The 288,358-nt window shown below is 37.6% G+C and overlaps 10 protein-coding genes and 2 long non-coding RNA genes across 27 annotated transcripts in view; 6 read left to right on the top strand and 6 right to left on the bottom strand.

Annotated features, from left to right (window-relative positions):
• Positions 1–55,260: 55,260 nt before the first annotated feature.
• On the bottom strand, positions 55,261–56,187 carry LOC120767278. The gene is made up of 2 exons (XM_040093152.1): positions 55,968–56,187; positions 55,261–55,907 (listed from the first exon to the last, which is right to left on the bottom strand). The coding sequence occupies exons 1-2, from the start codon at positions 56,185–56,187 to the stop codon at positions 55,261–55,263; spliced, it is 867 nt and encodes a 288-aa protein (XP_039949086.1).
• Positions 56,188–83,424: 27,237 nt separating this feature from the next.
• On the top strand, positions 83,425–128,517 carry LOC120767627 (WD repeat and FYVE domain-containing protein 3). Of its 3 annotated transcripts, none has more exons than XM_040093785.1 (27): positions 83,425–83,600; positions 107,502–108,049; positions 108,152–108,397; positions 110,653–111,007; positions 111,071–111,257; positions 112,171–113,514; positions 113,594–114,600; positions 114,719–114,873; positions 114,944–115,368; positions 115,435–116,645; positions 116,714–117,942; positions 118,006–118,394; positions 118,460–118,718; positions 118,810–119,523; positions 119,587–119,736; positions 121,382–121,600; positions 121,669–121,948; positions 122,020–122,150; positions 122,218–122,321; positions 122,908–123,208; positions 123,274–123,885; positions 123,952–124,129; positions 124,199–124,423; positions 124,491–124,595; positions 125,975–126,109; positions 126,177–126,291; positions 128,210–128,375. In XM_040093785.1, exons 2-27 carry the CDS (start codon positions 107,771–107,773, stop codon positions 128,373–128,375), a joined length of 10,521 nt encoding a protein of 3,506 aa, XP_039949719.1. In that variant the 5' UTR covers positions 83,425–83,600; positions 107,502–107,770. The 3 variants fall into 3 exon arrangements, with proteins under 3 accessions (XP_039949719.1, XP_039949720.1, XP_039949721.1); XM_040093786.1 differs by lacking the exon at positions 83,425–83,600 and adding an exon at positions 107,399–107,438; XM_040093787.1 differs by lacking the exon at positions 83,425–83,600 and having other exon boundaries at positions 107,771–108,049; positions 128,210–128,517.
• On the bottom strand, positions 109,987–110,574 carry LOC120767628. The gene has a single exon (XM_040093788.1). The coding sequence runs from the start codon at positions 110,572–110,574 to the stop codon at positions 109,987–109,989; it is 588 nt and encodes a 195-aa protein (XP_039949722.1).
• A 23,121-nt stretch (positions 128,518–151,638) lies between the features above and the next one.
• LOC120768870 (nuclear receptor subfamily 2 group C member 1) lies at positions 151,639–216,565 on the bottom strand. Its single transcript, XM_040095625.1, has 5 exons — positions 216,453–216,565; positions 199,615–199,727; positions 196,432–196,593; positions 153,653–154,980; positions 151,639–152,199 (listed from the first exon to the last, which is right to left on the bottom strand). Exons 1-5 carry the CDS (start codon positions 216,563–216,565, stop codon positions 151,714–151,716), a joined length of 2,202 nt encoding a protein of 733 aa, XP_039951559.1. The 3' UTR covers positions 151,639–151,713.
• A 9,770-nt stretch (positions 216,566–226,335) lies between these two features.
• Positions 226,336–232,583, bottom strand: LOC120768869 (collagen alpha-1(V) chain-like). Its single transcript, XM_040095624.1, has 9 exons — positions 231,135–232,583; positions 230,995–231,069; positions 230,828–230,938; positions 230,497–230,757; positions 229,520–230,437; positions 228,884–229,459; positions 228,557–228,827; positions 226,795–228,500; positions 226,336–226,735 (listed from the first exon to the last, which is right to left on the bottom strand). The coding sequence occupies exons 1-9, from the start codon at positions 232,566–232,568 to the stop codon at positions 226,592–226,594; spliced, it is 5,496 nt and encodes a 1,831-aa protein (XP_039951558.1). The 5' UTR covers positions 232,569–232,583; the 3' UTR covers positions 226,336–226,591.
• Positions 232,584–246,016: 13,433 nt separating this feature from the next.
• LOC120768974 (keratin-associated protein 5-1-like) lies at positions 246,017–254,814 on the top strand. 6 transcript variants are annotated; one of them, XM_040095776.1, is made up of 6 exons: positions 246,017–246,105; positions 246,176–246,306; positions 246,584–247,293; positions 253,388–254,013; positions 254,210–254,349; positions 254,412–254,814. In XM_040095776.1, the coding sequence occupies exons 2-4, from the start codon at positions 246,199–246,201 to the stop codon at positions 253,842–253,844; spliced, it is 1,275 nt and encodes a 424-aa protein (XP_039951710.1). In that variant the 5' UTR covers positions 246,017–246,105; positions 246,176–246,198; the 3' UTR covers positions 253,845–254,013; positions 254,210–254,349; positions 254,412–254,814. The 6 variants fall into 6 exon arrangements, with proteins under 6 accessions (XP_039951710.1, XP_039951704.1, XP_039951705.1 ...); XM_040095770.1 differs by lacking the exons at positions 253,388–254,013; positions 254,210–254,349; positions 254,412–254,814 and adding an exon at positions 247,951–248,035 and having other exon boundaries at positions 246,584–247,361; XM_040095771.1 differs by lacking the exons at positions 253,388–254,013; positions 254,210–254,349; positions 254,412–254,814 and adding an exon at positions 247,951–248,032 and having other exon boundaries at positions 246,584–247,316.
• A 4,404-nt stretch (positions 254,815–259,218) lies between these two features.
• On the top strand, positions 259,219–259,685 carry LOC120768975. The gene is made up of 2 exons (XR_005704810.1): positions 259,219–259,329; positions 259,382–259,685. It is a non-coding gene; the product is annotated as an uncharacterized LOC120768975 (long non-coding RNA).
• Positions 259,686–263,333: 3,648 nt separating this feature from the next.
• Positions 263,334–264,577, top strand: LOC120768535. The gene is made up of 5 exons (XM_040095270.1): positions 263,334–263,411; positions 263,488–263,828; positions 263,906–263,989; positions 264,056–264,145; positions 264,215–264,577. Exons 3-5 carry the CDS (start codon positions 263,955–263,957, stop codon positions 264,537–264,539), a joined length of 450 nt encoding a protein of 149 aa, XP_039951204.1. The 5' UTR covers positions 263,334–263,411; positions 263,488–263,828; positions 263,906–263,954; the 3' UTR covers positions 264,540–264,577.
• Positions 264,578–265,556: 979 nt separating this feature from the next.
• LOC120768867 (pre-mRNA 3' end processing protein WDR33-like) lies at positions 265,557–268,325 on the bottom strand. The gene is made up of 2 exons (XM_040095622.1): positions 268,296–268,325; positions 265,557–265,910 (listed from the first exon to the last, which is right to left on the bottom strand). The coding sequence occupies exons 1-2, from the start codon at positions 268,323–268,325 to the stop codon at positions 265,557–265,559; spliced, it is 384 nt and encodes a 127-aa protein (XP_039951556.1).
• A 1,424-nt stretch (positions 268,326–269,749) lies between these two features.
• On the top strand, positions 269,750–270,391 carry LOC120769767. Its single transcript, XR_005704883.1, has 2 exons — positions 269,750–269,859; positions 269,916–270,391. It is a non-coding gene; the product is annotated as an uncharacterized LOC120769767 (long non-coding RNA).
• Positions 270,392–273,654: 3,263 nt separating this feature from the next.
• Positions 273,655–275,420, top strand: LOC120769764 (probable cytochrome P450 6t1). Its single transcript, XM_040096936.1, has 3 exons — positions 273,655–274,177; positions 274,244–275,044; positions 275,103–275,420. The coding sequence occupies exons 1-3, from the start codon at positions 273,716–273,718 to the stop codon at positions 275,385–275,387; spliced, it is 1,548 nt and encodes a 515-aa protein (XP_039952870.1). The 5' UTR covers positions 273,655–273,715; the 3' UTR covers positions 275,388–275,420.
• A 9,855-nt stretch (positions 275,421–285,275) lies between these two features.
• The window catches only part of LOC120769762 (protein FAM102B), a 184,987-nt gene continuing 181,904 nt past the window's right edge, over positions 285,276–288,358 (bottom strand). For 4 of the 9 annotated variants that reach the window (XM_040096929.1, XM_040096927.1, XM_040096925.1 and 1 more), the window contains 2 exons: positions 285,728–285,933; positions 285,540–285,658 (listed from right to left, as the gene is read on the bottom strand). In XM_040096929.1, coding sequence (XP_039952863.1) covers positions 285,540–285,658; positions 285,728–285,933 — 325 coding nt within the window. Of the gene's footprint in view, positions 285,659–285,727; positions 285,934–288,358 lie in introns of all 9 variants that reach the window. The other 5 variants (XM_040096930.1, XM_040096932.1, XM_040096933.1 and 2 more) reach the window with 2 other exon arrangements.

Below are 288,358 nucleotides of genomic sequence, written 5' to 3'. Positions count from 1 at the left end.
TTGTGGTCTAGTTGTTAAAAAATAGTTAGGAACTAGTAGTGAACTAGTTGGGAACAAGTTGTGGTTTAGTTTGGAACTAGTTGTGGACTAGTGGGAACTAGTTGTGGCCTAGTTGGAAAATAATTGTGCGCTTGTTGGAAAGCAGATACGAACTAGTTGTTAATTAGTAATGAACCAGTTGTAAACTAGTTAGGAACTAGTAGTGAACCAGTAGGCGACAAGTTGAGAACTCGTTGAGAAATATTAGGAAAGTAGTAGAAAAGTAGTAGGAGAGTAGTTAAAAAGTAGTAGGAAAGTAGTTGGACAGTAGTTGTTAAGTAGTTGGCAACTAGTTGGTAACTAGTTTCAAACCCGCTGTGGGTTAATGAATGAAGACAATACTAAATTAATAAATATTCAATTATTTAAAGAATTCGTTCAAAAATCCTCCACAAAATCCTTCAAGAATCGATCTATGCAAATTTGCTACAGGGGCATCTATCAAGATATCGCAATTCATACACATAACTTCGCTTGTTGTTCTTGTACCGCGTTCAATTAAAGCTGCGATTTTACGTGTGATTTTGTTGTTGTTGTAACCTTTATTTCCACCTTACGCTCTTGCGAGACGCTTCTTTCAGCACGCTATCAACAATTACAATGGCATTTTTCATTAATTTCTTCAATAGGCGTGCATAATTTTGTTGAATTAAGAATTAATGTGTTTATTATTGTTATTATGAATTACCGTGTCGTTGTGTGTATACAAAAACTGAGATTGTGTACTCATTAAAGCGGCGAATAGCTGATATAAATGCGAAATGACCAAATTGTTTCGCATAATTGTTCGAAGCGGAATTTTTCTGTAGTAATAAAGAAGGTTTAATTAGTTTCTTCTAAAAATAGTTCGACCTTCGGGGGGTAGCGTCAAAACTAGACGCTTTAATTCAGTAGTCAAAAGGCAAGGAGAATCAAATTAGTCGGAATTGATTTGCCAAAAATCAACGGAGGCGATTTCGAAGCGATTTTATATAAGGCTTAGTTTGCCTTCATTAACTGCCTTGAAATATACTGGGCATGTTGGTGCCACCGCGGATGTTGATGCCGTATATGTTAGCAGAGTTTTATGATTTCAATTTTAGACACAGGACTAATTTGCATTTAAATCTTTGAACTAAAAGACATATTTATTGTTTATTGACCACTCTCTCCTCCATACATTTATGGAAATGACAGAAAAGCGGTCTATCTTATCATAGACTGCCATAGGACTGGGAAGAAAGCTTATGGATAATCTACCGATGACACTTTTTCTTTTGAAAAACAGGTTCACAAATTCTCTGGGCAGCAAAAGCGAATGGGAGTCTTTCATACTCGAGGAATACCAAGGCAGGGGCACCATGCAATAGTAAACATCCGGTTCGAAACAGCACATGGAATTGAGGCTGTGATAGTGTGGACCACGAATAAAACTGTCAGTGACTATGGGCAAGATTTCATACAATTTTCAAGCAGAGACTTACGCCAATAGTAGATGTGCTCACATTATTTTAGAGAACAAGTATCACGTCGAACGTGCTATCCTTCTGAGGGAAGCAGCATTTCAGGCAATGCCGTCATCAAATGAACAATGATACTGGAATGTATTAAAATACTTAAAGGGATGCCACAAATAATATTATTTCATAAACATAGATCCAAAGGCAATGAGCTTGCCAATGTTCTGGCGAAAGAAATTGCGACAACCAATCAAAAGAAGGCTAAGAGAAAGCGTTACTGGTAAGAAATACCCGGACTTCGTAAGACATAGCTGTTTCTCAGAGAGTTCACTGCAAAACGATTAATCTCTCCAGAGACGAATTAAGATAAGACCACGCTTGCAAGGAAGTTCGACATCTTTCAACGAGCTGTTCATCATGTGTCCTACACTACATTCGACTCCAATCATAGCATTTAATGCAATTTTGGATATATCGCCTGAAGGTGTATGCTGCGAAAGTTGCAATAAGACTCATAGAATCTGTGTTTCTAAATGAACACATGTCCTAACATTCGGAAATCCTCATACGCTTTAAATTTATTCCTTATCTTTTCAATCATGGAGTCGTCAAAAACGTATTCCCTGTCCACATACCTGCGATTGAGTAGTGGGTGGGTAGAAGCCGTTGAATGAGCTTCTTTGCGTATGGATCAAAGCTTGGGAGGAAGGTTGGTGGAGGGGCATATTGTCAGGAACTCTCTATCAGCGTTTCTCAATCCGAAGTTGCTGCCTTTAAGGTAGCGGTACATTTACTTGTCCGGAGTGAAGCCCACTTCAGAGAAATTACTATTTACTTTGATAGCAGTGTAGCTATATTAACCCTTAGCTGATTAACCGTGCGTTCAGTGCTGATTAAGGAATGCTTAACACCGTTAATAATGGGAATGAGTCACTTTGTGATAAGACTAGTACGGATGCCATGCCACAGTGGAAGCGCAGGCAGCTGTACAGCTGATGAGCTGGCAAGGAAGAGTACCCTAGCTATCATTAGAATGGGAACCGATCGGTGTTCTACTACAGGAGAGCTGGGGCTTTGTAGGAACTTGGCAGGCACTGCGCTATCATCGCCTCATGCGCTATCATGTGATTCTACAAAAGATCCTAGGTTAGCCCTTCCTAGTTTTGGCGTTTCGAACAGACCTAACAGTCTATTGCCTTATCTGCGTCCAGGCATCAAGGTTGAGAATCTTACCGGACGCCAGCTGCAGAAGCTGTATGTAAGAGGTGGAAACATCTCAGCATTTCCTTCCCGATTATACCGCGTTTGCGTGATTAAGGTTTGAATACTTACTACTTTTAATCACACCGAAACTGATGGTTATAGAAGTCAAAGGCTTAACCAAATTTTTATGGGCGCCAAGACGCTTTCCTGGCATATAAGTTCGAATGCAGGTGTTATATTTTTTATGGCTTCACAAAGAACTGCACTTAGTAGTAAAGTGTGATCTCTGGACCAGCCATCTAACCTAACCTAAACTAACTTATGTATTTAAAAATTGTTTTATGTTTATAAGAAGAATTATAATGATTGCAACTTCTGCGCGTGACTAGGCAGTAACGGTAATGCAATCTCAACTGATTTATTTTGCGAATTTCTATTTCCAAATCACATCAAAATTGGGTTAGTCTTGAGTTATGCCACAAGGCGTTCATTCACTCATTTGCTTTTTTTATTGCCTTGGTTTATTTTCTTAATATTTTCTAAGTTATGCGCTTGTGAATTCCTCATTCCCATTTGATTTTCACATAATTATAAAATCCATATTTTCACTTTTCATTAAGCCGCTGCGCACTCACACACTCACCTCGGCGCGCGATTACTTCATTGTTCGCCGCACTTTCAATTTGCGTCGTGTGATTTTTCACAAATTTATCGCCAACTTTTGCTTGCCGCTGAAAAGTATCTAATTTTGCACACAAAGTAAATTGCAAAAGCGAACAGCAACAACAAAAAGGAAAGCGAAAATCATAATAAATCTTCTGACTTTAGTGCGCATGCCGTAATTGCGGCGAGATTTTCATATGATTACGAATCACATTTGTGTTTTATTTATCAGCTTTGTTGCAACAGCGTTGACAATATCTTTTAATGAGTTTTCATAACTTCAACTTTATTGTTTTGATTGTTTTTGGTTGTTGCAAAATAAAAGTATTATTCGTAAGCGTCTTAAAACATAATAAACTATGCGAATTTAGTGCCAGAAAGCGCTGCATCTTCACGCAAATATTCACGCCTGACGAAAATTTCGTAAACTCCTGTGAGTGTGTATGTAGCTGTGTGTGTTTGAATTGATCAAAAGCTCAGTAGTTCCGTGAGATATTTTTGTCAGCGCGCATTATTTAGATTTATGTCTACGGAGGTAGCTTTAGCATGAATGAAATGTGTAAGAAATACAACAACAAGTTTGCATGTGTGTGTGTTCATGTTTACCAAATTTGTACTAAACACATGCATATGCATTTAAAATGCCATAATATACCGCTATACTATGCTATGTTATGTAAGCTAAAAGTATTATGCCTCACGTTGCTTATGAGAAAATACTTGAATTAGTGTTTAATTATTTCCGTTGTCTCAGCCGATTAAAAGTCGAAATTCTGTTCAACTGAACTTTGTTATTGCGGGACTGTTAAAGCATATCTATCTCAACCAAATTTATTGTGGGAACCTATTAGTTTCGTGCTCAGCCGGAAATACTGTATATTTTTTCTTGATTGTGTCACCTTTGCAGTTTATTTATGAATATATCTTTATATATTAAAAGTACGTGTCACGCCTAAACTACTGAACTCCGCCTAAACTACTGAACCGATTTTAGTAAAATTTAGCACACTGTGTCCAATTCGAACCAACTTAGAAGATAGGATAGTAAAAACAATTCATAATTAAAAAATACAGTGAGCGCTCTATTAAATGGACACTCCACTTAGTAGTAGTCCGCTTAGTAACATCTCCATTAATTGAAAGGCTGCTACCCAGACATTGAGAAAGCAGCCTTAAATTCGTTGATTTTTCCACTGAAATTTATTTCTATGAACATATTCAAAATTAGACCATAAGTACAATCCCTTGGATTCTTATAATATGTAAAAATAAAAATAAAATTGTCACAGTATTGAATAGTTTAAAATGTATACCACAACAACGCGTGGCCGAGTCCCCTAGTTTATATATATAACTAAATACGTAGGTTGCTATATACATACAAATATTTCTGGCCTAATAATGTAAATAGGCATATTTATCAACGAAAATAGTTTTTTTTTTTTGTCGATTGCTGTTTTGTTTCGAGCTCATACGCATAGATCCATGATTCGTCACCTGTGACGATCTTATAAACGTCTTTGAAGCACCGCGATCGTATTTTTTCAGCATTTCTTTACACCAATCCACACGAGCCTTTTTTCGAGCGATTGTCAAATTGTGCGGGATCCAACGAGAACAAACCTTTTTTACGACCAGGTGTTCATGCAATATCGAATGTATGCTGGTGGGAGAAATGCATAGGCATGCCTCTATCTGAAGGTATGTTACATGACGGTATTGCGTTATCAGTTCACGTACGGCATCAATGTTTTCTGGCACAACGGCTTTTTTTGGACGACCTTCACGGAATTCGTCTTTGAGCGAGCGTCGGCCACGATTGAATTCGTTGCACCAGTTTTTCACAGTGCTATAGAATGGTGCTTCATAGCCATACAAAGATTTTAGTTGTGACAAAACGTTCTGAATGATGTTATGCTAAAATATGTCAAACTTTCCAATGGAAATGTCAAATTGCACCTGGCAACACTTAGTGTTGCCCTAGGCCAGAATATATATAGCAGCCCTCGTATATACCTACAAATAATACCTAACAGTGAATATTTATCGACCCCGATATTTCTTATTCTCAATTGGATATACACCCTGTCAGAAAGTTCATTTAAATACGAAAGGTGCACCAAAGCCGCAAAAACCACGCCAAAGCCGATCGAAAGTGAAGGTCATGCTCACTGTTTTCTTTGATATTCGTGGTCACGTCCAGTATGAATACATTCCAACTGGTCAAACCGGCAACAAAGAGTATTATCTTGGTGTTATGAGGCGCTTACGAGACGCTATCCGTCGTAAACGTCCGAATTTGTGGACCAACAATTCGTGGATTCTTCATCATGATAACGTACCATCGCACAAGGCCATCATTGGGAATAAATTCAACAAATATCTTTGAGCAAGCACTTTGTATTCATTCGTATTTTCTTATTCCTCATACTGAAATATCCACTTCGGGGAACACGCTTCGACTCAATTGAAGACATCAAAACAAAATCGGCGCGAGAGCTGAAGGCCATACCGGAAAGTGCCTATAAAAAATATTTTGACGAGTGGAAGAAGTGTTGGCACATGTATGTACATCACTTCAAATGGATGTTACTTTGAAGGCGATAAAATAAATTTGGATAATGATTGAAAAATTTTCGTTTTTTTTTATAAATTTCCGATACTTTCTTTTCAAGGTGTATGTAAGAGTATGCATATAAGGCCTAGTAAAAAAATCAACAAACCTATTTTTTCATAAAATTGAAACTTTTATTTTTAGTGATGATTTTTTTCGAATATGCTCCGTTTTGTAAGCCATTTTGAAGTTAGGTTCATAATGCCGCTTTCACAGAAGCCTTTCTCTCTACTGGCACAAAACTTTAACATTCAAAGCGAATTTTTCCCAGTACAATCATTTGACATAGACTGAAACAGATCATAATCACTTGATGCCACGTCCGAACTACGATGTGGATGAATGAAAGCCGCCTAAATAAGCAGTCGGAGGCTCTAGCAAGTCACTGTCGATATGTGCGTTCTGACATTGTCCTGATGGAAGATATTTTTTCTTCTATTGGTCGAAGCTAAGCCATTGATTCTTTCATACGGTCCAATTGTTGACCGGACAGGTCAGATTTCACAAAACACTTACCAAAACGTTCCCAATCGCCTCTCCTGTTTTGGCTACCTTTTGCTAATGCTCACAGCGATTCCATTTCTGCTTCATCACAAGTAACCATCCGCTTAAGAAATGGATCGATTTTGTTGCGATTCAACAGCGATTCGCAGATGAAAATTCGGCCCATGAGTTAACGCAAATAACTCATTTGGCGCCCATACTTCTAGTTTCTTTTGGTATCCAGACTTATTCAAAGGATTCCAAATTTTTCTGTGCAATTTCTAGCACCTGGGCAGTCGAAACCGTCATGTCATGTGAGACAGTCGAGTTTGACGATTTCCATTATTTTAGCGATATTTTTGAGAATTGGCCTTCTGGAGCGTGCGAGCGAGCAGAATGTGATCAACGAAACCAAAATTGCGCTTGAAATTGCGAGGGTCTTAAACAGGGTTTCTGAGTTGCGCGATCGCCATTGGCGAAGAAAATCTGTAAAATATGGCGTATTTTATCTTTGATAGACTGAGTCAAGCGATCCATAAATGAGAGAAATTATTTATTAGTACGAAATCTTATAGCCATTTAGCATAACCCGAAGGCGAAGCACTTATAAAACGTGAGGTACAGTTTACTAAAGCTATCTATTGAAAAAATTATCGATTTAGCATATGTACTTGACTATAGCAAAGTTCATCTTGCAGAAATTCTTAGTGGTCATAGCCCAATAGTCTCGCATTTGGTTAAGCTATTAACCTTCTTGAATACAAATTGTCAAAATCGTAAGAGCGAAGGTGAGGATGAAACCCCCAGATACTTTCTCCTGCATTGTCCAGCTTTTGGGATGTTGTTTTCAGTGACATCCAGACACTAAAGAGGAGTTCCTCAACTGAACTTGTATGGCCAATTATTGGTGACGTGCTTGGAACGTACTTAAAGATCTGGCTCTTAACGGCACGGAGGCGATTTGGGTATGGGCTGCCAACAATTTCAACAGGGTTTCGCCCTCGCTTACTAAAGTAGGATAATACCGTACGCCCCAGCTCGAAAGCAATATTCTTCATACAGTTTTTTCCAATACACCTTAATCAGGTTCTAGACACCAAGCGCAAGCACAGCACAGTTTTTTCCATGCATTTGTAAAAAAATTAGTATATTTGTATATCGGTTTCTGCATCCACCGTTGCACTGTTTTCTCCTTCTCATGGGTAAATATTCCCTCGAGATAGCACCTTGCGGATTTGGATGCATATTCCGAGGCGGCAGCTATTCACCTCAGAGAGGCGATAATATAATAAATAAATAAATTATTTAACTGATCATATGAGTATCAGTTCCCGAGAATCATTCTTAAACAGAGAAAGAATAGACAATTCATTAATGTATTCATATATTTTTAAGTATTGATAGTAAAATAATTTACTTAATAAAATTTTACTCCCAATAAAAAGCGATCTATTTTCAAAAAAAAGAGCTTTCACTTGAAAATTTATGAATTGAGTTCATGTCTCTCAACGCCCGCAGCTAATTTTGCATTAATAAGGCTCTTTAATGTTGTCTGCTCGCGCTTATCAATGCATTTATTGATTAATAAAAGTGTGACTTTTAAGCAGAAAAGAGCAGGTGGCATTGAAATTAACTAGGCTTCGGCGTAAGCGCGTTCAACTCAAATGCACGACACCAACGCAGAGCACCCACGTGAAGCCCGGAGGCTGCCACAGCTCGCATTTAAGCAATGCAAAGGAAGAGCGAGTCGAATTTAAAGTAAGACAAATGGAAAACTGAAATGAAACACCACGCAAATTATGCAAATCGATTTAGCGCGTGCCTACAGTATTTATATAAATATATATATATATATTTATATATATATCTATAAGCTGTATATTATGGAAGGAAGATGCTAATAAAGGTATGGCGGTGTAGGTGTGTTTATCAGCGAGCGTGTGATGTGAGGCAGCTGCGACTTGTGGGTGTTGTGGGCGTTTTATTATTGTTTTTGCTTTTTGAAATTAATAAATTGACCACGGAAGCGTTGGCGGTGTCGGACAATAAATGCAATTTGCTGTATTTTAATCGAAAGTAAAAAACAAATTTTCTCAAAATCAGGTGCGGTCAGAAAAAACGGAAAGTCCCAGCATTTATTTTCTTTTTCTTTAATTTTGTGGTTATGTATGTAGAATAACTTACCTCAGTGTATTACATGGGTGATCCATTTCGAAGTGCCCTACTTTAAAACAATAAAAAGACACATAAGCTTCAAATTTAAAGGGGAATGCTGATTATCATTCGAAAGAACATTCTCAGACATTTATTTTTTCGATTCGATTATCTCTTTCAAATGTTGGCCGCGGCTGCGTCTCAGATGATCCAACCGTTGAGTCCAATTCTCGATGACTTTTTGATCATTTCGACTGATAACTGGCGACTGATACGCTTGATGCTTTGCTTCAAGGCCTGAATCGAAGCGGCATTGTCCGCATAAACTTAAGACTTTACATATCCTCACATAAAAATGTCTAACGATGTGATATCATATGATCGTGGAGGCCAATCAACCGACCCAAAACGTGAAAAAATCTGCTCCCCAAAGTGTTCTGCCAATAAATACATTGATTGATGAGATGTGTGGGAAGCGCTGTCTTGTTGAAACCAAATATCGCCGAGATCACAAGCTTCAATTTCAGGCATGACCGATGATTCCACCGGCCCACAAGCAACACAAAATCGTTGTTGTTGCGATGTCGCTTGCGAAGGTCGAGCGGCTTCAGTTAAGTAACATGAACAACTCACGCGTTATCTGTCAAAAAAAGCTATTGAAAAAGTACCTGTACTTGGATCACCCGTTATTAGGTATAGATAAGCCTCTGGAGTTCTACTAAATAACTCTGGTGTTCTACTAAATATCTACTATGTATACAAATAGACAGACAGGCGGCATTGCTAGCGCAAAGATGAATTCCAGCGTAGTCAACTAAGCAAAGCTTTAAACTGAGATCAGGTGTTGGTCAAGTCAAGAGCCTCTCTAGACGAATCCTATTCAGAGATAATGCCGTGTCTATTAGGAACGATCAAAAGGCAGCTTAATCCACAATTTGAATATATAGTTCGGAACGAATGGTAATCTATAAAAGATTGCAAGACAGCACAGCAGATATGGCCAAAATGAGACAACACAAAAGCGCAGATGTAAACTCAAAGGAAGTAACTAAACGATACTATTTTATGCTAATCCGACATTGAACCCTTCGAAGGGACCACACCTTAAATGTTTATCTACAAAAAGCGGAGGTAAGTGGTTTCATTGAGAGCACCAAAAGGTTTGAACACAACAATGGAAGGTAATATCAAAACTTAAAGGTCTTACTCTAGTGTAAAAACCCGTGTTTATAACACTTGAACATCTCCAAACACTACTCCGAATCATCAACTCACCTTTTTTTATGGTCAAAAGTGAGCTCGCGTGGCACTCACTTTGCACAGAGCTTTCTCATACCCAAATATTTATGAATGATACGATGTAAAAAGTCGAGCAACTTCAATTTAATTTTATTTTGTGAACTTTTTTGATGTTTTTTCGTCGGTAACAACATGTTTAGGGCGTCCGCTGCCTTCAACGTCTTCGGTGCTCATTTCACCACTTCTAAACTCAGCATAACAATCCTTGATGGTTGATTTTCGTGGGACCTTGCCCGGAAACTCGTCATCAAGCCAAGTTTTTTCATGAACTGTATTTTTCTGTTCCCCTAAAGAAGAAATATTTTATCATGACGCAGAATTCTTTTTATCCTATTTTTCACAATAACAAAAGTTGTTTCACTCAAAATGATATAATCCAAAAATTAATGATCTGCCAACTGTCAAATTTATAAACGCGCCTTTTGAAAGTTTGAGTTAAGTAAAAATCATGTGGATTTTAGTAGCGACATCTAGTGTCAGGCCGGGGACTTTTCAATTGACCTGTTACGTACATATTTATACATATGTATGCGCACATAAGTAGGCGTGATCTGTGATGGCGCTTACAAACCCAGATCCTCCACTACTGCAGTGATTTCGACCTCTTCCACGGATAAAATGAAGAAATATGTCCTACTAGAATTTGGGTCGAAAATAAAATCAAAGATTGACAAAATGGCGCTGGCCGAAACTATAGCGGTAACGATTTTGGTTACTTCTACCTTCAAATATAGAAATTTCATCTTCATTCTCAAAGTTTAGAAAACGGTTGCATAAATAAGCTTACCACATTTTACTACCACCCAAATATACAAATAAGTAGCACGTGCCACAAGCAAGCCGCTCCCGATATTAGTCCATAAAAAATGTTGTACAACTGTAATAATTAGCATGGTGGCACTAAATGGTATGACACAACAAATACTGGAGCGAAGCAATGGTCAAAAGTACTTACAAGATGTGCAGAAAAGCAGCAAGAGACAATACAAAAAGAAACAGTGCTTGTGAGCGCATATTTGGGAAACGCTGCACAAATATTTACACAGCCATCGAAGTGCACGGGTCAACATACGGCATCCAAAAGCATATGACAAGTGCAACAACTATGAAAATAACAACAACAATAGATTGTAACAATAATGCAATAAGCCTTTATGCGAAGCTGCGCCAACGCACGCGCCAAATGGCATTTAAGCAGATAAAATGAAATATATATAAGAGAAAAAAATGAATAAAAATAAAAATATGGTGCGTGGTTGGCAGCCAAGCTATAATACCCTTCACAGGCGCATTTCTTTTCGTTTAAAGGGGTATAAAAATTCATTATTTAGTTTTTTAGCGGACAATTTATATGGCAGCTATATGCTATTGCGGTCCGATCCGAACAATTTCTTCGGAGATTGTACTGCTACTTTAAGTAATATCACATGCTAAGTTTCGTGAATATCTCTCATGAAATAAAAAAATTTTCCATACAAGAACTTGTTTTCGTTCGATCAGTGTGTATGGCAACTATATGTTATAGTAGTCCGATCTAAAGAATTCTTTCGGTGATAGTAGAGATGCCTTGGATAGCAAGTTGTGTCTCATTTCGCGAAGATACCTTGATAACTAAAAAAGTTTTCCATACAACGACTTGACTTGGAGTGCTCAGTTTGTACGACAGCTATATGCTAAAGCGGTCCGATATCGACAGTTTCGACAAATGAACATGTGCTTGAGGAAAGAACGTGTGCAAAATTTCAGAACGATATCTCAAAAACTGACAGAATAGATCGTTTATACAGACAAAGAGACGAGCAGGGCTCTATTGATTCAGCTCATTTTTATAGGGCCTTCGAGCCTCGATTTCTTTTGAATTTAAAAAAACTTCTTGGCAAACTTAATCTACTCTGTTCAGGGTATAAAAACGAATAATAAATAAAAATATGATGCGTGGTTGGCTGCCGAGCGAGTGCCAAGTGTATTAATAACAAAAGTTATGATGTCATAGGCACACACTAATAGTTGGCAACAACGCCAACGTCTGCCGGCAACAATTTATTATCTATACTCAGACCATATGGCCGCTTTCGTGTTGTTGCAGCACCGTGATGCATGTGCTTTTGTATTAACATAATTTTTATGATTGCAACAGCGAAGCGTGCCAGCTTTCAGCGGCGACACGTTGTATATCGGCTCATGAATGAATACGTATTAATAAAAGAGATATGTGGGCGCTTCCGACTTTTCGTCAGAAACGCAGCAAGAATTGGCTTTTCACCTCAAAGTTTGATTCAAAATTTTATTTTCTGCAGCTTTTGTTTACGTTTTGCTTGACATCACTGGGTGAGCCGCCGATTAAATCGAGTTATCGTAAATTCACAAATTTATGCCATCAATGTGCTAATCAAATGGGCCTACGCGGATGGCAATAATAATAAAACGCACCTTGTAAGTGTTGTCTTCTACAGCAGCCTGCACTTCAAATGTGACATTTATCTCAACATACATACAAACATGCATACATATATATTGTACATACTAATTTATTAATATATTTTGATAAAAAATGTTCGCGCTGCTTCAATATCCGCAGGATGTGCGCAATTAGCCAATAAAAGCAGGAAGCGTTGACATTTTAAAATTAATTCTAAGCGCGTGTGGATGTGATGCTCTCAGTTAAGAATTATAATCATGTGTCTATACGACGAGTGATGAGAACTGTTTGCTTTTATCGTTGAGTATATCTTTATATTTACTAGAAATATTGTAACAATACCTCGGAAGCTGTTAAGTATTTGAAAAAAAAATTAAAATATTGCAAAAGATAAATGTATATATGTATATAAACCAGAAAACAACAGTGACTTCGGTTACACTAAAACCATAACACCCTTTACATATACAAAAAACTTACAAGAACTTGATTTTGATAGCTTAGTTTGTATGACAGCTATATGCTATAGTCGTCCAATATGAACAATTTCATCGGAGATTGCACCGTGTCATTAAATAATAACCCATGAAAAATTTTGTGAAGATACCTGGAAAAAAAACTTCCATACAAATACTTGATGCCGTTCATTGGTATGACAGAAAATTTGGCTTGATGACGAGTTTCCAGATCCTGCCCCAGGAGAAGCAACCATCAAGGATTGGTGTGATAAAAATATCAACTGAACGTGTACATCACATCATTCTCTAATATTGCGGTACATGGCAGCTCTATAAAAGGTAGCTGCCGTGGGGGCTCATTTTCGTCTAAACACAATGACAAGTTGATGATCCCGAGTAGTGTTTGGAGTTCTTCAAGCGCAATAAACCCGAAATATAAGCGTCAGTATGCGACAATGGATGAAACATGGAACCATAATTCCACTCGATATCCAATTGACAGTCATCCGAGTTGACTGCACATGAAGAACCCGCGCCAAAGCGTGTCGGCAGGCAAGGTTATGGCGTCGTATTTTGGGATTGAACAACGACTATTATGTAGTAGCCTTATTCGACTGTTCGAAGTACGAAGTCGCCGAAAAACTGCCGCATTTAAAGAAATGCAAGTAGAAAGTGCTGCTTCAACACGTCAATGCACCGTGTCAGACGAAAAGAGAAAACGCCATTAATTCAGTTTAGAATTGTTGGCACATCCTCCATATTCTTCAGAACTGGCCCCCAGCGACTATTTCTTGTTCTCAGACCTCAAAAAATATTCGGTGGGAAGAAATTTTGCCGAATGAAGAGGTGATCGCTGAAACTAAGGCCTATATTGAAGCAAAGCATAAATCGTACTACAAAAATGGTATCGAAAATTTGGAGTTTCGCTATAATCACCTTTAAGGCCCCTTCGTTGAATAAAAAAAAAGAAGCCGGCGACTTTCCTAAACCTGTCTCGTACCCTATCATCCCTTCTGTACTACCACAAAGTATTTCGTAAGAATATAGCTTGATTAGATAGTATTAAGTTGACTCAGCAACATATTATGTGAGTTTTTTCTTCTCCAGGTCGAGGTTAGACTTCAACGGTGAATGTCGATTGATCGAATGGTCGATGTCATTGTTCTTTGATAACAAAGTTTCGATTTCGTACTCAAAAAACATATAAGACAGTTTTCTAACGACTTGACTTGGTATTTTTTGATCCCTCGTCAAAGATGGAAAGCAACAATGGCAAAATACGACTTACAGTTGAAACTCATTAACTCGGATCACCATAATCCACAAAATCCCTTCGAGTTAAAGAGACTTCGAGTTTAAGAGAGATTTTGAATAAAATGTGTCTCATATTGCCAATTCAAAAGTTCTAGTTATGGAGAACTTTGAGTTATGAAAGTTCAAACGTATTTTAGAATCACCGCAATGTTGGTTACGCTAATACCGTTCCGGCACTTTTCATATCCAGCAAGCACCACACTCTAGAAGGCAAATGTTTGAAAATATTGATTAAATTATTAAAATTGTAGAGCCAGATTGTCACTGATTGTAACCACTGTTTTGATTGTCAAGGGCTAAATACTTAAACCCACTTCGAACCATTTCGAATGTCGTTTACAAAAGAAAGCGCGATATTTGGGATTCAAGTTAACGCAACGAAACCTTATGAACCGGATTTTCATCGGCGGATCGCTGCATATTGCAAAAAATCGTACACTTGATGAAGAGGTGATGAAAAGTGAATCACTTGTGATAACATCGAGCAAAAACTGTAGTTGAACGAGTCGAAATGAGCCGGTGCAAACGGTGGTTAAGCCAAGATTGATGGTCAGGAAGGTTTTTCTATGGGTTTGGTGGGATTGACAGGGAATCATCTATTATGAACTGCTTTCAGACGGCTAAGATCTTATTTTGGACCAGTACTGTCAACAATTGAACCGTCTGAGGGAAGCAATCAAGCAGTAGCCGTCGGTTTTGGCCAAAAGGTGAAAACTTGTTATCCATCAGGACAATTTCAGGCCTCACGTATAGATAGTTGCGAGCCAGACGCTCCTAGAGCTCAGTTGGGAGGTTTTTAATCATTCATTTATAGTCCGGACTTACCACTTACAAGAAAAGCTTGGGAAATTCGACTACTGCCAAAGGTTTTGCCAAGGAGCTTTCTATGAGGGTGGCATAATGAAATTACCCACAACGTGGCAACAAATTACGCTTGGTGAATTGAAGGCAACTAATATGATACATTCGAATTGCGGTGCAATCTCCCATAAATGGACAGTGGGAACGGCCAATGTGCACGATTAATGGAGGTGTCCGCTTAATAGAGCGTGCGTTTAATAGAGCGTCCGTTTAATAGAGCTTTCACTCTATATACTAACATGTCAATAAGTATGTAGTGTTAATTTTGAATTTCCGCTAGGTTATATATTTAGCTCAAAGCTCACCATGAAAAGAGATACGAATTTATTTCCATAACTGCTCATATTTCCCCAACAGCAACAACAAAAAATGATTGTGAAAGGTGTCAATTACGGTCGCAATAAAATTCACAATTCTCAAGTATGCCTAATGAGCGTGTATAAACAACTCAATAAAAAAGCAACAACAACAATAAAAACCAACAACAACAACAATAAAAAAAGCAAAAACAAAAATAAATAAAGCGCTATAAATAACAATAAAGCTTAGTGATTGCAATAAAAGAGACATTCTAACAAACGCCTAAATGCAAATGAGGCATGCAACATGTAATAAAGCCGGACTAGCAGCTTATGAAAGCGCATATGAAATATGAATGAGCAAATGAAGCGTTGCATGAAAGATGTCATGCAAAATTATTTCAACACATGCAAGCGGCAATCGCTGAGAATTAGTGTGAAAAGATGACACATTAAATAGCGGTAAATTTGCATACAATGAAGAGATGCCTCTTCGTTTCATGCTTAAGCTTCGTATGTATGTTAGACTGTGGCAACAATTGCTGTGTTGCATGTAATGCTTTAATGACAATTTGTGTGTTGCTGTTGTTGTTGTAGCAGTTGATAAGTCACATCGAGTAGATAGTGAGACACTTTTCAATTGTCAACGAGTGATGGAGAAAATTCAAACGACAGCAATAGGCAACAATAAGCACATGAATAAATGAAGACACACGCACACACACAAACACGCACACAATTGCAAAAATGCTTAAGCTTTACAGCAGCATTGTCTCACATGCAGACATACGAGTAGACAATGTTCAACAGATAGCATCGCATCTTATTGCCACACCATCAATTGCAGCTGCAGTGGGTGCTTATAGCTTGTTGCAACAACATTACAATAGCAAAGCGCGCGCACAGTGGCACGCAGTTGTCATGTGGTAGCAAAAAATAACAAAAACAAGAAAAAAGTTAACTTCGTCAAAACTATAATACCCTGCACAGGTGCTTTTTTTATAGCCTAAAAGGGTATAAAACCATTTCAACCTTGATTTTGAACGGTCAGTTTGTATGGCAGCTATATGCTATAGTGGTCCGATCCGAACAATATGGTCAGTGTGTATAGCATTGCCTCAGTTTATATTCTGTGCCAAATTTCGTGAAAATATCTCGCCAAATAAAAAAGTTTTCCATACAAGCATTTGGTTTTGAACAATCAGTTTGTATGGCAGCTATATGCTATAGTGGTCCGATCTGAACAATTTTTGCGGAAATTATACCGCTGTAGAGGAAACTGATAAATGCCAAATTTTATGAAAATATCTTGAAAACTAAAAAAGTTTTCCCTACCAAAACCTAATTTTGATCGTTCAGTTTGTATGGCAGCTATGTGCTATATTGGTCCGATATGAACAATTTCTGCAGAGATTATGCAGCCGCTTTGGAAAATGATTTCTGCGAAACTTCAAGAAAATATCTTGATAAATAAAAAAGTTTTTCTCACAAGAACATAATGTTGATAGCTCAGTTTGTATGGTAGCTATATGCTATAGTGGTCCGATCCTAAAAAAACTATTAGGAGATATATCATTGTCCTAAATAATATACCATGCAAAATTTCATGAAAATATCTTGATAAATAAAAAAGTTTTCAATACAAGGCCTTGATTTGGATCGGCCATTTTTGATGGCAGCTATACTATATAATAATCCGATAGCAGCGATTCCGACAAATGAGAAAGTTTCCTGGAGAGAAAAGAACGTATGCGAAATTGCATACTGATATCTCGAAATCCAAGCTACTAGTTCAAGTGCCATATACATGTATACAGACAGACAAACGGACCTGCCTCTGGTAGACCGACTCAGCTCTTGACGCTTATCATTTGCCATATACCGTCTCCGAAATTTCCATGCAAATGTTCTAATTTTCGCGACAAACTTAACACCCTCCATGCAGGGTATATGTAACAACATTAGTGACATTGTTAAAGTAGCTCACAATTGCAACTCGCGCGCCTGTCAAGCAAATGATTGCGTGCAACAGCGCAGTGACTTGACTGGCGACATGATTTGACAATGTTGCTGCATGCCGAATGATGTGAACGCGTTGTTGGCTGCATTGTAAACAGAGGATGCACACGACTGTATCAGTTGTAATGTTGACTTAATAGCAACTACAGCAACTACAACAAGGCACTCAACGAAACTAGACATACATAGATATGTATATAGAAATATATAAAGTACATACTATATGTACATATACATATATGGTTTGCTACATGCTATATACTTGTATGTATGTATAGTACGTCGCCTTGTGCGTCCGCTTGTCGTAAGTTGCACGCACGAAATCTCATTCACCTCCAGCGGCAACATTAACTTCGATAGCACTAAAATGTTAAGCACGTGCAGCAGCTTGAATTCCAGCTGACATGTGAGTCGCTTAGCTTTGTGGATGTTGCAGCGTGTGTTTGTGGTGCCCATGAGATTGTGGGTGTTGCAAATTCACTTATAAATAAACACACTAGAAGCTTGTATTGGAAACTTTCGACAAACTTGATTCACTAGTCCATCTTAAAGGCGACTAAAGTTCGGCTTTCGAAGCTACCTAGTATCAGAATCTGTATTAAAGAAGCAAAGAAATTGCAGTAAGAGAAAGTTAATTAAATTAAAACTTTAGAAAATATATCTACAAAATAATACGAAGTTCATTCGACACATTTTTAGGACACCAAAGTAAACAAATGCGAATTGCAAAAAAATTAAATACAACATTATTACAAAAAATACTTTTGTGGTGTTACGTAACTCTCTCTAAATTTTTGCACTTTGCTTTGCATTAACGCGCTTCGAACCCAAAACATTAACCTAAATATGTTGAGTCTATTCATACGAGATGTTGAGTTCCTTTTACAACTGATCTGTTCTGATGCCAGCAAGCCGATTAATAAGCCTTGTGTCTTGAACTTTATCGTTGTTATCGTCATTGACAAAGTCGTATCGACAACTTACATGAGGCAAGCTTTCGCTGAATCTTAGATTTTAACAAAATGCCTCAAGTCGCTCAAACACTTGTATTCGTGATAAAATAAACTTCCAAAAACATCTCTCGAACATTTCCGTCTTCAACTTTGAAACACGTTGTTTACGGGTATTTAAAATGTATTTTTAGAGTCAGAAGCTGCAACTCAGAACTATATTTCCATTGAAAGACCAAACCCTGCAAGTTCCTATCTTTCTCGATCTGCTATATGGTGCGAAGACATGGACAATGACATTATATGCGGAGTCGCCCTTAGGATTGTTCGAGAGCAAGAATTTGGGGAAGATTTATGGTTCTTTGCGCTTTGCAACGGCGAGTACCGTAGTCGATAGAATAAGCAGCTGGACGAGTTATACGGCGACACAACAGTTCAGCGAATCAAGAGACAGCAGCCGCTCTGGTTAGGTAACGTTGTCCGGATGGAAGAGAACACTCCAGCTTTGAGGGTTTTTGATTCAGTACCCGCCGGTGGCAGCCGAGAAAGAGGAAGACCTCCACTCCTTCGGAAAGACTAGGTGGAGAAGGACCTTGCTACACTTAGAATCACCAATTGATGCCAAACAGCGCAAAGGAAGAACGACTGGCACGCTGTTGTAAACCCGGATATAACCTCATAAGTGATGTCTACGCCAATAAAGAAGAAGAGTCAAAAGAGCAACTCAGTACAATATTCCTATTGAACTAATTAAGGCGAGACAATGCCAGCCAGAATTGTATGAATGACAATTATCGTGATCATTTTACGTATTGTTCTTTAAAATATTTTCGCACAACTCCACAATTTAAAAACTAAAAAGAACTACAAATTTTACACAATTTTCTTGGCAAGTTTTATGAAATCTTGTCCGCTTATCAGAGATAATTTCAGAGTGTGCTTATGTACATAATCTACGACATCAACTTATTTGAAGTATTGTTTGTCAGAGCAAATAAATATGTCTAACCCTATATAAATCTATTCTGCCATATAGTGGGCCACCGTTCTTTTAATACGCCTAACCTTACCATAAAGATCCTTATAAACACTGTCATAAAGCTTCGATGCAACCGTGGAAATGACTGCAGGATCGGAGTCTAGAATACACACCATTTCCAAGTATACATATATATATATAATGGTTTATGAATCCAAAAATATTCAAAGACTCGAAGTTAACTTCAGTATAATGCGAAACTCAGAATAAAAAATCATATTTATTAATTTAGTTGAAGCTTGGATTTGGATTAGTTAGTCTGGAAGAGTTTTTACGAAAGTGTACTTACTGAGATACACCGAAGCTCAGAGTCAAAAACAAATCTACACTCTTTAACCTAATTGCAGCTCGGATTAATATGAAAAGTTCATTGTAAGGTCTTCGCTCCGTTTATACTGAAACGATAAAAGAAAATGGTTTTAAAGCCACTAATATGTGTTTTTCATATATTGTAGAATTTCCTAAAGGAAAACTGCGAAAATTTTTGAGGCTAAACGAAAATTTTGAAAAGTTTGTATTGCCTCTTGCATCCAGGAACATATACTACTTTCAGTATGGGTTGGTATACCTCGGTTCAGTGGTCTATGCTACGATGTATGGCTACGACAGTTTGAAAAGCTAACGGTTGGTACTTATCACAAGATAACGAAAAAGTCATGCAAAATTGGATTAGCAAGACGATTCCCATAAGACAAAATCGCACCGAACGAAACCCAGAATTTTAAACTTCTCTTGAAATTGCATTTACAAGAGTAAGAAAGGGCTAGGTTCGGGTGTAATCGAACATTTCATACTTTGCTCTGTGTTTCATAAATTTCTTCACAAACAATCACCAATAAAGTCAGCCAGATGTTCGAAAATTCTGATATTAGTTATATACGGGCTTGATCAAGTTTCCGCCTAATTTTATCTATTTTAGGCACAAAGATACTCTGTTATGAGTAAACCACTCCCACTCACTTTTAACTAACATATTGACCGATATATGCATGTATATAGTATAAAGTCACCTGGAAGTTCGAAAATCTTTGTATTAGGTATGTGGGTGTTACCATTCTCAGGAAAAGATTATACTTGAATGTTAATTATATATCTCACACATTGTCCGATATTTTCGGTCAAAAGTCAACTATGGACGCTGGAGTCCACATTTTCGGTATTTAAGGACTTGAACACTTTTGATTGGATTTGAACAATTTTTGTACATAAGATGACATACTTTAAAGGAATTATTAGTGCAGAGTTATATCCCGTTGTTAATTAATTGCTTCTTGATTTGTGTACTGGAAAGTGAAATAATCAAGTTGAATTAAGAATTGCGCTATATGAGAAGTAGGCGTGTTGCAAAAGCATTTCTTTGTCTTTTCCCATGTGCTTCCGGCTAGTGACTTGAGGATTGTATTGCGACTCTGTACTTTGGCAATAATCGCGGTCTTGTAGGGAGTGAAGGAGCACAGACTGTCGAATGTCACACCTAAAAATCTTAGGGTTATTGACATTCGGAATTTTAACGTTATTGACTGTAATATTAAGGTCAAGTCTGTACTCTTATTCAGTTAGTGAAGATGGTCGCTGTGGATATAGTGGGGGAGAGTGTTGAGTTCCCTGAAGCCGGAAAGCGAGAAAGGTCGGTAAGATTTTACCTAAAATTGGGCGGTGATACGCCCATCGCCCAATATTTCACACGGCTTCGATAAACCCTTCTTCTACCAGTCTAACTAGTACATGTGGATTTGTTTTATTATTATTATTACGGTCAGTTTAAATTATTAGCTGATTACTGCTACTAACTACTTATCAGTCTCAAGTGAAATTCAATCAGTTTTCGCAATATCTAATATATGTATATGTGTGTATGTGAGCCACAAAAAATATAGACCATAACTCATTCTTATGACATGATGACCGCAATTACATATGGTATAAGCGTGTGATATCTAGCGTGTTGCATTACGCCAACACCGTCAAATCAAGGCGAATTAGAAATGTCATTCTCACCTTTTATTTATAGCGACAGTTTCACCGTGAAACCTCAATGAAGTGAAACTTGCAACACGCAACATAAAAATGAACCAACGAATATACAAGCGAAATAAAAATAAAATATAACGAGATTGTGAAGCGTAATGCGACATGCATATATACATACATATAAATATATATACAAACACACATATATGTACATACATATGTACATGCGCCTACATTTAATCCAAAAAAACGTGATGCTGTCACCGTCTTGCCTTGCTACTGACCCAGTTACATGCGCTTAGAACGCTTAGCCAGCCAAAAGAAAAATAAAGAATAACAAAATAAGAAGAAAAAACAAACAAAACAGCAAGCGCCTCTACGACAGCTCAAGTCGACTTTGTAGGCTGCCTCAAGCGCACTACAAAAACAAAAGGCAATCAGAGAACCAGAGAACCAGACAAAATAATCAAGGCAATGCGAGTCTGCAGTTCAAGAACACAAGAAGCTTTGCAGCAAAAGCAACAAAAAATCGCAACTCCCAAACTGCTGTGGAAAAACGAGTTAGCAGCGCGCCGACGCGCATCCGTTGCGGATGCAGAAATGTGGGCGCGCGCATGCGCAAAACACAAATGCGCGAAAAATCACAAAAGAAGCGACTTTTAGTAAGAAAAAAAGTATATTTTTTTTGCAAAAAAAAAAGTAAATTTGTGTAAGAAGAAAAAGTAGTTGTGGCGCAAGCAAGTATTTACGTGCAACATTTGTGGAGTAGAATTATGATTATGTGGCATTAAATGACGCTAAATGCGCGTGGCGCGTCTGGCTGCCTGTTAATATTGCGAGTAAATGCGAGTTTGTTGTTGTGCGTCTGCGCGCAAGCGCGTCGTTTTATTTCTCTGGCTGGCACTTAATTAACTTTTAGATAACTCATATCTTTCTGCTTACATATTTTCCGAGGAAAGCGAAAGAGTGTGGCAAGCAAGTTAATTTCGCTGACATAGTTCGGTTTATGCGCCAATTTTTTTTTATTATTCTCATGAATTATTATGCTTCGCAATTTAGTTGACGTTCAAAAGAATTCTAAAATTAACGCATATTATTTTTCTCTACTTTTAATATTTTTAATGAACCCTTCCACACACGCATACAAACATTGAACGTGCCACACAGGCTGCCTAGCGCTTAAAGAAACTCATTTGTTGCTTCTCAGAATCGCGGATATGTCATTCAGTCGCAAACACGAATTCATTAACATTTTCCATATGCCACCGTATGTGTTTGGCTGGCGCTTGAAGCGCTCATTTCAAGCTTCCCCTTGATTTATACATGTGTATTTGTCGATAGGAAGCACCTTTGTGGTGTTAACGCGCGGTAGAAATCAGCAAAAAACTATGCCGCCAACTGCTACGCAGCTTTCCGATTTGAAAAACACACAGACACACGCGCTTGAAAAAACACAGACACTCACAAATCCATGTATCTAGGTGAGCATAAAACTTCACTGAAGTATTTTTGTATATGTGCGCACCCAAGCCGGCCTACGCTCCCTGCGTCGGTGCATAGAGTTCAGTTGTTTGAGCCAGTGAAGCGTTCAGTGCTTGCAACACTTCCATGTTTTACTCGTATCTGCTGTTGCATATATTTCAATGCAAAACAATCCCTTCCATTGAGTGCCTGACATCGAGTCGTAATAGCATATCGCACTTCCTACAACCCAGCGGACAACGCTCGAGCTCTATTTTGAACCCATATACTTGTATTCATCAAACATTACTCTTTATGCAGAGAGAAAGGAGGGTTTTTTGAGGCTTGTAACAATAAAAATTGAAATGTTCGACTATTAGTAATCAAGAATTTCAAGACGGATGTTTCAACAATTTAACTCTGACATCCAGTTACTTCATGAACACACTAGAATTAGCGGAGTTGGAAGACAAAGCTGATGAACTTGCTACTTCAGGTACTTCTCTCTCACTAATGAAAGGCTGAGAACGAGTGAAAAATTAATAAGCTTGCTAGATTAGGTACTATTGTTTCAGGATGGGAATGGGTACCTGAAAGATTGATGAGCTAGCCAGATCAGGTACTTTTGTCTCACTAGTTCCAGAATACGAACGAGTAGAGCTCATCCGGCTTTATACGGTTCGCTAATGAATGATTGAGCATCAGTTGAGCACGGCGAGTGCTGGCCAGATATTAGCAACTAAGAGACCGCAAGATCCTTCTTGTCCAAATTATATCAGCCGAGGGCTCCTCGTTCTCAACAAAGTTCACCTTTCAACAGTTATAAGAGTTCTAACTGGTCACTAGGCGATCGGTACTCTTACAGTAAGATTGAAAACTCTAACGCGAGCTTATTCAACGGGTGCATAGCAGAGGATAAGATAGCATCATCTTAAGACTTCCTTCTCCAATGTCCTGCCTCTTCCAGATCAAGACTAAAATACCTCAGATCTAAGGAATAAGGTACCTAAGCAGATTTGTAAAAGGTTCAAGGTTGCGAACTAATGTCCAAATACAAGTTCTTCTATTTGCCTTCTCTCAGAACTATATTTGGCAATGTAATCCCCCCGCCAACTTGAGGGATCAGCCACCTAATCTGACTTAACCTAGATACCATGATGAGACCCCTTAGATCAGCGAAATGTCAAGTTTGCTGGACTTGAATACCGGCTTGGAACACCTTATCTGAGATCATTAGAAGCTACACCACGTAGTTTATTCGTTTTGGAGCTAGGAAAAACTACAAAACTCCCGTTTTGTTTGTGCGTTTTTATACTCTCGCAACAAAGTTGCTAAGGAGAGTATTATAGTTTTGTTCACATAACGGTTGTTTGTAAGTCCTAAAAAAAAAGATATAAGGTTATATATACCAAAATGATCAAGGTGACGTGTAGAGTTGAAATCCGGATGTCTGTCTGTCCGTCCGTCCGTCTGTCCGTGCAAGCTGTAACTTGAGTAAAAATTGAGATATCATGATGAAACTTGGTACACGTATTTCTTGGCTCCATAAGAAGGTTAAGTTCGAAGATGGGCAAAATCGGCCCACTGCCACGCCCACGCTATAAAGTGTCATAACTAACCCATAAATAAAGATATTAAAATGAAATTTGGCACAAAGGATCGCATTAGGAAGGGGCATATTTGGACGTAATTTTTTTGGAAAAGTGGGCGTGGCTTCTCCTCCTACTAAGTTTCTTGTAAATATCTCTGAAACTACTATAGCTATGTCAACCAAACTCTATAGAGTCGTTTCCTTCAAGCACTTCCATATACAGTTCAAAAATGGAAGAAATCGGATAATAACCACGTCCACCTCACATACAAAGGTTATGTTGAAAATCCCTAAAAGTGCGTTAACCGACTAACAAAAAACGTCAAAAACACTAAATTTTACGGAAGAAATTGCAGAAGGAAGCTGCCGCACGAGCTCACCTTGACCAAAACTACGACAAGTTGATTTTTAAAAATAAAAAATGGGCATGTACGAAATATGAGTGAAATCGGTTCACAACCGCGCCTATTACATAGCATTATTATACTATTTTTAGGACGAAATCGCTGAAAAATGTCCGCATTCAAAGAAAAATAAAGTTCTGTTTCACCAAGATCAGGCAGCGCCTCACACGTTAGTGAAAACAAGCGAAAAAATCCATAAACTCGACTTCGAGTTGCTTAACATCCACTGTATTCTGGCTCTTGGCGACTTTCTGCTCTGTTCTGTTCTGTTCTCATATCTCAAAAGAATGCTCGCTGGGAAGAAAGGTTCGTCGAATGTAGAGGCGATCGCTGAAACTGTGGCCTATTTTGAAGCAAAATACAAATCGTACTACAAAATCGAAATGTTAGACTGTCGCCAGAAACATTGTATGACCCCTGAAGGGAACTAAGGTGAGTAAAAAAACGCATTTTGCAAAAATATGTGTTTTACTATGATATGCCGGCGACTTTTCGGCTAACCTGTTACATTATAATATTCTTGATAATAATTTATTTAATAATACATTTTTTGGTTTTGAATTTGAGATAAGGTTAAGCCAAAAATCTTCCTAACTGTAGGACATCTTTTTTTGGAGGTCCTCCTGCTGATTGGTTGCATAGTCAGGGGACTCTAAAGAAGTTCACAAAGAATCCTCGATCATTAAAGTACATTAAATTCTATGAATGTACATTGTTTTTATTTTTTTTTGTTAAAAATAGATATCACATCATAAAGTATTCAAAAAGAATGCGTTTTTTTCTGATTTCCTAGTGTATATGGCCTCTTAAGAGTTACATGGGTTTACGGGTTTCAAAAGATCGAATTTTTTTTTGTCTTATTATATTCTACAACACATTCTAGAGGCGGAGGCTTTCAAGTTGATTCGAGTAATAGTTTCGGAGATACAGCATTTTTCTCGAAACTGTGTTTGAAGTCGGTTGCCAAAATTTTTCGAGAACTTCTCAACAGATCTCCATGAAATTTTACACAGACCTTTGAGAAACAACTCTTGGATACAAAACTTGGACGAAGGATTTTTTTCGATTAAAACTATTTGAAAAAAACAATGTCGCCAAATTTTTACTGAAATTTTAATTTTTTTGTAAAAATATCTACCAAAGATCCAATTTTCAGTTTTTTCCTTCGTACAAATTCTAAATAAAGGTTTTAACTAAAGCACGTATTTTTTTCACTTTAGACAAGCCTGTAAGGAGTTATCCTGCCAACGCGTCGCAATGGCCGAGTTTAAAAAAATTTTGTCCAAAAATTTCAGAATTTCTTTGTTAATAGTGTATAGTATGTTCAAAAAATCGATTTTTTTGTTTGCTAGTTCGAAAGCATAGTCCTTTAAGAATATACTGTAAAATTTTTGGAAGGATATTCACATTATTTTAGCTTTTACAGCCGTTTTAGCAGGTAGCGCGCGGTCGAGGGGCTCAATGAATAGATGCTTTGTACGCCATTTATCTCAAAACTACTTTTTTTGGCGTGCCGTTGATAAAAAGAAAAAAACTATCCATCCGAATCACTTGAAATTTTATATGGTGTTTATAAGATCAATATCTATCGCTGGAACTACGATAAAATTTTAATTTTAAGAACTTCGATTTTTTTGGATCTAAAACTGGTCCAAAAATAGCTGTTTTCAGAATCTGAACTTCAAAAGCGCGAAATTTTTTTAATTTTCAATTTTTTTTTGGTTGTAGTTCCAGCGATAGCTGCACTCCTACTGATTAGTAATTTATTTGGTTTTTACGTTTCAGATGTTCTGAAGAGTGAAAATCAACAACGGCACCAGGAATCATTTTTTAAGATAGCTTTTTTTGGACGCCATTTTTAATTTGTTGAAATCTTTTTTTTTTTACAAAAAAATATTTGTATACTTTTCATAAGTGTACAAATAAACTGTAAAAATTTTAAATCGATTGCTCTTTTTTTAAACCTTAAAAAATATCCAGAAAACATCCTTAATTTGAGCGTTCTAGACCACCGGGAACGCTTAAAAGTGTGTGCCATTGATGAATAATAAATAAAGTGAATACACGCCTGTGTTTTAATTACATTAAAAAAGAAATCCGGAAATTGTTCTATGAATGGATCAAGCAAATCTCCCTAATATATGCTTAAAAATTTTGTTCCATTGAACAAATCTTGATATGCACTATTAAAGCTGGGTGATTAATTTACTTTCCGCATTGAAAATTCTCGATAGAATTTAGTGTTTGATACACTAGGGTACCAAAATTATACATATAAGTACATACATATGTAGATTTCTTTCTGAATGTTCCTGTATGTCATTGTACGAGTGCTGTACTATACAAATTGTTCCGATCGATAAACCGCTCAAAGTTAATGATGCCGAACTCAATTAATGGCCACAAAAAGTCGAAGAAACTAAGAAGAGTTAAAAATAATAAAAATTGGAACAAAAACGGAAAACAACACGTCTCGTTACACACTTATCTAGCGCATTTAAGCAAAATACACGTAAAATTTTCTTCGAGCTCCAAAAGTTCGGAGCGAAGTTGTGCATAAACACGCCCAAAAATTAGCATTTCATGCAATAAACAACAACAATTTTGTGGCTTTTCCTGTTTCGAATGGCAAATGTGTATATTTATATAACGGTACATGTGTAAAACACTCCTAAAATGCATTCGGAAAATGCAGAAATCAAAAACAGACTCATTTTCAAATCAACTTAAAGTGAGAGCATCCCCTTCCGCCTCTGTGAAAGGAAAGCAATCACAAACGTTCAGCGCCGACCGGCGAAAGAAAGACGCTTTGAGACGATGACAAACGACCGACCAGTGAACGTCTAAATGATGGAGTAAAGGACTGGAGTGACTGACTGGACGTGGTACATGGTGAATGACAGGCTTAGCGAGGCGTTACAACCAATAAACATGAATCAACGGCAACAAACGAATGCCAAATAGCGCCAACAACAACATTAACAACGTTATAACAACAACACATTAATGGACTTAAACTAGTCAGACACAACACAGGAAGACTCTTCGACTCCAACGCAGCAAACTGCGGAGTCCATGTAGGTAGACACCGCGTGCCACACCAACACCAACACCAGCACCCCAATGGTGTGCTTATTTGGTGTACGCTTGAGTTTTCCGACAACCAACAATGGAAAATTGCACGTCTCACTGCACAACAACAATACAGACTACACGCTGGTGCAACAAAAACACAAAAAATTGGCAGCGTCGGTAAACAACATTAGCCGAAGCAGCTGCTTGACTGGACGATTCATTTAAATTTAGTGCAGTTTCGTTGAGGTTATGGTGGGTGTGATTGTGTGTGCGTATGGTTGAATGCACCGACATCGCTTTGCCAAAGCCCCAGAGGTGAAATACGATGCTTGAGTGACGCTGGAGTTCATTTTCGATGGGTAATAGCTGGAGCAGCACTCTTTGCTGTGCCCTGACTGTTGCGCTGCTTGAATGCGTCTGCTTTAAAAGCGGACTCTGTGGTTGGTTAAGTTAAGTTGGTTGACTGGCTGGCTGATGGCCCTTTCGTCAATTGTTGAGGTCATGCTTATTAATTTGGCAAATTTGCGACGTTTTGTGGGGTTCTGGAGATCGATTGGCGTGGTTTGACGATTTTTTTGAATTTGATTGTTTGTCGCTTGCTTGGCTATAAGTTGAATGCAGTTCATAAGTTGTTGGAGGTTTTGTTTGAAAAAAAAATACTTAATGCATTTTTATCATTGAGGTTATGTTTTCAAAAATTTTTTAGTTGGGGACTAATATTTTCATGCGATAGGATCCATATCCATGCTTTGGAAGAGACAATACTATATAAATATATATTTTTACAAATAATAGTAGCAACAGCTGATGCAATTTGGACTGTGGTGTCGCAGTGGAGAGAAATCGGGCTGCCTAACTTTCAATGTTGTGATCGATCACGAGCGCGGTCCCACCATATGCAGAAAACCGAAATGCGTGAGCAAGAAGAGCTCGAGAAGCTGGAGGATAATCGTTAAAATTCTATGAAAATACTCCGCGCCTAACGGAAGGTTTGAAGACCGGAGCATACTTTTGTAGAACACAAAGAGATGATCTAGTGGCTGAAGCACATAGCATACTGAATTTATGGACGGTACACTTATCCAGCCTGCTGAATGGCAATGAAAGTGTAACATCACCATATAGGTCCTCTAGGTTCCCCAATCAATGACAATAGAATAAATGTTCCATCGCCTGACTTTGAAGAAGTTCAAATAGCAATTACCCGTCTGAAGAACAACAACGCTTCAGAGGATGGATGGATTGCAAGTCGCACTTTACAAATGCGGTGGCGAAGAACTGATAAGGAACATGCTTGATTTTCTTTGTAGAATATGGTCGGACGAAAGCATGCCCAACGATTGGAATTTAAGTGTGCTCTGCCCAATCGACAAAAAGGTAATCCCCACAATCTGCGCCAACTACTGTGGGATAAGTCTCCTAAACATCGCATATAAGGTTCTATCGAGCGTTTTGTGTGAAAGATTAAAACCCACGGTCAACAAACTGATTGGACCGTATCAGTGTGGCTGAGCAGATATTCACCATGCGCCAAATTTGGAAAAGATCCGTGAAAAGAGAGTCGACACACACCACCTCATCTTCGATTTCAAAGCTACTTTTGACAGTATGAAAAGGAGATTCCCTTATGCCGCGATGTCTGAATTTGGTATCCCCGCAAAACTAATATGGCCGTGTAAACTGTCGTTGAATAAAACCAAAAGCTCCGTTAGTATCTCAGGATCTGCATGTACTACATGATAGATTCAGCCAATTAAACGACAGCGACTACACTGGCTAGGTCATGTCGAGGTATGTACGAAAGCACTTCAGCGGTGAAGCAATAAAACTTAATTTCGCCAACGGGTTTTCCAGTTCTCGAAACAGTCGGAATAGTTTGTTTCTGATATACATAGGCTTCACCGCATTGGCCTTTTTGTTTTGCTGAATAGTCAGAAATCGCACGAAGCCAAATCAACCAAATACGATGGCTGTGGAACGGTATGATACTTATATCTTGACAAAAAGACTAGAAGAGCCAATGACAATATGGTTCAGTACAGTAATGTCGGAACCAAGAGTTGTTCACTTATAATTTCGGCCGTTTCAGACGAAAACCTTGACGCAAACGACGCATACTATATATCGGGTGATTTTTAAGAGCTTGATAACTTTTAAAAAAACGCATAAAATTTGCAAAATCTCATCGGTTCTTTATTTGAAACGTTAGATTGGTTCATGACATTTACTTTTTGAAGATAATTTCATTTAAATGTTGACTCATGTGGTTTCAACAAGATGGCGCTACATGCCACACAGCTCGCGATTCTATGGCCATTTTGAGGGAAAACTTCGGGAACAATTCATCTCAAGAAATGGACCCGTAAGTTGGCCACCAAGATTGATTTAACGCCTTTAGACTATTTTTTGTGGGGCGTCAAGTCTAAAGTCTACAGAAATAAACCAGCAACTATTCCAGCTTTGGAAGACAACATTTCCGAAGAAATTCGGGCTATTCCGGCCGAAATGCTCGAAAAAGTTGCCCAAATTGGACTTTCCGAATGGACCACCTAAGACGCAGCCGCGGTCAACATTTAAATGAAATTATCTTCAAAAAGTAAATGTCATGAACCAATCTAACGTTTCAAATAAAGAACCGATGAGATTTTTGCAAATTTTATGCGTTTTTTTAAAAAAAAGTTATCAAGCTCTTAAAAAATCACCCGATACTCAAATTATTCGTTGACAGTTTGGCCGGTCGGAAGGAATTCATAGTGAACCATACCACGTTAAGGGGTTATATACAGTTAAAAGGCTGAAAAACGCGAATTTTCCCGATATTTTTCTAAGAAAACTTTGAAATCTGTTGATCGAAATTTTTTTACACATATGTATTGTGATATTTTTTAACTGTATTTTGAGACTTAAGATTAGTAAAAATATTTATTCGGAAATGAACTGCAGCTGATCTCTGGGAGCTCCTCTAAAAAAAACGTTTTGCGAAGATCTCTATATCTCTGAACTGGATCCTTTGAAATTAAAAAACCAAGCAGACTTCGTTAATGCAATGGTTATTCTAGTAATTAATGTAGAGAATAAGCAAACAAGTTCTTCTCAAAGTTTGGAATACACTTCCAAGCACTCTGAAAAGCTTTTCCAAATTTGCGTGTAACTTCGAAAATATTCACCTCAACGATTTGAAAGTTTCTGTGTGTATTTCTAAATATACATACATATGTGTATTAAGAAAATAAAATTAAAAAATTGATTTTTTGAATATTCTAACTGTATACAACCCCTTAAATCACCTCACCTTACTTTTTGTCCACAGTAGTATATGCGATGGCTCAAAAGAGAGAACCTTAAACCAATGTCAGACTTAACAAAAAATTATAAAAACCCACCAGCCGTTTTTTAAGAAATACGCCCACTTCAATGGCGCCTAAAGTGTTATATAAATTTAATTGAATTCGATTAGATATCATGTTTCCTAAAGTAGCTTTAAAATATTTAAAATGATTTTGTTGAAACTACTGATTTAAATTTTCATTTTATTTTCTGATTGCACAATTAAAACCAAACATATTTAGCAGATAATGTAACATACATACTTACATACATGTATATTTATCCATATGCCTTCAGATCAAATTTGCATATAAATAAACTATTTATTACTAGTTTGCTTAATAAGTACCTAACTATAACCTTATAGGGATTCAAGGGCATTCGAAAATGAATTATATTATGTGTGAAGTTCACACTTAATAGCGACAACCGACGTTGAAAGCCATCAGTCATGGCAGACGAGGAAAATTTCCGTAGAAAACTGCTTATTTGGGCATAAACTTATACAGTCTGTATAAATATTCAAATCAAAATTGTTTTTAGAAGTCAAAAATTCTTGAGCATCTTGCTTATTTAGGTATACATACATACGTATAAACATACATCATCTTTGTTGAGTAAATGTAAATAATGAACAATTTTTTACATTAGGGTAGTCGAATTTCTTTTCGTATTTTGTCAATAGATTTCATTGTAGTCGTGTAGTGCTACTAGTCACATTGTGTCATACTATATAGTGCTGGAAAGGTGACATTTTAAGCTTAATTTCTACCCAAAAAATTAAAAATTAAACTCGGGGACGTTGAAAACAAGTTACAGCTGTTCAAAGATGAGTGAAAATAATGAGGAAATTCGCTATATTTTGAAATTTTGTATATAAAGGGAAGAATGCCACGCTAGCCATCAATGAAATTTGTGAAGTTTACGGAGACGATGCATATCAGTTCATGTAGCACAAGAATGGTTCGCTCGCTTTCGTTCTGGAAGTTTCGATGTGCAAGATGCACCTTGCTCTGGTCGACCTATCGCTAAAAAATTATGGAAAAGATTTACCAAAACCGTCACATAAACAGCCATGACATCGCTAAGGAACTTAACATTCATCATCAAACGGAATTATTCAAAAAAGGCTGACTACAAAACGAAGTTCGATGTTTGGATACCACATGGATTGTCTGTGAAAAATTTAATGGACCGAATTAACATCTGCGATTCTTTGTTGGAACGAAATGAAACCATTTATGAAGCGAATGGTAATAGGAGACGAATAGTGGATCAAGCAGGACAATAGTGCGAAAAAGATCATGATCCAAGCATGGTGACGCTCAACAAATGGTCGTAAAGTCAGGATCGACGCCTTGAAAGGTTATGCTGAGTGTTTGGTGGGATTGCAAAGGAATCATCCACTATGAGCTGCTTCAGCCTGGTCGAACGAGTGATTCTACATTTTACTGTCAACAACTGATGAGATTGAAGCAAGCAATTGAAAAAACGGCCAGAACTGATCAACAGAAAGGGCTTCTTGTCTACCATCAGGACAACGCTAGACCACACACATCTTTGATGAATCGGCAAAAATTGGGAGAGTTTGGCTGGGTAGTTTTGATGCATCCAACATATAGCCCTGTTCTTGCGCCATCGAACTACCATTTGTTTCGGTGAATGCAGTACCCTTTTAATGGAGTAAAGTTGGCTACAAGAGAATTCTGTGAAAATTACTTGTCGCAGTTTTTCACCGAGAAACCAGAAAAGTTTTACACTGATAGAATAAAGTCTCTAGCGGAAAAATGGCCAAAAGTGGTTGACCAAAATGATACATATTTAGTTCATTAAAGTTCATTATAAATATAAAAACAAATAAGTTGCAGTTTGATTCGAAATACGAAAAGACTTTTTCGACCCTATATTATCCCAGAAACTGTAAAAAACTCATAGGTTTAAGAAACATTTCCAAGAGTTGTTTATACTTATAAGGTGCTTAACTTAATTCCCGCTGTTTGTCAACAGATGACTTCATCAATTTGTGGGTGCCGATTGGGATATATCGAAAACATGATAGACATTTGAAAAAGGAAAAATCTAAAGCCGAAAATCTACGAAGACGGTGAATTGGAGGCGTTGCTCGATGAGGATCCGTGTCAAACTCAAGAAGAACTTGTTTCAACATTGGGAGTCATTGGCCAAAACATTTCAAAGCGACTTCATACGCTGGGAATGATTCGGACTTCGGGTTCCCTATTGCAACGCTCGGCCCCACCTTGCCAAACACTTTAAAACATATCTGGAATTAATTAAATGAAAAGTTCTACCCCACCATATTCCCCAGACATTGCGCCGACCGATTGTTAATTCTTCCGATCAGTGCGCATGGTCTGGCTCAGAAGCAGTTCCACACACAGGACGACAAGAAGAATATTTTTACCGTAATGGTATTGCAGTTTTGCCAAAAAAAGAAAAAAAGAAAAAGTTGTGACTAGCGGTGGGAAATACTTCGAACAATTCATAACTGTTTTCTTACAATATAATTATGATTACAGCAGCGAGAATTATTAATTTACTTCATTCAACTCAACTCACTTTTCTATCCAAAAATTGAAACATCGAACCACCCTATTACATTAAATACACCTTGAAACATACAAATCTAAAATAATATACAAATAAATAAACTTATGCATACATAAATCACGCATAAAAACACTTACCTGTACTGCGTCTCAATATGGACCTCTAAATTCACAGCTGTCTAGAAAAAACAGCTTAAATGGAAATCAAATCAAAGTTCAGCAATTGAGTGCTGCCACTCAAGTTACCAACTGTGTAAGATAAACAAACAACACAAAATTACATTTTAATTATTTCCAAAACTACTGTAAATAAATACATAAAATTACTGTACTTGGAATTTTTAGACTTAGACCAGACCAAATAGCGACTTCCACCTACAACAAAGTACAAGAGTGTGAGCCTGTTTACAGACAACTGCCGGCCTACTCAACTCAATTTACATGAAACTTTGCACAACCTTGAATTCGAAAACAAGCACTGCTCTTGAAGAAGTGTGTGTTGTAATTAACAACAACAAAGCGAGATTAATTAAATAAAATGTCAGAAATTTTACTGTCTGTTCTAAATTGTTATGAAAGCGCTACGTGAGTGACTGTGATGAGCGCATCAAGCTGAGTTGTGGTAAGCAAATGGAATGAAGCGAAAACAACTGACGGTCAAGAGACCATGAGTACGCGAAGCAAATGACAAACTGGCTTCTGATGGACTTAGCTGCGTACTTGAGAAACCATATGACAATCTCGTGTAATTTTCTCAAGCGACACTGCGGCGCCAACATTACAAGGGCTGATGGCGAATTGTTTAAATTTTAAACACAATTATTTTCTTTAATCTAAGTATGGCATGTATGGAGGCAAAGTGGTGACAAAATAACCACCGTAGAACCGCAAATTGTGTCGCATAGAAAAAATTATTACATTTACAAAATAATTGGTGGAAGAAATAAAATAATTATTATCTTTTTGTTACAAAAATACAGGTAATTGCTGTTTCTTTTAATACCATTCAAAGTGAATTTATTTCAGATTGAGTTCAATTAGATGAGATTAACATAGGTTAGGTCTAGTTAATCGAATCAGAAAAGACTAAATGGGTTCATTAAGAAAGTTACGTTGTGTGAATATAATTTATACATATTTCAGACCGCCGAATTTTCGTTGTAGGTATGTACTTATGCACTATATAAAGCTGCATCGAAATACTAAATTATTTATGCGAAGTCCAAGTACCACTGAGGAAGATGGAGTCAGGTATAGAAGTTTACGCAAGTGAGGAAAGTTCTCTGATTACCATTCACTTGAGAGAGGCCTGAATCGATTCCTTTACATGTGGCTCCAGCAGGTCACGGCTTCTGGTCTTAGACCAAGTATCCTCCAATTTACCCCACATTGCGAAAAGAAGAAACGACTCGCGCGCTGTTGTTAACTCGCCAATAACCGCGTAGGCCGTGTTTAGGCCAGTTAAGAAGAAGAAGAAGACAACTACTATTCTTCGTAGTGGCAGTGAAGCTAATGTTAGGGCCGATTCTTGCACAAAAATGAATTTAGAATGACCACCAGACCTTTATAGATTAACGTAGCGCTGTCAGCAAAGGTAACGCAGGACTCTACTTTTATAGCTGTGAACGTTGGTGTTTTTTGATTCCCAAAAAATAGATCCACAGACTCTTATATAATAGATCGACGAAGCGTTTTGAACCTGCCGTAAATTTGCTAAAGCGATTAATATTAATCCCAGCAGCTTAGCCAAGTTCGCCGAAAGTATTTCTTCCAAGATGGTTCACACTAAATCTGGCAAAAGCTCGATAGTTGCGAAGAAAGTGTCTACATGATTTCATCTTCCCTTCTTCCATAGAACTTTGGCAATTTGCGTTCGACGAAATATGTAACCTCATTGCATGTGTGGCTATTGAACAGAGTTCAGTCAGAATACCTGCAATAACGGCGAGCAAGTAGTAAGGGTAAGGTACCTTCATTAGCAAATTCGTCGACTTTTTAGTTACCAACGACGTCGCTTCCTCTCGGCATCCCAAAAGTCGGATTTCAATGTAACTTTATGCTACGCCTTGACAAGTCTTGGGCACACTGTTAGCTAGCGCAAAGCCAGTATTGCAGCTCTGTTATCAGAATGAAAGCTTCTACCATTATTATGACAGCCACCTTCGCTTGAAAAGCACTGCAGTAGTCTGGAAGTCTGAAGCTAAAGGTAGAGCTAGAGTGTGCTCTCCACCTTTTCTTTAAGCTTCGATCCATCCGTGAAAAACCTCACTGAACCTCTTCTCCATCGTATCCCTTTCAGGTACATATGTACATATGTACATATGTGCACAAAGAATAAACCGCCCACAACGTCATGTTTTAAGTTGACGGAGAGATACTGACAAAAGACTTCCCTTCCCACCCTTCCAATAAGCTTTGATCGATCCGTGAAAGAACTCACTGTACGAGTACCTCTTCTCCAGCGTCTTCGTCCCGTCCATATGTCCTTCACAGGTGACTGCGTCGAGAAGAAACTGAGTGACGAAGGTTCCGGCAGGCAGTAGATGCAAGTTATCAGAGAGCAATCGAAGTAGCGGAGGATTCCAGACTATCCTTTCTTGAAAATCCTTATATACCCAGCTTCCCTGAGCCTTATATGAAATTTCATGTAGGTCATATAAACCGTTCCCGCGACAGTCAGGTATTCGTAACCGGAACGAACCCGGATTTTTATCCGGCAACATTCCCCTAAATTACTTAAAAAATGTTTTCTACCACTAACACAACAACAACAGCTGTTATGTCAACAGAACTCTGAGTTCTGAAAAATCATAGGAATTTTAATCTCACCTAATCTGACCTTACCTAACCTAACTGAACCTAATCTCGATCTCAACTTCAAATTGGACTACAATTGGATATGCTCAGAAAAGATCCTGGATGAGTTCCGAAGAACGTCATCAATTAGAGTGTAAAACGAGGATTTCTCAGGTGAGATATGCATTTTAGAAATATGTACATACATACATACATACTTATGTATGTAGGTATGTACATACATATGTACATATGCATATTCGACTTATAAACACTAAGATTATAGACGTATGTATGTATAGGCCTTAGGGTTTAAAATGGTAAAAAACTATAAAAGTTCTACCTACATACATATGTACATACTATGTAATTTTACTCTTTTTTTATTAAAAGAATTTAGTCTCTCCCCACATGTGCAACAATTCGCACACTCAAGCATACAGACACATACACACACATACAAACACATACACACACATACAAAACTGTGCGTTGCAATTAATAATAATTTCCGCTTCGGCTTTGCACGCTTCAGCAGCCGAACAAACAAGCCAAACACACAGCCAGATGCCCTGAAGCCCAGAAGTCCAGAAGTCAGCGGTGTTCGCGTTATTGCAACAACAACAGCAGCAAATATGTGTGGCATGCTGTAGCGGATGTCGGAGTACTCATGTACCGTGCTCGTGAGCAGATGTGGAAGTGCTAGATGCAAATAAATAAATACAGTTATGTGGTACGTAAACAGTTGTTCTCAGCGCCGAACCTCAGTCGCTTGGTTTACTGACCAGCCGCACATTTCACAAATCTACGTGTGTAGATGAGTAAACTAGTATATAACGGTGCACATGTTGTACTCGTATAAAGTTATGTGAGAAAGATCAGTTCAGCGGATGTTGTTGCTTGTTGTTCTTTCAGCTAAAATATGCAATATTTTAATGAATTGGAACAGAAACGGTGTTGCTTAATAATGAAAGCGAGAACTACATACATACATAAGAGTGTATGTATGTATGCAAGTATATGTATGTATGTACACATGTTTGTATGTATTTTTTATGAATTTGCAGAGCACTGAGGAATAATACATATACATACATATGTATGTACATAGTTATCCCCACAGAAAAAAGTCTAACGGTGTGATATCACTCGGTTTTGGTGGCCAACCGCCTGGCCCAAAACCTGAAATTATCTGCTCACCGAAATGTTCTCTCAATAAATCCATTGACCGATGCGATGTGCGGAAAGTGGCTCCGTCTTGTTGAAACCAAATATCGCCGAGATCACGAGCTTCAATTTCAGGCATCAAATAGTCAGGAGCGATAATGGTCGCCATTGACGGTTATGTTATTATCATTTTTGAAGGAATAAGGTCCGATAATTCCACCGGACCACAAACACACCAAACCGTTGTTTTTTTGGATGAAATGGCAGCTCTTTAATTTCTTCAGTTTGCTCTTCGTCCCAAATGCGGCAATTTTTCTTGTTTACAAACCCATTGAGCCAGAAATGGGCCTAATCGCTGAACAAAAATGGCTCGAAAACGTCGAAGAAAATTGTACCCATTAGAACCCTAAACGCAAAATATCATATGAAACCTGATTGGTTAAATATATTACAAAGATGTACGAAACTTACTGAAATCAGACGGATGTGTCGTATAATGAACTTCTACAACCAGATGAAACCATTAATGAAGTACTCATCAAATTTAAACGAGCTATTGCCAAAAAACGTCCAGAACTTAGACTAGACACCAGTTAAGAATTTTCCATCATGACAATGCTTGAGCTTTTTGCAGGACCGGTTTAAAACAGTTTCGAAAACACCGGCTCAGAAGTTTTGGCTCACTCGTATCACTTGCCTTATGACCCAGACTTTCCCCCTTTTGACTCCCATTGGTTCCGATCGATGCAGAACGCTCTCACTGGAATACAGTTCACATCAGAAGAGGTATAAAAAATTGGCTTCATTCATTTTATATTATTTTGATACAAGGTGTTGGTGTCACCCAAAATATCTACGAAAATAAATCGTGCAAGATTGGATGTTTACTCGTCTCAAATTTTTGAGTTAACCTATAATAATCAGATCCTGTAAATTGTTGTTTCTGTTTATTGGCTGAATTAAACATTTGCCAAATATTTTTGTAAAACTTTCCTTTGGAGACATCCTTTAGCTGGATCGGCCTTTTATTCATTTGCTCCGTTAACGTAGACTCGGATATTAGGAAATTGAAAATAATTTCTTATTGTAAGTTGTAAGAGCTTCACACCTAACCACTGGACTTTTTCCTCGCTGAGGTCTAAGAAAAGGTACCAAATCTTACCGAACGATAAACTTTCAAACGTACTTAAGACTAATCAAAAGTTGACGAAATCGGTTCAATGGAATCTCGGCTACAGAATTGTTGAAAATTAAGACCGTGAAAGGCATTGTAAACTTGACTCATGTGAGTCGACATCCAACTTTTTTAACGGCGAACGAATAAGTTAAAGAAACAATGCTTGACAATCATCTCAGCACCTCGTATGGATCGGCTCAACGCATTTTGGCTAAAGTTTTGGGTATATCGCATGTCAATGAGAGACTGTTACTAAAATCTTTTGCAAAGCTAATGAGAAGAGGTCGCAAAAGAAGTAGATGCTTGAAAACGTAATTTTGGACCCTACGTTCATCAAACGCATCATTACTAGCGACGAGATTAATGAATATGACGACGAAATTGTTCAACAATGTAGTGAATGTCGCTTCAAAAAAGTCGAAACCGAAAAAAAAATCGGTGTAGGCATTGAAGGCTAAAATTAATCGAAAACGGCTGAACTGATTAGTCTCAAATTTTAACACGAGCTTCACATATTTTTTAGATGAGATTTTTTCTCACTCATTGATAAATATTTTTTGTAAACAATTTAAGGCCGAAATTTTGGTAAAAATTCGAATTTCTTTGAAAATCCGCCATTATGTCAAAAACTTTAATTTTGCTTATTCGTTCGAATCAATACTGCATTAAACATTACTTTAACGAAATCGGTTTGGTTTTTTTAATTTCAGAGGAGCCAGTTCAGAGACATAAGTAGTAGTGACCGCAAAACGTCTTTTGAGGAGCCTCTGAGAGGAACTCGCAGAGATCAGTTGTAGCTCCTTTCCCAATTAATATTTTTACTAATATTAAGTTTTAAAGTACAGTTAAAAGATACCATAAGACGTGAACAAATTTTTGGATGAATAAATTTTAAAGTTTTCTAAAAAATATTCTGGAAAATTCGTTTTTTTTTCAGTCTTCTAACAGGACATACCCCTGAAGGCCATCGCAGCCGAAGCTTATGATAAGTGGATTGGATTAAGCTTTGGCATGCTTGAGCGTGTTTGGAAGCCAGTAATAAAGATTTGTATAAAAATTCATGAAAATGTATGTTTTTGTCATTCCGGGTAATTTTTTGACCATATGCTTAAACTAAAAAAGTCTGTAATTTCCCTTATTTACAAAATTTATTTAGCGACGGTACTAGTTTTAGCCCTCAGAAACAATTTCTCATGTTTGAAAATTAATTTATGCCAAAATTCAAAGTTTCATAGACTAAAGTTACTTAACGCCTTCCAACAATTATTTTTACAACTTCTCCAGCACTTCGAGTGTTAATTAACCTCTTTGCTTGCACAATAACCACCATGGATGAAAAAAGCATCTACTTTATTATGTAAATTTCAACGCACTTGAATTTCGGTTAGCAAAGAAAACACTCGAGTCATTAATCATCCATGATTTATTATGCCAAAGTAGACATCAAATAATATTTAACACATGCTGTGCATAAAAAATTATTTACGAATATACAGTTATTGCAACAAAAGCGCAAAGAAAATGTCAACGAATGCGGTGGCCAACAAAATGAACAAAGTGAAATGAAACGAACAGCAAAGGGCAAGCAAAAGTCGCATGTGCGCAGGCGCACAACACAAGCGCGTGTAAAAGTGTGCATTACAAGTGAGCCAAGTTGGCTGCATGTGGGATTGTAACTGAAAATAATGAAAAATAACAATCAAATATAATAGCAATACATAACAGCATTATAAAGTGTGCTTTTTGACAATAAGCCATACTTAACCCACTGCCGCCAAGCGCTTTGCCGGCCCCAAACTCACTCACTTGGAAGTTGTTGAGAGCTGCCGCTGACTTTCAGCGAACTCAATTGGGTTCAATTGAACTGAATTGAATTGAAAATTGTTGAAATTTTGCTGCGACTGCCAGCTGTTAGGCGCTTATGGGATTATTTATTTCATTTGCTGTAAATAAATAAATGTTTGTGTGACACTTTTTGTTTGTTTTCATTTTATTGTTTTTCTTTTTTGAAGCCGGCCGGTTATTTCAAAGACACAAATGCCTACAATTATATACACATGGCGGTGAAAAGGCAATTTATTGAAGTAAATAATTATTTGCCGCTAACATATTCATACATACTTACTTACATACATAAATTTTTATAATACTTTAATCATAGTATAAATGATAAATATAAGTATGTATGTATACATACATACATAGTATGTATTTAACAATATTGCCTCAAATCATACCCTGAAGATCAAGTATAAGTACTTATATGTATGCGAACTAGTCCCCCAGGTTTTGGAGTTATTAATCTGAAATTTTGCTCACATTCTTTTCTTACCAAGGAACCGCTTATTTGTCGGAATCGCTGATATTGGATCACTGCAGCATATACATATGTATGTACATAAGTAAGTATGTAGCTGTCATACAAACTGATCGATCAAAATCAAGTTCTTGTATGGAAAACTTTTTTATTCGACGAGATATATTCACGAAATTTGGCACGGACTATTTTCTAGTATAATACTATAATCTTCAAAGGTATTGTTCTGATCGGATCACTATAGCATATGGCTGCCATACAAACTGATAGATCAAAATCGGGTTCTTGTAGGGAAAACTTTTTTATTACACCAGATATCTTAACGAAATTCGGCCAAGATTATTACTCAAATAAAAGTTATAATTTCCGAAAATATTGTTCAGATCGGACCACTATAGCATATAGCTGCCATACAAACTGACCGCTCACAAACAAGAAAAATATCTTTTTATACCCTTTTATGCTATAGTAAATGCACTTGTGAAGGGTATAGCTCTTTTTAATTGTTTTCCTTTTCGACTAAGCCGTACCTCATGCCCAGCTGGCCAAGCTGGTTTAAGAATTGTCGCGCATGCCTAGCGGCCTGTTACTGGTATTTGGCACGTTTTCTGTGCCGATAATCCATGAATGATATAAGTACATACATATGTATGTACACACATATCTACATACATAAGTACTTTATCTAACTTGCTTTTAAAGATTGTACATATGTATATGTAGTGAAACTGGAATGTTCCTCGAGCCTATTTGAAATATTTTTGTCAGTGTTTTTTACTAGAAATATGAAAAGTCATCGAAATTAATCAGGAACTCTAGAAAACAAATTTTGGATAAGTATGCCGGTATATTGCGTATGCTTTATACATATACCTACATATACATATATAACGGGTGAATCAAGTAGACAGAAGAAAGAACTGGAGCCGCTAGACCTTCCCAAGCGATGTCGCTTCGTTCTATGGACTCTCGAATAGTTCCATGTATCCATGTCCATGATTCGACATTTTTGAGCCAAATTTTTTTCCGCGATGAGGCCCATTTCTTGCTCAATGGGTATGTAAACAAACAAAGTTTCCTCGTTTAGAACGAAGAACAACTTAAAGAGATTCAAGAGCTGTCACTTCATCAAGAAAAACTAACAGTTTGATGTGGTTTCTGGACCGAACCATATTTCTTCAAAAATGATACCGGTGAAAACGTAAACGTCAATGGCGACCGTTATCACGTCATGATAACCGACTGTTTCATGCAATTTCAGGCATGCTCGTGATCTTGGCGACATTTGGTTACAAAAAGACGGCAAAACTTCCCACACATCGCATCAATCAATAGATTTATTGTGCTCTCAATCGAAGAGCAGAAAATTTCACGTTTTGGGCCAATCGGTTGGCCACCAAGATTGTGTGATATCACACGATTCGACTTTTTTCTGTGGGTGTATGTAAAGTCTAAAGTCTAATCGGACAATTCCGCTTAGATTCAGGTCTTGGAGCAAAACCTAACACGTTCCATTCACCAGTTAACAGTCGAAATGCTCGAACGAGCCATCAAAAAATGGACTCAACGGATGGACCATCTAAGATGTAGCCGCGGCCAACATTTGAAAGAGATAATCGTCAAAAAATAAATACCAAAGAGTATTCTTTCGGATGATAATAAATATTCCCCATTTAATTTGAAGTTTCTGTGTTCTTTCTGTAAATAGGTAGGAAACCTCGAAATGGATCACTCTTTATGTACATATATGTATATTTTAAAGTGACCAAAGTTAACCACAACTTGTATTCACAAATGCATATATGTATGTACTTATGTATGTGTTAAGCTCTTTTATCTGACTGATTTGGTCTATCTTGATTTATACTACTTCTCTTTTGGTTCTCTCTTGTTGTTTATCTCGGCGTGCTTTTATGGACAGGCATTATTCTTATTTAAATAGGAATCTGTACCAATTCTTGTGTCTACATTGCTTACTTTCAAGTTCGTGTAGCTATTTTTTCTTAAAGCTAAGTACATGTGTGTGGTTATTTTCTACTTAAATTTTGGGTAAACAATTTCTTATCTTTATTTTGTGTGTAATGAAGGCATTTCCTCGGGTATTTACTTTCTGGGTTAATTAAATTTAATTATGTTTTTGCATTGCAAATATTTACATACGCAATTGTCTATATAAACCTGTATATGTAAACATACATACATACATACATTATAATCCGAGAATATTCATTTTTTACCTGTCAAAGCGTGTAATTGAATTTTTTCGGTTGAAAGCAAACAATTACGGTGACAGTAATTGAATCAATTAGCGTATTTAAATTTGAGGTGAATACTCTTTATCAGGAGATGTAGAGCGTTAAATTAAACATATAAACATAACCTATAAAGGTAAATATATAAAAATATGTACTAAGAATTTCCAACTGATGTTCTTTAGCAAATTCTTTCCATAGTCTAAACTTTTCGCGACACCGGAACTAATTAACGTAATCCTTTCAAGATTTTATGTTCAAAAATAACTCTGTAAGCCCGAAAGACTCAGACACACACTGAAGCAATCTCTTAAGTAGCTTGTTAGGCCCAAAGAGTAAATAATTCTGGCATTTATCATGTTTTGGATATACAATAATTGATGAAAATCTAAGTATAATTCGGAAGTGCTGAATTTATGCATTATTACGATTACGAAATACTATCAGTTACCTGAATGGGTTACCAATTTTTATGATCTCTAAACCAAAACAGTATAAGCGTATCAGCAGCAGGGAAGTTATAGTGACTTCAAGTACAAAAACACGATTGACTTTCGAAAGTTAGGAAGTTAGGATCCAAAAAGGAAATTTCAAAATAGTTAAACGATTTATGCGGTCTTGTTATAAGCCTCGGCTGAGATGGCCTTCAGTGGATTTTTTTTTTTTATGTGCGCATTTTTGGAGATCCATTTCCTAGATTGTTTGTCGACGTCTTATTCAAAAATTCACAGATCTTTACTATGAGTGATGGTGTTGAAAAATAGGGAGTCCTCAGCTAAGTTGTCAAGCATCTCTTGTACGACCTTTACTCCACGTCTTTTCGCAAAAGTTTCAGGCCTTTTGGTACGAGTCTAGCATATAACACATTTTATACCCAAAACATTAACCAAAATATACTGAGTCAATCAATAACATAAGTATGTAGAGCTTCTTTGCTATTTCCCTGAAGCTAACTCGACGATTTTCAAATAAGTTTCTTTAAACTTTTTCAACGTAAAGTTGTTGTTGTTGTAGCGAGTACCTAGCCCTGTTTGTGGGAGAACGCTACGGATAGGTATGAATTTAACTTGCTACAGTATCCAGAAAGAAGTTGCGTTAGGGCCACTACGAATTCACGCGGCTACTCGAGCTCACAGTCTGCGACGCCTGGCAGTTTGACTCCAATGATGCCATTCGCTCGGACGGAGTGGATGGAGCTGTTAATAACTCCATTGTGAATGGCAGTACACGTCTGAAGTTGGTCGCGTCCAAAATTATGTCGGTATATTGCTGAAGCATATCGATGTATTGTAGGAATGTTTTTTTATGTTTCTACATCGGTCGTAAGCAAAGAAAGAAGCAGACTATCAAATGTCCCAAATTTATTGGAGTGATTCACTGTCGGGAATGTCATCTTATTGACTGACGTATAGAAATAAAATATGTATGTATGTATTCCTTCTCCAGTTGGCGAATATCGCCGTTGTGAATTTGACAGGGATAAGTTTTAGGCTGCTTGCACTGAAGAAGCGAGTAAGGTCTAGGTGCGATGTTGTCGTCATTAGCGGAGCTAGATGGACGATTCGCATGAGGCGGACTTTCGATGATTCCACGATCTTCATTGATTGCTTTGCTCCACTTAAATACTCACGTTCATGATAAAATAGACTCCTGAAAAGACTTCTGCAACATTTTCAATTATTCTTAGCTATGATTCCATTAGAAACACAAAATTTCAAGCAAAAATGTCTTTCTTATTCATCGTAGTGACAGATTGTCCCTCGCGTCCTAAAAAAAGCGCTGCCAAATTATTAGGAATTTACATATAGAGTTCAAACTTCACATGAACAAAGAAAAAGGTTTTACTATGTTATTCTACAAAAAAATTTTAATCAAGACCAGTCCGTTTCTTGATGTAACCTTGAGGTACATACATACATATATACTTACTTTGTGACATAAAAGCGATAGGAAATTGTAACTAAATTGCATTAAAAACACAAGCCTACGAGTGGAATAAAACCTTCAAAGAAGATCGAGTGATCGTTGAAGACATGACTCATTCTGGACGACCTTCGACCCCTTCAACTAATGAAAACATTAAAAAAGTGAAGGATATGGTGGAAAATCGGATGGCAAAAGAGCTCGACATCACATCATCGTGAGTCTGTTCGAACGATTTTGGTGGATATTTCGTACATATTTTTCGGTAAGAAACGCTTTCTTGCTTGTCCCCATATAGCTGAATTTTTGTCCAAAAGAGTACTGTCAACAGGTCTGGTTGGACATGCTCCGGAGGTCAATAATGAGTTCTATTTGACAATATTGCGGCGTTTGCGTGAGAACATCCATCGAAAACGATCGGAATTATGGAAAAACAATTCATGGATTTTACACTATGATAATAGCCCTTGGCATCCAGCCACGATTGTAACCGAATTCAAAGCCAAAAACGCAATGAATACCAACGATCAACCACTGTATTCACCAGATTTGGTTCCATGTGACTTTTTCTTGTTCCTCAAACTGAAATTGCAGCTCCGTGGAACCCGTTTTCAGTCGATCGAAGAGATAAAACCAAAAATCGCTGAAGGAGCCGATTCCCAAAAGTGCTTTTGAAAAGTGTTTCGAGGACAGGAAAAATCTTTGGCATTAGTGCTTTACAACTGTTGGGGATTACTTTGAAGGCAACGGAATAAATATGTATGTTTTTAAGCATAATTAAATATACTATGTAAGTACATGTTATTTTTTTTGTCACAATTTACATACATACATATGTATGTATGTATATCAAACAGCCTATCTGTTTTGTTAAAAGTCGTCAATCAAAGGTCTTTAGATAATGGTTACCAATGTAAGCTTAGCAAAGATCCATATTGGACTACTTTCTTATTCAGACTTGGCACCCTAATATAAGTAGTTATGAGCTCTCGAAACTGAAATATTGGATATAGAGATTGTGATACATACATACATATGTATGTACATATGTATGTGTCGATTGAAGCCATCAAAAGGCAGCAAGCTGAAAAAATAAAACCCGAACTCTTCTAATCTCGAATGAAAATGAGATTATTCCCAGAAACTTTGACATTGACATAGTATATAGTATAATGTTATTTTTAGCATTAAATTTCGAATTTGTTGAAATGTATCGTTACATACATACATATGTACACATGAATGTATGTTTGCATGTATGCATTTTTGTATATCTTACAACTTCAACCGCAAAATAAAATATCTTTCCATTACACCACAAAAACATGTACATATGTATGTATCGCAATATCAAGCCACATTAAATACAGTTATTGCACGACATAAAATGCACACAAACATCTATACTCATATTTACATACATATGTATGTATGTATATGTATATTCGAGGCACATACTTACGCAAATGTCTAATTATATACACAGCTACATATATGTATTTACTAAATTACAGCAAAAATAAACATTAATGTGAATCACGGTGTTATGTTTATAGGCAAATGTGAATAGAAGAATGTGTTCAGGGTCAAAATCATCAACTCGAGAAATGAGTGCACGGACGGGCGGCAGCTATTTTTGGAAGCTGCGCATGCAGGAAGATCTAAATATGAACATGAGTGGCATGTAAATGCGTGTGAACATATGTATGTACATATGTAGGTATCTGTTTGGATGCATGTACTAATGTATGTATGCAAGTGTGAGTAATAATGCAAGCATGGATATCTGTAAGTTACGACTGACAGACGGCGGCAAGTTGCAGACAAGTTACCACACACAAGTTGCAAAGGCACATACATATACTCACACATCTATACACACATGTACATATACATATATACATACATAACATATTACATACTCACAGTCACATTTTAATGGAAAAATGTCTGAATTTGCATGTCGAAGCAGCATTTTCGGGCAACGCATTTGTAAGATATAAACAAAATGTATTAAAAAACGACAACAATAAAAACAAAAACTAATTAAAAATGTAAACTTCGTTTGGCAGCGAAGATAAAATACCCTTTACATGTGCATTTTTTGTAGCATAAACATATATAAAGGATATTTAGCTTAATTTTGATCATTCAGTTTGTATGGCAACTATATGCTATAGTAGTCCGATATGAACAATTTCCTTGGATATTGTAGCCTTGCCTTAGATAATTATTTGTGTCAAATTTCTTGAGGATACCTCGTCTAATAAAACAGCTCTCCTTGCTTAACTTAATACCGATCGGTCAGTTTGTATTGCAGCTTTATGCTACAGCATTCCGAACTCAAAAATTTGTTTGGAGATCGTAGCGCTGTTATGTACCATAAGCTCTGCCAAATTTTGTGAAAATATCTTGTAAACTGAAATAGTTTTCCATACAAGGACCTGTTTCTGATCGATTAGTTTATATGCCAGCTTTATGCTATAGTGATCCGATCCGAAAAAAATCTTCGGAGATTATAACCTTATCTTGAGCAATAATCCTTGCGAAATTTCGTGAAAATGTCTCGTCAACTAAAAAAGTTTTTCTTACAAAGACCTGGTTTTGACCGAACACTTTGTATGACAGCTATAATTTATAGTGAACCGATCTGAACAATATTTTCGGAGTTTATAATTTTACCTCTAACAATAATCTATGCGAAATTTCGTGAAGATATCTCGTCAACTAAAAAGTTTTTCATAGAAGCTCTTGATTCCAATCGATCAGTTAGTTTGACAGCTATATGCTATAGTGATCCGATATCAGTAGTTCCTTCAAATCAACTGCTGCTTGGAGAAAAAACGGCGAGTTCAAGATTTCAGATCCATATCTTAAAAACCGGGGAAGTACTTCACATACATACATACATACATAAGTATGTATGGGTTTCAGAAGTCTCCTTTTGGCTGTAACAAACTTCATGCCAAACTCAATATACCCCATTTAGGGTATAACAATAATAACAACAAAAAAATGTACATAAAACTCTGCATCTCTTTTAACACCGCACTGCAATAATGCATCAACGCACACATACACACTTGTATGCAATTTGTGCAACACAATTCTTTACGTCACTCGCATTTAACAACAGCCAGTGGCAACATTCAACAACAACAATAATGGTCACAAAAACAGCGTCAGTAGCGAGTGCTGCAAGCTGCTGGGTGTTCCACAACATTTAGCGGTTTCAAGTGGCTGCTGTTCGCGGTCGCCGGTAGCTCTTCTTTCTCCCACTGTGCAGTGCGGTAATGCTTGGGTGATTGAGTAAGTGGCATTTCCAGCCGTAGTGCCAAAAATAAACACTGACGCAGATTTCATTACGAATATGCATTTATAGTCAACAGAGAAACGAACTTTGAAGAAGAATTTTGAAACTAGTTCCAAACTGGTTAGATTTGGTGTAGTACTACAACGTGGAGTAGCTTAATTAATCATTGATAAAACACAAAATATACCGTTTTAACTGGATTGCATTTTTAAAATTCAACTACTTTTATTGTAACTAGTTACGGACTAGTATTTAAAAATACTTGAAAATTCTGTAAACTTTTTTTAAGACTAACATATCTGCTGAATTGTATTTTTGTAAAATTCAACTAGTTTTATGGTAGCTAGTTATGGACCAGTTATTAAAATACTTGACAATTTTGTGATTTTTTTAAGACTTTCGTTTTCAAGTCTGATTTCTGCTGGATTGTATTTTTGTAAAATCCAACTAGTTTGACTGTAACTAGTTACGGACTAGTTGTTAAAAATACTTGAAAATTTTGTAAAAAAAAGCTATGACCATATTCATTGTTATTTTATGAATAGGAATTTGAAACTAGTTAGAGCCTAGTTATTTTAGATGTAGTACCGAAATGAAACAAGATCAGCTAATCATCGCAGAACAACTTGTCATCAAATCAATAGCTGAGAGTTGACACTTTACAAGCCTAAGAAGAAGATGAATTAAAAATGGTCTAAAAATCAATCGGTTTAAACGAAACTAGTTATGAACCAGTTAATAAAAATTTTGGTTAGTTTATAAACTTTATTCATGCTTTCACTTTCATTTAAGGTTAATAAAATTCGGCGTTCATGTCCAAATATGAATCGGTTAAAATGTAATTAGTTATAGACCAATTCTTCCAAGTTCACAAGTAACTAGTATCGGACCAGTTAATATAATAATACACTTGTATGTATAACTATTTGAAAAGCGAATAATGGAAGTATAAAAAATTTTTGTTGGACTAGTCCAAAGTAACCAGTTGTAAACTAGTTCATAGAAAATAATTTAATATTTCCCATTACGCCTCAAAAATGATTTCAGCCAAGTGATTGCTCCGGCTGGATACATTCGAATACATTCCAGCCGAGACGATCAGTTTTTTCTGTATAGTCGCTTCCAAGGCTTTAATCGTCTCGGAGATATCACCGTAGACAAGCGACTTCACATAACCCCGCAAAAACTAGTCTAGTGGTGTTAAATCGTACGAAAATGGAGACTACACCAAAGGCTCATGACCAAAGATAATGCGCTTACAAAAAGTTTCCCTCAATAAATTGATTGTTTCGTTGTCTGTATGGCATAGAGCGCCGTCTTGTAGGAACCAAAGTTTATCCACATCAACATCAGCCAACTCAGGCACGAAAAGTTGCCAATTATGGATCTAAGTGTTCCTAATTGACTATAACGCCGGCTTCATTTTTAAAGAAATATGGACCACGATTCACACTGCCCATGGAGCACACCAAACAGCGACTTTTTGAGGATTAAACGGCTTATCCCTTTAACCAAAAATTAGGTTCTTCGCTGAACAAAATTTTCTGGTGAAAATCGGCAGAGGTGGGCATATCATTTTGAGTCCATTCACAGAACATGCGAAGCTCTTGATAGTTTTGCGGCTTCAGTTATTGCACGAATTCAATTTATTTTATAAGTCAGAAAAGCAAGATCCTTCCGCAAAATCTTCCACAAGGTGGATGGACATAGCTTCAATTGTTAGAATATTCATTCGCGACTTCTTAGTTACTCTACTTCAGCAATAACTTCTTCGGTGCGCACTGAAAGGATGGACATTATCCTATGGTTGTTCGATTTACCGACTCTATTGGGCGATTATGTCGATCGAATATTAGACGCAGCGCGGAATGTATCGCGCGAACAGAACCATTATTTTGATAATAGAATTGTAAGCACATTGCAAACGTTGTTCCAAATAAATTCGTGCGTTTCGTATTGAATTATAGTCTGAAGTGTTGAACTGGGTTGGCACTAGTCCTTAGATAACAAGCAAAATAATGTTTTTCGTACAATACTGTTATGTTTCTAATGTATTTCTACATTTAACAGATCAAACTATGCTGATAACACCAACGGCTCTAACATCAAAGCTATAACAAAACAAATTGAACTGGTCTAATACCGGTCTCTAAGTAACTAATGACGAAATAATCCGCATATAAGGTAGGTAGGTAGGAGTGCAGCCCTATCGGGCTCAATTAGCACTTGATGTGCCATTTTGATACACTATTCGTAGAGCCTCCTGTATCTGCTATTACGTTTCACCTTCTCTCTCAAACCATTTTGAGGTTTCGATGAAACTACTTATGTCCGATATGCTTTTGGTGGAAATCCATTCAAGGTTTGGTGCTTGGTGGATTCCGAGTGTTTTGTGTCGGATCTGTGCTAGAGCTGGGCATTCGCAGAGAAAGTGGAAGATTGTTTCCTTGTTCTCTGCTACTCCGCAGCCACGGCAGATGCCGTTGTAGGGCAATCCCATTTTGGACGCATGTTCCCCAACTGGCCAGTGCCCTGTTGTGGTAGCTGTTATTCTGTAAATACTTTTTCTTGACCTATTTAATAAGTCATTGGTTCTTTTCCTGTCATATGTTGACCATAATTGTTTAGTTATGACGCATTTTGTAATGTTTTTCCACCTATTGTTTGCAATTTGCTGAAATTGTCTATTGATCTCTCCTTTTATCGATCCTAGCGGGCTTGGTATTAGCTTCGCCATGGATTCATTGAGGAAAGCTCCTGCCTTTGCCAACTCGTCTGCTTTTTCGTAACCGAAAATGTTCCTGTGGCCGGGAACCCAGATCAAGTTTAGCTGGAGCTTGTCTTTTATTGAGCTAAGTGCTCTCTTGCAGTTGTGAACTGTACTGGAATTTGTCATGGGTGAAGACAATGCCAGGAGGGCCGCCTGGCTGTCCGTAAATATAGTTGCTTTATGTATATTCCCGTGGTTTTCTAATAGAACTTCGCAGGCTTTTTCTATGCCTAGTACTTCTGCTTGGAAGATGCTAGCCGAGTTCGGTAGACGTATACCGCATATAAGACTTTTTCTTTTTCGTTTCACATTGTAAAAAAGCATAAATGTTGAAATAGTCCAAAACTAGTCCTTAAACAACTAGTCATGAAAAAGTCCCAAAGACACGAACACCAAAACTTTAACAGCACAAATTGAACTGATCCCATAGTAGGTGAACTGGACCGGCACTAGTCCTTAAATAACTAGTAACACAGTATTTTTCGTATAATACCTTTATGTTTCGGCTCTAAGCTTCGAGAAATAGCCGCAAATGTATTTCTATTTGTTCACTCTGCATTTTATATTATTTTCTTCAATTTACTTGCATTTAAAATAATTTTCTTCGAGCCCATGCAAGCCGTGTCAAAGTAAATAAAAACATTCAACAATGAATGCGAATGTTGTTGAGAAATTGACAAAAACAAGAGCAAAAAGAAAGATGTGGAAGAAACAATAACAATTGAAAAGGATTGTGCGACAGGAAAGGCGAAAGTTGCACGCAGCTGTACATATTTATATACATATGTATGTGTACATAAATATATACATATGTATAAATAAAAATATTTAAAGGTAGAGGAGTATTTTTTTCATATCCGTATGTATATACTTATGTACAAATATTCAATCTGTAATGTAGGTGGTAGAACAGCCTGCAATAGCTGTGACGACAGCGCACCAAGCTCTTGGGTATTGCTTGTTGCACGAATGTGTAAACAACAGCTGGGCGCGTTCCCCATATAAATTTACAAAACAAATGGTTGTGTATCCACACACCTACATATTTACATACATATATATACATACATAGATCCATACACACATTTGGGCGTAAAAAAACATCGAGGCATGATTAGAAGCCTGCTAGTCAATAATACAATGAAGTTGATTTATTTTATTTTCAGCTTTTTGTGCCGCTGTTTAGTCTTCCAATTTGTGTGGTGCGTGCCTTTTTCGTGTTAATGTGAGATTGGGTGGCACAAAAGGGGGACACCGGCAGCGCACACATGCAAACACACATACATACATATGTATGTTGCATATAGTTCATGCTACCGTGCCGCTTCTGGTGTTGCACGGCATGAGATTTCGAGAATTCATCAGCCCCAAAAGCATGTCTCATTTCATTTAAATGCGTTTATTAAGTCATTAGTTTGCTGTGCAGAAGCGGAAAAAATATTTGAAGTGGTTTATGAAGGGATTTAATCAAAATCCATTACACATGTATAGACAAGGAATGCGCATAACTCGAAAAAACTGATTAAAATGCATACATACATACATATAATAAATTGGGCTAAGTTGTAAGGTTATAGAGCGAATAAAAAACGAAAAGCAGAAAGAAAATAAAAAAAGAAAAAAGATTTACATACATACATACATAAGTATGTACATATGTATATATCGTCACCTTAAATGCAAAAGAGTGTATTTCAATAAGAGTATGTGATAACCCATATATAACAATTTTATAACCAAAACATGAGTTTTTGATAACCAATATATAACCATTTTATAACCAAAACATGAGTTTTTGATAACCAATATATAACCATTTTATAACCAAAACTCAAATAGTGTTTCAATAAGAGTGTGTGATAACCTATATATAACCATTTTATAACCAAAACATGAGTTTTTGATAACCAACATTTTTAAGCATTTTATAAGCAATACTCAAATTTTGTTTCAATATTAGTGGTTTCTATTATATCGTTTTTCAATCGAGTATAAACTTATGAATAGTGATGTTACGTTATTTTGCATTTTAGGTAACGATATACAAGTATACATACATACATACATATCTATGTAGATATATGGGGTCTTTATTAAAATAGCTTAGCACTCTCTACCATAAACTACTTTAGTTTTCAACACCGAAAAGGCTTCAGAATATAAGGATTACGCTCTCGGAGTGTTCGTCAAAAATTCTGATGGATTCGATAACGTGTTTTTGCAATCTGTTCTGAATAGTATCATCTGAGTCAATACGTATTGATCCTGCTATACAACGCAGGATTAGAAGACTCTTGATCTCTAGAAGTATAAGAACAGAATAAAACGACGCTAAAATGACCATTCCACAAGATAGAGTGCTGTCTCCGCTCTTAGGAATAGTAGGGCTGAATAAACTGTAAACGATCTCAGAAGCCCCCACGAGAGTGGCACATGCAGACGGCATTTCCATCGTAATAACTGAAGGGTGCCTACACAACATTAGTTGTGCTATGAGTACCACTTTGAAAACAGTCCAGAATCGCAAACAGTTTTGTAGTTGAATCCAGAAAAAACGGAAGACACACAAGAAAATACAAATCCCTCCTTTGAGGCAACCTTCGATAAGTGGAACACAACTCCTTCCCAAGAACAAGAATATCTTGGGGGGAGCCTTGGATACTAAACTGCTAGGGAGGCACAACCTGAACGAAAGCGTTAGAAAAGCCAGCAATATGGGGCGACTACTGGCTGCAGCAGAATTCACATACACATAAAACTTTCAGACATAAGTATGTAGCTCAGTGGCTAATGGCGGTTTGGTATGAAAGGAAAGTGACGGAAAGAAAAAGAAAGGAGGGTAAAGAAAAGGAAAGCAAAGGAAAGGAAAGTCCAAAGGCGATGTAACGATCTACCTGGGTGCAAAACTACAAAAGTCATGTGTAAAGTGATAGATTGGAAATATGCAAAGTTCCTACAGGCTGTCGATAGAAGGGACGGTAGGAACATGATCGGATTTCACACTGATCACATATTGGTGGCGGCACACGCCTGCAGAATGGGGCTGACAGATCGAGAACGCTGCAGAAAATATCAAGGCACCAGAGAAACAATGAAACAGCTTTCATTTGTCCCGCAAAGGCAAGTCATTTCCCGCTTTAACCATTTGAGGGCCTAGCGGTTTTAGTCATTGGAAGAGGTATCGCTTGTGAGGCCATAGGATCTATTGAAATTCATGCCAAGCGCAAACTTCATAAAGGATGATATCCATGAAATGTAGAACTACGAAACTGAACTCCTTTTGTTACAACAAAGGACCGAAACTGGTCTATACTTATGTGACTCATTAGCTTACCAGACTCACCTAACCTTTATATTTACAAGAATATAACTGAAACTTATATTTTCCTTGTCGAAACTCTTTATATTCCTAAAAAAATAAATACCGCTCGATATCGACTCAGTTTGAAATCAATTCTATAGACCAATAGGGTGCCAAAACGACATACCCGTAAAAATTTGCCCGATTGTGGGATCTACAAGTCTTAAGTTAGTACAAAGCGAGGTACATATGCATTTCCAATAATGTTCGAATTAAAATTTGTTTGTTCAGAGAAACTTCCATGGCCTAACTTCACAATAAAGAAAATCAAAACGACATAGTATGAATACTTATGGCTATAAAGGCCTTGAAGGATCAGTAAACAGTCGAAGCAGAATGATTTAATGAACTATTTATTTAAAAGTCTTCTAAAATGAATGGTAACCGCTTACATGGCATAAAACTATAAGTATAATATCTTAAGTTATCTCCTTGCACCAAAACTTAATAAAAAGGACATATTAATAATTCTTTTGTAAAAATATGGAAACACAAATTAACTGAAAAGTAAGTCATCATACCCTTCCACTTTCCCTCATATATCTATGAAGAGATCATCAGCGGCATTCAGTGCGCCCTCACGCCAACCCAACGCAACGAAGACCAACTTCTTCACTTCCTCCACTGGCAGTCCCACATCAGCATGGGCTTTACGCAGATATACATAATCCGGATTCTTCTGCAAGATCTTGAAAACGGCTTCAAATTCATAGCTTTGCGCGCGTTGAACCGCACGCAGCAGATACCAATCGCGCAACATTAAAAGTTCGAATAAATCTCGCAATCGTTGACGCGGCAGAGCATCGCGTATATCCTCCAGAACACCACGTATACCCGGGCGGCCTTTCACCACGTCAGTGCTAGTGTCGTTCTTTTTTGACTCCGTCAACACAGTCAGCTGTAGCAAATTCTTTACGAAATCGGCGTATAACCTTATATCACAATTCATTTTGTAGCAGGTATAATCACGATAGCCTTTCCACTGGCGCGAACGTCTTAAGCTGGCCGTACGATTACGAAAATCCGGCGACTGAATCAATTTTATTAGCGCCACCATTTCGGGATCTTCGGCAGCGCCGCGTATAATGGCGCGTATGCGTTCGCGCGGTAGCAGCGCTTTGGCTTGTACCAAGAGATTGCGCATGCCCATGCCGTTGGGCGCATCGCAGGGTCCAAGGTGCACTGAGATGTTGGAGTTTTTTCAATAGTAAATTAATTCATAAATTCGCAAAAACTACTTACGCTGTGGTCTTATGGGAAAGAATGGCAGTAATGGGTTGAAAATCGGATTGCGTTCAAACTGTCGCGGATCGCCTGGTATTTGATCGCTATCCCAAACGGGCAGCCAATTGATACGATCCGGCTTCTGTGACGAAATTTCATTTGGTTTCGGAAATTCGAAGTCTTGCGCTAAGCTGCCACTGAATACCAGTAGCAATGCGCTATATACTAAAAGCTTCATATCGACACCTTTTGCTTTGCTGACTTCCCAAGCTTTGGCGGAGCTTTAGATCTCTCTGTGCTTAACTATATTTTTGCATTGCGTACTGCAAGTGCACTGACTTAATTCCATTTTAGGCCGCTTTTATATAACTTTTTTTGTAGGTCACCGTGGCCTTAACGGTATTTATTAAATTTAATGCAATATTTCTCTGATTGTGCAATATTAAAGCGAAACTTTCTGTGGTATCTTTGTTTCGTAGATAATGTTGAGTCCATTAATCGACATAATAAATAAATAAAGAAGAATTCAATTGTCTTCTTTTGTTTATGGTGCTCTAGCAAAAACTTACAGTTCTGCTTCGAAACTTTTTATCTCAATGAGATAATCTCATATACATATGTATGTATGATTTTGTGATTATGTAATACATACTAAGAGAGTGAATCATGAGTGTAATAAGTTTATATAATCTGATTTTATTAAATAAGATACGATGTTTAATTAAAAAATCGCAACAAACTTAAAAAGTTGAAAGGGAAGTTCAAAAACATTAAAAGCTCTAAAGCTCTCAAACCTTAAGTAATGTCATACAGAACCACAATCTGGTTTCCTAATTCTGCAAATCGTTTTGTGAGTCAATCTAAGAATCTAAATAAGATTCAAAATTCGAAAAAAGAGCATTAAAAGCTTTAAAAACATAAAAAGCTCAAAAATAAAAAAAATAAAAAAATCTCGAAAATATCGAAAAAGTGAGGAACTTATATATATCAAGTTTTGTAATTCCTTATAGCAATACAATCCCCAAAGGTTGAAATGTTAAAAAAATTATTTTGATAACTTAAAAAGCTCAAATGCTGTAAATAGTGCACAGAACCAAAATCTGGATTTACTTAAGAGTCAAATGATTATACAATCACCACAAAGCTTAAAAATGCCAAAAAACTTAAAAAGCTCCAAAGCTTGAAAGCTCGAAAGCATGAAAAACTCAAACACTCTTTCATAAATTGCAAAACTCAACGGAGAACGAAAGTCAAACGTACATTTCTCTCTCAAGAACACCAAAGCTTTCTGATTTCAATCTGATGTATTCAATAGATGGGATTATCCCACAAAATAATAAAAAGCTCAATTTTACAATGCACTAAAACTATTTTTACTACACTCGATCCTCAGCTGGTTAGAGTGGTAGTGAACATGTCAAGGCCCTTTAAAAAAATTGTATTAAAAAGTCAGAATGACTCAAGAAGTATACGATTGGTGCAAGCCCTTCATAAGAACCGTTTAAAAAAGTCAGAATGACTCAAGAACCAAATTTTAAAGGTCTCTCAAATGTGTTCTGTTGTCCAAGAGTGACTATACGATTGGTGGTGGTGTCTATTATTGGGAATCATCCGTCAATACTAACTTCAGATTTTCAGTCTATTGTGGCGTTTTTCAAACCAAGGTTGCTACCATCAAAATAGCAGTTAATTTAAGCCTGCCAGCTTCCTTTGAGGAAGTGTCTAACCACTCCGACAGTGGAGGGGCAATACTAGCCTTGAACTCTTTGACCGCGCACTCGAGGTTGGTTTAAGAAAATCTAATCTCACTATCAACGGCGAAGGGGTACTGCCTGATAAAACTTTTTTAGGTACATGGCCATAAAGGAATCACTGGCAACTGCAAAGTTTTGAATTGACAAAAAAGGGTATTTCAAGCTTGATGTCATTAGAGTTGCAACGAGTCACAACTCCGCTGTCGTCTTACGGGTTACTTTTGAAATGCTGCGCCTGACGGGAGTTTGGTGGGCGCTGGGAAACTATCGGTACGGTCGCAAGATCCTTCACAAGCCCAAAGATCAATTGCAAAAGAACCAGCCAGCTCTTCGTCCTCAGCCAGGTTAAGCATTCCCTAATTATCGAGGTCATAACTGAGCATTGCCTTATTGGTAATGCTAAAAATCGAACCGGATGCCAGTTACAGAAGTGAGTTGGAGGAAGACGAGACTAAAACATCTCAACTTTTTTGTCCTGATTGCTACGCTTTTGCGAGATCAAGGCTAAAACATCTTGGATTTCACACCTCTAGACACTCAGCTGAGCTGGTGGAACTAGAAAATAAATGCCTTAGCAGATTTGTAATGGGTAGAAGTCGCTTTGTGGACACTTAAAACAACCAGAGTTATTTGTCTTGATTCATAAAGGACTGATCATAATCAATCCAAGTCCAGTTAATTAAGAAATTTTGGTATCAGACATGAGATGTATAAGTACATACATATGTACATAAGTACATATTTCTATGTAGATTCAAATACGACTATCTGAAACTTAAGGCTGTAGACAGAGCGGTAGACAGGGTTTTCCTTGAAAAAGTTCATTTTTTCTTTAACATTTACAAATAATTCTTATGTTTCAACATTCATCACATTCTCTCGTTTCATTAGCGTCACATTGTGTCATGTGATGTAAATGGTCGCAATTTCTTTTTTATTGCACATTATATCTCCGAATAGAAAACATTTTATCTACGTTTGAGGCTGGTACAAAAAAAATAATAATACATAAGAAATGAAAACACATGAAGCCACTCAAACGTGTCGCCCTCTCTCCCTCTTTTACATCTTCCCGCATTTGTCTGACAACCTCTCGCTAGACGCTAATGCCGTTGACATTAAACTGAAGTCCTATCGATATATTTTTTCTTTTTTATTGCTGGACAAAACAATTCTTGATAAACCTTAAGACATTAGTATGTACATATGTATGTATGTATATTTGTGCTATATTTTGCGATTGGTGAGTGTTCAGCGTTTGGTTACGCGTGGCGCCGACACAGCTGTGGCGCTATCAACGCCATAACGAATGATATCAAAACTGTCGTCGGCTGCTCCTTGATGGCGACAACAGCCGCTTGTCTTTCGCTCATGGAAATTAATGTCACGTGCGCAATTTCGATAGGCACACTTTGTTCATACCGCCATTAGCGTGGTTACAAATGTTGCAACCTCGTGTGCGTACTCGAGTGTGTTCTTATATAATATTGAATTTCATCAACCATGTGTGGTTCGGTGAGCACATTAAATTTGTGGTCAACGCGCGCAAGACTAGATTCAGATATACTTATTTGTACTTAGATGATGTTTCATAAGTATATAACATCTGATCACATTGACCCGGAATAGCCAATTTAAACTTTTGCAGAAGGGTTTTGGGTAGTCTACTTAATCGCGAGCACAAATATTTGAGTGCAAAAAAATACATGATTGTATGTAAGTCTCGAACTCATCGAAAACTTGCTTAATTGGAGTCCTCCTCTATCTGTTAATAACGCTAGCTTGACCTAAACCTAAGGAGCCTAGACCTCTACATCCATACATATTCTCCAACTGCATTAGGGAATAAAGACTAGATCTTAACATTTTTGTCATTGAAATTGAAATTGCGACAGTGAACAACTCTGTCAGTACTCCTTCAGTATAGACCCGAACATAAGAAATATGTATATGTCCTTCATGCAAGGAGTCCGGTATGACACTAAACACCTCTTTACATACTTTTCTAAACCCACTTAATTAGCACATCTCTCCCTTTGGTTCCATCCGTCGAAACAGCTCATTTCTTCTTCAAAGTAACTTTGATAAAAGTTGAAGCAACTTATCATAGAAAAAGTCAAAGGAACACTAATTTAAAATCCTTGTATCAGAGAGAAGCCAACATTTCTTATGGATCGACTCTACACATTTCGGTTAACGTTTTGGGTATGCAGCGTGTTAATAATAGACTCGTAGACCGTAGAAGATCTGAGCCTTTTGCAAAACAACGTCCAGTAGTGACCACAAAAGAGATGCTTGACGACATAGCTGAGGACTCCACAATCGAACGGATCATTCGTGGTGATGGGGCGCTGAAACATTTCTCAGTCGAAACCACAGATTTTTCAAATGCGCTATAGACCTCCAAGCTCCGAGGCTATAAAAATTATAAGAAAGTTGAATCAAGCTTGTATTGACTCAGGAGCCTATTTTGAAGGCAATAATACAGAAAAGAAGAAGAAAAACTTTTTCAGTCCGAGTCAAATTTGATCAAATGGTACGTACCTAAATTTTCTCAGAATAACTTAATGACTATCTCTCAGCAGAAAAATGTTGAGTTCAAAAAAATGTTTTGACTCTTATAGAAAAAATAGGTCCAGACTTGTACATTCTGAATTCCGTTTCAAGGATTTATTCAATAAAGAATTCGTAAATTTTCAGATTGTGGCCTCAGAAACTTGCCTTAACTTGTTCGCTCCAATTCATTGATTTCTATATTGTGGCCTCAGAAACTTGCCCTAGCTTGGAGAGAATAAGTTAAGACAAGTATCTGAGATCACAATTTAGAAATCAATGAAGCTCGAAGAAATATGGAAAGTATGGTTGGTAGCAAGAGCACCCATTGAGCAGTATTCATACACCTCATCTTCTAAGGTTAGTAAAACCTAACATGTAGATATGTAAACCAAAACCTGTCTACCCCCTCAACAATTCCCACTAAAACTTAACTAAGTATGCAAATTCTCACAAAAATGGCAAACGGACTAGCTTCGACCTCCTCAGAAATATATATAAACTCACCCAATCTTTTTTAGCGATTCCAAAACAATTTTCTAATTTATGGCTTGTCCTTCCCAGTCCACCAAATTGAATATTTGTCAAAACAACAATTCTCCACGATAAGGCTGAAATATAGCCACCTTGTGTCAGTCAAAAGCAACCCTGATCCTTTGACTGCGCATTATCACAGCTGTTTGTTACTGCTGTTCAGTCAATAAATGCTTACCATATGAAAATTGACATACCGTCTGGGCGACATTTAACTTCACGTTTGTCAATCAGTCATATTGAATTTCAATGCGCAGCCTTATATAGTTTAACGCCTATCAAGCGTACCACGGACGCCCATCATTCATGCAGCCATTCATCAATATTCAATGGCAATTTCCCTTAAAGCTTTTGTGACAAGGGAAAAAGTGACGAAAAAATCCTTAATAAATTGTAATAAACATATACAGGGTGGTGGGAGAAAAGAATTTTCGGAAAACTGATATGACTTTATATAGGTTTAGGGTGGTTCTTAAGGCAGGTATAATTTTTTTCAGTGTTAATCGGTGATGCTAAAAACAAAATCATCTTACAAAAATGTTTTTTTGTTGTTTACAGTAACCTAAAGTATTCATCTCCGCCAAAAAATTGTATTAGGTTAGGTTAGGTTAATCTGGTAGGCCAGTAAGCCACGCATAGGCCAGTTTGGTCCTTTGCGTTATCAGATGTAGTTCAGTTCCTAGGTCCAAGAGAAGTAAACATCCTTTAGTATACTTGCGCTTGACGCGAAATTTAACAGACTCTGCGGCCTCACTATCGATACCTCATCCAGTGTATTATACCGTGGGTACCCAGTTTTGCCAATGCGGGACAAGTGTACAAGAGATGCTGCATTCTTTCCTTTGTGCCCTGCTCTAGACATTTGTTGCAGTCTCCTCGATCTGTCAGCCCCATGCTGCAGGCGTGTGCCGCCACCACTCAGTGACCAGTTAGTATACCCATCATGTTCCTACAGTCAATGGAATTAAAACACGAAGATTTTCGCGTGATTATTTTTTAAAACTACATCGAAGAACTTCATTCAGACATATGCCATTTGTATACCAATAATTTCCACCGAACCGAAAGATTATCTAAGTGATAGTTATTGTTGACTCAAACAAAAGGCATTACAACAAACATACTTATGTCTTCGAAGAACAGATCCACCATACATACATAGATCCGAACTGTCTCTGTAGCAGTGGATTTGTGTAACTGAAAGCAAAATTCCCCAAACTCAACGAGGCAATATTTCATACCGAATAATTGGAAGACCACAAAACTTCAACTTATAAAGAATAAGAGCTTTGAAGAAATACTGAATAATAAAGAAAAACTCGCTTAGAAATGTTTTGTGAACGTTGTCCAAATTTGAAGGGAACAATAAATCGGAAACTTACACAGACTTAGTTATGAACTTATAACGTCATGTAAGCCTTTGGAGTGTAAATAGTATGTCCTTAAAAATACCTATGCTGAACTTTCATCTGGATTTCTTTCCATCAAATTTGAGTGCTGTGACTGACGAACAAGGGAAGAAATATTATATTATGTTTTTGAGTGTGACGCAAACTCCAATGATGCTAAAAAAAAGATCCTCTTCTCTCTGCTCTCTATTGACGAAAAAATGTTAATTTTACCCAAAAAATTGGTCTCTCTGCTTTCTGTTGGTGAAGAATGGTGAATTTTACACAACATTTCGGTCGTTTTAGGCCTGCGATCTCTCATTAGATCAAAGAACTAGTGGGTCTATAATAGACTTCCGGAAAAATTTTAATAGTTATCGGATCAGAGTTTTGAGAAAAACTCGTTTGGAAAAACAAACTAATTACTAAGCGCTTACATTTTGTAAGCCTGTAACTCCGAAGCTATTTGAGATATTGATTTCCTATTTATGCAATTTTAAAGGTAAAACCTATCGAAATCTGAAGAGCAAAGCAAATCGGTATTTAAAAAATTTCATCCCAGGTAACATAGTACTCTTCAAAGCTTTTGTGGAAATTTAGTACTCTTACGCTTACGTCTTAGTTTAGTACTCTTAAGCCAGCATTTCATCCAATCTCAAGCTAATTCTAATAAGCACTTTTGGGGATTGGCCTAGAGCTCTTGCAAAGATGAGATACTTATCTTCTCAGTTATAAATTGTATTCCTTTCTAGCAATCTTCTATTCACTCCTGCAATAAAAAAGGGAAGTCTCTTCGTTTGGTCAAACTTTGTTAAGTGGCGAATCGAACTAGCAACTGGTAAAAATATGTACTTAAACTGGTATAAATTTAGTATTACTAAATGGAAATGGCAAATGAGATTTTCGTGTCCTTTGGCGGATCAAACCAGCAACTGGTAAAAATATTTATGTACTTAAACTGGTACAAATATGGTATTGAGTAAATGGTAATGGTAAGTAAAATATTCGTGTTTCTTATTTTACTGATTTCAATTGGAAAACTTTATTGTGCATTTCAGCTAAAACGTTCCAGATCAAAAAGCAGAGCTTAAATAGCCGTAAGCAGATCAAATAAAAACATTAACTGGTTTCGACAAATTAGCAGCTTCTTGGGGAGAAAAGAAGATCTGTAAAATGTTCAGCACAATATCTCAAACACTTAGAGACTTGTTCGGTTATATACAGACGGACATGAAAAAATTTAAATGTCCGAAGCACAGCAAATATGAAAAGAATCATGCTAATGAGTTTTTACCGCGAAAAAAAATATAAAAATTTTTTCAAAATTCGAATTTAAATACTACTTAACTTTTCCTTAAGGTTCACCCTATATTAGCAGCCCACTTATAGGTGCTGCCAGCGAAATTGCCACCGCAAAAAATCTGCTGAATCGTATGCATTTATTTATGATTACAACAAGGCATACAGAGGTAAGCATATACGAGCGTATACCTCAAATAACTGCTTCAACGGCGAAGAGACTTCTAGTTAAATGCAGCCACTTGTGGGCGAAAAATCTCGTCAAAAGGGAGTTTCGCGTATTGTCGTAACGCTTCAGCGCTTCGCTGACGTCAACATCAACATCAGCGAGAATTTTTCTACGAAATTTAAATTAAAAGGATCTGCATTTAACACGCCTTCGAGGCACACGCATAACCGCAGCGCTCGTCATTTATGATTTACGCCTATGGGTGTCCACAGCAAGGTGAGTGAAAGCTGAAGAATTGCACAATATTTGTGTGGGTAAATGTGTGCCCGTGCGTGCATGTGTGCGCCTCCCGCCTAGGCGTGGCAAGCGGCTGAGGTGAAAATGCGCGTAATGTCGTGTATTTTTGACATGTGGCATGAGAAGGAGAAGCAAAATACGAGGCGACACACAAATTTCACATGGGTTTATATACCCATTGGCTTATCGGTTTCTTAACTCAGTGATTTCGGAAGTTACGAGAAGCGTCTTATTGTTTCGTATTTTAATACATTTCATTTCGCGTTGCTATTTATTGAGTGTAGTTTATTGTAAAATTATGAAAATACTGTTTACTCAAGCGCGAATGTGGATGAACATAATGGGCTATCTGCTTCATCGCCCAATAATAATTATATCTAGGAGGGTGTGTTATGTAAATGTTGGAGATAATAGCTAAAACCAACAAAAATACATTTTATGTTTGTCACTAAAGTTTTCTTTAGGAAGAAAGAGATATAAGGATAAGAACTATGAGACAAACTGATTTCCAAATGTCTGACAGAACTTCACTTTGATCCGTCAGTTTGTACCTATAGTAGCTATATGCTATAGTAGTCCGATCAAAACAATTTCTTCGGAGACTGCATCATTACCTTTAACCATAATCCACACAAAATTTCCTGGAGAAATCTCGGCAAATGATAGACTTTTCATACAAGCTCTTAATTCCGATCGTTCAATTTATATGGCAGCTATATGCTATAGTAATCCAATCCGAACAATTTCCTCACAGATTACACCACTGCTTTCAGCAACAGCTCACACCAAATGTCCGGAAGATATCTCGTCAAATGAAAAAGTTTTCCATACTAGCTCTTGATACCGATCGTGCAGTTTGTATGGCAGCTATATGAAGTAGTGGTCCGATATCGGCGGTTCCGACAAATGAGTAGCTTCTTTGGGAAAAAAGTACGTGCGCAAAATTTCATTTCGATATCTCAACAACTGTTGGAATGAAGGACGAGTGCTTAGTCTCAAAACATCTAATATGAGGATCCTTGTGTCCATGACTAAATTTATACCAAAAAAATTGGTGAATTTGCAAAAAATCTGAGTCAAATTAGAAGAGCGACTTTTCCTGAGAACTATGTGGTATGGTGCTAAAAATTTTTAAAATCTGTGGAGCGCTTCCTTTAGCCTACAATATTGAAATTAATGATGTTCGACCTTGCGGTTGTCTTTAAAGTCAATCGGTGGATAAATGAGCTTCAGCCCACAGTTGATACCCCAAGGAACGAACTAAGCCTCTGGTGCAGATTCAACATGCTTACATATGTATGTACAGCAACTGATGTCGGTAAGAGATCAAGCTATCTAAGGTCATTGAAATGGTTCAACGCTAGTCCAAACTCTAGTCCACTTGGACTGCGGCTTCAAACTCGATATTATTAAAGAGTTCAACACGAAGTGGATACATGAGGAGAAAAATGGGTTTATTGGTAAACAGAAAGAGAGAAAATAATGTTAAAGTCTCCAGAATTTTTTGGCGATAAACAAGCTTTGGAAATTTTATTTTCATTTAAGCAGATAATGAGTATTATATGCCTACATTTATGTAAACTTTATCGAGTAATAAGGAGCGATAGAACCAGCAAAGAGCTTCACACAAAAAAAAATAAAACAATTAGGCTATTGAAGGCTGCTTATGGTGATGATCAACTGAACATATAAATTCGTTTGTGTAGAGACATTAGGAAAATATGTTGCACGCCGTAATGCCTTGGTCAACAAATAAAATAAAAACAATGGGGGGAAACATACATAAACATATACGCATAAGGAAAGTTCGAGTCATTAACTTATGCTGCCGCGACTGGCTATAAAACTAAGGAGTGGCAAGTAGAATTTAATCAACATTAATGTTGACCAACAGGAGGATGTAACAGAGCATAAGTGCAGGGAGTCCTGCAATTAAGGAAAAAAGCCTTGGTTTAATAGTGTTAGGCAAGTGAAAATACATACATATATACATATATACTTATATATATTATTATATACATATATATACTCGTATGCATGTGTACATATAAAAATATTTCCGCTTGTAAAAAGAGCGTTGCGTTGAAATGAGGCGTGCTCCCGTTTTATGAGACACTCACGCCTTCGTTATTTAATAAAGTGATAGAAGTGGAGCCAGTATACCATAATTATATTTGCATTTTCTAGCAATAGGAAAACGCAGCAGGACCATACAATTACATAAAAATGTCATAAAAAGTTGATAGCTCGGTTATTCAGTTAGTTCTCAAGTTTCGCGTTTTTATGATTTAGGAGGACACTGCTTAAAATATCTTATAACATACTTGTATACCAGCTGGGGGTGATATGAAGGCGTGCACACTTTAATTAATAGAAAGCGTCTTAAGTAATTAAATAACTAAGTAATTATTTCTTTATATTTTTCATGAAATTTCTACCAAATTTAATACACGCTTATAACGGGTTTTTCAATAGTGACGCTACAAAAGTAGACCGATAGGGACAGCAAACGACGCCATATTTTTCAGAGCGCTTCGTCCAATTTATGATCGTCATAATCGTTCTGTCAAATCAACAATTGAGCGTCTAGTAGAAAAATTTGAATCCACAGGCGCAGTACAAAATGTTCCTGTGCCAGTGAGACAAAGAAGTGCCCGAAGAATATTGCTGCCGTTAGCGCATCAATTGAGGAACACCCAAATCAGAATCTCACATGTCGTTCGGCATCTCTGTGGCGTCGTTGTGGCGAATTTTGCAAAAAAAAAATCTTGGCCCACAACCTTACAAGATCACATTGAAACAAGAACTGAAGCCGCTTGACCACCAAAATCGTCGTATGCACGTGAATTGAGGTGAGCAACAACTTGAAAATGATCCGGTTTTTCATCGAAAAATTATCTTCAGCGATGAGGCTCAATTCTGGCTGAGTGGCTTCGTATAAGCAAAATATGCGTTATTGGTCAGACAGCAATCCACCAGTACTCCATGAGTTACCATTGCATGCCGAAAAAATTACGGTTTGGCGCGATTTATGTCCCGGCGTCGTCCTTGTGCCGTACTTCTTCCGTGATGATCAAGACCGACACGTTACTGTGAATGGAAATCGCTATCGTTCAATAATAACCGAATATTTTTGGCCCGAATTGGACACGAGGACTTGGACAATATGTGGTTCCAACAGGACGGCGCCACAAGCCACACAGCGAATGTCACAATCGATTTATTGAAATGCAAGTTTGGTGAACGTGTTATCTCATGAAATGGCCCAGTCAATTGGCTACCTCGGTTGTGCGATTTGACGCCGTTAGACTATTTCCTGTGGGGTCTTTGGTCTATGCCAACCATCCAGCGACGATTGATGAACTTCTTAGGAATATGGAACGTTAAATATTTATTATATTATTCTTTAAAACCGACGAAGATTGGGTTCAGCGTCTGGACTTCTGCAAGCGTGCTCGTGGTGGCCATGCGAAAGAAATCGAGTTCCATACATACATAATGGCATCGAATGCACTTTCACACTTTTGAAGCGCTCTTATTGAAAACCCAGTTAGAATGCGTGTTTAAAGGGATATTCCCCGAAAAATTTAGAATAACTTTCGGGAACTGTCGTATACATTTCAGGTTTGAGTTTAGTAAAGTTTGAACTCTCAATGAACGAGCCTTTTTTAACGCTTATCACGCCCTTGCCCTACCGATTGCATGACCTCGCTCGACGCCACGTGACTCAAAACTTACTGGAACTTTCTCGATCCACAATCAGCCAGCCAAGAAACAGAGATCTTCATATCAGTATCTGGGTGTCCTTCCGATTTTTTTATTTGATGTTCGATTTCTATAAGAGAGAATCGGGTTTAGTTGAAAATGATGCCATATATGAAGTACAAATATAAGGATAGTTAAGTTATATAGCAAGTCAATTTAGTCACTTTACTCAGTCCTAATCTTCCAAGGCGCGCGTGTAAATATAAATGATAAGCTGTCGAGTTATTAGTTATTGTGAAAAAATTGGTATTAAAAGGAATTTCGTGTTTTAATAAAGCACTGCTTTTTGGGGGGAAAAATACTGTTAACGCCAATGTTTGCTTATATCAATATTATTTGGACTCTGCACCAAGGGAACCATCAAGGATGGGAATGCTAAGTTTAGATGTGGTGAAATAAGCACCGAAAGAGGCGAAAGCAGTGGACACCCAAAAGAGATTGTTACCGGCAAAAACATCAAAAAAAGTTCTGAAAGTAGTTTCGACTGCCAATAAAGTGAACTTGTTCGAGAGAGCTGAGACTCTAAAGATATCAAAGAAGCATACTGATTATATTTTGACTAAATATTTGGGTATGAGAAAGCTATGTGCAAGGTGGGTGCCACGCGAGTTCACAAAATCAACGACGGAGCCGTGTTTAGAGATGTTCAAACGTAATAAGCCCAAATTTTTGCATCGATATGTGATAATGGATGAACCATAACTACATCATTTCACTCCGCAATCCAATCGACAGCCATATGAGTGGATGAACCCGCTCCAAAACGTGGAAAAACATAAGAGTCGGTTGGCAAGGTTATGGCGTCTGTATTTTGGGATGCGCATGAAATAATTGTTAATCGACTACCTTAAAAAAGGAAGAATCATATATAGTGACTATAAGATGGCGTTATTGGATCGTTTGCAGGACCAAATCGTGGAAAAACGGCCGCATTTGAAGAAAAAGAAAGCGCTGTTTCAACGAGACAATGCACTGAGTAACAAATCAGTGAAAACAATGGTAACATTACATATGCGAATACCGCAGTCGATGGACCGATGGGATGTATAAGATTTAAGGCGACTTTAACTATGTAATTCAGCGAATCAAGAGACAGTGGCTGCTCATGTTGTCTAGCTTTCAAGGTTTTCTATTCAGTAAGCGCCGGTGGAAGCAGAGGAAAAGAAAGACATCCACTACGTTGGAGAGATCAGGTGGAGAAAGAACACTCAAGTAGTATTCCATGTTGACAGTTTGGACGGTCGGAAGGAATCGAAGAAAACTGTCAATATAACTTTGATTTTTGACCCGCTTTTACGTGGTTTTTTCGACTTCGGCTTACCTTAGCCACGATATTCGGCCGACTGATCGTCTATATCCTGGTTGTAAGCATAGATCAAAGACTCATTGGCAATAATAATGTGTTTCATGATATCCTAGTAGCCGGAAAGCATTGTGTCATAGACGTTTCGCGATGTTGTTTTTCGAAAAAATTTAGTGATTTTGAAACCAATTGTGCTTTCACTTTTCTTAGGACCACATGATCTTTCAAATTGGTTTCCACTGATCATCCTTCCGATATTACAACGATGCTGGTTAGATCTCTGACTATAAATCGTCGTTTCTCAAACACCAATAAAAAACACTTGCTTGCGACAAACAATTATCAAAGAAGGCCTTTTCCAAAATCTACTTCCGGAAAAAATTTTTCGACGAATAGGTTTTGCGCGATGATTTTTGCTAACAATCGATTTTAAATCAGGTTCAAGATGCCTATATAGATCATAAAAGATACAATTTTTAATAGTAGTAATGATCTAATGTATAGAAGCTTCTTGAACCTGTCTTGTAAGACAAGTTCAAAAAGTTTTTAAAAAAAATCTGAATAAATAAAAAAATTTTTTTTTTCACATTAGCTTACATACAAACTTCTACTGACCGTTCTAAAATGAATTCTCAAGAAATAAAAAATTTAAATTTTTTTACTAAATAACAACTCCCAGAAAAAATCATCACTCTCCATGAACTTAATTAATTCGATATCCTCTGTCGTTCGGCAACACAACTTCCGCTTATGAATGAAAATCAAATGTCGATAGACACAAGAAAGCTTAATTAAATTGTAAAGCTAACGCAGCGCTGATAACTGTACGATAAGCGCGCAGTCTACCTGCGCTAATGGATATGTAAATGACGAGGTGTTAAGCAAAGAAACTATGCCTATCGGTTTTCAAACGCCACAGAAACTGAAATGTGAGAGAAGAAGAAGAATTAAATAATTATGAAAGTAAGCATACATAAAAAGAAGCTACACACTTCATTGAGCGAACAGTTATGTGGGTACATAACCTCACAACACTCCCTAAAAAACACTACATACACACATGCATATGTAAAGTCAACGATAGACGCGCTTGCTCACTAATAACTTCCGTTCTAAAATGAAAAATTTCGTCGCTACTTCTAGACAGCTGCGCCTCCCGAGCCGACGCACCTCATGGCATTGCATGCTAAGCTTTAAATTATGCAAATTATGTTATGGAGCGGAGAGAAGACAATGATTTACTAACCGTCTGCTTGCATTTGCTATCAAATGGTGAACGGAAAGTCTCATTTATTATGCTCAACATTTTATATTATTTATTTTTTGTGGCAAATCGTTGAGACCGACCTTCACCATGAACGCCAGACTTTCTCGCCAAGGTTCTCGCCACATTTGGTTAGTCTATACGTTAGCGTTAGTTAGGCTTCAAGCACTGCTTTTTTCTTCATTTTTCTGGATGCATTTCCCATTGATTGCTTATTGATTGGCATTCACGACATATCAACAGGTTTTTCTTTGGGCAACAAGCACCGTAACTAAGTGCCGCTGTTTAGGCGAACGCCCATTGCAACAAAAATACTAGAATAACGATAGAACGACGATTTATAGACAAGTGAGTAGGCAAATGAGCGGTGACTAGGCGTTAGAATGTCAACATAGCAGTCACTTAAGCAAATATTAGGTGTGCATTAAATATATACAGGGTGTAGCAAAATGTAATTGAATTTAGAAATTACCTTACGGCTGACAGGCAAGACAGCTGAGACAACAGGCATCTTAAAAGATCGGATAAGTCAGATACTGCCTCAAATATTAGGCATGAGAACGCTAGAGTAGACCTCACTCGGCGAAGACGATCCTGAGAAAGTGAAAAAAGTTCTATCAGACGAAAAGGTAAAGTTCATCATTTGTTAGGCCTTACAATAACGTATGACCTACACCGATAACCTGTAGAAATACAACTCCTTAAACCCGAAATATTAGATAAATTCGACGCCGTTGTAGCCATAGTGGGCCCGTTTGGTATAGATTATTATCAAAGTCCCTGCAACAATTTGCGACTCACATCGGTCAACTATAGCATATAGCTGTCATTCAAATTGGCCGATCAAAATCGCGAAAAAGGTCTTTATAACCTCTTATGCTATAAAAAGTAGGTCTATGAAGCGTCTTAGGGCTTCGGTGCAGCTGGAGTTAACGATCTGTTTTTATACTCTTGCAACATTTTGTTACAGAGTATAAGAGTTTTGTCCACTTAACTGTTGTCCTATAATCTCAAACTAATCGAGATAGATATAGGTTAAGCTAGGTTTGTCTGCTAGGCCAATGAGCCACATAGAGCAATTATGATCCTTCGCAATACCAGATGGAGTTCAGTTACGTAGTGCATGAGGAATAGTCAGACTTTAGATTGCCTGCGCTTGACACGAATTTCAATAGATTCTAATGCCTCACTATGGATATCTCTTCCAGTGACTCATACTGTGGCCACCGAATGTTTAAAGCGATACAAGTGCACAAGAGATGCTAAATTGTTCATCATTTTCTGTTGCTCTTGACATCTTCTTCAGTCTTCTCGATCTGTCAGTCGCATTCTGCGGGCGTGGGTCGCCACCAGACAGTATCCAGTTAGTATTTCGATCACGTTCCTACAGTCTTTTCTATCGAATGCCAATATTAATTAACTGGTTGGAGTTTTGCAACCAAATAGCTCGTACCATCGGGTTTTGTTTTCCTTTACCATGCTTCTGTCCAGATCGTCATATAAACAATGCATGGATATTCCAACGCTTTTCACGTTTCCGGGGTGTTCTCCGTCAGCCATTCTTGACAATATCGTCCACTATTTCATTGTCCTCGAAGCCTTTGTGGCCTGGCACATAGTAGAGATGAAGTTACTTGTTTCTGGCGTCACTTTCCATGCTCCTCTGCTTCCCAAGACACTTCTGGTGGATATGCGAAACGATGATGTTGACACTGGAATAGCCTGCAGGATCATTAGAGGCTAGTTCCATGGTTTTCTAGCAGAGACTTCAGCTTGAAATATACTGCAGTGATCCGGAAACTTAAAAGACTGTCTTATGCCTTACTCTAGACAGTATATCTCCGCACCAACTCCATCATCCATTTGCGAGCCAGCCGTTTAATGTTTAGAATGTTTCGCCAACCATATTTTTCTATGTTTATTTTGAACCTTCTTTCCTAGTTGAAAAGTGGGATCATGTAGTTGGTGTTTGCCAAACCGCCACTACCCACCGAGCTATGCCCGAAGGTTCCATATGTAAGTTCTCATGCAGTCAGTTGTCTTCCCTCCGATTTTGCTGTGCAGTTTTCAACGAAAAGGTCTATAGGTAGCAGGTTTAGTACCAGTTTAAGAGCCGCCATTGGAGTTGTTCATAAAGCTCCCGTTATGCACAGCACAGCGAGCCTCTGAGTCTTTTATAATAGATAAATATAAATGATCCGGATGACGAGACGAGTTGAAATCCGGATGGCTGTCTGTCTCGACTGTCTCGCCTGTCCGTTCGTCAGCTGTAAATTGAGTATAAATTGCAATATGTATCTTGGTGAAACTTGGTACCCACGTTCCCCTGCAAAGAAAATACTGAGTTCGTAGATGGACGTAATCGGACCACTGCCACGCCCACAAAACGCCTTTAACCGAAAACCTCTAAAGTGCCATAACATACATCGAATTATTTATACTTTCTGCTCCATCTCTAAAAAGCCACCCTGTATATGAGTGCATATAGTATGCAACAATATTAGTATAACTGTGCATAAGGGCATGTAACTGTTATGTTCTAAGTACATTTGTACACATGGAGGTGCGAAGAACTGCAGTAGCGTGCCACATAACCTCAATCGGTTGCCGCTAACAAAGTGACGCAGTCATAAAGTGATGGGAGGAGCAAAGCGGCAGCAGGTCATTACTCATACAAAATTTTGGGCAGTGAAACAGTGTCATAGCAGAATTTTTACAGTTTTCTTTATAACAACACATAATTATTTTTAATATTTTATTACACTTTATAATAAAGTTTATTAAAATGTCAACACATAAAACACAAACAATATATATTTGTTAACATTTGTATGCGTGATTTTCAAATATTGCCACTGTTCTCTCCAATTTGCATAAAATATACATTTGACTTTTGTCTGACTCTTTTTGACATAAAAAGCGCATTTGTTTTTTTTTTTGTATTTGTTTATAAATATATAAACAAGTAGTTTATATAAACATGTATACATGTATGTATGTATATAATCACTTGTGTATATTTACACACATTCAAGTCGTTGCATTTATTTTTGGCTAACGACCGCACACGAGTCAATAAAAAGCCATAATTTTTTTCAATTTTTAGTTTTTGTGCGCTTTCATTGAAATTCGAATTCATTACAAATGTTTGCCGTTTGCTTATTTGCCGCGAATTCGAGCATTTCCTATTGAAATCAATGCTAGTCAAATATATTGTATTACTTATGCATTTATTTACGTATTTATTTATTTATTATGCAATTTGTTGCCGTTAAGGCATTGTTGTCCATAAGTGTTTTTGCTATTTTTGGTTAAACTGACTGTTGACAGTTTAATTTTACAAATTTCGGTTGTTGTTAAATAAAATAAAACAAACACATTTTTTTTTTGAATTTAAATGAAGAAATAAATAGATTTTAATTATCAGTTTGCTGGTGAAATTTGATTTCAATGACTCAATGACAGCAATGACGGGCACTGAATGTTCTCATTTCGTAATTCATACGAAGTAAACTTTTTTCAGTTTTAAAAGTTCGTTATATAATCTGATCAAATTTAACCCTGACTAACATAAAAAATACAATCGATCATAACACTTGCGGGAGAGGGGAGATACAGAGAGCTGAAGAGAGAAGTGAGACACATTTGCAGACAGAAACTAGAGAGAGGCCGTATTGTGTGAGTATGAAGAGCTTGACAAGCTGGCCGACAGAGGTACTGCTCGAAAATTCTATGATAAGAGGCGGCAACTAACAAAAGTTTTCAAGAGTGGTTCTTGTAGAACCCTCTGAGGTGATCGGGGGACTGATGTCCAGAGCATACTTAAATTATGAAGGGAACACTTCTCCAGCCTGCTGAATGGCAATGAAAGCATAACGCCAGGAGATGGCGGACCCGATTCCCCAATCGATGACGAGGGAGTAGAGGAGTTCATTATCTCCCAGCCGTTCGATACTAAGCGAGGTTTCAGACAAAGCGACTCCCTATCGTGCGACTTCTTCAATCTACTCCTGGAGAAAATAATTCGAGCTGCAGATCTGAATAGAGAAGGTACAATCTTCTACAAGAATGTACAGCAGCTGGCGTACTTCGATGATATTGATAACATTGTTAGTTCTTCTTTCTCCAGACTGGATAAGGAAGCAAAGCGAATGGGTCTGGTAGTGAACGAGGTAAGGCAAAACTATCTCCTGTCTTGACTTGGCCTCACGTCACTGTTGACAGTCATAACTTCGAAGTCGTAGATAATTTCGAATATCTTGGAACCAGTATTAACAACAATGTCAACCTTGAACGTCCACTCTCGACGAACAAAAACCAAACTCTACAAGTCACTCATCATTCCCGTCCTTCTATGTATATGGTGCAGAGGCTTGAGAATGACAACATCTGATGAGTCAGCAGTACGAGTTTGCGAGAGAAAGGTTCTGCGGAAGTTTTATAGTCTTTTGCACATTGGCAACGGCGAATACAGCAGTCAATGGAACGATGAGCTGTACGAGATATACTACGACGTAAACATAGTTCAGTGAATTAAGAGACAGCGGCTACACTGGCTAGGTCATGTCATCCGAATGGATGAAAACACCCCAGTTTTGTTGGTAAGACCTTTATTCCGTTGGAAAGACCAGGTAGAGAAGGACCTGGCTACACTTGGAATCTCAAATTGGCGACAAAAAAGAAGGGCGACTGACGCGCTGTTGAAAACTCGGCTATAACCGCGTAAGCAGAGCCTACTCCAATAAAGAAGAAGAAGAAATACTTCTCTTTGGTGTATCTGAAAACTATATAGAGCTAGCGGCTCAGATGTCCAATCTATGCAAAGTCTCTTAGAAATGAAACTGTTACGTTGTGATCAGACAAACCGTCGTTGTTTCGGTGCCTCCAAAAATGAAATTCTTGCTTCGGTTTTTATAATGACAAAGCCCACCCAAGATATAAATGATTGAGCTTTAGGCTCTGCAAAGCTCTATCCAAAATGATCAGTACATTAGTGATTAAATCCATATTTAATCAATTGAATAATAATCCGTGAACCGTATTGTATATTTTATAAAAGTCTTCAAAAGTGGTGGATGAAATTTAAGGCTCCAAAATATAACTCAGTTTTCTTTTTGCAACAATTTTGATATACTATGGCCAGGTGTCATGCCGTGTGCCTTCACTTGAGGGCTCGACAACCCAAATTAAAGTAAACAATCCACACAATTTAGCGCCATTGTAAGCAGCCTTCCGCACTCCGTCACTTTGAATGGGCTGTTGAAAGTTCTTTATGGCGACGCAACCACATTAAGTACTTGAATTATTAATACTCACACCACATTTCAATAATTTGTTTCTTGCTACGCTTTGTGGCGTTTCGCTGACACCGAAAATTAACCTCGGTAAATCGACTACACCTCGCCGTGGTCGACATTTAGACACAGGTGCGCGTCTTTTTTTCATTTTTGTATACTTTTTTGCACCTTATCCTTAGCTTTCGGTAATTTGGGCGCACGTTAATGATTTTGCACATTTTGTACCAGTGCTCGGCAGCCAGGATAACAGGTTGCCGGGTCAGGTAAAGAAAAATTGAAGCAAAAAACATTAAACATCCTTGTCGGCGCGTTTAACATATGCCACATCAAAGGCTGCAGCTTAAAGCGAGCGTAAACACATTTGTGGCAGCCGGCTGCTTGTGTCGAAAGGATATTAATCGCACTGGAGCGTTGCAAGACCGGATGTGGAGCAGCGCGTGTTGTCTGCCGGCGATTTAACCCCTACATATTTACACACCTACAAGCTTTTTAGGCTTATTTGCTTTGTCGGCGCAAAAAAGCTGTTCGAACAGGTGGATAACAGACTCAGCTGTGGCTCTAAAACAGCTGACCAATATGTTTTATGTGTGTGGTTGCCACAAATCGCGTCACTTCCTTGAAGCTGTTGATCAGCAACATACAAAAGTGGCTTCATTGCCTGTGTAAACAACAAGATAATAAAATTGTATGATATCGAAAACAGATAAAATTAAATGATTTTTAAATTGCCGGTAGCAGCTGAGTGGCCGACAAGAGCATGTGCGTTTACGTCAATTGGTGATTTGAATGGTTGCTGCATCAGGTTTTAAGTTGCCTCTAAACAGGTGATGAAATTATATTAAAGACTTGTGTGTGTGAAATTTGCCTTGGGGGACTTGAAAGTGTTACGTTTTTATTGGAGAAAAAAAATATTTAAATATTTTCGATTTTTCGATCTAAAATTTTACACATTTTCTCTTTTCTTCAAGAAGCTTTTTGTCAGAACCGCCGATATCGCATCATTTTAGCATATAACTGCCACTCAAACTGATCGATCAGAATTAAGTTTTTGTATGGGAAATTTTTATTTGTAAAGGTTATTATAGTTTTGGTCCAAACGAAGTTAGTGCCTTTTTTTGATATTTTTTTTATAGTTTCATAACATTTCATACAATCGTTTTCATTTCATTGGTCTCAAGATATCCTCTTTACTGGCGTAGACATCGCTTACGCAGTTATAGCCGAGTAAACAACAGCGCGCCAGATGTTGTCATCGTCCAAGTCTCTACACCATATAGCAGGACGGGGATGATGAGTGGCTTGTAAAGTTTGGTTTTTGTTCATCGAGAGTTTCCTACTTAATCCGAAAGTAGCACCTGTTGGCAAGAGTTATTCTGCGTTGGATTCCACGGCTGACATTGTTGTTGCTGTTAATACTGGTTCCAAAATAGGATTATCTACGACTTCGAAGTTATGACTGTCAACAGTGACGTGAGGCCAAGTCATTAATGCGACGACTGTTTGTTTGATGGCAGGAGATATTTCGTCTTGTCCTTGTTCACTACTAGACCCATTTGCTTCGTTTCTTTGTCAAACTTGTACCTTTTCTATTCAGATCTGTAGCTCGAATTATTGTTCTCTAGAAATAAGGAGTCGCCTTGTCTGAAACCTCGTTGGTATCGAACGGCTTAAAGTTGCCCTTCGCGATCCTGACGAAATTTTTGGTATTGCTCAACGTCAATTTACAAAGCCTTATTAGTTTTGTAGTGATACCAAATTCAGACATAGCGGCATAGCGGAGCTGTTAAAAGCAGCTTTGAAACCGACAAACAGATGGTGTGTGTCGATCCAAGATTTGGCGCATGGTAAATATCTGGCCAGTTGTTGATTTCCTTTGTCTAAAGCCACACCAATCAATTTGTTGACGATGAGCTTTAATCTTTCACACCGTAAGGTCGAAAGAATATTATGTGCGATGTTGAGGAGGCATATTCCTTTTTGTGGATTGGGCAGAGCCCACTTAAATTCCATTCGATGGACAGGCTTTCGTCGGACCATATTTTTCACAGAAGCTGATGCATGCTTCTTATCAGTTTTTTGCCGCCGTATTTGGAAGGCTCGGCCTGCAATCTTTCGCCCCCGCCGCTCTGTTGTTCTTAAGATGGGTAATTACTATTTGAACTTCTTCATGGTCGGGCAGTGTAACGTCTGCTCTGTGGTTATCGATTGGGGAATCGAGTTCACCATTTCTTGGTGTATGCTTTCACTGCTATTCAGCAGACCCCAGATGCTGATGAGTGCTCTCAAAAAGTACGAGTGCAAGTCAGCCAAAAATCTTTCGGCTCTCTGTTGTAATTGCAGTTTCTCGACGTCGAACTTTCCTTGTTTTATTTGACGTTGGTTTTTTGCTGCACAGAGGCCGGTGCATATATTCGCTGTAACAAGATAGTTACGAGTAAATGCTACGACCTCTAGGAGCGTAAGCGCGTCTAAAACACTGGAGACGTGTCTACCGTCTATCACAACATGATCGATCTGGTTAATGTGATGAATTTTCTTATGCTCGAAAATAGTACTACAGACATATTTCGGCCCCCGGCAAAATCGATCAGTCTAACTTGATGAATTTTCCTGCGCTGGGATCTACTTATAATACTACAGATAACCATATTTCGGGCCGATCAGACTCAACCCATTTGGAGATGATCTCTTATATTAAATCCGCATATCAGATGTGACAAAGCTGTTTGAAAACCTAATCTAAACATGTTTGCGAATATATCTTCATTACTACAACAGTTATACACATACATATGTATTTAACGACGACAAGTTTGTCCATATGTGTATAATTAGAATAATTGGTACACCAGCGAGTAAGGACTACCAATTGTTACATATCGTACATACCTCTTTGGGAATTTAGTGTATGTACATATATATAGAATTCGTATGTACGTATGTAATTATCTTAATATAAAAATACGCACATGCAAACATTGACTCGTATAATTTCATGCATATTTACATATGTATATGTGAATACATACATATGAACCTACATACGTACATATATACTATATAATAAGTCTAATTTTCATATTAGGTTGCAGTAGTTTCATCTTTCGTACTAATGAACTCATACGCGCATACTTGCATACATGTGTAAATATATATTCGTGTGTTCGTATATTAATTAATTCATGCTTGTTAGTCGCTCAATTATGCATGAGCTTCTTTCGGCCACATTACCGACCGCAAAATATTCATTCGAATTGTCACGCATTATCTCAACATTTGCAAGCCTACACAATTACACTGTTATTATTCACTTGGTGCAACAGCAACAACACAAGAACGCTTGGAAATATACTTAATTAAAGACCGGACCAAAACTGGCCGGATTCACAGAGCACAAATTGAAGGTGAGAAATTTAATTCGGCCGGAATTGCAATATTTGCCATAATAATAATGAATTTATTGAGACATAATTAGAATGACAGAGGGAAAAATACATATACATACATATATGTATTTGTTTGTTTAGACGCATAGGGAATTCTAATGAAACTATTATAACTTGTAAGTAAGTCGAAACTCGAGCAGTGGGTCAGCACATAATAAGCTCACTGAATCGAACGTGAATAAAACATTCCCCGTCCCCTGTTCATACTTCTTCCGCCGAAGAGACTTGTCTATTTGATTTCAGAGGGGCAAGAATTCTAACCGGAACGTTATCCTTCTCTACATATAACGGTTTTGTTTAAAGTTACTAAAAGGTGATAAGGAGGATGGAGCCATGTGTAGAAGTTCACGCAAGTGAGAAAGGTTCTATGAGCGGCATTCTCTTGGGAATGGCCAGAAACGATTCTTTTATATATGACTCACGCAGCTCATGACTTCCGGTCTTAGACCAAGTATCCTCTCTGGGTAGCCGAAAAACATCCGTAACAGATCAGTCTTTCTATGACGACCATTGCAAATGTATTAAGCATTACAATTTAAGTGCATGCTCATGCATGCTCGGTCCCTTAATTGGAAAGGTGCCGCTGCTTAGCTGGTTGATGTCCTCGTAGGTGTGAAGGCTGACATCACCGCCGTCCAAGAAATGCGATGGACGGGATAAGGACAGAGACGATTAAGTCTTTGTACCGCTTACTACAGTGGTCATATAAAGCGGCTCAAATACGGTGTGGGATTCGTGGTGGGAGAGAGACACCTTCGCCGAGTCCTGCTATTCACTCCAGTGGATGAACGTCCAGCTACAAACAGCGCTTAGAGCGCACCTAGGAGAGCTGCCCCGTCACTATATCAAAATCGGGCTTGGCGACTTTAATGCCAGGGTGGGCAAAGAAGGTATATTTGACTAGGGTCAACCTCCATGATGATACATTCCCAAATGGATTCAGGCTGATCAACTTCGCCAGAGCACGAAATATGGTTATCAGTAGTACTAGATTTCAGCATAGGAAAATGCATCTGCCTACCCGGCTGTGCAGCCGATGTCTTTTGATTCGCTAACCCATGTTTAAGTCGTCCTATATCTCATTTAGCTCATAGTCCCATCGACTGGGATATTCGCCATTGCCAATGCACAAAGGACCATAAATCTTCCGCAAAGCCTTTCTCCCGAACACTTCTATTCGTACTAATCAAAGTGTTGTCAGTGCACATGCCTCTGCACCACAGAGCGGGAATAATGAAGGACTTATAGAGTTTGGTCTTTGTTCGTCGAGCGATGAGTTTATTTTCGCAATTCTCAGCTCAGTCCAAAGTAGGACCAGTTGGCAATAGTGATTCCGTGTTTGATTTCAATGCTGATATTGTCGTTGGTGTTAATAGTTATGACTGTCAACAGTGAAGTATGAGCCTAGTCGCGAATGCGGTGAGTGTTTCTTTGATTACAAAAGGTATTTCGTCGTGCCCTCAAACACAACCAAACCCATGTGCTTCACTTTCTTATCCGGTCTGGAGAAAGCAGAACTAACCGCGCGGTTGTTGAGGTCAATGATAGCAATATTATCGCCGTAAGCCAGCAGCTGTAGACGTGGTGTAATCATGATTCTGGATAGGCAGTTATAGTCATAGGGCCGTTCCTATTCTTGCTTCCTCGTCGCCCTGGAAACGTGAGCAACCCTTGTGTAAGATGTGGTAGCCAACCCGTGTGGAGGTTGGGTTCACGGTTAAACGAGAGGAAACTTCAACGGTACCACTCCGACATATTCGGTTTAAGGGATCGCTGCAGTGTAATTGCAGCGTCCACACATTATCCCAACCGATATCCTACTATGTTTAATGATTGTTAGCCGACTTAATGCTGAATGTTTCGGTTAGTGTATGAGTTATATTCTTAAAACAGCGTGGAAACACGTTTTCGAGTACTGCCAAAAGCTTATGCAATGAGGCCAAACCTCGTTTACTCGGCGACCTATTTTATTTTTATTTTTTAAAAGTATCAGATTTCCAGGTAGCATAAGGAAAAGAAAATCGCTAAAAATGAAGCACAGTAATGTGCTTACAACTATTCTCTTATTTATGTACATATGTATGTGTATCACACATGTAGTTCTTGCATTAAGCAAACTTATAACTTTCCTTCATAAAATTATCTATTTACTTATGTGACTAAATAATAGCATATACCCAATATATGTACATACCTATACCGACGTATTCCACTTGACACTAGTGCGCGATTACTTACCGCACACACACTATCACATGACTTTGATATCAAGGACACGGCCACAGACTCATAATATCACTTCTTAAGCACAATACGCCACATTGGAACTCATATTTTATTGTTGTTGTATTCACACTACCAACCAACTTGTATGAAAGCACGTTTATGCGTTGTCATTTGTCGCAGCAGGTTAATAGCTTCACATGGCGCTTCGAAGGCAAAAGTTACGCACACATATACAAACATAGTTGGAAATATATATTTTTCTCACTGATTAACTGTAAATGTCAGCGCAAAATCATTTTTCTTGCTTTGAAATTGAATTTTTGCCCAGTCGTGTTGGTGCGGGTGCAGCCTCCCATGGTGATGACTTGCATTTTGGCTAAATTATCACGTATTACTCATAACACTTTCACATAAACGCAAATTGATAATTTCCACTAATACTTTTCACTATTAACACTAGCACTTTTCACATATTTTCAATTTAACACTAAATTTAATGATAATTTACACATTTTTCCTCAAGAACGCAAATTTTTTTCACTTTACAGCTACTTTGTGCACGAACCGGTACTGACAGTTTGTGTGGCACTGTAAACAAACGAGTGTAGTGGCGCTGTTGTAGCCACCTTCCTGCGTATAGCATAGACACAAACCTTTTGGTTTCAAATAAGTAGAAGATTTTCTGAGCTGCTTAAAATTTTGCGCTGATTATTAGGGTTGAAACATTAAAAATGAAACGAGTAATATTTATAAATAATATGTAATAAGTAATGTATGTATAAAATTATTTTTTCATAGAATTTTTTGTAATTAAGTCTGTAATCGCAATCATTTCAAATATTAGGTCAGTTTAGAGCTCTCAGAAAGGCCTAACTTTTGAAATTGTATATATTTGTATTTGTATAGCTCTTGATCTGATCTTCGGAGTCATTCTACTTGAGAGGGTCTCGACGGGCGGCAGAGATTCTAGGAACTCATATTTTCACCAATTACGATTCGACTGGCATTTCGAGTTTTAGTATAGCTTCGTACCAGATGTTCCACAAGTCTGGGCCTAGAATGGATCTTTGTGCTGCTCCTGACGTGACCGCTATCTGTCGTGATTCCTCTCTAATTTTACAAAGCAATTTGCTGTTACTAAGGTAGCTCCGCACCACAGCTCTGTGGTAGTCGGAGATTTTAAAGCTTTTTTTGAGAGCATCCTCATATCCTCCCATCTAGCGCTGTTCGGACATCTAAAGTCACCAGCAACACTATTATTTTGTATTTATGTCATCTACGCTGTGCAGCTTTTATACTTTCAATGACGCATTTTATAGCTCCTACAGTTGAACTCTCGGGTCTAAGCCTTGTTGTCTAGTGGAAAGTCCGCCAGCTTCGTTGATAGCCGTTTCTAGTTTGGATTTAAGTAGTCTTTCATAGAGCTTTCCCGCTGTGTCAAGCATGCATAGTGCACGGAATGCAGACGGCAAGTTGGGATCTTCTTTTTCCTTACTTATTAGCACCAGCCGTTGCTTTTTCCAGCGTTCGGGGAATATTCCTGCTTCGAAGCAGGCGTTGTATATATTCAGTAACAATGCCGGTCGCCTTGCAGCGATTTTTTCAGGATTTCTGCTCGGATCCCGTCTGGGCTAGGTGATTTGTTGGCCTTGCGCTTGCCAGTGGCTAGTTGCAGCTCTACGAGGGTAAACTAGGGATTTGCAGAATAAAATGAATACACAAACACATTCATAAGCATATAATAAATTTTTATTTTTGCTTATACCAACTTTGGTAAGGAATAGTACATCAAAATAACAGCAATACACTCTATAATAAATAAAATGTTTTATTTTTATTATTTATTAAATTCAAATTAATTTAAGTTTTATACTATTTCTTTAGCTTTGTAATTATTTCTAACACAAAAAACACATCAATAATTTCTGAGATCCCAAAAATTTTTCACATCAGGCAGCACCAATTTCCTCCGACATTGCTATTATTTTGCTCGTAAATCGTAAACAAAGAAGAAAACAATGAAACGGATTTACACGCTAAAGCAGCGCCACAAAGGCTGAGCAAAGATAACAAAACAAAACAGCTGACAAACGTCATCAGCGCACTGACAGCGCCACCAACGAACGTCAAACGAAATGGAAGCGAGAAGAATTCATTATTCGCTTTTTCGTTGACGCATTTGGACGTTTGGTCTGCGTCGTCGCGCTAGTTTACACAAAAGGTGAAGAAAAAATGTGAAAAAAATTTGCAAAGAAGAAAAAATTCACAAAATGTTTTCAGAAAATATAATAAAAGTCTTTAAGCAAATATAATTTCCAGCTGCGCATTGCTACAGTGGTTACATTTGCAGTTGAAAGTGAGTAAAATTGCAGTGCGAAAAGGGGGCGTGTGTATGTGATATGTGGCGTTGTGCTGTGAAAATTTTCACCTCCTTTGTTTGGTTGGCCGGATGGCAGCCAGCAAATTTTGTGTATTTCTTACAATATTGAGTGGTGATTTGCAGCGACCCGTGAAAATTAAGGCCTCAATTGGTGCTTAGAAGTGTGGCTTTAAGCTAGAGGCTTGAATTTTCGTTTAGTGGAAGTCAGTGTTTTACAGTTACGCGGATGGTGTCAAACGGAAGCAGTCGTGCTCACACCAATTTTGCTGGTGTCGCAAGAAAAATCGATAAGCGGCTCAGAAGTAAAGAAAAAAACAACAACAACAACACCAACAACTAAAAAACAAAACAAAGCAAAAACGCTCGTGAGAAATACGTATGCAAAAGAAAATACGATGATAATCGTGCGAACGTGCGTGCAATGACAAAACAACGCAGACAGGAAGGTGTTGAGTGCCTGTGTATGTGTGTATGTATTGAAAAAAAAGGAAATGAAAGCATGTACCTGCTGAAATCAAAATAAAAATGTGAATGAGTGCACAGAAAAGTATGCAAATATGCTGGAGGGTTGAGTGCTATCGTCGATTTGCTGATTTTATAGACGCTATATTATTATAGAGTATGTATATACACGTGTATGTGTGTATTAAAGCAATAAGAGCCATTTGGTTCGAAATTTACTTTTTTTTCTGCAGTAAAACCAACAAAGCGCGCCAGCAACGCTTGAGTTTCCTGCGTCAGGATATTAGAAATGTTGCAAATAAAGTGTTACAAGTGCAATATTGTCATTGTAAAAATAACAAAAACAACAAAAGTATTTGAAAATGTGTAACAAGTATGAAATGAAGTGAAAACGTCACAACACATATTGTCTGGTGGGTGGTAATGGTGGCACAGGGCCAATGATAAAGAAGCTGTGTATCTGTCTATATTATAGGCACACATACAAGAAGTGATAAGCTGCTTTTATATACACATATCTACATATGTATATGTATATTGGCATACATATGCATCTACATATATGTATGTATATGTATATTTACGAATAAGTGCGACTTCTTGCCATAATTTCGTTTAGCTGGTTGTGCATACGTTAACACTTAAACCCCTTTTGCGTCGTAATTTCACACTTTATGATTTATTGTTTTCATTTGAGCTGCTGCTGAGTGCTGCTGCCGATAACAAGCTGCAAGTATATCAATTTCAGTGATTTTAGCTTAGATAAATGGCAACATTTTTCATGATAAGTCAGTGGGAGGAGATTAAATTATAGAAATAAATTTTAGTAAAAATAAGTGAAATATATTAATATTATGCATACATATTTATGTATGTATGTACATATGTACATATGTATGTAAAAAAATATCAAAAACTAAAAAGGTATACATTAGTTAGATCTAGATCACGATAAGTATCGTTGAAACCGTGTTCGCGTTTATAATAAGTGTGGAAAATATTGAATAATTTTGCACTGACATAAATATTGCAACAAATGGGGCCTAGACATTGTCCGAAAGAATGCGGAAAACCTAACTACACATTCTTAAATGCATATTATTAGATAATTACTTCAGAAATAAGACTCATCGAGCGTAACATGCCATCCTGGTCGTCGGAAAGCATTGTGGCACAGACGTTAACGCCACGTTGTTTTTCGAAAAAAAATAGTGATTTTAGACCAAAAGTGTGCTTTCACTTTACTAGACCCAAAAGATCTTTCAAAATGGTTTTCACTGATCCTTTCGATATGCCAACGATACCGATCGTGGATTCTCAAGCACCAATTCCTTTATTTTATTGACGTGTTGATCATTAGTTGATGTTTTTGAATAATTTGTACCAATCAAAAACACTTGCTGTTCTGATCATTTCGGCAACAGAAATTTGATTCCGCATACAAAGTTTAATGGAACTACTTTGTTGAATAATTTCATTCATCGGAAAAATCGCGGAATGCGATTTATGTACTTCATAAATACAAGCGTATACCAAACTTCTTCTTTACTGGCTTTGGCGCTTACGCGGTTTTTGCCGACTTAAATTCTCTTCCGAGGCCGATGTTTACTTTTCATTGGAGGCGTTTCTTACGTGGCGGATCCCAAACCCAGCGCACAACCCTATGGGGATGTTTCGCCTTCTCACTTTAGCTCGCCTTCGAACGGATCTTCTTAGGCTACCCAGAGGATACTTGGTCTAAGACCAGAAGTCGTGAGCTGCTTGTGCCATATGTACAAAAAATGGTTTCTGGCCACTCTCAAGTGAATGACAATCAGATACCATTCCTCACCTGCGTGAACTTCTTCACATGACTCCATCGGCCGCGTATACTAAACACGAATGATTATTTTGATGTTACATTTAGCACAGATGTTGTATTGTCTGGAAATCTTACTATTTTTTGCGCAGTCCGGATTATATTTGATCAGATGCTATTTTTTCTGCTTTTTCATACATAATTAATATTATTTTTCTACTCTCAAATATCCTGCTCTCCGTTTCCTCTGCTTTTACCGCCGTCCGAATTAATTTTCTTAATCAAATCATTGCCTACTAATCACTTATAAAGCCCAAAACACAATTAAGCCATTAAAAGTAATTTGTTGCCGACACTAATGGCCACAACTAATAACATTTGACCTTGGATTTGATTCGCTTTCAGTTTTGCATTGAGGAAATATGCAAAGGGGCTGAAGTGAATGTGTGAATATGCTATATACTATATCGGATTATGTATTTATGTGAGTACTATATATGTATCTATGTATGTATGTATGTATATAGGAAGAGACATATTAATTTCAACTGCTATGTATATATACGTATGTAGGTAAATGACTAAATGCATATAAAATACATATACTTACATATACTTGTATGTACAATATATACATACCTACACTATACCTCGTTGACATACTTCATATGAAAACCGAACAAAATATATTACATACTAAAAGGCTAGCATGCATATTAACTTTCGACAAATAAAAAAAAATTAAAGTGACTAAACCGTCAGCAGATTAGTTTCAGCTGGCACTACAAGAAACATGCATATCTATTGTGCATATACATACATACATATGTATGTATATATAGTGAACTAAGTCTTTCGGTAGGCATGTTCCCATTACACCTTTCGCTCTTCACTTAAGAACCGCACGCAGACACACACACACACATCTAGACTCAGCCTTACTTCGTCTTCTACTTGCCGGTCATTAGTTTGACCCAAATTTGCTTAGCAGCCAGCCGAAAGCAAGCAAAAATGCGGCGTTGTTGGAAGTTATCAGCTTGATGGCATTGGAACAAGCTCGCCGCTGTTCAGCAATTCATTGAAGCGATGCTGCATGAAATGTTATACATGTGAATAAGCTTAACGGCACAAGTGTATAGTATATGCTAGTGATATACTTTATACCGTGAACAGGGTATATTAAGTTTACCACGAAGTTTAAACCCGGAAGTAAATATGGGAGACTAGTCACTCGGTGCTTGAGATATCGATCTGATATTTGGTTCCGATAATTTTCTCTCCAAGAAGATACTCACCTGTTGGAATCGCTCTTTTCGGACCGCTAACGCATATGGCTGTCATACAAGCTTACGGATCTAAATTATGCCTTGTATGGAAAACTTTTTTATTTGTCGAGGTATCTTCACGAAACTTGGGATGGATTATTAGTAAAAGCAAACTTACAGTATCCGAGCAAATTGTTTTGATCGGACCATTATTGAATATAGCCGTCATACAAAGAAAAAGAATCAAGTGCTTGTATGGAAAACTTTTTTATTTGATGAGGTATCTTTACGAAATTTGGCATAGATTTTTATCCAAAGCAGATATATAATCTCCGAGCAAATTGTTCAGATCGGGCCCCTAATGCTTATAGCCGTCATACAAACTGGACTTTGGCAGTCAAGTGCTTGTATGGAAAACTCTTTTATTTACCGAAATATCTTCATGAAATTTAGCAAAGCATATTGGCCAAGGTAACGGTACAATATCCCAAGGTGTTGTTTACATCCGACCGCTGTATAATATAGTTGTCATACAAACTGAGCTATCGAAATCTTAACCTTGTATGGAAAACTTTTTTATTTCACAAGTTATCTTCACGAAATTTGGCATAAAATATTGTCCAAAGTTACAGTACAATCTCCGAAAAAATTGTTCAGATCGGACCACTATAGCATATAGCTGCCATACAAATTGACCGATAAAAATCAAGTTCTTGTTGGAAAAAATTTTCATTTGTAAAGGGTATTATTGTTTTTCTTGCTTTTTTTAATTTTGTTGTTGTAAACTACTTTTTTTCTAGCGCACTGGTGGCTGGTACAGCACACTTCAGACGACTGTTGTAAGTGAATTAATTTTTATTTCAACTAATCCACTTCTGTCGGTAGCAAATCAAGTCGGCAATTTGTGTCATCATTCAAGCGGACAGCTGGTGCCTTTATTCATTCATGAAATGCTGATTTGAAGAAGGAAACTCATTTTGTTTCATGCGATTTTTTTCTTGTTATTTAAGTGACTTAGTGGCACACAGCGATACATTTATTATGTAGTATGTACATACATACACATGTATGTATGTATACACATAATTGTATTCCTGTGCTTAACCGCCTATTTTCCCCATCACATTTCAACAGCTGTATTTTTTCATTGTTGCTCGCTGTTTCGCCGCACAGCACAGTGACCTTTTTTGTTTAAAATTTTATTTTTTAGCTGTCTCGTTTGTTCGCGCTTGACGCGTTGCGGTGTCATTGCCGCCACATGGCTTTTTATCACTTGGGTTATGTTCGTTTTTTGCCCAATTTTCGCAATTTTTTGTTGTTGTGCTTGCGAAAAATACTTGTGAAACTTTCTGCGGGCATAAAAAGCGGAAATTGTGGTAAACAAAAATATATTATGTATGTATGTATGTATGTGTTAGGTGTGCAAGTCGAAATCATTGGAAAATTTTATGCAAAAATTCGCATTCGAAATGTATATGTACACGTTTTGCGTATATTTATGTATGTATGTGTGCATATGTGTTAATACTATATATTATTTGCATATTATGTTTATTTGATTTATTAAATGCGGTGTTAGTGTAGCACCTTGAATGAAATTGAATTAAGTCTGATTAAAAAAAGTCAATGCTTTTGACGTAGACAAATACTTGTCATATGTGAAAGAAACAAACAAAAAATTAAAATAAAATAAATGTATGTATTATACTTCACTAATATAAAGTTTCTCCATACAAAGGCTGAATTTCGATCGATCAATTTGTCTGACAGCTACATACATATATGCTATAGTAGGCCGATCTGAAATTTTTTTTACCTAAATTGTACCGTTACCTTAGAAAATTATTTATGTCAAATTTCGTGAAAATATCTCCACAAACAAAAATGTTTTCCATACAAAAGCTTAATTTTGATCGTTCAATTTGTATGATAGCTACATGCTGTAGTGGTGCGATCTGAACAATTTACTCGAAGATTGTTCAGTCATTGTAGAAAATTATTTATGCCAAATTTCGTGAAAATATCTCCCCAAATAAAAAAGTTATCAATACAATGACTGCATTTTTGTCGATCAGTTCGTTTGACAGCTATGTGCTATAGTAGGCCGATCTGAACAATTTGCTCGGAGATTGCACAGTTGTCTTAGGAAATAATCTGTTTCGAATTTGAAATTATCTCCTCACATAAAAAAGTTGCCCATATAAGGACTTGATTTTACTCATTCAATTTGTATGGCACCTATGGTATAGAAGCCCGATACCTTTTGAGATTGTTGTCTTGCCTTGGACAATATGTTAGCATAATTTCAGAGCAATGTTTCACAAATTACTTTATGGATGATTCCGGAGAATTTTGTGTATCTCAGTACTGAAAAAAAGTTATTTAAAAATTTTCGAACGATAAATAAGAGTCAAAAAGTTCTTTATACAATTCGCAATAATATAAAATCTTACTCGATTTCCCGCTTTTATATTGGGAATCACTTTATACTTTCAAAAAATAGCATTTCACAAGAAAAATGCAAACAACGGTAAAAGATTGCTGTGGCTACGCTAATGACTTATAATAAAACAAAATGTACACCGCAATGTGAAAATAAATGTTAATTGAAAGTAAAAACCAAACCACAACAACAATAAAGTTGAAAACAACAATGCAGACTATAAAGTTTTGTTTGAACACAAAGGAACAATAATAAAAGCCATATCGGAAATTGCTAACACACATCTCGATGTTAGGTACATACATATGTACATATACATATGTATACAAGTACTTACACACACATGTTGAGGCTATAAAACAACAATTGAGCGATAGATAAATAATATTGTAAATTGCAAAGCGATGTGCTGTAGCTACAAATTTATTTTTGGCTTTCAGGTGCGGCGACAAAGTCGGGAATGTAGGTGCCTAGGTGCATGAATATGTATGTATGTATTTATGTATGTAAATGGGTGGGAGGTAGAGCAAAGTAATTGTGTTAAATAAGGAGCTGAGTTGATGAATGCAAGTGAGTGAAATTTATGAAATAAATTATAAAATTAAACAAAATATTAATATAAAATAAAAATACGGATTAAAAGTATGGTTTAAAAAAATAAAAATATAAAAATAAATATAAAAAAATTTTAATGAAAGAAACTTAAAAAAATATTAATAAATAAAATAATAAAATAAAAATACTGAAAATATTAACTAAAAAAATTATAAAGGAATTTATTTTAATAAAAAAATATTAAAAATTAAAAATTATTAATAAAAATATATTAAAAAATATAAACTTAAAATGCTAAAGAAAATAATTTTTTTTTAAATACTAATAAATAAACGTATTTTTAAATTTTATAGAAAAGATTTTTAAAAAATATTAATATAAATATATAAATAAAATATTTAAAAGTATGATGTAAAACATTTTAACGAAAATAAAAAATAGTTCTAACAAATATTTTTTTTTTTTAATTTTCAAATAATTGTTTAATTTATTAATTTTTATTTAAAAAGTAAAAGTAAGTAAGTAAACATTTTTTTTTGAATAAGATCGGAAGAGCAAAATGAAATTCTAAAAAAATATAATAGTAATAAATGAAAAAAATATTAATGATATTCAAAATTTAAAAACATATTAATAAATAAAACATTAAAGTTTTAAATAATTGTTTTTTAATAATTTTAATTTTTATTTAAAAATAATAATTCCAATAAGTAAAAAAAATTTTAAGTTTTTAAAAAATATTAATAAAACATTAAATATAATAAAAGAAATTATTTTATAAATAAATAAAAATATTAAAAAGCAGTTACGGAAACGATTTTATTGAAAAAATTTTATTCTAAAAAATATAATACTAATAAATAAAAACAAAATTTAAAAATATAAAATAAAAATGTTTAAAGAAAATTAAAAATATTCTAAAAAAAATAATACCAATAATTTGCAAAAATTTATAAATCATAAAAGGAAAGTTTTTTAAAATATAAATATTTTGAAACAATTTTATTAATAAGTAAAGAATTTTTGAAAATTTTAAAAGATTATGTTACTAGAACTAAAACTAAAACATATTTAAACATAAATAAAATAAGAAAAACTATAAAAATATGAAAAGTATTGGTGTAACTTTAATATAAAGGTACTTTCCTTACTTTCTTTTAATAAAAATATAATTAAAAAGAATATAATACTAATTAATAAAAACAAAATTTAAAAATATAAAATAAAAATTTATAAAGAAAATAAAAAAATTTTCTAAAAAGAAGTTTACTAGTAAATAAAAAAAAATCTAAAAAATTATAAAAAAAGAGTTTTTAAAATATAAATCTTAAAAAAATTATAATAATAATGCTATTTTTTTTTTTTTAAAATATTCTAAAAATATTTAAAAATATATATTATTTTATATTATATTATAATACTATATTTTATATTATTAATTAATATATTAACTGTGTAAAAATATTAAGTCAAACATTTGCTATTTTGGCTTTCTTTGACCTTGACTTGTCTCTTGACCTTAAGCTTGCCTTTATGAAAAAAGAGTTACCACAAGTCTTTGATTCAAAAGTGATAACTCACATTAAAACCTTATTTCATTATCCAGTATGGGTATCCATAGAAAACCATAGAAAACTTTTTATAACATTTTGCCAAAAAATATGTTTCTAGAGTTGCCACCCTAACAAAATTTCCAAATAGATAAATGTCTGAAAATTGTACATACAATACTCTCATATATGTGTATATTAAATAAGAATTTTGTAGACCTTGTTACTAATAATATAACTTTATGAGGCTGCCCCTTTACTTGAATTTAAACAGTAAAATATTAGTTGAAATCTTGGAATAATATTGTGTTTGTCGTGTTCAAGTGGAATGGGTTATTTTGTTAATTTTTTTTTTTTTTTTGAGCTGCTACCCTATCAAAATTCTTAATCGATACATTCTTTTGAAAATTAAAAGACAATTTCAATATTTATATAAAAATAATTAATTGTGTAAGCAATGTTACTAATTACAACTATTATGAGTTTATGAGGTTATCTCCTTATTAGAAATTGAAGCAATAAATGATAATTTAAAATTTTGGAAAAAAATCTTGTTAAAAAACTATTTTAAGTGACTATCACTAGGCCATAATTAGACTACAAAGAAGATGTTCATTTGCGGGAACCGCCCATATCGGACCACTATTGGACATATATAATTGTCATACAAACTGGCGTAGCAAAATCAATGAGGTTGGAAGAAATAACCAAATAATTGTTAAAGTAATTTTGAGGAATGGTTGACAGTTCTTGGTCAGATAAAAATCCAAAAATCCGGGGCCGTTCCGATTACTTAGACCTCACCGTCGTGTTAACGGAAATAATCGCATGATTCTAAGAGTTTGGTGAGGGATTTGATAGGCATTGAAAAACTCTGCTTGACCCTTTGTATACTTATGTTTCGAGAAATGTAAGAATATAGAAATGAATATGGACTAATAGAACATATCTTATTGACGAAATCAAGCCTTAGAAATTCTTGAGCTCAATTATAACACGCGTTTAGTCTCAAAAGTCCTTTTAATTGCTAAATTTGAGACTTCCAAGAGCAATCTAGAGAGTTTGTCTTTGAAAGTACCTAGCAAAACTTTACTTTAAAGTGTTTCTTATTGTGAATTTGATGTCAAATCATAATCGACTTTGTGAGGTAATGTTCTCTGATTATTTGAAAATCCCTTAATGCCGCTAGAAACAATCATAAGAAGACCCAGCGACCTCAAAATAAATAATTATCACTTTAATGTATTATTAAATAAGAAACGTTGCCACCCGTCTATATTTCCAAGAACTTCATGCTTTCTTCTTATAAGTATTTTTTGCCATAGTATGATTATGGCATTATGGCTTGTGAAGATTGTGGGTCATAAGTTCAATGAATATAAGTATATAATAATACAAGTAAAACGAATAATTATAAAATATATACTTTCAAGGCCATTAAGTGTTAGGTTGAGCCATCATTTTCGTTTGGAATGAATAATTAAATGAAGGTGGAAAGCAAAATACCGAAAAAGTTAATCTGGAGAACTCGCGTGACATCATTGATAGCAATTTATTGCTTCTCGTCTTTTTTGTTGTGTGTGTATAAGTCGGATTTACTCATAAACAAATAGATTTATATACATAATTGTCATTTTTATTGCTTGAGTTGCAATCCAACACGTTTGTATTACGCAAACTAGATGAGTTCAGAAAGTTGGAATAGTTTATTCGAAATATATTTTATTGCAATTTTGATATATAAAAATAATACTATACATACTTATCTACATATGTATGTCAACCCTACGCATTTTATCTCACTTCCCTAAAAAATAAAATAAACAAATTAACTTAATTCGCAGACATTATGCTGCCACTTTTAATCAAAATGATTGAGCACTACTTAATTGGGTCTGTGACCCAAAGCTGTAAAGATTCTATTTCAGCGCACACATTGCGATTATCAATATGTATGTATATAGTATAAATGTATTTGTATATATGTACCTATGAATATTCTTACTTGCATGCTGATTATTTAAACAAATAAATATGCGAATTTATTTTCATATTGTGAAATTAGTAAGATCACTCCAAATAGCTAGACTTGCCACAGTAAGCCATTCTAGTTAGCTAAGCGCTATAAAGCGCATATCAAATGAGCGCTTGAGTTTTTAAGAGCGAACACATGAGCGTGAATTATCCGAATGTTAATGAAAGCACCCTCTAGGAAAAACGAATTTAATCCATATAAGAACTTGATTTTGATGGGTTGGTTTGTTTGGCAGTACTATGTTTTACTGGTCCGATCTAAACAATTTATTTGGAAATCTTAGTGTTGCTTTGAACAATAGACCAAGCCAAGTTTCGTGAAGATATCGGGTCAAAAAAAAAAGTTTTACATACATGAATTTGATATTGATAGTTCATTTTGTATGGTAGTCATATACTAAAGTGATCTGATAGCGTCGGTACCGACAATTAAGCAGTTTCTTTTCTTCTTTTTTTCTACTGAGGGACTTTCGAGTAAATATAGAGCAACAGACGAACATGACTAAATCGACACAGCTCGTAATGGTAATCCTTAATAAAGTGTGATACATTGCGAGGTGCTGTACTTTTTTAAAGAAAAAACACATAAACTTTAAATTTAATGGGGAGTGTTTATTATTATCCGAAAGAACATTCCTTGGCATTTATTTTTTGAAGATTATCTCATTCAAATGTTGGCCGCGGCTACGTCTCAGATGGTTTATCCGTTGAGTCCAATTTTCGATGACTCGTTAGGAAATTTCGACTGGTAACTGGCGTATGGCACGTGTGATGTTTTCCTCCACGACTTGAAACAAGATCGTCCACATAGACTTTAGACTTTACATATCGCCACAGGAAGAAGTCTAACGGTGTGATATCACACGAACTTGGTGGCCAATCGATCGGTCAAAAACGTGTAATTATCTGCTAACCGAAGTGTTCTCCCAATACTTGTAAATCCATTGATTGATGCAATGTCGCCGAGATCACGAGCTTCAATTTCAGGCTTCAAATAGTACTTTATCATGAGCGACAACGGCCGCCATTGACGGTTATATTCTCATTTTTGATGAAATGTAGACCGATGATTCCATCGGGCCACAAACCATACCGAAGCGCTGTTTTTTCGTGATAAAATGGCAGGTCTTGAGCCTCTTCAGATAACTCTTCCTCACAAATGCGTCAAATTTGCCTTGTTTACATACCTAATGAGGAAAAAATTGGCCCCATCGCTGAAAAAATTTGGCGGATATTCTTGGAACTTTTCAACAGCCCATAGAGCGAAGCAATGTCGCTTGGGAAAGGCAAGCGCCTTCAGTTTTTGCACAAGCTGTAATATACATGTAATATACATGCGCTGTTCAAAGTATAAAAATTTGACATAAGGGGAAATTTTAGATTATTTATGTCCTTTTTACGATAGTCCAGTTAAGTTTTTTTTGCTTTGAGATGATCTACATAACCGAAAGCATAGAACTTTCATCACTTCCATAGAAGGCGACCTTGTTTAGAGATTCCCGAGTTATTCAGCACGGTTTTCTATATACACCTTCACTGAAGTATCTCTTTAGAACTTCCCGAAACGAAAATACTTAAATCACTTCGGCTTTTTTAATCGATGACAGAGGTCAACTCCCGTAGAAATCATTCGAGCAGGATTTAACACTATATAAGATTAAAAAAAAAGAAAAAAAAGTAAAATATTACGGAAGGCCTTTGGTGAGTAAATTATGTGACAAAAAATGTTTAGATCGAGAACGCTTTAAAGACGAATCGCGCTCTGGCTGGTCATCTACCCTCTGAAGTCTAAAACCAACGTATAAAAAATCAAAGATTTGATGCTTGAAAATAATCGATTGACAATTACAGAACTCACTGAGAGTGTTGGAATATCACTTGGCTCAGCGCAAACGCGTCAAGTCTCGATGCCAAAATTGTTCAAATATACCTATGCATTGCTTCTTCACGACTTTTTTTGTCAAAGGCTTCACTCATATCGTGCCGCATCCACCGTATTCGCCTTAAGGGACGCCGTTTGGTCACGATTGAGGAGATGAAAACTGAATCGAAAAAAAGTCTATTCCGTCTGTTTCGAGAACTGGAATGAATATTGGTTGATTTGGAAGAATAAATAATGAATTTAGGTTTTATAAAAAAGTTCACATTACTTTTTGTTCATAGTAGTACATCATAGAATTATTGTAGGAACCGAGTATTATATATATTGACACTAGGTCTCCGGTGTGCTCGAAATTATTCGCCTCAACAAGAGTATAGAACGTTTTTGATACCAAAAATATCCAAACTACAACTGCCTAAGTGCGATAGAGATCACGCAGATCAGTCCCAATTCCTAATCTAACTCAACCTCACTGTATTTATTGACAACGCAGCTTCGCTATGAGGTGCTAAAAGATATGAAGTGTTATACAATTTTAATGGAGATTTTTCAGGTGTGTATAGAATGCACTTTCAGAATCGACTGACCATGAAATAATGGGGTTTACAATAAGAGTGCAGCAAAAGTTAAGTTCAGAAAACGGTTTCGGAATCAATGAAATTCTTCATTCCTTTGAAAGTACATTCGATGCCATTATATTATAAATGGAACTCGATTTCTTTTGCATGGCCACCACGGGCACGCTTGCAAAAGTCCACACGCTGTACCCAATTCTCGACGGTTTTCAAGCATGAATCGGCCGATACTGCTTCAATTTCACGTTCGATATTCGTACCAAGTTCATCGCTCGTCGCTGGCTTGTTGGCATAGACCATAGACTTGACGTAGCCCCACAGGAAGTAGTCAAATGGCGTCAAATCGAACGACCGAGGCGGGCAATTGACTGAGTCATTTCGTGAGATAACACGTTCACCAAACTTGGTTGTCAATAAATCAATTGTGATATTCGCTGTGTGGCTTGTGGCGCCGTCCTGTTGCAACCACATATTGTCCAAGTCCATATTATCCAATACGGACCACAAATATACGGCCATCATTGAGCAGTAGCGATGGACTCATGGAGTACGTGTGGATTGCTGCCTGACAAATAACGCATATTTTGCTTATTGTCGAAGCCATTCAGCCAGAAATGAGCCTCATCGTATAAGATGATTGTTGCTTGTTGCTGCGCCAACTCACGAACAAATGACGATTCTGGTGATCAAGCGGCTTTAGTTCTTGCGTCAATTTGATCTTATAAGAATGTGGGCTAAAATCTTTTCGCAAAATTCGCCACAACGACGTCGGAGAGACCATAAATTGGACGTAGCGCTCATAAAGTTGGGGCCAGTGACTCCGAATTTCGGTGTTCGGCCCCTATCGGCCTACTTTTGTAGCGTCCCTACTCGTGTCCGCCTAAACTTAGTTGGAATCTCACATGTAGCAGCTACTTTCCATTTCCTAGCGGGTATGCTCGTGATTCATGAATAAATTTTTTACGCGCTTTATTATTATTCTAGTCAGGCTGGTTTCCACCACGCCAACAACGATAAATAAGTGAGCGATACTTTTTCATGAACAAACACCGATTGTTTATTTCAATTATACTGCTTAGATTCGATTCAACAAGTGCGAGTAAAAATCGCTGTTATTGCTGTGGGTGTTTTGACGCATCCAATTGCGTAGGCGCTACAATTGATTACACACAGTTACGTAACATAGTATATACATATGTACTTATTTATTGGCATAGGTGTGAATACCTAGAAGCTTCCTGATAAGCACTTGCGTATGTATGTAAATATGTCATAAGCCCACGTTTTCAATTTATTTTAAATTGTTTTAATTTCTTTGTGTTTGTAAGAATGTGCACATATTTACCGTAAATCACAACAGCAACACCTAAAGCTGACTCATCCGAATTTGTTAGCTTCGTTAGCTGTAAATTGGCTTGTGTTAATTTAAATGCTTGGGTACTCCTATTGTACTAAACCGGTTGGTTTTACCGGCAAAATTTAGTTGCATTTGCGTGACTTCGTGTTTTATGAAAAATAAATAAATTATGTAGCTCAATTTTAGTTTTGAGTTCATGTCCGAGTCATAACAAAACCGCGGTGTTTATAAGTATAAGCAGTATTGGCTTTGCCCAGGTTAGATATAACTTTTTTTCACAATAAAAAGCTTCTATAAGTCCTTTGGAGGCGGATTAACACTATAAGACTCGTCCAAACTCCTTGGAAGCATACAAGATTTGGTTAAGGACCGTTTTCTCACTGTTTGGTTAGCAGCCATCTATCAGTTAAGACACTGAGAAAACGGCCATAAGACTCTTATTAAAAAGTGTTTAAACTTGAAAAGGAATCTGTTGTGTTGTTATAAAAGGTGATCCATTTCGACCTTTTTAACGAAAAAACACGGAAAAATTTAGTTTGGAATGTTCATTATCATTCGAATGAGCATTTTTTGAGTGACGCCCGTGATGTTTTGCTCCAAGGTCTGAATTGAAGTGGGATTGTCCGCATAGACTTTAGACTTTACATATCCCCAGCGAAAAAAGTCTAACGGTGTGATATCACACGATGGGCTATTCGACCGGCCCAAAACGTGAAATTATCTACTCACCGAAGTGTTCTCTCAATAAATCCATCGATTGATGAGATGTGTGGAAAGTGACGAGCTTCAAATTCAAGTATCAAATAGTCGGATATCATGTCGAGATAACGGTCACCATTGACGGTAACGTTCTCACCTTCATAATTTTTGAAAAAATATGGACCGATGATTCCACCGGCCCACAAACTGCACCAAAACCGTTTTTTTTTTCTGGATGGAATGGCAGCTCTTGAATCTTTTTAAGTAGCTCTTCGTGCCAAATGTGGCATAAATACATACCCATAGAGCCAGAAATAAGCCTCAAAGCTGGACAAAATTTGGCTCGAAAACATCGAATCTTCTTGAAACTTTTCAAGAGCCCATAAAGCAAAGCGATATCGCTTGGGAAGGTCGAGAGGCTTCAGGTTTTGCACAGTTCTTGCACAAGCTTTTGTATACTTTCAATTTAAGGTCTCGACGTAAAATGCACCAAGTCGTTCCATGCGTCAGTCCGAGTTGCTACAGACGGCGTCGAATCGACTCTCCACGGTCTTCGTGTACACTCTCTGCTATGGCTACTATAATTTCTTCACTGCGTACTGGACGTGGTAACAAAACTCCCAACGCGTGTTTTAGCAACTCCCCTTTCCCTATGCTCTCTTCTTTCAATAATTGTTTGAATGATTTTCCAGTTAAAAATGTATTTGAAGCGCCCCTTTGAGACTTTCTACAAAGAATTCGAAGAAAAATGTATGTCCACAGTCCTAGAAAGATTTTCTACAATACCAAAAACAGAAATCAAGTTCCAGTTCTCATAGAAGGTCACTACTAATGAGGAATTGAAGCAAAAAAAAGGCACTATTATGTATTCGAAAAATTAGGTTAGTATAAGTCTACTGAAACTAAATCCATAATTTTTCTAATAGAAATCTTCAGGAATCTACTTATACCTCGAATTGCATACGTGCGATCAAATACACTATATGACGTTTGTACTGAAAAAACTACTCAGACGGTTTTGTAATTACTTGACTCGGTATTGTTTGAGCGTCAAAAGTAGACACTAGCAAGAAAACAGTCCATATTTTACAGTTTTCTTCGATAAAGTGGAAAACGATGAATAGTTCTTGATCCTGGTTCTGTAACAGCCAAGCATGTCCAATCTCGGTTTCATTGATTCCGTTCCGCTAATTTTTATGTCAAAAATATGTTCTGGAAAGCCAAATGTCGAAAATATCGATAAAACAATGGAACTCTGAGATTCCTATCGTCATGTAAGCACTGTTTCGATCACCAACGACCTATGTAGATATGACACAAAAACCGTTTGAAATCATTTAAATGAGGCTGAATACAAAAAGTAGTTCAATATATGGGAACTACATTCAAAAATACCTCATGTACTAAATTTCTATCTACGAGTAGCTATTGAATCGCAATAAAATTTATACATTTGGGTTGAGAATAGTTAATTTTGACGAAATGTGGCTCGCTTATGATAAAGTCAAGCGAAAACGGTCGCGGGCGAGCGGTGAGGCGGCGCAAACAATGGACAAGCAAGGATTGATGGTCAGGAAGAAACAAACAACGTCAGATCTCACATTTCGATAGTGATTTGCTGAAAGCAACGGGAGCTTGGGTGGATATCAAAATCTGAAACCATTTCACGGCACCACAGCGATTGTAACTCGCTTGAAGCTGTCGAAACTTGGTTAGAAGGTCTTTAACCACCTATTTTACATTATAGGCTAAAAATTCGCCTCAAGCGAAACTTGTGAAAATCAACTATCTCAGTTTTTTGCCATTAGGCACGAGGGTTTCTATGAGAGTGCCATTATGAAATTCCCTTTTAAATGCCAAAAAGTTATCGACAAAACAGTATAGTTATATTCGACTTGAATAGTATAATTTTAACTATGCTAAGGCCTTATACCTTAAATTTAATGCAAATTTTATATTTTTACTAGGCCTTATAATAAAGTTGCTGTGAACCAAATTATATCGATCTACCATATATACTTTTGAAAGTGCAGTTATGAACACCGGAGTGCGAAAGTCCGACATAACTCTATCTATAATGCTCTCAACATAATGGATCCGCATTCGTGTAGAAAATGTCAAACAATAGAATTCACAAACTCATTTTCTTTGCTCTACCGTTAGATAAAAGTGCTTTCGTTTGCTATCATACAAAAATATCTGTGTACATAATCGTGAACACAAACACACAAACAGAGTTTCCCACTCCGCTTGGTTGCGCCACTTCCGCTGGCGAAGTAGGTAACTTATGTAACAGTACCTACTATGTCACCAACAATAACGAATTCACTATATAAACAGTGTTTGTAGGTACACATAATATGTAAATATAATGAAGCACGTGAATTTTATAAATTCAATTTTCTTGACAGCAGAAAGAAGGCAACGAAAAAGAGTATTAAGGCGCTTGGTGGAGTGTGGGTTCCAATAATAACTAAATGCAACTTCTTGTCGTTGGGAATAATTTTAATCAGGCCATTATTTTATGACAATTTCAGTTATGACATGCACATGCAGTGCACAGTACTCGTGTGAACTTTGGGCGGCTTGAATTGCATAAAATGATTTTCAATGCGGAAATGCCATGAGAAAAGCCTTTATGGGTGGCTGAAGAAGATATGCTCGTGCATAGCTGTCTGGCGGATATTATCAGGTAAAACTTATGTAGTTCCCTTCACTTTTAAAGTATAGAAAGAAAAAGAGTGTGATAGAGAGGGGGATATGGAAAGGCAGAAAGAGATATGGAAAGGCGAGAGAAAGAGATAGTGAGAAAGAGAAAATATCGAAAAAATGGAGCTAGAGGGAGACAAAACGAGAATGAGACAGAACAGATGAGTAAAATTGTATAGTAAATTTTCTCACCTGTTCTGACTTCAAACTAAATTTTCCTATAAATTGCAGTACAATGTTAAATGCTTTACTCGAATTTAGAATATTCCCGTAAGTAGTAATTGTCTGATTTCTGATACGATCTGATCATTTTTATTACGCACGACAAAAGACCACAACAAAAACTTCGTTTGCACCAACACTGTACTACTCTTCCCAAATACGAAAGCTTCCATATAAGAATTTGATTTTAATCGGTTCCTTTGTATGACAGTTACATATATGCTATAGTGATCCAAACTGAACCATTCCTTCAGAGATTGTATCTTTGCCTCAGATAATAATTCATGCCGGATTTCTTGAAGATATCTCGTCAGATAAAAAAGTTTTTTAGCACTTTATTTAGATCGATCAGTTTGTATGGGAACTATATGCTATAATAGTTCAATTTGCAAGATTTCTTCAAATAATGTACAATTGCCTTGTATAATCACTCAGACCAATTTTCGTGAAGATATATCATAAAATAAAAAAGTTTTCCATACAAGCACTAGAGTCCGACTGGTCAGTTTCTATTGCAGCTATATGCTATAGTGAAGCGATATCGATGATTCCAACAAATAAATAGCTTCTTTGAAAGAAACGGACGTGTGCAAAATTTCAGTCCCATATGTCTAAAACTAAGGGGTTAGTTCGCGTATATACTGACGCACCGGCTAAATGGACTCAGGTCGTCACGCTGATCACTGATGTATATGAGTATGTACGTACATACATTCGTAAGGTCTTCTACATTTCCTTCTAGGTATTTCAAACTTCGTGTCAAACTTCATAAGCCCCGTTGAGGGTATAAGAAAATCAAATCCCCTTAACTCCTCCATCGCAATTACAAGCTTTTGTTTTCTCATCCAAAGTTGGCAGCGCATTGTGAAGACTGACTCAGCGCCTATGCAATCCCGTCTTTGTGGCATAATTAACAAACAATTGTTTTCTTCGCACACAATCGTTTGCAATGGTCATACTGTTTCGTATACGCCAACGACACCCACTAAGCTCGTGTGCAGTGCAACAACAAGCGCTGTGGCTTGAGCAACAGCTGTCGATCAGTGGGGCAGTAGTAAAGTTAATTGCAGAAAAATGAAGAAGAAGAGGAAGCTTAAGCTGGCAGGTATGCCGTTATATTGAGTAATCGAAGCGGTGCGGAAAGGTAATTATTTCCCAGTTTGTGGAACGTATATGTGGAATTGGAGTTTTGGTTGGCTACAATTAAGAAGTGCTAGAATTTGCACTCTGTGGGCCAACTTTATGCTCTACTGCGTTTCTTCACGGTGGATTTAGCTTGGTAGTTACTTGTGAGTTTCAAAAAGTTGTTCTTTTTTTTGCTTTTTCATAGAATGTACATAAATATGTATAATATATTTCAAAGTATTCTATAAAAATTTGAAGTTGAACCGACGAGTAGTTTCGGGGAAATCTTATTTGTAAAATAGTTTTAATTTTATCTACAAGTAGCCCGAGGCATACATATTCCGTCTTCATCGCACTGGTCTAACTCTAGGGTAGTGTCTGTTCAGGCTAGTTCATCTGCTTCTCATTTGCCAGGAATATCACTGGTCCTTGAAGCCTTTCCAAGTTTATCGTGGAGTTTGATATTGGATACACTGAAAGATCAAAACATTATTTCTCTATATTCAATGAAACCTTACGACCCGGTATTGATTTCAAAGCCGCTGTATATAAAAGGTTTTTTCATAGGGATGCTACAAAAATACCGATAGGAACAGCAAACGACGCCATATTTTTCCCGCTCTTTTGATATTTCTCTTCAGTAAGACTTGCCATTGCATCATCGAAATATTTACTACCTCAAAAAAGAGTTGAAATTAATAAAAATTTGTACCGAAACTCGGAGTCAGTGGCCTCAACTTTAAGAGCACTATTGAGTCACCATTGCATTACGCAAAAATTACGATTTGGTGCGGCTAATGGGCCGCGGCGGCATCATTGGATTGTACTTCTTCCGTGATGATCAAGACCGGCACGTTACTGTGCATGGAAGTCGCTACCGTGCAATGATAACCGAATATTTTTGAATGATATGGCCCTGGACAATATTTGGTTCGAAGAAGACGTCGCCACAAGCCGCACAATGAATGTCACAATCAATTTACTGAAAACCAAGTTTGGTGAACGTATTATCTCACGAAATGGTCCAGTCAATCGGCCGCCTTGGTCGTGCGATTTGGCTACGTCGAGTCTATGGTCTATGCCAACAAGCCAGCGACGATTGATGAACTTCGTACGAATATCGAACAGCAGTGTCGGCAGATTTATGCTTGAAAACAGTCGAAAATTGGGTTTAGCGTCTGGATTTCTGCAAGCTTTCCTGTGGCGCCCTTGCAAAAGAAATCGAGTTCTATCCATGATAGCATCGAATGTAGCGCTCTTATTGAAAACCCCGTTGTAAACACATTTTTTTGTTGTATGCACACTCTTTGTCCGAACAAGAAGGCTTTCTTTAATTACAGAGATCTCCGTTTGAAAGACACTGCAGGGGTCTGGTAATGCAATTTTTGTATCTAATTTTGCTGAAAAAACATCACCTCACACTCGGTTAGCAAGTTTGATCCCATCCGTAAAGACAATACGTTGGTCCCTGTCTGTGATATTGTGTTGAAAGGAAGCTTGCTAAGTATTTGATATAGTCCCTTGTTTATAGGGATGATTTCCTCATTTGGTCGTAACTTCGCTGTCAGTTGCTGACAGATCAAGTTTGATCTGTAGGCAGTAAATTTTGGCATCTTTCTAAGGCTATTAGTCTATAGCAATAATTAATGTCTATGTTTTTGGATTTGATATCATTTTATGCAAAAAAACCTTCCTCAGCGGCACAGAACTTTTTTCGAATGTTCTCCTGGAGATCGGATACTGGATCAAAGGAATTTTTTAACAGTTAAGTCTTGCTCATCGCCACGCACCTTTCTCGAAGGTCTTTCTGGAGGTCAGCTACAGTATCAAAGGAATTTTCAAAAAGAAAAGTCTTCCTTATAGCCATCGAAGATCTTCCTAGAGATCGGCTACAGGATGAAATGAATCCAAAATTTTTCAAATTAATCACACATTATTAAGAAATATAAAATTCTGTAAAATATGTTTAGTACTTGTCTAAGCTTTTCTTCTCAAGTACTACGTTGAGGCCAACAGTTATTCAAGTCTCAAACTTTTTTCTAACTTGCAAGTAGATCTAACTTCTTTTTGTCCAAAAAGGTCAAGTTTATTTTTAAAACATATTCATATGGTGATCTTTGTACTTTGGTTATGAGAAATGTAACTCAATTTATTACGCAGCTTTTCTGCCAAGTCCAACAGCTTGCCATAACCACAATTACTGTGTAGAAAAACATACAATTTATTGGAACTTTGTGCAGCGAATGCAGTGCACACATTGAGAGTAATTAATTTAGACTTAATCAAGTTACACATGAGACCACTTTTCATACACACAGACACATATACATACATATTTATTTGAAATATGTTTAACTAGAGCTTATGTACATACATAAGTACTAAGTTGTGGGTATGAGAGCCGCCTTGGCTTAAATCAATTTACTCGCTCACGTCACAGGCACGCAAACAACGCAGACGTCATGTCACAGCGTAATTTAGTCGCCGTTTCAGGGGTAACGCATATGTTTGTCGTCTGGAAAATTAACATATTAAAGTCATTACATGCAGTCAGGCTTGTGATAAGATTACTCAGCACGACTGTAACTAGTAGTTGGTGGCTTTAGAGCCTGCGGGCTTGAAGTTGATTATGCTATTATATAAGCAAAGCGCTAGACTATCAAGCCAGTGGTATTATATAACGGTATTCAAGAGTTCTGTTGACATGACACTTAGGTAGTACTAAGGACCGTTCCTGATACCTAGAAAACCTTCCGATTCCTCAAAGGGACTTAGATGGTCTTTGCTGTCTGATTTAGTATGCCAGAATTTGGAAATTGGCTGCAGTTAGCCTTCTATGCCGAACTAGAGACTTTAACTGCCATTGTTACGACTTCCAAGTTATGACTGTCAACAGTGACGTTGGAGCTAAGTCAACTATTTGTTTGATGATCGGAGATATTTTGTCTTGCCCTCGTTCACTACCAGACCCATTTGCTTCCCTGCCTTATCCAGTTTGGAGAAAGCAGAGCTAAAGTCCAGTTGTTGAGGTCAACAATATCAATCCAGCACTCTTATAAAAATAGTTTACCTCTCGATTCAGCGTTGCAGCTCGAATTATTTTCACCAGCGGTAGATTCAAAAAGTCGCTCGTTAGGTAGTCGCCTTGTCTGAAACCTCGTTTAGTATCGAACGGCTAGAAAAGGTCATTCCCAATCCTGACGGAGCTTTTGGTATTGCTCAACATCGGTTTACACAGCTGTATTAGTTTTGCGGGGATACCAAATGCAGACACAGCGGCATAAAGGCAGCTCCTTTTCGTGCTGTCAAAGGATGGAGTCATGTCAAGAAGTTCAAGCAAGTGATTAAAGTTCTTTGAACGCCTTTCACGTGGAAATGGCCAGGCAACGATTATTTTACATATATGTAGCTCAAGCAGCTCACAACTTCCGGTCTTAGAACAAGTATCCTCCAGGCAGCCAAAAACATCCGTTTGAAGGCGAGCTAAAGTGAGAAGTTTGGGACCCGGTACCTAAAATACACTACGAAAGGAAGAAAACAGTCTCGGATGAGAGCCCGCTTTTGATGACACTCCTTTAGTCGGTTATAAAGTCAGACTGTTTCTGAAATAACCTCGAAGCTGAAGTTTTACACTCAGATTACTCGGCTTTTTGGAATGTCTATAGAAGGCATAGTCACTTTAAACAGTTCCAGTAATGAAAATTTCCGGTATCCCGGTATTTTTAAGAAAACAAGAACTTAGACAGAGGAAGAATAATTTTGTAATCTGAAAACTTCGGTTTCAATTGAAGAGGCTAACGAAGCTGTGTATTCATCCGACATATGTATAACGTTCAATACCTGTAAAACAGACACTTTGGACCAGATCGATTGAGCACGAGATTGCTGCTGGTGATAGCGGCGAAAAGTCTCAGTTATGAAGAAACGCACACAAGCATGCAAACTTGCAAATTGCCTTCAAATACTACTAAGTATTTGTATTATACAAAACATAACGAGTTATGCGCAGAGCTGGTTGCTGCAAGTTGCAAATTGTTATGGCAGCTGGCAATATTAGTAGATTTTTAGCCACAAAATGATGATGTTGATACGACAAATTTCAAATTTTTGTACTTTTAATAGAATTTTGTTAAAAACATTTGGAAAAAACACATGTGGAACTCTTGTGAATAAGTTCCACTTGATACAGTTATTAACATATTGTAAAATTTTTCAAAATTTTGTACAATGCTTATCACTGATATCGTACTATAACAAAAAAATAATATGTGGATCGGATTTGACTAAGTTCCACATTATACAGTTAATAATATTATGTAAAATTCCTTATGATTTCATACAACGGATGGGACTGATATCGTATTGAATTAAACAACTCACATGTGGAACGATTCTGATTAAGTTCCACATTATACAGTTATTTACGTAATGCAAACTTTTTCAAAACGTCCTACATTGACTATAACTGATATCGTATTAAAGTAGAAAAAAACATTTGGAACTATTTTGATTGAGTTCCACAATAAACAGTTACTAACATGATGAAAAATTCCTCATGATTTCATATAATGCATGTGACTGATATCGTATTGTAATAAAAAAACATGCCATACTTGCTCTTAAATTATACTTTTTTGTGGGACAAAAATGCTTTCAGACCATTCTTATTTATCTCTTTTGTTTTCGCTTTCAGCATATTGCTTTATGAAAAAGACCAAATCTCATTTCATTATATTGAAATCAATATCATTCTCCATGAACTCGCTTGGCTTCTCGTGTTGGTGACTTTGCCACGAACGCGGTTCGCCACAAGAGTATTAACTTGGTATTTCGCCTGCTTTTTGATTTTATTCGCGATAGTAAATATTGACAGCGCTATGAGGGTAAAATACCATATGTACACAAGAGATGGTAGTATATAATTTACTTTTATTTTTATTGCTTTATTTTTGTATTTTCACACACATTTAACTTTAATCCGCTGGGAGTGAGTCCTGCAGTTTGTATGAAAAGCACGAATGTAGAGTTTGTGGAGTGGAAACTTGTGCTTGCAGCTAAGTCCATGCAATTATTATTTGCTTAGGGGAAAATATGGGTGACTAAGTGCTTGAAAACTCCACGAAATATATTTTAAACTGGTAAACGCGCCTGTGATATATCCTTTCTACAACAACACATATGCCATTTCTTCTCTTTCTCAGATTACATTTGGTGTCCGCAGGCAAACTAAAACCAAACAATCAATAACCATTAATATCAACGAAAGGTTTCATTCCACAGCCGAAGGTGCTCCCGCATACACACGAATACAGAAACTTCCACGCACGGGAGCAAAATCGACCGCAAAGACGTTGTGGTGTGAGCGGTGGCTGCGGTTGCTCCGCATACGGAGTTGAAGCCACAGAAAAACACCACAAAAACCACACACACGCACACACGTGTCCGACGATCCGACCGTTAAGCGTCAACCATGAACGTGATGCGTAAATTACGTGGCAATAACAGTGCCGCGGGTGGCTTACCCACAGCCGGTGCGGCAGGTGCCACCGCTAATGGCAATATAACGGGCAGCAGCAACGCAGGCGGTGCACGTGTCGGCGATGAGATAACCGCCGCCACAGATGCACGCATACAAATCAGTTTACACACACTAAAGCAGCTCTTCAACGAGTACACACATCCGAAGGAGGCGCTCAGCGAGCACGAACGGGACATGAAGCTGTATCAGATGCTGCCGTTATTTTGCAAGGTATCGAGACGCGTGTCGAAAAGTTATTTTTAGCCAAACTAACTGAATACAATTTTCTTCTTTCATTTCTTTTCTTTTGTGCCATGCTGCTCCCACACACAGGTCTTCAGCACATGCCCGGCCGCGGATATGAGCGAAAAGTTCTGGGATGTGGTGGCCTTTTGTCAGCAAGTTTCACGTCTGATGGTCAGCGAGATACGGAAACGTGCCTCCAATCAGAGCACCGAGGCGGCGTCAATAGCGATTGTTAAGTTTTTGGAAATCGAAACGACGGAGGAGACGAGCAGCGGCTGGATGTTGCTGTCCACATTGAATTTGTTGGCCAACGGCGATGTGTCGTTGATACAGGTAATGCCCGCTGGTAGCGCGATTTTTTTTTTTAATCTATATCAATTCGGAATTCTGAGGACTTCTGCGGACGTAAAGATCTATTATATGCCTATAAGATGGTTATGACCCTGAAAGCCTGAAGTTGATAGTTGTAAGTAAACCGCTATACTTTGTTCGGAAAAAATCGTGTATGTCTATGTGACCAGTTTGAAATTAATAGTATATCCGATCCAGTGCCGCACTGTTTCAGAGACCAGAGAGGATCAATACCGCCAAAACTTTAATCTCCAAACATAAAATAACCGAAAAAAGAAATATTCCTAAACTCATCATCAAAGATAGTATAAATGAAAGTCCTAAAGACACTCCGTCTGTCAATGTCAAAAGGAGTATTTTGGGGATTTTAAGCCTAACCCTCCAGAGACCAAACTTTCATGAACTATCGTCCTTTGAGTAAAGCCATTTTTCCTTCTTAGAAGACCGTTTCGAAGCGTTCCAGTTAATATAGAGCTATGATTAACGGAAGTCTATATTCATTCGAATATCTCTTTCCGAAAGTGTTACTATGAAGTAATCGCAGTAGAAACCCTCGCTATCATTTGTGTGGTATTAAGACTTTTATGACAAGAGCGACCTTTCATTAAATTAGAGAATGAAGTTGATCCGATCTTGTAGCAAATTAATCCTTTCCGAAAGAGGACTAAATACTTGTCTCTTTGGAATCCTTTACGAAGACATGTCGCTTATACATTCCAAGAGTAGACAGATTCTTATGCACTTGGTCCTTCCACTATCTTTCTTACATATTTCTTCTTTGGTCCGAAAGAGGACTAAATACTTGTTTCTTTGGAATCCTCTACGAAGACATGTCGCTTATACATCCCAAGTGGAGACAGATTCTTATGCACATGGTTCTTTCAATGAATGCCCTTTTGAAGACTTGTCTTCTTTTCGCTGGAGCATCATCTTTCATGCGTACGACATGGCTTAACCGGGGCATTCGTTGAGTTTTTATACGCTTAACTGTATCCATGTCGCCGCAGAGCTCATACAGTTCAGGGTTCCATTTTCTTCGATATTCATCACGCGGTAGGCTCCAAAGACCTGACGGAAAACAGTTCTCACGAATGCGTCAAGTGATTTCTCGTCTCAGTTGGGCATCGTGCATGATCTACGCCATAAAATAGAACGACATTTGCCTACCGATCCCAAAATAGCAGCTGTTTCGCATGAGTTATTCTGTGCTTGAACTCTAGGCTTAGATTGTTGGTGGAATTAAAGCTGGTTCCGAGAACGTCCTTTATTTTTTCAAATTTATAGCTCCCAAGAGTGATGTATGTAGTTCCTAAGGCCCGAGGATTCTTATTGTGTGGCCTCCAGATACTTTGTCTTGTTCTCGATCTCCACAAGACCAACCACTTTCGCTTATTTTTCTAGGCTGGAAAAGGCTGCTCTTTTATATATAAGTTCACTTAAAAAACATAATTCTCACATTCGGCATTTATTGGTCTGTTGTGCGATTATACAAAAACAATAATATTGTTCTGAGATTAAAAGCTTTGAATTTTCCGACACTTTTTAAAGCTTTTCAAGTTCAAAAACTTCAATCATGGCTTCGTGGCTAGTTTTTGGAACCACTTGAAGCGCAACAATTTCTTATGAACCCTCTTGCCAAACACAAACATCTCAATATGCGTTCGAAAACGTTGCACCGATTCCTCATCTTCGGTCTCCTGATCACTGGAGACCCCGCTACGCAACTCACGCTTCAAGCGTATGAAACCAGCATCGTAAGCGTATGTCGCATGCAACATATACATGCCGCCCGTGGCGAGCGCGGCAATACTTTGCGCCTTACAATAGAAAAAGTAGTGATGTCTCGGCTCCTCCGTATCGGTGAGAAACATTAAATGAAAGTCTTGCTCCGCATGATACATGGAAAGCAAAGAGGCAGCGAAATGCATTACAGCGCCCACTGTTGTGGTTATGGCTTCGATGGCAGCGGTGCGACCATGTCCACACAAGTTGTTGAGTATGCCGAAGGCTGCGTACACCGTGAAGCTGGCAAATGTGCCGCAGTAGAAGAGATTGTGCGGTAGCGGTTCGGTGTGCAGAAAGCCGAGCACGTGAAATGTGAGGCACGTAATGCCCAGCAGCACTTCGAGCAGCTTGAAGAAACACCAGATCTCTTGCATTTCCTGTTATTTACTTCCAGCGACTTTTTTGCTTTTTATGACAATAATTAAACTATTTTTTTGTTGTCTAATACACAGGTGATGACAGCAGCCGCCGTGCCGTCTACGCTCGTCAAATGTCTGTATTTGTTCTTCGATCTGCCCGTTGTGGAGGACGATCCGCCGCCGGGCATTGGCGAGTCGGCGAGCGACTTTAACGCCTTCGAGCGTCGCACGCTGCTGCAAAAGGTCTTTGTACAGCTGCTGGTTAAGCTCTGCTCGTATCCCTATCCGGCGGAGGAGTTGGCGCGCATGGACGATCTGACGCTGCTCTTCTCGGCCATCACGTCGCCGTGTCCGACGCATAATATTGTTTGGCGTAAAAACGCAGCGGAAATATTGACGACCATCTCGCGACATGGCCTAACCGATGCCGTTGTTAGTTATATACATTGTGAGTCCTCTTAGTTGCTGTTGTTGTATTTGTTTGTTTTACATTTCTCATTCTTCCTTTCAGCCAAAGGCTGCATGGCGCTGTGCGTGGATAATATGCAACGTTTGAGCTTCGGCAATCCGCTGGAAATTGTCGAGATGTTTGTTACCGTTTTTTGCTTCCTAAAGGATTCTAGTCAAGTATCACAAATATTATTGGACGATTTCAAAGCATCACAGGGATATCTGTTTCTCAGCGATTTTTTGCTCAAGTGGGTTTAAAGCGATTTTTCTTTGGTTTTTTTCTTTTAAGTTGACCCAGAAAGTATTCCTCCCTTAAAACCGTGCTCCTAAGTCCATCGTTCGATGAGTTCTATTATCGATCCGTTCTTAAGACAGTCGTTACAGCTGTACAGGTTTATAAATGTGATTCAAGAAGCCTTTCTCCCTTCAAACTCTGATTTCCTAGGTCCATCATTCGATGAGTTCTATTATCGATTCGTTCTTAAGACAGTTGTCTACGTAACCGAATTTTAAGTAGATCCAAGTTAATAAAGGAGTTTCAAGAAGCTACAACTTTGATTTTCTTGGCCCATCGTTCGATAAGCTTTATTATCGATCCATCTGCAAGACAGTCGCGTCTGCTTTCCATTCCTCCCTTAAAATACTTGTTTTCTTTGTCCATCCAAGATTATAAAGATGATATAAAAAGCTTTTATTCTCAAAAATATTTACTTCCATGGCCCATGGGTCGTTGAGACCTATCATCGATCTGTTAGTTTTCTCATCTCAGAAGTTTTCTTTCTTAAATACACTGATTTCCTTGATCCAAGATTTGATGAGATCTCATATCAGTCCGCCGTCTCCTCAAATATCATTATAGGTCTATAATGATGATACATGGAGTTTTCCTTCTTAAATACACTGATTTCCTTGGTCCATTGTTGGATCAGATCTTTTATCGGCCCATCCTCAGTCATGTTTGCCTAACCGGAGTAGATCTAGTTCCCGGTTCCCGGTTCCCGTTTTTCAATTTTTTTTTTAAGTTCAGTTCTAGCGGCTAGTTATCACAACCCTCTAGAAATCTCTATATAGTAATATATATAAAATCCATAGCAAACGGACTTGAGATCTTACTTTAATCATTAATGTAATATTTTCTAACCACTCCTCCCTCTCATTTAGATTCGACACAACGCGTACCCATTCCATTGAAGTGCAGGCGGCCATACGCAATCTCGTCCTCATGATCTCCTCGCTTTGCATGTGCGGCTTTAATGAGTTACGTCCGCCACAAGTGCAGAATACACTCTTCAAAATGCAGAACTTTCAAATGCCACAGGCGAGCTCACGTGAGACTTGCGTACGCAACATCTACGCATTCCAAGTGCTGCAGACGGTCTTCCTGAAGTCCACCTCGCCAGCGCTTTGCTGCACCATACTCGACGCCATATCGCGTGTCTATCACTCGGAGAACGCCAATTATTTCATACTCGATTCGGAGAATACGCTCAGTCAGTTCACGGAGCGCATACACCTCAAGGGTCCACAGATACAGGAGAAATTCTTTGATTTGCTCGAGTTCATTGTGTTTCAATTGAATTTTGTACCATGCAAGGAGTTGATAAGTCTCTCATTGCTGCTAAAGAACAATCATTCGATTAGCTGTAGCATACTGTGCTTGAAGACGCTACTGAATATACTGCGACACAATGCGGTCTTCAAGGAGGTCTATCTTGAGGTCGGCATACTTGAGGTGTTTGTCACGTGCTTGAATCGTTATGCCGATCACGTGCGTAAGATAACAAAATGCGATGAAAGCGTTGTTGTTGTGCCGACGGCGGATGATCTAGAGGATCTCACCGATACGCTGGGCAAACATGTGCTCGAAGCGCTCACCATACTGCTGAGCGGTAATAATAATAACGCGAATGTGTTTCGTGAATGTGGCGGCGCTAAATGTACACACGATTTGGTGAAATTCAAACACTGTCGTCCGCAAGCGTTGGGCATCATACGAGAGCTGATACTGTCGGCGGGCGGTGATGATGACATGCTCTTCATACTCTCCGTCATGCATGCGGTGCCACCATATCAGGTGGAGTTCAAAATACAAATACTCAACATGCTTCTCGGTTGCTTGAAGGACTCGCACCGCACGCGTACTGTGTTCCGCAAGGTGGGCGGATTCGTATATCTTACCAGCGTTTTCGTCTCGCTTGACGGCAAATTGTGCGATGAGCCGTTGGCGAATGTAGAGCCAGACGCGCAGTTGATTACACAGGATGATTTGATATTATTGCTGCAAATCGTTTGTCAGACGCTGGCGACGGCGATGCGTTTCGAGCCGGCGAACGCGAAATTCTTTCATCAAGAGATTTGCACCGCCTCGCTGTGTGACACGCTGCGGCTTTTGGGCTGTTTCGGCAGCGCCACTGAGCTACATGACTTCAAGGGCGAGTTCAAGAATGACAACGCCATGCAGAAGTACTTTCACGAGGTCTTCGCGGGTGACATATTGAATTTTAGGTGAGTGCCTTCGTACCTAAGTTGCATTCTAGAAGCAAACTATAATTGCCATGTTTCTCTCTCTCTGTCTTACACGCAGCTTCAACTCGGACCTACCGCGCTCCTTGTCCTACGTCTGCGTAGTTTACCGCCTACTATACAGCATCGCGCTGGACAATTTTGAAACACCAAATTTGGCCGGCGTCATAACGCTCTTCAGCGACACACACACGCGTTCGCCCAGCAAAGAGTTGCCGCCAGCACATCCAAATCAATTGAATCTGACACAGCCCACACCAGAGCCGCGCATTGTGCATCCCGGCGTTGTGCTCTGCATGCTGCAGCTACTGCCGAGCATTGAGCATGAGACAAGCGGCATATTAGCGCTGAATCTACAGGTTTATCTCAGCGAGATCATAAAGTCTTTGGTGCGCAATGAACGCAATCAACAAATCATGTGCGACTATGGGCTCGCCGAGCAGCTGTTGAAGATTGCACGCAATGCGCTCTCCGAGGAAGCTAATCCGCTGCACGTGTCCATGCAGTATGTGTTGGAGCGCTTGGCTGCACAGGCTTTACAGCCCACAGAGCTGCGTGAGTTTCTGCGGCTTGGCGAACCGCTATCTTGCGCCGACATTGACTTACGCACACCCTACCGCATGGGCGGGCCCGTACCGTTGACACGTATTAAGACGCTGGTTTCAATGACAACACCGCGTGATTTTCGCGCGCACGGCTCGAGCACGCTGCCGCCCTTTGTGGAAATGGATATGTCTGCGGAGGGTTTCGGCTGTTTGTATTTGCCTTCGTTGGCGCCACAGGCTACCGCCACCACCGGTGGTACTATCGACGCCAACACCATTGGCGGTATTGGCGCTGGAGATCGCATATTTCCACCACAAACGGGACTCTCATACTCCACTTGGTTTTGTGTGGAGAAGTTTTCCGATCCCAAAACAGATCCACATTGCGTGCGTCTGCTGACGCTGGTGCGCACCATACACAATCCGCGCGAAGAGAACTTGGTCTGTCTGTCCATATTGCTGTCGGCGCGTGATAAAGCGATTGTAGTGTCCACGCAAGAAACGCTTGTGACGCCAAGCAAAAGTAAGTGTTGTCGAAGTGTGGTTAGGCATGTAGTTCTTTCCCACAAGGAAATTAAAAAGTAGCTTATTAGTTTTATATACTTATGCGCCAAAATTCATTAACTTCGAACTGCTTTCAGGTCTTGGCGACTGGGAACCCGAAGGTTCAGACGACGGCAGCGCACGCATTTGGTGTCCCGATTTGCTGCACGAGGGCCAATGGCATAATCTGGTGGTAGTACTCAATCGCGCTGTTTTGAAAAACTCTAGTCTCTCACTTTACTTGGACGGCACAGTGAGTGGTCCTTCACATATCTTCTAATACCCAAAAAAATTAAATTTGCTGTTTTCGTCTCTTTCCTCAGCCCATGCACACACAGAAGCTACATTACATTTCACAAAACCCCGGCGCTGGCTCCGTCAATCTCGCCGTGGCCAGTCAAGTCTACGGCTACATTGGCACACCGCCGATTTGGCGCCGCTATTCACGTCTCTGCTGGAAGCAGGGCGTCTGCCACTTGCTGGAAGACGTGCTCACACAACAGACTGTGCACACCATCTACAATCTGGGACCGCATTATATGGGTTCACTGCAAGCGCCACAACTGGGTAAGCAAAGCGAGCCGCTGCCGCCCTTAGTGCCAGAAGATCGTGTGCTCTTGGGTCTGAATGCTAAGGCGGTGTCACAACTCACTCTAGTAAAGATACGCAAGGTTTACAGTCGCGTGGATAACAAGTCCATCGCCAAAGTATTGGGCATGAATTCGCATGAGAATGCCACGCCGATCAGGTAAAGCGCTTAAGGTTTTACTTTTTAAGTTGGTATTTACATTTTTCTTACTATTCTCCTCTATAGAATTCTACACAATTCCGCTGGTCACTTGGCAGGCGCTGGACGCTCACTCGGCGGCGTAGTTGTCGGCTATTTGGGCGTGCGCGTCTTCAGTCCACACCCCGTCTCCGCCATGATCGACACTGTCGGCGGCTGTAATGTTTTGCTGGGCATCATCGCCATGGCGCAGGATGTTGAATCGCTCTACGCCGGCGTGAAAGCGCTCACCTGTGTGGTGCGTAGTAATCGCGCAGCGCAAAGCGAAATGGATCGCAAACGTTGCTATCAAACGTTGGGCATGTTCTTCAAGAAGAAGAAGAATCTACTTAACTCACACATACTACATTTGACATTTGGGCTCGTCGGCACTGTGAGTAGCGGTCAAGACATGTCGGCCATACCGAATGTTACCGCATTCCAGGATCTACTCTGCGACCTGGAAATTTGGCATAATGCGCCAAATGGTTTGCTGCGCTCCCTGCTGGAACATCTGCTCGAACTCGCTATTGAATCGAACGAGAAGAAACAGAATGTGAAGATTATGGGTAACTTGCAGCTGCTTAATAAGCTGCTGCACATCATTATCGACATACAGGATCACTCGACGCGCGAAATACTCTTCAATCTAATTGAGACTTTGCTCGGCGGTCAGCCGCGTCACAGCGATCTCTTGCTCTTCGGCCAGTACATCGCTGCCAAGCTACCGAAAGCGGAACAAGTCGAGAAAGCGCTCATATTGCCGAGCATGCGCGTCACAGCGGGCATTAACGGTAATGCTGCTGGTGGTATGAGCGAGCACGAACTCATGGCGCAGAACATTTATCTGCGCAACCGCTGCCTCTCGCTGCTGCATGGTTTGCTCTTCACGCCACGCAACACGGTGAACTATATCATCTGCGATGACATCTCCAAGACGCTGGGCATGGATTGGCTGCTGCTCTTCATGCAGCCGCATGTACACTTCACTACCGTTATAATTGCGGTGCGCATACTGGTCGTCGTCTGTGCCAACGAGAATTTCATGGTACGTTTTCGCGACTCCACACACAATGGCGGCTACTTGCGCTTCACGGAAATGGTGTCGCAGAAGAAAATGTTGGCGCTGGGCGCGCCGCAGCTGAATACGGGCACGCAGAGCAGCGCTGGCTCGGTGATTGTGACCACCGCCAATGTTATACAGCATCTGCCGACGCAGATTGCCGGCGAAGTGCGTACTACGGCGCTGAGCATACCAGGTGGGTGACTTACATAATAATTTATCCAACTAGATTATAAAAAAGTCTTAATTTTAAACTCTCTCTAGGCTATCAAATGCTCGAATGGCTGCTCACGCATCATCTCGACGTGCCCGAGCTATATTTCCTCATCACCGCCTTGATTATGGGTCAACCGGTGAAAATGATGGCCAGTGAGCATACAAAATTCGACTTGGATCGCGTACGTCACTTTCTGTGGGGCACACCGCCCTCCTCGAATGCGCCGCTACCAAAAATGAACGTTTGCCCCGAAGCGGTGTGCGTGCTGCTCGGCATGGTGCGCGCTATTGTGCACGCTACAGACTGCGCCAAATGGCTCAATAGCCATCCTGAGACAATAATTCAGCTGCTCTTCAACTTGTATCAGAATGTCACCGATTTTATGCCGGTCATGATGTCTGGCGACGTGATCACCTCATTGGTTGCGGTGCTATTCCCCAACTCGAAGAACGCTGGCAATGATTCCGAACCGAATAGCGGTAATTCAACACCCACCGACAACGGCACGGGCGCTTACTTGCTGCACGCGCATAGCATAACCAGCGCACCGGCGCATAAGCTGACGCAGCATCCGGTGCGTAAATGTATCATCGATTTTCTACGCGTAATTGTGGTCGATTCGCTGAGCTTGAATATGCATGGCAAGACAACGCCCGTCATCGACCTGGTGTTTGACGCTTCACCCGAGTCCGCGGAGATGACGTTGCAAGTTGAGTATCAGACAGAAATTATTACCGCTTTGATGGAGCATCTGCTAGCCGCGGATGTATTGGTGGGCGAACAGGCCGCACTGTCCATTGTGCCGTTGCTGCAGAGTCATACCCAGCATATAGCGCCCAATGTATTCTACTTCACAGCGCGCGTGGTGGATAAAATGTGGCAAGGTTGCCTAACACGCAATCCACATGACATTTTCGACTTTGTGATCAAGTTGATAGCGCAAGCGAAACGTCGCTCTTCCTCCTTGACAATCGAGCAGCTGCATCACTCACTCAATCGCACCATACTTTACTTGCTGTCGCGTCCCACAGAGTCCATAACGGAGCAGATGAGTGTGTTGGAGGCTTTACATAACATTATCACGCATCGCTTGCTCATTTTTGGCGCCGGCAATCACGAGTTGGAGTTCATCGGTTGTCTCACTTATTGCCTGCTGCAATTAACTTCGGATATGAAGATTATTTTGGAACCGGCAACCAGCCGTAATACCACGTGGCATGTAAATCCACAAACCGACACCGTCGAACCGAAAGATGAGGATCTCAATCAGCTTCAGGTAAGCTTACCATTCAAATTTAAAAAAATCCACATCTAAAACCTGCCATTCATTCGCACACAGGGTCGCAATTTGATTGTGGGCGCCGCTTTTCGCGTCTGGGAGGAACTGTATGTTTGCAAAAAGCCCGCCATTGAGGAGGTCTTCAAAGTTACGCTTACCCCACCGCCACCCAGTTCCAAAGCGCCTGATTTGCAGAGCACACGCGAGCAGGTTATGGAGCTAGCCTCTAAACTCTGGTTCAATTATGTCGATGCTGAGCGTAAGGCCACGTACCGCATCCCCTGGGAGATACACAATCAGATACAGTCGAAAATACAGAAAGTTACAGGTGGCTTGACGCGCCTGGCGAGCCGTACGAAAGTCAAAAAGGACGAGCTCGTGCGCACTAAATCGACAATGAGCAAAGAGAACGCCTTCGATTGCACAGGCATACATGTGCAATTGATAAAGTAAGTCCTTGGTATGGAGATGGTTGTAGCATACTAAAAAATATTTTCTTTCCTCTGGGTACCAGGGACCTTTGGGAGTTGCGCTGCAAGCAGTACATACAAATGCAACAGCATACACAACGTTACGTCTACCAAGACTGGACACAATCGGAGACGGAGTTGACACGCGAACGCGGTCTGTGGGGTCCGGAGGGTAGTTCCTCGCTGGATAAATGGATATTGGATACGACAGAAGGACCGCATCGCATGCGCAAGAAGACAATGCGCAACGAGCTCTTTTATTTGCATTATCCCTACAGACCAGAAATCGACTTGCCAGATAATGTAAGTGTAACGGAATTGACTGATCGCGCAATTCAATAATTAATTACATTTTTTTATTTATCTCTCTCGATCTCTCTCCCGCTCTCAACAGCGTCAATTAAAATACAAAGTTGCCACCAGTTTGGATAGTAAAATCTACTACACACATTGTCAGCAACCGCCTCGCATACTCTGTGAAACCGAATCACTACAACAACAACACTCAATACAACAACAATACTCAGTGGACGCAAACAATGCGAAGCATGCACATGCCGCGCAGCATCAAAATTCCGAAACGCAGGCGAGCGGTGGCACACCACCACCACCACACTCACCCACAGAGGTCGCCGCGAAAAGTTTACAAAATCCACAAGAATCCATAGACACGGGCGTACCCGAAGAAGATGAGGAAGAGGAGGACACCTCCATGATGTCCGACAATGAAACATTCCTGCGGCTGCTGGAGGAGCAGGAGAAAATCTCATTCATGTTTCGTTGTGCGCGCATACAGGGTTTGGACACCTTCGAGGGTTTGTTGTTGTTCGGCAAGGAGCACTGCTATATAGTCGATGGTTTCACATTGTTAAAGAATCGCGAAATACGTGACATTGATACATTGCCACCCGGCGCCTACGAGCCCATCATACCGAATTCGGGTGGGCCGACGCGCACGCAGAAGGCGCGTCAGTGTTCGAAATTTGCTTATGAGGAGATTCGAGAAGTGCATAAACGTCGCTATTTGTTGCAGCCAATTGCTTTGGAGGTCTTCTCGGAGGATGGGCGCAATTATTTGTTGAGCTTTCCACGTAAAGTGCGGAATAAGGTGCGTGGAAGGGGGTGTAGCGGCGGTTTTTGTAAATAGAATTTATTTTATTTTTCGGAACAGGTCTATCAACGCTTCATGGCGCAGGCCACCGCGATTAACGATAATGCACAGCTGTCGGTGGCGGGTCAAAAGCGCACCGCAAGCGTAGAGCAGACATCGGGCATTTTCAGTAGTCTCATTGGCGAGACGTCGGTCACGCAACGTTGGGTGGTAAGTGTAATGATGGCTTAGTCAAAAACAGTTCAGAAGTGAATTTAGAATTAAGAATTTAGTGCTAGGTGAAATTGATATCGATAAGATAATCAAAATAATAAATAAGTTATCGATGTTAAGCAATAATATATACATACTGGGTGTGCTATAGTGATTTTTTGTATTGACCTAAGAAATAGTAATAAAGTTATCGATATTTTAATCGATAATATTCTCATAGAGAAGCTTAACCATTGAGATTTTCACTATCCTGGGTGTGATATTGTGTAATCGTTATCGATAATGTTATATTTAATAAGTTACCGATATTTTAAGCGATAATATACATATAGAGGGTGTGCTATAGTGAATTTGTTATCGATTATATAAATAAAAGATCGGTTAAGTTATCGGTATTTTAATCGATAATATATGAATGTATATAAATATAATAATAAAATATCACCAATTATTAGCTACTCAAAATCTGTTACTTTTCTAACTAGTTATCGATAAATTTTTATCGAATTAGATATACTAAAGGCAGAAATTAGTATCCTAATTTATTCACCAAAATATGGAGTATTAAGATAAGTTATCGATTCTTCTAAATGATTTTGAGAATTAGTTGCTCTTTCTATAAACTGTTCATCGATTTTATAAATAGTCGATACATTTATCTTGAAAAAAGTGGTATTATTTTTATAAAAAATCGATAATTAATAATAACACTCTTTAGAAGTTTAAAAAAAAATTATTGAAAAATACATTTTTTTATTATTAAAATAATCGATTATATTAATTTCAGAGTGATTTTGGTTTAAAAGTGAAATACTTTCCAGACATTTTTTGATAGCAGAAAAAAGTACTGTAGTTGTTTGCCCTTAAGAAATATCACCAGTTGCTACCGTTATTTATTCTAAAAATTGTTGATATTTTCGATAAATAATCAATTATACCAATGATCGATGCATTTAATTGAGAAAATTGGCGCCTTTTGCGTTATTTGTTTATCGATAATTAATAAATTATTTCGACTAATTTTAATATAATTCTATCAATAATTTTTAATATCGATTAATTCAGAGGCACAAAAATTTATCGATAAACTATATTTTATCAATATGTGTGATGCTATTTGCTTGCCGATAATTAATAATTTATTTCGATAAATTTCAATATAATTCTTTCGATAATTTTTAATGTCGATTAATTCAGAGGCACAAAAAATTATCGATAAAATGGGGTTTAGCAATATGTGTGGTGTTATTTGTTTATCGATAACTAATAAATTATTTCGATAATTAATCGATAAATTTCAATATACTTCTTGCTATAATTCTTATTATTTTTTAATTCAGAGGCACCAAAAATTATCGATGAAATATGTTATTTGCTGACCGATAATTAATAAATTATTTCGATAACTAATCGATAAATTTTTTTGTCATCAGAAAATTGTCGGTCTGAACTATACTTAGTAATCATTACGAAATTCAATAATATTTTTATCCTGGCAAATTATGGATAATCCCATATTGCGTGTAAATTTATGAGGACTACAAATTTATTAAAACCATTTAGGATAAATTAAAATAAATAAAATTTATAATACTTGTAAATTAATAAACTTCTAACCTCTTTTTAAACTTCTACTCTTTAGCGCGGCGAAATTTCCAACTTCCAATACTTAATGCATTTGAATACGCTGGCTGGCCGCTCCTACAATGATCTCATGCAATATCCAGTCTTCCCTTGGATAGTCGCTGACTATGAATCGGAAGAGTTGGATTTCTCCAATCCGAAGACATTCCGTGACTTCTCTAAGCCGATGGGTGCGCAGTCGGAAGAGCGCTTAGAGCAGTTCCAGAAGCGTTTTAAGGTATAGAGTGAATTATTTAATAAAATGTTTCTGCTCACTACTTTTTCTCATTTTCTTGCCGCCATAAGGAGTGGGACGATCCGCACGGTGAGACGCCACCCTATCATTATGGCACCCACTACAGTTCCGCTATGATTGTTTGCTCATATTTGGTGCGTTTGGAACCATTTACACAGCACTTTTTACGCTTGCAAGGCGGTCACTTCGATTTGGCCGATCGCATGTTTCATAGTATACGAGAGGCATGGCTCTCCGCTTCCAAATTCAATATGGCCGATGTGAAAGAGTTAATACCGGAATTTTTCTACCTACCGGAGTTTTTGAGTAATGGCAATAACTTTGATTTGGGTAAGTAGTGGACTCAGAAAATATGGTGGACAAATGTTTTGAGCTGCTCTAATTTTTCTTTAAAAAAATAGGCACAAAGCAGAACGGTGAGACGTTGAATCATGTCATACTACCACCTTGGGCCAAACAGGATCCACGCGAGTTTATACGCGTGCATCGCAGAGCCTTAGAGTGCGATTATGTTAGTCAGAATCTGCATTTGGTGAGTGTCACGTGACTTAAAGAAACTTAAAAGAGCGATATTTCTAATTTTTTCTCACTACTTCCAGTGGATCGACCTCATATTTGGTTGTAAGCAACAGGGCCCCGCCGCCGTGGAGGCAGTGAACGTTTTCCATCATCTATTCTACGAGGGCAATGTGGATATTTACAAGTACGTCCAATTTTTTTGCCGAAAATATTTTCTTTTTCTACCAAAATCATCAAAAATTTTTGTTTTCTACCAAAAGTATTTTTGTATCAAAAAGTTTTTTACGTACCTAAAAGATTTTTACGGTAGTTTTTTTTCTTTTTTGTACCGAAAACTTTTTTTGCAACAAAAAAAATATTTTTTTTACCAAAAATTATTTTCTTGCCGATAATATTTTTTCTACCAAAAACAATTTTTTTACCGAAAACTTTTTTGTATCGAAAATATTTTTTTCATGCAAAAATATTTTTATATTAAAAAGTTTTTGTTTTCTACCTTTTTTCTCTCGAATTTTTTTTACCGAAACATTTTTTTCTACCGATAACATTTTTTTGTACCGAAATGATTTTTTTACCGAAACTTTTTTTTCTGCCGATAATATTTTTTTTCTACCGAATACATTTTTTTTACCGAAAACTTTTCTTTGTACCGAAAACATTTCTTTTCTACCAAAAATATGTCTTCTAGCAATTATGTTTTTCTACCATAAATATTTTTTTTACCAAAAAAAATCTTTTTCTATAAAAAAAAAATTGTATAACCTCTACAGCATCGACGATCCGCTGAAGAAAAATGCCACCATCGGCTTTATCAATAATTTTGGTCAAATACCCAAGCAGCTATTCAAAAAGGCGCATCCAGCGAAGAAAATGTCCAACTCACGGCATTCCACACTAATCGATCCGGGCGCTTTAATACAGGGCAATACCACCGTTTTACAATCGGAACGTCTATTCTTCCATAATTTAAATAATCTCAAACCGAGCCTGCAGCCAATTAAGGAACTGAAAGGACCCGTTGGTCAGATATTACAACCAGATAAGACTGTGTTTGCCGTCGAACAGAACAAGGTGAGTGAAAGTTAATGGAAAAAAGTCCTACCTCAAATATAACCGATTTTTTTATCGTACCGTAGGTCATGATGCCACCCTCTTACACGAAGTACATCGCCTGGGGCTTCGCCGATCATTCACTGCGCATTGGTCTATACGATTCCGATCGCGCTTCATTCGTCTCCGAGGCGGCCGCACAAAATTCGGGCGAAATACTTTGTTGCGCCTGTCCCAATGGCAAGATGATTGTCACCGCCGGCACCAGTTCGGTCGTAACGATTTGGAAATTCGATGCGAATCGCAAGAGTCTCACTGTGCGGAATTCGCTGCATGGCCACACCGATGCCGTGACTTGTTTGGCGGCAAGCGCCGCTTATAATGTCATCATTTCTGGCTCACGTGATGGCACTGCGATCGTTTGGGACATGACGCGCTTTACATTCGTGCGTCAGCTGCGCGGTCATGCGGGTGTTGTAGCTGCGGTCGCGATCAATGATCTCACCGGTGATATAGCGACCTGTTCGGCCACGTGGCTGCATGTTTGGTCCATCAATGGCGATCCTTTAGCGATGGTGAACACTTGTGTTGGCAGTGCGGATCGCATGCAGCAGATCTTGTGTGTTGCCTTTTCACAGATACGTGAGTGGGATCAAGAGAATGTGGTAATCACGGGTTCCACCGATGGCGTAGTGCGGGTGTGTAGTAATATTTTGATTGCGTTAAATTCTCTTGTTTATTAAATGCTACTCTCTTTAACGCAGATGTGGTCCTTGGAGTACACACAAGTGCCCATCGAACGTAAGTTGAAGCGCGCCACCGAAGTGAGTTCGCAAGATCGTCCGGCCAGCACGGAGCGTGAGAATTCCTGCGATGGCAAGGATGATGGAAAACTGAACATACTCAAGCAAATGAAGAGTCTCTCGTTGCAGGACGAAAATGGTGAGTGTTCTTTAATTTTTAAGCACTAGTATGTCATCCATTAAATTTTATAATCCTTGACAAAAAAAGTTATCGCCAAATCTGGTTCGGAGAGTAGCATATCAGAAGCTTCGGCGCATTCACAACACTCCACACATTCCGACAAGGCTGAGGAGGAGCAGCCAGAGTCAGAGCACAAAGATAATAAGGATGCCGCTGGCCGACGGAAAAGCTCTTTGTCTGGCGCTAAGTCTTTGCACGAAATGAAAGCATCGACGGTGGAGGGTGAAAGCATAGCCAGCAAATGTGTTGAGGGTAGGAATTACATAATTTTGTTTATTAAAGCTGGATCACAGTATAATAATATGTAATTTATTTGCAGAGGAGGAGCGTACGATACGTCCTAGTAAATCAGACACAAGTCTGACGGATGGCTTCGTTATGGTGGACAATGACAAAGTCAAGAGTGAACAGTCGCTGAGAAAAGGTAAGAATTGAAGAGCATCATCAATAAACCGATAAAATACCATATATTGTGTTTTAGGTAAAGTTAATTTAGTCAATTGATAATTAATTTATACATCACATCACATCACATCAAGATGATCATAAGCTATTAAATCACATGATCTGTATCCGAACCAATTGTTTCCCCGTTTTTAGCTACATTCTTCAATTTAATCAAATCCATCAAATATACTGTATTCTGTTGGTAAAGTTACACATCACATCATCAGGGTCATATGATATCAAAACACATGATCTATATCCAAAGCAAATATGACCCGCGTTTTTCTTATATTCCTCCAGTTAATATAATCCCATCAAACATAATGTATTCTTTTATTAAAAAGTACATCACTTCATAAGAATCATGAGATATCACATCACATGATATATGTATATCCAAACCAATTTTTGTCCCTTATTTTCTTATCTTCCTCAAATTAATAAATCACATCGTTCTTTTCAAATTCACATATTACATCACACTTGTGGCATCACGTGATACCATATCACATGATAAAAATTTTATTTTCAGAAATGTTGATAAAATTCGTTCAAAATATTAAACATTCGTAACATAATATTAGATCACTAGATATGAGATCACGTGATTTGTATCTAAACAGAGCGATCTGACTTTGAGCAGCCGATTTGTTTATCGTGTATATTCCTCAAAATAACAAAATTATTTCACATCACATCATCAAATATCACGTGATTTCTCATCACATGATTAAAATTTTATTTTCAGAAATTTAATCAAAATTCGTCCAATCAAATATTTAACATTTTTATGTAAATTTGCATCAATGAAATCACAAGATATGGGATCACGTGATTTGAATCTAAACCTTTGAGCATACGTTAAATTTGTTCATTGTATAATTAATCTCTATTTAATCTAATTATATTATATCATTGCTATCAAAACGCATCACATAACACCAGTGATATCACATGATATCGCATCATTAATCAGTTGAAATTTTTAACATTCTTAAGTCCATCGCATCAAGAAAATCGCAAAATTTGAGATCACATGATTTGTATATAAACCTGGCAATCGAGCCAAATCAAACTTTTTACACAAAATATCATTTTACATCAGACCTCATCAGGAAATCACGTCCGATGACTCATCACATGTACATCACAATAGAAATTTTAAATTTCCATCACATTGTAATAAATAAATTCACATAATGTGATATCAGTAGACTAAAATAACAACTTACAAAAGCTGAAAGTGCTTTCTTCAATACTATTAACTACGCCCTTGATTTGATATCACATCACAACTTTGAGCATATAATGTAAAAATATGAAATGATTTCCACTTCTCTTCTTTTCCCCACACAGGCTTCAAATGGCAACGTCAATTAATGTTCCGTTCAAAACTCACCATGCACACAGCATACGATCGCAAAGACAATGCCGAACCGGCGAGCATAACAGCGCTCACCGTTTCGAAAGATCACAAGATCTTGTATGTGGGTAAGTACAAAACGGAAATTTATTTTAAATGGCATAAGTTTATTCAAAATAAATAAATTCACCACAGGTGATGCGCGCGGCCGCATATTCTCGTGGAGCGTAACCGAACAGCCGGGCCGAGGTGTAGCCGATCATTGGCTGAAAGATGAAGTCACCGATCAGTGTGTGAAATGTCACGTGAAGTGAGTATGATTTGAACATTTTTATATTAATAGGGTAAATAATATTAAAAACAAAAAAATTATTGTATTTTTTTTAGAAAAAAATGTATTATATATTTTTGAGAAATGTAATATTTTCTGAAAAATCAGTAAATTAGTTAAAATTATTTATGTTAAAAAAGTATATTATTAGAATTGATTTCTTTTAATTTCATATTCTTTAAAAATTATTTTCGACAAATTAAAATTTTATAATTTTTTATTTTAAAAAATATATAAATAATTTAACACATTTTATAACTTTTCCAAAATATTTTTTTTCTTTATCAAAAATAACAGTTTTAAAAATATATAATATAATAGATACAGTTTTTTTTGTGGAAACAATTTAGCATTTTTTATATTACAGTATTGAAAAAAAATGAATTTTAAAACATATAATATTTTGATAAATGATAATTTTTTGAAAAATTTTTCATTTTGAAAAATTATTATATTTTTGAACAATTTGTATAATGGGGGAAAATTTTGACGTTTGTAGTTTTAAAATTTTTTATTTTAATATTCATTATGATATTTTTAAAATTTGTTTATTTATTGAAAAAAATAATATTCTATGTGTTTTGGAAAAAAAATGTATATTCATTAAAAATTATGCACGATATTTTGAAAGAACTTTAAAATTTCTTTTGTCTTTATACAACATTTACAATTCATCTTGGAAAATTTTGAAATTTATGGAAATCCAATATTTTTGAACAATTTATATAACATTGGGAAAATTTTATTTAAAATAAATGTTTTTTTTAGTTTATATATTTGAAAAGAAAATAATTTTTTAATATACATACATATGTAGTTTTGAAAATTTTTTATATTGGAAAAAAATTTATTAAAAACAAGTTTTTAATTTTTGAAAAACGTTTCCATTTTAGAAAAATTTAGTCGTTTTTATTATTGGAATATATTATTATATTTATTTTATTTTAATGTTTTTGTTTAGTTTTTTTTGATAATTTTTAACACAAAATAATAATTTTTGAAAAAGTAGAAATTTATAATTTTGGGAAAAAATGGTATTTCGGTAAAACATACACAATTTAATTAGCGAAATATTTACATATTTAGAAAATGTTAAATATTTTGAGAAACAATTTATACTTTTTGTAGTGTTTCAGTAAATGATTTAAATTTGTCATTTTAATTTATAGACAAGGTTACATATTTTTTAAAAATCTTTATATTCATGGAAACATTTTATATCTATATTTGCAAAAAAAAATTTTATTTTTCAAAAACAAAGTTATTTTCTAGAATTTTACATTTTTAGAAAAAAAAAATAATTTTTTTAGAAATTTTTACTAGATTTAAAATTTTTTTTTTATCTTTTGAAATATTTTATATTTTCGGAATCATTCAGTAATTTGATAAATTGTATATATTTTTCTTTTGAAACATTTTATTGTTTGTATGTTTAAAAAAAACTTTTCTGTATATTTTATTATGATTATCAGAATTTTCTTTATATTTTTGAAAAATTCACATATTTGAAAAACTATAATTTTTGGAAACATTTCATATATTTGAAACATTGAAAAAGTTGATTTTTTGTGTTTTTGAGAAAAAAAATTAAATTTTTAAAAATGTTTTCTAGATATTAAATTTTTTTTTAATTTTTTATATTTCCGGAATAATTCAGTTTGTTTAATTGTATATATTTTTTGTAATTTTTTTATATTTTTGAAACTTTTTATTGTTTGTATTTTATGAAAAAGAAATTATTCTGTAGAAATTATCGGTACATTTTAAATAATTTTTTATAATTTTCAGAATTTTGTTATATATGTTTGATCATAGTTTTTTTCAATAATTGATTTTTAGAATTTTATTTATATTTTTAAAAATTTTGTATTCATATATTTCTCATATTTTCCAACAGATTCAATCTGTACGAGCGCAAGCACCACTGTCGCAACTGCGGCCAGGTCTTCTGCAACAAGTGCAGCCGCTTCGAGTCGGAAATCTCGCGCTTGCGCATACTCAAGCCAGTGCGTGTGTGTCAGGCCTGCTTTAGTCAATTACGCGCCAACTCAGTGGATAATTAAAAATTGTAAAAAACATACTTGTTGTAAATTTAAGACAAAGAAACTGGCAAAAAATTAGCAGTAATTGTAACAACAATGGCTTTATAATTTATTTGGATTAATATTGTAATGGTATTATTGACAATATAATATTATTATTATTAACAATATAATAATATTATTATTAATATTAAAATTATGTAATATTATTATATATTATTATGCAATATTATACTCTTAGGCATATATTTCCAATTTCACTCGATTTTTTTGTTAAAGATTTTTAAACTTAAATTTAAATTTGTATATATCTACTACTATATATAATTTTTGTAATTTTTATGCATGTATTTTTTAAGCTGTTTTCTATTTTGTATTTGTATTTGTATTTTAAAATCTCATACGACGATATTATTGTGTGTCACCATCAAACAACAAGGCTGTTTTATAATGCTATTTACAATAACATTTTATTTAGTTTAATTTCGCTAGCAAAGCAAACGCCAATGTCTAACACTTTAAGAGAAAAACCAAAAAAAAATAATAATATTAAAAAAAAAATCTCGAAAAAGTAGTAAAGAAACCTTTTACACACAACTCGTCCCGAAACTCTGCTATTTCTAATATTAAAGAAACTTTTTATACTTTTTATTTATTTATTACAACAACTACTGCTGAAATAGCATATTTTAAAAATGACTATAATTTATTATTTAAAGACAAAATGGCAAAATTGGTCAAACAACAAAAGATAAAATGAGGAAAAAATATTTAATAAAAACTTAATAAAAAATTACTGAAAAAATAATTTCCAAGAAAAAAATTATAAGAAAATTTAATAAAAAAAAAATTTCCAAAAAAGAAATAATAAAAAGAAATTCTAAAAAAATAATAAAAAAAATTATTAAAAACAAATTACAAGAAAATTTTTTTCCAAAAAAAGAAATTATAAAAAATATTGTAAAAGCTTTATTGCCGCTTAAGCAAATAGCATACCAAATGTGTCTAGCAATAATAATAAAAACAGTAATAATATTTATAAGACAACAATGCGCTTGCTTGAAACCAAACAAAGAAACATATGCCACATGCCACTTAGCGAGAAGCATATTGAGTTGCAGCTAAAAAAAGGGTAGAAAAAAATTAAAAATAAAAAATAAAATAAAAATAAAATAAAAAATAAAAAATAAAATAAAGAATAAAAAATAAAATAAAAATAAAAATAGTTATAAATAAATTTAAAAATAATTAAAACTAAAATAAGAATAAAAATAAATAAAATAAAAAATTAACTCAAATAAAAATAAAAAACAAAAAAAAATTAAAATAAATTAAAAAATAAATAAAAATAAAAACTTATATTGAAAAAAAATTATATATATAAAAATATATGTATATTCATCATAAAAGTAATGAAAATATGTATTGAAAAAATATATACATATGTATACAGAAACATATTGAAAAAAAAATTATATAAAATATGTATATTAAAGAAATATTAATATAAAATATATAAAAAAATAAAAAACAAAAATATCTAAAAACTGTTAAATAAATACTGTAATTTATTGCATTGTACTTGTAAACTAATTGTAGTAGCAAATATTACGCGATCGCCTATCATTTCAGCCGCGCACTCTCACGCTCTCTATAAATATTTCCATAAATATATATACACACACACACTCACAAAAAAGGATAAATATGCGCCACTTCGCAATCAGAGCAAACACGCTGGCCACAAAGAGCGCATGTTATTGTTATTATTGTATTTATGCATATTACAAAGCAAACGCTAAATATTGTAATTGGAAATACTGTCAAAGCGCAAGCAAAAGACATAACCTCAAATTATTAAAAAAAGCAGCTAAAAATTTGTGTTAATGAATTGTCAACGCAAAGGACATAACCTCAATAAAATATTTAAAAAAATTTGTGTTGAAGCATTTTCAAAAAGAAAAATATATGTATGTACTGAAATAAATTGTGAAAATTATGCATGTATGTAATATTAATTGATGCGAGCACAATAATAAAAGCATAAAGTTATTAAAATAAAAATAAGAAAAAAATAAAAAAAAATTAAAATAAAATGTAAATTAAAAAAATAAGAAATTAAATAAAATATTTAATAAATAAAATAAATATTAAATAAAAAATTAAAAAAATAAAAAAATAAAAACTTAAATAAAAAAAAAAATAAAAATAAAATTAAAAGCAAAAATAAAAAAATAATTGAAAAACAAAAATTACAAAACAAAATTATTAAGAACCACATATTGGCATGTATTCGTGCTTTAAAAAAAATAATAACAAAAGTATTACGCAAAGAAAAGGCAACAAATTAAGACAAATTGTATTAGAAAATTTAGCGATAAAGGCAAAGACATGTTTATGCTTATAAAATTGCAAAATATATTAGAGAAATTAGTTGAAAAAAAAAAACAAAAAAAATTTTAATTTTGTTGTTTTGCATTTGTGAGGAAAATTGCTATAAAAATTGTTGTTGGAATTTTCAGAAACCAAAAATATGAAATATGTACTATATTATGTCCGAGGGGGATTGCTTCGACGGGGGACATAGATTGAAGAATAAATTAAGAATTTTAAAATTATGAACAAAATTCTACCTTTTTTTTTTTTTGCTCATAGTAGTATAGGACCGACTTTGGATAAATTTGTTTATGTTTATGAAACTAACAGTGGCTTTGTAACATTTACTCTCGTTCCTTTTAAAATGTTTGTTGTCATTTTGCTTTACAAAAATCAGAAAACATGAGAAAAAAATGAAATAATTGTCAGTTTTGTTCTGAAAAAAAAAGAAGGAAACACCGAAGTGAACAGACATACAAATATCGAAAACATACGTTATATTTGAATAAAACGCCTTTATGAGCTTTTCTTTTATAATTTTCCAGGCGAAAATCTTTCAATTCCATTGATAAATGGTCCAATTTCTGTGTGTTAGGCGCCATCATTGCCAAAAATATTGATAAAATAATGGAAATCGTCAAGTTTGAGCGTCATATGAGCACTGCTTCGAGCTCAATATAGCAAAACAACCGTCTGAAACCATTTAAATAAGGCCCGATATAAAAAAAGTTCAATGTATGTATGTAAGTCATACGAATTAACGTAAACAAAAAACACATGAACCGAATTTCCATTCCATCTTGAAATCGGTGTTGAATCGAAATAAAATCGATTAATTTCTGAGGCGGATAGTTAGTTAAAAGTGGGTGTTTTACTACAACGGCAAGCGAAAAAAACGATGGTGGCCGAATCGTCGTGAGCCGGCGCAAACAGTGCCCGAGCTAGAATTAACAGTCAGGCAGGTTTTGCTACGTTTTTGGTGGGATTGATAGGTAATCATTTTGTGTAAGCTGCCATTATTGCCCAATTTGTTATTTCGGAACTGTACTGTCAACAATTGAACCGCCTAAAGCTAGCAATCGCCGAGCAGTGGATAGCTTTGTCTAAAAGGAGGGGAATTGTCTTCCACTTGCACAACGCCAGGTCACATACAACAATAGAGACTTACCCGTAGCTCCGGGAGTTTAGTTGAGAACCACTTATGTATCCAGTTTATAGTTGGGACCTTGAATCAAGTGATTACTATCTGCTTCTGACTGTGTTGAAGGATTTTCTTGCAAAAATATTAGCCACAAGAGAAGTTTGAAAAAATTAGTAACTGTTCCAGATTTTTGCCAATAAGAACGAGGGTTTTTAAGAGTATGACATTATGAAATTTCATTTCCAAAGTTGTAAAATAAAATGTTGTATATTTGGCCTAAATTAAATCATACTAACTATGCTAAGTAAGCGCTTCAATTTATAGCAAAAATAATGGATTTTTTATTTATTAACCTTAACCTTACGTATTGTGCCAAGAAAGTACAGGGAAATTGTATGTAAATAAAACGCAACATATTTAATTATTCATCAACATTTATATTGTCACCTTCAAAGTAATCCCCACCATAAGCAATACATTTATGCCAACGATTCTTCCAGTTCTCGAAACATTGTCATAAGCATTTTTTGGGATAGTCTTCAGCTTCTTCAGCGGATTTTGTTTTATCTCTTCGATCGAACGAAAACGGATTCCACGGAGCGGCAATTTCAGTTTGGGGAACAAGAAAAAATCGCACGGAGTCGTTCATCGATGGTATTCATTGACCTCGATGGTGATTTTCAACGAAGATACTCGCCCAAATGCCTCAATACAACCAAAAAGAGCTCCTCATGGACCATCCCTGTCCGTTCGAAACAAATTTATGTAGCACCAAACCACGGATATCAAAAAGCAATGAGTGTGACCTTGATTTTTCAGCGGCTTTGCCATAGTTTTTTTGGTTTCCGCCAGTTTTTTCCCTCCATTCCGACGATCGTTGACCTTTTTGCATGTCAAACGCATAAACCCATGTCTCGTCGGCAGTTGTAATGCTATCCATGAATGCTGGATCGGAATTCGCAAGATAAAGTATGTCCAAAGAGACTTGTTTACGGCACTCTTTTGGAAAAAATCAGTTTTATCGGGACGAATCGAGCAATAATACGTTTCATACCCAAAATTTCCACCAAAACCTTTCAAACAAACTCGCGAGAGGTGTGAAGCTCTCTATCACTCGCCTGACGATTTTCAAGCACTATTTCCTTCGCTTTTTTAATATTTTAATCAGTTGAAGAGGTCGAAGGTCGTCCAGTACGAGATATGTCTTCAACGATCTCTCGACCGTCTTTGAAAACCTTCTACCACTTGTAGTCTTATGTTTTTGTTAAAACTGAATCACCGTAAGCCTTTTCCAACATTCGCTACGATTCCACACAGGAAATTTGGTTAGAAATACAAAATTTTAGACAAATTCTTTGTTCGATATTTTTATCCATTGTAAAAATCGCAACGCACTATAGAGGTGGACCGACTTTGCTGTAAACAAATTGGTTGGCAGATCGCGCTCATATTTGGCATAATAGTTACGGGCAGTCTTACCAACTTAGCAAAATACATTTTATTAGCAAAATACATACAATTTAAAAAACATAATTTCAGAAACGTCCTAATATGAACTAAACTCAATACGTATATCTTTTCATTCCAAAGGAACGTTCCAATGAATTAAGTTTCTCACATGCTTATTCAGTTAGCAACATTTGCTTAAAAAAAAAACTTATATGCAAAAATATTATCAATGTAAGGAGAAGTAAATAAATTATTCTCGAAAATTTGGAAGAAAAAAATAACTGTAGTACATTATATTGAAAATGTTGCGCCTGAAACGACAAATTATTTCAAAAACATAAGCAACTTTAGTTATTTCAGCAAAGGTAAACATTTGAGTTAGGAGTGAGCCTCAGCGAGTGCGGCCGAAATTTAGCAGCAAAATTACAAATGCGAAAAATGAAATAAAAAACTATAAAATGGCGTCTATTACAAAGCGGTTGGGTGCATAAACAAATATTATGGCAAATGCGAGGAAATTGTATGTAAATTTTGTGCAAGTTGACAAATAATAGTAAAAAATAATTAGAAATACCAAATATGCATTAGAAATATGGTTGGCAAAACAAAGTTAGAACAATAAGAAAAAAATTGAAAAATATATAAATTGTAAGAGCAAATATAAAAAATTTAAAAGAAATTAAAAGGAAAAATTTAAAAGAATTGAAAAAATATACATGCATATATATAATAAAACAGAATATTAAATAAATAAGTGCAGAATGTTGGCGAAATTTATTAAAAATTACAAAAGATGTAGCGTTCAAAGCTCAAGCACACGCTTACACACCGAACATGCAGGGCACAAAGCTCACACATACAGGCAAATATTTGCATATGATGAAACACATACACACATGCACTTATTTTAAATAAATTGTAGCAAAATTTATAAAATTCGCTAGTGGAACATTTTTGAAAATATATTTGGCTGATTGGGAAGTTGAGCAGTTAAAATAAAAATAAAAAATAATAAAACAAAAATAAAAATATTTAAACTTAAAAACTATTATAGTATGAACACTTGAGTTAAATAATAATTAAAAAAAAAATAAAACTCAGCATTTTTATGATATTTTTGAGAAAAATTGCATAAAAACAATTTTCAAACTTGGAACCAATGCAAAAATTTAAAACTAATTTCTGTTCAAAATCAGTGTTTTGAGCGAAACTGTACTTTCGACCACAACACTTACCTAATAGAATTACAAACTGAAGAACACAAATAACAATCAGTTTATTTGTTGCCTTTATTATTGCTGCAGTGCTGCAAACCAAACAAACGCATATAGAACACCATTATCTTCTTCTTAAGGGATTACATGGGTTTACGGGTTTAAAAAAAATCGATTTTTATTGTCTTATTAAATTCTAAAACACCTCTAGAATATTGTCACATATTTTCGAGTTGATCCGTGTAATAGTTTCGGAGATACAGCCTTGAGAACTTGTGCGCTCGAGGCTTAGCTAGGCTAAGTGCGCAGTCTTAAAACGCATTTTTCCAGAAACAGTGTTTTAGAAGTCGACTGGATTCTCAAGAACTATTCAATCGATCTTTATGAAATTTTTCAAAGGTCTTTGAGATACAATTCTTAAATACTTAGACAAATGATTTTTTACAATTACAAATATTTGAAAAAAAATGTCTCGAAATTTTAACTAAAATTTAAATTTTCTTCTAAAAATGTCTGCCAAACAAAACAATTTTCAGTTTTTTTCCTTCGTCCAAGTTCTAAGTTTTCAACTGAAATTTTTTCATTTTGGATGAACCTGTAAGTTATCCAGCCAACGCAGGCGCATCTTTTTTGGGAAGAGGCACCGGAAATGGCGTCCCAAAAACGAGTTTAAAATATTTTTGCAAAATTTCAGAGCTTCATTGCTAATAATATATATTTGTAACAATAAAAAATTCGAATAATATATTTAATTTTTTATATGAAAAAAAAAATTGCTGAAAAGGGCTGGTTTTTACTAGAGGAAACCCTATAACGCTTAACCCCACTTTTTCCAAGTAATCTTTAGTTGCAATGATATATTCAAAGCATTAAACAAGCAAGCTAGTTTAAAAAATATTTGCCAAGACATTCTGAAATCTGTTACAACTAAAAAAAACTACAATAGTAGATAATAAAAACAGAAACAAAAAAATTATAATAAAAATTAATAAAATGAAACTCCTAACAAATATGGCCATAAAGAGCACAGCCATTTGCCAGAATATACATATATCTAACTGTAAGCAAATAATAAAATATATATGTAAAATAAAAAAGAATTAATAAAATTAGTGCGTAAAGAAATATTGCAAATATACATACTTATTATATGTTTATGTAACATAAGTCAATAAATAAAGAAACAATTGTTAAAACACTCATATTTTTCTTTATTTTCATAGACAAAGCTTACACAGCTTACAGTTTATAACACCGCGACAGTCCTTTCGCTGTTTAGCGCCAATTAGATATTCCAAGTGCAGCCAGGTCCTTCCCCACCTGATCTCCCCAACGGAGTGGAGGTCTTCCTCTTCTTTTGCTTCCAACGGCGGGTACTGCGTCGAATATCCTCAGAGCTGGAGTGCTTTCATCCATTCGGTTGACATGACCTAGACAGCTCATTTAATTTGCTGAACTACAAGTATGTCAATGTCATCGTCGTATATCTCCTACAGCTCATCGTTCCATCGATCATAAGTCTTCCGCAGAACCTTTCTCTCGATAACTCGTAACGCCGACTCATCAGTTATAGTCATCGTCCATGCCTCTGCACCATTTAACAAGACGGGAATTATGAGTGACTTGTAGAATTTGGCCTTTGTTCGTCGAGAGAGAACTTTACTGCTCAATTGCCTACACAGTCCGAATTATCATCTGTTGGCAAGAGTTATTCTGGTTTGGATTTCGAGGCTGACATTGTGCTTGGTGGAAGCGTTATAGACGTGGAAGCAACGTGGAAGCGACGACTTTTGCACAATGATGTCGATTTCATCAGCGTGTGCCGGAAGTCGTGAACTGCTTGATCCATATGTAAAAGAATCGTTTCTATTCACTCCGAAGTGAATGACGCCCAGAGAACTGTCCTCATTTGCGTGAACTTCTACTCATGTCCCCATCCTCTGTTAACGGCTAAATGTGGTTTATTTTTTAAGCGATCACACAATACTTCCGACTGTTTAAAATGCGAAAAAATATTTTGGCACATAAGTGTGTGCCAAAATTTAATTTGTCTAGATTTTCGGACAATTAATTTGTTTTCAAAGGTTCACCACTTTTCCAAATGTGCTATGAAAAAGGTACTACGGTCCTTTTGATTCTCGTTCCCTCAACAGTCGGATTTAAGTATTATAACAAAAACAACAACAACACAAAGCCTTCTCAGTGAACAAACTCTGATCAGCTTCCATTTGGTTCAAACTCTTAATAAGTAGTGAAGTCCCCTTGTTTAGATTGACTAACGTAATCCGGTAGATATCCGTAGAGACTCATGTTATGTTCTGCAGTTTCTAACATTTCCACTGAGACCAAGCACCTAAACAGGTCTAATATAGAAGTAACTTAAGGCTGTTCCTACGAAGATCATACACTTCTAAACTAACATTGCACGCATTGCCAGAAAGCTCATGGTCTGTATTGTGGCTTAACTATCATATGTAGTGAATGTGTATTTCCCTGAAAGCAGCTACACCTCGGAGCAGTACAACTGCTATTAACTTGATGGATCGCTTTCTGCTTAAAAATACTACAGTGGTCTGGCAGTCTAATGAAATATTTGATTGAACGCTGTCTACAAAAGAATCCACCTCCTTTCTTCCACTTAAGCTTCGATCTATCCGTGAAAAAGCTAACTGCGCCTGTCTCTCCTACCCACATATCTCTTAGAGTGCCTGCGGACAGAGAAAAAGTCACTAGGAGTAGGTTTCGCGGCGCAGTGGTTCAAGTTGTCAGGGATGCTGGGATCTTTAATGTGTCCAATTTCTCGGAGTCTGATAGCAGCCTTCGCAGCAATGTATCTGCCGGCTATATCCACGGGTGCTATATGTATAATAGCATTAAGTGCCATCGTTGGTGCTGTACGTAGTGCATCATTGATGCCAACGAGAACTGACCGTTGAATACGTATTAGCTGTTTAATGATTACGGCTTTAACGACCGCCATCCACAAGAAAAATACACCATCGAACGGTATTGGCTTAACTACGGTTTTTCAAAGTCAAAACAACTTTTGGTGAGATAACCCACCGCTCTCCTCAGCATTCGCCTTCCATGATAGCTTTCTAATGGGTGATCTAAGTAAAGGTACCTTTTTCAATAGCCTTTTTTTGACCGATCACGCGTGAGTTCTGTCAAGCTGTCATGTTATTTTTGTTCAGTATTGTTTGCCATTTCATCATGGAAAGACTTTCCGAGACAAATTTTATTCAGCCATGAGACCCATTTCTGACTCAGTGGGTATGTAAACATGCAAACTTCTCTTATTTGGGATGAAGTGTAACCTGAAGAGATTCAAGAGCTGCCATTTCATTCAGAAAAAACAACGGTTTGGTGTGGTTTGTGGGCTAACTATTTGATGCCTGAAATTGAAGCTCGTGATCTCGGCGACATTTCGTTTGAAAAAGACGGCGCTACTTGCCATATATCGCAGCAATCAATGGATTTTTTGGGAGAACACTTCGGTGAGGAGATAATTTCATGTTTTGGGCCGGTCGATTGGCCATTAAGATCAAATGGGGATATATAAAGTCTAAAGTCTTGGCAGGCAATCCCGCTTTGAGGCTTTGGAACTAAACATTAGGCGTATCATTTGCCAGTTATTAGTCGAAATGCTCGAACGAGTTATTGAAAATTGGTATCAACGGATGAACCAACTGAAACGTAGCCGTGGATAACATTTTAAAGATATAATCTTTAAAAAATAAATGCCAAAGAATGTTCTTTCCATTATAATAAATATTCCCCATTAAATTTGAAGTGTCTTGTTGCTCTAAATATTTTCTGTCCTATATTTATTGGCACATTCCTTCACATGTCTCTGGAAAAAAATCTATTTCAATGGCGATAAGAAAAAATAAAGCAAAAATATTAACAATAAATTTAACAATGCGATAATCGGATAAAGTATGCCGTTCCGACACTCGCCCTCGCTACTTCCATTCTCTTAAATATGCTCGACTTAACACTTTTACTATTCATAAAGGCATAATAAAGAAAAATAAAGAGATAATAAAGCAAAGAAATGTAACAATGAAAAATATACCCAACAATTTCGCTTCCAGTTTTTGTTTCTACCTTCTTTTCTGGATATAAATCTAAAATATAAAAGAAAACAAGAAAAAACGTTATCTTCGGTTTCACCGAAGCTATAATATACCCTTCACAAATACAAAAAGTTCCATAGAAAAAGTTAGTTTTGATCGACCAGTTTGTGCGGTAGCTATATACCATAGTGATCCGATTTCGGCCGTTCCAACAAGGGACTAGTTCGCGTATGAACATGAATGAATCACTTATACTATAGGTTAGGTTAGGTAGGTTAGATGGCTGATCGATGATCGCACGTGGACTGGTATATGTAGTCCTTTATAAAGCCATGGAAAATAAGAAATCTTGTGTACGGACTTGTAGTTTAGCAAAACGCTTAGTTGCTAATACAAATTTGCATAGGCGCTCAATTTCAACTCCCGCCAATTCGGTGGGATCTGATGGTATGTGCTCCCAAGTGTTTAAATCATGAGCTCCCAAATGCGGGATAGTCAAAAAGGAAGTGTTGAATTGTTTCCACCTCATTTTCTTCCAATCAACTTCTGCAAACGGCGTCTGGTAAGATACCCAACCTAATAGCATTACTGAGGGAAAAGAGATCACTAGATCTCCTGCGATTGCGTTTTGCGACAGCTCATGTACCAGTGGTGGCCCAGCGCTGACCAAGCTTTCGCGAGGCACAGCTGTTCAGTAGTAGAACGCAAGAGGAAATGGGAGCACCGAACTGGTCTCATTCTACCGGTAGCGGTTCTAGGTTGCCATTTCTTGCTAGCTCAGCAGTTTTACAGTTGCCTGTGATTCCACTGTGGCCCGGCACTCATACCAGTCTTATCCCAAAGACACTCGATGCTATTGATGGCGAGGTTAGGCACTCCTCGACCAACCCTGTCCGCACTGTAAGTGTGTTCAAGGCCAGTATCGCCGCTCTCCTATTTGAGTGAATGGTCACTTCTCTAAAGGTGGCTGCACTCCGGAGCAGCGGATCTACTGCTACCTTACTGCTACCTTATACTCGTACTATATATACGTTTTCTTCTGGGTCTTACAAACTTCGTGACAAATCTAATATATCCTGTTCAGGGTATAAATATATAGATATTTGTACGTGCAGGTCCATACTTGAATTACTTTGAGTGCGAATGACGAATAGCCAAAGGGTTTGGCAGCGCAAATCAGCTATAGAAAACGACATAAGATGTTGCATTACTATTCTATGTGTGTATATTATATGTGTGCCTCCTCTATACAAGTATATATATGTATGTGCCTTCTCTGTGTATATGTTTGTATGTGCCTAACCCGTGTTTGTCTGCTTGTGTTCGTGTGGTTAAAGGATTAGCAAAGACAAGTATCCTTGGGCGCAATTGTACAGCTCGCTGGCCGCACTCCGACCACCTTACTGCTGCTTTTGTTGCTATTGTTACTGCAGCATACATAGACATAAAGAAATTGTAGAATATGACATTGTGATGTCTGCGGAAGCCTTACGCCATGTCTGCCAAGACATTTTGATGTCGCAATGATGTGTGGGCTTATGTCTTCAACGAGATGTCTTGGACATTTAAATAAAATATTATTAATATATGACACATGTTATGTGATATCACACACATATACATACATACATACCCATCCATGAAAACTCGCTTGTGCTGCGGTCACATTGGCTGACAGCCTTCGATTTTGCATGCCAGCGAGCTTCTGTAAAGGTCTTCAACATTATTTTTATAGACAATCGTGTATGTAAGTGTGTATTTCCGTTGTCATGTGCGCAAAGCACCTTACATTACATACATTATTGCTCTAAGTAGACATAAATATTTTTAGTATTACTTATCGCTCATGTTTGATGTGCAGCAATATCGTTTTCGTATTATTTATTTATACTTTTGCGAATTTTACTCCTTTTTTGCATTGGAAAAAGGACATGGCTAAGACGTTTGTGGTATTTACCGTTAGCCGTTACGAAGGTTTTCTTACATTGCATAAGTTGTTCTTCAGCTGCTAATTTATGCAACACACATATTAAATATACATAAATACATATGTATAAGATGTTGCAAGGGAATTTTATTATTAGACGGACGACAACTGCTTGTCCCTAAGCGGTTCTCACACTTAAACGATTCTTGAGATGAAAATAATAAAATATTTAAATTGTATCCATATAAAGGCATATACTCGTTTAATTGTGGGTATATACCACCTGATCAAATTTGATCCGGATTGACAAAAAATATATTTTCATGTAATTAAAAAGAAATCTTTATTCTTCTTCGTCTTAATTGTCGCAGACACCGTTTACGCAGTTATAGCCGAGTTTACAACAGCGCGCCAGTCGTTCTTCTTTTCGTTGTTTGGCGACAATTAAAGATTCCAAGTCTAGGCAGGTGCTTCTCTACCTGTTCTCCCGTACAGCTCATCCTTTCATGACTGCGGGTATTCGCTGTTGCCAATGCGTAAAGGACCATAAACTCTTCCGCAGAATTTTTTTCTTGAAAACTCACCCATGCCTCTACACTATATAGCAAAACGACGGTGGTGAGTTACTTGAAGAATTTCCTCGAGAGAGTACTTTACTTCTCAATTGCCTACTTAATCCGAAGCAGCACCTTGGATTTTGAGACTGACATTGTTGTTGGTGTTAACACTGGTTCGAAGACAGGCGAAATTATCCACGATTTCGAAGTTATGACTGTCAACAGTGACGTGAGTGCCAAGTCGCGAGTGCGACGACTGTTTGTTTGATAACAGTAGATATTTCGTCTTGCCCTCGTTCACCACCAGACGCATTTACTTCGCTGTCTTAGCCATTATGGAGAAAGCAGAACTAACGGCGCTATTGTTCAGGCCAATGATATCAATGTCATCGGCGTACGCCAGCAGCTGTACACTCTTATCGAAGATGGTACTTTCTCTGTGTAGTTCTGCAGCTCGAATTATTTTCTCCAAAAGTAGGATGAAGAAGTCACACGAAAGGGAGTCGCCTTATCTAAAACCTCGTTTGGTATCGAACGGCTTGGACTGGTCCTTCTCGATCCTGGTGGAGCTTTTGGTATTGCTCAATAGCATTAGTTTTGCGAGGATATCAAATTCTGGTCGGTTTGTTGATTTTCCTGGTCTGAAGCCACACTGATAAGGTGCAATCAGTTTGTTGACAATGGGCTTCAGTTTTTCATACAGTTTTTTCGATAGAACCTTATTTGCGATGTTTAGGAGACATATCTCACGGTAGTTGGCGCAGATTGTGAATTGGACAGAGCACACTTAAATTCCAATCGTCGGGCATGCTTTCGTCTGACCATGTTCTACAAATTCTTCGCCGCCATGTTTGAATAGCTCGGCCAGCAATCCATCGGCCCTCGCCACGTTGTTGTTCTTCAGACGGGTAATTGCTAGTCGAACATATTCATGGTCGGGTAATGGAACGCCCGCTTCATCGTCATCAATTGGGGCTCACCACCTCATGGTGTTGTGCATTGTTTGTTGTTCAGCGGCAGGAGAAGTCTTCCCTCCATAATTTACTCTGGGTATCAGTCACTAGATCACCTCTGGAGCTCTACAAGAGTGTGCTATGATCTTGAAACCTTTCGGAATATATACATATTTAATGGCTATTTACATTTTCCCTATATGTTTGGCCGAACTTCTCCTCTTATTTTTTATGTGTATTTTGTTGTTGCCGACAAATGGAAGGTACTAAAAGTTTTAAGACTACTCCAAACGGCTAATAGATTTCAACAACATTTTCATATAATTTTTTTTTCTAGGAAAGGTTATGCCTACAATAGTCCATTATCCGGTTATTATGTCTTTTTCAGTATATCCTTGAATGATTAAGTTTGTAACTACGTATTCCTTGTCAGTCCCGGTATGCACCCGGTGTCTACGAGTAGTTGGTTTCTACTTTTAGCGATTTGAATCTAGTTTGTATGATCGGCACGCCTACTAATAGTATTCGAATGACTACTTTGGAAACAGTATTTCTGCTCAGAGTTACTGGTTTCACCAAAATATTCGAATAGCTCGGAACATTGCTTCGACTAAATGCTACAATTTTATAAACTAGATTTAATAAACTCTTCAATAGGGTGCCTATTCAGACGAGAATCTTCGTCCAATACTATATTTTTCGACGGCGGAGATGGGTATTTCTATATGTATTGTATTTTGTTTAGGAAAAAGACAATTACTAAGCTGATAGAAGGAGCATAAAATTAATTGAAACTATTGCATTGGGTTGGCTTTGAATTAACAGATACCCTGAGACGTTTTTGCTGCTGTTCGGTTACAACTAACCATGAGAACAGATTGATAAAGTCATCGAAGTCTTGCTTCATCGCCCATCCGCCTTTGTTAACAATAATAACACAGAAGAAATTAAAGAAAGAGTGGTTGAAAATGATCCAGTTGGCATCAGCAATATACCAGAGTATCTCAACACATCTTATGAATCAACTGAACGCATTTTGCATAATGTTTTGGTTAATTTTTTGGGTATGAAGGATGTCGTACCAAAAGAGCTTAACCTTCTGCAAAAACGACTTCGAGTAGAGGCCGCAAAAGAGCTGTTTCACATCGTTGTTGAGGACTTCACATTCATTAAATGCATTATTACTGGTGAAGAAGAGTGGTTTTATGAATATGAAGTCGGAACTGACCAACAAAATAGTGAATGCTATGCACCCCTAAAATAAGCTACAACCGAAGGAAAGAGAGTTCGCTTAAAGCCTTGTAAGCCATCCTGGTCAAGGTTTATAATAAGTGAATGGAAAATTGGAGATTTTGAAGGCGTTAACAAAGATTGTATTAGATTCGTGAAATTTTAAGTTTTTGTCAGTCCGGTTCAAATTTGATAACTAGACGAATCCCGAAATTATATTTTAATTGGAGATTTTGAAGGCGTTAATTAAGATTTGTATTAAATTTGTGAAATTGTAAGTTTTTGTCAGTCCGGTTCAAATTTGATCACTAGACGAATCCCGAAATTATATTTTAATTGGAGATTTTGAAGGCGTTAATTAAGATTTGTATTAAATTTGTGAAATTGTAAGTTTTTGTCAGTCCGGTTCAAATTTGATCACATGCCAATTTCCGAAATCACACATTAACTGTAACTACACTACTCATAAACAGTATTACACACATAATATTAGTATATACATATATATATTTACACACATATACATACATTGAAGGCGTAGTACATGCAACGCACGATTAAGTGTGGCATCGCGACAGGACACGCCATGTCAATAAATCCTATTTTCAATTTACACCAAATGAAAGTATACCCCCATATACCAACTTAAACACCTTTACATGGATACACGCGCACTATACACACACACACATGGATATAAACGAATGTGCCAAGAGCTTGCAACAGACAGATAGACAAACTCATCAAGCAACTGTGCAAATGCGCCGGCATAACGGTGAAAGCCGTGCACGGAGCGGCGATAAACTGAGACCATTTCAACAACCGACATGGTAGCAACAACAAAAATAAGAGCAATAGCGAAGACAGAGGAAAAAAAGTTACGTGCAACTTTCCAGCTTCCGTTGGCAATCAATTTTACGGGTCTAGTACGCTTTGGCGAGCAAACAAAGCGGTAAGCACATATTTACAACTACACACACACACACCGACTTAGAGACATATACAGGCCAGCGCTGAGTGGCGCTAAAGTAAACCACTTCCTTCGACGCGCGCTGAATTTGTTGCACTTTCCATGTTGCAAGTATGATATGTGTATATATGTATATGTGCAAGTAGTGTATGAGTGTTTGTGTGTAGCAGCAAGTATATACAGGTCCGCGCGTCCGCCACTCAAGCAGCGAAGCACGAAGGTCTGGCGACGCTGAGGGTGGTTAAGTGTGATTGCATTGGCGGCGTCGTGGCGTTGCCGAAACACGTGGTCCAGCTCACATGAAGGTATTAACGCGTAACATCATCAATGCATGATTAACCTGACATGAAAAAAACAAACGAGCGCACAAGCCAAGCGGGCAACAGGGGCAAAGATGAGCATGTAGACATGCAAAGAGGCGGTTAACTGGAGGAAGACACAAAAAACCCAAAAAAAAACTCGAGTGGATGAACACGGCTTAGAAGGTTGGACATGAGCATAAATGCACGGGCTAGCTGTAAGGACTCTATATACTTATGCCTATATATACATGTGTGTGTGTCCAGCTTTCATGCCACACCGCCAACTCTTCAATGGCATCCTTCAGGTCATTTCGCGCACCTTTACAACACTTTCATTTATGCTCCCACATCTACACTTTTGCTGCTTGCCACACTAATTTCTTGCTCTTCGCACTCACGCTTTCCTCTTACCGCCGCTTCTGCGGTTCCTGCGTTCGCTTAGGTCAATCGTCTCACTTGGCGCCACTTCGGTGTAAGTAGATTCTTACATGTGTGGCTTCGCGTTTTTCGGCCATCAAGCCAAATGTTATCCAAGCTTCTCCATCAACTTTTTGCCCTTTGCATGCATACCGTCAACACCAACACACACACAAGTTCTTCTTTACCTTCGCCTTCGTCTCTAACAGTAACAATACTTCCACCGACTTCTTGCCCACGCTCAGCGCTGCGGCCTTTCGTTGGCCTCGAATTGCCTTGTACTTGACTAATCCATGCATATTCACCGTTACAGTATTACTCGAACTTTCGTTGGCGACAGCGTGGAGTTGCAGCTTCGATTTTCATGCCGCTCGTAGGTAGTTCGTCTTTAGTACATGGTCGTGTGGTAGTGAAAATGACCGTCTGTCGTCAGATACCTTGTGTGCGTGTGTCCATGGTATTGTCTTTGGTTTTGTAATTTCCTGACCGTAACGGATTTTTATTGCCTTTTGCCCAAGCTGTGTCTGCGGCATTCGACGAACTTTACAACGGAAAGTCACGAAATTTCAGTACATTTTTGTATACCAAGTGTAGAGAGGAGGCGACGGAGCATCTAAAGAAGTTGGCGCGAATAGTACACTAACAAGATGGTCTTAGAAGCGGCGTAAAACTAAGAGACATGACGGTTTTTTTGTTGAGTTACGTTGGTCCTAATATCATTTCGATATGCTGACAAGGTCGGCCATTTTGAATGTTTAATTAATTTTTGACAGCTTTTTTGCTTGGACGTATTTTGGTTTTCGAGCCAAAATTGCTCACTTTTGACAAAAACGGCGTCGTATTGACATTGCTTAGGAGATGTTGGACTCAGTCCGCGACGATCTAGATCAGCTCTAATTGGTGATGAATCGTGGGTATATGATTATGCCGTGGAAACCAAAGCTCAAGCATTCCAATGGAAGCATGCAAAGCATGAGCAAAGACCGACAATAGCGCGCCAAGTTAGGTCGAATGTGAAGGTTTTGCTAACGGTTTTCTTCGATGCAGGGGCGTCTAACGGCACGATTAAAAATATCAATTAAAAATATTACCTGCTCAATTTGCACGAAGCGATCCGCCAGAAACGTCCGTATTGTGGAAGAACAAAACTTTATAAGTGCCGCAGCCACCGTAATTTAAAGACCAGGCTGCTTATGACTTCTTTTGTTCGCAAAATTGAAGAAGAACTGACCCTAAACAGCCAAACGTAATATTGGACACTTCCTCTTTTTTATTGGCGTAGATACCGCTTACGTGATTATACCTGAGCTTACAACAACGCGCCAGTCGTTTTTCCTTTTTACTTTTTGGCGCAAATTGGAGATTTCAAGTGGTCCTTCTCCAACTGGTCTTTCTATCAGAGTGGAGGTCTCAGCGCCAGAAAGTTTTCATCCATTCAGACGACATGACCTACTCAGCGTATCCACTGTCTCTTAATTCGCCGAGCTATGCCAATGTCATCGTATACCTCGTACAGCTCATCGTTCCATCGAATGCGATATTTGCCGTTGTCAGTACGCAAAGGACCATAAATCTTCTGCAGAACGATTCGACTCATCAGATGTTGTCATCGTTCATGCCTCTGCACCATATAGCAGGAGGGAGATGTTGAGTGACTTGTAGAGTTTAGTCTTTGTTTGTCGATAGAGAATTTTACTTCTCAATTTCCTATTCAATCCAAAGTATATTTTGTGGGCAAGAGTTATTCTGCTTTGGATTGCGAGATTGACGTTGTTGTTGCTGTTAATGTTGGTTCCAAGATAGACGAAATTATCTACGACTTCAAAGTTTCGACTGTCAAGTTATGACGTGGAAGCCATGCCGCGACCCTGATTTGATGACAGTAGATATTTCGTCTTGCCCTCGCTTCTTTGTCCAAGCTGCAGAAAGCAGAACTAACGGCGCGGTTAATGAGGCCGATTACTTGTATATCTATATCATCGACGTACGCCAGCAGCTGTACACTCTTATAGAAGATTATACCTTCATCATATCATACTTATTAGAAAAGCCGTTAAATCTCCTCCTACTACAACCTAGGTACCAAAAAATTCACTTCTACATACCGATTTCCTAAGAATTGAAAACATAGTATTTCAATATATGGAAAATGAAGCCTTAAAAGACGAATTAGTTGAAGTTATGAAATGTAATATCGGATATAGGCATGTCTGGGTTTTATAAATAGATCAACGAATATTATGTTGATATTGGTAAACAGTATATGGTATACAATTGTAGAAGTGTACCGCTGTAACTAGTTAACAACAAAATTTGGGGGACTTTTCGGAGTTGCTAAGACATAAATACAAGTAATGTGCGTATAAGTTGGTTGTAAAATAAGTTCTTGATGCTTGAAATTATTTTTAAATTTTTGGAAGAAAATACCTTGCAATTATATTTTCAGATTTCTCTTTTGTTGTACTTGGAATCGCCACGCGCATTGAGGGCTATACCGAAAATTGACTTTTAGAACTGTTTTGAGGATTGGAAAAAACGTTGGCACAAGTGTATTAGAGCCAAGGAGATTACTGTGACGAGAACGACATAGGATTTCGAAGAATAAATTAAGAATTTTCAAATTATAATCAAAGTCTTACTGTCTTTTGCTCATATATGAGATATGATTTATAGAGTCTTCTACGTTTCCTTCTAGTATACTTTGTATATGGTTCAGGGTTAGAAAACATAGTTGAGGGCGAAACTGGTTTAACTATGAGTTAATAGAAATAATTAGTCTGTACTTACCCCTTTTTCTCATGAATCTTTGTTTATTTCCTTTGAAAAATTTATAACTCTGCTGTTATTGGCAGAATTCGACCTCTAAACTGTATTCCATTAAAGCCAAATTAAAAACTAAAATGAAAAAAGGAAAGCAAAATATAATTTAACATATATAAAAACATAATAATAATAAAAAAAAATAATAATAATTTTATACCATGAAAAAATAGGTTAATAGATCAGAAAAATATTATTAAAAGAATTTAAGCCTTGAAAAGAATGAATGAATGAAAAATAAAATAAAAAAGTGTAACTGTGTTATAAAAATATATAAAATATAATAAAAGTGTAAAAATATATAATATATTTTTATAGAAGAGGTTGAGATACAAAAATATAGTTGTAAATGTACATTGTAAGAAATTTAAATATTCATATAAAAGTAGGCCAAATAATTAATAATAGTATAAACAGAAACTTTTATAATATTAACAAAAAAAATTATTTTTGTTAAATTTGATAATAACAAATTTTATATAATAATTATTTTATTTTAAATGATAATAAATAGGTTTCATATCACGTCAAATTCTTTGTAAATAAAATTGTCTTACTTCATTTTGTTTAAGCATATCTTTTATTTTTATTTGAATTAAATTGACTGACGATTAAACAACTTTATTTTTTATATCGATTAAATGTGTATTATATAATTAGTTTCTAATAATTAATAATATTATGTCTAAATTTAGCTTAAAAATAATTGAGTTGCCCTAGCAAGTAGCTTCGGTGAATAATATATTTTTGGGAAATACATTTACTATGAGATAACTTTTTGATTATATATTTTTCTAAGGATACTTTCATTTTCACATTAACTTTTATTTTTATTATTGAATTTACAGCACAAAGTTTTTTTATATTATATATTTATTTATTATTGCTAATATTATATTTAATATAATATTATTATATACTCTACATATGTTTATACTATTTTCAAGCGATTGGGAAGTCGTCCCAAATTTTTTGTTTTATTTTACAATCTTAACCTGTAGTTCTGTTACTCATATCATAATGGATATGTTGTTGATCAAAATCTTTTAACATTACTTTGCTTAGTTCAGACAAGGGATAATGGGACGCCCAACTTATTCCAAATTTCCGTTCAGTCATTCCAATTGCAAAACGTCAAAACCTACCCAATACAGTCAACTGTCAAAGTTCGGTAGGTGAGTGGCTCTCACATTTCCAGTGATAGGAGAGTTGGGGATCTCTTTATCTCTGACTCAGACCAATTGAATAAAGGTTAGACTATGAACACTGATGCTCGGAGCGAATTAAAGATTGAAAGAGGGGAGGAGAAACTAGCCTAAAGGTACATAGAGAAGAAGACCGAGAGGGAGAGAGAAAAAAACATAAATTGGTAGAGTTTTTATCCACTTTCCATAAATTTGAAGTACTGACTCTGAATTTCATATATTCTACTCGTATTAATAGTTTTTCAGAAATAAAGTTGGCATAGTATATATATTAGGGTGGGTTCAAAAATGCATATTTGTTTGCTTTATTTTCAGAAAAGTAGTAAAATTAATTATAATTTGTTTATTGAGACCCTATGTTTCACCTGTTGGAAGGACCAACTGGAGAAGGACCTGGCTTCGCTTGGAATATCCAACTGGCGCCACGTAGCGAAAAGAAGAAACGACTGGCGCGCGGTTGTTAACTCGGCTATAATCGCGTAAGCGGTGTCTACGCCAATTAAGAAAAAGAAGAGACCCTATGTTCCACCTAGGAACTACGGGCAAATATATATACATACATATATACTAATATTTGGTATTTATTTGGTAATGTCCAGCCTTAAGCTCACCCTCACCTTTTTTGAGAGGTCTTCCAGGAGAACGACTACAACATCAAGGTAATTAAAAAGTTTTCAAAAAAAAAAAAAAAAAATATTTTGACCTTCAAGTGGATATAACGCCTTAAATCTCCACGTCTCAAACTAAAAAGTTGATTTAGTAAGAAATTGTTATGATGAAGAAAAATGCTTGCTGCTGGTAGTCTTTGCTTGTCGGCATTTCTTCAACCACAATTATGTGTCCTATAAGCTTCTCAAACTATAATCGTGTAAGCAGTGCCTACGCCAATAAAGAATAAATCTTGTGAAATATTTTGATTGCTTCTAAACGTTCCTAACCTTAAATTCTTATCATAACATATGTATGTAACTACTTTTCGGTATTAACGCAGCTTTAAATTTGTAATTTTAATAGTAATATGTACATATGTACAAGGCTATAATAATATTGGATAATTGAGTATTTTATAATTAATATATTACAAGCATAGTTTGAATGCCACTGGGCGATTTCTTTTTTTGCTTAAGACTACGGTATTTAAGGTTTTTTTTATTTTCATATATTTTTGATTTTGCGTTTATTTTCACCTTTCGCGAATTCGTCATATTTTTGCACATTAAAATAACAACGCTGGTGTTAACATTAAATTTTATATTATATTGAAATATTTTTGAAAATTTTTATTTTCCGTTTTTTTTGCAGCCAAACTGCATTTTCAGGTGTTTGAAAAAATATGCGAATTTTTTTGTGGCCCAAAAATATATAAAAATCCCAAATAAAATACGAAATTAAATGAAATCAACTATTGTATAAATCGACAAGTTAATAAAATCGCACAGCTGTGCGAGGTGCAAGCGCGATTTTTCGCCATTTATCGACGATTTTCGGTAATTTATTTTCTCGTGCTACATTTGCTGACTAACTGTTTTGATATGCGCGCAACAACAGTGTGTGCGGAGTGTCCACACAATTGAATTGAATTTAGAAAGACCGGCGGCAAAGTTATTTTTTCATTATTTCTAAACTTGCAATGCAATGCGAAGCGCGAAACGGCACGGCGACGAAGTGAAAAGCAGGATTTGTTGGAGGGAGGCGGGCCAATAGGTAAGCAAAGGTAAAAGGGAGGCAGCAGGCGGAAGATGGAAAAAATCATAAATTTAAAATATCAAATGTAAAGTCCGTACATTTTTCCAAAGCGAGATTGAGCATAAATAGCCGACGGATATGGGCACGAATGCACACGAAGGGAAAAAGAAGAAGAAAAACGTCAAGCAAGCAACTGAGTGAGGGGGAATGGCAGGATAGTTGAGCTTGGCAGCGTTGGGTGCCGGTACAGGTGAGCTGTGAGACGCTGTGATGATAACAAAATAAGAGCGCAAAAAGAAATACAAAAAATAAATAAAAATATGAAAAGGAAAAAATTGTATATGATAAGCGCAAAGGGAACAGAAAAAAGATCAAAAGTAACAGCTAACGGTAAAAAACGCGGCGCTCGCGGTATAGGTCGCGGGCAAAATGTCGAATGGAAAGCAAATAAAGCAATTGCCAGCGGAATAAATCATTTGCTAGCACTCGAGCGCACACACACACACACATAAACACCTATATACAAAGCTTATATTTTTATTTAACCGTTACTTCCTTATTTACACACACGCGCACACATGCGTACGGTGAGCGCTTGGCAATGCGACGTTGCAACATTAGAAAAATACAGTTACAGCATTCGTAGTTAGTATGGCAATAGCAACAACAACTAGTGTGTCATATCAACATAAAATATCAGCGTGGTTACAGCTGGAAGCGGAAGAAGAAGCAGGGCGCGGAAGCGATGTGAAATTCGACAGCTGGGCGCGGCCACTCGCATGCATACACATGTAAGGACAATGGAAGCTGAATGCAACAATAATAATAAAAAGAGCTCAGTACCAGCAGTAACAACATCAGTGGGAAGAACAGCAGGAGCTCGAGTTACCTGCGATATCGAAGAAGAGCACCAGGAGTCATGACCGGCTTCAATGTCCACTTCGTGTCAAATCTTATTGGTTTTAGTGCTCACATTAGCACTACAGTTATGCTCGAGAAACCAACTTCAACACCTCTCTAATGCCTACCCACTTTATTTGTTGTCCACCTGCGCCGGCTCCATGGAATACATGTCCCTTAAGAGTCGCGCTATCGGCACATTGCCAATGGTCTCCTTGAAGAAGAGCGCCTCGATTGTGGCGGCACGTATGGTACGCAAGGATGGCAGCAGCAGCAGTAGACGTCCAAAACGTGTCGCTTGTCGTGGATAACGCAGGCGCACATGATCGGAGAGTATACATTGTGCTTGATCTTGCAACATTTCGACGGGTTGCACATCGCAGAGTCCAGCTGTTTCCGGCGCAAAGAGTGCGATCGCTTTCATGCAGCCGACCTCACTACCGTCTGGCCCGATCTGACGAAAGCGACAGAGTATCTCTTGTATGGTCTTCATTTCCACTTGTGTGGCTTCGTCTTGGAGTACGCGTTCTTTGATGAGTGGTGATTCGAGTATGGGTGTGAGATCGAGTGGAATCGTCCATTGTGCAAGGTTGAGTAGGAATAACTCTTTCCACGATTCCTGTGGCAGCATGGTTGGGGAAGAGAAATATATTGACATATTTGTAAAATTACGATTTAAAGAAAGACTTAAAGTTAGTAATTTTTTATAAAATATATGAGATTTGATGTGGTTCTTCAAAGCTACCAATCGATCCGACTAAAGTTACTTCACTAAAATCTACTAAAGGAGTAATATTTTCGTCTAAACATTTTCCACCGACAATCCTTCGTTTTAAACTGTACGTCTTGGAATTACCACAAACTGTCTTGTAGTAGAAAATCTTTCAAGTCGAGGTTCCTGTCATAAAAGTAGTGTAAGATTTACTGCTGGGGTGCGTAGCCTCCTTTAGAGAAGAACCATCCAATCTTATAGCAGGCAGACGATACTAGCCTTGAGCTCACTAACCGTGCGTTTAAGAGTGGTTAAGGAATGCCTAACCTAGATTTCAATTTCAAATTAGTATGGATCACAGCAGAATCACAGACAGGTGTAAAGATGTTGAGCTGACAAGAAAAGTTACTCTAGCCCCGCTATCAGAAGAATGGGAACGGGTCGGTGCTCCCCTCTCCCCGTGTGTTCTACTAATGGATAGCTGGGCTTTCTGGAAACTCGGCTAATGCTGGGCTACCATCGGTTCATGCGCTGTCGCAAGATCCTTTTGGTTCAAGATCGATCGTAAGCGATCCAGTGAGTTCTTTGCCCCCAGTTCAGCTTGCCTGCTTATAGTTATAGGGGTTCTAACAGGCTATTGTCCTATCGGCGTCCAGCTGTAAGGTTGAGAATTTTATCCGACACCAGCTTCAAAAGCTGTACGGAAGAAGACGAGGTGCAAGCACATCCGCACTTCCTTCTTGAGTTTCACGCATTTGCGTGGACAAGGGTTAAAAGCTTGGGAGCTCACACTTTCTGTTGTTCCACCGAGTTGGTGGGAATAGAAGTTAAGCGCCTATGCAAATTTTTATTGGATTTATGACGCTTTATAGCGCTTTGCTGATTTATAAGTTTCAAGCACCGAGTGTTATCTTTATGGCATCACAAGGAACTACTTTTAACAGTCCAAATGCGATCCTTTGATCAGTCATTATTATTTAACTTAAATACTTTCCGACTATAGGATATTTTTATTCGTCACAACAAAGTCTTTAGAATTTTCAGAACGAAGTCTAGGGAGAGATTACATAATCGTTCTTCCACCGGAGTGATCACTCTCAAGAGTCTTAACGCCGTTCTTTAATTAAGCCCTCAAGTTCTTATTTCTAACCAACGCTTAAACTAAGAAATCAAAACTGAAATAAGGACGAAAGATTTCTAACATCTAGTACACAAATCTATCTATCTTAAAAGTTCCCATCTAACTTAAGTCAACCTGAGCTGTTACCAAAAATCGGAGTTTCAAATTATTCCTTCATGTAGCTTTCTCCATTATCTATAGGGTTAAAGTACAATAAAACGTACCAGCAAATAGACTCACCTGCAGCAATAATTGTTGATCATTCTTAGTAAGCGTTTGGAAAGGCATCAAGCACTTAACCCAACGCACAGCCATGAAGAGTAGACGTGCAGTAGTTTCCTGCAGCATTTCCCACGATAACAGACGCGAGTCTACGCCAATCAATTGTTGTGGCAGCGCCGGAAATAGTATTGAATTGTGCACTTGATATTGTATGATCTCTTGACACTTATCGGGGCTGAGTAAGAGTTCGAGGAAACCGTTTTGACGCGCTGCATAGAGCGCCGCAGCCTGACTCGCCGCAGCAGCGGCCGACGAGCTTGAGCTATTAGAAATGCCAGCAACGCTGTGATGAGCTGGTGGCGAATGGCTGGAGAGCGGCGTCGAACGTGATGGCGTGCCACTGCTGGCAGTCAAACTGCCGCTGCCACCGCTACCCGGCTTACAATTCTGATTGTTTATGCTGTTATCATTGTTGTTGTCCATGGACTCACTATTATTGTTGTTATTACTATTGCCATTGATATTGATAATCGGCGAGGCCGGGCCACCGGTGACATTAGTGTCCGTCGGCGAGGGCACCGGTGAGGCGCTAGTCGACAACGGCGGTGTTGCTGAGGGTGTTTCGGTCTCCACATTTACACGCGGACTCTCGCTGCCCAACGAGCTGCGACCGCCAATACTCGATATGGACTGTATGGAAGGCGTTGGCGACGGCGACGAATAGTTGTGCGTCGTGACGGTTGACTTTGCATAGAACTCCAAGCTCGTGGTGCTGGCAGCGCCACCGCTAGCCGCACCGGAGGAACCGCCACTATTTGTCAGGTCATAAGTGGGCATGCCGGTGGTAAGTGACAGCGGCAAATGCTTCGTTGCTTGTGGCTGTCCGGCTGCCGCCGCAGCATTCACCGCACCCACAAGCGTGGCGGCTGTTGTGGCTGTCGCAGCGGCCGAGATGTTGGGCAATTTGCTGGTGGCCTCCGCAATGAGATTGTGATGCATATGCGGCAAAAGATGCGGTGGAAATGGCAATGGGGGATGTGGTGGCACGGCAACGGCGCCATTTTGTAAAGCGCTATGCTGCGCCAGCGCATGTCCGGGATGATGGAAGGCGGTCGGATGTGCTGGTGGTTGGAAACCCTGCACAGGGTGGGTGGAAATGTGTGAAGTGTAATTGAAGGAAGCCGACACATTGGTGACCAGTGAGACGGGCAGATGATGGCCGGGATGGTGATGTGGCATGCCGTTGTGATGGTGATGATGATGATGATGATGCGGATGATGGGGGTGATGGTGGTGCAGTTGTGGATGCAGTTTGGGCTTACGCGGACCGCGCTCATGCTGTACGGCTGTAAGCAGTAAGCGTAAAAAGAAGTGAGTTAGAGATTAGTTAAATAAATAGCGAAAGTACGCGGAAGAGGTGTACACAAAATATTAGAAGAGTGAGTTATAATTATATGTGCAATTCAAAATATAATAGTACTGTTATAAAGCTCTAAATATAATTCTTAAAGAATTCGTATAAGAAAGTTACTTATGTTTAGAGTTTCTTGAAGCTTTTTGGCTTCATGGAGAACCATTCAAACTTTTCAGTGTTCTATTTGTGTTACGATTGTCCAGAATGTTTATAGTATCCAGAAGAAAACGTCGAAGACCCTATAAGATATATATATGTATAGGTAGATAATCATCTTTACGTTCTGTGTCGATTTAGACATATTCGTCTGTCTATCCATCCGTCTGTATATACACGAAGTCGCCGTACATCTCATACAGGTCATCGTTCCATCGACTGCGGTACTCGCCGTTGCCAATGCCCAAAGGACCCTAAATCTTCCGCAAAAAACTCCTAAGGCCAACTCATCAGATAATGTCGTTGCCTTCGCACCATATAACAGGACTAGAATGATGAGGGATTTGTTGAGTTTGTTCTTTGTTCGTTGAGAGAGGACTTCACTTTTTTCGATTTTCAAGTATAAAGCCACCTTGAATACGTCCAATCAGTTTGTTGACAAGCTTCAGTCTTTCACACACTACGCTCTATAAGACCATATATATTAGACACGGTAATTGCAGATTGTGGGGTCTTCTTTTTGTGGATTGGGCAAATCACACAACCATATATATTTCAAAAAAGCTTTCTTGTCCTTCAGACGGATAATTGGAACGTCTATGCCTTGGTCATCGATCGGGGAATCAGTTTCGCCATCTTCAGGTGTTTACTTTCACTGCCGTTCAGCAGGTGACTCTTCAAATCTCGGTATCTATCCCTCCCCGTTCGTGGTAAAAATTAATAGAAGAATTGTGGTCGATCGCACAATTGTGAGGGAGGCTGTATGTTTTCTCTCCACCGCGATACGACAGTCCTCATCGTACCAGCTGTTCTTTCGACCTTTACGAAAACCATTGATTTTGATTGTGGCTTTGAAATTTGAAATTCCGTCCCACAGTTCACTTATACCGCGGTGGTGATGAGTACTCTCAGAGAGCAGGAGTGCAATTCAAGCCAAATCGTATTATTGTTAGAAAATTTGAATCTACACATCTGGCAACTTCTTTTACCCATCCCTTAATTCCACTCTCACTAGCGTTCTCCAACCGCTCTAGACATAAATGCGTGGCATAAGTTCAACTGAAATCATCTTCTTCAAATTAACTTTATTTATTTAACTACTTAAAAGCAGATTATCGCAATTATACCCTTGAATTGATTTTGTGCGAGTATTTTTGCGGCATTTGCATCTCTTTGCGCCTCTAGCCGGCGCGCGCCCTCATGCCAGCAGCTTGATTGACTTGATAAGTTTGCCGCTGCTCTGTGCGCTTGTGTGTCTCAGCGCTTGCCGAATCAGCAAAAAGGCAACAAATCCCAAATACTCATACAAAAATAAAAAAAACACTCGCTCTATGGTAGACTCATAAGAGGCATGCAAATCAAAAGTTGGTAAAAAGTTGCGTAAAACTCAAACAAACCCGCTTGTGAGCGCGTGACTGAAGCGCCTGAGCTGATGGGATAATGTGCCACACATTGGTGTGCCGGGAGAGGGCGTCAGATGTTGTTAGTGTTGTTTTTGATTTTCGATTAGCTAAAGCTGCTGGAATTCTTGGTTCGATTCTATGCTAATGTATGCGTATAAATATGTGTGTTTGTAGTAGTGTATGTGTGCCGTTTTTCCTTTGATGTTTGCAGCCTTTAATATGCTTGCTTGCACTCGGTGGAGTTATTTCAAACAGGAAGTTGTATTGAGAACATAAAGATATTGTTCTTTGATATCTATGATTTATTGTTATTAATTGTAAATATTAATTGAAGACTTTTCCTGAGCTTTGGGGGCATTTTTTCACAACTAGCTGCTGTGCAACCGCGAGATCATTCTGAGCTAGTGCAGAACACAGGCGATCTACTAAACTACTTGCTGTCAGTCAGGTACATCTCGCCGCAATCGTAGGTCTTCTTACTGAGCACTGTACAATAGGCACTCATGCGGCAAGACTGAAAATATTGACAAACGCTAACTGTGAACGTTGAATGGAGAAAGGTGGAACAGAAACATTCAGGCGCTTACTCCTCCATTGCCCAGCAAGACTGAGTTTAATCATATCAACAGTCATATTTTCGGCGAACTTGGCGAAATATCCGGAATAGTTATCAGCCTCGTCAACAAATTTGGGGCAGGCTCAAAGTGCTTTGACGACTTTTGGGAGTATTTTTGATTAATACATACGAGTATTTTGGTATCACAAAGGACCAGCAATCTGAGCTCTCCAGGTGGGATCCATATTCCTTTTTTGATCGACCTTCTGACCCAACCTAAGCAGATTTCATTGACAAACCGGTGCTCTTTTAGCACTAACAGAATTTCTATATATGAGAGAAAGCATACCATTTCACCAAACTCTTATCAACTCATCATTAAAATAACCTACGCTTCAAGTTCGGTCTTAGCACTAGGAGGCTGCTATATATATTTCTGGCCTAAGCAACACTAAGTGTTGCCAGGTGCAATCTGACTTTTCCATTGGAAAGTTTGACATTTTTTAGCATAACATCACTCAGAACGTTTTGTCATTTAATCGTGAATTGTTTTATTTACAGGGATTTAAAAAATTCATTCTCGGCCAAAAAATGGAATTAACTCGTGAACATTTTCGTGCGATCATTTTTCACAACTTTCGACGTGGATTATCACGACAAGAGTGCATCGATGAACTAAAATCTTTGCGTGGCTATGAAGCACCATCCTATAGCACTGTGAAAAACTGGTACAACGAATTCAATCGTGGCCGACGCTCGCTCAAAGACTAATTCCATGAAGGCCGTCCAAAAACAGGCGTTGTGCCAGAAAACATCGATGCCGTACGTGAACTGATAATGCAAGACCGTCATGTAACATATCTTCAGATAGGGGCATGCCTATGCATTTCTCCCATCAGCATACATTCGATATTGTATGAACACCTGGCCGTAAAAAAGTTTTGTTCTCGTTGGATCCCGCATAATTTGACAATCGCTCAAAAAAAGGCTCGTGTAGATTGGTGTGAAGAAATGCTGAAAAAATACGATCGCGGTGCTTCAAAAGACGTTTATAAGATCGTCACAGGTGACGAATCATGGATCTATGCGTATGAGCCCGAAACAAAACAGTAATCGACCGTGTGGGTCTTCCAAGACGAGCCAAATCCAACGAAAGTTGTTCTTGGAAGAAGCACTTCGAAGCAAATGGTCGCCTGTTTATTCGGCAAAACTGGTCATGTGGCGACTGTTCCACTTGAGCAACGTAGGATGGTCAATTCTGAGTGGTACACCACCTTTTGTTTGCCTGAAGTCTTCGTAGAAATTCGAAAAACGAACAAGAGAAGACGAATCATTGTGCACCATAACAATGCGAGCTCTCACACATCGGCTCAAACCAGCGTCTTTTTGACCGGCCAAAACGTCGAATTGATGGGTCATCCTCCGTACAGCCCATCTTGGCACCCAATGACTTGTTTTTATTCCCACACATCAAGAAAATAATGAGTGGTCAACGATTTTCGTCGCCAGAAGACGCTGTCGAAGCATTCAAAAACTATGTTTTGGAGGTGTCTCAATCGGAGTGGAAAAAGTGCTTCGAAAATTGGTTTGAGCGCATACAAGAGTGTATAAATCTTGATGGAGAATATTTTGAAAAACAATAAAACCATTTTCGTTGATAAATATTCCTATTTTCATTATTAGGCCAGAAATATATATATCAGCCTTAAATTATAATTATGGCTTATGTGACATTCAAAACCCTAATCCCTCAGTTACAGTAAATAAAACGTTTAATCTCCTTTATCGATTCGCCATAATGATCATTACAAAAGCAACTAGTTTTTTGGTTAACTTTGTATACCGAGAAGTCGTCTTTCATTTATATAGATTTTTAATGGCATCAGTATGTTATTATATAAAAATATATGGCTCTCAGAGATTACTGAATGTTATAAAATACAATAAACGCAATATCCTTCGCCACCTTTTCTTTCCAAAGGAGTAGAAATATTCCTCTTCTTCTGTTTCCCCCGGCAGTTACTGCGCCGAATACTCTCAGAGCTGTAATGTTTTCATCCATTCGGACGACATGATCTAACCAGCGTAGCTGCTGTCTCTTATTTCACTGACCTACAATATTAATGACGTCAAATTTTTCTTACAGCTCATCGTTCCATCGATTGCGCTATTCGCAGAACCTTTCTTTCGAAAAGTCATAACGTCGACTCATCAGATGTTTTCATCGTCCATGCCTCTGCACCATATAGCAGGACAAGAATGATAAGTGACTTGTAGAAAATTGGTCTTTGTTCATCGAGAGAGGACTCTACTTCTCAATTGCCTACTCAGTACGAAGTAGCACCAAGTAGTTTGCGGTTATTCTGCGTTGAATTTCGAGGCTGACATTGGGGTCAAGTCGCAAGTGCGACGACTGTTTGTTTTTATTGACAGGAGATGTTTTTTCATTCCCTCGTTCACTACCAGACCCATTTGCTTCGCTTCTTTGCTCAACCTGGAGAAAGTAGAACTAATGGCGCGATGGTTAAGGCCAATGATATCAATATCATCAGCGTATACTAGGTGTTGTACACTCTTATAGAAGATTGTACCTCTTCTATTCAGATCTGAAGGTCGAGTTATTTTCTCAAGCAGCAGATTGAAGAAGTCGCACGATAGGGAGTTGCCTTGTCTAGAACCTCATTTGGTATCGAACGGCTTGAAGAGGTCCTTCCCGATCCTGATGGAGCTTTTGGTGTTACTCAACGTCAGCTGACACAGCCGTATTAGCTTTGCGGGAATGTCAAGTTCAGACTTTGTGGCATAGAGACAGTTCCTTTTCGTGCTCACGATACAACATTCGCGGATATTAAAATTAAATTAAATAAATCGCAAATTCTCAAAAATGGAAACTAAAAAAGAGAAATTATTTGTGGCAACTTTTTCTTCCAACTCTCATCTGCCTCCCCCTCAATCTTCCTAACAATTAGGACACTGGCACACAAACGTTTCCCAACAAGGCAACAAAAGCTATGCCAATAACTTTTCGAAAAGCCTCAAAGCCTTTTGGAAGATCAAATTTTTCAATTACGCTTAAGTGGCGAACTCATAAAATTTTCATGCGGTTCTCATCAGCGCTGATGATACGCCTATGCAACATATGCCGCGTTGGTTGGAAAGAGAGCGAGACAGGAGAAGGCGCGCAGCGCGGCGCTGATTGTTGCGAAAGACTTTAGGCAATTTGATGACAAACCGAAGAAAACTGATGAAGGCGAAAAGAAAAAAAACGAAAATGAAATAATATGCCGTAAATTATAAAAAAACGAAAATTAAAAGGAAAAGAAAAAGAGTAAAAAATTACGAAAAGAAAATTAAAGACAAGGCGCTTGCTTGAAAAGAGTTTCCCCAATGGCTGAGTTTATCTTAATTCTTTTACGTTAATTTTTGTGTGGCAATGCAACTTTTAAACCCTTTCGAGCGGCGTGCTGTGGCATTTGCCACTTGGAAGTGTTTCCAACTTAATTTTGAAGTCTTTACGTTGCCTTTTTCTTCGGTTTTCGATGTGGTTTATGACGGTGGGAGGGAAGGAAACTTAAGTTACTTCTTTGGCAGCTGGGCGGCAAGAAAATTTGCTTGATTGCGCAGTTTGTTGTTGCTTTATAGTATGTGTATACTTTTTTTTGTTTCAGTCAGCAAAGCGACGGCATCTTTTGACGTTGGTGCACATTACGTAAAGTTGGCTGTGTGCTGAAGGCCGCAAAGAGCTTCGAGACTTTGTTGGTGTTGGCGAATAATTCTTGATTTTATAATTTCTTCACGAAACAAAATATATTCCTACTCACTTATGTATTTGTATATGTGGGTAAGCAGAAGTTGGGCAATGCAAAAGTCGTGTTGCGGCAAATTTCAAACTTGAAGCGTTTCTTTTTCTGGTTGAGGGAGAAGTGAGAGGTAAGTATGTACTGTACATAAGATTTCTTTAAAAAAATTAATGAAAGAGAATTTAAATATATACTTTCTGTATATATGTGTACTAAATATATATGTACAAGTACATAATCTCACTTCTTTTTCAATTATAGTCGAAATCCCGAAAACTCAAAATCGATTTTAATCAATTTTAAAATTTCGGGATTTCAAAATTTAGAAACTAAAATAAGAGTACATCGAAATTCGAATGCAGAGCAAAATTTTCTTTTACGAAACGTCGAAAAGTTTTCGGGATTCAAAATTTCTTAACGGAATACTGAATTATTTTTCGGGATTTTGTTTTAACCAGTATATTTTTCAAACAGATAACAAATGGGTTGGTGCAATTTTGTGATAATATGATTTCTTAACTGGATCCCGAAACTTTTTGTCGGGATTTTTTTGTACGAATATGATTTCAAGTACAATTTTCTGGTAAAATGATTTCGGCAATTAAAATTACTCGACGGGATACCGACATTTTTACGAATATGATTTGCAGTCGGATAACAAATTTTCTAGTACAACTTTCTGATAAAATGATTACGGGAATTTAAATTACTTACCGTGATCCCGAACTTTTTTTCGGGATTTCTAACGAATATGTTTTTCCAACAGTTATAAACGGGTTGGTGCAATTTTGTGATCTCGAAATTTTTTTCGGGATTTTTTTGTAAGAATATGATTTTTAATCAGATAACAAATGTTCAAGCACAAATTTCTGATAAAATGATTTCGGGAATTAAAATTACTGGATGGGATCCCGAACTTTATCTCGGGATTTTTAAAGAATATGTTTTCCAAACAGATAACAAATGGATTAGTGGAATTTTGTGATAAGATGATGTCTTGACGGAATCCCGGGATTTTTTTGTACGAACAAAGATTAAGAATTTTTTTTATAAAGTTTTCATATGATTTTAAGCCATGTACTATATTAAAAATATTTTATGAATATTTGTTAGGTAAGGAATGAATGAACTGACTGCATCCCGAATGGTAAGTGCCGATAATTTTCGGGATCCCGAACACAGTTAAAAGTTGATTGTATGATTTTTGTTGACAAACGAATGAACTGACTGCATCCCGAATGATAAGTCCCGATAATTTTCGGGATACCGAACACAATTAAAAGTTGATTGTCTGGTTATTGACAAATATTACTGTCACAAAGATGCAACTGTGCCGACTGAGGATAATTTAACCAAGATATGTATCCATATCCAGTTCTCTAATACTTTGTTAAAAGAAGCATCCCTGATTTATTTTTTTGGTTTTCATAAAAGTTAAAAGTCATGTAATTTCTAAGGTGAAGGCGGGATATCAAATCAAACATATTTTTGATACAAATTTAGAAATTCTGAGGAAATTTATATTTCCAGAGTTTCTTGGAACTGAAACTTCAAGACCTTGGGCTCAAAAGTCACATTAATTGCTCAAGCTCATTACTTTAACAACATTAATACTATAGATATCTTTATCTCCCATGGAATTAGATGAATTAACAAAAGACCAACGCGAGTTAACTGACAAATATCTTCTAGCACATTTCTTAGCATCTATCAATAGAATTTCTATTGTAAAACCTACCAGTTATATACCGGTTATATTACACCAGGTGAGCAAAAAATATCAGTTAGGAGCCTAAAAGGCGACAATGCTTGATAGCAGCTGCAAAAAAGTCCTGCTTTCGATTTTCAAAACATGTCATAACAAGAAATCTTGCACAAGTAGCCACAAAAGCCGTCGTGAAGCCACAAAACATGTCAGCAACAAAGTAAACAACAACACCACAACGAACTCGCCACTTACTAATTTCAATACAGAGAAGAGAACTCTCTAACACACGCCAAGACAAATTTTTGTTGGCAGCAAAGTAAGGAGCATGTCATGGCGACAAGATACAGCTTGTACTAGCTGTGCGCTGTCCTGTAGCGCGTCCAAAGGCTTAAGCGCCTACAAGTATGCACTGTGTAATAGCATTTTGGCAATTATTTACATTTTCTATAGTAGGCTTTGAGGCGCAGTTGGGTAGAAAATTACATGTATACACACACACATACACTCAAGGTGAGCTTTGACGGTACAAGCGAAGAGTTGTGTAAACAAGCAAAACTTAACGTTAAGCAAAGGACATTATGGCATTTTAACATTTGAGACAAAAACAAAGCAAGCAAATAAGCCGCCAACTTAACCATACAAACAACAATAACTACATGTTCAACACAACCGAACGTCTTGTAGTCTCGCGTCTAGCAAGCACAATATGATTCTTGTTAATAATATCTTCTTCTTCTTCTTTTCTTCTTGCCAACAAATCATCGTCTTTTCGTTGTTGCTTTCTCTCTCGCTCGTAGTTTCTGCAAATTCACGCTTCACTGCTTTTCTAGGCAAAGTCCGTCAGCTACTTAGACAGAGTCAGTCATTTGGCATATTTGCTTCGGCAATTTGCCTTCTTTTTAGTTCATTTAGTTAACTGATTTGTTGTTGGCGTCTTGTTTACTTAATAGCTTTTAAGCAGAGCATATTTACATATGAGTTTGAGCTTTTATTTTTGTTATTGGCACTTTTGTTTGACAAATGTGCGTATATCATATATAATAAGTGAATGTGTATGTAGATCAATTCTTAGAAAATCAATTCCAAATAGTTTGAGTTTTCGATATTGTCTGCGTAGAAACTATTTTAAGGAAGATTCAGTGAAAATTTTCTTTTTTGTTTCCTTCACTGCTTCGTTTTGTTTCCCTCTTGTTGTTTTTCTTTCTTTCTCAGTGTTTTAAGCTCACTCTCTCTCAATCTCTTTCTTCCTGTATGCATCTGGTTGTTGTATTTAGTAGAAGAAAGCATCCCAGAAATAACTGAGAAGAATGTTACAGAGTTGACAATCCTGTGAGCGATAAAATCTGTGTCCGTTCCGGTTACGCAGACCCGACTGTCGTGAGGGTCAGCTCTTTCTCTCTCTTTACAGTAAGTGGTTTGCGTCTCAACTAAAAGTCACAATGACAGTTCTACGTCTTAAAGTTATGGTTCCAGATAGGGATATCCTTATTTGTTCCATCTAATGAATCTCATGGGTTTTCTTTGTTAATAGAAACGCCAGCCTCTCTAGTACCATAATCCATGTTCAGAAGGTAGCTTCAAACTAAATGATTATTCAGACTTTCAGTCCGAAATTTTTTGCATATCAAAAGATGTCAAGTGGAATTCTGCTCTAATCAGCCAGCCAATTAATCTTCTAGTGGACAGCCAAGCAGAAACGAAGGTTAACTGTAACGCCTCTACTAAGTCTTACTGCGTTAGGTTATTAGAGGAGGCAATAACTAGACTCTCAGTCGGAAACTCGGTAAAAAGTATCCGCTTACCCAAGAATAGAAGGAAATAAAATGGCGGACGAGTTAGCTTGCCCGGGGGCAGCCAGGAACACAATTTCTTTAAACTTCTCTATACTATTCAGCTCCCTCAAGTGTTGCTTGAATTCAAAGCATTAATCCTAGAGGAACAGCTCAGGTGCAGGAGCACCAGCAAGATGGGACATACCACACAAGTATTTTGAGGAAGTGTTGAACAACACCAAAAATTTTTAATTTTTGACAAGTGGAAACTTAGTAACATTCTATGTACATAAGTAGGGGTCATCACAGGGCACATACAAAACAAAGGTAAAGTAGTTGCGGCAGTATGTAGAGCATCGCCAGAGAATGATGCGACTCTGGAACATTACTTAGCGAATGCTCAGCCTTCAGTCGGTTGAGACGAGATAACTTCCACGACTCCCATGTTGTAACTACAGAAACATTGCTATGCTGGGATGGAAATAAGGTATTTTATAAGATCCTTTGAGTTTCTGGATAAGGCTTAATTTGGTTAACGGGAGTTAGCCAACAAATGGCGCTCTTGCGCCTCCCTCTTCAACCACTTAACCAACCGAGTACATATTTTGATAAAGTTGATAGCGGATATGAAGACAAGAGCAGAATTACTTTCAGGATTCATAATGTGAACAGTGATAAGGGTAAGGATTAGGATAAGGATAAAGATAAGGATAAGGATGGGGATAAAGATAAGGATATAAATAAGGATAAAGATAAGGGTAAAGATAAGGATAAAGATAAGGATAAGGATAAGGATAACGATACGAATAAGGACAAAGATAAAGATAAGGATAACGATAACGATAACGATACGGATAAGGATAACGATACAGATAAAGATAAGGATAAGGGTAAGGAGAAGAATAAAGAAAAGGAGAAGGAAAATGATAAGGATAAGGAGAAGAAGAAGGAGATGGAAAAGGAGAATGAGAAGAATAAAGAAAAGGAGAAGGAAAAGGATAAGGATAAGGAGAAGAAGAAGGAGATGGAAAAGGAGAAGGAGATGGAAAAGGAGAAGGAGAAGGAGAAGGAGAAGGAGAAGGAGAAGGAGAAGGAGAAGAAGAAGGAGAAGGAGAAGGAGAAGGAGAAGGAGAAGGAGAAGGAGAAGGAGAAGGAGAAGGAGAAGGAGAAGGAGAAGGAGAAGGAGAAGGAGAAGGAGAAGGAGAAGGAAAAGAATAAGAATAAGAATAACGATAAGAATAAGGATAAAGATAAGCATAAAGATAAAGATATAGATAAAGATAAAGATAAAGTAAAGATAAAGATAAAAATAAAGATAAAGATAAAGAAAAAGATAAAGATAAAGATAAGGATAAGGATAAGGATAAGGATAAGGATAAGGATTTGCATAAGAGCAAGGATAAGCATACACGTATTAAGAATGGTGGGAAATAAACTTGCGTAATAGATAGACTTGGAGACCTAGAGTGAAAGATTAACAACTAACAACGGTACTGAAAGTGATATACCATTGAAAAAATAATTCAGATATAAAAAATGATGAGAGACTTGTCACGAAGGATATTTTTATGTAGACCTTGCAAGGTATTTGCTCTATTTAAGCATCCCATCTCCTTCATTATTTATATTCACTATCTTTGCACAAATTATTCTCTTTACTTCACAGCTTCGCAGGTAATGCTGTCTTCTTCCAAGTCCAGCACTTTCCATATCAGCTTAAGAAGACAAATTGTCGTGTTGCTGATTATTTTCCTTTTCGTTGAATTTCGTTTTCATCAGCGCTACATGTGTTGTTGCTGTATCCCCTCCACAACTAGCTGCAGAGCCAACCATTAACAATCGCATCAGCGTCGACAAACGCAGCTCATCAATTCACGAATGCGCACATGATAAATGTAGCAAGACCATCAAGAGTGAAGTGCTGTCTTAGCTGCGTTGGCTACTTCCACTGTTGGCTGGCTAAATCTCAAGATTGCTTTCTATAGTATATTGCCATGCTTTCCGCTCCGCACAAACAACAGCAGCTTGCGAATAAATAAACGATTAATGTCACAAAGGTGAGAATAATGTCAAGTGTTTGCCATTCATGTGTATTATTTACTTCTTTATACTCACACACACATGTGCACATATTTGTATGGATAAATGTCACATATCCTCCCGAAGTGCTGCGCAGCCAAGTAACCCTTTATTTAACTCGCATGTGTTTTATATCGCACTTTGTCATGTGAGTCATGTGAGTCCTTCACTTGTGCATATATGCGATTAGTATTGGATTAAAACGTCATCCCTCATATTTTGCCAACTCATGTTTGTGTTAGTGTGTATGTGGGTGAGTTGCCGTGTAGTTACACGCATACACATTTAATTAGCGCCAGCAAATAAAAGTCACCAGGGCGACCGTGTACATTGTCAACACCCACAACAGTGTGCACTGTTTGAATTCACAAGCGTGATATTTTCGAAAACATATTACAGTTATGCAATAGTGAAATTCCTATGAATTTGTAAACACTTGATTGCAGGAGATTTTAACAAGTGAGCTAGGAGGAATTTCTAAAGTGTTTTTGAAGCATGTAGTGAAATAGTAAATAAAATGTTATATAAAACATTAAAAATAGAAATAAAATCGAAATTAAAAAACAAAAAATATTTATTTCAAAACGTATCTTTCATTTCGGCTGTTGAAAGTTTCATTCATTATAATTCGCAAACTGGAATTCTCAGCAGGCTAAGCAAATGATTTCATTTAATTTGTATGGCAGCTTAACGCTATAGTTATTCGATCTCAACAATATTTTCAGAGATCACAACCGTGCCTTAAACAAAAATCTGTGCGAAATTTCGTAGGATATCTCGGCATATCAAAAAGTTTTTCATACAAGACTTTGATTCCCATCGTTCTGTTTGTAAGGCAGCTATATGCTATAGTGAATCGATCTGAACAATATTTTCAGAATACGACTTTCTCTTCTAAACTATAATATCTACCAAATTTCGTGAAAATATCTTGTCAACTAAAAAAGTTTTCTTTATATGGAGCTGTTCTTGATCAATAAGTTTGTATGACAGCCATATGCAATAGTGATTCGATCTGAACAATATTTTCGGTGATCGTAACTTTGCCTTAAGCAATAATCTGCGCGAAATGTCGTGACGATATCTCGTCAAATGAAAAAGTTTTTCATACAAGCGGTTGATTCCCAACGATCAGTTTGTATGGCGGCTTTATGCTATAGCTATCCGATCTGCACAATTTCTTCGGAGATTGAACCATTTTCTTTGGCTACAATCCATGCTAAATTTTGTGAAGATAGCTCGTCAAATAGAACATATGTACATATGTAGATGAACTTGGTTTTGATAATTTGTTTTAAAGCCGCTATGTCCGCGCGTTGAAACAGTTGCCCTATATTAACCCCATGGTTATCTATTCAAGCAGGGAGCCCACGCGAGTGTTGACATAAGTCCTTAAGGAACCTTATGTTTCGAGAAAATATGGCTTCCAGGGTTTTATCGAGACGAAGATGAGAACAGCATTAGCCTGCCAGCCATTCCGGTGAGATGTCACTCTTACCTACTGAGGTGATTCAAAGCTGTTCTCTCCAGCCCTTTGTCATGACTTATCCGTTCACGGTTTCCAGTACATCATAATCAGAATCTCACTGACCCCGCTGCTGATGGGCCCTTGCCCTGTGTATTCGTCGACATCTGTGCACGTTAGGTGCCGGTCACTGCGTGATCCCAGGGCGTTTTGTAGCCTCCCTCTCATGGGTAAGTTCTGCCTCGCTGCAAGCTCGGTTGGGGTTGTGGACGCTTATTTAAAGGCGGCATAAGCTCGTGAGACATTTTGAGACAAGTTCTTCTCTCTTGCAGCTCTTGGTCAGGAGCTGCGTTGTATTATTCGCAGCCTGAGTTCAGCCTTACTTCTAACTCAGCCTTACCACGAGGAGATTCTTGCGGAGAAAAGAACTTTTTCAAAATTTCAAATCTGCATCTAAAAAACTGAGGAATATTTCCCGTATATACAGATGGACGGATGAACAAAGGCGACGGTCACGTTGATAATTTAGATATATATTTTGTGGGGTCTCTGCCGCTTCCTTCTAGGTTTTAAAAACTTCATGGCAAACTTAATATACACAGTTTAGAGTATGAAAATAGACGTATATAGTTTTTACCACACGAATAAAACTTTCTGCTAACAATTTTAGATTTCGAATGGAACGATTGTATTCTACATAAATGATGCCAAATCTCATGAGGAGTCCACCAAGGGAACCAATTTTTCGAAAGATAATGCTTGAATGCTTTAAGGATAGCAGATACCTTTAACGTTACGAATTGCCATATCAGAATCATTTTAGGCTGTTAATTTAGACTTAAAGGATGTGATCTTCGGACTCTTACCTGAATACTACACTTTTGTTTTGCAAAAAATGAAGTCAATAATGCATTCGCCTTAATCTACCCGATTCACTTGTTCCCACAACAGCCGGCTCTACGTAATTGGAACGGACAGGAATTTTTATCCGATCAAGGACTGTCAACTCGGCTCATAACTTACTGTAGATAAGCCGTTATAGGAAGCTTGAGTCGATATAAGGAATGCCAACGGGAGGAACTAAAGGATATTCTACCAAGCTTAGTCTTTAACATAGGAAGGGTAAATGAAACAGTCAATGGAGTGTTTGTTTTGTTTCCATAGAGCTTACATTGCAGTCTGTCTTAGGTCTATATCAAAAATATGGATCATGGACCCTTCACAGCTATATTGCTGTTTATCTTAGGTCGATGAACAAAATCATTGAACTGGTTTCGACTTTGCAACACACCCAAATTTTTCCTACAAGGTCAGTTTCCGTATCAGATATGTATGTATATATGTGAGCACATATGTACATATATGAGCTAATTTCTTGTCGTGCGTTACGCAAATTGAAAAAGTTATGTTTTGCATGAACTATACAATATATGTACATATGTATGTATGTATTTAATAAACTGACACACATATGGATAGGCGTAAAGCCAACAAATGTGCATATTCTCACGCTTTTAACCTTTTTGTCTTTTAAGTTAGTCAATAAAATCGGCTTAATTTATGTTCTTAAGAAGGCAAGTTTACTAAAAGCAATTTGCCGAAAACTCATTTATGAGTTGACGATTTGACGAATAAACAAAGGTAGTTGCGACAACATTGAAATTATGTGTTGATAGTATATGTGAAGTACTATAAGCATATAACTACATATAGAGTATGTGTAGTGTAGAAGTAGGAGGAAGATATATGGTTAATAGAACATACTCTTCGATTTAAATTAAGCTCCATTCTTACAACTGTTTAAGTTTCATTTGACTACTTCCAAAGGTTTATTATGAAACAACACTCATGCCTACGACATGGCATGACTTTTAGAAAGAAAGAAATTAAAATTTTTTGTGAAATATAGAATGGTCAAAGATTTTATATATTTTTTCCAATAATATTTGGAAAATATTGTATTATTGCAGTGAATTATTATACGGTTCGACGAGGGATTGAGATTTGTTGAAGTAGGAAACTCTTCAACTATAAAGAGTTCAAGTTTTTAGATCCTATGAAGGCCTTGGATCTGCTGATATATACACCCACATACACTCAATTTAGAATTCACAACGATCAAAGCAATCGTAAATTCACCGGCTCTGTTATACCGCCAGAATCTGAATGGAGTTTTTAGCGGCCATGGAATATTCCGCGATATGATTCATTGATAATACGAGTCCTTCACAAGAGATGATTTTTAATCTACGCCTCATAAGTATCCACAAACGTTCCCTTAGGTAGAGAGCTAGACCCAAACTTAATGGGGCATCTTCAGTGTTCCAAAGGTAGTCCAACGTATATTTTATCACATTATTCCCCAAAATATGTAGTATTTTTGGACCTACAACAAAAGCAAAACCAAGAAAACAGATATCTGGCGGATAACTCAAACTACTTTGGAGGAAGTCAATTTAGGTGGACTACCCTCACATAATCCTCAAAAAAATAATCGAATTTTTACAGATGACAGAATTCAGGTTTATTTGGTACGGTTAGGTAAAGAACACATACTCCCTAACACACTACTGGAAACCGGGTAAATTAAAAGGCACAGAGAAGGACATTCTGAAATCCTCTCTCAGTTCAAGTGTTTGATAAAATGGACCAATGCATCGCAGCCTACTCCTGGTGGTATCTTTTACACCCAAATAAAATAAGTTGGTAGGGCGGGGAAGATGGAAGGATCGAAACGCAAGTGGAAGGTTGAAAGGAGTCTTCAATCAAGAAAGTCTTTCAAGCAGAAAATGGCTAGGAATCTAGTTTATTATCTTTCCTCATTAATATATATCTAGAGGAGCATAGTTTTTTTCTTGATATTTCAAAACAGAATAATCCAATTTTAAAATAGATCAGTTAGGACACCTATCGTTGCGGCGGTGTGAGCCTTGCTATGAGCTAACAGTTCAGTGAACCCTTTACGTTCCATTACGAGCCAGAGAGCTTCACGCGAGCTCAGCAAGCGTTGGTCAGATCCAGTGTTCGAATAAATGAAGACAGGAGTACCGCTGCCTGTTCCCTTCCTAATGAAATTTGTGTATATGGGTCTTGTCTTGAAATCTCAACAGCTTTACAATTTCCGACGCTTCCGCAATGATCAGACAGGCACCCAGACAAATTCAATATGGACGTAGCTTGTTGATACTGTTAGTGACGTGATGTGTTCCTTGAATAACTTTGAGTTCACTATCAGCGAGCTCAAGCCCTGCAAAGTAGCTCTGCTATCAGAGCGAATGCCCACCTTTCTAAAAGAAGCCGCACTTCGGAGAAAAACATCTGCTATTACCTTGATGGCAGCTACCGCTACTTGAAAGATCAGAACTCTTCTTCAGAAAGTAAAAAGTGTAGTAGAATTCAAACTGCTGCACTACATTATGATACCTAAGCTTTGTCATATCGAACCTGACTGATCTTAAGCTCGGATTTAAAGCTGAACATAACTAACCTTGAGCTCAGATTTAAAGCTATTCCTAAAAGAGAGATATCTACGGGTTATAATTACGTTGCCACGGTCGCTACTCGACACCTACACTTAAATAACCGCATTGTTTATGCAACAACCAAAACAAGGACACGTGCCATATTTCGCAGACGACTGCCTAGCACCAGATGATAAACATTGGATGAAAAAGCAACATTTCGTAAATCTAATTAGTGGCTCATTACTAAGCAACAAACCGCAATAAACATATTGTAGTAAAGGTGAAAATAGAAATGGAAAAGCCACTGCTGTACATGGAGAAGAAAAAGAAGCACGAAAGCGTGTTGAAAAAGCAAAGACAAGCCAGACCATAAAACATATTGACCGATTTAGCGAAGCTAATCAATTAATTAGTCATGGACAGTGGAGAGAAATGCGATGGTGATGAAGTAGGCGGCTGGGTTGTAACCCACGCACAGGCTACTACCAGAGCAGGGGGAGGAACCACCGGAAAACGCACAAGAAACGTCAAAACACAGTCCGGCTGAAAGAGGGTGAGCTGTGACTGCTTTGTCGGCGATACGAAAACAAAAACGCAAATTGTCAGTTTGCCACAAAGTGTGGCTGTCAAACCCTTGATGGCCGAGGATGCGTATAACCGCACACACCAAAAAAAGGGCAAAGGCAAAAGAACAAAAACGCAAAAATTAATGATAAGAGCAGAAAGATGGAGAGTGAGACAAAAAGAATTTGTGGCAGGCGAAATGAAGTGAAGTACATTAAGAGCCCGACAATGTTGAGCTGCGCCGAGCTGAACAGCTGTTCGGTTCACAGGCAAGCCAAGCCAAGCCAAGTGGTGTCTGCTTGAAGAAGAAGCGAACACGACAAGAAGCTGAGATGAAGGTACGTAGGAAGCGTGTTAAAAGAGGGGTGAACCGAACGCACTGAAGGGTGTGAAGGCCGTTGAGCGCTACTGAAGTAGTTAATACGCGGAGGGTGATGAGTGTGCTGCTAATTACTAAGCATTACAATGAACCAAAAAATCAATTTAAGCAAAATAATCCCCTTCAAATGAGTATAAATAAATAAAATTGCAATAAATAAATAAATACGAAGCGCACACTGGCAAAAGATGAAGGAACATGCGGAAGAGCCGAGGGCACGAGCCACTCGCATTGTTATGATTGCTGCATTACAATGCAAAATAGAAAGAAGAAATCATTTTAACACCAGGTTGGTTTGAGCTGCAGTGTCCAGCAATGACCTAATTACTCCGTTCTTATTTAATTAAATTTTTACTTTCTTTTTTGATAATGGAGAATTAGAAATTAAGGCATTCTTTAGAAATACAACCCACATTTCATAATACAAGGAGAAGCGTGAAATTACAAAAACATTTGAAGCGTTTCGCTGCGGTCTGGGCAAGTATAAATTGTGGCTCGCGCCCATTGCATTGAAGATTACGTGGATTTTACGAGATTTTGTTGGACATACATATGTGGTTGTAGGCATTGAAAGTTAGCGAAGATGATCATAATGCTGTCACTTTGATTTGTACCAGGTGGTTTTGAGTACAAAAATGGGAAGTGGTGTTGAAATAGTAAGGTCAGTGAAATTATAAGAAACCAGTGAGGTCTAATCAGGGTTTTGTGATATAAATTGCGGATGGTCTTACACCAAGGCACAGTTGAGGTTTCATAGAAAATAAGTGGAGCTTTTCACTTTAGCTATGAAGAATGTACCTAACAGCTTCCATTTGATGATTCTTGCCTCCTCGATTTTGCGATTTTGAAAGATAAATTCTTAGTTGCTGACTGCTTTGTATTCGGAGTTTAGGCACGCACTAGCACCTCCAAAAAGTGCTCTGAAACCGGGATGCATGCAGATAAATTAACGAAATCGGCCAAGATATCAAAAGAAGTAAAAATATATAGAAGTTGAGAGTTATTTTTTAGGAGTAAGAATAGGTTAGGCTAAGTAAATAGATTGACGGAAAAAGGCAACTACTCAACAACTGTTGGCTAAATTAACAATGGCTTGGCGCTAGAACCGGGTGTCGCTCTTGGCCGCCTCATTAAGTCTTCGCCAGTCGTCACAAATTTTTCGAATGGCTCGGGGTTAGCAAAGATAAAATAAGTCGAAAGGCGTTTATAGGCAATGTGATACTTGGGCGGATCGGCTTATTAGAAAAAAAATGGTCAGCCTAAAATGAACATGAAAGAGCTTCTACTTGTATAGTCGCAACAAACTTCAAAGTATTACAGAGACTTTTTAACTCAAGTTGGTTTATGTCTCCGGTAATATCAGCAGTGTCTGAGCTGAAGACTTTTAACGTGAAGAAAACTGACTTCAACTACCTGTAATGCCGGGGTTTGCCTTGAAAAGCGTGGTGTGCTTAAGACAGTTACTAAACATCGATATATTCTTTAAGAGAAATAGGAACTGTAGGACTATGATAGTGTGGTATGCCAGTAAATGACATTGAACAAAATTTTTCTTGGTCAAAAACTCCTTCAAACCTTTCCTTTAAACATTTCACGCTATTAAAACAACAACAGCTATATTAAAAAATAATAAATTTAGCATAGATATGACAAACATCAACTCAAAAAACTCAAAGATTGGTCCTTTCAGACAAGTCGAGATCCAAGTCACGAAATATCGAAAATTCATAGCAACTTTTTAAATTCGTTTGCGTTATTGTTATAACCTTAACAAGATATACCGACAATTAAGTTTGCAACAACGCTCAATAGGAATCGTTAAAATCCTACAAAGTGCGAGTTGAAACAATTTAGCCATGTCAGTCTGTTTTATACACACAAGCTAGTCCTTCAGTTTTTTAGATATCGGTCTAGAATTTTGACCACGTCCATTTCACTTAAAAAAAATGCTCATTCGTCGGGAGCGCTGATACCCGGCTATATCCTATAGGCTGTCATACAAACTGACTGATTAAAAGCAACTACTTTTATGAGAACATTTTTTATTTGATAAATTATTTTCACCAAATTTGGTATAGATTAATACCCAAAGAAAAATATTTTAGATCCAACCATATACATACATATATCCGTCCAAACTGATCGCTCAAACTCAATAACTTTCCTTATTAAGTTTCTTAATCGCATTATTAGCCTGACTTGAGTGCCTGACTATAGCCGAGTTCCAAGTTTAATGAGCTTACTATTTCAGGTACTGCTGTCTTTTAAGATGCATAATGAGAGCGAGGTATGAGCTCAAATGGGTTCTTGCGATTCACTAATGCGCCCACGGCATCTGGCTGATCTGATACTTGCAACTGTGGGATTGCAAGGCTCTTCTGTACCAAGTTCAATCGTAAGAAATGAGCGCACTCGCCCAGAAAAAAATTCATTTTCCAAAAGTTATAGGAGTTCTAACAGTACACTGCCCGATAGGATGGCAGTTGTATAAGCTGCTTGGAAGAGGATAAAACAGGAGTATCTCAACACTACCGTTTTAAATTTCGCGAATTTTCCAGATCAGGTGTAAAAGAAAGTGGAGTGCATACTTTTAGACAAGCATGCGAGAAAACAGAAGTATAAATGAAGTACATAAGCAAATTTGTGATACGTTCCTTAACTTTTAATAACTAAATACAATTTATCGAGATTCCAAAAGGATTGCACTGCTCTAAGTGAAGAAATTATACAGCTTGTGCAAAAACTAAAGCCGCTCATCCTTCCCAAGGGATATCGTTTCGCTCTATGGTCTTTTGAAAAGTTCAAAGAAGATCCGACATTTTCGAGCCAAATTGTGTTCAGCGACGAGGCCTATTTCTGGCCCACTGGTTATGTAAACAAGCAAAATTTACGCATTTGAGACAAATAACAAGCTGAAGAGATTCAAATGCTGTCATTTCATTCCGAAAACACTACGGTTTGGTGTGGCTTGTAAGCCGGTGAAATTATCCGTCCACATTTCTGCATATATGATGCCGGTGGGATCGTAACCGTCAATGGTGACCGTTATTGCGCTATGGTAACCGACTGTTTGATACCTGAAATTGAAGCTCGTGATCTCGGCGACATTTGGTTTCAACAAAACGACGCCACTTCCCACAGATCACATCGATCAATTAATTTATTGAGAGAACACTTCGGTGAGCAAATAATTGCACGTTTTGCGCCGGTCGATTGACCACCAGAGATTATCTTCAATAAATAAATGCGAAGAATATTCTTTTGAATTCCCCATTAAATTAGAAGTCGTCGTGTTTTTCTTTAAAAAAGTAGGGAACCTCGAAATGGATCACCCCTTATTACTCAAAACTTATACAAAAACCGTTCTTTCGGTTGAAATTTTTTTTTTAATATTTTTTCTTTACAACAAAAACTATGTTTCACTTATCTTAATATCTCACTCAGTCTGCTAATCCGCTCATCGAGTGAATGCGCTGTCCTCAACTTCACCTTCTTAAATGACCCTAATCCCTGTGCGCTTCACAAAGCTCATTCACGCTAATGTTGTTGATAATTTGACGCATCATTTGACATCACTTTTCAACTCAATTCCAACAACAAAGCAAAAAAAACGAAACATGCAACGGCAAATGAAGAGCTCAGTGGCATACACACTCATATACACCCACAGACAAATGGCGCAAGGACCTTTGTAGAGCATGAGAAATGGAATGTGTTTATTTGAACACACAACAAATCGCGCAAATAAAAATTTTGTAAAATACCAAATCCGCTTAAAATGCCGCGTGAGCACAACAAAAAGTTGCTGAATGTCTTTTTCTTCCACCAAACGTACACACACACATACAAACAGACACACACGCATGCAGTTTTATGTCAAAAGAAGCATCTTTCAGTGAGCTTTTGAGCAAATAACATTAATAGCAGCAACATAATTTGTATGCAAACATGAAATCGACAATCAGAAAGGAAATGTGGCGAAGGAAAGTAGCGGGGAAGTAGAGAGATAAAGTGGGCACACAACGAAGAGCAATCATTACAGCCACTTTGTATGACTCTGTACGCCTTGACGATATTTTTTTCTAGTATTTTTATACCCTCAACAGTGTATATTAAGTTTGCCACAAAGTTTAGTAACACCAAGAAGAAACATCGGGGATCCTCAGCGTGACGAGCTGAGTTGACGTCCGTGTTCCTCTGTATGCAATATACGCGAACTACTCAGGCAGCTTTGGAGATATGAACCTGAAATTACGTCCACGTCCTTATTTCCCGAAGAAGCTGCTTATTTGTCGAATTCGTCAATATCAGACCACTATAGCATATAGCTACCATACAAACTGAGCGATCGGAATCATCTGCTTGTATGGAAAACTTTTTTATTTTACAAGATATCTTCAAGAAATTTGGGATGGATAATTACCCAAGATAATGGCGTAACTTCTGAAGAAATTGTTCAGATCGGCTCACTATAGCATGCAGCTGCCATACAAACTGATCGATCGGAATCAAGTGCTTGAATGGAAAACTTTTTCAATTTACAAGATATCTTCAAGAAATTTGGCATAAATTAATTTCCAAAGCAGCGGTGCAATATCCTTTGAAATTGTTCAGATCTGATCACTTTTGCATATATGTAGCTGCCATACAAACTGAACTATCAAAATGAAATGATTGTTGGCAAACGACTTTTTTTGTGAAGGGTATTAAAGCTGCGGTGTAGCCGGAGGTATCATTTATTTTATTTTTAATGTCTTCCAACGGCTTGTGGAGGCCATTAGCATAAACCACTTGAATACCAGCGTTTAACATTTATTATGCGCATAAAGGGCAAACGCGCAAGTCGGGCGGCGGCGACGGCAGGCTGCTGAAGATGGGCGCCGCATTGGTAAGCCGCATTGCGGAAAAAAAACCGTTGTGTGCATGCCTTGTCATATTTTCATATAATAACTTATTTGCTTTCATGTCAAGAGCTGACGACGGCGCTGCTGCTGATGATGATGATGACAGAGATGAGGGACTACACAGTGCAAAGCGCCATCTTTATCGCACACATACACACACACACACACACACACACACATAAAGAAAAAAGGAAAATGCCTGCGCGACCTATCGACCTTAGCGCAATGAGCGCGCCGACAAGTGCGACGCTGAAGCTCCTCCTGCCTGCTGCTCACTTGCATTCGCTGTCATTATTCACTTGAGTGCCCGCCTCTACTTGCTTTTCGGCTGCTTACCCTCAGCGCTTGAAGCAAAGCCATCAACCGTCGACAAACATATAATTTTTTATCTTTCCCCTTACGAACCCCCCAACCTACACTGTTGGCTCTACAACGTTTTAGCTATTGTAAGCGCCATTTTTCTGCGGCACAATTCGGCCTATCGGCTTATTGTTCGGGATTTAATTTTATTCCTTTCTTCGCTTTGTATTTATGCCACACAATTCCCTTTTCTTCATTTATACTATTCTGATCCCTTATGCTCTTTATCACGCTTATGCTTTTTGCTGTTATTATCCATCTTTTTTTGGCGTACTTTTGTATGGACTCATTTGTTACTTTGTTTGCCTTTTGTTGGCGCATCAATTTTGGTTATTGACCGACCGATTTGTCGAGGTAATTTATATAACCTTACTTTTATGAAGTGTATTAAACTGCTTTGGTTGTGTTTACTACTTAGTTACGCTACAGTTAAGCTAAAATTTGGTGAGAGTAGTGGGTGTAGTTAAAAATACGCGGGACTCCTAAAAGAACGAGTATAGTAAAAATAAAGTTTGCACTTACAATGGAATTTCGTTTAATTTACACCTCAAATGATATAGCATTACAAAAACTGTAATTATAATGAAATTGACTAACAAAGTACCGGGAAATTGAAATTTAATGACCCGGTTAAATGATATTAAAAAAATGTATTTTGCTAAATTGGTAGGGCTGTCCTTAATTACTAAGCCAAATATTAACGTCATCACGAGTTTTTTTTCATCATCGGCTTAAGTCGGTAACCCTCAGTAGTGCATTGCGATTTTTACAATGGATAAAAATATCGAAGAAAGAATTTGTCACAAATTTTGTATTTTCAACCAAATTCCGTGTATGGAATCATTGCGAATTTTGGAAAAGGCTTACGTTGACTGAGTTTTATTAAAAACACAAGCCAACGAATGGCACAAAGCCTTCAAAGACGGTGGAAAGATCGTTGAAGACATACCTCGTTCCGGACGACCTTCGGTCTTTTGAACTGATGCTAATAATATAAAAGTTAAGGATATGGTGCTTAAAAATCACCAGGCTTTGTAAATGTCAGTATTTGTAAATGTAAGAAAGATGGTAAGAGACCTCAACATCTCTTGTAAATCCCTTCGAATGATTTTGGTGGATATTTTGGTTATGAAACGTATTATTTCGACATTCTTGGTTTGGTGCATCAGGAATTTCTTTCGGAAGGACAGACAGTCAATAAGTAGATTTATGTGGCCATGTTCAGACATTTAAGTAGGGAACATCCGTCGAAAACGGCCGGAATTGTGGAAGAACATTTCATTAATTTCACGAGCCACGGTTGTGGCCGAATTTAGAGCCGAAGGAGCTGAGAGCTATCCCAAAAAGTGCTTATTAAAAATGGTTTGAGAACTGGAAAAATCGCTGGTATAAGTGTACTATATCTGGTGGGGATTACTTTAGAGGCAATAAAATAAGATAACTGAAGTATTGATGAATGTTTAAATATTTTGCGTTTTATTTACATTTTCCGTGTTTTTTTTTGTCACAATGTATGATTACGTTTACCATAGAGAGAATTTTTTTGATTACAACTTCTGTCATCTTAACTAGTATAAGTATCAAAATGATATCAGTCACAGTAATCAGATATTACACCGATAATTAAACAATTTCAGATTTCTGAAATCCTAACCGTTCTTTTAAGAATTACAATCACCATAATCATAATTGTTTAAAAATAATCTTAATAATTTCACGGCTATGACTATTTTAATGGTTAACATATTTCTGTTTATTATTTCTGTTTACTGTACTTGTTATGAAAAAATAATAAATTACAAATACTGCAAACTTAATCACAATACATATTTTTACAATAACTGTAAATGTAATGCAATGTATTGGTAATTGAATTTTTTAAAGATTACAATTACTTTACAATAAAAATAATTCAACGAGTACCGTCAGTGCAATGGTTATTGCACCACTTAGAGCTAAATTTTATTTAATTATAATGACTGCAATCTTAATCAAAGTAGTAATTTTAACAATTAATAAAATCAAGTTATTTATTGGTAATTTTAAATTTGTAGAGATAACAATTACAGAAATTGTAATCGTAAGGTAATCCTAATCATAACATTAGCGATTACATTGTTATAAATGAAGTAGTCTTCTATGTATAGTATTTGTGCATAAGAATTACAGTAATTTCTGTAAATTAAATGATATTATTTTATTGGTAATTTAAAAATTTAAAAGCAAAAATTACTGAAATTCATGATTACATGATAACAATCAAAGTAATGCCACCATTACCAACACTGTAAATATAATGATATTGTATTTGTATTTAAAGACTTACAGTTAACAATTACTGAAAACATAATAATATCGTAATAAATAATTGAAAAATATATGATTACACTATAAATATATGATTAAATAAATGATTACACTACTAAAGTAAACGCAAATGCATTTAGTTTGTTGATAATAATTACCGTAAATGTAATTTTTGTATCGCGTTGCTAATTGAAAATTTAAGTAAAAAAAATTACTGAACCAGTAATTATCATTTATGATTAGATGATTACATGCTTAAAGTTAAAGTACTCGTAAATGTACATAATTTCCTGACAATAATTGTAGTACTTAGTGTAAATGTTATCATAGTCTTTAATTGATAATCTTAAAATGAGAGATAACAATTATTAAAATTCGTGATAACATCATTACCAAATCCCAGCTCAGCTTAAATTTTAACAAACTTGTGAAACATAGTTTGGAAGCTTAAAAATTTAAAAATGTACTGAATTTTCAGAGGAAATTTGTGACTTTTTGGTATTATTTGTAATTTTAAAAAATTACATGCAACTGCTCCGAAAAGTACTAGTTGGTACCTAGTTCAACTTTTGTTCGTTAGTTTTTATATTTTTTCTTTACAGATAAACTTTCGTGCAACTGCGCCGAAAAGTACTAGTTGGTAACTAGTTCAACTTCTGTCCGTTAGTTTTTATATTTTTGTTTTATAGATAAACTTTCATGCAACAGGTCCGAAAGATACTAGTTGGTAACTGGTTAAACTTTTGTCCGTTAGTTTTATATTTTTTCTTTATATAAAATTTTTGCATTTAAAGATCGTTTTGAGCATGAAATTTTATTTATTACAAAAATTGCAATCGCAAACCTATGTATATCATATACATAGATATATACAGTATATGTATGTATATCGGTTGATAAGAATTATGGTAACATTAATTGAAATTTAATTATAATAATAATTCAACTTAAATTAAGCTAGTCAAGTAGTTCCAGACAAATACCAACGCTTGTTAGCATTTTGTATAGCTAGATATTGGTACTCAAATGTCAAAAATGTTTTACCATTAACCTTTACCAAAAATGTGATCTAAGAAGCAGAGAGGTTGTTATAACAAAAAGGGTCGAGGAACTTTAAGAAGTTGGGGAGTATGCTAAAGCTATCAAGCGTTTTGGTGGGAATATAAAATATTGTTTTTTTTTATTCATAGATATATATAGGAATTTGTAAGTATGACATACTGGAAATAGCTTGATATTTTCAGTCCTTGGTAGAAAACGGCGCATCCAAAGTAAGACATTTTTTAAGTAATTATCTGTTTAAAACTCAAATGCGCACATATGCACAACTTTTGCACTAACAAACTTTAATAATTTATTTAATATATAAAGTCAATTGGTCAAGCAATATGAGAAAATAACTTAAATTCTCCATATATGGTAATACAACAAAAAATCCGTTGTTGTTGCTTTGATGCGGAGACATGCAGGCTTTTTCGAGGGATTAAAAAAGCAAACGAAAATAAAACAAATAAATAAGTAAAAAAAATTTTGCATGTCAAAAGCAAATGGCGAGCAGCGAGACGTGGCAGGTGTTGCCAGACTAAAATAAAAGAAAATTTGTTGGAGCAATGAAAGCAATGAAAATAATAGGGAACTTAACAGCAACAACAGTGAAGGAAAAAGCAAACAAAAAAAACGTAATAAATAATATATATATAGTAAAAAATAAGTGTAAACAATAGTATACATACATATACATATACAAATATGCGTGTGTATACGCAATCGAGTAAATATATGTACATATATGCCTGTGTATGGAAAAAATTCAACACTTTCAGAGTTTTTCCCGGCAACTCTTGCAGCCTTTGTTTTCGCATATTTATTGTTATAGCCATTGTTGTTGTTATTTTTGTTGTTGTGCGTGCATCAGAAAGCCGAAACTGCAATGTCATGTTAAGAGTTGATTTTAAAATTTTTTAATCCGCTTGTATGTCAATTTACCCACACGCCAGCAACATGCAAACGCGCAGCTAGTCAGACAGTCAGTCAGTCACTGAGTCAAAGCTGCAGCTTTTATATGCTATATTTGTATGTATTGGGTATTTGTGCGTATTTATTTACTAGTATAAATATGCACGTACGAACATTGAATATACATATGTATATACTATGTATATATGTATGTACAAGTATACAAACATATTTATTTACACCTATGAAGGCTTCACTTTGGAAATATTCAAATGGTTGCAAGAGCTGACTTCGACACAACTTGAGCCTACAGCTGTGAAATTGTATACAAATACACATATGAATATTTATATATATGGAATATATCTACATACATACTCACACACATACATATATTACACCTTTGTGTACTTTTGGCGCTTGCGACCCATTGTCTTCTGCTTTCCCTCTTCAAATTTTGTTTAATTTGCACTACTGCAGTCTGTTTGCAATACCAATAACAACAAATCCTTTTTGTAGTATACCGTTACTTGTCAGGGTCCCAGTCAACGTACAATTCCATTTATACATGCCTTTAGTTACCTGCAGCCGAAAAGTGACAAATGTGTTGGTGTCAATATTAAAAGCGGATTTAAAATCACTCATACGCCAGGGTGTGTCTACGAAGATGTGTGGGCTGGTAGAGTGCAAGGTCAATAAAGTGAAATTGCTTACAAATAAGAGTGGACTGCATTTTATGTATATAAGGTGCATCTTTAATTTCTTTTTATAAGACAAGTGAAAAACTTAAGTTGTCTTAAATGTACTTTTGAGATTCTTACAAAAAAAAAGTGTTTCGAACTTGTGAAACACATTTGGGAAGTCCATAAAATTGTAAATATGGCGAACAATTAAAGAAATTTTTCTTTTTTTGGTATTATTTTGAAATTAAAACAATTTGCTACGACTGCTCCGAAAAGTACTAGTTGGTAACTAGTTACAGTTTTTATTTGTTTGTATATTTTTACTTTATATAAACAATTTTACACATAAGGATATTTTATAACAGGAATATTTATTTTTTATTTTAAAAAACTCTATCAGTAGCCCCGAAAAATTCTAGTTGAACCCTGGTAATAGTTTTACCCATTATTTGTATATATCCGTTTTAAATAAATATTTTATAAATACAAGAATACTTCGCACAAGAAAATTAAATTCTTATTTAAAAAAATTGTTACAACTGTCCGTAAAGTATTAGTTGGTAACTAGTTACACTTCTATTCAGTATTTCATATTTTCTGAATCGTTTTAATATTTATGCATACAAGGATAATTTTTAAAAAGAAACTTACGTTTTCATATAAGCAGATTTCTTGCAACTGCACTGAAAAGTACAGGTTGGCAACTACTTGTACTTTTACCGTAATTTTTTATATTCTTGTTTGAAGTAAAAATTTTAAATTTATCTAATGTTGGTCACAAAATTTTATTTTTTTATTTAAGAAAAATATCATGCAACTGCTTCGCGAAGTACTAGTTACTGACTAGTTATGTTTATATCAGTAATTTTTTATTTATTTTTTTTAAATAAAATACAATACAATACTAGTATAATTTTGCACAGGAAAATTATTTTTATCCAAACAAGTATCATTCAAGTGCTCCGAAAAGTCTAGTTGGCAACTAATTGTACTTTCACTGTCAATTTTTATATTTTAGTTTTAAGAAGAAATTTATGTGCACGCATTTAAAAAAAAATCTGGTAACTGCTCCCAAAAGTACTAGTTCGTAACTAGTTATACACAATCACCTTACTTTTAAGTTTTCTGAGAATTCATAGTTAGAACTGGTATTATAATTTTATTAAGCAGTGGTAGTGGTCTAAATTGTTGAAGAAAATGTCAACCGAACTCTTGTCTAGGATACGAATAGAAGACTGATACAAATTTTGGTGGATAAAAACGACTAAGCTTATCCCCAAATGATAGTACTTACCCAAATTGTTTGCGGACTATGCCTTATTGACCTAATAGGTTAGGGTGCCTGCAGAGTGCACGCTTAAAGCCGAACCGAATACATTTTCTTATTTTCGTAACACGAAAATTTATATTGGCTCAGCTTTGAGCGTCCACTCTGCGGGCACCCTTAAAAGGGTCACTTGAAAAAACATTGTCTCTCAAATTCCTGACATTTCCTTAAATTTGTTTTTGTCTCGGAACAAAAATTTTCAAACGAGAACTACTATCCCGCGATTCGATGAAGTTGCCGTTCTCTGGCTTTGGCAACTCGGATGCTTTTGTACGGTCTAAAAAATAGACTTACTGTAGGTTCAAGGAAGTTTGGGATTTAATATGTGTATTGACTTAGATATAGGGTATATTTACAGTTAGCAAAAATTCAACTGGCTGGTAACCCTCAACACTCACTTCCGCTCCCATACCAAATTAATGCGCTCTCACATATTAAATTTAATTTAAGTTCACATGTTGGCTCCGAGGACACACTCACACACACCCATGAGAATATATCCACACACACACATTCTCATACAATCAAGTGCATTGTACAACCAGCTCACTTTAAAGTATCGCCGTTGGGCGTATTGTATCGCTAAGTGACGGAGCGTGGCAAACAAGCGGGCTGTTCATGTACGTGTGTGTGTATGTATGAGTGTGAGGGGTGTGGCTGTCAACATTTACGCCTCATCGCATGCGGCTTTTTGTTAAATGCCCTCAATGCCTGCATTCACAGTTGTTGCATTTGACTTGTTGTTGTCGGTGTTTTTGCTGTCGCCGGTGTTACGCATCAACGCCTACGCACTGCAGTGTTGGTAAATAACAACAAAGCGAAATGCTGGCTGCAATGAATGCAATTTGTCAGCAGCTTAATGTGGTGCAGCATGCAGGTGCATGTACTAACATATATAAATATACACGCATGTACATACATATATATGTACATACATATTTACATATCGTATGCAAATGGAAATTAGTATATGTTTGTAAGTTTTTAAGAGAGGCGTGAATACCTATAACTGTACACCTTACCTTGCAGGAAATCACTTGCTGCCGTTTAAAAATTATTTTTGACAGTGCAAACTGGTCTAAAAGGAACAAGTTGACAACTAGTATTGGCACAAAATTTTGTTTTTCTTAATTTATGATTTTTGTTTAAAAACACTATTTAAGTATTTGTATTTTGTTTGGTCCAAAAAACACTAGTTGGTAACTAGTTATACTTTTACGTGTTATTTTTTATATTTTTGTTTACAATAAAAATTTGTGCATGTAAGATTAATTTTGAACTAGTAAATGTTTTGTTTTTTTTTGCTTAAAAACCCAATTTAAGTATTTGTATTTCGTTTGAACCGAAAAACACTAGTTGGTAACTAGTTATACTTTTATGTGTTATTTTTTATAATTTAATATAACATATAAAATCAATTGTTAATTGGTAAGTTTTTATAAATTTTCGTTTTTCCTCAAAAGCTAGGAGAAGTCTTGATTTACTGTGTGTACGCCACTCAAACTAACTTCGAGTAAGAAAATTTAAATTGTGTTATAATATGGTATAATTAATCGATATTTGTTTTAAAATGCTATAAAAAATATTTGTACGTTGACTGCTCTGAACAGTACTAGTTGGTAACTAGTTATAATTTTATTGTTAGGTTTAAAATTTTAGTTTTACAAAAAATGTATGTCTACAGGAGTAGTTTTTAGCAGGAAAATGAAAAGAGTTTCGATATTTTCGTTTTTCCCAACAGTCAAAAATATTTTTTTTTGCTTTGTGTATGCATATGCAAACTGCCAGTTGGTAACTACTTCGAACAATTAAACTGAAATTTTCTAAGTTTATTGGTTTCTCTTTTAAAACATTATAAAAAAAGTCGTTGTTTTTCGACTGGTCAGAAAAGTACTAGTTGGTAACTAGTTGCAAAATTACCGGATATTTCTTATATATTCCTTTAAAACACAGATACAGACATATAAGCATAATTCTTAACACAAAAATTTAAAAAATGTTCGGTTTTCCTTAAACTTGAAATATATTTTCAGTCGCCATAAATTCGACTTTTGCATTACCAATTTTTCTGATAGGCTAAACAAAAGTGCGTAGCTGTAGCCTCATCTAAATACGGTTATATACACTTACAGAAGCTTGCATTTGTAGGCATTTTATCAGTGTTGCAAAACCACACAACGGCCCAATTTTCGACTGTTGGACCAACGTGGCAAGCACTTAAAATGGTACAGATATACATTGTATGTACATATATCAATGGACTCACATATTGATATGTGCACATATGTACTTGCATATGTAAATAAACATTTAAGTGCCTATTGCACATGTCAAAGTAATTCTCAGTTTCCCTAAAGGGCATTTGTGGCAACACTTCTTTCCGCCACCAAACACATACAAGCAACTGAATTGACATTGTTGTTTCATTTCGCTTATGACTGCATATATGTACATGTGTATTCATGCTTGTATGTGTTAATGTACACATGCGGATGTTGCGGTAATTTCTGCCGTTCTGCAGTCTATATGTCAGGCATATTATGTTGACATGAAAATGGCTTCCAGCTGCATTAATAAATCATTCAGCATGCACTTTGGGACTTTGTCGCTCATTTGCAAATGCATTTTCGCCATGCACAAGTCGACACACACATGTATTTGCATACAAAAAACACCGTAAATGATATAGTTTTTATAGATAAATGCTGGCATAAACAAATAGTAGTATATTTAACAGACCTTCATATATAGTTTTAGCCTAATTTGCATAAAGACTTGGCAAAAAACTTGCAATTTAAACTATGCGCCATCATCGAAGCGTTTTGTATGCCTAACGCCGCTCAAATAATGTGTCAAATAAAGCATTTGTCGACTAATTTCTACATGCTTTTGTAGGCTTAACATATTTGTGCAAGCAAGATTATGTAAATTTTAATTTACATTGCAAATTTTATATTGACAAATTGCAGAAAGTGTTTTTGTTTTGTAGGCTAATTTGTAAGTGAAAAAAACCGGTGAATATGTCGTTTGAAATTAGTGAGAAATAAATATATTTGAAAATAGGTATGAATTTACTGTATTTATATGTATGTGTATACTTGTAGAACCGGCTACACTTTGCTCTGGCTAAGATATACATACATTAAATACTATTACATATATAAGTAGTAAACTATTTAATATTTATAGTGAAAATATTATTTACGAATAAAGGTGAAAGCACTATAAGAATCCTAGAAATTTTACTTCACTGAAAAATATAATTATTATTATTTTCCTTCATCGAAATTTTGTATGCTTATACGTACATATGTATGTATGTATATACTATATCTAACTGCAAAACAACGTACCATCCAAAAAATCGAAATTGATTTTTTATGCTTACGACTCACAACATCATTATTATTTCAAAACCTCAAACAAGTTTTTCTCGAAAGTGCGCTTTTAAAGCCGTTGAGGGAAATTTCGCCGAAACGGCTTCATCGAGCGATTTGAAATTTTCACTTGACCTTCTTAGATATAGATTTTTAGGTAATGACCGAAGAAATACGATTTTTGATAGTAAGCTCGATGTTTTAAGCCTCGCTAAAACGAAGCTGTCATTTTGTAAAAAATTAAACTTTTGACTAGTCCTTCGATCGGTACCTGTATTCCTCTATAGGATTAATATTTTTTTTGGTTTGGGAATCAAATATAATCAATAATAAGGGCCTATATGTATATTCAATAACCTGAAAGCCGATTATTCGAATAGGTTTGTAACCGTTCGCATGAATATTAATCGATTATTCGAATATTCGTTCCATTCACATAGTTGTTCTGCTGTCAGTATTTGAATAAATGAAAATTTGTCGAAGATCTCGAGAAGTGTTAATGATAGCGATTTTGACCTCGAACCTTTTTTGCAGCAAATAAAATTTCCTACAAGTTTGTTTTGTACATTTTTTCTATAGCTCTTGTCATTTACGAGATATATACAAAAAATGCGAATTTCATAAAAAAACCGGTTTAGAGCCCCGTACTACCTCTTCGGTGTGAGCTACGACTTTGTTGCACTGGGCACTTTTGTAGAGTGAACAATTCTGAGAAATGTGTGTCTAAAGTCAAAGCGATGCCATAAAAGACCTCTGATCTGTAGGAATTTAAAGATAGAAATCAAACAATTTTTACATGCCTTGGTCCAGTTCTTAATGTTAACATTAAGCGCTAAAATTTTCAGGGAATTTTTTTTAAGGTATTTCCAAGGAAATTTCGTGACGGGACTGAAAAAAATTAATAGTTCAAAAAAAACACCCTAATGTATATATACAATATATGAGTGACATATTCAGCATTAAGCTTGCTGGAATAATGAAAATCATTATAAGTATTATGTGGGAGTTGGTGGTAGTATCGACCAGATTTTATTTAGCTTTGCCAATATTACGTACCATGTATATGCCATATACAAAAGAATGTTCCCTGAGATTCTTTAAGGTACCTCATATATCACTACCCATCATATGGAGTAAGGTCACCTGGTTGTTATATTTATAGGGCTATACTAAATTATTATGCCAAGTATGAGAGCCATGATTGAGTCGGTACACCTCAATAGTACGTTGCGATTTTTATAATGGTTAAAAATATCGAGGAAAGAATTTGTCTCAAATTTTGTATTTCTAACCAAATTTCATATGCGAATATATCATCGAATATTGGAAAGTGCTTACTGTGATTCAGGTTTATCAAAATCACAAGTCTACGTGTGGTACAAAGCCTTCAAAGACGGTCGAGAGATCGTTGAGAAGACATGCTTCGTTCTTAACGGCACTAGATCTCCTCAACTGATGATAATATTTATTAAAAAAAAAGTGAAGAATATGGTGCTTGCAAATCGTCAGATAAGTCTTAGAGTGGTGGCAAGAAAGCGCGTGCGTTCGAATGATTTTGGTTGATATTTTGGTTATGAAACGGGTTAAAGCCGAATTTTTTTCAAAAGTAGTACCGTAAACAGGTCTCTTTAGACATGCATGATCGTGCGAATTTCGTTCACACATTAATGGAGAGTATTCTAACTGCCGATGAGACATTGGTTTATGAGTTCGATATGCAAACAAGTCAACAATCAACGGAATGGAGGAAAGAAAAACTATCCTTTAAAAATCAAGAATTAGCTCATTGTTGTTTCGATATTCGTGGTTTGGTCCATCATAAATTTGTTCTGAAGAGGCGGATGGTTAATAGGGAGTTCTATATAGCCATATTGTGGCGTTTGTGTGAGAATATCCGTATGAATTGTGCAAGAATAACTCAGTGGCTTTTCCCGATGATAATGCACCGTCTCATCACGCCACGATTGTGACCGAATTTAAAGCCGCAACATAATGAAAGATTATTAAAAAAGTTAAATTATTTTTAGGTTATAACAGAAATTTCCTTATTTATAATGCGATCTATATTTTTGAAGTTTTGCCGTTTATTTTCTGTGTTGTTGGTTCATACGATAATGGCATTCGAATCACGCAACCGGACTATATGTAAAGTGCACATAACTTTACGAAATTTTACTTATTTTTTGGTTTTTTTTTGTGTATTCCTGAAATATACATAGGTGTTTAAAATTGATGGTGAAAATACCAACTACTTTTTTATTAAATGCTAAAAACCGCTAGAAATTGATGCCTATATACTAGAAAAATATTTTACAGTGTAGAAAAATGTGCCCAATGACTTATGGGAACTTATGGGTGTTGGAACTTAAAATTCATCAGATAATCTGATTTTCACTTATGGATCATTAAGAGCCTAAATAAGTTTCTAGGCTCATATAGACGCCAGGGATTGATAGAAACTATTTCTGTTTCTAAACGTGAAAGCATTATAGGCACATATAAATTTTTAAGTCACACTTAGCAGGTAGAGTTTTGCAGTGAGAATACACATTGTGATCTTCCCAAACTTTCAGGTGTTGCTATAAAGACCGTATGCTTCCCGGAACATTTGCATACCAATACTTCAATTATTAGCCATAAATTTTCACGAAATACCTTAGACTAAACTCATAATACAGCACGAAACGAAGCAGCCACTGAAGCATATAAGACTCAAGATTTATGAAAAAAAAAATATTTTTTGCAAAAAACAATCACTTCGAATGAAGAACTGCACCTCTCCCCACAAACTTCGTGGCTCACAAAAAACACTTTGGCTTTTGCCTTTTTGCTCTGCCACGAAAAATAGCCCAAGGTGAGGTTCTCCTTAGAACTAGCCGCAAACAAAAGTAAATAAATACATTTTCAGCTATAAACAAGTCGCCAACAACAACAGTAACTATTGTAGAATTGCAGTGTGTGAGTATGTGTTTATTTATGCCGCAGCAACCAGCAAGCAACAACAGCAATACCAACGCTGTGAACAATAGTGTGGCAGTGCCAAAAATAACAAAACACAGAGGCAAAAACACTATAAAAAAATAAAAATTGCTACACAAAACGGTGGCAAAAAGACAAGCTGCTAAAAGGCGGCGAATTCTAACACACATGAACACATTCACAAACACATGAACACATACGCATATACTCACGCATGTGTGTTTTCGTCTAAGGAGTACGTGTTCGCCGCTGTTTTCTTTTGGGCTTTTGCCAGTTGCCGCCGCTATTGTTGTAAGCGATACAAGTTGGTGTCAGCGACAAGTTGTTGCTTGTCTTTTGTTATTGTTTCTCTACGGTATTAGTGGAGATGGTGTTTGTTTTGCCTTGTACACCAACAAACAGTTATATTTTTTTCTGTGGGCGGACTTTCAAAGCTTTGTAATACTTCTAAAAGAGCATGCGTATGTGTGGGTTTTGGAGCAAAACAAATTTGGCGCAAATGGCGAGTCAAGTTAATAGGGGTGCATATGTGTCTACTGGTCCATTGTTGGCTATTCGCCTGGCTTCTCAATCGAAAAAAGTAAGTTTTTTTGGACACCCTGTTGTGAGATGTCTTTTTTTATCGGATAGTTTCGTAGACTTCTAGTTTCTTTTTTGGTAACGATGTCTTCAATACTTCCGGTCCCCATTTATATTAGACTGCTTCTGAGAATCCCAGTCTCTTTTTATAGCATTGTCTCCAAAACTTCCAGCTTCTATTCCCATCTAGACTCTTTGTTTTTCTGATAGTCTCTGAATGTTCTCATAATTTTTTATCAGCGAGTCTCCCAGACAGTCAGTCTTCTTTTTATCCGATTGTCTCCTTAAGTCCTCATTTTGGTCAGGTTATCTCAAAGACTTCCGGTCTCAACATTTATTAATTTTTTTTATATACTAAATTGTTTCTAGGACTTCCAGTTTTTGGTTTAATTGACATTTTTTACATCTTTGCGTTGACTATTATTTTAATCAGACTGTGTCTAACCCTGCTGGCCTTTAAAAGTTCCAGTATATTTTTTATCACTCTAAGACTTAGGATTCAGGTATCTAAGATTTCTAGTAGTCTCAAAACTTCCAGCCTGTTTATGATTACTCTGTCTCTACTCCCTTCATTCTCCTTGTTTATGGCATTTTTTATAACACTTCGAGTATATTTTCTTATCAAAATGCCGCTATTATAGTATACTGTCTCTAAAACATCCAGCTTTTGAAATTTCGAGTATTCCGTTTATCAGACTGTCTCTGAGAACTCCGATATCTACGATTTCGAAGACTATCGCCGAGACTTTCGGTCCTTGTTTTACCAGTCTCTCCATAGGACTTTCAATTCTGTTTTGGCAGACTATCGATAAAATGTCCAGCCTTTTTTAAGACTGCATCTAAATGTTCTAATCTGAAGCTTAATCAACATCAATTCCTGGACAAAAGAAAAAAAACCATTACGCCATGAAACCCAAGCCCTTCTTCGCTGTAGAAGCACACAAAAAGGTTCAAGCAACTCTTTGGTCTTTGCATGCTAATGTCATACCTGCATTTCGGAAAGAACTGCGAAAAAGGTATGCAGGAATCGTTACTGGCAACGGCCTGGCTAATCTAAGCTGTTTCAAGAAAAGTACAACTGTAAACAGTCAGCTGGTACGATGTAAACGAGTCTCGCACGCAAAGGTGGCATCTGCACAAACTGGAGTTCTGTTCCATAGAACAATCTCTGTTCTGTTCTGTTGAGACATCAGTGCACATACTTGATTGCAAAGCATTTGCAAGAAGAAGCAGTCAAGATATCGGAGCAATCAATCCGTTGGTTTGGTAAAATCTGTTTTTAAGAATTCTTGATATAATTGGATTAAGTAAAGTAGTGTGATGATAAGGAGGTTCACAGGTTGCATTCCTCAACTTTAATATAATATTATCTAATCGTAAGACTGGAAGCTTTCTTTCTATGTTGGACCTACTAGCTCATAGCACGATTCACGTCGCCGCAAAGATAAGTTTCCTCACAGGACACTAGACCCATTGGCACTCAAAAGATAAGGTGGAAACATCTAAACACTTTCTCTTTCACTGTCGGCTTTCCCCAAATTAAGGTTGATGCATCTTAGACCTTTTGATTCGAACTGAGGAGTTTTAAGCACAGGCGTCTCTAGAAGTCCAAGTGCGATTATTCGTGGCTTCGAGAGTACCGCGACTATTTACCTAAGCTAACCTTACCTAAGAGCTAAGTGTAAATAAAAGTTTTGAGTAAGTAAAAGACAGCTCCACTCGGTCATGGGTAGAACTGCTTCCGAGCCAGACCATGTGACATCAAACGGCACAATTATTAAACGGACGGTTCAAAATCTGGAGAATATGGCGGATGGGGCAGGACTTCCCATTTATGCGTTTCGAGGTAGGTTTTAACGGGTTAGGAAACGTGGGGACGAGCGTTGTGTTGCAGCAGAATCATTTTTTCGTGTCTCTCTTGGTACTGAGGCCGTTTTTTGCGCAGTGTTCATCAAACCCAGCGCTTGTAGTCGCTTTGAAATGGCTGGGCGGCTGACTTACAATGCTGAAGCGATCTCTTCTCGCCTTTTCTTTTGTCCTAAATGTCTCCAGAATTACTTTATCTTGCCTTTAGCGATCTCTGACCGCATTCTACAAATCAACGAAACGGCCGATTAGCAGTTCTCACCTTGTACTAGTAAATCAGTCTACATTCCTTCAGCAGAGCCTCTCAAATGCCTTAAAGAAACCACTTAATAACCAAAAGACGTCCGTAACTCAACACAAAAACCCCTCAGGCACGTTAGCCCATACACTTATGCGCACATAGGTCGACAAAGTTCGATGGCTACCGAGCAGCATTGGCCACCCAACCATTCAGGCGTTTTGACACTGACAGGATAATCATTTCTGATTGCCAATACACATTTAGTGCGATTTAGTGCCAGGAGTTGCTAGGATAATGCATGTAATCCGCTATTATGCGACGCACAAGCACTTGACAGACGTCTCCAGCGCACACAATCGGCTGTCGCCCCCACCACCACACTGCCTCGTTGTATAACTGTTTTGGGCAGCGCATTGCCATTCCAACGCCAAGTGGCGGCAATCAAGCGGAAGTTGTTACTATTTATTATTGCTTTGTATGGTACCCGAATGTTGTTGCTGTCGTTATTGCCATCGCATTGTTACAATTTGTTGTCAGCAATGACTATTGTTGTTGCTGTTGTTGTGTGTTGCCATTGTTGCATGTTAAAAATCCGAAAATGTGTTCGATTTCACACGGTGCTCTCAGCGCCGCACACATAAAGATCATATTTGAATTTGTTGTGCGCTTTGTTGTTGTTACTATTTGTTCTTGTACTTTTTTTGTTGCTGTGTGTTACAAGGGAGTGGCGTTCATTTTGAAGTGGCTACCCGCTCGATTGCCCGCCTGGCTTTTGCCCATTTTTTCATGCATCAAATGTAACTTACATATTTATTTATGCTTGTGTGCGTGTAGTTGTAATGCGATTGCGTGTGAGTGTATGTGTATGTGTGCTGTGGTTGAATTGTTGAACTTGAAACTCTAATCGCTTTTGTATTTTTATGCTACATTTAATATTGGCTTAAGAGCTTCGACGCTAGCGATTTACGAAATGAAGAGAGTGCGTTTGTATATATAAATATATAAGCACACATATTTGTATGTGTGAGTGACAGAAATCGGAAATTAATAGAAGTTTTTTAATAATTATTTCAAAGGGTTGATTTTTTAATAGGATTAGATCTGAAAATGGTTCAGCTTAACAACTTTTAGGAGTCATATTCACTTGTGAGTTTCAAGAATCGATTTTTGCATATACAATTATGCTGTTGAAAATATTCTCCAAAAATTTCGATTTCGAAAAATATGCTCCGAAAATTTCGATTTCGAAAAATTCTAATATTTTTGTAATACGTATGTATATTTGAAACTATTCTCCGAAAACATTGATTTAAAAAAATTTTCTCCGAACATTTCGATTTTGAAATATATTTTCCGAAAATTTCGATTTGGAAAAATTCGTTTTTTTTGCATCACATGTATGTATGTATATTTGAAAATATTCTTCGAAGATATCGATTTTTAAATACATACATACAAATGTGTGTGTATACATACATACATATGTATTTTCACCAAATATTTCGATTTCGAAAAATTCGATTTTTGCAAATCATATGTATGTATGTATGTATATTTGAAAATATTCTTTGAGAATATCGACTTCGAAATAAATTCACCAAAAATTTCTATTTCGAAAAATTCGATTATTTTTACAATACGTATGTACATATGTATATTTGAAAATATTCTCCGAAAACATATATTTAAAAAAATTTTGGAATAATTCGATTTTTTTGCAACGCATATGTATGTATGTTAAAAATATTCTTAAAAAATATCGATTTTAAAATACATATACATAAATGTATGTACATACATACATATGTACATATATTCACCAAATATTTCGATTTCGAAAAATTCGATTTTTGCAAATCATATGTGTGTATGTATATTTGAAAATATTCTTTGAAAATATCGACTTCGAAATAAATTCACGAAAAATTTCGAATTCGAAAAATTCGATTATTTTTACAATTCGTATGTATATTTGAAAATATTCTCCGAAAATATCAATCTCAAAAAATGTTCTCCGAAAAATATTTTCCGAAATTGCCGATACCGAAAAATTCGATGTTTGCAACTCATATGTACATACATATGTACATATGTTTGAAAATATTATCCAAAAAAACATACTTAATGGAACCAATGAGCTACTCATTCAGCAAAGTGTACGTAAGGTCCCCTAGTTTAGCATAGGCCATGGATATCATGAGAACCCGTTAAGCCCAACATCTCATCTATGAGATTTTAATTTGAAACCCCTCAAGAGCTCAAATTTGCATTGCAAAGAGAAAGTGCGGGAAGTATCGAGAACTAAATATGAGATCATGAGGCTGAAGAAAAACCGAGGGAAGAACAGAATCTTTCGACCTTTTTTGAAATTTACGTTCGAAACTCTGCTTAAACCTCCGATAATGATCGCTTTCAGACAGTTTCTTAAAGGAACGGTAACGATTGTGGTCGAATTGCGGTGAGCTGGTGCAAACCGTGCCCAAGTCAGGATTGATGGTCTGAAAGGTTTTGCAATCATTTGGTGGGATTGGCAGTAAATGTTCTACAATGAGCTGATTTCCAACGGCGAAACTCTCAAGTCGGACGTCTAGTGTCAATAATTTTGACGTCTGAATTAAGCAATTGCTCAAAAGCAACCAGCTTTATCAAAAAAGGGAGGAACTACCATCACTACATCGCCTGGCAATCTGGTGATATTCATTAGCAGTTCGGGAAGCTTGGTTGGAATGTGCTTATTTATCCATCTCATAGACCGGAGTCGGCACAATGTGATTAGTATCTGGACAGGATCCATGACAAAGGATTTTGTTGGTGATAAATTTGGCTCTAGAGTTTATTTCAATTGTCTTAGTTCTTTCGCCTTCAAGATGGCGTTATGGATTAAAATGGAGCATAAAACTCTGAAAATTGGCCAAAATTCAGTTATGGAAGCTTGAAACCGTAAGTGCTATATTTAAGCAGTATTTAACTTCGTTGGAAGTGCCCACAAATTGAAGGTTCAAGCTGAACTCAGAGACTTTCAAACTGCTGTGTTGGAGATAATTCTACAGAAAAAGGTTTAGACTTTAAATAAAGCATTAAATATATCTAGATTTGGAACAATATTCTTAATGTATTTTGTTTTGTTTTTAAGAAAATAATTTATCTCACAGAGTGACGCCCCGCAGCATTGTGATAATTTAAATCACTTCAAATAAATAAACGTTACAAAAACCGAAACTCCTTTCACGAATACTTCAGCCTATCAAAATACTAATGGTTAAGGCTTTCATTGCATGCTAATTTACGAATAATTGTGGCAAATTAGCAAACAAAATAAATAATGAAATGCGTTAAGCGCAAAGTGACGCCAACAGGGTTTTCAACTTCCTTGTTGTCTTTGCCATTCTTTTGTCTTTTTGTTGTTCCACTGCTCAATTTTATATTAATTTTATTATTGTTTCCGCTTTGGTACTCACCATCTTTATTCATTGCCGATTGAAAGCATTTCGCCAGACGGCAGGCACGACACTGATTGCGATGAGTTTTGTCGACGGGGCAGCGACCCTTTAGATCGCCCGTGGCTTTGCAGGTGTAGATGCGATTGCGATGAATACTGCGCTTAAAGAAGCCCGAGCAACCTGCGAAGTGAAAAAAAAATAAAATTTTGAGGTTATGTTGTTAATGGACTTAGGTTATGTTAGGTTAAAAGGTCGAACCTGTGGCAAAAACCTTTAAGGATCCCACTAGAGCAACTTAACAGGCCTGTTCAATGGGATACTTGTAACAAAAGCCAATAAGGATCGTACTTCAGCAGCTGAGAACACAGATCCAATGTGATATTTAAATACTGCTAAGTATTGATGGTAAAGAACTTCGAAAATTGATCAAATACGTTTGAGACTGTCACACATTTTTAGAGACGACTATTTAGTCAAGTTTACCGAAGATATGACTGCCTCGATGCTCTATCTTCAGTTTTTCAGCAGCTGGAAAACGGCATTCCATAAGATTTTTGGGATACCGCATCTTGGTCTGTTGGACAATTCCTATTCAGAACTAACATGATTGAAAGACGGAAAGATGAACCTTACTAAGAGCAAGTTGTGCAGTTTATTTCTGTACTTTATATTCTCCGTCAGAAGGCTTCCGCAGTATGATAATGAGAAATGTATACTTAAACAAATAATCCAGAAAGCCCGGAAGCTGAAATAATATAAGAATATGCCACCGAGTTGACAATTCTTGTCTGGATATACATTTTTGGCCGTCTCGGTGAGCAATGTTTGACCAGAGCAGCAAGGGGCAGGCATGTGATAAAACCCGTTAGCTCCTTTGGAAGTGCTCTGTAGTGTATTTGTACAAATAATCTATTTTTAGATACCTAAGGAAGTTGTAACCAGGTGAGGGATATATCAAGTCTTACGATATTTTTGAAGCCTATTACCACAAAAAGTTTGTCTTAAACTTTGCTAAAACTATTAAGTAGAATCCGTGCCAGGATTATTACAGTACTCTAATGATTTCCGGTTACAGACTGAAGATGATAGCTTAAACCTACCTAATACATATAATACATCGAGCTATATGAAAGTCTCTATATACAAAGTATAAGAGTAAAGTTGAAAGAATGCATATTTTCAGGGCCTTTATTTGAGAAATAAATACGAGATCACGCAACTGAAGAACTGAATCTTTCGATCTTTTTTGAAATTTTCTTTCGAAACTTTGTTAAAACCATCAATGATGAACGCTTTCAGAGAGGTTCTTAAAGGTTCTACGGTAGTAGCAGCTTTCGGCAGACCATTAGGTAAACTCTGTGTGAAAACTATTACGCGGCTGCAATCTTCGCCGATTAGAGACTGCAGAAGATAGTTTCTACCAACCCAAAATAATACATGGAACTATACGGTCGCTAGATCGAAAGCTCGAAAAGAAAATCCAGTTCCAGTGCTTTCATATCATAAATGTTTCATATCTTTCATACATTAAATATCACGAGGCTGGAAATATAAGAAAAACTTTAAGCCGACAATAAGAAAAGACGCAATACGAATCTGGGAGCATGTGCATGGCTACTGATATTTCAAGCAAACGACTAGTAACAAAGCTAGACTAAATAAAAGGAAGCTTGTTTTCGCTTGCCCTATGTGAATGAGATTGTGATGAGAGCAAATGAGTTGATGACAAAATGAAGATCTCAAACTATGAAAAATTGGGATCTCTTAGACTTCAGCAGTATCGAACGACACTAAAATGACCAAGGATGCCTGCAGATGTACATCGCAAGGTGAAATGCTATCTCCCCTTCTATGGATATTAGTGACATTGCCATCTTATTAACGGGTAGGTATCTATAGACCATTAGCAGTATTATTACCACCACTCTCAATGCAATCCAGAACTGGGCATCGCTCGGTGAGTAATGGTTAGGCAAACACCGACTAGATGATCCCACTTTTCAACTGAAAAAGAAGTTTTAAATTAAACATAGAAAAAGATGGCTGGCTTAAAGCATGACTTGAAAATGGACGATGGGCTTGGTGCCGGGATATATTGTCCAGAGTTAGGCATAAGGCAGCCTTTCAAGTTGTCGGACTACTGCAGTATATTTCAACCTGAAGTCTTTGCTATTGCGAAAGCTGTGGAACTTGTCTCTAACGAACCAAAGTCAACATCAACGACAGGCAAGCAACAATTAAGGCAGTAACCGCGTGTTGAATAACGGCCAGAAGTGTCTTGGGAAGCAGAGTGGCAGTGGAAAGTGTTGCCAGAAGCAAGTAATTTCTACTGGATGCCCGGACACAAAGGCGTCGAAGGAAATGAAATAGAGATGGCCAAAAATGGTCAACATGGTCAATGATCTCGACAGAAGCATGGCTAAGAAAATCAAAGCCTGATGGAACGAGCTACCTGGATGCAAAACTGCAAAAGTCATGTGCAAAAGGGTAGATCAGAAGTTCATAAAATTCCTATTGGCACTCGCTGGAAGAGAATGTAGGAACATAGGAATACGTTGGGAATACTTACTGGGCACTGTCTGTTGGCGACACACGGCGGAAGAAGGGGTTTGACAGACTGAGAAGACTGCAGGAAATGTTTAGAGCAGGGCACCAGGGAAACAGTGGGGCATCTCTTGTGCACTTGTTCCGTATTATCAAGACTACGCTGTAAGAATCGGTATGATACAGTGGAGGAAGTATCGATAGTAAGGCGTAGAGTCTGTTAAAATTCGCGTCAAGAGCATCTTAAAGGATGACTACCCTTCTTGGACCTAACAACTAAATACCAACTAGTATTGAAAGGAGCAAAACTGGTTTATACTAGACTTACGGGCTTACCAGATTAAAGGATTGAAGGACTGAAGGTAGAACCTGCTGGAACCGGAAGTAGAGTAAATAAGGCACTGCCTCCTGCTTAGAATATTTCCATGGGATGAGGACATAGTTCCCCTAAGTATTTTGAATAAGAAACTCGCGCAGATCATATTATGTATGTCAGTAAACAAGCAAATAGTCTATACAGGAATTCTCCTTAGTGCTTCTTCACAAACAATTAAATGAAAATAATTTCTAAAAAATTTCAACTTAAAGAGCACTCCTGCACCTTTCTACAAAATTTCAAATATTTTTTTTTTCTCAAAAAATCATCGCTTTACTCACCATCACAGCTGTAGATGCCGTAATGTTTGCCCGAACTTCGATCGCCGCACACTTTGCACGGTATGTCCAGCAGGCGATCACCTGAAAATAAATAAAATACGTTAAAAATAGCACTCAGAACACGTACGAAAATAGACAAACAAAACAAGTAAATAAGATAGTAAGTAAGCTAGATAGTCTGGATAAATAAACGTTTTAGACTAGGCTTAAACGGTATTAGCGACTCTTAAACCAGCAGACTAAAGTTTACTTAAATGAAACCGAGGGTTTCAGCAACAAAACATATGAGCTGTGGATTGCCAGTTCTATGTAGGTAGAGTATTAAAACTCCAAACAATAATCTATTGTGCTTTAAAGGACACACGAACACACACACAAGCTCTGTAGCACCAGTCACAGAGGCCGACTTAAGTTAAATAAACAAATGCACGACGACTTTTCCAGAGTTGTTGATACAGAATTTTTCGACGTGACTCTTCGACCGAGACACATACATACTGCATACTTGTATATAGTAGGTGAAGTGAAATGAGTCTGAAAAAGGGGTTTAACTGGCATTGCTGCAGAAGGACCCAAAAGTGCGCACACACACACACCTCGCCTAGCCACAAAAGACAAATGCAAAGTAAACCCTTTTTCGCACTTAATTTTTTGCACCTCATTTCCTCACAAACACACACACACCCTTTACGCGCTCACTCCTCTACCTCAGTGTACCGCAATTTTACAGTTAATCTCAGTCAACGGACAAGGCACGTAGCGGCACACTTTATATTTAATAGAGAAATGCTTCGATAAACAAGCGGCACTTGTCAAAACACTAACAAAAACTTAGGTTATGCAATACAAAAACAACAATAACAACTGAGGGCTAGGAAATGAAGACACCGGTCCTCAGTAAGGGAAGTGCTTGGCGTGAAATTGCAGGGTGTTGCAAGTAGCTGTGTGAGATATGGATGCTGTAGAGGTTGGTAGAGAAGTGTGGGTATGTATATATAAGTTTGTATGTATGTAACTACGTCTGTATATTGTCATGTAATGAATTCCGGTGTAATGATTACAAAGCCGAACGCTCAGACGTTTGACATATTGCCATTGTTTATGCATTTTTTCAGCTCATGCATTATATTATATACACGCATACATACACACGCATACACATGTGCCCTTAGAATACACTACCGTCCCTTTGTCGTTTGTCGCTTGACGCGTGCCGCCACTTTTCACACCCTTTATCCACCAGTTGGCGTGCAATTGCAGCGCCGCCGGCTTCCTTGAGGGTTGTTAGCCGGCAAGAATGCTCGTTTATTGACACGTTTTTTGTTGTAATTGCTTGTTGCATTTCATTTTTCGCATTGTACTGTGTATGTATGTGTTGTTGTTGTTGTCTGTTGCATGCCTCAATTATTATTTTAATATTTTAAAGTTTATTTTAAAATATGTTTTTGTTATTCTTTTGAGATTTTCATGCCGCATTGCGTATTCTAGTCAACTGTGCGTGATTGTGTGCGTGCGTTGTTGTTTTTTTGTTTTTTTTGATTTTTTGGTAAAATGCATTATTGGCGTATACTATGGGTATTATGAAATTAACATATTCTCAGGCAATATGTGAAAAAGCCAGTTAAGTTGAATAGTGATTGTTTATTTTATTTAGAGCGTGTTCTGGGAATAAAGGATTTCTCACAGATTTCAAATTAAAAAGTTATAAGGTAAATCTAGATAATAGAATTAACAAATTTGGTAATGTACATAGTCTCATTTCGTTTATAAGGGCTCTATTAGATATTAGGCTTAAGTGGTTTATATAGAATACGCCACCGGTTACAATACGCCGACCAGACTTCGGACGCAACTCACTTCCGACAAGCACTGACCGCTATTCACAGTAGAGCCATCAACACCTTCATCGACTCTCTTTCAGTGAATCGCGTACTTGGAGGCAAACCACCACCCAGAAAAAGAAAGCTCGAGTTGCCACGAGAAATGAGAGTTAGCCTTGCGCAGCTTCCTTTTGGACACTGTAACAGGTTAAACTCCTAACTATCCGGCGGCTTAGCCATTAGCCCAAGTAAAACTGAAATGGATTTATTTATTAGGAAGTCTAAGACTCACCGAAGCACTTACAAGCGCTCAACGTGCGCTTAGTCAATAAGTGTCTGTCTACACTAGAAATTGTAAACCCAAACGAATCTGACTCGTTTGGGTGTGACTGGTCACAACCGATTCGCTGACAACTGCAAAGCCAAAGAGCTAGCAAGACGGAGCATACTTGCCTTGCTCATATCGTAATGGGACCGAAATGGATCGCCATTAGCATGGCACCAGCTCGCATGCGACTGCGAGATTCTTCTGGGCTAAAGTAGAACACTGGCCTACCAAAGAGTAGAATACAAGAGACTACTGAACTACTTGCCCTGTGATCTCTATTTTGAAACATGGATCCAAGTGCCTTAATCCAGCGCCTACAGACTACTGTACAGTTCAGAACAAGCAATTTGTACAAGAAGCTAGGCCAATGTTAAATAATTGCTTCTTAAGCTTACAATGGCCAGTGTAGAAGGCGCCAAATAGCCTAAGTTTTTCCCTTGAGAGATTGATTACATATCTAAATCTTTTGAGGTTGTAACCACCCATTAGCAACTTGGCATGGGGCATGCCTAAGAGTTGTTGCCAATGCCTCACCCTACCCACTGCTTCATATATAGACAATAATTTGGTATATACAATCAACGTATAGATGGGCATCTGCGATTTAAAACTTTTTAATAAAGTGGGTGTGGCCTAGCCCCATAGTTGATACAAAACATACATCTCACAAACCACTCAAGCTAAGTCGTCCAAATGTGCTGAGAACAAGTATTTCTACTATCTTCTCTTACTCTGTGAAAATGGAAGAAATCGGATGTTAACAATACGGACTCTCCATATAATAGGTTTGTAGAAAACTACTCAAAGTGCGATAACTTACTTACTAAGTAAATACGCCTTAAACATTAACTCTCACGTCTGAAATGGCACGAAAGGTTCACACACGATTTAGTGTAATAATTGAACAATGAGCGCGTCACGCAAACTTTTAATGAACTTTAGAAACTCGGGAACTACTCGATCAATATCGACCAAATTTAGTTCATAACAATAACCCGACATTTTTAGGTTATATTTTGAAAATGGACGATATATAACAACATTCCACATATGTTAACATAATTTTATATTCTATCGAATTCTTTCACTTTGTAGCATATAAGTAAGAATCAATGCAAACATCGAAACAAAGCCTTGTTTAAATAGTACCTTTAAGGCATTTGGTATTTCACCCAAAAATTAAATCGAAATCAAAGTCTAAATATTCAAGACTCCGGATACCGAATATATGCATCTCACTACCTACATATGTATGACTTTATACCAAAAATATCGGTCAACCAGTGGAGTTTTTTGGATTAGAGAATATTTTCCTGTAAGCACATTATTAATATCCAGAAAGCACATTATAATCTCTTGTGTCAAAAAATAGTAGTAGGGGACAAAATGTTCCCCTAGTTCTCACATAGTTTATACATTTATCGGTTGATTTCATATCGCATTGCGATTTCCAAGATTATCTTCTGTCTTTATGCCGAAAAGGGACAATACTTCACCGAGCCCCCAGATACCAAATATATTTTCATCAACATCTAGTTGACTTTATATACTCTTACTGAATTTCAGAAAAATTCTTGTCTGGTAACAGATACAAAAATGTAGAAAATCGGCTCAATACTACTCTGAGCAACTATATGCCCAATATAGTAATTTAATTTTTCTCTTGAACAGGTAATATGATAAGTGATATTTTAACGAAACGAAGTAGTTTCTTAACCACTAGCCAAATATATTTTAGTAGCGGCAGAATTCTGCTGAGTTGACAGCCTTTGACCGGATAATAAAATTCGGGTCCATTCCGGCTACGCAAACTGTCGTGCGAACGGATTAGTTGGAGGCAGATAGGCTCGGTCCAAGCCATAACCCTTAATATAACGATCATTTGATTTAATATGCTTGCTTTTAATATAAATCTCTTTAAAATCCAAAATATAAATTAATATTATTCTAAATTCGATTGTGATCCATTTGTAACTTCGTTGAAAAACGAATATTTCATTCTTTCGCATATATTTTAGTATAAAGTTTTACCAAAAGCTGAAAAATTGCTACCATTTTTGATTTTTTTCAAATTGGGAAGTTATAAAATATGCTGTTACATTATTTCTTTTTTCCCTTCCTTACTTGTTTGCTAAAATTTTTATTTTATTGGTAATCATTGCGAACTTATTAAATTATTTTTACTGAACATTAGCCTTTCAATTGGAAGTAGTTTCTATTATGGCTAATGAAAACATTGTTTATCAGATAATAGGTGGGCGACTTTGCTAAATTTTCCTAAATGTAGGCAACATTTTGCTACTTTCAGTTAGATTGGAAGTGATATTTAATTATTAAGCGAAAAACAACAGTTTTTTTCGATTTTATAACCTACTGCAATAAGTATTCTCTCTAGCCAGTTGAAACATTAAGCGATGGGAAGTCAGAATAGCAGAACAGCCACAGTTATTATCAATTTTATAACCGATAGCATTAAGTATATCCTACAGCCAATTAATTATAAGGACTAATTAATTTTTTAAACAGGCTATGAGAGAAGATTCAGTGCAGAAATTGATATTTGAAAGTTTAAGTGTCCCTTCATTCAGAGAAGTGGTGCTATTTGATCCTAACCTAAGTTAGTATTTTCAAAAACAGTTTGCACTGTTTTTTAATATGTGTTGTAACTGCTTTCAGCAGAAACTTGGCATCTGAAATGATAATTTAGTTCATTAAACTTGTCGACAATACGCGGTTATCATATTCCTAGTGATTTGTGGTAGGTTGTGAATTTAAAAACCAGTGGAAATGTGGAATTTTCAATTAAATTTTTTGAATCTTTTATTTAGCAGCAACCAAATTGAAAATTTTGAATTATTTCTTTATTATAAAAAACCCATATAAAACAGATGTTCCAATCGATTTTACCTAATACTTAAAAATTAGTAGTTATATAGTTTATATTATGCCTAAACAAAACACTAAAAATTATTGAATAGGTGTGTTGCCTTACTAAATTTGCCTAAATGTAGGCAACGTTTTGCTACTTTACGTTAGATTGAGCGTGATATTGAGGGATTAGGTGATAGGAAGTTTGAGTAGTAGAAAAGCAATATTTCTTTTTGATTTGTAATATAAAAAATGGTATACTATGTGAGTATATAAGTTAACTGTTACTAGCAAATAATAATCGAATGAGCTGCGGGGGAAAAATCAGTTCTTATCTTGATATTTGCATAGTATAACTAAACAGATATTATTGCCTTTGGACGACACGTACGGAAAGCATTCGATTTAATCTATTAATAGGAAATAGTTTAAATTATGCCCAACCAAAACATTAAAAATTAAAGAAGAGGTGTGTGACTTCGCTAAATTTGCCTAAATGTAGGCAACGATTTACTACACTAAGTTAAATAAAGGGTTATATTGACGCAAAAAGTGATAGGAAGTTTAAGTAGTAGAAAAACAATTTTTTTCCGATTTTATGATTTAAAATAGGGTATACTTTGCGAGTGTATATAGTCAATTAGTAGCAAATAATGATTCTAACAAGCTGTGAGCGAAAATTCAGTTCATATCTATGTATCTGCATTTTAAAACTAAACGGATATTATTGCCTTTGGACGACGCTTACGGAAAACATACAAGAAGTAAGCTAAATTAAAAAAAAATCATAATTTTTTTTTCCAAAAAAGTTCGGTTTATTTGAACACTATTAGACCAACTTTCAGTTTAAAAATTTATAAAATTTTCTAGAATTTTTATTCATTTTTCATTTTTGACGTATTTAGTAATATATTATAAAGTCATTGAGAATATGTAAAATTTCCAGAAAATTTTTTGTTCATATTTTTTGTGTCTTTTTCTATATTTAAAGCATAAACAAAGAACCGTCGGCGATGTTAAGCACTAATTTTTTTGCTAGCGCAACCGTGGCTGAGTTACCTGTGCCCATTTTCCGTTGATGGAAGTATTTAAACCCCAACGTATCCAGCGTGCTGAGATTGTGTGCAAAAATTCTGACGAATTAAAGTTTCCAGCAAATTTGGTAGTCAATTACGGCAATTACACACACTGTTCGTTAGCACAGTTAATTGCGTTAGAATTTTAAAATATTTTCACGCATGACATTTCTCAATTTCTAACTCACTGTTATTACTTAATTTCTATTTTTTCTATATTTTTTGTTTCATTAAAAACCATTTTTTTCATTCAATTCAAAAAATACTTGCACAACATTTTACCGTAAACTGTTTGTTAAGTTTAATGTCGTCGCGTGTCGCGCGCGTTTGACGTTGTGAACGTTTCGAATTGCGAATTGCAATAGAGTGCCAGTTGCCGCCAATTATAAAAGTGAAGCTTCAAGCATCCTTATCGCAGTCAATTTGACTCTGACTGGCTGGCTGCAGAGCCGATTGCAGTAGTAGTAGCGACGACGATGGCGGCGAGCTGGTGGACAGCATAGGCTGGTCGACTTTGCGCAACACAAAGTTTGCTGGCAAGAGCCAACTAATGGAGAGCAAAGCGTTTCGGGGGTGGCATATAAAAGCCAAACCGCTCACACCCATCCGCCGCCGTGCACACAAGTGCCACCATTTGCCTACCAAGCCACCACGCTGACTTTTGATGCTGCCACTGTAACTGCTGCTGCTGCGACGGCCAACAACCAATGCTGGCTGCAGCCACCAGCCACACACATATACACTCAAGCATATGCAGCATCAGCAGCGCCAGCAAGGATATCAAGAAGTTGCGCGGCTTGCTGCTTGCTTTTCGACCTTTATTCGCCGCTTATTGCTTTGCCTCTTGAATTTATGTGGTAACTGCGGCGACGAGCGGTGAGTAAATGCAAAAAAAAAAGAATTCTTAAACTGCAAAAAGCTATAATATTTTGTGCCACTTCATCCCTGCGTCGCGTTGTGGCATTCAGCAACCCCACTCACATACAGACCGACACACACGCGCACTCTTGCTAGTGGCTGCTCGCGTCAGCCTCGCTTGTCCAACCGGAAAACGCCCTTTTTACTCTAAAGACCAGCGCTGATGCGCTTACAATGCACGAAAGAGACTTCCTGCAGCCGCACTGTGGGCCAAGGCATACCTTCATTGCATCAATACATTCACACATTTACTCTAACACACACTTCTGTTATATACAAGTGCGTATATATGCATATGTCATTCACCATCTTTGGTTGACTGCTTGGCTGCATAGCTTCTAACTCATCCAATCCGCCGTCGCCTCAGCTCAGCCGGTTGGCCTTAATATCTGTCTTGTGGCTTTCGTGGATTCACCACAAAATGTCAAGTAGGATAAAAGCTGTTACAGGATAGATACATACATACAGACTAGCACTGTAGCTTTCGGTAGAGCGTTATTGGTTCCACGGTTGGTCTTACACATTGACACACTCTCTTTCTCTCATAAAGCTTTTTACAGTTGGCAAAGGACTCTCTTTTGTACATATATTGATCTGTTGGCATCCGTTTCATAATAAATCAGTATCTCAGCCAATCTTATAGGATTTTACCTTGGAAGAATGCTTTTTTTTATTTGTAACTAAGAAAAATCTAAAATATGAATTTCTTAATTTCCAATCGTTGCCTACATTTAGGAACATTTTAGCAAAGTCTCACACCTAATTTAAGAATATAAACTATAATAATTTTCTGAAAAAATTTATTTCACTAGCAACAAATAGTCCCTTACGTATGGATAAATTCTATTAATATTACTTATTTATTGATTGATGCTAATCTTCTCTGTAGCGTTCTAATTTTAGTATATTTTCTGTGGGTTCTGACAATGAACAAACTCACAAGCGATCTTGGCTAAGTGACAAGGATTTTAAAATACTGAGAATGGCTAAATGGACCCTAACATGACCATTTGCTCTGAGGCAGAAGTTGACTATGCTGCGGAAGTCCAAACCAGAGAGGAAATATACATGTTACCCACATGAACATGTCTGTTGCTAGCTCCACAAAAAATAACCAAAAACTTTGCAATCAGCTCTAGTTCAATAAAGTAATGAGAAAGCTGATAGAGAAGAAACGTCTTTGGCATGCACAGCAAGTCCGAAACGCTTTGTCTTCTATCCGTAAACCAGAACATGACTGAATCGTGCTACAAAAAAGCTGCAGGAGATTCTCCGGAAACTGCGCAAAAAGTACCTAGAGGCATATCTGGTTGCTGCCAAACCAGAAGATCCGGAAAACCATATTTGGAAGTACAAGAGAAAGAGACTGTTTCCAGATAACAACCAATTATAAACAGTAGAGATTTCTGCTGCCGACGTAATACAGAAAATGTCGATGAGTTTGCCACATACCTTCAAAAGGAATCTTCTGCAATGCTAGAAGTCAGCACATTTTTAGACGTTCCTTGTCAGTTAGAGCTACCAATCGTTGAAATAGTTGCTGTAGAAATACAGGAGGAGATCTAACAAAAAATCGCCAGGTTATGGCAAAAATAATAAATTAGCCTTTCAATGCCATTAGGAAATCTAATCAACATGAACGTCTAGCCTTTTACTTCGAAAGTATTTAATAAAATATTTTTCCGCAGACGTTTGTCTTTGCTGGAGGAGCAACAATTTATTCCGCATCACAAATTTGGCCTCAGAAATTTTCAGAGCAGAATTGAGCACTGCTCCAAGTAGAAAACTTTCTAACCAAAGCCATGAAATTTCCAAATACTGTTCGACAGTTTTCCTTCCCTCAAGTATTTGACAGGGTTTGGCACCTGAGTCTATTATGTAAGTTAGAGAAAAAACAATATACATATGCCTTACTATCCGCTGCTAGAGTCATATTTGCATAATCGGACGTTATATGTCGTAATGCTGAGTGGGAGATGAGACCCTTACACGCTGGTATGCTGTACATTCTGTACACAGCTTACCTCCCAGTGATTAACTCTGACTGAGTAGTAATTCTACTTCCGCCCACAGAAAACTGCAAACGTAATTGACCGCTCTAGAACAGTGGCTCTCCAAATGGAACATTTCCACTAATACTGAAAAGTCCAAACAAGTAGTGGACACCCTCAGGCACAAATATCAACAAGTGGCCTTATATGGTCGGTATCTACAATCCCAAGCGCAAGATATCTGAGAGTTTCATTTGATGAGGCTACGTGAAAATCAAAATAACGCAGCTGTACTGAGTCTTAAAGTCAAGATCTCTCATCAGTTAAAGGACAATCAGCTCATATATAAGGCACTACTTATACTGACCTTCTTCTTCTTTATTGGTATAGACATCACCTATGCGGTTATAGCCGAGTTTACAACAGCAAAATGTTGATGATGTTCTTTACGTGGCGTATCCCAAACCCGCACAACCCTAAAGAGGGATGGTTCGCCTTCTCATTTTAGCTCGCCTTTAAACATGTGTTCTTTGGCTACCCAGAGAATACTTGATCTAAGACCAGAAGTCTTGAACTGCTTGAGCTATATGTAAAAGAATCATTTCTGGCCACTCCAAAGTGAATGGCGCTCAGAGAACTTTCCTCACTTGTGTGAACTTCTACACATGACTCCATCCTCTGCACGTGACTCCTGCTTCCATCTCAGACCGATCTCGTCGTATGAAATTTAAACTGGGTGAGCTCAGCTGGTTCAGATTTTAAAGCTATTCAAGCCGCTCAAAAGAAGGCTCTTCGCACTTTAGGACATCCACCACAGAAAACCCATGCGAATGAGCCGAATTGTAATCTACGCTTGACTATAACATTTTCTTAGTGCACACTAAATTTCAAATTAGCTTAAAAATATTTGCTAAGATCAAAAATTTGCCTCCACTAACATACCTGAAATTTTTTATGAACATAATTTCTCCGCTTACTCCACTGTAACCGTGCGAAACAGTCTCTCGCAGCGAAAGTAGTAAAAGTACTACTCACTTATACTCACACCTATACACGCGTTCACACAAACTGCCAACGCTTGGTATGCGGCATGTTGATAGGGGTTGATTTACTGACTCGTAACTAAATTGAAATGACTTTTGTGATATTTTGGTGTATTGGTTTGCCCGATACCTAACAACCACATAGACGAAAGTTGCACCAGTTTAAAATTAACTACAAACGGTTGGTTGTGTCCGGCAGCTTGGGGAGGAGTCTTAAAGCGCAAACTTTGCATGAGTATTATATATAAGTATATACATATATATGAGTTATATGAGTATATGTAAGCACAAGGTTTTATACTAATACCGACACACTTATTATCGTGTTGATCCTTATTTACTACGGAAATTATATTAACGTTGATTAGCTGGCGTCTAAGCGCGCCTGTTGGGCAGTAAGTCATTTGGAGTGTGATGTTAACGAGATGTTTAGATATAAATATGTACATATTGTCAGCAGAAATGCAAAACAACGTATTATCAAAAAAAAATTAATATCGCTGTCAGATATACATATAACCATTTTATAACCAAAACTCAAATTCTATTTGATTTGATTGATGTACATGGAATATTTTCCACGTGGCCCCAATAAAGTTCTATTATTTATTTTAGGCTCTCTTGTATTTGAAATCGCAAAATTATATAAAAAATCGTTTCGGAGGTACAGGGTTTGTCCGTAAAGGACTTTCTTCTGCCGCAAATGTACTTCGGAGCGTGCGCGCATCGACTGGATTCGGTAGAGGGCGTCCCTAGCTAACGAACGAGCGGCTGGTCAGTTGTCTTCGAACACCTGGAGAATCAGGACAAACATTTTCGTGCGACGTGTTTCTGTGAGTGGTGCAAACCGTTCCTTAGAGCAGAAACTCGGTATATCTGCGACAGAGACGTTTGCTATGATCAAGCAGGCTTACCCAGATGTTGTTTTAGCAAGAATTGGTGTGTTTCGGTGGCACCAGGCCTTTTGGGAGGGTCGCGAAGAAGTCGCTGATGAAGACCGCAAGAATGAGCAAATACAAAGTGAAAACGATGCTCATTGTCTTTTTTGAGGCATCGCCCACCATGCATTCGTTTCTCCTGGACAAACCGTCAACGCCAAGTTTTACGTGGAAGAGACTCAAACGAAGGGTCAATAGGGTCCGACAAGACATCGCAGCCGACTGGAAGTTGCACCACGACAACGGCCCGGCTCACATCACCTTTCCTGTGAACGGCTAGCTAACCAAAGCCGGTATTTCAACACTTCCGCAGCCGCGCTATAGCTATAGCCCAAATGTGGCCCCCCGGACTTTTTTGTTTCCTTGCCTGAAAAGGACGATGAAAGATAATCATTGTGAGACGTCAGATTGAATCCAAGCAGCATGCACCTCGGCTCTCAAGGCTATTCCGGAGAATGCCTCCCGTGACGCCTTCAATGATTGGAAATCAAGCTGGAATTGGATTGGAAATCAAGCTGCATCGACGCATAAGGAGCCTATTCTGAAAGTTTTTAAAGAATTGTACCGATTAGGTCAATAAATCTTTTCAAACCGACTCAGTTCTATTACTTTCCGGACAAACCCTGTATATAGTACCTATTTGCAAATGATAATTTTTTGAGTATGTTTTCAGTCATCAAAGTCATAGTTAACATTATTGTTAACATGTTTCAGTTTAACCAGGAAAATACTACAATAACGGATTCCATATGCCGGCGTCAAAATTTTCTCCATGGATCGTCGTGTCGATACTTCCACATAAAAATAAACGACTGTAATATGAAACGTATTATTACTGGCGATGAGTCTTGGATCTGTGCTTACGACCCGGAAACAGACGATCAATAGGCAGAATAACGTGGCAAGGTGAGCAGGAGCTGTAAAGTTATAATCGAAACTACGGTGTTTATTGAAGAAAGAAACTCTTAGAAAATGTCCTCTAATATCTTAAACTGTTATGTAATGTTAGCCTAATGGTTTCAGAAGCTCATTGCTGTTCAATGATAATTTACAGTAGTCAAAGGCTTTCCTTCATGTTTTTGGTTGTAATCAATTTCCCGAATTACTGACTTCGGTTTAGCTTTCAAACAGAATCCTCAAGGTAAGTCAAGTAGTGTCTAACCTCACTGACCGTCTAGCCATTGCGAAATCGTTCGAAACTGTCACAGCTGATGAGTGCTAGCATCGAAATGGAAACGAGTTGGATGCCATTGTCAGCTCGGGTTCTAGCACTGCACCCATGAACTTCGCCTGCGCTTACAAGGTATCGGTTGATGGCCAGCCTCTGCGCGACTGCAAGAGTAGTACGCAGAAGTTCGACTGAACTGCTTGTTCTGCAAAGATTACCTTCACCAATCGTAAAAATTCTTATTGGACACCGTCCAGTAGACGCCCATGGAATAAAGTGAAACATTCAGTCGGACGTAAGCTACCAAACTGTATGGAAGAATGTGAGGTGGAAAAATCAAGGCACTGAACTTGCCAGACTGATGTTGAACTATCTCGGCAGTGTACTTTCCGTGAACCAGGAGCATGGTAGCCGAAACTGAACTCAACGAATTTTTAAACGGCATAAAGAGCCTCGTTGTGTTATGACGGTATTTAGGATCAATTTTATGGTAGTTCCAGGCACCACAACAAACGGCTATAAGTTGTTCCAGTGAGATCACTGTTAGAACTGTTAGACCTTTCTAACCTTACCTGACTTGCGCATTAAATTATTCAGATCGGTCGACTTTAGCTTATAGCTGCCATAAAAATTGTTCAATCAAACTCAAGCCCTTGTGTGGAAAACTTTTTTATTTTACAAGATATCTTCACGAAATTTGGTATGGATTATTTTTCAAAGCAACGCTAGAAGTTTCGCACATATTTTTCAGATCGAATCACGTTAGCATATAGCTGCCATACAAACTGAGCGTTTAAAATCAAATTTTTGTAAGGAAAACTTGCTTATTTGTGAAGGGTATTATATCTTGGGTGTAGCCGAAGTCAATTTTTTTCTTGGTATATATAAATTTGCCTACTGGGATCAAAGTTTTCAATATGTTCTGTAACTCGGGTGAGATCGCAACGAACAGTGGCTACAAATGTACTAATTAAATGTCAAAAACTTGCCTAAATTGCCTAATAGAAAAGTAATCCGTTACTGTGTGGATTTTTTATGAAAACACTGGCGATAAACCGCGATACTTGCATTGAAAGAGGGTGCAGCTAGAAGTAGATATGTATTTTTGTGTATGTGCACATAGATAAAAGTGTCTTCTCTTCTAAGTATAACAAGCTTCCGGGTCACACTACTAAATAAGCAGCTAATTATGTATAGTATGTACATATGTACATACATATGTAAGTATATGCATACATACATTTCTCACATATGTACATACTCATATCACATACTTGAACAACAACAATAACTACCGTACACCCATTCAGTTATCAAGTGCCGCGCCATAAGCAGTGGGAGCAATGGTGTCCGTGTAAGTGGCTACATGACGGCGTAATACAATCCTGCGGTTATATTAACCAGTCAGAGTGCAAAGTCACACATGGCCGCCAAGGCAGCAGGCAGGCGCAGCAACAAAGCCACACACACGAGGATGCTGTAGACACTCGTGTAGGTGCGTAAGGACACATTGTGTGCCAGGATAATAGCAGTAAAGCAACAATGCCAACATAAGCACACACACACACAAACGCAAAAACACACAGAATTACATATACATATACATACATACATATGTATATATACATGCATATGTACACCCATACCTACATAAGTGCATGTGTGTGCCTGTGTGTTAGCGCGCACTTGAAGGCACACACCAAATTACGATACAACAGAAAGCCAATACCTCATGCCATTTGGACGCACAGCTACAGCGCGCTAGCTTTGCTATTGTTTTTGTTTTTGTTTGCCCTGCATTATACGCGCTGCGCGTCGACGTTGCCTCTTCGTGCTGCTGCTGCTGCGGCTGCTGTTGATATGGCGACTTTTGTGGGTGTTGATTTCATGTGTCCTCGTGACTTTATCAGGGTATGCGCCGCCGCGTTGTTGTTGTTGCGGCTGCTGCTGCTGCTGTTGCTGGCATTTGTGGTGCGCGCTCGCCTCAGCAACTCATCCCGCTACTTTGTCGCATTTGTATTGTCAAAAAGTCGTTTTTTTCTACTCAGCGCTGGATTTTAATGCTAGACCAGCCACCCTTCTGCGACTAACGGCGGCGAGCGCACAACCACACACACACGCACACACATGCGCGCTGGCCGCAACATATATGGCGCTCTCATACTCTCACTCAGGTGCGCTGCCAGCTAAGCTCCGCCTCTTTTCTGTCGATTGGCCTGCTGGCTGGAAGAGCGTCACCATTTTTCGACCAGTTTTTGCCGCGCAGACGCAGGCTATTGGCCGAATTCGACGCCGCAAGAGCTTTTGAGAGCGAACTGTGCTGTGCTCGTGGTCTCTGCTTTATAAAGCTGTAAACTTTGATGTTATTTTTATATTTGTTTATAATGCCAGTTGTTTTATGTTATCAGCTGTGCCATCGATTATTGTATTTACGGTCACGTGTTATTGATTTTGATTAGCTCTTCGAGTATTTACGCTTATTTACTTTTTTGTAGGTGGTAGTAAGCTTTGGTAGCTTTGTTGCAAAACGCTTTTAATCCGTGGAAGGGTTTTATTGACTATGCGTGTTAGTATTTTTAGACAATACAAAATTTTTGCGACCTTTAGAGACAACAAATATTTGCAAAAAATTGACAAAAAATCAAATTATTCAAACAACACAACTATTGGTCATGCTAATTCTCTCGTAATTTTCGATAATTCTACTATAAAGCGAACCTTTCGAGGTTCCCTACTTTTTTCTTTAAAGAAAAACACGGAAATTTCATTTTTATGGGGAAAGATTATTATCATTCTCTTTGGCATTTATTTTATGAAGATTATTTCTGTAAAATGTTGACCGCAGCTACGTCTCAGATGGTCCATCTGTTGAGTCCAATTTTCGAAGACTCCTTCGACCATTTCGACTGTTAACCGGCGAATGACACGCATGTTGTTTTACTCCAAAGTCCTGTATCGAAGCGGCATTGCCCACATAGATTTTAGACTTTACACATCCCTTCAGAAAAAAAGTATAACGGTGTGATATCACACGATATTGGTGGCCAATCGGCCGACCCAAAACATTAAATTATATGAACACCGAAGTTTTCTCTCAATAAATCCATTGATTGATGCGATGTGTGGGAAGAAGGCGCCGTCTTGTTGTAATCAAATACCGTTGAGATCACGAGCTACAATTATAGGCATCAAATAGCCGGTTATTATAACGCGAGAACGGTCGTATGACGGTTACGTTCTCACCAGCAACATTTTTGAAGAAATATGAATCCATGATTTCAAAGACCCACAAACCGTTTTTCTATTCTGGATGCAATGGTAGCTCTTGAATCTCTTCAGGTCGCTCTTCGTCCCAAATGTGACAATTTTTACTTGTTACCTTTCGAGCCAGAAATGAGCCTTACCGCTAAACAAAATTTGGCTCGAAAACGTCGGATCTTATAGGAACTTTTCAAGAGCCGAAAAATGTATTTTTGGCTATGAAGCGTGTCTTGTACCAAAAAGCCTGATTCTTTTGTAAAAGCGACGTCGGGTAGAGGTAGCAAAGGAGATGCTTGAAATGTAGCTGAGGACCCTACATTCTACTGGTAACAAGATGGAGCTTTATGAATATGACGTCGAAAGTATTCAACAATCTAGCAAATGATGCTCAAAAATTAACCGGAAACACGCCCAAGTCGGTTTAAATTCATAGTGAGGCTTATTATTTTCTCTGATTATCGTGGTGTGGTTCAACATAAATTCATTCCTAAGGATCACACGGGCAATAAAGATTACTAATTGGTCATCCTTGAGACGCTTACTTGAAGATATTGTAAATGGCTGAATTTGTGGGCAGAAAATGCATGGTATTTTTACTACAATACTCCACCGTCACATTCTAGTATGACTGTAATTGACTTTTTGACCAAACACAAAACGAGTCTTCGCTCAACAACTGCATCCACCAGATTTAGCTTCCTATGACTTTTTTGTTTTTTAAACTGAGTCCATTGAAACCATCCGCTAATGGTCATCTCAACCAAGGCTTGCAACAAGTGTATGGAAACTGGCATTAAATGATGGTAAGCTCAAAAGGTTTTTGGCTCCAAAGGAGCCTATTTTGAAGGCAATTTTTATTAAAATACTGGAAATTTAGTTTTTTTAAAGTGAGTGACAAAATTGATCAGATGGTAGTACCACTACTAATGCTTGCACTTTATAACTCCGGCTAGACTAGTTATCTTATGTAAGAAATCTGATATGCATCAGTCAAAGATATGATGACGATGCGTACGATGTAGTATACTTTATCTTTCAGACCAAGAACGAGGGTACTTACCCAGCTAACCACTTATCCGATGAGACCGTTAGCTCTTTAAATGTTAATCAAACAACAATAAAGGTAGTCCATTGCATGTGAAGTAGAGTAAATCAGGCGAATGCGGTAGTTGCAGCACAATATTGGGAGAACATTTGGTGAAAACCTCACGAAGAACCAATGAAGTAAGCGACGGTGTAATATCGTGGTACAAACACCAAAAGTTGTCGGCTCATAATTCCGTCCTCGTTACGAACAGCTTCGCGCGAACGACGCATAACACACAAATATTATTCCTTGGTGACAGTTTGGTCGGTCGGAAGAAATTCGAAGTGCACCACACCTTGATATGCGAAGAAAACTGTCAACAAAAATTTTGATTTTTGACCTGCTTTGATGTGGTTTCGAATCGCCTTTGTCACAATATTCGGCCGAGTGATCGTCTGTTTCCGGATCGTAATCATAGATCCCAGACTCTTCGCCAGTAATAATACGTTTCATGGCATCCTGTTAGTCGGCAAGCATTGTTTCACAGACGTTAATGCGACGCAGTTCTCCGAAAAAAAACTTTGTGATTTTGGAACCAAACGTGCTTTAATTTTTCTCAGGCCTAAATGATCTTTCTAAATAGTTTTCACTGATCCTTCCAATATTTCAACGTTGCCAGTAAGATCTCTTACTATTAATCGTCAATTCTCAAACACCAATTCCTTTATTTTATTGACGTGTTGATCATCAGTTGAGGTTGCTGGCCAACCAGGATGTGGTTCGTCGGCAACGCGTTCTCGTCCCTCTTTGAATAATGTATACTAATCAGAAACACTTGCTCGCAGCTATCACCGAATTTCACAAACTTCGTGGCAAACATTATTTACACTCGTGGCCACGCAAACCTTACCACAAAAAATTTTCAAGTATAGTGTATAGGGTTGTCAACCTTTATAGCGGTACTTTTTGCGGTATAGAAATTTTTTATTTAGAAATAAGTTAATGTCATGTTATTTATCAAAAATTTTTTAAATTAAGAACAAAACACATTCAGCTCTATATAAATCAATCGAAAGTTAGTGAGCTTTACAAAATGAGCTCGAAATGTAAGAGACTGACAACCGATGAAAAAATTATATTTTATATTTTTTTAAATTTAATTTCATTTACACTTTAGTTGAAATTAATGTTTTCTTAATTTTTTTTTATTGAAAGACGAAGTTTAGCCGCTGTATTACTTTAAAAACAATAAAAATCGGCCGCTTTTGTATAAGCACAGAAAAGCTAATTTGTGTTTTACTCATTGAACGTAAAAAAATAAAAACCATAATTATATTTAGATAATATAATTAAGTTTACTTATGCTTACTAAAAGCGTAAAAAAACCAAATTGAAGAAAATCCCGAACGAACGAAAAAGTCCGAGAAATAAATTTGAAAGTATAGTGGTAAGGTTTGCGTGGCCACGAGTGTACTGTGTTCTGGGTTTAAATTGAAAAATATAAAAGAAGTCGGAAGAATAGAAAATAATACTCATGGTCAAACAACTGTAATAGAACTCAATTTTCAATTGCAAATCTAGTAATTTATGATTACCTAGCTAATTATAGTCGCATTAATATCTGAAACACGTGTGTGCGTAGTCAATTTGAGTGAATATTATTTTTAATGAGGTTAGAAAGAGCTAACGCGTAATCGTCTAATTTAGTATTAAATCTGCGACAAGGCATTGAAAATGTGTAATATTTCAAAAATGTTGGTTTATGTTTGCATAATAACAATTTGGATGATGCAAATGTAAGGACGCTTTACAACATTTTATTAAAAAAATGAAATAAAATAATTTTGTTTAGTGCTCTTCGGCCAGCGTTAGAATGACTTATCTTCGCTGCAAAGCTATCGATAAGAAACTACTCAGCATACCGTTATGTATAACAAAACCGATTTCGAGGAACACTACGGAGACGTCGTTACATGTGATCCTGACACGACCCATATCGGATGTGAATGTGAGTGATAGCTTTACGGAGCTGCAGAGGGGTGGTGTCTGTTATGTAATATTTGGGGTACTCACAACGTGTCATAAAGCATCGTAAAATCATTTTTATACTAGTTTAAAAAATTTGTTGTTGGCTTGCATACTAAAATAAGTTTACGCAAATACAACTCTGAACGCTTTGTTTTCGGATCCTTATAACCTTATGAGACTATGTGAAACCCCTAATTATATTTTATATCTTGTTCGCCGCGATCATCTAGATGCGCATCAGCTTTATGAAGAAGTCTACCGATTATTCCTTGTATTTTGGAGAGCGAACTTATGATGCTTGCAAATTCATTGCTAAACGAAAAAATTTTCCAGTTCCAGATTATTTGTTTGGAATCATAGAAGACTTTACAAACCTGAATCACTCGTGTCCATATGAGGTAATTTAAAAGAACAAGGTAATAGGTAAAAAATATTTTAACTAAAAAAGTTAAAAAATACAAAAAAAAACGTTAACGTTTCAAGCTGATCAAACGTATATAGTATATAAAGGGTTATACATTTCGAAGTTCTCTACTTGTTTAAAGAAAAAGCACAGAAACGTAAAATTTAATGTGGAATGTTTATTATCATTCGAAAGAACATTCTTTGGCAAATATTATCGTTCGGGCATTTCGACTGGTAACTGGCGACTGACACCCGTGATGTTTTTCACCAAGGCTTGAATCGGACTTTATACTTTGCATATTCCCACATGAAAAAGTCTAACGAGCTTCAGTACACATCACATCAAATAGTTGGCTATCACGGCGTGATAATGGTCGCCATTGACAGTTACATTCTCACCGGCATCATGTTTGAAGAAATATCGATGGACGGTTCCACTGGCTCACAAACCACACTAAACCGTTAATATTTCTGAATTAAAATGCAGCAGAAACCATTTCAGGTTGCTTTTTTTCCCAAATGCGGCAATTTTTCTTGTTTGCATATCCATTGAGGCAGAAATGGGCCTCATAGTGAAGAAAATTTAGTTCGAAAACATTGGATCTCTTTAAAACTTTTCAAGAGCCCATAGAGCGAAACGATGTCGCTTGAGAAGGTCGAGAGGCTTCAGTTCTTGCACAGACTGTATTTTCTACGTCACTCCGAGTTACTGCGATCGGCGCTAAATCGACTCTCCGTAGTCTTCGTGTACATTCACAGCAACGGCTGCTGTATTTTCTTTACTGTGTGATGAACGTGGTCTATTCCGCCGAATATCCAATAATGACTGCTTGGTCTCAAGATGGGATGGTATTGCGAATTGTATACTCAGTATAACGATTATGTTTACCATAAGTTGAGCGTAGCACACGAAACACATTCTTTATAGAATGTGAATTTTCATAATAAAGTTGAAGGTTTTATAAACGTTGTTCAGGCGTAAGTCTTTCCATGATGAAATGCCAAACAATACTGAAGAAAAATAACATGACATCTTGACACGACTGACGCGTGCTTTGTCAAATACAGGCTTTTGAAAAAAGTGACTCTACTTGGATCACACGTTCTATATATAATCTATAGGGTCTCCGACGTTTTTTGTGTATTTTACCGTGTTGCAAACTTGATGGTATGAAAAATAACAACATATTAATAAGTGAAACCCAAAAATGATATAATATGATTTTACATTTAATATTAGTTTATATTTAATTATCAATCCATTTTTAATACTTTTTTTTATTTCTCAAAGGGAGACATAATAGTTGACCGCTTTCGCGTAAGAACCTATAAATTGACATGGCTACCGATGCCCGAAGGTGAATATGCAATTTACACACATTGGACCGTAGAAGGAAAGCCTGTGGCGGAATTTAATGTCTATTTTAGTTACAATTAATATTAATATTTGTGGTATATACCATATCTACACTGTATATACTTATATCGTTCATTTCAAAATGCATATGGTACATAATATTATCGTTCATTTCAAAATACATATGGTACATAATATTCGATATATAATAAAAGGTAAGATCATGAGAGGCTTTGGAAAAAAAATCATTTTAAGATGTCAAGAGATTATTCTGCCAAAAGAAGTATAATTTAGTTTACCTACCTCGAATAATCCCAATTGAGCTAGAGACGTTTGTGCGTTGTGATGTCCAGAACTTCCAAGTATGAATCGAAAAGACCGTCATACATAATCGACAAACCGCCTTGAGCCTACCACAACTTTTATCAGGCGGAATATCATACATAATGTCAAAATATATAATCAAAAGTATTGCACGGTGCTGTTTGTGGTGACATTGTGACATTACACGTAGTCCCCAGTTTCAAATTTCAAGGATTTTGTGTGACTTCACATGGTGTTATTCGTGTGAAGTGAACGCAGTAAATATTGAAGAACTCCAGAAATGAAATGAACTTCAGCTAAAAAGCTTTTTACAGTTTTCATCATGGTCAAGGAGTTTATGGCCACCTTTCATCATCACCTTCTCAGTGCACGTGTTATGAATTCCATGATATCTGATATTGGCTAGAAGGCAAGAAGACTATGGAAAAAGCATTTACCACGAGTTTGTGTTCAATTTTGTATTTCCAATGGAATCACGGCTGTATAATCGTTAAAAATATTGCAGAAATGTTTTGGGGAGACTACGTTATCAAAAACACAAGTTTTTGATTGACACAAAGCATTAAATGAAGGTCATGAAGTCATCGAAAACTTACCCCGAGTTGTCCATCCACCTCTGTTAACGGCGATGACATCGAATTAAAGAAACAGTGCCTCAAAAATCGTCATATTAACATCGAAGAGGTAGCAGAAAATCTCAACATCTCTGATAGATTTACACAACACATTTTGATTAATATTTTGGGTATAAAGATAAAGCGTGTCAATGTTAGACTCATATCAAAAGCCCTTCATGTATTGAAAATGCTATGTCGATTAAAAGCTCCTTTTGTTTGACGACGATTCGCATCCCTGATGGCCATAAACATCAACTGATGATCAACACGTCAATAAAATAAAGAATTTTGTGCTTGAGAATCGACAACTAACAGTTAGAGATCTCACTGGCATCGTTGAAATATCGGAAGGATCAGTGCGAACCAGTTTGAAAGATCTTTTTGGGGCTAAGAGAAATGAAAGCGCGATTGCAAAATCACTAAATTTTTTTTCGAAAAACAGCGTCACTTTGACCTCTGTGAAACAATGCTTTCCGACTACCAAGATGTCATAAAATGTATTATTGCACTCTATGAGTCTTGAATCTATACTTACGACCCGGAAACAGACGAATATCGTGGCAAATGTGAGCCGAAACTAAAAAACCACGTTAAAGCAGGTCAAAAATCAAGGTTACACTCGTAGTATGTTGACAGTTTTCTTCGGTGTGGTGCACTCCGAATTTCGAGGATTAAAAACAACTTTAGCACAAGTGAATTGCGGCCAAGGGGGATTACTTTTAGGGGGTTGATATAAATTTGAATAAAAAATTAAGCATCTTAAAATTATGAGCAAAGTCTCAATATTTTTTGGTCATAGCAGTACATTGTTAGGAAGCTTTTTCTAAGGGTTGGGTGCAAGTATCACCTTCCACAGGATTTTTTCATTACTTGATACTTCTTGCTTCTTCAATATTACTCAATCATAGATCGTTCGATCTCTCAAAGAATTTGCTTTAGTGCAGACGAAAATTCCTTGAATATGCTAAATATATCATCAGGTCTAACAGTTTTGCCGAGAACTTCCAACAGCTAAAGCTTTCGTCAATTATATAGTGAAATTCAATTGCCAACAGTTGCTCTAACTAATATCTGCAATAATGAGAAGTCGAATATACTTATATGCTATATAGATAAAAATTATTTAACCTCCTCATTAATGAATCGAAATATAGTGGAATATTCAGACAATATCCAGAAATATCAGTATCATACGACTGCTTCAAATCCAAAGTGATGTGTTTTAGTTAAATTATTATTTAAATGAAATAAAAATAATGAGGCAATGTCTACTTGAAGTTGCCAGTGAGAAACCAGTTTGGCACCCTGAAACTTAACACTAAATATCGGTTACCAAAAACTCATGAAAATTTCCAAAGTACTTTCCATCCAAAATTCAAAGTATTTTGCTACAATAGAATAAATAAAAATATGTAAATATACATATATACATGTACCTCGCGACAGTACGCGCTTCCAGCGTTGGTTATTGACGTTCTTCATAAATGTGCTACTTTGCAGATTACTAGCACTTTTTGAGCATTTTTTCTAGTATTTGTTTAGGCGTTGGAATTACAATCCTTTTAATGTGATTTTACATTTCTTTCAGGCATTTTTTAATTTTTTTTCACTTGAAACCAAATGAAATGAAGTGATGTCCCGTTGGTGAATGTGTTGGGTGTGAAAGAGGCGCATACAAATGAAGCTGAAAGATGGATGGATGGAATGCATGATGAAAAAAATTAGGAAAATTAAGGAAAAGTTGAAAAAATGTTAACTTCGACTACACCGAAGCGATAATACCCAGCACAGGTGCATTTTTTATAATATAAAAGATTTTATTTTGTCCGATTAGGTTGTTTGACTGTTATAAGCTATAGTGGTCCGATCTGAGCCATATATTCGAAGATTATAGCGATGCCTTAGATAATATTCCTTGCATAATTTCTTGAAAATATATTTTCAAATAAAAAAGTTTGCCATACAAAAACTTAATTTTGAAGGATCAGTTTGTATGGCAGCTATATGCTATGGTAGTCCGATCTGAAAAATATATTGGGAGATCGTGGCATTACCTAAGGCAAAAATCTGTACCAAATTTCGTAAATATATCTAGTCAAATGAAAAAGTTTTCCATACAAGCACATGCTACCGATCGTTCAGTTTGTATGGCAGCTATATGCTATAGTGGTCTGATCTAAGCGAATTGTTCGAAGTTTGTAGCAATACTATAGACTATAATCCTTGTCAAATTTCGTGAAGATATCTTGTCAAATAAAAAAGTTGTCCATACAAAGACTTGCTTTGGAGGGATCATTTTGTATGGCGGCTATATGCTATAGTTGTCCGATTTCGAAAAATGTGCAATTTCTTGGAGAGAAAAGAACCTGCGCCAAATCTCAAATCGATATCTCAAAAACTGTTCAAGGTATAAAAATTAACTTAAAAGAAAAGCGGTTAATGAACGAATATGAGTGAGACTATTTGTGGCTGTGTGTGTGGGCGGGTGCATTTTTTATGATTTATGTAAAAATATGAATTTTTCGGGTAAACCGTTACTAATGCCCTGAAGTAGAAATGCATTAGCGAAACATTGACTATGGACACGAGGCACACGAGGCACACAAGACCAGCGTGCTGAATGAAGAACCGTAAACTAAGCAGAAGAACAAAAACAAAAAAGAAAAATAGCGAAAAAGACGAAAAAAAGGAAGCGAGAAAAACACAGTTATTAAAGTAAAACCCAAACATTTGTTCTGCCTAGTTATCACTGTGCTATTCAGCTAAAGTGTTTATGCATAGAGTGTTGCACTAATCCTTTTGCCTTGCAACGCTAAACGACAAGCACACAGCCGAGCATGTATGACGAGCAGATGACGAGTGGTGAGCGGGCGCATTAAAAACAAAAGCTCTGCGAATGATTGTAGGAATTGCTGGAAAAATGAATAAGTGAGAAATGTGATGCGAAAAATGTGTCTTAAAAAAGAGAGAAAATAATGTATAAAAAAACAATGAAAATGGTCAAAGGTAGATCGGATTTTTTTTCGCTTAAAAACCAAAGAATTTCAGAAGTTTACGTGCCAAAGCAAAAATTAGTGCAAATAAAAGTGATTATTAGTCATACATACACTTAACGAAAGAGATAGGCCCTCTGAGAACAAATTAATGGCTTTGAACTCTCTAAAAGTTTGTGCCGGCAAGAGTGGAGATTGTAACGACCACATACGACCATAAAGTAGCAACATGATTAGGTAAGAGTTTGAGATAGACTATATTACCTGGCCACCAGTCCAGAGCCGTATGGAAGCTCAACTGGTAGTAGTTTCGGCTACGAGGTCTGACCGGGACTTAATTCTGGTACCACGGGTTGCATGAGCCCATTGAGGGTAACTCAAACCTGCTCATGCGAGCTGGTCCCTCGGGGAGTACCGTGGTGGTTGTGGTTGAAACCCAAATGCGGGAAGAACTGACTTGTCAGTTGAATGTGGAATTGCATTGCAACCGGGTGCCGGACCCAAAGTACGGCAGAGGTTTTAGATCGGTCACGAACTTTACCAAAGTGATTTGTGTGTCTATTCTCCACTGTCAATTTATTTTAAAAAATTTCTAGCATTTTCAGGGTACTGATCAACGCATTGATTTGATCCGACACTTCAGCCGGACTCAAAGTACTGAAGTACTCAATACTGAAGTTTTTGACCCTTTTATTGTAGTTTAATAGAGTATCATATATGTATGTCTAAGCCTAGTTCTAGATAATGCCGAACCAAAGCCGAGTAGACATGCTAGCGTCTCTTTCATGTCTACTTCCCCACATTTTCTTTTTGTATCATCGTTAACAATGTCCATATGACACGCTTGTGATGCCAGTAAGTTGTGAACTCTGACTAAGCCAACAACCGTACTGCGGTCTTTTCTAGATCGTTTGAGTAAAAAGCATGCGTGTTTTCCTTCCGTACTCTTAGACATGATCTTGGCGATCCTGCATGTCCTTGGAGTACTCCATATCACCCTGATCCGTTTGTCAATTTCATTATGTATCGTTCCTAATGACTTGCGTATTTCCTAAACTGGTTCGGTAGCCAAGCCGATGGCACCTTTTGCTATCTCATAAACAATTTCGTTTCCTGGAATGTTCCTGTGGCCCAAAATCCTGTATATGTGCAGCCGCTTTCCGGCAGCCATATTATCTACTGTCTCCCTGCGTCTAAGGACGGTCTCTGGCGCAATGCAATATGAAATTAATATTTTAATTGCCACCTGGCTAGGTAGATATTGATGTTCTTAATGTCATTTCCTGTGTTATTAGTTATCTCTGCCGCTTTCCTGGCCTTCTGCCTGAAATTGCGGTATTCAGACAGCTTGAAGTGTCCCCTGAAATCTTGCTCTATGCAGTAGATCCCGGCGCCCATATCATTAACCATTTTTGATTCGTGTACATGCTGAAATTTTGCTCGTGGGTCGCATGCTTCTGCGCCTCTTGCAACGTGATTTTTCTCTCCGATCATGCTTGAGTTTATGAGGTTATGCGGAAAACTCAACTAACGCCGCCAGACTTGTAGTTAGTTTCGCTGCAGAGCTTTCCACTGCAATGCAGTGGTTAGAGCGGTTCTGAGTTCACTCATTAAGCAGAGTAAGGCGACCCACTCTATTCGCTTCAACGTTTTTCTGTATGAAATTTTTCTGGACCGCTGTCCATCACACTAAAGCACAGTAAAGCAAAATTGGTTGACTGTCGCTCTGCAACACGAATACATTAGGCCAAGTGATAGGCTCCATGTAGATCTAGCATCTTCTCTAATGCTAATATAACATCACCGGCTTCTTTCACTCTCCCAGGTACTTGGTTTCCGGTATAAAATTTGGAGGTAACTGTCCACCACACTAATGGCTGAGGCTAAGTTATAGGCTCCATGTAGATCTAGCATCTTCTTATATGCTAAAAGTGCACCACTGGCCTCTTTCACTTTGTCCTCCATATTCAGTGTCCACATCAGTTCGCAAACCAAAATTACTCCCAGTTATTTGTCCCCATATTGACCACAACTTTTTCTTACACGTCTAGGGAGCACCACTGGCCTTTTTTACCTTCTCTACCAACTTTAGTTTCCACTTCAGTCTGACGTTCTAAATTACTCCCAAGTACTTGGTATAATTGTTAGCTCTACCAAACAGAGCCTCAGAAGTTTACATAATGCCATTTCGTACCTCCTTGTAAAGAGTACCATATATGATTTACTGGCATTTGTTTCTAGGTTAGCCGATATCGCCCTTCAATGAATGACCCTTAGAGCGTTTTCCATGACGTTACTAGAACTTCCCCGTCCCCGTTTATTAACTATGACTACAGTAATGTTAACAGTACACTTCCTGAGCAGTTTAAACAGGAAACAATCTGGCTTCCTTGTACTACACCGCCCAGTAAAACGATCCCTTTAAGCTACCCTAACCTCAACTTCTGCAAATTCTTGATTTTATTGTTATTATTTTTTATTTCACTTAATTTTTACAGTTATGTTTGAATTGAATTCTTGTAAAAAAAAACTTAAGTAGCAACAAAAGACTCTCTCAGCTTAAAATAGTGTTGATATAAACAAATTAGAAACTTTAAAACTAAATAAACTTACAACAATTCGAATGCTTATAGATTTCTTAAACAATTATGGCAGTCGATTAAGTTCAAACTTCTATGCTTATGATGTAATTAACTCTATGTGTTGTTGGTATATTTTTACTAGATAAATATTTTTAAAACTCTCAGCTCGCTCGTTCAGTGTCTCTCTCGCTCTCTTTATAACGTTATATGTGTTATTGTTGTTATTTGATGGCTCATTTGAAGCATGCTGGCCCCACCTTGAAGCCAAATGCTTGATCCGTACGTGCAAAGTCCTGCGGATAGAAGTCCACCAGTGGCAGATAATTGAGCCGTTTGGTGCGTACCAACAGCACCGTCTCGCCATGCTGGTTCGGTTGCTAGAGAAATCAGAAAGACAGGATTTAAAAACTTCACAAAGAAATCAATTCTCTATTACCTGACACTCATCGCGCAGCACTTCCGGTTTAAGATCTGTACCCTCGTGTGCGATTTCCATGTCGTTTTCGCCAAGCAGTCGCAGCGCCTGCGCATAACCCTGCTCCGCTGCACTGTACCATGCCACCGAATTGCTGCAAATATAGGTGAAGTTCTGATGCGCCTCCTCAGTTAGCAGGCGCAAGAAGGTCAGCTGCACGGAGCCCACACCGTCGTAGGTGATTTTTTCGCCACCATTTAGGCGGGAATACCAATCCAGTTGGCCGGCTTGACGTCGCGGCACCAACGGCGCTTCTGCTGTATGTGCATCCGGTTGTATGCAGGTCTCGCCGCCGGCGCTCATGTTGCAGTAGACATAGATCGCATCATCGGGCATGCCGGCGTTCGGATCGACCCAGTACCAGCCATTCTCGAAATGTGGATGTGCATAGTGTAGGTCGCGGCAGGTGCGCACGGGGTTGTCTTGCGTGCCGGTCGGTTTGCGCATGCGGTCCATTTCTAAACGCATGCTGTAGATGGCGCTGTACATGTCCACCAGTTTACCGCCCGCACCCGTTTCGCCGTGTAGTGTTGGCTTCTTCTTACGTTTTCGTTTTGATTTCTTGTGATGGTCTTGTGTGGCGCCTGTTGGTTCTGGCGCTGAAGGCACACCCATAATTTCATTGAAGTCATCATCCTCTTCAAATGGCACTAAATCCTCGTGCATATCTATATCGCGACGTCGACGTGTTTCCGCTTTTGTACCCGAGTATTGTTGCATTTGGAAAAGCAGTTCTGGTGGTATGAGTGGAGCTTCGGCTGGTGCACCTGGTGGTCCAGCCGGTCCGGGTGGGCCTGTGTCACCTTTATTGCCAGCTGCTCCTTCAGTTCCTTTGGGTCCGGATGGACCAATTAGTCCAGGTTGGCCTTGGGGTCCATCATTGCCTTTAGGTCCGATTGCTCCTACAGGGCCTGGTTCGCCTTTGCGTCCCTCTGGTCCATGTGGGCCACGTAAGCCGCGATCACCTTTATCACCTTGATCACCTTTCAATCCCACCATTCCTAACTCACCACGATGCCCTTTCGGCCCACGTCTACCACGATCACCTTTGGGTCCTGCTGGTCCTTGCTCCCCAATACTGCCTTCTTTTCCGGGTACACCTTCTGGTCCGGGCAATCCTGTTTCACCTACTTCACCCGGTAAACCTCTTGTACCCGGCTGACCCTGCAATCCGGGCAAACCCTGTGGGCCTAAAATACCTTGCGGTCCTTGCGGCCCCAAATCTCCTTTATCACCTTTTTCTCCAATTGGTCCTGGGCTTCCTTGTAAGCCAGCTGGTCCTTCAGGACCTTGTTTCCCTGTTGGGCCAGGCTCACCTATTCTGCCTTCTGGTCCCATATCTCCGATTGGTCCCTGCTCGCCTGGTTTTCCATCCTCACCGTCAGGTCCCACGTCACCTTTTGGTCCCATCAAACCGGGCTCACCTCTCGCGCCTGGATAGCCACGTGGGCCAACAGCACCTTTTGGTCCCTCTTGACCTTGTATACCTTGCCGGCCAGGTGGGCCGATTGGTCCAGATTTACCTTGTTCTCCTTTAGGGCCTGTTGATCCAGGTTCCCCTGCTTTACCAATTGGACCCACAGGACCCGGAGGCCCTTGTGGTCCATCTGAACCCGTTGCACCTTGAGGACCGCGGGGTCCAGGTTTTCCCTGTTGTCCATGTACTCCTACGGGAAAAATATAAATAGTATTTCTAAACTAAAAATTTATTTGAAGTACAAACCTTTCAATCCCCTTCTGCCTTGTTCTCCTGGTAAACCTGGTGGTCCTACTGGACCAATAAGTCCATCATCCCCACGCTCACCTTTAAGGCCTGCTGGCCCTGGTAGGCCTTGGACACCTGGTTTACCAACAGGTCCTGGTAGGCCGGGTTTTCCATCTTCACCTTTAATACCTCTTCGACCAGTCTCTCCTGGCGGTCCCTTGTCACCCGGCGATCCAGGTGGACCAGATTCACCACGTGGTCCTTGTGCTCCGGTCGAACCTACTGGACCCTAAAACATTTCATTATTGAAACATTTAGAGAGAATAAATACTCAATTCTACTTACTGGTTCGCCTCTACTTCCTTTCAGACCTTTCTCACCAGGTGGTCCAGTTTCGCCTTTATCACCATCTTCACCAGGCGTACCTTGAGGACCCGGCGGGCCCGGTAAGCCACGTAATCCAGTCAAGCCATCTCTACCAGCTGGTCCAATCGGTCCTTTTTCACCAGGTTCACCTTTCGCTCCAGGTGAACCAGCACTACCTGGAGGACCAGGGTTTCCTGGAGGACCTTGGGGACCGGTATTTCCAGGCTCCCCCGATTGACCTTTATCACCAGGATACCCAGGAGAACCTAGTAAACCTTGTTCTCCTTTCAGACCAGGTAATCCAGGCTGACCTTGATGACCACGTTCACCTGGGAAACCCGGAAGGCCTGTTGCTCCTTGGGGTCCAGGAATTCCTATAGGACCAATCGGACCAGGGGGGCCTTCTTTGCCAGATTCACCTGGTAAGCCTGCTTCTCCTGGTAACCCTGGCAAACCTGGTGCTCCAGACTCTCCAATAGGGCCTAGTTCGCCGGGTGCTCCACGCGGTCCAATAACTCCTGGTTCCCCTGGTGGTCCAGGTTTTCCCGCTTCGCCCTTTAATAAAAACTTGTTATTGCACTAATCTTATCTAAAATCTGTATACAGTATACATACAGGCTGTCCTCGTTCTCCCGGTGGACCCATAACACCGTTCTTTCCATCTGCGCCAGGTGCACCTGGTAATCCAATGAAACCACGCGGGCCTTCTGTCCCTTGTGGTCCACTTTCACCTTGAGGACCTGGTGCTCCAGGTTGACCTGTGTCACCTTTCGGCCCGGGATTACCGTCGTTACCCCGTCTTCCTCTTGAACCTCGGAAACCTCTAGGGCCCATTTCACCACGTTCACCCGACTGCCCTTGTAAACCACGTTCGCCTTTTATACCCGCCGGCCCGGAAGTTCCCGTTGCCCCTTTGTCTCCCTTATCACCAGATGGACCAGGATAACCTTGAAATCCTTGTGGTCCTTGTTTGCCCTTTTCGCCTGGTAACCCCTGTGAACCAGTTTCACCTCTTGGACCCTCAAAACCTTTTGGTCCCTCTGGACCTTCTGGGCCTGGGCTACCAGGTGAACCTGGTGAGCCACGTTCACCAGGCAAACCAGCATCACCTTTTTCACCATCTAACCCTCTATCGCCGTTATCGCCTTTATCACCAGGAGAACCACGTTGTCCATCGTCACCTTTAAGTCCGCGAGGTCCGGGAAATCCAACAGGACCTTGTACTCCTTGCATTCCTTGATCGCCTTTTGGTCCAATGGCGCCGGGTGTGCCCGCATGACCAGGTGCACCATCTGCCCCAGGTAAACCTGGAAGTCCAGGCTTACCAGGTGGCCCAGCAATTCCGGGCGGTCCAAGATTTCCTTGAGGGCCAGGTGCTCCTGGAGGACCATTTGGACCTATTTGGCCTGGAGGTCCTGCTGGTCCTGTTAAACCAGTAGCACCTTTGGCTCCCTGTTGGCCTTCTGCTCCTTGTAATCCTGGATTGCCTGCAGGTCCTGGAAAACCACGTGGTCCTGGGAAACCGCGAGGGCCCTGCAGAAATTTATTCATAAGTAAATTTAGAACCATGTAATATTTATCAAATAACTCACCAACTCTCCAGGTAAACCAGGCAGGCCAGGTGGTCCTTCTTCGCCAGGATGTCCTTCTACACCTTGCTGGCCTTTCTCACCCGTTAGGCCTGGTAAACCGCGATGACCCTTTTCACCCGGCAAACCAATAGTACCCATTGGACCGATTTCACCTTTTGGTCCCTGAGGTCCAACTGCCCCTCGTTCTCCATCTCTTCCAGAACGACCACGTCGTCCATCACGTCCCGGTGGGCCACTAGGTCCTCGCAATCCTCGTAACCCCTGCCGAAGGTATATATTCTAAACGTTAGGTCAATATGTAAAGCAGGAAATTAGCAAAAAAATTAATTACCGGTTCCCCAACATCACCAGGTTCGCCCTTATCACCACGTTGACCAGGCACACCTGGTGGACCAGGTACTCCTGTGAGACCCATCGGACCTTCTGGTCCACGCAAAGCCATCTGAAATAAAAGTTTGTCAATATGAGCAATCAACCGCAGAGTTTTCGACTACTTGCCATGTGTTGAGATATCATTTGTCGCAGAGCCTCCGCCTGTGTATCCGGTCCCTTCTCATTGCCACCTTGTGTCGTCTGCCATAAATAAAAAGTGTAAATCATTTAGTTTCATTTTCGTAGTATGAATCAAAATCTCATACAGGAACTACAAACACATGTCCTGGCGGTCCTTGTATGCCCTGAGTGCCCGCCAAACCATCTCGACCAGCTTCACCTTTTGGTCCTGGTTCGCCCGGTGGTCCAGGGGTGCCAGTATAACCTCTGGGACCGGGATAACAGATGGTGTTACTACCACCCACAACATAGCTTGGATCTGACGAATTCTGTTTGGGGCCACCATTTCTTCGCCCATCAAAATTTCGATTTACCGCGGGGATGTGAGGCTCTGTAGAATTTACGTTGGATTCATTGCCATCAGAGTCCAAACCTTTTCTGGCTTCCTCGTTGTCATTAGTTTCTTGGTTAGAGGGTGTGGTAAGATCAACATAATTGTCAAAGTTCAGATCTAAATTTGGGTCGATGGCATAATCATCTGAATCGACGCTATCAAATTCTGCTGGGAAATTTGGTAGAGCAGCACTTGCTTTACCACCCTCACCAACCCCAACAGCATTTCCGCTAATCCCATTTACGCCTTGTTCCTGTCTTCGTCCACCTCCGTTCACTTGAAAGTTTCCAATTAAATCGCCACTATCTACCAGAGGTCCCGAGCTATAACTACGTGAATTGCTGTATTGAAAGTTAGGACCACTTGCATGGGCTCCACCACCGGCATTACTTCCGGCACCACTAACAGCTCCATTTATTGCTCCGCCATTGAGTTGTCTCCTACCTTCGAAAAGACCGAGCGTGGCCCCACCCAAACCGGCGCCATCACCGACCCCATCACCTGCTCGCCCATTGCCGCTGCTGCTCGATGATGATGACCACGACCAACTGGCACCTCCACCACCACCACCATCACCTCCACCAACGCTTGTATACCTCTCTACAGTAACAACGCCTTGTTGCACACAAGGTGTGGCATAACGTGTACAAACTTCATAACCCGCTTCCGGACTATTCACAATGGCCATCAATTGCACATCACCGGCGAAAAATCCCTGATCATTTGTCATTTGTGCGCCAGTAAGTATTAGGCCATTTGTCGAAATGGTGCTGCCACGAGAACGCTCCACTCTACGCGTCACCTGCTTGGTACAATCCACCACCAAAGTTGCAGCCGTGCCTTTCACACTCACACCAATGCGATGCCAATTCGTATCACTTATACCAATCCCGAAATTAATGGTGTTACGTTGGTTGAAAGTCGCATCTAATTGCTCATAGCTAAGACTAATCTCTTTGCCAAGACTAAGCGAGAGTACCTCCTCACTCTCGTCCGAATAGATGGTAAAAATGGGCGCCTTCGTTGGATTCGTTTGATTGCTGCGCAAAGCCAAAATAATTGAAAAGTCCGTGGGAAAGCCATCGGGGAATGCTTGCGCAGTTTGTATGGTAAGCATAGCATCTTTGGAGATTCGAAAAGCTGGCGAGCTGTATACTTGATAAGGATTACGTTCGGCGCTACACATGCCTGGTACACCAATGATACCAGGTGGCAGTTCGGGTAAACCGAACTCGCGTATTAAATCCACAAAGCCATCTGGAAAATGAAAAATATATGGTAAGTATTGTTAAGAAATTGTATGTTTATTCGACGGTAAAAGGTTTGAGAAGCTGTCTTAGAATTAGAGGAAGTTTTGCTACTTTTAATTTATTTGGAGGTGCTTCTCATAAAATCTATGATCTGTGGACTTCCAGAAGTGATAACTACTCCACTTTTTACCTTCGGAGATTATATTAACTATTAGTTTAATATTTCATTGAAGTTTGACGATTAAATGGAATCCGTAATTCCAGCCGGGATTTTGGGATTTTAGTTCCCCCGAAAGTTCCTAATTTAGAGATTTTCAAAATTTATTATTGCAATTTAGACGGAAACAACTACTCATGAAAAAAAATACATCCTGGAGTACTTATTTATTGTTATAAACTCGTAAAACCACGGAAATTTGTATTTTGAAATATATATTATAAGTACCTATGTACATATGTATATCATAAACAAGGAATTTCAATAAAACTTATCTAGAATTGAATAACATTGAACAGTTTGCCACGAAGATGGCAAGAATAAAACTACGGAGTTCCCATAAAGAAGATACTGTGGTACATAAATGATCAGCGTGTCGAGCTGAGCGGATTTAGTCATGTCTGCCGGTCTGTCAGTCTGTATATTAATCAGTTTTTTTTAGATATCGATCTAAAATTTTGTACAAATCTTTTTCTCACCAAGGTGCTGCCACACAAACTGATCGATCAAAATGAAGTCCTTGTATCAATAACTTTTATACTTGCTAACATATCTTCGCACAATTTTGGCTACGAAAAGCAGCTGCCTTTATTATGATTTGTCGGAATGTGATATCTCCGCAAAACTAATACGGCTGTGTAAACTAACGTAGAGCAATACCAAAAGCTCCGTCAGCATAGAGAAGGACCTCTCCGAGGCGTTCGATACCAAACAAGGTTTCAGAAAAGGCGAATCCTTTCGTGCGACTTCTTCAATCTACTCTTGGAGAAAATAATTCGAGCTGCAAACCTAAATAGAAAAGGTACCATCTTCTATAAGAGTATACAGCTGCTGGCGTAAGCCGATGATATTGATATCGTTAACCTCAACAACCGCGCCGTTAGTTCTGCTTTCTCCAGAATAGATAAGGAAGCGAAGCAAATGGGGTTTGGTAGAAAACGAGGGCAAGACGAAATATCTCCTGTCATGAAACAAACAGTCGTCGCACTCGCGACTTTGCTCCCACGGTCATAACTTCGAAGTTGTAGATAATTTCTGTCTATCTTGGAACCAGCATTTACATCAACAACAACATCAGCTTCGAAATCCAACGCAGAATAACTCTTGCCAATAGGTGCTACTTCGGACTGAGTAAGCAATTGAAAAGTAAAGTCCATTCTAGACAAACAAAGGCCAAACTCTGTAAGTCACCCATTATTCCCGACCTGCAACATCTGATGAGTCGGCCTTAGGAGTTTTCGAGAAAAAAATTCTACGGATGATTTATCCATTGGCAACGGTCGATGGAACGATGGGCTGTACGAGATATACGACGACATTGACATTGAATCAGCGAATTAAGAGACAGTGGCTACGTTGGTTAGGTCATGCCGTCCGAATGGATAAAAAGGCTCCAGCTCTGAAAGTATTCGAAACAGTACTCGCCAGGGGAAGCAGAGGGAGATCAGATGGCGAAGGACCTGGCTGCACTTGGTATCTCGAATTGGCGCCAAATTGCAAAGAGGAGAAACGACTGACGCGCAGTTGTAAACTTGGCTAAAACCGCGTGAGCGGTGTCTACGCCAGTAAATAAGAAGATATACAGATATTAGGCGCCCAACTAAGTTCTCGCTGTTTTTTTATGAGAATACAATAATTTTATTGTAAGAAAATGATTATAAATGAATTATTCGAAGTAACGCTTATCGCTAGTCACGACCTTTTGCTATAGGAAAAATTTGGTACTTTGCAGTAAAAATGATCTCAAGATTCAAGAATAAACCTCTTTTTGCTTACTCCTTCTGAGCCCGACTATCTGCCATCGAAGGGAGCAATCCGTTCCCACGTCAGACGGGTCTACGTAACCAGCGCGGGCATGGATTTTTTAATCGGCCAAGGACTGTCAACACAACGGAATTCCGCCGCTACAACAAGGTTGCAATATGTGGGGAATATGGCGGGTGGGGTAGGACTTCCCTTGAGGCCGAGCATGTCATATAGCAAAATCACTTTTTCGTGCTACTCTTGGTATTGAGGTCATAAAGAACGTAAGTTCCTTGTTTCTGAATCATTCCCAGCGCATGAAGTCACTTTGAAATGGCTTGTTGAGTGACTTTCAATGCTGAAGCAACCTCTTCTTGTATTTGACACGGATCCTCATCAAGTTACGTATCCTATTCCCCATCTTCGAAGGATTTTGGCTTTCCTTCATGCGGACGGTCGTTAACGTATCCTATTCCCCATCTTCGAAGGATTTTGGCTTTCCTTCATGCGGACGGTCGTTAACATCAAAATCGTTGTCTTTGAAGGAACGAAACCATTCAAGGCATTCCCTTGGACTCAAAGCAGAAAGTCAATACTTCCCGCTTATTCACACAACCAAAAGTATATAACACATAAACAAGGTGACTAATGTGGAAACGCAATTTCTTTACCATATGTTTGGGTTAAGTTTATCACGTTTTGGATGTATCAAAATCGATCACCAGTAACTGCTAGAGCGATCTATTGACATCTCGCAGTAGAACGCTCGCCATAGCATTTTCAAATTTAAAGAACTCAGAGTTGTCGCCTGACTGTCTAAAGATCTCAAGGTATTAGTCAACTAAACAACAAGCAAGAGCAATCAATTAAATCAGTTAGGCCTTTGATAAATCCATGTCAGTTCAGAACAAATATGGATCACTGCTAACGACCTTCAGCGCCTCTTGCGCCGATCGGTCAGTGACGTCAATGCCACGACAATTGGTCATTGACACACAAAAATCAGTGCAGTTACGAGTAACCACGAACACTGACAGCTGTGATTAGCAAATACGAACAAACGTCAAGAAATGACAAATCAATTCGGATCGATAAAACAACAATCAGAATGCGGAGTATGCGTATTTGCCTTTGTTTTTGCAAATTTACAAATTGCAAAGAAATTTTGCGCCTATTAGAATTGAGCGGAGTAGGAGAGAGCGCAGAGTGCTGCTAATGGTTTCTGCAATTCATTTTTATGTAGAAGGAGAAGAAGAAGCGAAGAAGTATGCTGTGTGACAGAAGCCACTTTATACTATGTACACATGCAATGGAACATAACGGCAGTCAACGACAACGTCATGCTCAAAAGTGATGGGCGACATTTCTAGTTGACATACTTGGTCGCATGTCCGGCGTCACATATGATTAAACTTTATGACTGATATGCAGTTTTATGGAAAAAAAAGGAAGACTAAAAATCATATCGCTTCATTGCGCACAATTTTAACACTTTGACGATGCCTTTTCCGATATTTTCCAATAATATTCTATATATGTGAATAAGTGAATAAGTGTGGCGCTGTCTGTTTGGATAATTAAGCACAAATGATTTGACTGTATGCGAATGATAAAAGTCTGCCGCTTTTTAATGGCTTGGAAGCCGACGCATAGGCAACTCTGTATATGAATATGTATAAACTAGTGTAGTGTACAATGATTTGGATATTATAATATTATAAGCATTACTAGAAATGATTAGACAGTAATTGCTTAATTTTTGGTTCGAAAAAATTGGGTCGATTGAACACTGTGAATTTCGATAACACGATTTTGGTAACTTTTTATAATGAAGGTCGTAAACCATATTAAAGGGTGACACATTTCGAGGTTCCCTACTTTTATCATTCGCAGGAACATTCTTTGACAAATATTTTTTGAAGATTATGTCTTTCAAATGTTGGCCGCAGCTACGTCTCAGATGGTCCATTCCTTGAGTCCATTTTTCGATGACTCGTTCGAGCATTTCGACTGTTAACCGGCAAATGACACGCATGATGTTTTACTCCATGGCCTTAATCAAAGCGGGATTGTCCGCATAGACTTTAGACTTTATATATCCCCACAGGGAAAAGTCTAGCGGTGCGATATCATACGATCTAGCTAGTCAACCGACCGTCCCAAGGCGTGAAGTTTTTTGTTCACGGAAGTGTTCTCTCAATAAATCCATTGATTGATGAGATGTGTGGGAACTGGCGCCGTCATGTTGAAACCATAACCTTGTCGCCGAGATCACGAGCTTCAATTTCAGGCATCAAATAGGGGTGAGGGTTACGTTCTCACTGGCATAGTTTTTAAGAAATATGAACCTATGATTACACACACACAAACCAGACCAAACTGTTGTTTTTTTCTGGATGAAATGGCAACTTTCGAATCTCTTCAGATTGTTCTGAACTCTCAATCAAAGTACCTCGACGTAAAAAATTCTGATACTGTAAACCGTTTGAAGCTTCACTTGGTATCGAACGGCTCGGAGAGGTCCGTCCCAACCCTGACGGAGCTTTTGGTGTTGCTCAACGTCAATTTACACAGCCTTATTACTTTTGCGGGGATACCAAATTCAGCCATAGCGTCATAAAGACAGCTTTTTTCGTGCTTGGAAATCGACGAAGGAGGTGATGCGTGTCGATTCACTTTTCACGGATCTTTTCCAAAATTTGGTGCATGGTTAATATCTGGTCAGTTGTTGATTGTCCAGGTCTAAAGCCACATTGAGAAGGTCCAATCAGTTTGTTGACGTTGGGCTTTAGTCGTTCACATAGCACGCTCGATAAAACATTATAATATATTATATTGAAGAGGCTTATCCCGCAGTAGCTGGCGCAGATTGTGGGGTTTCCCTTTTTGTGGATTCGTCTGACCATATTCTACAAAGAAGTTCATGCATGCTTATCACTTCTTCAAAACGGTTAACCGATCGCCTTGAAAATTTTATACGATCTCCTTATATTTGTAATTATATTATATAATTGTCAAATAATGATCGACGGAAAAATAATTTTGATATTAATTTTGATTTTTAAGGCACTCGGCAGTGCAATTTGTTTCAGAAAAAATGGCTTTCATTTTGTATTGAAAGAAATACCAAAACCTAAGTTTGGGTATGGAAAAGATCTATTGGATGTACCGGTTTAAAGCACATAAGAGATCATATCCCAACTCTTATGTAGAACAGTGTTTCTGGTTAAGCTCTACAGTACACTATAATTGCTTCTTTGATAGGTTTTTAGCAACACAGGAATCACATAAAAAGCTACGAATATCAATTTCGAAAACGTAAATCTACCGAAGGACTCTACGTAATGAGAAATGTTGATTGCTACTCGGATACGTATACAACCCAAAGGTTAGTATGGCACTCGAAGTTGTACCAATCTAAAGGTTTTAATTAGTTTAACGGACATAATATCACGGTTTTCGAGTTATTATTTTGGTCTACATTATTCCAAAATATATCTCTAACTTGTAAAGCAATACTCACCATCACTTGGTTGCGCTGCTCTTGCAGTTGGTAAATGAGTAGCCAGTAGAGTCAAAGCAAAACCAATGCAGAAGCCAATTTCCGTGAGTCCAGTTAAATGATGATTTCGCAACATAACATTCCATGGGAATTTCATGTTTTGAAGTACCTCTGATGCCGGACTGATTCACCTAAATGTATGGTGAATTCAGCGCATCAAAACACAAATTTTAATTTAAAAGTTAGCACAATTTCACAATTTAGTTAAAAAATAGTCGCACTTCATTGTTGGGATTGACACTTTAATTGTATCAAATTTTGTTTATGTGGATGGAAATTATAAAAAAGAAAATAAAAATATATATAAAAAAAAATATAGAAATATATAATAGAAAATATTACAGTATTAATAAAATGTGTCAAATAACAGATACAGTTTTTTGTATTTAACGTGTTAAATAGCATTTTTTTTCACTTTATGTACCAATAAATATTGTATGAATATTTTTATTTTTTAATATCGATATTTATTTGTTTTTTTTTTTAGTTTTTAATCAGTTTATGAGTCACTTCAGTAATATTTGCTTTAATAATGTTCAATTATTTCTTATAATTAGTTTTTATTTATTTATTTATTTTTTTTTTTGGCTTTGTTAATTTTTTATAAACACATATAGTTATTTTTTTTTAAGATTATTTGATTTTTTGCAATAAGATCTAGATATACATATAATATGCTACTACTGAATATGCACATGTTAATTAATTTGTATTTATTTAAATTTCTTTTATTTTTTTATAATTTTCTTTATTGGTTTCCGATTTTAAAATCTCAAAATTCAAAAAAGGCACCTCTTTCATACATATGGTATATGTGTGGCACTATATATTGTATTAATAGTAGAGACAAAAAATATATTGCTTCGCGTCGAATCCTTTCTGCACTGGCGGCATTCGGCTGCGCTTCTAAAAGATAAACTTAGTTCTTTCGATGTGCTTAAGGGGGTATTCTCATGTTATCACTTCGAAAAATCGATTTTGTTTTTTTTTTCAAAATTCAAAAAAAAAATTCAAACCGAAATTCATAGTATTTGATAAGTTACAGCTCATAGTCGCCGACGTGTCGTAAGTGACTGTCTACCAGGCGCCATGACAAGTCTGCATTTTTCTCGAATCATCATTTTCTAAAACTGTCAGGGTCCTAAAAAAAAAGTATCCAACATTTATAGTTATCGTCGCTACCAGAATTGTTTATTTTCGAAAATATTTTCATGTTTTTTTAAACGATTTTTAACGAAAAAAAACTAGATTTTCGTGACTTCTTTTTGAAGTTCGACATTTTTTTTATAATGAAATTGATTATATTTGGTAGGAACGACAGCCGCAGAACTACTGAAAAATAATCCATTAGATTTTTTTATTTCAGACAACATGAACAGCCGCTATCACCATGACCAGTGAACTACTTTTTTTTTGTTGGGGACTACTTTGATTTAAAAAAAAATATACATATATATTAAAAATGTAAAAAACGAAAAAAATATTTTTTGTACATTTCAAAATACAAATAAAAATATATCAAAAAATTAAAATGATTAAATTTTGTTGTCGCATAAAAAAATTTTCCTAAAAAGTGGTAAAATGTATGCGTTCACATGAGAGTACCCCCTTAATCGGGTCACTACTACGCTCACAAAACGCTTTCAATCGAAAACCCAAATTTGCCTTAACTAAGCAACAAATTAAGATACAAAGCTGTTAATTGGTTCTACATATCACATTCACTTGTGGTTTGAAAATTTGTAAAATGTGGGCCCTTTGAAAATGGATGAAATCGGATTCTAACTCCGCCCAACTCCCATATAACGGGTTTGTTACTTTGTTAAACTAGTAAAAGAGTGAAAGCAATAAGTAAATGTGTCAGAGACATTAAACTTTTATATGCGGGATGATAATTGGGGGTGTAATAGGCGTGAATGTCAAATTTGGACGATTTGCGTGGCACCGCCCACTTTTCGGTGAAATCCCATATCTCCGGAACTACTCAACCGATTCTAAAAAAAATTGGTAAATATTCCTATGTTTCAGGGCGAAAATGGGTGAAATCGAACCACAACCACGCCTTCTTGCCATACAGCACAATTATGTATAATTTCCATATGATTCTTACCCTTTTCAGTATACACATCAAGCACCAATTAATATATTGGGTCAAAACTCAGCACTATTTTTATACCCCGAATATATGTATGAACTTATATATAATGTATATGGTATATTAAGTTTGTAACGCCCAGAAGGAAGCGTTGGAGACCCTATATAAATGATCAGTATGTTGAGCTGAGTCGATTTAGCCATTCCGTCTGTCTGTCTGTCCGTCTGTATATATACGAACTAGTCCCTCAGTTTTTAAGATATCGTTTTGAAATTATGCAAACGTCATTTTCTCTTCACGAAGCTGCTCATTTGTTGGAACTGCCGATATCGGACCACTATAACATATAGCTGCCATACAAACTGAACGATCGGAATGAAGTTCTTGTATGGAAAACTTTCACATTTGACAAGATATATTCACGAAATTAGGTATACGTTATTTCCTAAGGCAACTACGTAATTTCCGAAGAAATTGTTCAGATCGGTTAACTATAACGTATAGCTGCCATACAAACCAAACGATCGGAATCAAGTGCTTGTATGGAAAACTTTTGCATTTGACAAGATATATTCACGAAATTTGGTATACGTTATTTCCTAAGGCAACTACGTAATTTCCGAAGAAATTGTTCAGATCGGTTAACTATAGCATATAGCTGCCATACAAACCAAACGATCGGAATCAAGTGCTTGTATGGAAAACTTTTGCATTTGACGTGGTCTATTCACGAAATTTGACATGGATAACTGCTTAAAGTGATAATATAATCTTCCGTATAAACTGAACACATAGATACTAAAAGAAATGCACCTATGAAGGGTATATGTATTAGCTTCGGTGCAATCGAAGTTAACGTTTTTTCTTGTTGTGCTTTAAATTCATGCTATCAAGGTGTAAAAACTCCCAAAATCGGACTTTAACAGTTCAAGCCCCCAGTTACCAAATTATGGAGACCCTTGTGCTAAGTTTTTACCGGAAATATTTTTAAATATTCATTTCATACTTTTATTTGATAGATATTGGCGATGGTATGTGAGTTACCTTAGTGAAACTCAGGAATAATTATATTCTGTTTGGAGTATGTTGGATTGTCAAAAATATATAAAATCGGGTCAATACTAGCCTTATCTCTCATATACCTAATATAAGATTTTCAAACATCCCGTTAGTCTTATACCATATAAACGTGTATCAATTAATACAAATGTAAGATATCTTGGCAAAAGTAACTGAAGCAATAATATTGGATATACTAAAGTTTAATGTCAAAAATATGAGGAATAGTCTACAATGGTCAACACGATTACCCAATCGTTGACGATGGAGCAGACGTTCCATTGCCCGACCATAAAGAATTTCGTCTGAAGAACAACAAAGCGGCAGGGGCCGATGGATTGCCTGGACTGGCCGAGCTATTCAGACACGGCGGCGAAGAACTGATAAGGAGCATGCATCAGCTTCTTTGTAAAATATGGTCGGACGAAAGCATGCCCAACGATTGGAATTTAAGTGTACTCTGCCCAATCCACGAAAAGGGAAACACCACAATCCGCGCCAACTACCGTGGAATAACCCTCCTCAACAAAACCGTCCACAAATTGATCGAACCTTATCGGTGTGGCTTCAGGCCATGAAAATAAAAAAAAAAACCTCACCAGATATTCATAATGTGCCGAATCTTGGTGAAAAGAAGATCGACAAAAAGAGGATACCAAATGAGGTTTCAGACAAGGCGACTCGTTATGGTGCGACTTCTTGAATATACTGCTGGAGAAAGTAATTAGAGCTGCAGAGCTGAATTTTTGCCATAACAACCGCGCTGTTAGTTCGGTTTTCTACAGGTTGATTTTAAAATTATTACGTTTTATTATTTTATTTTCCATTCTTTGTAATCTTATTTGTAATCTTTATCTTTATTTTTTTTTCAGTTAATTTAAATTACATTATTACAAAATGTTAGCTTTTTTTATTCATATTTTTTTCAAAACATTTTTCATTTCGCGCGATAAGCGTGGGAATTATATGTATGTATATAAACATAGATGACGACATAAATCTAATTGTCACACTCAATATGCACGCCACTGACACAGTTTTTCCACCTTCTTTGATAAGCCAATCGAGCTTATCAGCGCCAAACACTGACCTAGCCTAAGGTGCCGAAGGAGCTCAAAAGACACAAAAACTATTTCACCACTTTGGCACGCGACCCAAAGCGACAAAACTACAAAGAGGCTTACAGCAATTCCGGTAATTAAAAATAAATACAATTTTTTTAGAATAAATGAGACTAAAAAGCTATTTGATTGATAAAGCGCGCCGCTTATCTGGCCCGGCGGCCGGCTGGCACTCTCACACTGTGTTTGTATGTATGTAAATAAATGCTATAAATATATGTGTCATCAGCTGTTCATAGTAACTGTGAATATGTACATATGTATAGCGGTGAACAGCAGCTGATAAGAATGCCGAAAATATTTCAAGACACTTTAAGTCCGAGTTCCGAGTTCTAACACAGCCAGCGACGCAATCAAGCGGATGCGACTAGAAGAGGACAGCGCCGAATTTTAATTTTAGTTTCTCGGCTTTCGTTTAGTTTGTGCGCTTGATAACATTATGAACTTTTTATTAGCAAACTAGATGGCTTTATCACAAAAAACTCGCTCGCTGCGCCAGCGAATGCAAAGAAAACCAAAGTTTTTGAAGCACAATTGAGGAAACGATGGAATATATTTTTTTAAAAGTTAGTAAAATAAATATTTTTAACAACGATGCTAGGAAAAACTTTCCATAATTTTATAAAATTAATATTAAAACACAATAATCAATTCGAAGTCACACAATAAACCGTTAAAAGCACAAGAAATTTTTTTTATTAACTTTTATGATTTCAAAAAATATTTTTTATTCCTTTCAAAACTTTTTCAAAAATCACTTTTTGCTTTCAAAAGTATCGAAAACCTTCTTAAATACTTTCAAAAATACCGAAACTAAGAATTGAGTGCCTTGCACTTATATACGAAGACTCGTGATGTCACTTCCGGTTGACCCCGTTAACTTTCGATCGCTTCAATTGCACAGTTTCCACAATTCTTTGTCATAAAATATTACTTTTCCACGTTTATTTTATTATTATTTATCCACAATTATCTTTTTATTCCCACTTTTGCATAGAAAAGTTGATTTTTTTTATATTTTTAGCTTATCACCTAACCTCAATCAAGCTCTTCTCCAGCCATTCACTTCACTTGCACAAGAATCTGTATTTTATTTTCCGAATCCACAAACTGTAACCAACGGGCGCCGAACACGAACTGAGCCAACGGTATTTGAAGTTGTATTTAAGAAGCTGGAATTGATGTTGCGATCTCAATGACGATCACTTTGGTGGAGCGCATTGTGGCTGGAGGCTTGCTGGTGTGGTGAATAAGCTCAAGAGCGTAAAGACAATGGCTTTAGTTTTTATTTTTGGAGCAATGGAGAGAAAGCTGTAATTTCGACTTATGTGTTTTTCTTGTTAATGAGATTTGTGAGTGCAGATACATGAAAATCGAAATTATTATTTTTCAGTTTTTCAGTACTTAATGCATTTTTATTCCCATGAAAGGCTCGCTACAGTACCGCATGGGATAATGTTTTGTCAAAACAAGGACTAGAGACTCGGCAGAAAGCGGGTAAACCTTCAATGCAAATCTTATATGGCTTAGTACCTCGATCTTGCCTTTGACATCCTCGAAACCTCGACGTTTAGAAAAAATATAAATTCGCAGCTTAGCACCACGCGCCAAGCATTGTAAAAGTCGAGTGTTTTCACATAAACGAAGCGGCTCAGAAAAGCAGTCAGATCTTCAACAAAAGTATAACCTTATAAGTATACATATGTATCAGGCAACAATCCGTTTGCTTTGAAAAGCCTGCGATTCTAAGAAGCACTAACACCATATTTTACATAATCGGACTTCTTATACATGCTTTTCCAAGAAAGTCTATTAGGAACGTGTAAAGCATCAACGAAGATTTATCTACCAAACTAAACCCAAACACTACATAAAATATGTATATTGAGAGTTCCAATTACTTATCCTATCTTGGCTATTACTGCCAGAATAGTAACAGAATAGTGGGGACCAGATTAGTAGTGGAAGTAATAGCCAAGAAAAGATACGTATTCGATTTTCCACAGATAAAAGAAACTTTAACTCCACAAATTCTGTCAAAAAAATAATGGACTTAAGCCTGTAACTTTCCACTACTCGAGAGAAAGAAACAGATTCCTTCCCTAAGATTTATTCAATGTTCTGAATAGAAAGAAATTAGACATTCTCTAGTAATAACATTTTTGTTTCAGTATTCTTAATAAATTGACCTCACTCCGCTCCATATGGTTGTAGGGATGACGTAAAGATTGTAGGTCTGCAGTCAAAAGGACATGTTAAGAACATGCTAATAAACGCTTAGGAACAAAATATAATTACAATGAGACTACCGTTGGCACTATTTCCTGGAGACGCCATTGCCTAGAGAATTTAAGGGATTAAATGCCTCCCTGGACTATAAAGGTGAATGGCATGACACCAACCTTAAGGCGTAACTTCGTAGAAGCGCAATGCAATGGTATACAGGCGACTCGAAAACGGCAGATGGAATTCGAACTAGTATAGTTAAACTAATTACCAAACTGTCAGTGCTCATAGGTAGATTTCCAGGAATTTTCAAAAATTTAGATCTATGCTATAAGCGGTTTGGTAGAGAATATTCTAGAGATAAACTACCAAGGGAAATGAATTGTCATTCTCAGTGATAGTCAAGGGGCACTTGAGGCAATCTCGACCCTGGAAAACAATTCAACAATGCTACAGAAGTGCATAGGAATGCTTAATTGGGTTGTCATTGAAAATAATATCCTACTAGCATGAATCTGTGGACCTAGGGGCGACAATGGAAATTAGCTAGCAGATCCCCTCGCTAAAGAAGCTTTGAAAAACATTTAAGGATGCTTAATCGTATACCTTCAAAGATATTAACTCCAGCTACATCGAAAATATAATAACCGGTCCGTTTGTATGACGCTACATATTTGCTATGGTTGTAGAACATCGGATGTTCCAACAAATGACCAGGTTCTTGGGGAGAAAAGAATAAGTGCAAAATTTTAAATCATTAACTCAAAAACGGAGTGACCAGTTCGCGTATGAGGTATACAGATTGGAGGACGAACCTGGCTAACTCGCCTCAGCTCGTAATGCTGATCATTTATATAGGTATATACTTTATAGGGTCTTCAACATGAAATATCGTTTACCAGCGGAATTCAATTACAATTTCTGTGAGCTTTTTTCTCCGACATTTCCTTCTGGATATTGCAAACATCGTTGCAAACTTAATATACCCCGTTCAGGATATAAATAATAAGCCAATACAATACTGAAGAGTCTAAAACGCTAATTATGAACAAATCTTAAGAGCTCTTTGTGCCTAAAGATAAGGCATTCAGCAGACATTTTCTGCAGTTTTTAAGACATTAAATCAATGCTTCGAACCCGCTGGACGGCTGCACACGAGCCCATCCGTTAAAAGTGTCACTGTACATATTTCAGCGATTAGCGCGCCCTTGCTCCACGAACTCAAAGTTTCATCGACCAGAATTCATTTAATCTAGTATCCCTTAGAACTCCTCACCACCACCACCACCTCGTGCTGAAAACACTCTGTACATTTAGTACACGTAGACATGGCAAAATAAATTAAATTTCAAAAAGTTCTATCAAAAATTTTTCATTCATTTCTAAATTTTCAGCCCTTTTAGCTGTATCTAAATTTCAAGTGAACTTATTTTCTTTAAAAAGTTAAAAAGTAAGTATTTTATTGGCAATAACCATGGTTTAGAGTCCAAACCTCAACGACTATGCGCTTTCATTTGCAGAAATTTAAAAAACACGTCTCAAAATGTGCGACCCTTGCTGCTCTCCCTGCGGACCGTGTCCATCGCCTTGCGGCCCATGTGGGCCGTGCGGGCCCTGTAGCCCCTGCGATCCATGCTGTGCACCGTTTGAGGTAAGTCAACGGCGTTGACAACAACACGTCGTCAACACGCTTTTGCAAATTTCCTTTGCCTCGAAATTGTGTAGCAAACAGAAATTTCACATTTTTTGCTCTTCCACTCCAACCAACAACCAACCACAACCACAAAAAATTGCGAACCAACAATTGCTAATAAAAATCTAAATTAAATTGGAACAACAACTCAACACGGGCGATCAACAACAAAATCATGTTTGGAAAAACTTCGTTTGGATTAACGCTGGCACGGATTTAACCTCAAATCGGATAGTGCTCGCCAAAATGCTATACAGGCGCCCATTTGGATGCGCTACCGCAGTGTGCGCCACGCGTACCGCCGCCATGCCCGAAATGCATAACAGTACAACAACCGCCACGACTGATCTGTCGCAAGCGTGTCGTCTTCAATGAGAAAATAGTACCAGAACCGATGGTTGTTAATCGTTGTCGCCAAATAACCATACCCAAAGTTGTGGATACAACACGTGTCATAAAAGTACCAAAATTAACGTGGGTCTCACAGATGGTCCGCGAGCCAAGGGTGATCTACTATCCATCGATGGTGCCCGATCCCTATGTGGTTTGCTATCCGAAACGTATATGCGAACCGCGCGAAGTATGCCAAGCGATATTATGCCAGCCGAAGCCGCAAACAATTGATATACCGCCGCCACGTGAATATTGTTGCTATCCCACCGGACCGATTAATTACAAGCCGAGCGTAGCATGTCCACCATGTCCAATGGGACCGTGCTCACCGTGCGGACCCTGCGGTGCATTGCCATGCTTTTCGACCAATCAATATCCAATTTGTGAACCGAACGGATGCTTCCCGTGCAAGCCGTCTGGACCTTGCGGTCCTTGTGGACCTTGCTCGCCGTGCCGCGGACCTTGCGGCCCTTGTGGACCTTGTGGCCCTTGTGGACCGTGCAGCCCTTGCGGACCTTGTGGACCATGTGGACCATGCGGACCATGTGGTCCGTGCGGACCTTGTGGACCTTGCGGTACATCTTGCTTCGTACCAAATTGTGCACCATGTGGACCTTGTGGTATGCCTCCCGGCTGCTTTGGTCCTGGCGGTGGTGGAGGCGCTTGTGGTCCATTCGAGGCGGCCGAAGATGAAACGGCATTCGCATGTCCGACAATGCCAGCGAACGGCTCTTGCGGATCATAAGCGCTTTGCGCACGCCATTTAAGTTTTGTGGTCCATTTCAAGACCAAAAAGAAAGCAATTTATGCAAACCCAACAAACTTTAATAGTATTAAGACGAATGTTTTAGAAATAATTAATTTTGATACAAACAACTTTTGAGATTCGTTCACATACCAACATTTTATACAAGCTTCAAACATTGGGATTATATATTTTGGATCAAAATTTCGTTTAATTAGCCACTATCAAGGTGAGTTTCATGTCGAATTTACCTTGATGCGCGCAAACCTATCAAGGTGGATTCTATTATCGTGAAACCCACCTTGATATGGTTTGCGCCGTACGAGGTTACGATAACAGTATGCTCACCACCACCAGTCTAATGAGTGTCATTTGTTTTCTTCTCTTCCCCGCACACACACATGCACACTTTTCCTTTTTTTCTTTTCTTCTCTCATAACTCTCTCACACTTCACACATTTTAGCCTAGAGCGTGTCGTAGTCGCGAATTGCGTTGTGGAATTATGTACACTACCTGCGACTGTATCAAAAGAAATGGCTTGCAAGACCGATGTCCGCGATCGCTTTGCCAGGGGCGTGCTGCATGTATGTGCTTCCCCGTTCCGAATTGCTGTCCAGCCTCGTTTCCACTGCGCTATGCCAATATGACAATGGGTGTGAATAATAGACGAATGCGTTGCAAGGAAACCGCCGCATTATGTGCGCGAGCCTGTGGTGGTTGTGCACCGTGTGGCCCATCATGTGGACCCTGTGGTCCTTGTGGTCCCTGTGGGCCGTCATGTTCTCCGTGTTGTGATACTGCTTGTTGTGGTGCATCGAATCCACCATGTGGTGCACCAGCTCCGATACCATGTCCACCGGCACCAGGCTGTTGTCCACCAATTGTGGAAGCTGGTGTCCCAAATCCGTGTGTGTGGAATTGTAATAATACGCCTCCAACATATCCATGTAAGTATTCCAAATTAGTTACGTTACTAGTTTTAGTTCCGAATCAGTTTTTTTGAGGATCGTCAAACAAAAGGGGGGTTACCTTTCGAAAAGTTCTAACATTTCGAACTGCAAATCCATTTATTTGAATTGTTCAATAGGAGATTTATGTACGAGGTGATTTCCAGTTTCTTCTTTGTGTTAAAGTAGCCAGCAATGTGGGGTTCCAGATATACTAAAAGTCCGAACGTTCTTTGAATTTCATTACTCAGCAATGTGGCATGCCGGAGCTCTGAAGCTCTACGCAGCTCTTTATAAATGTTGTTTTCAGGGCTCGACTCTTCATTCCAATTTGAAATTGAAAGTTTCTTTGAATTTCGGTTGTCAGCAATGTGGGATTCTGGAGCTCCGAAGCTCTGCTTGTTTTCAGCGCTCGACTTTTCATACTAATTTCAAAAGTCAGTGACCTCTACTGTAGTCATCCCAGCATTTGCGTTCTCTTCACTACAGCTAAGTGAAAAGCAATCTTAATCCCACGCAAAGTTTCTTAATAAATCTCGTCAGTTTTTCTGCTTTTAAATCCAACTTTTTCCGCATTTCTTTTTTAAGGGAATTTACCGTCAGGTTTACGCATAATTGGATTTAGCTATGGCCCTAAGCCAGAAAATCAGTATACAATGGGACAACACACCGATATATCTTATTCCAAACTTGGCAGGCGCAATCTTCGCGTAGTCGCTAAAGTGTGAAAGCTCGAAGTAACTGTACACGTTGTGAGAAGATCTTGTTCGCTACAGCGATTCTTATTGAGAATGTCTCTTGATGAAGCTACGTGTAACCGACACTTCTGTGTTCTCCGTTTTAAATTTGATTTAACTTTTTAATGAAAATCGCCAAGTTCCACATTCAGCAGAGTTGTATCGTACCACTACCTATTGTTGCTCTTCTCTCTCGTTTTTATTGTCGCTCTCTCTCTCTCTCTGAGTTTCTTAGCGTTTTGTAAGTAGTTGTTTATATCAGCATATTAACGGATTCTCTCTATTCTCTTTCTCTTCTCCGACACAGGTGGTTTTTAAATATTATTCTAAGGAAGGAAGCTAAGGCAGATTACTTTTACGACTGATAAAGGATAATGACAACAATACATTATTGTTGTTGTGTAACGAATCCAATACTCGCGCGAAGGCATCGAAATGGAAACGATTTGGACGCTGCAGTCCCATTATAAATGTATATATATCAAAAATTCCACAATTACGAGAGATTCCAATGGGAACACGTTAACTAAAAATGCGTACGCAAAGAGAAAAGTACGATGTAAAACGAAGAAAAGACCGAAAGAGAGCAAGAAAAAAAGGAAGTGAGGAGTTTCATTAAATTCAGTGCGAGACATCCTTTTCACGTTTAAGTACTTTGACAAACTTTCGAAAATTTTTGTTTTTCTTTTTTTAATAAAAGCTTGGTAGTGGCTATTTTTATTAAAACTCTATAACAATGCAATTTTCTTGTCGACTTTACTCGAAATGTTTGATATTTGGTGGTAAGTGTTGCACTTTATGATATTGGAATTTCAAAAAACTATCCTGAAGAATATTACTACCTCGAACTACTTTCGTGTGGTGGTTACGAGTTGAAGTATCTTCTTCGTATTAAACTGATGATGGAAGACGAGTTTTGGAACGTTTTACTGAAACTCGCTTGAAAGACTAGAAAGAAACCTGGAACAATAAACCAACCTTGACTAATCTTTAGAATATCTTCTTTTGTAAAAGTTCCTTAATGTCCGATGTCCTCTTGCGTTCTAGCGGTGGTATTGATCGAAAGTGAGCTCAGCACGGGCTGGTCAGCGACCAAAAATTATTTGACTGCGAAATCCCTCTGGCTCAGAGTGAACCGTAAGAGGTGATCCAAGTTATTGGCAAAGGCAATCTCACCACAATTAAAAATATTCTGTCTGGACACTTCCGAATAGGTTTACACGCTGGGCTGCTAAATACTGTCAGTTGTTCTTTGCCAAAGCTATGTATATGGATGAAGACGAGGTGGAATAATCTAGTCATTTCCTTATCTGTTTTCCAGCTTTTGTCATACCTAGGTAGACGCACACCTGTGGCAATCCTAGCGAAGTTGCTGGCATTGATTGATGAGGATCCACCTTTTGTGTTAGGAGTTTATGCGTAATACAAAGGCCTAAAATCTGTCCAAGTGAGATGCATCGATTTTGTATCAACCCCACAACCTAACTTAACCCATATTGTCAATACTTGTACCCAGAGGCCTGGTATAATCAGAATAATTGGTATCCACCAGGATATATGAACTTTGTCTTTCGAATTTAATTTTAAACTACTAATCAATGGCACCTAGCTGCTTAAATCATAATACGAAATAAATCCGTTTTTGTGTATACGAAAATTCAATCTTTTAATCAACACTTCATCCGGCAAACCGACTGCAATGACTAAACTCTAAATTATTCGTCTAAAAAAGCGCTCCAAACAGCACCGAGACCAAGTCTTCGTTTCAATTTAAGGAGTTCAGATAGTACCAACTCACCATGTGCAATCCAGGCTTTAGTACGTGGCCTTCATGTATCGGTTGTGGTCTGGGACCATGCCTACTAAATGTGCAATGCTCATCATGCGAAGACTCTGGTTGTAAGACATGCTCTTGTGGCTGTGGAAAACCATATGCGTTGACTTACTCACCAACATTTAGCTGCAGTGGAAAACTTATAAGAAGTCGTGTACTCTTTCCACAAATGTGGAATTGCCTCAATACACCCAGCTCGTACTCATGTAAGTTAGATGGAAAGTATACATTTCGGAACCTAATTCTATAACTTTTATCTTGTAAAATAGGTTGTTTATAATCGCTGCACTATAAGGACCTCAGATCTGTGGACAGCATCAACTCCGGCACAAATATGAACCTTAACAATAACATTCAAACATCCAATTTTCATATAAACTCATCCAGTTGCTCAAATTTTTACAAATAAACTTACAAGTTCCATTGATAAATCATATTTTTTACTATCCCTGGAGAGTAAGCGTACTATTACCGTAGAGTAAAGAATCTTTAAGCTAGATGGTATTCGAGTTTTTTATGAAACGACGATATCTAAGACAACATACTTCATACCGTATATTGCTCTTCGCTCGAAAGTTAGAGGGACTGCACAAAATGGAACCGAGTAGGTCTGAAATTTCACAATATCTGAAAATACGAGGATACCAATCAACGAAAGACATTTAGTACTAAATATATTCTGTCGTACTATAGATTAGACTATATACTTTGTGGTGTTTTCTTTTGATATTCATCGTGTTGCTCGAAGCTTCCCGGCCTGCTTTTTGCTGTTTCATTTCAAAATAGCATCAAGTCGCAACAACGAACAGAGGACCCAAAATATTCGTTACTCCTGCCAGAGATCGTGAAATATTGCGCCAAGAGCCTTCATGACCTGCCAGTGGCAATACGATTGAGCTCGTTCGAGCTCTCAATCGTATTTTTTTATACAATTTCGGGAGGTCAACCGTACTGTAAAGTTGTAGGTCTTTAAGCTTGACTTCCGAATACCGATTTTAGCTAGAAAATTAGAGGGACTACACAAAATGGAACCGAGTAGCTCTGACACTTGGCAATATCTGGAAATAGGAGTGCGAGTATACCAACTAGTAGTGCTATCGATCAGGCAATATATGTATATCTTCGTCGTTTCGTCATGAATAGATTGATTGTTAGCGTGAGGCTCGAAGCTGGCCAGGAAAGTCGATGGGTAGATTTTAATCTTCTTGCACTTTCCTTTCAAATAAGCATGAAACCGCTTCATCGAGCGGAGGAGCAACAGATTTCGTTACTTCTACCAGAGAGGGTGAAATATTGTGTCAAGACCCTTCACGATCTGTCAGTGGCACTGCAATCGGGCACGCTTGAATCTACATTTTCATTTCTTTGATACATAGTCAATCGAACCAGCTAACTTCGATTTTAGATAACCATGCTTCTATTAAGAAAGCAAGCACCACCAGATATTGTCCGTTCACAAAGGGGCGCAGGATCTTCTATAGTAAATAAAAAGGACAATTGCTTTATCGGGCTTCACAAAATTGAGAATTCAGAAAAATATGAGCAGTAGAAGCTGTATGGAAGAAGACGAGATGGAAAAACTTGAACACTGCCTTCATGATTGTCACGCATTTGTGAGGTCAAGGCCTAAACACTTTGAAGCTCACATTCTCAGATAGCTCACGAAGCTTGTGGGAGTGATATCGGATGCAGAAGAGCATAAAATCGGATACAAGAGTTCTATTTTTATGGTTTCACAATGGGACTGTAAATAAAAGTCCAAGTGCGATCTCTGAACCATTCGCACGTATTTACGAGATCACACTCTTTAACATCCCATGAAGCTTATGGGCATAAGATCAGATACAGGAGTTCTCTTAGTTACCTCACGAAGCTTGTGGGAATAAAATCGGATGCAAAAGTTCAATTTTTATGGTTTCACAAGGGATTGCATGTAGGAATCCAAGCGCGACCTCTGGACCAGCCAACGAACTTAACCTAACCTAACTTAACTGCTGGTTAATACTTCTGAAAGAAGTTGTGTAAACTCACGTAAACTCTACAGCAAACCGTTCCTCTTTTAGTTGTCACTACGCACGATCCTTTAACAAATTATTGAGACCCAAGATGGACCGAAAACCATACATGAGTTTTCTTGTACTTGTTGTATTAAATTATCACTTTCTGGAATAACATACAGATTTTAATCAAAGTTTTCCAAATATCATATTTTTTCATTCAGATCAAAATTTTTAAACTAAACACTTCCAAATTTTCTGTGCATTTTTCTCTTAAGGCAGCTTTTTGAAGTAAGTCACATGGTTTACCACAGCTTCCAACAAGATAATAATTACAAATACTCTTTTATAGAATTCGAAAAAAAACAAAACAACAACATATCAGAATGTGCGATCCATGCTATTCTTGTTGCGGACCTTGCGGACCATGTGGCCCCTGCGGCCCCTGTGGACCCTGTGGCAGCCCTTGCTCGCCATGCGGACCGTGTAATCCATGCGGACCCTGCGGACCATGCTGTATACCCAATTGTGGACCATGTGGTTTGACAATGCCTTCGGGTCCGTATGTACCACCGCCGTGCGATCCATGTTGTCTAGGTTGTGGACCTTGTGGGCCACGCGGCCGACGTAGTCGCCCATGTGGACCCTGCGGACCTTGCGGTGCCTGCAGTCCCTGCATGCCAGGATGTCCATACGAAGCGCCCGAGTGCGGCACATGCTATCCATGTGCGCCGACGCCGTGGAATACACAATGTGGCCCATGCGGGCCATGCGGCCCACAAGTACCGTGTGCACCATGTGGACCGTGCCCACCGTGCAATCCTTGTGGCCCGTCGTGTTAAATACATACATATATACATGCCTATGTATATGATAGTCTTGTTTGCGAATAATTCGATTTTGATTTCATATTTATTTTTGGAGAAGAATGGACCTTTTCTAAATTAATTGAACGTATGCGAAACCAAATAATCTAAAAAGCCTAAAGTGACTTAACTAGCTATTGTCAAGGTGAGTTTCATCATGGCGAATTTACCTTGATGCGCGCAAAACTGTCAAGGTGGATTTCGGCTGCGTGAAACCCACCTTGCTAGCGGCTTTGCGCGCAACATGGCACTCAAAACGGTGGTGGTCACATATAGAGCGACCGTCTCTTTCGACTGTGTGTTTAAATTTTCTGATATTTTGGTTCTCTATCTGATTTTAGGACCCACGCGCGATCGTCCACGCGGTATACTCTGTGGTATACATTGCACTTGCATGTGCGTTAAACGCAATGGATTACAAGATTTATGCCATCACTCCTTGTGCCGAAGACTATGTTAGCAGGCACTGCTGAACTCTTACGTAAGTAGGAAACGCGGAATTATCGTAACCGAGCACGTCTTTTACGATCCTCTTCCTTTCAGATTTAAACGGACAATAATTGCAGGGCGGCATGTCCTACGGACAGCCCTCTTGGACGTACGCCGGTGTTTTCAATTTCTTCTGATCGGGTCGTTTACGGCACTTCACATCATTTTACACACCACACTAACTTTACATACAAAACAGTGGCTTCAATGATGTAAAGGCAAACAGCATATAGCACTGTGATAAAGGAAGCGAGAGCGATTCCAGCGGAACTCAAGCGTGGTTAATGTCACAACTTCTGGCGCCGACGAAAATTATGTATTTGCTTTTCCTTAGTGTTCGCATTTAAACAGCGATGCATCTACATATGTATGTATATATGTGATTTAACAAGATGCATCCGAAACTCCTCGTAAAAGCAAATGTTAATAAAGTACTAGATGGTGGTTTCCTTCTTCATTGAATAAAAAAATATATTTCTTTCACTAGCTCTATAAACATAAAGTCGTAAGTGAATGAGCTTCTTCGGCTGACTTCGTTGTTTTCAACAGCAGTCCAAGCGTTGATCCCGACAGACTTGTTCGAACCAATCGGATAACAACCTAGTTTAAGTGTGACGCTTATAATCCACACGACTGCAATAAAATACCTCGGGCATACCCATTCCCACTCTAAGGTTAGTGAGACGGCTCACATTCCTGAGCGTTGAATACATTATGATCAGTTGAAAATGTGTCGTTTGTTGACCGGATTATAGTTCACAAAACGAATCTCCTAACATCAAAATTTAACTAACGGAGCCTCTCCGCTCATCATCTCAGGTTTTATCATTCCAATACATATTATACCTGTTTGAAGTCGAATCAACCTCCCATTTTAAATTCATATCCAATAGAACCAGTAGCTCTCGAAACAAAGAGTTCATAGAGAATGCTATTTTTTTGTTGTTTGAAATCTTCTTTCACCTCGATCGACTCAGAAAAATCTTTAAAATTTCATATCGAGATCAGGAATCGAAAAGGCTTCCATTAAGCTTATGGAAGCTGGGTGTATAGGGGGCCCGAAATTCTCCACTGCTTTGATTACTTTCTTTACAATGTATATGACAACATTACGGGGTCATCTCTTGGCGGTTGGTTCAATGTCCCACCACATCAGCGAGGGATATGTGGGCCGGGGTGCCTGACGAGGTGCAGTAAGTTTTTTCATATATGGAGCGAAGTGAAAGAGGGAGGGCAGGAGGTGGTATTGATGGAAACGGGTTACATCGGTACACTGCTACGAATTAAGAAATGTGCAGTCATTGCTTAAATTGTACGGCTACACTGTTTTTCTAGCTCGCTGACTATGTACTCAAAATTTGTCCAGAACCGCATGCCTTCATTAGCAACAGCGTAAAGCTGCAAACTCGATGAGTCCGATGTCATTTTGCGTTCTAGCGCTGGGCTTTCGATCTCCATTGAGCTCGGCAAGCGCTGCTCAATAATCACAACTTGTACGACTGCGAAATCCTTCTGGTCCAGAGTGAACCGTAAGTGTTTCCAAACTACTCACACTCAGCAAAGTCAATCTCGCCGCAATTGTAAGTGTTCCAATTGGATACGTTCCAACCATGGCCACTTATCTTGTCGGATGTAAATTGCAAAAGCTGTATAGAAGAAGGTGAGCTGAAATACTTTCTAGATACTTTCCTCTCAACTGTCCCACTTTTCCCAGATTGTGATTGAAACATTTCGGTAGTCACACTTTCGCCGAAGTAGTCGGATTTGATATTAGCCGTCATAAAAAATAGTATGTAATAGACTCAAAGCGCTCCGCGATTTATATATGTAAGTCTTCTGATCCATTTTTAAGAGTTTAGAGAAACACAACGGACAAACCTTCAAAACTGTCCAAGTGGAATCCTTTGGCGCGAGAATCAGCACTACGATCTAACCTAACTTATAGTTGCATATTGAACAAGCTACCAATTCAATATCCTGTTTAGACTTATTTCACTATGGTTTATGAAGCAGTCATTGCACCTACATATGTTATTTTTTAAATCTTTTGTCCATTGCTTTCTCTAAAATCTTCTCCTATATCAAATATCAAAAAAGTCCTCATATTTTTATAACTACATGTAAATTGTTTTGCTTCCTCTAGAATGAATAAGGAGGCGAAGAAAATGGATCTGGTGTTGAAAGAGAGCAAGACGAAATATCTCCTGTCGTCAAAAAACAGTCGTCGCACTCGCGACTTGGCAACCACGTCACTGTTGACAGTCATACCTTCGAAGTCGTAGATAATTTCGTCTATCTTGGAACCAGTATTAACACCAACAACAACGTCAACCTCGAAATCCAACGCTTCTGCTAACTATTGGAAACTTCGTACTGCTCATGCTTCGTACTGAGTAAGCAATTCAGAAGAGCTGTACAGATATACTTGTATGACGACATTGACAAAGTTCAGCGAATGAAGATACAGCGGCTACGCCTGCAATATCATGCCGTCCGAATGGATGAAAACATTCCAGCTCAGAAAATTTTCGACGCAGTGCCCGCCGAGGAGAGTGGAGAAAGAGGAAGACCTCGACTTCATTAGAAAGACCACGTGGAAATCTCCAATTGGCGCCAAACAGCGAAAGGGAAGAACGACTGACTCGCCTATAACCGCGTAAGTGGTGTCTACGCCTATAAAGAAAGAAGAAGAAGACGCAGATTGTGATGTCAAACATATGTATATTATTTTTGACCAATCAACCTCGTCTTCAAAGTAAAAATACAAACTTTTTTATATCCTCTCTGCTTCTTTCGAGTAGGGTGTTCTGTATTTGAACTTTTTTTTAAGCAGGAACTCTTGGCACAGCTAGAATTTTAGGAAATTTTTTAGCATAAAGGAATTTAGTGCTTGTTTATTAAATACTGTACTTGTATTAATATTTAAAAATCAAGCAAATCATGGAAAAATTTTTCAAGCTAGAAAATATTTTGTAAAATTAATTTGGAAAAATTCTCATTCCAAAACAATATTTCGGCTAAAAACCAGCTACCAAATTTCCGTTGCAACCAAAAGTAAGTAACTTCTCCGTATTCTATTACATGCCTCCAAGAACTTCAAAGGATTTTTATTTTAATTCAATGGTGATAATTCTTCGCATACCGTTGAAAATTAATTTGTATTTCTTTCAGAAATTAACCTAACATCGAAATGTGCTGCGGTCCCTGTTATGGCTCTTGCTGTAGTCCCTGTTATAGCTCGTGCTGTAGCCCCTGTGGGTCGTGCTGTGGTCCTTGTGGACCCTGCTGTGGCCCCTGTGGACCTTGTGGCGGCTGCGGCCCGTGTGGATCCTGCTGTGGCCGTTGCTAGACGTCTCTACGCCGCTTTTGTAAGTACAACCACTCTAAAAGCTGGAGTGAAATTAATTTTTTATATCCCTTCAGTCCCAATTCAGCTTCTGGGATTTAGAGCACCACTAATTCAAAGCGGCTAAATGACAAATGAACGGCGAATGGCAAAAATATCGGTATTTATGTAATTCGTGCATTTAGTCATAAATTATTTCAAAATTAATTAATTTCTTTTACTTTTAGTTAAATTGACTGTGATCCCAACGAAAATCTCTGTTATTGAACAACGTGAGCAACAGCGGACCAGAAAAGTTCTAGGCAGCCATATAAAATAGCTACATATCACATTTTTTTGGTTACAAATTTCTTTTTTCTTTTTAATAAAAGTGAAACTGCTTTTATTAAAGTGTGACTTTTACATTTTATTTGTGCTGTGGAAAGGTGATACGAAAGATTAGTCTCACAAGCCGTTTGTGACTGATAAAACGATTAAGACTATTGTTTAAGCTTGTAAAGTTATTGAGCTGGCAAGTGTTAGAATCGAGTAACAGGAGATATATCCTTCAAAGATTTCCAAGAATATGACGTGGAGGATCATTTTAGTTCCATTGCCACGTATATTACACTCTAAGCAGTAGTCAAAGGGTCCGATGATATTACTGCGGAATCCAAGAAATTGTATCTAGGTTCGGCTTGAGATATCCGATCTTAAAATTCAAAGTTAGCAAAAAAGAAATCACCTACGCTGACTGGTTCATTGGTTTCTTTGGAGGGTTTTAGCTATCATAATAAGAAACTCGAATTGTTCTTCGATAAGTTGAACATATTCCTTTAGTCTTTCAGTTTAGTGTATGGGAGATGCTCTCTTGAGCCAAACTTATCGTCAGAACTTCCACTTTTAGTATTTCTGGTACTTCTTTAAGAGTCGTGCGACAGTATCTATGGTATAACAATCTATACTTCATCTTCTTTACAACGATGCGCCAGTCGTTCTTCCTTTTCACTGTTTGGCGCCAATTGGAGATTTGAAGCCAGTTCCTTCTCCACCTGATATTTCTAAAGGAGTGGAGGTCTTCCTTTTCCTCTGCTTCCCCCGGCGGGTACTGCGTCGAACACTCTCAGAGTTGGAGTGTTTTTATCCATTCGCACAACATGATCTAGCCAGCGAAGCCGTTATAATCAGGTCCAAAGTGAATGTTCAGCAAAAGGAGAAAATATATCTACGTTTTTTGGTAAGGAACAAATCTGCAAAGGAAAACAACGTAAGCCGAATTTTAGTGGGATCGATAACGACGTCGAAGTGAAAATGGAGACAAAATGACAAAGTTGAGATTATGACTATGTTCAGAACATTGGAACCTTTTGTGGAATCTATTGTCAAAACCAATATCAATAAAATAAGTGGTAAAGTTGGCACCATGATATATGTAGGTATGCGCACGAGCTGAACCTGAGTACAAAAGACAAGATGATGCACTGATACAGAACTACTTGCAACAAACATGGACTCACTGCAATATCTGTCTAAAATTTTTCAGCTTTTCATCTTTCAAAAAGAAAAAATTCAAAATCATTACAAAAAGTTTTGGCTCAACAAACGAACCTAAATTTCCAGTCTATACTTTTTTCAAAGGCTAAAAAAGTAAGTAAGGGTTTTTAATAAGCACCCAAAGCCTCTCTAATTCACATTTCAGGGTACGCTCTAGGCAAACGCATACAAAATGTGTTCTGGTTGTAGCCCTTGCTGTAGTCCTTGCTGCTGCTCGCCATGCGTCTGCCCCTGCAGGTACCTGAAGTGTACGGATTTCTGCTGCCGCTGGCCATGTCCATGCAAGGCTCATTGCTATAATACGCCACCCAAGTGTTGCTGCTAAGCAGTAACATACGAAATGCTGCAATGGAGCTTGTCGTCAGAACTAATTTTAGTCAAATATTTAGTATACTATGCTTTTGGATTAAGAAGTTTTAAGTGAAAATAAAGTAAAATTTTGGAATAAACATTGAAACCTCAGTACTTGCAATAAATCTGCTCAAAGACCCCGATTTGAAGTGGAAAATTTTTTTATATTCTCAAGAACATTTAGTTTTGGTGTTGTTTATACTGCTCTTGCAATCTTACCGCTGTTGTTGTTGTTGTAACGGGTACCTTATCTCCGTTAGAATGGTAAGAATTCGATTATTCATCGACGTGATCCAACGGTAGATCCAGGAAACGTCCTATTTCGACGGGATCGGACCAAAGGGAGAAGGGTGTCAGATGAGTAGAATGAGCAGGGCATGCAAAGGGGCTTCTAGTGTCAAGCGGGGACTCTTTGCACGCTGGACAAATGTTTGATATGTCAGGGTCTATTCTGGATAAGTAGGAGTTGCTACAGTAACCAGAACGAAGATTCAACTCGAACTTTTCGTAATGGGTGGTGGTTTGACTCCAAGTACACAAACAGGAAGTCAGCGGAGGTGTTAATGGCTCTACCTTGATTGGCGGTTAGTGATTGTCAGAAGTTATTTGCGTCGAATTCTGGTTGTCGTATTGTTTTATGTTTCGACGTAGTTGAGGAATGACCTCTTAATGCTCCCAGAAGACGGTCCCGCTCCAAGCAGGTGATGTACTTGGGCGACAATCGCTGTTGTATGAAGAGTGCAAAAGCAGAGACTTTCGAAAGTCACACCTAAAATTTTAGGGCTATTGGCAGTCGGAATCTTAACGCCATCGACTGCAATATTAAGATCCAGTCTGTTCTTCTTCGTTCAGTTTGTGAATATGGTCGCTAAGGATTTAGTGGAGGAGAATATTAAGTTCCGTGCAGCGAGGAAGCGAGAATAGTCGGAAGACCTTTGCCCGACGTTATAATCGTGCAATCATCAGCGTACGAGGTGATGGAAACTCCCTCTGCTGGTTGTGGGAGTTTCGAGATGTAGAAGTTAAACAATAACGGGTAGAGGACTTCCCACTGCGGAACCCCTGGTTTAATTCTTCTCAGTTTTCAGTTTTTACCTCGAATTACGGATGATTGACGACGCCTCAAGTAGTTCATAGTCCACCTCTTCAGTCCTGAAAGTAGCGTAGATGTCCTCAAGTAGCGTTAGGTGATTAACTGTGTTAAAGGCTTTTGACAAGTCCAATGAACTATCTGGGCGTTTATGGCGCTAAGTGCTGTAGTGGCACTCTGCACTTTTCGAAAGCCATGGTGGTGGTTTGCTAGGCTCAGGTGGAGTGTGAAGTTCGGGGGAAGCAAGGCCTCAAGTGTCTTCACTACTGGGGAGAGGAAAGTTATCGGACAATAGGACTTCCCTATGTTGGCGGGTTTTCCAGGTTTCAGTAGTGGGACCACTCCTCCGATTTTCCACGCATAGGGTATATGAAGAGTGGTCAACGACTGGTTGAGGACCTTTACACACAGCTTCGATGACCCGTAATTGCAGTCCTACTAAACTCTTGAAGGGCATAACATAATCTAAATCAGTACAAATATGGTATAGGTTTTAAAGCGAAATCTTCCTCAATCGGTTGACGATATACTGAAACCTGAAACCACTTTATATGCAAGAGACAAAACATGAAAAAGCAATGCAATATTTTAATTGTCAAATAAAAATGTAATAAAATTTTCATTACAAAACTTTTTGTTCTAACTAAAAATAAATCCAAAAAAATTTGTCCGTTACAATTTTTTTTGAAAAAGGTAATTATGTTTGGCAAAAACTTAATAAATATTTTCTTGACTAACCCACTCAACTTCGCCAGCAGCAGCCCCAAGCCAATTGAAGATGTGCGAACCTTGCGGCTTTTCCGTTGCTCCGTGTGGCCCTTACGGACCCATAGGACCATATGGACCGATTACCGCTTGCGGAGCGCATGGCATTTACGGACCGCCTTGCATACCAGATTCGTCACCGAACCCGCCCTGCTGTCCCTCACCTTGTCCAGTAGGCTGCTGTCCACCACCATGCGATCCCTGCTCCAACTGTTGTCCAAATCCATGTTGCCTCTGAAATTGGACTGAATTTGGAAAATTGATGTCAGCTTAATATCCGCTCTAAAGGAGTTTTTCATGCATGTTTTGAATTGTATTGGGGCGAAAAAAATTTGTTGCAACAAGCGCATATGTACATCCATAGACTGTTGTATCAATCAGTTGTACATTCGGTCGTGAGGGATTAACTTTGTATATACTGAATACATAAGTATTTGTCAGCGCTCCTTGTGTTTTATATAAAGCATGTAAAAATGATCCATGTCCTATTAGAAATGGTAATCCAATGTTTCGTTTTGGTAATAAAATTCTTGCAATAGTCGTACACAAAGCCTAAAGTCGATTTTGTATTGGAAAAACTTATTGAGGCCGCAGTTGGAAATTTGGTATTAAAACTAATTTATTTCAACCCAACTGCCCAAAGTTTTTAGTTGGATGATTGGGAGACGGAAGATGTCTCGTCCCAATTTTTATTTTAGATGTGGATGTTTCGCAATGACCCGTGGGTAGAAAGATAGTAAAATTGAGGTTTTGCACGCGGTCCTATATTTTGTGTCCTCCACTATATCACATAGATCCAGCATCATGAATAATTCCAGGAGACGGAGATGATGTGATCCCTGGCGATGACCCCTACAAAGTAAATAATTAGATTTGGTTAGTTTAGGCAGGGTGGATTAAAAAAATGTATGGATCTCACTTGGACAAATATTTGGCCATTGTGTTACCTAAAAACTCTTTAAAGTGCATCACGAAGCGTTTTGAGCCACAATTTTATTGAAGCGGTTAATGTCAATCCGAACCACTTCGCTAGATTCTCCAAAGGTTTGTCTACTGAGATATTTCGAACTCATTCAGGGAAATATCGGGCAGTAGCAAAGTAAGTGACAAAATGATTCCACCCCACCTTTCTTCCGCGTGTGTTCCTATTAGACAGTCTCAGAACACCTACAATAGCTGCTAACTTGACTTTGCTAAGTGCACGTAGTCCGAACGACCTCTTACTGTTCACTTTGGGCCAGAAGGATCTCGCAATTGCACAACCTCTGGTTGTTGACTAGCGCCTGCCAAGCTCACTGGAAGCCCATGGCGGCGGCGTTAGAGCGCTAGAGGACATCAAACAACCGACACGGTGCCAATCGGATGAAATTAGGATAAGGATGTGCTACCTTGGAACTCATTGGCTTTGAAGTATCCGTCAATTCCGCTGTGACCGAGTTCTCAGACAAATCTAATAAAGAAAAAACTTGAAACTAATGAGGTTATGCACTTCTTGACATGTTTTGAGCGCAAAATATTGTTGGTCGGCTATCAGAGGGAATGCACACCCCTCTGAAGGAAGCTGGACTTCGGAGCCGTAGATCTACCTCCGCTGAAAGATCTGGTAGTCTGAAACTTGAGCTGACACCACCGGCCCACAAATTTCTTGCACTTGTATGAGCAGAGAAGGAGCCACCAGATGCAGATTCCGCGAAACAGTGGTCTAGATTGTAAGGTATGTAAATGGATAGAAATAAATGCACTATCTTCCAACAATATGCTCTTACAAGTTCCAATTCTCGACAATCTTGTCAAAAATAGAGCAAAAGTCCTGTCGAAACACTGCTGCTCCACCGTATTTTCGAAGTTAGAACATTGTTCATACCAGACAACCTTGCATTATCTGTCAGAAAAAAATTTTCTCAACCATTCATTCATATTTCGGCTAAGCAAGAACATTAAAAATTTAAAAGTTTACATTAAAAAAATCGTAGGTTACAAAATTAGTTTGTAAAATTTGGATTTCCTTTAATTCTTGCTTTTAATCTCCCTCTGCGACCTCACAGCTCTTCCATTTGAAGAACGCCCAACCCAGGATGTGCGATCGCTGCTACAACAATAAAAATGGCTCGTCTACTTCCGCTTGCCAGAATGGCTATTGTAATACATGTTGTCCTAATGGTTATTGCAGCCGTACATGCACACCACAAGGTCCAAAACCAGATCCAACGGCCTGGACTGGCCCTAACCAGTCGTTTAGCCGTGAATCGCAGTCAAATTGGGTACAACACCAACGTTGGGCGTGACTAACATCCCGGCTGAGGCAATCGCAAAAATTATACGAGATCGAAAAGCAGAAGCCAACGAAACTATTAGTCTTGCAGTCGGAATGTAGTCTCCCGCAAATGTAGGTGACGCTCGAACTAAACACTGAGTTGGACGTGCTCACATGCTCGTATTTGCTCTTTTTCTTTTGTAATATAGTTCAGCGAAGATCATAATTGCGCCAGAAAGTGATCCACCACCGCGGGTGATGCTTATGCCAAACGATTCGAAGGAGTCCTTGGTGTACGTAAGCTTCTGAAACAAAAAAAAAAACAAATAAACACTACTGAGTTATTGCTTTCCTCACAGCTTCAGACAGGATTCCAGCGAGGATTTGAAGAAACCTACAAAGCTTATGATCATACCATCTAGAGTTTTGGAGACGAGTAAAACCCTTAAGTATGATGTAATTAAAATGACAGTTTACTAATGAACCCCCAAACAACGGGCTCGCACTTGTAATTGTAGGCATCTAGATGAGGGTACAAAACTGGCGCTGGACTTTACACGATCTATAGCGTGCAGATTTCCAACGCTCATGAACAAGTGGAAAGTCCATTTCTTATTATCTAGCGAGCTAGCCGATGCTGTGCGTATGGATCCTGGCAAATTTCATCGGCCACATTACACTTCCGCTGTTAGTCACGAAAGTCGGTACAGCGCGAAAAAGAAGTCTCCATCACATTCGCAAAGAAATTCAATGCTGATGCCGAACAGTCTGCCCTGCAGCCAGCTTCGAAAGGGTCTACAAAAAATTGTTAATGACTTTAAGATAGTTCACAAGAATGCTTGAAAAAATAAAACTCACACCTCAGCCATAGAGGAAGAAAATTTGGAGTTTTTATGGTGGTACTAAGTAGATCAGAGATCTAAGGGAACAGGAACTTAGTTTATCACAAGTTGTGTTCTTCACTTCCGTCTTCTTTTGGCTTGTAGGGTCATAACGTTGAGACCTCTGACTGGTCAGTGAAATGTCCACTTCTTTTAGTATGAGTCTCTTTGTGCAAAAAGAGAGATCAATGTTATGTTTAGAATCACATATAAAATATCGTATCAACTTGATCTTTGAGAATATTACTTTTCGAAAGCAACGGTTTTGGAGAAAACTATTAGAATAATTCGAAAACGGCAAATCCACTTCAATCGATTCGTTTTTTATCTAGTTCCGCTTGCGCTCTAACACCTGCACGTAGTTTGGGTGACTCTATGAAAGATAACTGTTTAGTCAGACGTACAAATATGATTGCGAGTGTAGAGCTTGAGTCTCCAAGGTGTCAAAAGTTATACCAAGTATAACTTATTAATAGTATAAGGCGAGCTCGTGAAGATATTCGTTAGTCCGTGTAGTAAACTCGTTTTCTTACAGCTAGAAAGGCATCATTTTTGGGAGCAGCGCGTTCACGGACTCCAAATATGTCATTAAAGGAATATAGCGTTACATGCCCGAAGGTTGCTTCACCCAGCCTTAGCAAGGTTTCACTTTACCCTTAATCCACCAATTCACCGTTACCCTAAAGGTTGGATAAGAAATGACCACTTGTTCTAAATTTAATCCCAAGTGCTCAATGAGAAATATTTTATTTGTACTAATTGTTTTTCAGGAAAAAATCACTCAAATCATTCAAAAAATTTTCGGCTTTTCATAAACAACAAAATTACACGAGCTTTTCGATTATCATCTTCTAACTAACAGGTATGAAAACAACTGTAAATATGCTTACAACTAAATACCAATCAACATTTTACTCCAATAGTTTACTTGGACAAAACAGCTCAAAATGTCTTTTCCCTGTTGCGGTTGCTGCGGCTCTTATGGTTGCCCGACTGGCCCTTGTGGCCCCTGCGGTCCGTGTGGACCATGCCGACCAGGCGGACCGTGCCAACCTTGCGGACCATGTGGCCCATGTAGCCCCTGCGGACCATGTGGCCCATGCAGCCCCTGCGGCCCATGTGGAACATGTGGACCTTGCTGCGGACCGTCGTCATGCAGTCCGTGCTCACCTTGCGGTCCGTGCGGACCTTGTGGTCCCTGCTGTAGCCCGTGCGGTCCGTGTATAACGCGCGGTCCATGCGGCCCTTGTGGTACGTGCGGACCCTGCTGCAATCCATACCCGGGCTGCTGTGCGTTCGGTTGCCCGTGCTCCAAATGCCCGAACCCATGCCGCTATCTGAAACCAAAATACTAAATAGTAAGGTAACGCTTGCTGGGCAACTGTGGAGTACAAACCTTGGGACTGTGTGTACAGAGGCGGGATTGTTGCCGAACGAGTTAGTAGAAATATGGAGACACTTGGGTTGGAAATAGAATTTCAAATGCAACAAGCGCTGACAAGTAATGGCGATCATTGGACAGCGAGTCGATCAAGCGGTTACATAATAGATTTCAAAGAATGCGTCTGCAATTGCCATGTGTCGTTTTGTTCATTTGATATTTTGTATGAAGATATAAGAGAATAAAAAGAGTACACCTTGCAAAGGTAGATTGAAAATTAAAAATCACCGAGTAACTGCATTAATTGTCAAAGATGATCATTTTTAATTCATAAAATTTCAAAAATTCCGAAGGTAAACAACACCTCATTGGCACGGATAATTTTTTTGTTAGAAATTTCTGCGCTAACTAAAAACGTGAGTAATTCGTGACATACGGCAAATAGTTTTTAATTATTCCCAATTGCTTATTTTTCGTAGACTTCAGCCCTCACCTAATGCAGTGCCCTTGCTGGTGCTATCGACCGACTCCTTGTGGTCCTTATGGCCCCTTCGGTCCATGGGGTTGTATAGGACCATGCGGTGCCATAGGTCCATGCACGCCTTGTGGTGCGCCGTGGGGTTCGTGTCAGCCGTGTGGCAGTTCGTGTTACGGCTCTTCGTGTTATGGGCGTAGATGTTGTTAAAGCAAGTTACCAATGCAAACGAGCGCACGCAGCAAAGCAAGCAGATGAAGATTAATGAAGAAACGCAGCGTCGATTTGGGCAATGAATTGGGTGAATTCCAATGGCAAGTGTATTTCGTTATAAACATGTGAACTGCAAGGTGAAAGGCACAAAAATCATATAAAAATATTTAAATATAAAATATCATTTTTTAATTTTTGAGATTTTGTAAATAAAAGTGTGCAAAATACTCAAAAACATAAACGTACTGAGTTTTGTTTTGAGGAGGAAAATCTTTTCTGAAGACTTTGCAGAGTTGCTTTTTGCGTAGCCAGTGACAAGAGAACAATGTTAAACGTCTTTGGTTTTCTTGGGCTAAAGATTTTTTCGAAATATTTTTTATATAATCCCGACTGTTTCATTACTTTATCACACCAAGTTAGGTAGATCCGAATTTAAAATAGAATACATACATTTTCGAATCTAGATACGGAATGGGGCCCTAGAATATTCGATTTAATTTGTCTAGTTGTAGATTCTGCCGTCCTTGTTACGAGCTAATCGTCCAATTAACAATAAGGTTAGGTTAAAAGATCGCTCCCTCTCTTATACAGCTGAGTCCGTTGTTGTACCCAAAAAAACTCCTATTTAATAGATCATGAGATCCTTACAAATCAATAGAGCGCTTTTAGCCGATAACAGCCGAACATAAAACTACCATTTTCATGGAAAAGTAAAAAAGGCAGAAACCAAACTACAAGCCTTCGAATGAAAGATCCTAAGAAAAATCTTTGGAGTAGTAAAAGATAATGACAAGTGGCGTGTAAGGTACAAGAATGAACTAGATCAGCTTATACAAGGTGAAAATGTCATACGCTTTATCAAATTGCAGTAATGGCAAGGGACGACAAAAAAACGTAGGCGCAAATTGTAGAGGTCACATTCATTGCTAAAGCAAGAGGAAGACAGCGATCAAAACGGATTGACGAACTCAAAGAAACTTGGCATATAACGGGTTCTTTAATAAGCACGCCACAAAAGTAGACCGAAGGGGCAACATACTGCGTTACATTTTTCCCGTTCTTTCTACCGACATTTCTCTTCAGTAAAGTTTGCCATTTCATCATAGAAAGATATACGTTCCAACAACGAAAAATTTATTTTATTTCTGTTTTAATTTACTATCGAAACTCGGTACGGCATTCCAAAGGTACTTCATCAGTCAACATTGCATCCCGAACAAATTACAGTTTGGTGCGGTTTATTGTCCGGCGGCATTATTGGGCCGTACTTCTTCCATTACCTACGTTACCGCTCAATGATAACCGAACACTTTTGGCCCGAATTGGATGACATGGACTTGGACAATATAAGGTTTCAACAGGAAGACGCCACAAGCCATACAGCGAGTTTCACAATCAATTTATTGAAAACCAATTTGGTGAACGTGTTATCTCACGAAATGGCCCAGTCAATTGGCCGCCTCGGTCGTGCGATATGACGGCGTTAGACTATTTCCGGTGGCGCTACGTCAAGTCTATGGTCTATGCCAACAAGCCAGTAACGATTGATATCTATGTTAAAGCATCGCAACTCTTCTAACCATATTTCGTCATATCTCAAGTCATTCTACCAATTTTATACAATCTCATTTCGCATCAACTTATCTTACGCCATCCTTGTAAACCTCATCTTTTTCCATCTTATCTTTATTATTATGACTTCAACTTATTCAACTCTTCTCTCAGTTTCGGTTGTCTAGCAGTTTACCTCATTAAAACTCATTTTGTCATGTCTCGTCTTATAGTCTAATCGTTCACGTTATCTCATCTCATATCACCACATCGAAGTACATCTGATTTCGACTGATTCCCTCATGGTCAGCTTTAATATATCATCTATCTTATCTGTCCTTTTCTCAAACTCACTAAACCCTTTATCTACCCTCATTTTTCTTCGTTTAATGGATTTCCCTTAGGTTATTAAGAAAGGCTCATGAACGACGCATAGACCTGTTTTGATCCTTAGCGATGCCAGTGGGATCGGAGTTCATGAGATGTAGTCATCCTTCAGGATGCCAGCGCTTCACTTGAGTTTAAACAGGTTCTGCGGCCTCACTACCGATACATCTTCCAGTTTCTTAAATCGTGTGACCACAAGAGCTGCTACATCGGTCGCCTGGTGCCCTGCTCTTGGCATTTCTGCAGTCATCTTCATCACCATGCCTGCTGACGTGTGCCGCCACCAGACTGTGATGTCAATGAGCATTAGAATCATGTTCCCACAGTCTTTTCTATTTATAATGCGTAGGAACTTTGTGTATTTTGATCTTTCGTTTTGCACACGACTTTTTCAGTACTGAATCCTGATAGATCATTCCATTGAAATTTAACTTTTCTTGCCATGCTCTTGTCCAGATTGTCGTAAAGGTATGGGCTTAGCAATGCCGGTTACATTACTGGATGACAGGTGTACATCACTATTAGCAGTTTCGCCCACTATGTCATTGCCGGCGATGCCTTTGTGACATGGGGCTCAGTAGAAGTGAAGTCGCTTGTTTCTGGCGACCTGGCACTTCTGGCCGATATGCGAACCGAGATTACTGCCTTGATTGCTGCTTGTCTGTCAACGTAGTTATGAATTGAGAAGTTATCTACTGAAGCATTATAGGCGAGCTCCTCTGCCTTTCCCAATAGCAAAGATCTCTGCTTCAAATATACTGCAGTGGTCCGGCAGCTTAAAAGGCTGTCATATATCTGAATGTGGACAAAATATTCCCGCACCATCCCCCATTTTCGAGCCATCCGTTAAGATATTTCATGCGTTGTGCGCAGCAAGGTTGCCCTTACGAAATCCCATGACGGCATTCTAAAGTTTTCCCGGCCTTTCTCGTAAATGTGATGATTATAACATCTGAATACGAATAGATACGCTTCAAATAGCATTCGATCAAAATCGGTCCGAGGAGGACTTGATATTAAACTTTTACTTAATAGTTCTTAAGCAAACTGTAGCTTGTTTTACTAAGGATCTAAGAAACAAAGATCCTTTAAGTAAAGGTTAAAACTTGTTTTTGCAATTCACTATAACAATTATAAATAAAAGATGTACATTGAAATAAATTTCACTTGAAATTTTAAGTTTTCAGTCATACCAAAATTTTCGTCAGGAAGAAAGGCCACAAAAGAGTTTTCGTTTGTAACTTTTTTGTTTCGCAGGAATTTCTAAACTAAGTTGTAAGTAAAACCTCCATTTGTAATGTTGAACAGACTCTTTAAATTAATTTCTACAGCTTTAAGAAATCGTGCGACGATGTGTTATTCCTGCTGTAGCTCATATTCCTGCTGCTCGCCCCGCTGTGGGCCATGCAGACCATGCGGGCCATGTGGCCCTTGCGGACCATGTGGTCCCTGCGGACCTTGCCGGCCATGCTGTGCACCGTGTGGACCGAGCGGATCATATGGCTCATGTCTTGATTGTCGTAAGCCCTGTGGTGAGTCAAATATTTGTCGACCCACAGGATGTTTCTATTTCGGCTGAGATACCATCGTCGCGAACACGAGTCATAGGAAGTGTGTTTGCGAGCCATCTGCGTCTAGTGCGTCCATTGTTGGCGGCAGCACCGAACGTTTTGAAATTTTTGCAAGAATAAATGTTACAGGAAAAACGAATACACGACAAACACACATTGTGCTGAGTGAAGTTGATGTGTTGTAAACACGAAAATTGGCCAATAAACATACACACGTTTTGACATCAATAAAATGAGATGGCTTTCGTGTTTTTTTTTTAGTGGTAATGGTAGAAATTTGAATACTTCGTATGACCCAGGGCGTATGTTTTCTTTCCGAGGCTTCAAATTTCCGTTGAAGTACTTGATGATCATTTCGAACCAAATGAGATTCAATACGTAAAAGAAATTCATTTCCCGAAAATAACGTTCTAGCGAAATATTCAAGCTCCGTCTGCCAATAGAAATTCTCTCAAAATCCGTTTGCCACTATGCGAGTGCCTAATTTTAGCTGGATATAGTTGACCCCACGAGGCACTAGAAGGGTAATTGTGTATAATATGTAGTTACTCTTTATGGCTTCGTTTATATTAATTATTTTTTCCACTGAGAGTTCTATGGTCGGACAAAAACATGTCCGACGATTGCAACCTAAGAGTGCTTTGCTTAATCCACAAAGGAGGACCCCACAATCTGCGCCAATTACCATGGGATAATCGAGCGTAGTGTGTGAAAGACTGAAAGGTACCGTCAACAAACTGATTGGACCTTGTCAGTATGGCTTTAGAAAAATCTATTATCGACCAGACCACCATGCCTCAAATCTTAGAAATTACCGGGAAAAGGAATATCGATACATGCCATTTTTAAAGCCGACTTCGGCAGCAAGAAAAGGCACTGCCTCTATGCCGCTATGTCTAAACTTAGTATCCCCAGAAAACTAATACGGCTGCGTAAGCTGACATTGAGCAACACCAAAAGCTCCGTCAGGATCGGAAAGGGCATCTTCGAGACGTTCGATACCAAGCGAGTTTTCAGACTTGATACTTTTTCAATGTATTGCTGGTGCAAATAATACGAGCTGCAGAGCTAAAAGAGAAAGGTTATGCTGAAGATTTATTGTCCTTTGCGTATTGACAGCAGCGTGTACCGCAGGCGATGACACGATGAGCTGTACAAGTTATACGACGATATTGACATCGTTCAGCGAATTAAGACACAGCGGCTGCGCTGGCTGATATTGTCCGGATGGAAAAGAACACTCCAACTTTGAGGGTTTTTGACACAGTACCCGTCAGTGGCAGCTGAGAAAGAGGAAGACCTTATGGATAGCATTTGTAAAGTGAGGAAGGATCTGGCTGCACTTGGCATCTCGACTTGGGGCCAAATAGCGAAAATAAAAAACTAGAGCGCTGTTGTTTTTCTTGGCTACAAACGCGTAAGCGGACCCTACGCTAGTAAAAAAGAAGAAGAATAGAGTTCGTGGTAGTTTCCATGCAGTTGTAGTTTATGTACTTATATTATAATCGCTTGTTGGAGAATTTAGTATCGTAAGCTCTTTAGTGAGCAAGCTGATAATTTAAATATAACCCTAATCTAAATATGTTAGATCTATTTCGTTATGTCGGAATCAGAGGCTCTTCAAGTATTAGTTACAAGCTCACACAAGAGTTTCACCCTTTCCTCAGAAACCGACAAAGACTCGGTACTGATTTAAGTTTCGGAAGACATACTCAGAAGCAAAATACACATAACAGCTCATATTAGTTCTTACTTCATAAATAAAATACCAAAATTGTCAAGAAAATTATCGTTCGATGAATGGATCAAGAATGACATGGCCACCGATCCCGATTTCCATATGAATGGGTACGTTTATAAAAAAAATTGTCGCATTTGGAGTGATGATTGTTGGGTCGCCTTTCGATCCTAAAAATTCACTTTTTAATGTGCTCTATGCGCAAAGGGAATTGCTGGCCCATATGTCTTCAAAGTCGGCCGTGATGTTAAATCAATGGGGAACTCTATGGTGTCATATTAAAGACTGCGTGAATTGGAGGATGTTGATGTGCACGACCTTTGTTTCCAACAAGACGGTGTTACATACCTTACAGACAACGTAGCAATCAATTTATTTTAGGAAACTTCTCGAAGTGTGCTTATCTCGCGCCGAGAGTTAGTGGCGTGGCTGCAAACATCGTGCGATTTAACACGGTTGGAATATATTTTGTGAGGTTATGTGAAGTCACTTATCTACGTAAATAAGCCTGAGACCACTGACTCCTTGGAAGTAAATATATAGCGCCTTATTGCTGACAATACAGTCCGAGTTGCTGCAAAAAATGGTCGGAAAACACACCCCTTACCAGTTGATCAAATTTGACGCGGTCTAAGAAAAAAATACGTATCACGGATTTTTCCATAACTCTTTATTATCGCTTTCCAAATAGGCTCCATTGAAGCCAATACAAGTCTGCTAACGCTTAGTTAAATTTTCCATACTCTGATTGTAAGCCTTGGCTGGGATGGCTTGGAGTGCTTTCAGTAAATTTCATTTTTTTTTTCGGCTCATTTTTGTTTAGAAGTCAGCATCCTCAAGTAGGTAATGATAAGTTTGATGCATGTGGGATTCTCAAGCGATGGCTTTTGCGACCTTTACTCGAACTCGTTTTTTGCTAAAGATTCATATCTTCTGGTACGAGTCTGGCATTGATACGCTTCATACCCAAAACATTAACCAAAATGTGTTGAGTCGATTCTCAAGAGATGTTGAGATTTTCTGCTGTCTCCCTGATGCCTACACAACCATTTTCAAGCAGAGTTTCTCTAACTTTTATGATGTTATTGTCATCAGAGCGGTGGTTGGACAATGCGCTTGAGACAATGAGGTAACTTTACAAGCTTTACTGAAAGCTTTGTGCATTTAAGTGGCAAAGTCATCGCTTGCTTGTGTTCATGATACAATAAACTCGCCAAAACATTTCTGCAATATTTTCAACGGTTCCGTAGCCGTGATTTCATTGAAAATAAGAATTTTCAAGCAAACTCATTTTTCAGGTTTTTTTTTTCATGGTAAAAATCGTCTGACAAACACTTTATTTGAGCTAGTCAGAGTCAATTCGAAGCAAATGGTATACAGAGATGGTGTCGCCTTAATAGTTATACAAACCTGTGATCCATCTGAAGATAGTTATGTACGCTTTTACTTGCAGAGACGTATTATAAACGTTCTCTGTTACTTGTTTACGTCCCTTACCGACCTCAAACTTTTCGCTGAGCTTTCAATAATGAGCTTTTTATAGCAAACCCTTTCATAAAATAAAACTTTGACCATACCTACAAACTTACACAAGAGCAAAAATGGAGACTTAAGTGCAAAAGCGCAACTACTAAAAGCTCTGCCTGGCTTATCTGCTTTAAATGCACTAAAATCAAATTTAAAAATTGCAACTGATTAGACAGACAATGAGCGCTAAGCCGCTAGTCTCAAAGGGCAAACCACTTAGTGCAGTTTACGAACGCCTCTTGAGGTGCAAACATACCGAAACTAAATATTTTTCAAAACCAGCAGAGAACCAGTTATGTTCAGCATATTTTTAGCGCTAAGCCTCAGCCTTTTGGCGGCCGCTTACTACTGGTTGCGCCAGCATTTTAGCTTTTGGGAAAGGCGTCGCGTGCCACACATACCATCCACACTGATTGTGGGCAACATTTTCGATCTACTCCGTTATCGTTGCTGTTTCGGCGAACAATTTGAGCGGCTCTACAATCATGAAGCCGCCAGCGGTCAAGACTTTGTGGGCATACATGTGCTGCATAATCATGCGCTGCTGCTGCGTGACCCTGCGCTTATCAAGCGTGTACTGGTAAGCGATTTCAGCGCGTTTGCGAGCCGCTTCGAACGCAGTGACCCGGTAGGCGATGCCATGGGCTCGTTGAATTTATTCTTTGCGGAATACGATGTATGGAAGGAGATACATAATATCTTCTCGCCGCTGTTTGCTCATGGCAAGGTGAAGCAAATGTATCCGCTGCTGCAAGAGGTTTGTCTTAGCACCTTGAAAAGTTCTCAAAAAGTTAACTATAATAACCATTAAACTCCATTAAAGATTGGCGGTAAGCTGGAGACGCATATGAACGCTTGGAACTTTACAGCTGACGATGCGTGCGCGGCGATCGTTGAGGTAAAGGAGTTGTGTGCGCTCTTCACCACCGACATCATATCCTCACTCGAGTTCGGCATCGCAGCTAACAGTTTGGCGAATCCGCAAGCTGAATTCCGACGCATGTGCGTTGAAGTGAATGAGCCACGTCTCTGGCGTCTACTACATCTCTTTACCATATTCTTCGTGCCGGAGCGGGTCCGGCTCGTACGCGCACATCTTTACTCAGCAGAGTATGAGAAATTCATGCGTACCTCCATCGAGTATGCGATTGCGGACCGCATGCGTACTGGCAACCAACGCAACGATCTCATCGATATATTTATCGCGCTGAAGCGTCAAGCTGCCAACGGCGCAAAGGACAGCGTACTGAACCAACCTGATTTCTTTGTAGCACAGGCCGCTTTCTTGTTACTAGCTGGCTTCGACACGTCCTCCTCGACAATCACATTCACGCTCTATGAACTCGCCAAGCATCCCGAGTTGCAGCAGCGTTTGCGCGCCGAGCTGCGTGAGGCGTTGCTGAAATGTGGTGGCGCGCTTGATTATGACACGATTTCTAGTGAGCTGGCATACATGCGCATGGTCGTCGATGAGGTGCTGCGTTTGTATCCCGCCACTTCATTTTTGGATCGTCGCTGTACCGCTGAGCAAGGCTACTTGCTGGAGCAAACAAGCGGCAACTATCGTATACCGAAAGGCATGCCGTTATATATTTCGGTGCTCGCTTTACATCGTGATGCACGGGTGCGTTTATCGGCTTTGTCTTAAAGCTTTGTTATAAATAGTTTCTACTTCCTTGCAGTACTGGCCGCGACCGCTCGAGTTTGATCCGGAGCGCTTCTCACCTGAAAACCGCAAACTACATGCACCGATGAGTTATTTGCCCTTTGGTGCCGGTCCACGCGGCTGTATTGGCACTTTATTGGGTTTGCTGGAAGTTAAAACGGGACTTGTGCATATTTTGAAGAATTTTCGTGTGGAGACTTGCGACTCGACTTTGCCAGAAATGAAATTCGAGGAGACAGCCTTCGTTTTGGCGCCGAAGGGTGGCGTTTATTTGCGTTTTGTGAAGGATAAAATTTACTGATGGCAATAAATGTGTTATTTGAGCAGTTAAAAATTGTTTGTTAAGATAAGTTAAATTCAACTAGTCTTATATGAAGCCATTTCTACCACGTTGATAACTTTCTTCTAATATTCCTAATTTGGTTGGCACTTATGAACGATATAACTGATACAAAGTCTCACTAAAAACAAATCCTTATTTCGATATGTTTCTTCCTATACCGCTAACCGCGATCTACATTTCACCATCGCTTAAGATCCAGAATGAAACGCGTGTCTTTTAATACTTCACACCGTATAACAAAGTCACTTCAGAAGTGAGTATGCAGCAAAGTCGTCCTCGTGGACTCGTGGAGTCCAATATTCCAAGTATTTGTTCTGTTAAACTTTCCTTCTACTGTGAGTCTTGACTTATTTAGTAGTACTTCGGTTGTAAAAATTGCTGGCGCGAAACAGATATTGGACCCGTCAGGAGTCAAACGGTAAATAATGTATAGTACTTGGCGTTTTGCGGCGTCTAGGTGAACGATAGAATTTTTGTGGATAGAAAATTAATGAATTTTTCTCCAGGATAATGCACCGTATTTGTAAGGTTTGGCTTTCTGTGACTTATTTCTGTTTTCGGATTTGAAAAATCTGTTTTGCGGAACGCGTTCTGAATCTACTGCAGACATTAAAATAGATTCGATGAAGGCACTGGAGACAACCTGGTCTAGTCAGGGCACGGTCCAGGGTTCGCAACGATTCCGCTTGTTTCGAAAATCAAAATTTGAAATAAATTCTTTGTTCGATATTTTTATCTATTTTATTTTAAAAATCGGAATGGACTTCTGCGGTGTACCAACTTAAGCAGCTGCTGTAAAAAAACTGGTAGAATCTTGTTGCGATTCTGTACTTACCATGACAATCGCTGTTGTGTGCTGCGTAGAGTGAAGTGACACCTACCGTCGGAGTTTTGACATCATCGAGCGAAATGTTGAGGTGCAATCTGTACTCCTATATCCAGTTTGTAAATAGTAGGCTGTGGATTTAGCAGGATAGAGTTTTAGGCTTCTTGCAGAGAAAGTTATAGGACGGCGTTCACTGGTGCGATTCCCAAAACATCCGGTTCTACGATACTAAAATTGAACCGGATTTTATTCGGCCATATATAACCCTATTTGAATCAGAAAGTTTAAGGTCAACTTTTAGTTATGAAACGTCGCATTCTCTACCTTAAGCATTTGTGTTTGTCCTCTATATTATACCTGCTGATCCAAGTAGATGTACCTTTTTCAATAGCCTTTTTTTGACAGATCACCCGTGAGTCTTTTCATGTTATTTTTGATCAGTATTGTTTGGCATTTCATCGTGGAAAGACTTACGCCTGAACAACGTTTACAAATCGCTCAACTTTTTTATGAAAATTCACGTTCTGGTCAACATAATCGGTTTACTGTGCGTACTATTCGCAACACCATCACCCATCTTGAGGTACAGCATTCATTATTAGAAAATACAAGGTGCGTTCCGTAGTAAACAGGATTTAAAAAAACAAAAAACAGAACAAATGTTTTTTTTCGGCAAAATCAATTTATTTTATTCAAAATAGTCTCCTTCTGCTTCAATACAGCTTTTTACACGGACTAAAAGTATGTCGAACGAGTATTTTAGCTCGTTGGCCGGTATGGCCGCCAGTATGCCGGTGAAAGCCTTTTGAATGGCCGCTACGTCTGAATAACGCTTTCCTTTCATGAGCAAATGCATTTTTCCGAAAGGGAAGAAGTCGCACGGTGCCATATCAAGTGAATACGGGGAGTGGTTAATGGTTAAAACGTGATTTTTGGTCAAATAATCAGACACAAGCGTCGATCGATGAGACGGCGCATTATCGAGCAACAGCTCATTCGAAGCTCATTTTCGCACCGATTGCACAAACATACTGACACTTAAAACGCAATAATTTCACTTCCAATCTATGAAATGTCACTGGACAAGGGGCGCTAGATAGAGCTTGTAAAAGAACTGAAGCCGCTCGACCTTCCCAAGTGACATCGTCGAGTTCGAGTAAAATTTTGTTCAGCGTTAAGGCTCATTTCTGGCGCAAAGGGTAACAAGGAAAATTGTCACATTTGGGACGAAGAGCAACCAAAAGAGATTCAAGAGCTGTCATTTCATCAAGAATAAAACTACAGTTTGGCGGAGTTTGTAGGCCGGTGGAATCATCGGTCCATATTTCTGCAAAAATTATGCCGATGAGAGCGTAACCATCAATGGTTATCGCGCCGTGATAACCGACTATTTGATGCCTGAGATTGAAGCTCGTGATCTCGGCGACATTTGGTTTCAACAATACGACGCGACTTCCCACACATCGCATCAATCAATGGATTTATTGAGAAAACACTTTAGTGAGCAGATAATTTCACGTTTTAGGCCGGTCGATTGGCTACCAAGATCGTGTCATATCACACCGTTAAACTTTTTCTTGTGGAGATATGTAAAGCCTTAAGTGTTTGTGGACAACTCTGCTGTGATTCAGGCCTTGGAGCAAAACATCACGCATGTCATTTGCCAGTTACCAGTCGAAATGCTTGACCGAGGCATCGAAATTGGACGCAACGGATGGACCATCCGTGGCCAACATTTGACAAAGATTATTTTCAAAAATTAAATGCCAATTAATGTTCTTTCGAATGTTAATAAACATTCTCCATTAAATTTGAAGTTTTTGTATGTTTTCTTCAAAACAGTTAGAAATGGATCATCCTTACTCTACTAATAGTAGATCACATAGAAAAAACAACAACAATTAAATTTCACATTATTTTTTATTATTATTGACTACAAATGACCACATTTAGCAACTGCCTCAAAAATACTGAATAAAATGTGTGGAAAATTCGTAAATTCAAAATAAATAGCATAAAACGCCGATTACATAATAATAATGAAGTTCAGCGCGTTTTTTTATTAAAAACAAAAATTATTGTTAAACCAAAGAAATGCTTTGAGTCAAGTTGAATTGCTGAGAGTGAAAGCGGCTGATGGATTGGCTGATGGCGAGTGTGATGTGTTGATGAGCATGTGGCAACGCGTTTTTAAAGCAAATATTACAACAAAAAAGTGTCGCATACACACACGTTCATATATAGGTATGTGTGTATGTTTGTATGTATGTTTGGTGGCTTAAAAATTTGCTTTCTTAGACAATTCTTTTTTATACAAATTATTATCTGTAATTGCTGTAATTAATTATATGCGTCTATATTTTTGTTGTATTTGTAAACAAATTTGAAAGTGGTATTTAATTAATTAAATTATTTACGGTAATTTAATTTGTAATTTTTTATTAATTTAACTTTACATACATATTTATTTACTCACAATTTTTGTTTATGTCAAATTTCATTAATGTAATCTTTATTATAATTATTTAATATAATTATTATATATATTTAATTATTATTATATGTATTTATGTATGTATGTATTTTAAAAGGCTAACTACGTCTAACAACTAAATATTATAATTGATATTTTTTAGGCTTAATAATTCTTGTTTCTCCATCAATTAGTTAAATAATTAATTATATTTTATAATCAAACAATTCACTTATATGCCTTTAATTAATATTTATAATTATGCAGATTTTTTTTTTTATTAATTTTTTATGTTTATAGTTTATCGAAGAGCAGCATATTAACTAAACACAATCATTATATAATTTACACAGATAAACACGCACAATTTTCATTTTCATTAATTTGTGTTTTTGTTTTTTGCATTTTTGTTGGTTTTCAAGAACTAGGCAGGATTAATACATATGTAAATATACATGTATACGTGTTTATATACTAGTTCTAAATAGTTCAACGCATACATATATGCACTAATATACATATATACTAGAAGTAGGTAGATAAAAGTAAACCGCAACAAGTGAACCAACAAGTACTTATACGAAAATAATGCGCAAGTGTGTGTATGTGTGGTAAAATTGGGATGAGGTGGCTGGTAGGAGAACATAAAGACAGTTGTGGGTGAGAAAATGAGGTTTTATGGATGGGAGGGAGGTGCAAGGACTTGTTATGCAGGAAGATTAATATAATGGCTAATACAGTTTTTTGCAAAATTTTGTAAAAAAAAACAATTAAAAAATTAAAAAAAAAAACAATTAAAAATTAAAAAAAAAAATATAAATAAAAAAATTAAAAAGTATTTCGTGAGAAAAATTTATAAAAACAAAATTATTTGAAAAAAATTGTACTAAAAACAATTTTTGTAAGAAATTTTGTTAAAAATTAGTTTTGTAAAAAACATTAAAAAAAAAACAGTTAGAAAATTTAATGAAAAAAAAATATTTGTAAGAAATATTACTAAAAAATTTAATAAAAATTCTATTAATACAATTTTTGTAAGAAAAATTAATAAAAAACTAAATTATTTTTGTAAGAAAACTTTAGAAAAAATGTTTTCTAAACTATATTATACAATATTTAAAACACGTTTTGAAGCTGAACGCAAAAGACAACATTGTAGAGAAAAAATTTTTTAGAAGAATTAATAAAAAAAAATTTTAATATATGTATAAGAATAATTAATAAAAAAAATTATAAAATATATAAGAATAATTTATAAGAACAATTAATAAAAAAGAAATTTTGTAAGAGAACTTGAAAAAAAATATTTTCTCAACTATATTATAGAATATTAAGAAACATGTTTTGAAGAAAAATGCTAAAAATATATTTTTTACAAAAATAAAAAAAGAGTTTTGTAAGTAAAATTAATAAAAAAAAAATTATTTGTAGCAATATTAGTAAAAAAATTTTAAGAAAATTTGACAAAAATATTTTTGTGGTAAGCTTCAAAAAAAAAGAAAGTAATTTTGCAGGAAAGATTAATAATAAATAAATTTTTTTTCTAGTAAAATTAATGAAAAAAATTAATATTAAAAAAATGATAAATAAGTTTTTATAAACTATATTATACAGATAACTCTCTAAATTTGTTGCAGAATTGTGTAAGAAATCCAAAAAAAAATTATTTTAAGTAAAATTAGTAGTTAAAATAAAAAAAAAATTAATAAAAAAAAAAAAAATAATAAAAAAATAAAAAAAATTAATAAAAACCGGTTTGTAATAGAAATTAATATAAACCTGTTTTTAAGAAAAATTAATGAATAAATATTTTGTGGGAAAGACTAAATTAAATTATATAAAAAATATTATTTTAAATTATATATATTTTTATATAATGGAAAATATATTTTATAAGAATAATTTAAAAAAATTTTAAGGAAAAATTAACCAAAAGAAAATATTTTTTAAGAAATATTACTAAAAAAATATACATATGTATGTATGTATGTATGTATATGTAAAATATGAATTATTCAGCTTTCGGAATTATTTTTAGTACTTTTTATACAGTCAGGCACTGAAGGGCTTAAAAACAACAAAAAAAAAATTAATTTTTAATTTAATTTAATTAAAAATTAATTTTATCATAAATTATTTAATTTAATTATCTTTGCAATCATAAATTAATTTAATTTAATAATTAAATATATAATTTTTTTCAATTTGTATATTATTTGAAAATTATTTTTTTAATTTAAACATTATAGATAAAGCTAGATCTTTATTACTTCTGTACAGCCAAGCGCTAAAGTAAGCATAAATACAAATATTGAAGAGCTGAAAATTCACAAAAAATCATTTACTTTAATTTTATTTTTGAATTTAAGAATTTTTTTTAATTGAATTTTTTTTTTTAAATCTTGAAGTATTAAGCTTCAGCGAGTTACTTTTAGCACTAACTATACAAACAAGGACTTAAATATGCATACAGAAATATTAGAAACCCCTAAAAGTTTTTAATAATTTTTTCTTTTATTCAAAAAAATATACTTTTCTAATTCAATAAAAAATATTTTAAGCTATTTATTTTAGAACTATTTATACAAACAAGCCCTGCTAACAAATTTTAATAATTTTTTTAATTCAAAAAATAATTTTTTAATTCAATAAGACTATTTTTAAGCTTGAGTTTAAGTTTTAAAACAGCAAATTTTGATAATAAATATTTTATAACAAAAATTTATTCTTAAGCAACTCTAAAAAACTTTGTGGTGCACATACTTCAGCGACTGACTGTATATTTGCATGGATATAAGACAAAAAATATAATAATAATGAATAAAAATAAAGCAAGAGATTGTAAAAAGTAATAAAATAAAATATATAGTTAAAATAAAGCACTAAAAATAAATTGAAGTATAATAAAAAATAGAAAATAATATATTTAATACAAAAAGGTATAAAACCACAACTATAACTACAATTAAAAATTGTTTCAGCTACAAAAAAGATACTACAACTACAAAAAAAGTGTTAAATAAATAAAAATGTACAAAAAACTAAGCATGAAACAGTAAAAATTGGGTTTGAGCAGCAAACTGAAGGCGCATGCGCGTGGCAAAAATCAACAAAGTTGGCTGGAATACGCCTAATGTCCATAATCGCGTCGAAAATATACATATTTTTGCTTATTTAGTTAAGCTAGTCCATTATTTTATTATAATTATTTGTTTTTTAAATTTCCCTAAGCGCAGCAGCTATATATACAAGCCTGTCTATGCAAGTAAGTTGGTTGCTGTTTAAAGTGACAGCATGCAAAATGAGCCTAACGGTCATGCGCAAGAACGTTTAAATTGTAAGCTGTAGTTGTACTCTTTTTCAAATAGTTGCAATACTAATGTTTTTTTAAATTTTTTAAACTTTATTTTTTAATTTTTGAATTTAGCATTATTTAACTAATTTAATTTTTAAGTGCTTGCCAAAAATTTGCTAATTAATAACAACGCGATATTTGCTTTTGTGTACACATTTGTTATGTAGTTTCGTCAGATATTTTTCATATTTTTGAATTTTTTTTTTATCCATAAAATTTTAAGTCAACGTACAGTGGCAACTCTGCAAAAATTTTGCAATTTCAAGTGAATTTTGTAGCAAATTTAGAAAATAATGCTGATGATTAACTACAATTTTTTTAAAACTACTGATTTAGAATTTTTTTTATTTAATTTGAATAAAAAATTAAATTTGAAAAAAAATTAATTTTTTTTGTAACTCATCACTCCCGAAAATCACTGCTATAAACTCAATTTACACGGCTAATATTGAAAAAAATCTTCAATTTTCATATAAAATATTTAGAAAGCGGGCTTAGTCCAAAAAGTTGAGGTTATGTACCTGCTTTCCATAACTGAAATGCAGTTAGAGCTTCTTTATTGTCTGCCAAGCTTTTGAACTTTACTAAATTTTTTTCTAATTTTGTTTTCATATAAGTATTAAAAAAAAAACTTACTTAAAAAAAATTGAGGTTATGGTTCATCATCTTGCACCACAGAAATGCATTCATTCGCCTCCTTTCGCAGTCTACTAGAAATGTTATTTATTTGAAGATTTAATGAATTTCGACCGCAGAATTTCTCAATTTCTTGCAGACACTGCAGAACCCGCGTCTTTATAGTGACTACCTTTCTGAATATGATCGTTCTAATATAATCAGCAGTCTAATATACTCCCAACGTGCTTTTAATTGCATTTATTTAAAGGAAGGCATCATTCTGTAAGTAAGGTTAGTCTGCTGAGTTAACAGCCCTTGGTTGGATAAAGTCCGAGTCATTCCGGTACGTAGAACCGGCTGTTGTGGGAATGATAGAATATTTGGATCTTACTTCAGAAAAGTAGTGAGCTGTTGTTGTTGTTACGGTGGCAAAAAATAGTCTCCTATTAGTTTTAGAGCATACTGTTGAGTTAAAAAAACTCGACTTATTTTTCTGACTCAAAAAAGCTTGAAATAAAGTTCTTATGATTTTGTCGAATAAAAGTTAAAAAAAAAGCTAATTGGCCATTTTGCGATGCGAGTTTGTGCTCCAATCTTGCAAAACTGAGCTGACAAAATTAAATTTTCAATCTTTTTAAGCTCTGCAGTCCAATTGAGTTCATTTTCGGTAGGCAAAAAACTTAAAAGGACTTCACTACAGATAAAAGCTTTTGCTTTCTTGGCAAAAAAAAGCTCATCGGCCGTTTTGCGATACGAGTTCGTGCGCCAATCTTACAAAACTAAGCTGAGTTGATTAGATTTTGCATTGCAAAAGTTTAAATTTTTATAATGTTGTTGTTGTCTCAAGCTTTTTAAGTTCTGTAGTCGATTTGGGTTTATTCTTGCTTTTTAAGTTCTGTAGTCGATTTGAGCTTATTCTTGACAGGCAATAACATCACCTGCATATTTGCTGATTTTTTCTGATCAAAAAAAGCTCATACTTTTTTGACTCAAAACAGCTGCAAATAAAAGCTCATCCGCCGTTTTGCAACAAGTTTGTTCTCCAGTAATACAAAATGGTTCAGAGAGTTAAGTTTCGAAGCGCAAACGTTTGAATATTGTGTTGTTGTGTTTTAAAGCTTATTTCAAGCTTTACAGTCGATTTGAGCTTTTTCTGTGTGGCAAAAGTGATCATTTTCAAAAGTTTTTGAAATATAAGTTAAAAATGATAATTCTCAAAAGTTTTTGAAATGTAAGTTAAGAGGGATAAATTTCAAAAGCATTGCAAATATAAAGCTTGATTTGAAAACATAAATGTTTAAAAATTGATATTGCTGTTGTTTTTGCAAAAGCTCAACAGTCGATTTGAGCCTTTTCGTTTCATCCGAAGCCATAATTTTTAAAAGTTTTTGAAATGTAAGTTAAGAAAGCTGGTTTTTCAATACAAAATTTTAAAAAATTGCTATTATTGTTGTTTTACAAAAGCTTATTTTAAGCTCTGCTCTCGATTCGAACTTTTTCTATAAGCTTTTGAAATTTATGCCACCAAATGATCAAATTAGGCTTAAGAGCTTTCGAGTTTGTTTTAAGAAAGCTGGTTTTCTAATTCAAAAATGTGAAATATTGCTACTATTGTTGTTTTACAAAAGCTTATTTCAAGCTCTGCTATCAATTCGAAGTTTTTTCGTCTTATTTTTAGCGTCCAAAGTGATAATTTTCATAAGCTTTTGAAATTTATGCCGCCAAATGATCAAATTAGGATATAAAGCTTTTGATTTTTGTTGTAGTTAAATACAAAATCAATTTCAAATATGCTTTTCGGCTACTTTTTTTACGCTTGCCTATCGCACGCACCTTTCTCAAATATTTTTAACCGCTTTCTTTGTCCGATCCATTTTTGTTGAGTCTTTTTTTTTTTTTAAACAAGCCAATATATACAAATTACTCACTCTTTTGAACGTTGCCGAAAGTTTAGCTTTGTCTAAAGAGCGTTTGCTGATTTTGAAATACAGCCGATTTGAGAGTTTTGAGGTTATGTTGTATGTATGTATGCAGTTTGCTTGCATTATTTCTAACACTGGACGCGCCTCACTTTTATTTTCGCGGGCGAAAGCGTACTTGATACCGTTAAATTTGAAATTTATACGCTTACAAGTTGTTGTTGTTTGTGTTTGCTAACTTCGCATTTCAGCTTAGTGATTATGGCTTGAGTTGGGTGATGTTTGTGATGGAGTTGGCTGATGGATTAATGATTTCTAGGATTTACATGTTGTTAGTGGATATTCGAATGAAATTTGTTATGTTTGTATGTAGTTAGTTGACATATGGTATGTATGTATGTTTTATGCTTAATTTTTGCCTTTTTGTTGTTGGTTAGTTTGCTAGTTCTTCGGCTGACTACTTGCTTTCGCATACACTTGCTGTTTGTTTAGCTGGTTTTGCTGGCTTACATTTTCATTACAGTTACAATTTTTCTTTAGCTTTAGCATTTTTATGTATTATGTATGTATGTATTTATTTATGCTATAAATAATTTTATATTTATTATTAGTTTTGCATTTTATTTTAAATTATTTATTATTTATAAATGTGTGTGTATGTATGTTGTATATGGTTGCTGCAGTTTTATAGTAGTAGTTGTTGTTGTTGTAGATAATGCTGTTGTTGTTATTACTGCTTTTGTTAGTTGGGTTACGAAATTCCTTTGTTGCACTTCGCTTCCAATGCGGCATGCCACACTACTTTGCTTATGTATGTGCGGGCACGTCTGTATGTGTATACGTATGTTGCTGTTGTAGTAGTTAGTGTGTAGTTTGTAGTCTTCTTGCTTCCGGCTTACGAGTCTTACAATTTACGCTACTATCTTGGATTCTTCATGACCACCTGCTTGAAGGCGCCGGTCGGCACGCGCGCTTTCACCTCGTGACTGCCCAACGAGGCGGTGCCATCGCGTGCTATATACAGCTGCAGGCCGGATGCTAAGCGAGAAGAGAGGAAAAAATATATTTACTTGCTTTTTATGACAATATAACGGCATTGCTACTCACTCTCCGCCGATTCGGCTAACTGATCCAATTTGGTATCCTTCAGTATTTCATCGATTAGCGAATTGGGATTGACGCGCGTCTCCTCGACGCGATCCGATACGCGTGGCCCATCGTCCAGCGGTCCCTTCTTGCGCTTCTCAGCCGCATTCTTCATGCGATCTAGAGATCCTGTTTCACTTATGACTAACGAACCGGAACTGGGGTTCCTGAAGCAAATGTGACGCAGGCGTAGTGGTGTGGTGAGTTGTAAGCGTACATAGTGTTGTTGTTAGTTTGTTGTAATAAAGTGCGACAATTGTATAATTCCACATTGCAGTCGCGTTTTTGTTGTTTTCGGTGTTGTTTGTTGTTGGAAAAGAGCATAAAAATAAAAAAGGATTAAATTAGCTTACAATTATATGCAATTTTTTGTTGTAAATATTGGTACTAACATCTAGGTATGTATGTAAGAATGTTTTACTAACAAAAAATGAGACAAGGTAACATATACATATAACGGTACAACTCGCGTAGAGTCTTTTCTGCTACTACTTGGCTATGCAAACAGCTACAAAAATTTGTGTGAGTTGTTGTTGCGTATTTGTTGTATTTTGGACAGGAGTAAACGTTCTGAGACAAAAAAGTTGATGCATTAGACAAAAATTTCAATCACGTAATGAAAAAATGTTCACAAAAATTATGTATGTGACGCTAGGTGTACAGTGTTGCATTAGATAAGACGAAAGTGTTGTTGCATTACCAGCTAGTGAGTGGTGAAGAGTGGGTAGCACGGCTAAAGGTGTTGAAATAAAATGTGTGTGGTGAATAGTGGGTAGTACGGCTAAAGGTGTTGAAATGAAATGTTTTTCTACCAAAAATTAAATTTTTTATAAATAAAATGCAGGACAGCACATTATTTCGTAGCTTATTTACAAAAATATTTGTTTATTACATACAGACATATAAGAAATATGTTATTAATTACTATGTTGAGGTTAGATTTGAGAAACAAATGTTATTTTGAGGTTAGAATTGAAACAAAAAATTATGTTGAAGTTAGAATTGAAAAAAAAGTATTTTGAGGTTAGAATTAACATAAAAAAAAAATTATTTTGAAATTTAAAAAAAAAAAATATTTTGTGGTTATATTTGAGAAACAAATGTTATTTTGAGGTAAGAATTAAAAAAAAGTAGTTTAAGGTTAGAATATACAGAAAAAAATATTTTGAGGTTAGAATTTACAAAAAAAAAATATTTTGAGGTTAGATTTGAATTTTTGATTTAAAAAATAAAAATTAAATATATTTTCTGGATGGGTTTGAAAAATAAGGTTATTTTGACGTTGGAATTGAAAAAAAAAACAAAAATTATTTTGAGATTATATTTGAGAAACAAATATTTTTTGGAGGTTAAAAGTGCACTAAAAAAATATTTTGAGGTTAGAATGTAGAAAAAAAAATTGTGAGCTTAGAATTGAGATAAAATAATATTTTAAGGTCAGAATTGAAATAAAACATTATTTTAAGGTTAGAATTGAAATAAATCATTATTTTGAGAACAGAATTGAAAAAAGAAAAATTATTTTGACGTTGGAATTGAAATAAAAAAATTATGTTGATGCTAGAATTGAAAAAAAAAATAGTTGTGTGGTTAGATTTGAGAAAAAAATGTTATGTTGAGTTTAGGTTTAATTATCAATAAAACACAAATCATATTAAAAAAGAACAAGTGTTAAAAATGATAAGAAAATGTTTAAATATGAAAGAAAAAAGTTTTTGTTGACAAAATTTGAGGTTGGGTTGCAATATAAAAAATGTATGCCTTAAAATATCTAAATTTATTAAAGATAAGTTAGTAGAAAAGTTAAATGTTGCGTTTAAAACTAAATCTGCGTTATTAGTTTGAGGTTAGGTTATAATATACAATTTTTCTTTCGAAATTTTTACTGAGTGAGTCGAAATTGTTAAAAGAAGTAGCAAAAAAACACCCTATAATGCGTAAAAATTTAAAGCAAGTTACGAATCAGGTCAAAATATTAAACTCAGTAGTTTTTCATATAAAGAGAGGGAAAGAGAGAAATAGAAATGTCAGCATTTGAAATTTTTTTTTCTTTAAATCAAACTTTTCGTTGAATATATAATTACAGGGTCAAGCGAACCAGAAACAAGAAAAACAATAACTTCAGCTGCTATCAAGTATGTAGTACACCCTTCAGGAGCATTTCTTATAGCATTAAAGTGTTCAAAAGGCTCTTTATCTTGATTTTGATAGGTCAGTTAGTACCGCAGCTATTAGCTATGTAGGTTGGACCAATTTCAACAATTTCTTCGAAGCCTATAGCATTGACTTGGACAACAAGCTCTGCCAAACTTTGTGAACTTCATACAAGAACTTAATTTTTATCGGTCAGTTTGTATGACAGCTATATGCTATAAGGATCCGACATGAAAAAGTTTTTCCAGAGATTATATCGCTGTCTTGGAAAATAGCTCCTGAAAAATTTCGTGAGGATATCTTGTAAAATAAAAAAGTTCTTCATACAAGGAGTTGATTTTGATCATTCAGTTTGTATGGTAGCTATATGCTATAGTGATCTGATCTGAACAATTTATTCGGAGATTGCACCATTGCCTGAGATAATAATCCATGCCA

Source organism: Bactrocera tryoni, chromosome 2 (genome assembly GCF_016617805.1).
Source record: "Bactrocera tryoni isolate S06 chromosome 2, CSIRO_BtryS06_freeze2, whole genome shotgun sequence".
NCBI lineage: Eukaryota > Metazoa > Arthropoda > Insecta > Diptera > Tephritidae > Bactrocera > Bactrocera tryoni.
Note: the sequence above shows the minus strand (reverse complement) of the source record. Positions and strands in the feature narration are given on the sequence as shown.

What these genes read in the sequence shown, in the direction of transcription:
- LOC120767278 (XM_040093152.1), bottom strand. Translation starts at nt 56,187, where the DNA reads ATGAAGCTTTTAGTATATAGCGCATTGCTACTGGTATTCAGTGGCAGC. An exon ending in CTTTCCCATAAGACCACAGC is followed by an intron (nt 55,908 to 55,967) that starts GTAAGTAGTTTT and finishes CCAACATCTCAG; the next exon opens with TGCACCTTGGACCCTGCGAT.
- LOC120767627 (XM_040093787.1), top strand. Translation starts at nt 107,771, where the DNA reads ATGAACGTGATGCGTAAATTACGTGGCAATAACAGTGCCGCGGGTGGC. An exon ending in CGGTCACGCAACGTTGGGTG is followed by an intron (nt 119,737 to 121,381) that starts GTAAGTGTAATG and finishes TCTACTCTTTAG; the next exon opens with CGCGGCGAAATTTCCAACTT. An exon ending in CCACCGATGGCGTAGTGCGG is followed by an intron (nt 123,886 to 123,951) that starts GTGTGTAGTAAT and finishes TCTTTAACGCAG; the next exon opens with ATGTGGTCCTTGGAGTACAC.
- LOC120767628 (XM_040093788.1), bottom strand. Translation starts at nt 110,574, where the DNA reads ATGCAAGAGATCTGGTGTTTCTTCAAGCTGCTCGAAGTGCTGCTGGGC.
- LOC120768870 (XM_040095625.1), bottom strand. Translation starts at nt 216,565, where the DNA reads ATGAAACGTATTATTACTGGCGAAGAGTCTGGGATCTATGATTACGAT. An exon ending in ATCGGCAATGAATAAAGATG is followed by an intron (nt 154,981 to 196,431) that starts GTGAGTACCAAA and finishes TACTGCTTACAG; the next exon opens with CCGTACAGCATGAGCGCGGT. An exon ending in ATCAACAATTATTGCTGCAG is followed by an intron (nt 152,200 to 153,652) that starts GTGAGTCTATTT and finishes ATGCTGCCACAG; the next exon opens with GAATCGTGGAAAGAGTTATT.
- LOC120768869 (XM_040095624.1), bottom strand. Translation starts at nt 232,568, where the DNA reads ATGTGTAGCGCCGAACGTAATCCTTATCAAGTATACAGCTCGCCAGCT. An exon ending in AGGCAGAAGGGGATTGAAAG is followed by an intron (nt 228,501 to 228,556) that starts GTTTGTACTTCA and finishes TTTTTCCCGTAG; the next exon opens with GAGTACATGGACAACAGGGA. An exon ending in TGCTGCGCGATGAGTGTCAG is followed by an intron (nt 226,736 to 226,794) that starts GTAATAGAGAAT and finishes TGATTTCTCTAG; the next exon opens with CAACCGAACCAGCATGGCGA.
- LOC120768974 (XM_040095776.1), top strand. Translation starts at nt 246,199, where the DNA reads ATGTGCGACCCTTGCTGCTCTCCCTGCGGACCGTGTCCATCGCCTTGC. An exon ending in CATGCTGTGCACCGTTTGAG is followed by an intron (nt 246,307 to 246,583) that starts GTAAGTCAACGG and finishes CAAATCGGATAG; the next exon opens with TGCTCGCCAAAATGCTATAC. An exon ending in CCATGCGGACCATGTGGTCC is followed by an intron (nt 247,294 to 253,387) that starts GTGCGGACCTTG and finishes ACAACATATCAG; the next exon opens with AATGTGCGATCCATGCTATT.
- LOC120768535 (XM_040095270.1), top strand. Translation starts at nt 263,955, where the DNA reads ATGCTTATGCCAAACGATTCGAAGGAGTCCTTGGT. An exon ending in GATTCGAAGGAGTCCTTGGT is followed by an intron (nt 263,990 to 264,055) that starts GTACGTAAGCTT and finishes CTTTCCTCACAG; the next exon opens with CTTCAGACAGGATTCCAGCG. An exon ending in GAGACGAGTAAAACCCTTAA is followed by an intron (nt 264,146 to 264,214) that starts GTATGATGTAAT and finishes TTGTAATTGTAG; the next exon opens with GCATCTAGATGAGGGTACAA.
- LOC120768867 (XM_040095622.1), bottom strand. Translation starts at nt 268,325, where the DNA reads ATGGAAAAAGATGAGGTTTACAAGGATGGC. An exon ending in ATGAGGTTTACAAGGATGGC is followed by an intron (nt 265,911 to 268,295) that starts GTAAGATAAGTT and finishes GGTTTCAGATAG; the next exon opens with CGGCATGGGTTCGGGCATTT.
- LOC120769764 (XM_040096936.1), top strand. Translation starts at nt 273,716, where the DNA reads ATGTTCAGCATATTTTTAGCGCTAAGCCTCAGCCTTTTGGCGGCCGCT. An exon ending in TGTATCCGCTGCTGCAAGAG is followed by an intron (nt 274,178 to 274,243) that starts GTTTGTCTTAGC and finishes ACTCCATTAAAG; the next exon opens with ATTGGCGGTAAGCTGGAGAC. An exon ending in CTTTACATCGTGATGCACGG is followed by an intron (nt 275,045 to 275,102) that starts GTGCGTTTATCG and finishes ACTTCCTTGCAG; the next exon opens with TACTGGCCGCGACCGCTCGA.